The sequence below is a fragment of the Triturus cristatus genome, chromosome 2_2 (genome assembly GCF_964204655.1).
Source record: "Triturus cristatus chromosome 2_2, aTriCri1.1, whole genome shotgun sequence".
Lineage (NCBI taxonomy): Eukaryota > Metazoa > Chordata > Amphibia > Caudata > Salamandridae > Triturus > Triturus cristatus.
This window is the reverse complement of record NC_140582.1, coordinates 1,197,350,387-1,197,638,744: the sequence shown is the minus strand read 5'-3', so window position 1 is coordinate 1,197,638,744 and position 288,358 is coordinate 1,197,350,387. Positions and strand designations below refer to the sequence as shown.

The following is a 288,358-nucleotide window of genomic DNA, read 5'->3' as shown; positions in this document are numbered from 1 at the left end:
GTTATATCCATTGCTAAATTTTTAAGTTGGTCTTGGAGAATCCATGCAAAACTCTCTAAAAAACAGACCGTAGGGGTGAGAACTAATGCCGAGGATGATCTACCCCCTGTTAGTGATTTAGAATGATTAAGTCTAGGGAAGCCATTCTTTTATATAGTATGAAGTTTGCGAAATGACAAAAAGGAATAGTTGATTTTTTATATATATATATCGGCATACATATGATATTTTTATCTGTTGAACAATGTTTTTTATTGATGATTTTAAATGTATTGTTCTTTGTAATATAATATAGTGTTATCAATTTATGAATTGCTAATTTAATTATTGAAATTGTAGATGACAAAAAAAAGGAAAAAAAACATGTTTTGAAATTACTTTTGGTATTTTGGTAATATGGTCACCGTATTGTACGGTAAATGGCTTTTATGATTGATTTTATCGAAATAAAGCTTGAATGGATATTCTCAATGACCAGCCAGATCGGCGATGTGGTCCAAAAACAGGCGATAAGGCACGTTAGCAGCAGGGACTTAAGATCTGCTTTTTTCTGGTCTTAAGTAGGAGGAAAACCTGCAGTATAAAGGGAACCCAGAGCCACATCTGAAGACCAACAGATGTCATGGAGCTACTAATCATGCAGCTTGGAGACCCAAGACCCACCACCACCACCCCTAGGACCACCCCCACCCCCAGGACCACCACCCCCGAGGTACCACCGAGGCAGCGCAGAACAAGACAGTGGACCTTATGCGTGTGTCTCTGTGTCCGCCATATCCTGACCATAGGCCTACACACACGTAGCAGACCACCTTCAACGGCCAATTTTACACCGACGATAAGGTGGCTATGTCACACGCCACCCGGCGCACATCTCGTTATCGCCTGCAGGGTCGTGTCTCCATGGTGTCTCAGTAGTTTGGGTTTCTCTTTTTTTCTTTTTGTTTGCAGCTTTTATGGTGATTTTTCCTGCCTGGCGTGGGAATAGCAAGCCTGGCACTGCTTATCGCTGATGTTTTTATCGCTGTTGGGCCCATCTCAAATTTTTTCATGTTCAGGTTTCCTTTTTTATCGTCATCCCGGTAATTTTAACGCGGACATTTGACGCGTTATTGGGAAACTATTACCTGCTGCCGGCGTGTTGAGAATCCGCTGTTAACACAGCGTTAGTTTCCCGCGATACACAGCGTTATGTAAAATTGCGTTAACGTAGTTTGGCGATGATTATCGCCCGTTCTTGAGAATATCCCCCATAGTGTCCTCGGCACACATTGTGCCAGTTACCTGATCACATCCCAAGATTCAGTTTCAGAAGCTCACTAACTAATTGCTAGCATTTTTTGTCACTATTACCTGTGATTCTCTGAGCTAAGTCACAGACACTATGAGGGGCATATTTATGGGTGTGTTGCGCCACATTTGCACCATGCAAAAAGGCACATGCATGCCACAAGGCTCTAAATTAGATTTATGAAACCACGCAAAGCCACATTGCATGGCTTTGAGTGACATATAAATCTTGAGGACAGCAATGCAGCGCAATATCTGTGTCAACTTACTGCAAGAGAGGTGTTCCGTGGGTGTTGCGGTTCTCACGCAACTCACATGTGTTTTGAAGCATTCCCAGATTTACAAGGACTTGTAAACCTGGAAATACTTCAAAATCTTACGCCTACTCAGGGCAGGCATAACCAGGATAAATATCTTTATTTCTCCTTGTTTTTTCCTCTTTCAAGCGTCCTGCATTCACACATGGAGAGAGGAAAACGCCTCTTTGGATTGTTTTCGTGCAAGAAGGTGCCCCTTCCTGCACAAAAACAATTCTGCCTACAACACAGGCACACTTGCACCATAGTGCAATGGTTCCTGCATTGGCGCTATACTGCAAAAACTGCACATATGGTTGGCATTAGAGACGGAAATGTCAATGCTACATCCACTTCTTTTATATAATTTTTGATCTCATCGTTCCAATTGCTGTTTAACATATGTTATGGTCTGATTACATGAACATTGAGAGTCAATTTTGCATACACTGATCAATGGCTTTGTGTATTCAATCTTGATCAGACATTCACATGATCTATGTGTCATGGGTTTATTTGTTGATGGATCATGTGTTTCTTTTTTTTTGTATATTTTTATTGAGAAGTACCTGTCAATATATAAACAATACATCCAAAAAAAGAGAATTAAACTATACATCAAATTAAGGCCACACAATAAATTACTATGAAATTTTAACTTCTCGGATTTCCAAACACAAAAATCATATTACAGATATCACAAATATACATATCTGAAATACGTATAAAACCGTGAATGGAAGAGAAATAGGAAAGGTGGACAAGGGAGGAGATGGTGTAGATAATACTGTGTACACCATCTCCTTACTTGTCCACCTTTCCTATTTCCTACACACAATGGGGCATACGTACAAGCCCCTATTGCCAGCACAACATCCCTTTTATAGATGTTGTGGTGGCGATAGGGAATGTGCCCTATGTACAAGGCAGCGTTAAGCCACGTAACATGGCTTAACGCTGACTTGTACATAAGGCCCCCTTTCACGCTATGGTTAGCGTGAAAGGGGCGTGCAGTGGGTGTTGTGGTGGGCGTTCCACCACAACACCCATTGTATTTAATGCTGCCGCCTATGTACAAGGGTGGCCTAAATAGGAGGCATCGCCAACTTAAGACTAAGACATCCTGGTCTTAAGTTGGCAAAACGAGGAGAAATGCATTATTTCTCCTCGTTTTTGCTATTTCCATGTGTGCTGCCTTGTGCACCTTTTAAAAAAAGGCCATTTTGTAACTTTCATGTGTGCTGCATGAAGCAGCACACATGAAAGTTACAAAATGGAATTGTTTATGTGTAGGAAGAGACACCTTCCTACACATAAAAAATCCTCCCCTGCACGCAGACACCTTTGCACTCTGGTTCAAGGGTGCCTGCGTTGGCGCTAAGTTGTTAAACTTAGAGCCATCACAGGGGGATACGCAAGGCTGCACCACATTCATGTAAATATGGTGCAGCCTTGTGTTTCAGAAGTGGCAGATCGTGGCGTTAAGCCGAGGAGGCTAATGACACGCTCCGCCACTTCCTAGGACATATCCCCCAATGTGTATTAAACCATATATTGGAGATAGCTGTGAGATAGTAGGGATAATATCATCCACAAACATAACATTTCAAGTGGAGATATTCCTACCTACTCAGCAATTTCCAACAGGTGAACAACCCTGCTAATTAAAATACCAGTGTTAATGGCTAAAGCATCAATAGTCCTAATGATAACAGCAACAACATGAATATAACTAATGATGATAATGAATTAATAAGGAGATGAAATAGGAAGGGACTCCCTAATTGTATTTCCTACTTAGAAGGAAAAATCATAAAAATTACCAGAAATAGAATATGTATTGGCTAGAAAAGGTTTCCAAATTTGGATGAAAATTTCAACATTGTCCTGCAATCTGTAAATGAGTTTTTCATAAGATGCCATTTTATACATTTCAATAATCCATTCATCGTGTGTAGGACATTGTGGTGTTCTCCAATGTCTTAATATACACGTTTTTGCTACAGTGATTGCAATAGCTATCAATCGCCTCGTATGATTTGTTACATCTGGGAGATCAGTAACATCTTGTAATAGAACTTATTTTTCAGTTAAGGGAATGGACAAATGTATAGCTCTGTGTAGAGAGGAAGTTATGGAAGACCAGTATGCCTTCAAAATTGTTCATTGGAATAAAATGTGTAGTACATCGGAGTCCACCTGTGGGCACCTCCAACAGGTCGATTGTTGTAGTAAACCTGCTGTCTTGAGTTTTTGTGTTGACCAGTACCAGTTATGAAGAAGTTCGAAGAGAATACATTTCATTCTGGCCTCTCTGATGGCTTTATCCGTTGTCATAATAACATCCGCCCATTCCTCATCGGAATAAGCTACAGTAATTAACCCTTGCCATTTGGCGTGAAGGTGTGCTAGTAATGGGCATGAGTGTAGTTTATGCACTAAAAGATTATAAAATCCAGAGACTGCATGCACCTTTGAATTTCCCTCTAATTTGTAAGTATTGTAACACTGGGGAATCCTCAAGTGTCGTGTAGTTCCTACAAATCTATTAAAGGTAAAAGGTTGTGCAACTACCTTTGCCAATATTGGAGTACATTGGGGTTCATAACACAAGTATCCATGGATATGGTCCTAGTCTACAAAATAGAGCTTGTTTTAGTTGTAAGTACTTCCCCTCTTAGGAGCGAGCGAGTTGAAATTCTCTCTGAAGTATTTCAAAGGTTTTAAGCTCACCTTCTAAAGTAAATAAGTGACCCAACATTAGAATACCTGCTCTCTCCCATATATCCCATGTAATAGTGTTGCATTAGCCACTCACCTGAATTCCAGGTTGTTCCTTTGGGGAGAGATGAGAGAACCCACACCACCTGCAACCTCTACAATGTAATAAGAAACACTGGTGCCCAGAAAGGTCTGAAGGGAACAGGGGAATTGGAGGAGAGAAACAAGTGAATAACAACTGCACCGGACCAGTGAGTCTCAGGAATGAATACCTGCACCTTCTGTGACGTTGCAGCTCCGGACAGGGTAGGACTATACTCTGGATATTGGCAGGGAATGGATACTGCAACTTCTATTAGAGGGGACAAAAGAGACACAAATTAGCCCTGCCAAACGTAAGATGACATCTGCAATCACAGGACTCTTCTTCATGAATAATCTCAATACTCCACACAGATTCACTTACTATATCAACATGTGTCGATATAGGAATTCCCAGGGAAGGGTTAGGGCATGAAATGTCCTGCAACATACAGTGCAAGCATATACAGTTATGTAAATGAAGTAAGTCAAAATAAGGTATCAAAATAACTTCAGAATTGAAAAGAAAACATTACTGCTGGAAGATACGACTGCTCCCTGCAGTACATACAAGACTTCCTCAGCTGGGTAGATTGGAAAAGGTTAATGATGGTCTTTCTTGAGCTGATATATGAAACAGTTGTTGCTCCTTTATACAGAGAAGACACATAAAATAATGTAAATTAAATGACAAAGTAAAGAACAGTCTTTAACCACTTTAACCACATTTTTTCTAAAGAAGCAGTTCTGCACCACACAACAAACTACATATACCTCTGGTTCTGTCAATATTATAAAATAGGAGTTTTTGACCACTTTGTGAAAACAGCGTCTCTGTGTAATACAATAAAACTAATATGTACCTCTAGGTCAGAGTAGAATGCAAGACGTGCTCTCTCCATCTTGTTTTAAAGTTTTCTTCCGGTTTGATTTGGTTTCCTAGGAGACGGCACGTCGGAGCTTCGGTGCGCAGCTGTGAATCTGGATGAGCGGCAGTGCTGGACGATGACGTGAAGCAGTTGAAGGAGATCCGAAGAGTAAGTCGAGGACAGAAGAATCCGGAGCAGAAGCAGTGGAAAGCATGACAGTGTTGCAACAAAGAGGCAAAGCAAGGGCTATGGGGATTTGGCTTCCTTATATAGGAGGCTGGAACTTGCTGGAAGCTTTGCACTTGAGGGTGTGTCTGTCAGGGGCTTGCTACACATGTTAATGGCAGGTGCAAGGAAGATTAGTTACATGTAATGACAGGTGCAAGAAAGATGAAGCCCCACGTGTAAGCAGGGGAGCTATCAACAATGAATGGAGTGCGTGGTGATACTCAGCAGGGGAGAGCTGTCACAAAAGCTGAGGTTGGACGTGGCAGTGATTTAGCAGGATAACATATGTAGTATTAAGAAGCAGTAAGACAAGTATATTGCACAAACATTATGTTTAGTAAAATAACAAAAATAGAACATAAAGAAAACATGAACAAATCAATAATCAATACTGACTTATCGTACGTGGAGCTATGTGACCATCTTGACATCAGAAAACACATGCATTATACTTTAAGAATGTCTGAGAATTTCTGACTTAGGAACTGAGGGGTGCCATACTGTGGAGTCGATGGTGGTTCATAACAGATAGTCTGTTTGCCTATTCTAATATCAGCTTTATGCCATATGGGAGCCTTTTTATGTAGCCTAGGGTTACTCTTTAGATGTTTTCTGGGCCTCTAGCTAATTTTTTTTTAAACTTGTTTTTATAACAATACTGTACAGACATCATATTAAATGTTAACCCTTCAGTTCGCAGTGCAGCAGAGAGGGTTCAGGCAAAGCTAAGTAGCAGTACATTGTGTCACAGCGGTCTGCATGGATGCCCATATGCTCCACTCAGTAGCTTCATGGCTGGGCGTGTAGTAACTGTGTGGCATACAGAACAGCCTCTACAAAGAAGGAATATGTGACGCACTACCTAATAGAACTTGTAAAAAAAAAGAAACAAGAAAAAAGTAAAAGAGAACCTTGGCAGCGACTGGTGGCAGAGCCCGTCCCAAAACGAAAGCTGTCATTCCACGGGGTCCAGGAGCCCATCATAAGGTATATTGGCAATTCCATCCCGTTACCTCAATCTGACAGCAGTGCCTTCTCTACATTGCGGCCCTCAGCACACCACTGTGTTGCATATTGCGGCAGCCCCGCAAAGTAATGGAGTCTAAAGTCCGGGAGACCTAGACACCCAAATCTGTATCCAATTGAGTATCTCATGCTTTACCCTGGTGCATCCTCCTGCCCACACCAATGAGGCCAGGAGACTAATCAAGGTGTCAACAGTGGATTTTGGGATACAGCAGAAGGAGTTCTGCAGGACGTAAAGAAAACAAGGAAGCATAACCATCTTTGCCAGGGCCACTTGTCCTACAGCCGAGAGGGGGAGTCTATTCCAGGAGCAGATGGATTCCTTCAAACCCACAATGACTGCTCCCATATTCAGGGCATACTGAGCATCCAGCGAGTGAGCCACCTGTATGCCCAGGTGGCAAAAATGGTCACACTCACAACCTAGCTCCATAGTGGGGAGATCCACAGCATCCCCCGTGCCAATGCCGCCAGTGAGAACATAACTGACGTTAATATGTAGGCCCAATACGGTTCCGAAGGATGCCAATATGCCTGGAGTGCAGGTACTGCCTCCTCCAGTTGGCACATGTAGAGAAGTGCATCATTCTCATACACAGAGATTACATGGGTACGATCATCAACAGTGATACCCCTCTGGGCCATATCCGGCTGTAGCCGGATCGCCAAGGGTTCCATTGCGAGGACAAAAAGAAGCGGGGACACCCCTGCCATGTGCCCCTCTCAATGAACAAGCTCTCTTATATCAGACAGCCAATATTGACCCGAGCCCTCGGTTGGCAATAGACGAGGCAGACCCAGGATATAAAGTCGCAACCCAGCCCCATTCTTCTCTGTACCTTCCACAGATACTCCCACCATAGGATGTTAAATGCTTTCTTGATGTCGAGGGTGACGACTGCCATCCAGCTACCTCTATCCCCCACCAAGTGTAGTACACGTGAGAGGCAATGAATATTCATGTGTGTCTCTCTTCCCGGCATGAACCCGCTTTGAACCTTGAGGACCAGGTGCATTACCACTCTGCCCAGACATGTCGCCAATACCTTGGCGAGCAATTTGGCATCGGCCCCCAACATCTACAAAGGTCTGTATGACCAGGGTTGCACAAGTCCTTACCCGACTTCAAGAGCATAACAATCTGCGCCTATCTCATAGACTGTGGCAAATCTCCTATTCGCTTAACTTCTTGCAAGGTCTCCAATAATTGGAGGAGTAGTAGGTGAGCATAGTTCTGGTAAAACTCTACTGGGTGGCCAGTGTCCCGGGGACTTACATCAGGCCATACTCTGCACTGCCCCCCGCAGTTCATCAAGTTGAATCGCTGTGCCCATATTGGCCGCCTGTTCCTCAGTGAGGCGGGGAGGAGCACATTGTCCAGAAACCTCTGAACCTCTGTTGGAGCAGCACAAGGGCCCTCCTGATATCTCTGCGCCAGATGGTCTCACAGCAGGGAGTTAACCCCGGCCTGTGTAATGGCAGTGGTTTCATATGAGCGCCTAAGCGTCAGTATTAGCGGGGAGGCTGTTCCCGCTTCAGCAGCCACGCCAAATGTCTCTGCAACTTGTCGCTTTTTGTATGCAATAGCTGGCAGTATTATCGCGTAGTGAAGCAGTCTAGCCTATCCCACACCTACTCAACTCGGAGCTGAGCCCACAGAAATGTATCCAAAACTTAAGCATTGATAGAATAATAAGGTTGGAAGTTGTAAATCAGGTGATTTATGAGTTTAAAACATTGCCTGTACTGACTGTCTTTCAATGAGAACCCATATTGGGGGATCATCCTGTCCGGGCCAAAGATAAACCAATTGAGATAAATGGAGGGCTGTATAGAAATGCTCAATGCACGGTAAACTAAGTCCCCCATATCGCCTGTGAGCAATCGATTTTGTCAATATCTCGCAATACTGATATTTTAACTGTCAAAGGCAACATACCTAAAGCATAAGTGAAACAAGACATTATAATCATTTTTACTGCCTGTACTCTACCCCAAAAGGAGAGGTTAGTATGGGACCGTTTTTCAGACTCTGACTTCGTTTTGGCAATAAGCGTATCTAAGTTATCTTGAATCATAGCTCTAAACCTGTGTTGACATAAATACCTAGGGGCTTATTTATGAGCCCTTGCGTCACTTTTGCGCCGCTGGTGCGTCTCTTTTTGTGATGCACAAGCAGGGTAAAAAATGAGCCATTTTGCGTCATATTTACAATGTGACGCATCTAGGTAGATGCGTCACTTTGTAAACCCCTGCGCCAGGTATAATGTATGCAGAGAGGGCGTTCTGACGCAAGTAAGCCTCGTAGAAGTGAGGCAGTGAAATCTATGAGATTTCACTGCGTCACTTCTAGGATGTAAATGTGTCAATATCTTACGCCTGCCTCACAGCAGGCGTAAGACTGACGCAGGCACATTTGAAATGGGACTTGCCCATGTGCAATGACCCATTGCTGGAGTTGCGCCACTTTTGTGACACACTCCAGCAATGCGTCATTTTTGCGCCAACGGATACATCAGAAATACTGATGTATCTGTGACTCCTTGCAACATGATGCATCATACTGTAAATATGATGCATTATTGGTGTCGCAAGGAGGGTGCAATGAAAAGTGACGCATCGCTGTTTTCACGCAGCGATGCGTCACTTTTCATAAATGAGGCCCATAGATACTTCAGGCGATCCGCTTTCATTTTAAAATTATAGCCTAAAATAGCTACTTTCATTGTACCCCTGGACAATGGAAGAGCTTCACTCTCATTCCAATTGACATTGTTGCTAGAAATGGTCGACAAGCGAGAAATGGTAGACATGAGTGTCGGGAGTGAAGTAGGTAGATCAGTAACTGTGAGCAATATGTCATCCACATATAGAAGTATTTTGGAGATCCCTGCCAGTGTAGGAATGCCTGCTATTTGAGAACACTGTCTTATTGTTGCAGCCAGCGGTTCAAGTGCAAGAAGGTATAGAAGGGGCGATAAAGGGCAACCCTGGTGGTTTTTCTTTGCATTAAAAAAGATTTTGAAATGAAACTCCCGCAATTTACATGTGCGGATGGTGTCTCATATAACCATTTGATCTTAAGAGATATATTCATTACCTAATTCCAACCTATGTAATGTGCAGAATATATAGCTCCATTCTATATGTTCAAAGGCCTTCTCGACATCTAAGGATAAGTCTACTCTGTCTTCTCCAGCATCTTTGGAAAGCCACAGTATGTGAGCCAATGTGGGTAGATGGTTACAAGAATTTCTGCCTGGAATGAATCCATCTTGGGAATTATGTATGAGTCTAGAAATAACTTGTTTGAGTCTTTTGGCGAGTACGGTGGCTAATATCTTTGAAACTGTAGTCAGAAGGTAAATCGGATGATAGCTACTGCAGTATAATGGATCTTTATCAGTTTTAGGAAGGACCGCTATGAGGCTGCGGAGTGTTATTTTATCAAGAATTACTGATCTTTCAGGTGGTCATCATCAAACGCTGAGCTATATAACTTCTCATAATAACCTGCAAATGTGTTAGCTATTGCCTGAGTCTCAGTTATTAGCTAACCTTCAGAGTTATAGATAGCTGGAATAGCTGTTATAGCTTCTCTCTGTTTGAATGGTGCCGCTAGTAAACAATCAGCTTTTTCTCCTTGTTCGTAATTCCGCGCCTTAATTCTATATAACATATATTCTCATGATTGATGATTTGTGGAAAACTAACTATCATCTCACTCTCTAAACTAGTGGGTTTCTATTCCTCTCTTGTGTGAAGAGCTCTGAAAATACTATGGGGGGGACACTTTTTAGGTAACAAATTTCTATTCATAATTTGTACATTTTTTCCTCACTAGAAATTTTTCTTGCCCGTGTGAATAGCTTCTTTGCGGTTTGGACACCCTCTTATTGAGGAAAGTTGACAGATTATTTCAGGAATATATTGACTATGATCAGAGGTCAGTTTGCTAAGAAATACACCTTTCTGGTGCTTTTAGGAATATGGAAGTGAGCCTTCTGTTGTTCTACAGCACGGTTATAAAGATCTCTGTTCATGATGCTTGGTCTGATCACACTAGATCTACTCATGTTCTTCTTTCTTTTGTTTCCCTTTCATATACTAGAATGCTTGATCCATTCTTGAACTATGATCTTATATCAAGACATCTTATGAGTGGCACTGCTAACTGGAAATTTTGGGTCTTTTCACACATGACCTTATGACTCTATGTCACTCTAGTTTGGTTTGCACATGGTAGTCCCTGCCTGTAATCACAATTTAATAATTTTATTAATATTTTTTGTATATTTATGATTTCTAATTTGCTTTAACTGTTGTTAATATGTTATATATGACATGCAGCCGTGAAGAAGTCACATATGCGATGAAACACATGTTGGCAGTACCTGTGTGATGTTGAATATACTGCTTGGTATTCCAGAAGAAATTGGAAAATTACCAAGAATGGAACAAACATCTTTTCAACGTGATTTAATGGACTAAATGTATTACTTTGCAGCACTATATTTTCAGTGCTGCGATATCTTTTGCATTTATATGTGGGGTGGTGGACATGCTTATCAACCCCTCTTTTTGGCAACATTGGTAGTAGGGTGTCCGGTATCTGCTAGTACCATAGTATTAATTTATACATTGATTTGTTATCCAAATAGCCACGTGTAATGTTGTTCTAATTGGATGTGCAACCATGTATTACTACTAGTACCTTTGTTTATATGTATACTGCAGACATGTGTTTCTTGATGATTCATATAAAACATTCTTCTTCACATTATATTCCTGTCCCTTCTTTTGAATTACATGTATGATAGTAGGATTTAATTTTATTAATTCTTTTTTTGAATTGGTCATATTGTCACTCTTTAAGGGGCAAACAATTTTACATTTTCTTTGGATTTTTATGCAAATGATTGCTTTGCTAGCATACAGGCACATGCATGAAAGCCAAAACCGGTCGCAAACGGGCAGATTCTCAGAATCTGCCCCTTTGCGACCGGTATTTTTGCATTTGGGATGCATCATCCCAAATGCAAAAATGGCAATTTAAGGAATCTCAAAATAGCGATTCCTTAAATTGCAATTGCATTTAAGGAATCTCAAATTGAGTTTCCTTAAATGCAATGCATTAAAGTGTAAAAAACAGCGATTTCGCTATTAGCGGGAGCAAATTACCATGAAGCTGGACTTCATGGTAATTTGCTAAAACTTAGAAAAAAGCAATTTTTTGTTTTTTTCTAAGTTTCATATTGCACACACACATGCCCTTAGAGCATGTGTGTATGCAACATTTGTGCAGAGTTCACATACATGGGTGCAATAGGGTGTCATTTTGACACCCTTGCACCATAGAAATTGCTCCCGCAATCTCCAATTCATTCCTATGGGCCTGGATGCCCATAGGAATGAATGGGAAGACATTCCTTAATTGCGACTCGCAATTTGCGAGTCGCAATTAAGGAATTTGTGGGAATCGCTATTTCTTTAGCGATTCCTACATGCATAGGGTTTTGCTATTCCTTAATTGCGATTCCTTAATAATCGCAATTAAGAAATCGCAAAACCCTATGTTGATGCATGTGCCAGTTAGTTCCTTTATTCTGAAAGAAGAGCAAGCACAGAGCAACCTGTCATCAAGATATGGAACAATTGTAATGCCCCACAATTAGAAGCGTGCTACTACAGGAGCGAGCACCTTGGTGTATACCCTTGGAGACATAGTCAGTCTAAGCGGAAGAGTCTGGACCTGGAAATGCTGGATCCCAGCTCAAATCTGAGACACTTCTGGCTGGAACGGTGAATCGAAATGTGGAAGTATGCATCCTGAAGATCCAAGGTGAGCAGAAAGTTGTTCTGTGACAGCAAGGGTATGATGGTTTGGAGAGAAATCCTTCTAAAAGTCCCTATAGACAGGTACCAGTTCGTGCTTTTAAAGTTTGAAACAGGCCTTGACCGGCCATCCACCTTGGGTACCAAGAAAAGTACAGAATAAAAACTCTCTCAGTACTGATCCAAGGGAAATGGAATCACCGCCTTCTTCTCCACCGATGCTTGTGTTCCCAATTACACTGCTTGAGCCTTTGAACTTTCTCTTGGTAATGGTGTAGGATTGGAATGATGAGGAGTTGTCCCTTGGTTGAAAGGTATTCTGAATCCTTTCTTTTTCACATGAATTACCCAACAGTCTGTGACATACTCTGCCCACTGAAGATAGAAGAGTTTTAACCTTGCTCCATCTGTCGGGTAGCAATTTACTTGCCTGGTCTAGGCCAGTGCAAACACTAGGGTGCCGATCACGATCCGGTAAAAAAAAGGCCCGTCCGACTCGTATCCGGTCTTTTTACCGTATGAATCGTACAAGTGCCGTACAAACTGGCAATCACGATTCGCATGGTAAAAAGTCCGTACGAACCGCATTGGGAATTATTCCCCATACGTCCTCGTGTCGGAAAATGTGTCCGACACGTCCTCGGACGATTTACCGTACAAATGGGAAAAGTGAAGTCTGACCCAGGAATCACGATCCATCCCGTGCGTCCGATCTTACAACCGTATGGTAAAAACACCGTCCGCACCGAACTCCCATAGCAACCATGGAGACATGTGCCCGCATACGCGCCCAACACTCCCCCCAGCACCCAGACGTTTGAGTCGTACCCCCACCCCTGTACGTGTCGTACCACCGTGTATGTACACCCCTGTACGTTCGAGTCGTACCCCCACCCCTGTACGTGTCGTACCACCGTGTATGTACACCCCTGTACGTTCGAGTCCTACCCCCACCCCTGTACGTGTCGTACCACCATGTATGTACACCCCTGTACATGTCGTACCACCGTGAATGTACACCCCTGTACGTTCGAGTCCTACCCCCACCCCTGTACGTGTCGTACCACCGTGTATGTACACCCCTGTACGTGTCGTACCACCGTGTATGTACACCCCTGTACGTTCGAGTCCTACCCCCACCCATGTACGTGTCGTACCACCGTGTATGTACACCCCTGTACGTTCGAGTCCTACCCCCACCCGTGTACGTGTCGTACCACCGTGTATGTACACCCCTGTACGTTCGAGTCGTACCCCCACCCGTGTACGTGTCGTACCACCGTGTATGTACACCCCTGTACGTTCGAGTCGTACCCCCACCCGTGTACGTGTCGTACCACCGTGTATGTACACCCCTGTACGTTCGAGTCATACCCCCACCCGTGTACGTGTTGTACCACCGTGTATGTACACCCCTGTACGTTCGAGTCCTACCCCCACCCGTGTACGTGTCGTACCACCGTGTATGTACACCCCTGTACGTTCGAGTCCTACCCCCACCCCTGTACGTGTCGTACCACCGTGTATGTACACCCCTGTACGTTCGAGTCCTACCCCCACCCCTGTACGTGTGGTACCACCGTGTATGTACACCCCTGTGGGTGTCGTACCACCGTGAATGTACACCCCTGTACGTTCGAGTCCTACCCCCACCCCTGTACGTGTCGTACAACCATGTATGTACACCCCTGTACGTGTCGTACCACCGTGTATGTACACCCCTGTACGTTCGAGTCCTACCCCACCCCTGTACGTGTCGTACCACCATGTATGTACACCCCTGTACGTGTTGTACCACCGTGAATGTACACCCCTGTACGTTTGAGTCCTACCCCCACCCCTGTACGTGTCGTACCACCGTGTATGTACACCCCTGTACGTGTCGTAACACCGTGTATGTACACCCCTGTACATTCGAGTCCTACCCCCACCCGTGTACGTGTCGTACCACCGTGTATCTACACCCCTGTACGTTCGAGTCCTACCCCCACCCCTGTACGTGTCGTACCACCGTGTATGTACACCCCTGTACGTTTGAGTCATACCCCCACCCGTGTACGTGTCGTACCACCGTGTATGTACACCCCTGTACGTTCGAGTCCTACCCTCACCCCTGTACGTGTCGTACCACCGTGTATGTACACCCCTGTTCGTTCGAGTAGTACCCCCACCCCGTACGTGTCGTACCACCGTGTATGCACACCCCTGTACGTTCGAGTCGTACCCCCACCCGTGTGCGTGTCGTACCACCGTGTATGTACACCCCTGTACGTGTCGTACCACCGTGAATGTACACCCCTGTACGTTCGAGTCCTACCCCCACCCCTGTACGTGTCGTACCACCGTGTATGTACACCCCTGTACGTGTCGTACCACCGTGTATGTACACCCCTGTACGTTCGAGTCCTACCCCCACCCCTGTACGTGTCGTACCACCGTGTATGTACACCCCTGTACGTTCGAGTCCTACCCCCACCCCTGTACGTGTTGTACCACCGTGTATGTACACCCCTGTACGTTCGAGTCCTACCGCCACCCCTGTACGTGTCATACCACCGTGTATGTACACCCCTTTACGTGTCGTACCACCGTGAATGTACACCCCTGTACGTTCGAGTCCTACCCCCACCCCTGTACGTGTCGTACCACCGTGTATGTACACCCCTGTACGTGTCGTACCACCGTGTATGTACACCCCTGTACGTTCGAGTCCTACCCCCACCCGTGTACGTGTCGTACCACCGTGTAGGTACACCCCTGTACGTTCGAGTCCTACTCCCACCCGTGTACGTGTCGTACCACCGTGTATGTACACCCATGTACGTTCGAGTCGTACCCCCACCCGTGTACGTGTCGTACCACCGTGTATGTACACCCCTGTACGTTCGAGTCGTACCCCCACCCGTGTACGTGTCGTACCACCGTGTATGTACACCCCTGTATGTTCGAGTCCTACCCTCACCCCTGTACGTGTCGTACCACCGTGTATGTACACCCCTGTACGTTCGAGTAGTACCCCCACCCGTGTACGTGTCGTACCACCGTGTATGTACACCCCTGTACGTTCGAGTCGTACCCCCACCCCTGTACGTGTCGTACCACCGTGTATGTACACCCCTGTACGTTCGAGTCCTACCCCCACCCGTGTACGTGTCGTACCACCGTGTATGTACACCCCTGTACATGTCGTACCACCGTGAATGTACACCCCTGTACGTTCGAGTCCTACCCCCACCCCTGTACGTGTCGTATCACCGTGTATGTACACCCCTGTACGTGTCGTACCACCGTGTATGTACACCCCTGTACGTTCGAGTCCTACCCCCACCCATGTACGTGTCGTACCACCGTGTATGTACACCCCTGTACGTTCGAGTCCTACCCCCACCCGTGTACGTGTCGTACCACCGTGTATGTACACCCCTGTACGTTCGAGTCGTACCCCCACCCGTGTACGTGTCGTACCACCGTGTATGTACACCCCTGTACGTTCGAGTCGTACCCCCACCCGTGTACGTGTCGTACCACCGTGTATGTACACCCCTGTACGTTCGAGTCGTACCCCCACCCGTGTACGTGTTGTACCACCGTGTATGTACACCCCTGTACGTTCGAGTCCTACCCCCACCCGTGTACGTGTCGTACCACCGTGTATGTACACCCCTGTACGTTCGAGTCCTACCCCCTCCCCTGTACGTGTCGTACCACCGTGTATGTACACCCCTGTACGTTCGAGTCCTACCCCCACCCCTGTACGTGTCGTACCACCGTGTATGTACACCCCTGTGGGTGTCGTACCACCGTGAATGTACACCCCTGTACGTTCGAGTCCTACCCCCACCCCTGTACGTGTCGTGCCACCATGTATGTACACCCCTGTACGTGTCGTACCACCGTGTATGTACACCCCTGTACGTTCGAGTCCTACCCCACCCCTGTACGTGTCGTACCACCATGTATGTACACCCCTGTACGTGTTGTACCACCGTGAATGTACACCCCTGTACGTTTGAGTCCTACCCCCACCCCTGTACGTGTCGTACCACCGTGTATGTACACCCCTGTACGTGTCGTAACACCGTGTATGTACACCCCTGTACATTCGAGTCCTACCCCCACCCGTGTACGTGTCGTACCACCGTGTATCTACACCCCTGTACGTTCGAGTCCTACCCCCACCCCTGTACGTGTCGTACCACCGTGTATGTACACCCCTGTACGTTCGAGTCGTACCCCCACCCGTGTACGTGTCGTACCACCGTGTATGTACACCCCTGTACGTTCGAGTCCTACCCCCACCCCTGTACGTGTCGTACCACTGTGTATGTACACCCCTGTTCGTTCGAGTAGTACCCCCACCCGTGTACGTGTCGTACCACCGTGTATGCACACCCCTGTACGTTCGAGTCGTACCCCCACCCGTGTACGTGTCGTACCACCGTGTATGTACACCCCTGTACATGTCGTACCACTGTGAATGTACACCCCTGTACGTTCGAGTCCTACCCCCACCCCTGTACGTGTCGTACCACCGTGTATGTACACCCCTGTACGTGTCGTACCACCGTGTATGTACACCCCTGTACGTTCGAGTCCTACCCCCACCCCTGTACGTGTCGTACCACCGTGTATGTACACCCCTGTACGTTCGAGTCCTACCCCCACCCCTGTACGTGTTGTACCACCGTGTATGTACACCCCTGTACGTTCGAGTCCTACCCCCACCCCTGTACGTGTCGTACCACCGTGTATGTACACCCCTGTACGTGTCGTACCACCGTGAATGTACACCCCTGTACGTTCGAGTCCTACCCCCACCCCTGTACGTGTCGTACCACCGTGTATGTACACCCCTGTACGTGTCGTACCACCGTGTATGTACACCCCTGTACGTTCGAGTCCTACCCCCACCCGTGTACGTGTCGTACCACCGTGTAGGTACACCCCTGTACGTTCGAGTCCTACTCCCACCCGTGTACGTGTCGTACCACCCTGTATGTACACCCATGTACGTTCGAGTCGTACCCCCACCCGTGTACGTGTCGTACCACCGTGTATGTACACCCCTGTACGTTCGAGTCGTACCCCCACCCGTGTACGTGTCGTACCACCGTGTATGTACACCCCTGTACGTTCGAGTCCTACCCTCACCCCTGTACGTGTCGTACCACCGTGTATGTACACCCCTGTACGTTCGAGTAGTACCCCCACCCGTGTACGTGTCGTACCACCGTGTATGTACACCCCTGTATGTTCGAGTCGTACCCCCACCCGTGTACGTGTCGTACCACCGTGTATGTACACCCCTGTATGTTCGAGTCGTACCCCCACCCGTGTACGTGTCGTACCACCGTGTATGTACACCCCTGTACGTGTCGTACCACCGTGAATGTACACCCCTGTACGTTCGAGTCCTACCCCCTCCCCTGTACGTGTCGTACCACCGTGTATGTACACCCCTGTACGTTCGAGTCCTACCCCACCCCTGTACGTGTCGTACCACCATGTATGTACACCCCTGTACGTGTTGTACCACCGTGAATGTACACCCCTGTACGTTTGAGTCCTACCCCCACCCCTGTACGTGTCGTACCACCGTGTATGTACACCCCTGTACGTGTCGTAACACCGTGTATGTACACCCCTGTACATTCGAGTCCTACCCCCACCCGTGTACGTGTCGTACCACCGTGTATCTACACCCCTGTACATTCGAGTCCTACCCCCACCCCTGTACGTGTCGTACCACCGTGTATGTACACCCCTGTACGTTCGAGTCGTACCCCCACCCGTGTACGTGTCGTACCACCGTGTATGTACACCCCTGTACGTTCGAGTCCTACCCTCACCCCTGTACGTGTTGTACCACCGTGTATGTACACCCCTGTTCGTTCGAGTAGTACCCCCACCCGTGTACGTGTCGTACCACCGTGTATGCACACCCCTGTACGTTCGAGTCGTACCCCCACCCGTGTACGTGTCGTACCACCGTGTATGTACACCCCTGTACGTGTCGTACCACCGTGAATGTACACCCCTGTACGTTCGAGTCCTACCCCCACCCCTGTACGTGTCGTACCACCGTGTATGTACACCCCTGTACGTGTCGTACCACCGTGTATGTACACCCCTGTACGTTCGAGTCCTACCCCCACCCCTGTACGTGTCGTACCACCGTGTATGTACACCCCTGTACGTTCGAGTCCTACCCCCACCCCTGTACGTGTTGTACCACCGTGTATGTACACCCCTGTACGTTCGAGTCCTACCCCCACCCCTGTACGTGTCGTACCACCGTGTATGTACACCCCTGTACGTGTCGTACCACCGTGAATGTACACCCCTGTACGTTCGAGTCCTACCCCCACCCCTGTACGTGTCGTACCACCGTGTATGTACACCCCTGTACGTGTCGTACCACCGTGTATGTACACCCCTGTATGTTCGAGTCCTACCCCCACCCGTGTACGTGTCGTACCACCGTGTAGGTACACCCCTGTACGTTCGAGTCCTACTCAAACCCGTGTACGTGTCGTACCACCGTGTATGTACACCCATGTACGTTCGAGTCGTACCCCCACCCGTGTACGTGTCGTACCACCGTGTATGTACACCCCTGTACGTTCGAGTCGTACCCCCACTCGTGTACGTGTCGTACCACCGTGTATGTACACCCCTGTACGTTCGAGTCCTACCCTCACCCCTGTACGTGTCGTACCACCGTGTATGTACACCCCTGTACGTTCGAGTAGTACCCCCACCCGTGTACGTGTCGTACCACCGTGTATGTACACCCCTGTACGTTCGAGTCATACCCCCACCCGTGTACGTGTCGTACCACCGTGTATGTACACCCCTGTATGTTCGAGTCGTACCCCCACCCGTGTACGTGTCGTACCACCGTGTATGTACACCCCTGTACGTGTCGTACCACCGTGAATGTACACCCCTGTACGTTCGAGTCCTACCCCCACCCCTGTACGTGTCGTATCACCGTGTATGTACACCCCTGTACGTGTCGTACCACCGTGTATGTACACCCCTGTACGTTCGAGTCCTACCCCCACCCCTGTACGTGTCGTACCACCGTGTATGTACACCCCTGTACGTGTCGTACCACCGTGAATGTACACCCCTGTACGTTCGAGTCCTACCCCCACCCCTGTACGTGTCGTACCACCGTGTATGTACACCCCTGTACGTGTCTTAACACCGTGTATGTACACCCCTGTACGTTCGAGTCCTATCCCCACCCCTGTACGTGTCGTACCACCGTGTATGTACACCCCTGTACGTTCGAGTCCTACCCCACCCCTGTACGTGTCGTACCACCATGTATGTACACCCCTGTACGTGTTGTACCACCGTGAATGTACACCCCTGTACGTTTGAGTCCTACCCCCACCCCTGTACGTGTCGTACCACCGTGTATGTACACCCCTGTACGTGTCGTAACACCGTGTATGTACACCCCTGTACATTCGAGTCCTACCCCCACCCGTGTACGTGTCGTACCACCGTGTATCTACACCCCTGTACGTTCGAGTCCTACCCCCACCCCTGTACGTGTCGTACCACCGTGTATGTACACCCCTGTACGTTCGAGTCGTACCCCCACCCGTGTACGTGTCGTACCACCGTGTATGTACACCCCTGTACGTTCGAGTCCTACCCTCACCCCTGTACGTGTTGTACCACCGTGTATGTACACCCCTGTTCGTTCGAGTAGTACCCCCACCCGTGTACGTGTCGTACCACCGTGTATGCACACCCCTGTACGTTTGAGTCGTACCCCCACCCGTGTACGTGTCGTACCACCGTGTATGTACACCCCTGTACGTGTCGTACCACCGTGAATGTACACCCCTGTACGTTCGAGTCCTACCCCCACCCCTGTATGTGTCGTACCACCGTGTATGTACACCCCTGTACGTGTCGTACCACCGTGTATGTACACCCCTGTACGTTCGAGTCCTACCCCCACCCCTGTACGTGTCGTACCACCGTGTATGTACACCCCTGTACGTTCGAGTCCTACCCCCACCCCTGTACGTGTTGTACCACCGTGTATGTACACCCCTGTACGTTCGAGTCCTACCCCCACCCCTGTACGTGTCGTACCACCGTGTATGTACACCCCTGTACGTGTCGTACCACCGTGAATGTACACCCCTGTACGTTCGAGTCCTACCCCCACCCCTGTACGTGTCGTACCACCGTGTATGTACACCCCTGTACGTGTCGTACCACCGTGTATGTACACCCCTGTACGTTCGAGTCCTACCCCCACCCGTGTACGTGTCGTACCACCGTGTAGGTACACCCCTGTACGTTCGAGTCCTACTCCCACCCGTGTACGTGTCGTACCACCGTGTATGTACACCCATGACCGTTCGAGTCGTACCCCCACCCGTGTACGTGTCGTACCACCGTGTATGTACACCCCTGTACGTTCGAGTCGTACCCCCACTCGTGTACGTGTCGTACCACCGTGTATGTACACCCCTGTACGTTCGAGTCCTACCCTCACCCCTGTACGTGTCGTACCACCGTGTATTTACACCCCTGTACGTTCGAGTAGTACCCCCACCCGTGTACGTGTCGTACCACCGTGTATGTACACCCCTGTACGTTCGAGTCGTACCCCCACCCGTGTACGTGTCGTATCACCGTGTATGTACACCCCTGTATGTTCGAGTCGTACCCCCACCCGTGTACGTGTCGTACCACCGTGCATGTACACCCCTGTACGTGTCGTACCACCGTGAATGTACACCCCTGTACGTTCGAGTCCTACCCCCACCCCTGTACGTGTCGTATCACCGTGTATGTACACCCCTGTACGTGTCGTACCACCGTGTATGTACACCCCTGTACGTTCGAGTCCTACCCCCACCCCTGTACGTGTCGTACCACCGTGTATGTACACCCCTGTACGTGTCGTACCACCGTGAATGTACACCCCTGTACGTTCGAGTCCTACCCCCACCCCTGTACGTGTCGTACCACCGTGTATGTACACCCCTGTACGTGTCTTAACACCGTGTATGTACACCCCTGTACGTTCGAGTCCTATCCCCACCCGTGTACGTGTCGTACCACCGTGTATGTACACCCCTGTACGTTCGAGTCCTACCCCCACCCCTGTACGTGTCGTACCACCGTGTATGTACACCCCTGTACGTTCGAGTCGTACCCCCACCCGTGTACGTGTTGTACCACCGTGTATGTACACCCCTGTACGTTCGAGTCGTACCCCCACCCTTGTACGTGTCGTACCACCGTGTATGTACACCCCTGTACGTTCGAGTCCTACCCCCACCCCTGTACGTGTCGTACCACCGTGTATGTACGCCCCTGTACGTTCGAGTCGTACCCCCACCCGTGTACGTGTCGTACCACCGTGTATGTACACCCCTGTACGTTCGAGTCGTACCCCCACCCGTGTACGTGTCGTACCACCGTGTATGTACACCCCTGTACGTTCGAGTCCTACCCCCACCCGTGTACGTGTCGTACCACCGTGTATGTACACCCCTGTACGTTCGAGTCGTACCCCCACCCGTGTACGTGTCGTACCACCGTGTATGTACACCCCTGTACATTCGAGTCCTACCCTCACCCCTGTACGTGTCGTACCACCGTGTATGTACACCCCTGTACGTTCGAGTCGTACCCCCACCCGTGTACGTGTCGTACCACCGTGTATGTACACCCCTGTACGTTCGAGTCGTACCCCCACCCGTGTACGTGTCGTACCACTGTGTATGTACACCCCTGTACGTGTCGTACCACCGTGTATGTACACCCCTGTACGTCAGAGTCTTACCCCCACCCGTGTATGCAGGGAGCGTACCCCAACCACAACATCCTAAGGATGGAGCGCACCCCAGGCCCCAACATCACAACCGAATGTACGACTCGTACCAAGCCACACACAAGGACAGCACTGTACAACAAAATGGGCCATGTACACACGCCAAAAAACGCACGTACACAACCAGGACAAACCTAAACAACACAAGAATACACCATTCGAATGGCACAAAGCCACAAAACATGTCCAACAACTACCAAAACAACACATTCACTGACCTGCAACTGCCAAAAACAAACAGAGGCCCAAAACACCACCACTCCTTATAACACACCCACCCAAAGTTCAAACACAGCCACACCCACCAAAGGACCAATAAAAAGGGCCCACACACACAAACCATGAGCCTTTGCAATAGACTCACTGCTGCCAGACCCCACAGACAACCTACTGCACCAGACTTGAACCTTCACTACAACTTACACACACACACCTTCACAAACACCCCCACATCACATTCACACACACACCCAAACAACCACACACCCACAACCATCCACACCACCCCCCCCCATCCACACCCACACCCCTCACCATGCCCACCAACAAGAATCCAAAGTTCACTAGCCGAGAGTTGGAGGTCCTTGTCGATGAAATCCTCAGAGTTGAGCCACACCTCTTTGGAACATTGGTCAGACAGACCAGCATTTCTGAAAAAACAGCCATGTGGCAGACCATCGTCGATGCTGTGAATGCTGTTGCGGACACCAGAAGGACCAGGCATGAATGCCAAGCCAGGTGGTACGATCTGCGGAGGAGGGTCCGAGCAAAAATGACCGAGGACCACAACCAGGCCAACGTCACAGGAGGAGGGCCGCCCCACAGACCCGTACACTACCATCATTGGGAGGAGAGGGTGATGGCCATACTGCCGGTGGTGGCAGTGGAGGGATTAGAAGGACTCCGAGACCCGGGTGAGTACACAAACAACTCACCTCACATGGGGGGGACGCCATCCACAACCAAATACACAAACAGGCACACAACCACCCCAAGCTATTGCATGACTCAACCACACTCCATGAACATGCACATGCCACTGGCGCCACCATGACCCATGCACACAGCTGGACAATGTCAAGTCACAGGCCACAGAAAACACCAACACAAGACACGGTAACCGGGATGGCGGGAGTGTGGGCCCCAAAAATCACATAGTGCAACTCAGAAGCAGACAACAATGCCCTCTACCCATATGGCCTAGGTCACAGCCAGACAAACAGTGTGTCCCCACACAGGAAACACTTGCCAGCAAATGGCGCACGCCTTGCATTAAGACATGGGGGTGAAGGCACTTTTTGCACATCACAGCAGCTAATGAACAGCCAACACTGTGAAAGAGTGGCAGCACACACCACCACAGCAGCAGCGCACACACAGACACTACACCCAATGGGTGCCTGGAGATCACAAACAAACTCACATCAACAAGCCAAGGGCCATTCAAAGATCTGCTAACAGTCTGTGCCCAGGAAGCTGGACTCAGGTGACAGAGGGTGACACACAGAGGGAGGGAGAGGGGGACAGAGAGGGAGGGAGACAGAGGTGGACACAGGGAGACAGACAGAGGGAGGGAGGAGGGTGACAGAGGGAGGGAGAAAGGGAGACAGAGGGAGACGGACTGAGGGAGGAGGTTGACAGAGGGAGGGAGGGAGAGGGGGACAGAGAGGGAGGGAGACACAGGGAGACGGACAGAGGGAGGAGGCTGACACACGGAGGGAGGGAGAGGGTGACAGAGAGGGAGGGAGACACAGGGAGACGGACAGAGGGAGGAGGCTGACACACGGCGGGAGGGAGAGGGGGACAGAGAGGGAGGGAGACACAGGGAGACCGACACAGGGAGGAGGCTGACACACGGAGGGAGGGAGAGGGGGACAGAGAGGGAGGGAGACACAGGGAGACGGACAGAGGGAGAAGGCTGACACACGGAGGGAGGGAGAGGGGGACAGAGAGGGAGGGAGACACAGGGAGACGGACACAGGGAGGAGGCTGACACACGGAGGGAGGGAGAGGGGGACAGAGAGGGAGGGAGACACAGGGAGACGGACACAGGGAGGAGGCTGACACACGGAGGGAGGGAGAGGGGGACAGAGAGGGAGGGAGACACAGGGAGACGGACACAGGGAGGAGGCTGACACACGGAGGGAGGGAGAGGGGGACAGAGAGGGAGCGAGAAAGGGACACACAGGGAGACCAAATCAGCCTTGTGGGGTGTGGGAATGTCTGCTCGTCAGCAGGTGGACTGCGTGCATGTAGACAAGGGTGGCCAGTGCCAGAACCCCCCTCTTCTCCATGGCTAAACACAGAGCCATGTCACTACCTGTGCACGAGCACAACGACAGCTACCTGCATAATCTAAGTGTGTGGAACCACTCCATGTGCCCACGTACAGTGCAACACGGAAGGGGCCAATGCATGGCTCGCCACACCTGCCCACTCCACTGCTGACTGCAGTCACAATTGACGCAGCAAGTAAGACTGTGCCACACATAGGTAAAGTCGCTAAAGCTGTGGCCAAGGGACATAGCCATGTACAAGTGCACTGTGAGTGGAATGCAACACATATCCAAATTCCCAGAGGAAATGTGCCAACTTAGAAACCAATGAAACATGGATGTTGCATGGAACAAAATTAACATTGTCTCTCTCACACACAGGTCAACATCGTGGATCACCCCCCAACACTGGGGGGGAAGACACACAGGATCCGGCTCGGCGGGATGACGGAGCCACCGGCAGCGATGACTCTCACCACTCTGTGGACGAACCCGACCCCGACCAACCTGGCCCCTCTGGTGTCCAACCACCTGCAGCACCTGCGTCAGGTACAACTGGGCCAACCACCACCCCACTCCTGCCACATCCCAGGAGACACCCAGGATCCCTGCCCCAACACCACAATGCAGCCAGGCTGGCCAGGAGGGACACGGTGTCCCGGGCACCCAGGAGGAGGCAGGCGACAACGCCAATGCCACCCCTCAGGGGTCCCGGAGACCCGATGTGCCCACAAGGGCAGGCCAGGTGCAAGTGGGCAGGGGTGGTGGCAGTGGAGGACGGCGGAGGCACGAGCCTGACCAGTTGGCTGCGGAACCGGTATGTTCCCATGTCCGTAACATCCTGGACACATACCGGCAGGACACCATGGGCATGGCCCAGGTTGTGTCCACACTCATTGAGATGAAGGGGACCCTCGATGAGATCAAGACCCAGCAGGCCCAGCAACATGAGGAGCAACATGCCTGTCTACAGCAACACCAACGGAGGATGGAGGACAGAAAGGCTGAGCTCGTGACGGTGTTCACGGGAATTCACAATACACTCCGTCGGATGGCCGACAACATGGGCAACCCTCCCTGTGCCAGCAGGCGTCGAACATCACCACCCACAGGGAGGGATCAGGAGGAGGAGGATACATCCGACGGAGCATCCCAAACATCGTCACGGCCTGCTTCTGAGGGTCCCCGCAGGAGGGCGGGTCGTCCACGGAAAAGACCGTGAGGGTCGGCGCAACAGCACCATCTCCCAGGACACCTGGCCTGGCACCTGGACCACTGGACCAACAGCATCACAGCAGCAAAAGACATTCTCTGCCACATGGCCTGGCTGGTCACTGTCTGACCAATGTTGACAAAGACTGTGGCATGGACTCTGAGGATTTCTACTGGCAAGGACGCCAACTCCCCTAGTGAACTTTGGATTCCACACACCCGGAAAGCCCCTCATGTCAAACCCCCCCCCCCCCACTAAAATAAAAAATTTAACACCATGAACAGAAGATGGCTGCTGGTTGCATTATCACCTCACATGTGTCTTGTAAAGTCTAACCATGCCTGAGTTCTCTTTTGACTGCAACCATCCACACCCTGGGGCCTGAGTCTGGCACAGGACACACATGGGTCACAGAGTATTATGCAAGACAGACATGGAGCACCATACACACCCCTGATGGGCCCAACCAGCTGCGGGGGTGGCCGCACAACCGTGCCGACAGACATGTTGAGTACAGCAACAGTCATGCGCAGAGGGCAGGGATCATGTGGAGTGTCCTAGTGGGCACCCAGGTATGTGTAGACAGGTGGCAGAACCATGTCCTGCAAGCTTGAGTCCGGTGGATGCTGAGAATGGTGGCCTGGCCAACGTTGGATGCATGGGGATGGCACATGTCAAGTCAAGTCAAGTCATAAAATTTGTATAGCGCACTACGTACCCAGAGGGTTTCAAGGCGCTTAGGAAGGGGAGGAGGATTATTTGTCAAATATCCACGTTTTAAGCTGCTTTCTGAACGCTAGGTGGTTCTGGGTGAGGCGAAGGTATGCGGGGAGTGAGTTCCATGTTTTAGCAGCCAGGTATGCAAAGGATCTGCCTCCCATGGTGGTCTTGTTGATGCGAGGTATAGTGGCGAGGGCTTGGCTGGAAGATCGTAGTTGGCGGGAGGGGGTGTAGAAGGACAGTCGAGAGTTGAGGCAATCTGGTCCGATGTCGTAGAGTGATTTGTGTGCGTGGGTAAGCAGTCGGAAGGTGATCCTCTTATTGAGGGGTAGCCAGTGGAGGTCTTTAAGGTGATCAGAGATGTGTTCGTTGCGAGGGATGTCTAATATGAGCCTGGCTGATGCGTTTTGGATTCGTTGGAGTTTCTTCTGGAGCTTTGCGGTAGTACCCGCGTAGAGGGTGTTTCCGTAGTCCAGTCGGCTCGTGACTAGAGCGTGGGTGACTGTTTTCCTTGTTTCGAGGGGGATCCAGCGAAATGTTTTTCTGAGCATGCGAAGAATGTTGAAGCAGGAAGAGGATACGGCGCTGACTTGTCTGTTCATTGAGAGTGAAGAATCCAGGATGACGCCTAGGTTCCGTGTGTGGTCTGTCGGGATGGGTGCTTTTCCGAGGGCTTCAGGCCACCAGGAATCGTCCCATGCAGAGGGGGATGTACCTAAGATGAGGACTTCAGTTTTGTCTGAGTTCAGTTTCAGACGGCTTTGTTTCATCCATTCGGCAACTTCTTTCATTCCTTCGTGTAGGTTAGTTTTGGCGGTGCTAGGGTCATTGGTGAGAGAAAGGATTAGTTGGGTGTCGTCCACGTAGGAGATGATGTTGAGGTTGTGTCGGCGTGCGATGGCCGCGAGGGGGCTCATGTATACGTTGAAGAGGGTGGGACTGAGTGAGGATCCTTGAGGGACGCCGCAGATGACTTCAGAGGCCTCGGACTTGAATGGAGGAAGTCGGACTCTCTGGGTTCTTCCGGTGAGGAACGAGGTGATCCATTCAAGTGCTTTTCCTTGGATTCCGATGTTATTGAGGCGTTGTAGAAGGGTGCTGTGGCAGACTGTATCGAATGCTGCAGAGAGGTCTAGGAGGATGAGGGCGACTGTGTCTCCGTTGTCCAGTAGAGTTCGAATGTCGTCTGTTGCTGCGATGAGGGCGGTCTCAGTGCTGTGTTTGGCTCGGACACACACTCATGGACATCATGCACAATACACAGTCCAATCCCACACACACAGCTTGCATCTTGCTACTCGACACATAGACATATGGCCACTATCACGGAAAACCATGCCAGACATGCCGGATGCACCGTGGCAACACACCAGCATTGACTGAGTAGAGGCACCTTGGAGGCATAGGGACACCTTTATTAGTCATGTATTCGGGATTGCAGAGGCAACTCGGAGCACACATGTACAGTACATGCGGAGTCACATGTGGCTACAACACTGGCACCCCCATTCCGCAGCACAAATGCGTGATAGCCATGGAACTGGCACACAAGTGTCGTTTAACAGCTAAACACCCCCTGCTGCTCACGAAGAGCCTGCCACACACCAATGATCCGCTGATGTGGAAGTCCCACAGCATGTCAAGCCAATGCAAACCGTATGTGTCCGAGGGCAGTGTCACACACATTGATGCCATCATCACATTCCCCAATCCCATCAATGATGGCTGTCAACAAGTCTGACCCTCTATTCAGGTGTACCCAGCTGCATGTAATGTGGCCCATGGTGATGCAACATATCTGCAGAGGAACCAAACATCCACAGGGGCAGTGTGCATACATCGTCAACAACTGCCACACCCAATACACCCCTCATGCATCCCTTACCCTAAGGAGACTTCCAAACGTGTCCATGCCTGTAACGCTGAGTCAGCCCACGATGACGTGTCCATGAGGAATAGCAGTGCCACAACAATGCAACCAGCAGACGGCATGCGCAAGTACCTGGGGAAGAGAGACACACAAGAAGTCAGCCACAAAAAGCACAGCCACTTGCATGTGCATGTACTCGACACATGTAAGGATGACAACATGCTAGGTCACAATTATGACGGCGGAAATACACCCACCACTGGCACCATCACTCGAGTGACACATCCACACACACCTCTGACTCACGTGCCATACATGCAGGTGGAGACACACATCGCAACACATGCCACACGGAGACCAATGTGTGCACACTCAGACACCGGCACTCACCACTAAGCAAAGAAGTCGCGTATGAGACGAGTCCGGATGTCCTCTTGCGGCTCCACATCCTCCACATCACTTGCCCCATTGCCAAGCCCTTCGTCCTCCACGGGTGGATGGTCCTGCTCATCCGGATCCAGGATGAGTGGCACAGCTTTCTCAACTGCCATGTTGTGCAGCATGCAGCAGACCATGAAGATTTTGTAGACCTTCGCCGGGGCATATGGGAGGGCGCCGCCGGTAAGGTGGAGGCATCGGAATCGGCTCTTCAGGAGGCCAAACGTCCTCTCAATCACTCGCCTTGTTCGGCCATGGGCGGTGTTGTAGCGGAGCTGGGCCGGCGTGATGGGGTTGCGGAGAGGTGTGATCAGCCATGGCATGTTGGGATAGCCAGCGTCTCCTACATGGAAAGCACATGGACATAAGTAGGACTGGAGAAGCGGTCGTGCTGGAAGTCTACGCAAGATACAGGACAGACAGACTGCACCCACCAACAACACATGCTCGTTCGTTGCGCAGCTGCGTCATCATTTCAGGCATCCTGCTACGCCTCATGATGTAGGCATCGTGTGCTGATCCTGGAAACGAGCACAGACATGTGAAATCACCATGTTGGACAGACACACCACAAGGGCATTGATGGAGTGGTAGTGCTTGCGATTGCGGTACGCTACCTCCTGTGCGTGTGGTGGTACCAAAGCAACATGTGTCCCATCTATGGACCCAATGACATGGGGCATCCCTCCCAGGGCATAGAATCCACGCTTGACCCCAGTCAACATTGCAGGGGTAGGAAAATGTATGAAGTCATCCAGGTGAATCAACATGGCCTCTAAGAAATCATGCAGCACACGGCAGAACATGCTCTGGGACATGCCACCAACATGAGCTATGGTATTTTGAAAGGTACCCGTGGCTAGAAAATGTAGGGCTGCCATTACCTTCAGCTTGGGTGTCATTGCCGTAGGATACCTGTGCAGCGGTTGCAGGTGTGGTGCCAGTCTCGCCGTCAACTCCAGAATCAACCGTTGGGGGAAGCGGTAGCACCGGATGCTGTCATTCTCCTGCATGGCAGCCAAGTCCGGAATTGCTCGGGCAAGAGGTGGCGCCCTGCAGTAATTTGGAGGTGACAAGGAAGAGTGAGTGCACCACAACAACAATTGATTTGTACTGTGCACATGTTAATCTGTCTATACACATATGCCACATACAGAGTCAGGTATGTGCTACATGCCCTGGACACATATGACTGCCAGGTGACACTCCTACCAAGACCCAGCTACACACGGAGATTGTGAACCTCCACATGCCATGGCATGGGAATAGCTGTGTCCCAGTGCCAGTGAACAGCCAGACGCAAGACAGGAGTGACAGACATCCACACATCAGCAGAAGTAGGATGTCGATTGCAGAGACTGGTAGCGGAATACTCGATACACAGGTCACATGACATTTCACTAGGACAGCCCACACACCTTGCCATGAAGGTGTACATGTCATGACTCACCACACATTCATAGAGAGGATGCAGACATGACCTTGTTCCGCTACTCCGTGTCCCATGCACACATACGCACCTCACATCCCATACCACATTGGCATGGTGTGCGGAACAGTGTGCTATGTCCATCGACACACAGACACATGTTGGTTGCTGCAACGGCTGCAGCTATTGATGGTGCTCCAACATCTACCTAATGGGAACCACCCACACATACATGACATAGTCACATCGTGCTCCGTGGGTAGTGACATGTGAGGTGTGGTAACCCCTGTACCGGGCCTCAGGGGACACTTGCGTGTGTTGGTGTCCGTGCCATGCCAGTGACGCTCATGCCAAGTGTGCAGTACGACATGCACACATGTCAAGGGAGTCAGGGGCATGGCTGGCACACATTGCACCGTCACACATTACATATGTACACATCTCATCATACATCTGGTCCCTTCTCCACTCAGGAGTAGTGTGCCACATCACAGCCTTTCACACCTGTGCCCCACACATGTAGTACTGGCCAGAAAATGCCTTCATGTCCATCCATGGACAAGTCTGTCAGCCCTATTCCTTCCTGTGTGCTGCCTGTCACCACTGTGATGTGTGAAAAACACCGTACTTCTGCTAAGAGGGCCTGTGTACGTTCCCGTATCACTATGGGAGTGCTGCCGTATGTGTACCCATCGTGACGGTGAGCGTACAGGCGTGTGTACGGCTCGTACCACTATGGGTGTCCTCGCATATGCGTACACGTAGTGGTACGGCCCGTACACACGCCTGTACGCTCACTATCACTATGGGTGTCCTCGCGTATGCGTACACGTAGTGAGAGTGAGCGTACAGGCGTGTGTACGGGCCGTACCACTACGTGTACGCATACGCGAGGACACCCATAGTGATAGGGAGCGTACAGGCGTGTGTACGGTTCGTACCACTATGGGTGTTCTTGCGTATGCGTACACGTAGTGGTACGGGCCGTACACACGCCTGTACGCTCACTATCACTATGGGTGTCCTCGCGTATGCGTACACGTAGTGGTACGGGCCGTACACACGCCTGTACGCTCACTATCACTACGTGTACGCATACGCGAGGACACCCATAGTGATAGTGAGCGTACAGGCGTGTGTACGGGCCGTACCACTACGTGTACGCATACGCGAGGACACCCATAGTGATAGGGAGCGTACAGGCGTGTGTACGGGCCGTACAACTACGAGTACGCATACGCGAGGACACCCATAGTGATAGTGAACGTAGGCACGCGTGTACGGGCCGTTGCTATGCATTTGGGGTGCCCTAGGGCCCCGGAACGCACCGTACCTGTGTGTGAAGCTCCAAATTACATAGGGGACACATGAGGGACAAGTATTAAGGCCTACATGCATTCTGGTTGTCATGGAGACCAAGTTCAAATTTTGTTTTTGTTCTGGAAGGTGCACAGCAGTAGTCAGTTGGAATGAATGTACTTTGTTGCAATGTGTTTGTGGGGCTAACATCATGCAGGAGAAAAAAACAGATTAAGAACCCACAGACTGCTAGGTTTGAAGGGATTGGAGGAAACATAGGATGCAAATGTGAGTGACCAATCACTCTGTACTCCTGTGCATGAAATGGGCCAGCAAGGCAGATATAAGGCAGCCAGGTCCCATGAGGGAGCACTTGCCTGCACATCTCTGTATTCCACGACCCAGCTGCTGCTACTGATTCCCTGGAACCATGTCAAGGGCTGTGGAGAGGTCACAGCCATTCACCCTGGAGGAGAACATGGCCTTGCTGGATGTGATCCTCCCACGGTACCCCATGCTGTATGGGCGACCAGGTTATCAGGTGAGTGCAGTGTCCACTGGCACAGAGTGTGTCCCTTTTTTGTGACTGTGACTTCTGCCATTGTGTCCAGGTGTGACACACATGCTATGTACTGTAGGGGGGGTCCCAGGGGGGGGAATGCCTGATGTCTCACAGCAGTGCCCAGAGACAGGAGGGGTGGGTGCAGAGTCCTCCCAGCAGTGCCCAGAGACAGGAGGGGTGGGTGCCTATCACTCCCAGCAGTGCCCAGAGACAGGAGGGGTGGGTGTCTATCACTCCCAGCAGTGCCCAGAGACAGGAGGGGTGGGTGCAGAGTCCTCCCAGCAGTGCCCAGAGACAGGAGGGGTGGGTGCCTATCACTCCCAGCAGTGCCCAGAGACAGGAGGGGTGGGTGCAGAGTCCTCCCAGCAGTGCCCAGAGACAGGAGGGGTGGGTGCAGAGTCCTCCCAGCAGTGCCCAGAGACAGAAGGGGTTGGTGTGATGCACAGTGTGAGCCTGGATCATTGATTGTGTAGTTGCCCTCATTCCACCTGTGTCCTGTCAATGGCACGTACTGCTTTTGGTCTTCCCCAGAGGATCATGTCCCTATGACAAAGGTGCAATGCGTTGGATGCATACTATGCCTTGTTGTAAACAGCAAATGTGTTCTAATCTGTGCCTCTGTGACATGTGCCAGGTGTATTGATGTAGTGTCACTTGTTCATCCTCACAGGTAGACGCCTCTGCCAAGGAGCAGATATGGCTGGCCGCCGTCAGTGCCGTGAGGAGTGCGGATGGTCGGAAGTGGCGCCTGTCCCAGGTGAGGAAACGCTGGCAGGATATCCGGTGCTGGACGCGGAGGATCGCACGGGTCCTGCTGGGGGACTCACCTGAGAGCCATAAGAACCACGGGCGCCGTCGTCTCTCCCACATCCACAAACGTGTGCTGGCGGTGGTCTTTCCAGACTTGGACAGGCACCTACAGGAGATGCAGCAGCCGGAAGGGGGTAGGTACATGTGTGTTTGTTGTGTTTCACCAGCATTTGTAAGTGCACTGTTCCATGGATACACTGCCAGGGTTTATGGTGCTGTGCAGATCCTGTTACCCACTGTATTGCAGTGCTCTCCTGCCTCCCTTCCCCTCCTTCCAATGTGTTCCCTGGTCTGTGTGTAGTCACTCCATCACAAGGTTATGTAGCCTGACACCTTCTCCAAGTGTACTATGCCTGCAGCATCATGAGTGGGGGTGGTGTGTAACAGGTTTTGTGACCTTGCCTGTGCCCTGTCCAGTTCTGGACTTGTGGGTTCCATGTCATTTGGCACTAATGCTGAGTCCAGACATGGGAGTTAATCTCAAGTGCGAGGCCTTCCAGCACGCATGTCCCATGTGGTGGCCTGTGACATGATGTGCATGAGTGTGCGTTAGGCATGGTGCAGGGATGTTAGCGTGTGTTGCAGTCATTCCCATTCAGGAGCATGGAGTTGTGTGGCCACTACTGTCCCCAGGGGCATCTTTTCCTAGGTATCATGTGTGTAATCCGAGAATGTCGACAATCTCTGTGTCTACAGCATAGGTTGTGCTCTGTGCCATTGTCCCCTGGCACCATGTATATTGACGTGAGATGTATTACAAGTGTCCACTGTCCAGCCTGACCTGATTTTCAAAGGACATCCTCACGGTGGCCATTGCCTGTGTGTCTTGTTACAATCATCTGATGATGCCCATTTGTACATGATTATTTGGACAGGCGCACCTTGGGTATTTTGTGTGCAAAATAGAATTTTTGCATCACATGTGTATTTCAGCCAGACTAAGAGATGTAAGTGCTTCCTGTGTCTCCAAAGAATTGTCTCATGTAGGGGGTGGGTGGTGCGGGCATGGCCTACATGTCAAGACCTGAAATCTCCTTGCTAGGACTGGCCAGTGTGTGATGTTTGTCTGGACATACACTCAAGGTGCAGTGTGCCAGTCAGGGTGGGCATGTTATCAGTGTTACCTATGCTGCATGTGCCTCTAGTTCCTCGATGTGGTCCCTGCTCATCCCTATTTCCTGCCACGCTGTGTGGTGCAGATGCAGTGCTGGATTGTCCCCAGGGCCTTGCTCCTCAGTCAAAATTCCATGTCATCTCATTTGCTATTGTGTCATGCTCTCCATAGTTTTTCCGTGGCATGGTGGGTCAAACAACTGTGTTTTGCAGGGCCTACATATGTACCTTGTTTTGTAGTTGTAACTCTTCTTTTGTTTCAGGCTATGCACTGTAACCTAAGTAGATTGGACTCATGTGACATATGTATACAGGTGTATGATTAATTTCTGTCTCTTCACCCTGCCCACAGCATCGTCGGGGGACACGGAGGGAGACATGGACACAGACGGCGCGGAGGGACCGAGCACCAGTGCCAGCGGTGACATCGTGGCTGGCACATCGAGTGGGACAGAGGCGGAGGAGAGTGAAGCCGGGGACCTGTCGACTGGCACAACAGAGTATGAAGCTGACGGGTCCGAGGATGATCTCTCCGATTGGGCGGTGGCTGCACCACCATCTGACAGCAGCCCTACATCTCGCACCGCCCCCTCCATTGGCATCAGCCGCCTCCCACGTGCTCGTGTCCCTTCCCAGCGTGCCCAGTCACCGCATGTCTCCTTCCTGCCAGGCACCGCACCCCCTGCCCCTGTCTCCACTGCTGCCGCCAATGCCGAGTCTGTGGACATCCAGCGGCTGTTGCAGATTGGTCAGGCTGCGATCCTTAATGTCCTCCATGGCCACAGCCAGGTCCTCAACAACATGGAGGCATACTTGGAGGGCATTCATTCATCGCAGTCTGACCAACGCAACTTGCTGAGGTCCATAGACTCGACACTGACTGCAGCAGTGGGTCTCCTGCAGCGCTACGTCCCACCCCCTACCCCTGCCCCTTCCACACTTCCCACTCCCATGCCTGTCCCACATACACCCAGACATCAGCATGCACCCACCACAACAGACACAGGCACCACACCAGCAGGGAAGGTCCGCCGCACACCTCCTGACACGCACACACAGGGTGAAGTAGGCACACCCACTGGGTCAGGGGGTAAACGTGTGACACGCAGCCAGAGTGGGAGTCCACATTCCACCCAATCCACTCCCTCCAAATCCCCTCCCCTCAGCTCTCCTGGCCACATCTCCCCGAAAGACTCCTTCATGGCCGCTCTGTCCCTGAGCCCCACAGTGACACCACCCCGCAAGCGGTCAAGGAAGTCCACGGTCAGGGTGCTTGAGTCCCCCCCCCTGTCCACACCCTCCCCCAGTGGCGCTGCGACCCATCCCTCTGACCCCCCCCTCCTTGGGGCCTGTGGTTCCTTCGGGTGCAGGGGAGTCCCTGGAGGACCTTGCTAAGGTGTGCAGTGCGCTCCTAGAATCCACCTTTGGCCCTGCCCCCCCCTTGTGGTGGGGTCCTCCATCCCTGCACCCACGTCGCCTACCCTTCGCCCTCCTGTCCCTGCGGTGCCTGTTCCTTCCCCCCCACATGATGCCCTCACCCCTGTGGAAGACGATGGAATGTAACTGTGCAGGCAAGCTAGGGGACACGCATCCCCCTGTGTCCCTCATCCAGCTGTGACTCCTGGACTGCCCTATGGGCTTTGTACATATTGAACTTCCTACATACCAGTTTTTGGATCCTGCTGAATAAAGCAATTTATTTTTTGCCCTTGGAACACTACTGCTTTGCTGGTATTGCTGTTGGTGGGGCTGCTACATGGTTGTGGGTGGTGTTAATGTGTTGGGTGTGTGGGAAATGTAGTAGTGTGCTGCTCATAGGGGGGACCCTGGGATCTGTGTGCCATCACACGGTGTTAGCTAGCTTTCTCCATTCATGTTAGCAGTTGCTGCATGGTGCAATTGTCCCAAGGTGTATTCCTTCCTCTGTGTACCCTGACTTCTTCCCTGCAGGGTGTCCCCAGACGTTAGCGCAGAGCTGTGTGTACATTGGCTGGGTGTGTGAGGGACTCCTTCAACTTTGCACATGCATGCTGAGCCATTCTCCACCTGCATCATTCGTGGCATCCTTGGTAGTCATTGTACTTGTGTATGTGGACTATTGACATGACTTCATGTGGACATGTTTTCTTTTTAGCCCTATGCATGCGTATACTCCCAGCCTCGCACACATGTGGTACATGTACTGCAGGGTCTTTGTGCACCTGACTGACATTTGTGGCCATGGTATCTGTGGCTACTCCACCCTTTGCGTTCCATGGGCACTGCTGGGAGTGTTAGGCACCCACCCCTCCTGTATCTGGGCACTGCTGGGAGGACTCTGCACCCACCCCTCCTGTGTCTGGGCACTGCTGGGAGGACTCTGCACCCACCCCTCCTGTGTCTGGGCACTACTGGGAGTGATAGGCACCCACCCCTCCTGTGTCTGGGCACTGCTGGGAGGACTCCGCACCCACCCCTCCTGTGTCTGGGCACTGCTGGGAGTGATAGGCACCCACCCCTCCTGTCTCTGGGCACTGCTGGGAGGACTCTGCACCCACCCCTCCTGTCTCTGGGCACTGCTGGGAGTGATAGGCACCCACCCCTCCTGTCTCTGGGCACTGCTGGGAGGACTCTGCACCCACCCCTCCTGTCTCTGGGCACTGCTGGGAGTGATAGGCACCCACCCCTCCTGTGTCTGGGCACTGCTGGGAGGACTCTGCACCCACCCCTCCTGTGTCTGGGCACTGCTGGGAGGACTCTGCACCCACCCCTCCTGTCTCTGGGCACTGCTGGGAGTGATAGGCACCCACCCCTCCTGTGTCTGGGCACTGCTGGGAGGACTCTGCACCCACCCCTCCTGTGTCTGGGCACTGCTGGGAGGACTCTGCACCCACCCCTCCTGTGTCTGGGCACTGCTGGGAGGACTCTGCACCCACCTCTCCTATTTCACAATATGTACGCTCATAACATACACGGGTGTGGGTTCGCTCCATGCACACGCGGGTGAGGGTACGTGTCGTACTTACACTGTTGGGGTGGGGGGTACGCTCCATACGTACGCGGGTGAGGGTACGTGTCGTACTTACACTGTTGGGGTGGGGGGTACGCTCCATGCATACGCGGGTGGGGGTACGTGTCGTACTTACACTGTTGGCATGGGTGGTACGCTCCATGCATTCGAGGTGGGGGTACGTGTCGTACTTACACTGTTGGGGTGGGGGGTACGCTCCATGCATACGCGGGTGGGGGTACGTGTCGTACTTACACTGTTGGCATGGGTGGTACGCTCCATGCATTCGAGGTGGGGGTACGTGTCGTACTTACACTGTTGGGGTGGGGGGTATGCTCCATGCATTCGAGGTGGGGGTACGTGTCGTACTTACACTGTTGGGGTGGGGGGTATGCTCCATGCATACGTGGATGGGGGTACGTGTCGTACTTACACTGTTGGCATGGGTGGTACGCTCCATGCATTCGAGGTGGGGGTACGTGTCGTACTTACACTGTTGGGGGGGGGTACGCTCCATGCATTCGAGGTGGGGGTACGTGTCGTACTTACACTGTTGGGGTGGGGGGTACGCTCCATACGTACGCGGGTGAGGGTACGTGTCGTACTTACACTGTTGGGGTGGGGGGAACGCTCCATGCATACGCGGGTGGGGGTACGTGTCGTACTTACACTGTTGGCATGGGTGGTACGCTCCATGCATTCGAGGTGGGGGTACGTGTCGTACTTACACTGTTGGGGTGGGGGGTACGCTCCATGCATACGCGGGTGGGGGTACGTGTCGTACTTACACTGTTGGCATGGGTGGTACGCTCCATGCATTCGAGGTGGGGGTACGTGTCGTACTTACACTGTTGGGGTGGGGGGTACGCTCCATGCATTCGAGGTTGGGGTACGTGTCGTGCTTACACTGTTGGGGTGGGGGGTACGCTCCATGCATACGCGGATGGGGGTACGTGTCGTACTTACACTGTTGGGGTGGGGGGTACGCTCCATACGTACGCGGGTGAGGGTACGTGTCGTACTTACACTATTGGGGTGGGGGGTACGCTCCATGCGTACGTGGGTGGGGGTACGTGTCGTACTTACACTGTTGGCATGGGGGGTACGCTCCATGCATACGCGGGTGGGGGTACGGTCCGTACATATCCGTACCCATGATGTGGAATGATTGTGCGGCCCGTCCCCAGGCCTTTGCCACGTGGGTACAAGCCGTCCCGCCATTGTTGGGGTGACGTAGGTGTGGGCGTGGTACGTCTCGTACCCACGCTCTTAAGGCGTGGGTACGGGACGTACCTGTATGGTTGTGTTGCCGGTTCGCGTCGTGAAGGACTTCGGTTGTGGCGGTCGCTGGCTTAGCTGGACACGCCCCCACCCCCTCGTAGTGACCAGGGCCTGAGGGTCAGGTATGTCCAGGGCATGTGTGCTGTGTGACTTTGGTGGGGGTTTTGTGGCCTGCCCTGGTCCTGCCACCCCCCCTCCTTTCCCCCCTCCCTTTGTTGTTCTGACCTTCAGCGGCGTCTGCGTCGTAACCTGTGGAGGAGGTCGACTGCTATGAGGGCCGGGATGACACGTAGGTTCGGGTCCATGTCTGTCCGTCGCGTACAGGTCCTCCTTGTTCGCGTCGTCCTGTCTGTCCGTCGCGTACAGGTCCTCCTTGTTCGCCTCGTCCTGTCTGTCCGTCGCGTACAGGTCCTCCTTGTTCGCGTCGTCCTGTCTGTCCGTCGCGTACAGGTCCTCCTTGTTCGCGTCGTCCTGATTTCCCGGCAGTTTTTGGCAGCCGGAAAATATTCACCGTGCGGGATGACGTCGGTGCGAATCGTAATTCCTGGTTCGTGAATGGCAGGCTGCGTGCGTCCCGACGTCACGTCGGCGCTTTTCCGGATCGCATTTGTACGTTTATTTTGTTCGGTCGGGGTTTTGTACGATTCGTACGGGAAAGGTGTTTCCGTACGAATCGTAATTCCATGTATGTATATTGTTCCGACCGGGTACGCGTCGGACGGAGAATGTGCTCCGTCCGACGGTTCGTACCCGGTTTTTGCCAGATCGTGATCGGCACCTAGGTTGGGATTTGGTAGCAAATGCAGATGCCCGACCATGGGCCAGGTCACAAAAGGGAAATTCCTGTGAATTCTGTTGAGGACATTAGAACATAAACAACTTCTTCACTGAACTCAGGTTAAATTGTTGCAGAATCCGTTTCCTTTCCGCCTTCTTTTTTCACCATATCATCTAGATCAGCGCTGAATAAATTAAGATTTGAAGTAGGTGATAAAATGCGAATGTTTTGCGACCCCATTTCAGGTGCAACCTTTCCTACATTCCGCTGCTATTCGGTATCAGGAAAGGAAGTCCTAAAAACGCCTCTTCCTAATACTCAATCGGTATGAATTTGCAATTCCAAATTGCGTTTCGGTAATGTGTTTTACCGGTCACAAACGGTCCGATACTGTGAATCAGATATTTGCAATGAGTAAAATGCATGATACATGTGACCCTTATGTATGATCAGATTTCCTCATATGCAAAAAGAACAATTGATAGTCAGAATGCAGAACAATGTCATACATTCACCCCAGTACAGAGATCTGGGCCTAAATCCATCGTTGTTTTGCTCCCCATGCCATTCCAGTTTGGACCCAGCCATATGCAAATCAGCCTTGACCCTGTGCCCAATGGGAACAGTCCAGCACGAATTGCCAGGCCAGGTCCTCCCTGGACTGGAAACAAGCATCCTAGGACCGGTTTCAGAGTTTCACCCCTCATCAACCAGGATAGCTTGACTCCAGTGGCATGGAGAGCACAGGACCCACGTCTGGGCATACCCGTCCCACTCGGGGTGACAAATGCAAAAAGAACAATTGATGGACAGAATGCAAAACAATGTCAAATATTCACCCCAGTACAGAGATCTGGCCCAGATTTTCGCAAAGACATAGAATGGGTAAAATCCTTTGATACATCAGGTCGCAAATCCCTCATAACATCATGAAAGGTAGGCCACCTGCATCCTCCCTGGTAAATTGTGAGTAAAACCCCTCCTCCTGAAGGGTTTTAGCTTCAAACCCCAGTGTCCCTCAATTGAAGACCAGGAGATCGGCCTGCTGGGCACCTTGCACATATTTTCCCTTTTGCTGTTCCTCAGGATCTTCATCCTTGCTACTAGGGTGCTTTGCCATAGATTTAGCCAGTGGCGAATCCATTGTCCCTTTAATCAGGGATTGAAGATCGGATCAGAAGATCTGTAAAAACTCCTCCTCATTCCCTGGTTGCAGCTCCACATGCTGCTGCTTTTTCTGACCTTTCTGCCCTCCATTTAAACAAGGAAGTGACGCACTAGTGCAGCGCCCTTCCTGTTTAAATAATCACCTGGCACAGAGCTATCACCAACCAAGAGAGTTCATTACCTATAAACTAGCGCTGCCACTTGGAGTGAGCCTGGCATGCAGTCACACACTCCATTCAGCACAGAATATCACTGTGCAGCTCCTGACTGGCATGACCCTGATGCAAGGACAAATGTGCCCCATCCCAGCTCAGCACATGGACAGGGAGCGTGTTGGATTTGAAATGTAATGCTTTTACAAAGTGCAATTCCCATGCTCTATCCCCATGTCTGAACCCCTGTTTTCCTTAAGTTAGCATGCATAGCACCATCTTTATTGGTGTCATTATGTTTCATAGCCAAGATCGAGTATCCTGATCTGGAAAATTCCAGTTTGGGCAGATCTCTGAAGGTGTAGGAAATGTATAACTGATGTGACCAGGGGGAGGAAGATCAGACTCCTCAACGATACTCTTCGGAGGCTGATCAGATTGGGCTCCGCTGCAGTGTATTTCGAATAAACTAATTGGTTTGTATTCTCTGCTGTCTGACCGACTCTTCATTATCTGGGAAGGCATATAGGTGGTCATGAGCGGCCCGAGTGACCCGTTTTGGGTCACTTCCTTCAAGAGCATCAATGAGCAGAGCACAGTAAACATCTCTGCGCCCCACGACAGCAAAGCAGGTATATAAACAAAGCATAAGCAGCAAACCATAGAAGTATAGCATGGCTTACTTCTTTGTTGAAGGGAGTGGGAGGAGTATTATGATGGGGATGTAGAAATAGAAGAAGACTTCAGAGACCTTGGAATAACTTCTTATCAAAGGAGGAAAACGCCTCATAATGTTAGGTCTGGGACGAGGAGGACACAGAACGAGGGGGTAAAGTATTAATATATAGGAGTGAGAGTAGGAATTTGTGGTGATACAAAGAATTAAGAATAACAGTTAGTAGAAATAAAATAGGTGTAAATGAAATTAGGAGCAGCTACAAGTTAGAGTAAGAGTTGGCTTACATAGGATTAAGTTTATAAGCACAGAGAGAGTAGGTTTAAGAGTAATGAAATAATGAAAGGATGGGAGAGAAGAGAATAGTAGGCCATGTGGAGTATAAAGGAGAGCAAGAGGAGAGCAATGAAAGCTAGCAGGAAATGGAGAGTGACAGAGCAGAAGAGAGAGAGCTAAAGAGAACTTGTGGCAGAAAAATAAATGTCAACTTGGAAGCACATGGTTACATGAAGGCAAACGACAAATAGCAAAGCTGTCCCAGAGCCAGTGCACTAGAAAACGTGAATCGGGAAGGTAAAACGTAACTCATGGCGCATGGCTCTCTATTGTAGAGTCCAAACAAGTAAATGATGAATCATTGATAATATTAACTTGGAGATTTCGACATATAAAACATAACAGCAGTGCAGAGCATCTGAAAACAATGCATACATTCCTGTTTTTCTGATGTAGGGCATGGCTGATGTGTTTGATCATTTATAGGTTATCACGTCATATCTTAAACATAGACTTATGTCTTGAGCATTCACTTGTTTGCAATAACAGATAGATGGACCTTACTGTAAGGAAAGGCCTCTTTTTCTATGGTCCCCCCCAAGTTTTACTACTGATGATGCAGGTTTTTTTCGACTCTGAGAGGGCACTCGGGCCTCCTAACCAGACCTCAGTGCCAGTGCCCCTACCCAAACTGTGTATGCTGAATTGGCTCTACCCAATTGGATAAGCTATACTACCTGTAAGTCCCTAGTATGATACCCAGGGTACCCAGGGCATGTACCTTAGAGAGGGAACTCCATGTATTGCAGCACTGGTTTTGACACCCTGGGTGTCCCACCAGCAAATTGAATTCCCCAGTCTTCCATTGCAGACTGACAGAGCAGCTTTAACTGGTCGCCTTACTTTGCCATTTCAAGTCATGGTGAAGCAAGAGCTCCACTGTACCTATGTCTAAGTCACCCCACGGCAGGCCTGAGACGTCCTATGGCTGGGTGCAACATATGTTGTGGGCAAAACATGGATTTTACAAAAATATAAAACTGAAGTTTTTACTATGGAAGAACTTGGTCACCAAATTAATGTCTACATGATGCAAAGTGACATTTCTGCGGTGCTAACTCCTGAACAGTGCAACCAAAGTTGATGCTCCAAGGTATCAAACAACTTGTTACATTTTAGCCAACTTGATTCTCAAATTGAAATGAATGTAACTTGTTGCATTGTGCAGCTTTTACAAAGCTTCCACTTTGTTGCCTTTGTCTCCTGTGCCTTCCGGAGCACACATGGAGCCAATTCTTTGAGATAGCTTTCTGTTCTCCGGGAGAGACATATCAACGATTCCCAGAAAGGGAAACAAGGAGGTTTTGCAAGACAGGGAGGTAACTCCTGCAGGAAGCGACCCTGCTGTAAGCCCCAACAGGCAAACTTCAAAAGAGAAGTCATCTTTGAAGGGCAAATGGAAAATAGTAGGGGGGAGCGTCTTCTCCATTATTGAGGTAGACAGGCTGGTAGAGGGAGAAGAGAGGGGAAACAGATGCTAAACCAGTTTCCCCAGGTGCATGTAACCTTGAGGTAGCCACACCCCTGGCATGGATTAGAGGGATCTGCACACCGAGAGAGCAGTCTTGCCATGTTGGGAGTGGACAGAATGGTGAATCTTGAGATAGCCAATTGCCGCCCTCCACAGGAAGTTGTCACCAGATGTGAAGGAACCTTGTTGCCCATTGGCTACCAATCACATCCTACCCTGGGGCCATTTCCCGAGCATAAAGACGGCACCCCTGGCACCCCAACCTCAGATCTTGACTGGGCTGAAAGAAGGACTAAAGGAGGACTGCCCTGGCAAAGAGATGCTGCACTGTCATGGACTGCAACTGCAGCCCTTGGTGGCTAGCCAAGTGAGGGACTGCACCTGTTGTGTCCTGCTCAAGGAGAAGAAGTCTCCAGTGCCAAGCCAAAGCCAGAGACCCCCAGTTGACTTGTCTCCTGCTCATAGCATAGGGGCACAATAGCTGAGAGAGCCTGATGGGGCCCACTGATAGCCTAAAGACTTTAAGCTGATACATGCCATTACTGTGCAGCTTCAGAGACAAGGACCTGATGCACAAAGATGCACCCGAGTTCGCTGAACACGGAATTGTAATTGGAATGCTGCTGGGACACCAAGGGGATGACTTCTTGGACCAGGAGGTATTGGCTTATGACCGCGACAACTGGCGAATCATGGACCAGTGGCTACTGGACTTCAGCCAGACCGGAAGGGAACTTGTGGGATGTCGAACCATGCACACAGGGCCCTCACACCACCTTTGTGGACCGAGAAGTGCCAGCAGGAAGACCCCAGTCATCCGTGTCTCATCCATGACATTCTTAAGCATCTTCAGCATCCTTGATCGCATCAGGACCACTTCCATAGCAAACACTGCAAACATTTAAAAAGGATCTGAAATCGATTGGGGATTGCCTCACCTGCCAAGGAAACTGATTCTGGGGACCTTACTGGGCCTCCTGACTAGCTCTCCGCTGGAATAGGTCACTCACATTGGCTTTAAGTGACTGCATTACAACTAGTCCAAACTTTTCTGGAAAAACTTTCTGTGCCAAATACCATAAATTTGCCAATGCTTATTTGAGGTTGAATGAAATGCTTTGATTTACTAGACCTTGTAAATTCTATATCTTCTGAACCCTCTGGTGTATCTCTTTCTTTTTGGTGTCTAAATTTCTATAAAATTCTCAGATTTTTGGAATTCACAGGAATTTCCCTTTTGTGACCTGGCCCATGGTCGGGCATCTGCATTTGCTACCAAATCCCAACCTAGTGTTTGCACTGGCCTAGAACAGTCAAGAAAATTGCTAACCGACAGTTTCAGCAAGGTTAAAACACTTCTATCTTCAGTAGGCAGAGGATGTCACAGACTGTTGGGTAATTCATGTGAAAAAGAAAGGATTCAGAATACCTTTCAACCAAGAGACAAATCCTTATCATTCCAATCCTACACCATTACCAAGAGAAAGTTCAAAGGCTCAAGCAGCGTAATTGGGAACACAAGCATCGGTGGAAAAGAAGGCGGTGATTCCATTTCCCTTGGATCAGTACTGAGAGGGTTTTTATTCTGTACTTTTCTTGGTACCCAAGGTGGATGGCTGGTCAAGGCCTGTTTTAAACCTTAAAAGCACCAACTGGTACCTGTCTACAGGGACTTTTAGAAGGATTTCTCTCCAAACCATCATACCCTTGCCTTCACAGAACAACATTCTGCTCACCTTGGATCTTCAGGATGCATACTTCCACATTTTGATTCACCGTTCCAGCCAGAAGTGTCTGAGATTTGAGCTGGGATCCAGCATTTCCAGGTCCACACTCTTCCGTTTGGACTGACCATGTCTCCAAGGGTATACACCAAGGTACTTGCTCCTGTTGTAGCACATTTCTAATTGTGCGGTATTACAATTGTTCCATATCTTGATGACAGGTTGCTCTGTGCTTGCTCTTCTTTCAGAATAAAGGTACTATGCTAGCAAAGCAATCATTTGCATAAAAATCCAAAGAAAAAGTAAAATTGTTTGCCCCTTTAAGAGTGACAATATGACCAATTCAAAAAAAGAATTAATAAAATTAAATCATACTATCATACATGTAACTCAAAAGAAGGGACAGGAATATAATGTGAAGAAGAATGTTTTATATGAATCTTGAAGAAACACATGTCTGCAGTATACATATAAACAAAGGTACTAGTAGTAATACATGGTTGCACATCCAATTAGAACAACATTACACGTGGGTATTTGGATTACAAATCAATGTATAAATTAATACTATGGTGCTAGCAGATACCGGACACCCTACTACCAATGTTGCCAAAAAGAGGGGTTGATAAGCATGTCCACCACCCCACATATAAATGCAAAAGATATCGCAGCACTGAAAATATAGTGCTACAAAGTAATACATTTAGGTGCCGATCACGATCCGGTAAAAAAATTGACCGTACGACTCGTATCTGGTCTTTTTACCGTACGAATCGTACAAGTGCCGTACAAACTGGCAATCACGATTCGTATGGGAAAAAGTCCGTACGAATCGCATTGGGAATTAATCCCCACACGTCCTCGGGTCGGAAAATGTGTCCGACACGTCCTCGGACGATTTACCGTACAAATGTGAAAAGTGAAGTCCGACTGCGCAAATACGATCCGTCCCGTGCGTCCGATGTTACAACCGGATGGAAAAAACATCGTCCGCACCGAACTCCCATAGCAACCATGGAGACATGTGCCCGCATACGCGCCCAACACTCCCCCCAGCCCCCGCATGTATGCGCTGACCCCCCCAGCCCCCGTATGTTCGAGTCGAACCCCCCACCCAGCCCCCGTACGTTCGTGTCGAACCCCCCGTGTATGTACACCCGTGTACATGTCGAACCCCCGTGTATGTACACCCCTGTACGTGTCGAACCCCCCTGTGTATGTACACCCGTGTACATGTTGAACCCCCCGTGTATGTACACCCGTGTACGTGTCGCACCCCCACCCGTGTATGTACACCCCTGTACGTGTCGAACCCCCCCCGTGCATGTCCACCCCTGTACGTGTCGAACCCCCGTGTATGTACACCCGTGTACGTGTCGCACCCCCGTGTATGTACACCCCTGTACGTGTCGAACCCCCCGTGTATGTACACCCGTGTACGTGTCGCACCCCCACCCGTGTATGTACACCCCTGTACGTGTCGAACCCCCGTGCATGTACACCCCTGTACGTGTCGAACCCCCGTGTATGTACACCTGTGTACGTGTCGCACCCCGTGTATGTACACCCCTGTACGTGTCCAACCCCCCCGTGTATGTACACCCCTGTACGTGTCAAACCCCCCGTGTATGTACACCCCTGTACGTGTCAAACCCCCGTGCATGTACACCCCTGTACGAGTCGCACCCCCCGTACATGTACACCCCTGTACGTGTCGCAGCCCCCGTATATGTACACCCCTGTACGTGTCCAACCCCCCGTGTATGTACACCCGTATACGTGTCGCACCCCCGTGTATGTACACCCCTGTACGTGTCGAACCCCCCGTGCATGTACCCCCATGTACGTGTCGCACCCCGTGTATGTACACCCCTGTATGTGTCGAACCCCCCATGCATGTACACCCCTGTACGTGTCGAACCCCCCGTGTATGTACACCCGTGTACGTGTCGTACCCCCACCCGTGTATGTACACCCGTGTACGTGTCGCACCCCCGTGTATGTACACCCCTGTACTTGTCGAACCCCCCGTGTATGTACACCCGTGTACGTGTCGTACCCCCACCCGTGTATGTACACCCGTGTACGTGTCGCACCCCCGTGTATGTACACCCCTGTACGTGTCGAACCCCCCGTGTATGTACACCCGTGTACGTTCGAGTCGTACCCCCACCTCTGTACGTGTCGTACCCCCGTGTATGTACGAACCGTACCCTCACCCGCGGACGTATGGAGCGTACCCCAGGCCCCAACACCAGCACCTTCACACAACATCACGCATGTACGAGTCGTACCAAGCCAGACACAAGGACAGCACTGTACAACCAAATGGCCGAAGTACACACCATACACACGTTCAAAACGCACGTACACAACCAGGACAAAGCAAAACAACACAAGAATACACCATTCGAATGGCACAAAGCCACTAAACATGTCCAACAAGCTCAAAAACAACACAATCACTGACCTGCAACTGCCAAAATCCAAAACAGAGGCCCAAAACACAACCACTCCTTATAACACACCCACCCAAAGTTCAAACACAGCCACACCCACCAATGGACCAATAAAAAGGGCCCACACACACAAACCATGAGCCTTTGCAACAGACTCACTGCTGCCAGACCCCACAGACAACCTACAGCACCATACTAGAAGCTTGACCACACCTTACACTTGCACACCTTCACACACACACCTTCACAAACACCCCCACATCACATTCACCCACACCCACACACCCACAACCATCCACACACCCCCCCATCCACACCCACACCCCTCACCATGCCCACTAACAAGAATCCAAAGTTCACTAGCCGAGAGTTGGAGGTCCTTGTCGATGAAATCCTCAGAGTTGAGCCACACCTCTTTGGAACATTGGTCAGACAGACCAGCATTTCAGAAAAAACATCCATGTGGCAGACCATCGTCGATGCTGTGAATGCTGTTGCGGACACCAGAAGGACCAGGCATGAATGTCAAGCCAGGTGGTACGATCTGCGGAGGAGGGTCCGAGCCAAAATGACGGACGAACACAACCAGGCCAACGTCACTGGAGGAGGGCCGCCCCGCAGACGCGTAGAATACCATCCCTGGGAGGAGAGGGTGATGGCCATACTGCCGGTGGTGGCAGTGGACGGATTAGAAGGACTCCGAGACCCGGGTGAGTACACAAACAACTCACCTCACATGGGGGGAATGTCATCCACAACCAAACTCACAAACAGGCACGCAACCACCCCAAGCTATCGCATGACTCAACCACACTCCATGAACATGCACATGCCACTGGCGCCACCATGCCCTATGCACCCAGCTGGACAATGTCAAGTCACAGGCCACAGAAAACACCAACACATGACACGGTAAGCCAGATGGTGGGAGTGTGGGCCCCAAAAATCACATAGTGCAAATCAGAAGCAGACAACAATGCCCCCTGCCCATATGGCCTAGGTCACAGCCAGACAAACAGTGTGTCCCCACACAGGAAAGACTCGCCAGCAAATGGCGGACGCCTTGCATCAACACATGGGGGTGACGGCACGTTCTTGCACATGACAGCAGCTAATGAACAGACAACACTGTGAAAGAGTGGCAGCACACACCACCACAGCAGCAGTGCAGACACACACACTACACCCAATGGGTGCCTGGAGATCAGAAACAAACTCACATCAACAATCCAAGGGCCATTCAAAGATCTGCTAACAGTGTGTGCCTAGGAAGCTGGGCTGAGGTGACAGAGGGTGACACACAGAGGGAGGGAGAGGGGGACAGAGAGGGAGGGAGACAGAGGTGGACACAGGGAGACAGACAGAGGGAGGGAGGAGGGTGACAGAGGGAGGGAGAAAGGGACACACAGGGAGACGGACTGAGGGAGGAGGTTGACAGAGGGAGACGGACAGAGGGAGGAGGCTGACACACGGAGGGAGGGAGAGGGGGACAGAGAGGGAGGGAGATACAGGGAGACGGACAGAGGGAGGAGGCTGACACACGGAGGGAGGGAGAGGGGGACAGAGAGGGAGCGAGAAAGGGACACACAGGGAGAGCAAATCAGCCTTGTGGGGTGTGGGAATGTCTGCTTGTCAGCAGGTGGACTGCGTGCATGTAGACAAGGGTGGCCAGTGCCAGAACCCCCCCTCATCTCCATGGCTAAACACAGAGCCATGTCACAACCTGTGCACGAGCACAACGACAGCCACCTGCATTATCTAAGTGTGTGGAACCACTCCATGTGCCCACGTACAGTGCAACACGGAAGGCGCCAATGCATGGCTCGCCACACCTGCCCACTCCACTGCTGACTGCAGTCACAATTGACGCAGCAAGTAAGACTGTGCCACACATAGGTAAAGTCGCTAAATCTGTGGCCAAGGGACATACCCATGTACAAGTGCACTGTGAGTGGAATGCAAGACATATCCAAATTCCCAGAGGAAATGTGCCAACTTAGAAACCAATGAAACATGGATATTGCATGGAACAAAATTAACATTGTCTCTCTCACACACAGGTCAACGTCATGGATCACCCCCCAACACTGGGGGGGAAGACACACAGGATCCGGCTCGGCGGGATGACGGAGCCAAGGGCAGCGACAACTCTCACCACTCTGTGGACGAACCCGACCCCGACCAACCTGGCCCCTCTGGTGTCCAACCACCTGCAGCACCTGCGTCAGGTACAACTGGGCCAACCACCACCCCCACTCCTGCCACATCCCAGGAGACACCCAGGATCCCTGCACCACCACCACAATGCAGCCAGGCTGGCCAGGAGGGACACGGTGTCCCGGGCACCCAGGAGGAGGCAGGCGACAACGCCAATGCCACCCCTCAGGGGTCCCGGAGACCCGATGTGCCCACAAGGGCAGGCCAGGTGCAAGTGGGCAGGGGTGGTGACAGTGGAGGACGGCGGAGGCGCGAGCCTGACCAGTTGGCTGCGGAACCGGTATATTCCCATGTCCGAAACATCCTGGACACATACCGGCAGGACACCACGGGCATGGCCCAGGTTGTGTCCATCCTCGAGGGGATCAAGACCCAGCAGGCCCAGCAACATGCGGAGCAACATGCCTGTCTACTGCAACACCAACGGAGGATGGAGGACAGACAGGCTGAGCTCGTGACGGTGTTCACGGGAATTCACACTACACTCCGTCGGATGGCCGACAACATGGGCAACCCTCCCTGTGCCAGCAGGCGTAGAACATCACCACCCACAGGGAGGGATGAGGAGGAGAAGGAGACATCCGACGGAGCATCCCAAACATCGTCACGGCCTGCTTCTGAGGGTCCCCGCAGGAGGGCGGGTCGTCCACGGAAAAGGCCGTGAGGGTCGGCGCAACAGCACCATCTCCCAGGACACCTGGCCTGGCACCTGGACCACTGGACCAACAGCAGCACAGCAGCAAAAGACATTCTCTGCCACATGGACTTGCCGGTCACTGTCTGACCAATGTTGACAAAGACTGTGGCATGGACTCTGAGGATTTCAAATGGCAAGGACACCAGCTCCCCAAGTGAACTTTGGATTCCACACACCCGGAAAGCCCCTCATGTCAACCCCCCCCCTACCCCAACCAAAATAAAAAGTCACAACATAAAGAGAAGATGCCTACTGATTGCATTATTACCTTACATGTGTCTTGGAAAGTCTAACTATGCCTGAGTTCTCATTTGACTTCAACCATCCACACCCTGGGGCCTGAGTCTGGCACAGGACACACATGGGTCACATTGTAGTAGGCAAGACAGACATGGAGCACCATACACACCCGTGATGGGCCCAACCAGCTGAGGGGGCGGCCGCACAACCGTGCCGACAGACATATTGAGTACAGCTACAGCCATGCGCAGAGGTCAGGGATCATGTGGAGTGTCCTGGGGGCACCCAGGTATGTGTGGACAGGTGGCAGAACCATGTCCTGCAAGCGTGAGTCAGGTGGATGCAGTGAATGGTGGCCTGGCCAACGTGGGATGCATGGGGATGGCACATGTCACAATACCCACACAGTCATTGACTACATGCACAATACACAGTCCAATCCCACACAAACAGCTTGCATCTTGCTACTCGACACATAGACACATAGCCACTATCACGGAAAAACATGCCAGACATGCCGGATGCACCGTGGCAACACACCAGCATTGACGGAGAAGAGGCACCTTGGAGGCATAGGGACACCTTTATTTGTCATGTATTCGGGATTGCAGAGGCAACTCGGAGTACACATGAACGGGTAATGTGGAGTTATATGTGGGTCCAACACTGGAACCCCCCTTCTGCAGCCCAAATGCGTGATAGCCATGGAACTGGCACACAAGTGTCGGCCAACAGCTAAACACCCCCTGCTGCTCACGGAGAGACTGCCATACACCATTGATCCGCTGATGTGGAAGTCCCACAGCATGTCAAGCCAAGGCAAACCGTATGTGTCCGAGGGCAGTGTAACACACATTGATGCCATCATCACATTCCACAATCCCATCACTGATGACTGTCAACAAGTCTGACCATCTATTCAGGTGTACCCAGCTGCATGTAATGTGTACCATGGTGATGCGACATGTCTGCAGAGGAACCAAACATCGACAGGGGCAGTGTGCATACATCGTGAACAACTGCCACACCCAATACACCCCTGATGCATCCCTTACCCTAAGGAGACTTCCAAACTCGTCCGCGCGGGTAACGCTGAGTCAGCACACGATGACGTGTCCATGAGGAATAGCAGTGCCACAACAATGCAACCAGCAGACGGCATGCGCAAGTACCTGGGGAAATGAGACACAAGAAGTCAGCCACAAAAAGCACAGCCACTTGCATGTGCATGTACTCGACACATGTAAGGATGACAACATGCTAGGTCACAATTATGACTGGGGAAATACACTCATCACTGGCACCATCACTCCAGTGAGACATCCACACACACCTCTGACTCACGTGCCATACATGCAGATGGACACACACATCGCAACACATGCCACACGGGTACCAATGCGTGCACACTCAGACACTGGTACTCACCACTAAGCAAAGAAGTCGCGTATGAGCCGAGTCCGGATGTCCTCTTGCGGAACCACATCCTCCACATCACTAGCCCCATTGCCAAGCCCTTCGTCCTCCACGGGTGGATGGTCCTGATCATCTTGATCCAGGATGAGTGGCACAGCTTTCTTAACTGCCATGTTGTGCAGCATGCAGCAGACCATGAAGATTTTGCAGACCTTCGCCGGGGCATATGGGAGGGCGCCGCCGGTCTTGTGGAGGCATCTGAATCGGCTCTTCAGGAGGCCAAACGTCCTCTCTATCACTCGCCTTGTCCGGCCATGGGCGGTGTTGTAGCGGAGCTGGGCCAGCGTGATGGGGTTGCGGAGAGGTGTGATCAGCCATGGCATGTTGGGATAGCCAGCGTCCCCTACATGGAAACCACATGGACATAAGTAGGACAGGAGAAGCGGTCGTGCTGGAAGTCTACGCAAGATACAGGACAGACAGACTGTACCCACCAACAACACATGCTCGTTCGTTGCGCAGCTGCGTCATCATTTCAGGCATCCTGCTACGCCTCATGATGTAGGCATCGTGTGCTGATCCTGGAAAACGAGCACAGACATGTGAAATCACCATGCTGGACAGACACACCACAAGGGCATTGATGGAGTGGTAGTGCTTGCGATTCCTGTATGCTACCTCCTGTGCCTGTGGTGGTACCAAAGCCACATGTGTCCCATCTATGGACCCAATTACATGGGGCATCCCTCCCAGGGCATAGAATCCACGCTTGACCCCAGTCAACATTGCAGGGGTTGGGAAATGGATGAAGTCATCCAGGTGAATCAACATGGCCTCTAAGAAATCATGCAGCACATGGCAGAACATGCTCTGGGACATGCCACCAACATGAGCTATGGTATTTTGAAAGGTACCCGTGGCAAGAACATGTAGGGCTGCCATTACCTTCAGCTTGGGTGTCAGTGCCGTAGGATACCTGTGCAGCGGTTGCAGGTGTGGTGCCAGTCTCGCCGTCAACTCCAGAATCAACCCTTGGGGGAAGCGATAGCACCGGATACAGTCATTCTCCCGCATGTCAGCCAAGTCCGGAATTGGTCGGTGTAGAGGCGGCGCCCTGCAGTAATTTGGAAGTGACAAGGAAGAGTGAGTGCACGACAACAACAATTTATATGTATTGAGCACATGTTCATCTGTCAATACACATATGCGACATACGGAGTCAGGTATGTGCCACATGCCCTGGACACGTATGGCTGCCAGGTGACACTCCTACCAAGACCCAGCTACACACGGAGATTGTGAACCTCCACATGCCATGGCATGGGATTAGCTGTGTCCCAGTGTAAGTGAACAGCCAGACGCAACACAGGAGTGACATGCATCCACACATCAGCAGAAGTAGGATGTCGATTGCAGAGACAGGTAGCGGAACACTTGAGCCACAGGTCACATGACATTACACTAGGACAGCCCACACACCTTGCCATGTAGGTGTACATGTAATGACTCACCACACATTCATAGAGAGGATGCAGACATGTCCTAGTTACGCTAATCCGTGTCCCATGCATACATATGCACCTCACACCCGATACCACATGTGGCCTGGTGTGCGGAACAGTGTGCCATGTCCATCGACACACAGACACATGTTGGTTGCTGCAACAGCTGATGCTTTTGAGGGAGCTCCAACATCAACCTAATGGGAACCCCCCACACATACATGACATAGTCACATCGTGCACCATGGGTAGTGACATGTCAGGTGTGGTAACCCCTGTACCGGGCCTCAGGGGACACTTGCGTGTGTTGTTGTCCATGCCATGCCAGTGACGCTCATCCCAAGTGTGCAGTACGACATGCACACATGTCAAAAGAGTGAAGGGCATGCCTGGCACACATTGCACCGTCACACATTACATGTGTACACATCTCATCATACATCTGGTGCATTCTCGACTCAGGAGTAATGTGCCACATCACAGCCTTACACCTGTAGTACTGCCCAGACAATGCCTTGATGTCCATCCATGGACAAGTATGTCAGCCCTATTCCATCCTGTGTGCTGCCTGTCACCACTGTGATGTGTGAAAAGCACCGTACTGTCGCAAAAATTGCCTGTGTACGTTCCCGTATCACTATGGGAGTGCTGCGTGTACGCTCCGTCTCACTATGGGTGTTCTCGCGTATGTGTACTCATAGTGATAGTGAGCATACAGGCGTGTGTACGCTCCGTACCACCATGAGTACGCATACGCGAGAACACCCATAGTGGTACGGACCGTACACACGCCTGTACGCTCACTATCACTATGGGTACGCATACGCGAGCACACCCATAGTGGTACGGAGCGTACACACGCCTGTACGCTCACTATCACTATGGGTACGCATACGCGAGCACACCCATAGTGGTACGGAGCGTACACACGCCTGTACGCTCACTATCACTATGGGTACGCATACGCGAGCACACCCATAGTGGTACGGAGCGTACACACGCCTGTACGCTCACTATCACTATGAGTACGCATGCGCGAGAACACCCATAGTGAGACGGGCCGTACACGTGTGTGTACGCTCCGTACCACTATGGGTGTTCTCGCGTATGCGTACTCATAGTGATAGAGAGCGTACAGGCGTGTGTACGCTCTGTACCACCATGAGTACGCATACGCGAGAACACCCATAGTGGGACGGACCGTACACACGCCTGTACGCTCACTATCACTATGAGTACGCATACGCGAGAACACCCATAGTGAGACGGGCCGTACACACGCCTGTACGGGCCGTTGCTATGCATTTGGGGTGCCCTAGGGCCCTGGAACGCACCGTACCTGTGTGTGAAGCTCCAAATTACATAGGGGACACATGAGGGACAAGTATAAAGGCCTACATGCATGCTGGTTGTCATGGAGACCAAGTTTAAAGTTTGAATTTTTCCGGAAGGTGCACAGCAGAAGTCAGTTGGAATGAATCTACTTTGTTGCAATGTGGTTCTGGAGTTGACATCATGCTCAAGAAAAAAACACAATAAGAACCCACTGACTGCTAGGTTTGAAGGGATTGGAGGAAACAAAGGATGCAAATGTGAGTGACCAATCACTCTGCACTCCTGTGCATGGAATAGGCCAGAAGGCAGATATAAGGCAGCCAGGTCCCATGAGGGAGCACTTGCCTGCACATCTCTGTATTCCACGACCCAGCTGCTGCTACTGATTCCCTGGAACCATGTCAAGGGCTGTGGAGAGGTCACAGCCATTCACCCTGGAAGAGAACCTGGCATTGCTGGATGTGATCTTCCCACAGTACCCCATGCTGTATGGGCGACCAGGTTATCAGGTGAGTGCAGAGTCCACTAGCACAGACTGTGTCCCTTTTTTGAGACTGTGACTTCTGCCATTGTGTCCAGGGGTGACACACATGCTATGTACTGTAGGGGGGGTCCCAGGGGGGGAATGCCTGATGTCTCACAGCCAGAGCATGCTGTGGTGCATGTCTGTCTTCCTCACTAGCATGGTGTTTTCTGTGACAATCACTGCATGGTGCATGCCACATTCTGCCTGTCTTGTCCTCCTGGGAATGTAGCCTCTACAGTCCTCATGTGATTATGTGGTCAGCCCAGTGTGACAGGTGACTGTACCCACAGATGTGTGTTAGTTCTGTGTACCTGTGCTGAGAGTGTCCACATGATGTGTTCATACCCTGGACATCGGCGTGTGTGTAAGTCCCCTGTCATGTGGGTGGGTGCATATGTGGAGTATAGCAGCCGGGCTGCATGAGGGATGGATATACCCTGGCCATGTGATGTGAGTAGGGAGCAGTGCTGTGTGTCTGACGTGCAGAGCCAGCCCCACACCTGTGAGCCCCCCCCCCCCGTCTAGTGGCACATGTGCAGAGTGAGGTATGTTGCTGTATTTGGCAATGGCAGGTGAATGTCCTGTGCCTTTGTGTGTCTGTGTACTCTGCTGCGGTGGCATCAGTGGCCTGTGGCATGTGACTGCTTAGAGGTGCTGCACATTATCCTGGTGTAGCTTGTGATGCACAGTGTGAGCCAGGATCATTGATTGTGTAGGTGCCCTCATTCCACCTGTGTACTTTCAATGGCACATACTGCTTTTGCCCTTCCCCAGAGGATCATGTCCCTATGACAAAGGTGCAATGCGTTGGATGCATACTTTGCCTTGTTGTAAACAGAAAATGTGTTCTAATATGTGTCTCTGTGACATGTGCCGGGTGTATTGATGTAGTGTCACTTGTTCATCCTCACAGGTAGGCGCCTCTGCCAAGGAGCAGATATGGCTGACCGCCGTCAGCGCCGTGAGGAGTGCGGATGGTCGGAAGCGGCGCCTGTCCCAGGTGAGGAAACGCTGGCAGGATATCCGGTGCTGGACGCGGAGGATCGCATGGGTCCTGCTGGGGGACTCACCTGAGAGCCATAAGAACCGCGGGTGCCGCCGACTGACCCACATCCAAAAGCGTGTGCTGCCGGTGGTCTTTCCAGACTTGGAGAGGCACTTACAGGAGATGCAGCAGCAGGAAGGGGGTAGGTACATGTGTGTTTGTTGTGTTTCACCAGCATTTGTAAGTGCACAGTTGCATGGATACACTGCCAGGGTTTAAAGGTGCTGTGCAGATCCTGTTAGCCACAGTATAGCTGTGCTCTCCTGCCTCCCTTCCCCTCCTTGCAATGTGTTCCCTGGTCTGTGTGTAGTCGCTCCTTCACAAGGTAATGTAGGCTGGCGCTTTCTCCACGTGAACTATGCCTGTAGCATCATGTGTGGGGGTGGTGTGTAACAGGTTTGGGGACCTTGGATGTGCCCTGTCCAGTTCAGTACATGTGGGTTCCATGTCAGTTGGCACTAATGCAGAGTCCAGACATGGGAGTTAGTCTCACAAGTGTCATGCCTTACAGCGCGCATGTCCTATGTTGTGGCCTGTGACATGATGTACATGAGTGTGCGATACGCATAGTGCAGGGATGTTGGGGTGTGTTGCAGTCATTCCCATTCAGGACCATGGAGTTGTGTTGCCACTACTGTCCCCTGGGGCATGTTTTCCTAGGTGTCATGTGTGTCATCACATAACGTGGACACTCTCAGTGTCTACAGCATAGGTTGTGCTCTGTGCCATTGTCCCCTGGCACCATGTATATTGACGTGAAATGTAGTACAAGTGTCCACTGTACAGCCTGACCTGATTTTCCTTGTTCATAGTCACAGTGGCCAGTGCCTGTGTGTCTTGTTACAATCATCTGATGATGCCCATTTGTACATGATTATTTGGACAGGCGCACCTTGGGTATTTGGCGTCCAATCTTGCATTGATGCAGCCCCTGTGTATTTCACCCAGACTAAGAGATGTAAGTGCCACCTGTGTCTCAACAAATTGTCTCATGTAGTGGGTGGTTGGTGCGGGCCAAGCCTACATGTCAAAACCAGAATTCTCCTTGCTAGGTCTGGCCAGTGTGTGATGTTTGTCTGGACATACACTAAAGGTGCAGTGAGCCAGTCATGGTGGGCATGTTTTCAGTATTACCTATGCAGCATGTGCCTCAAGTTCATGGATATGGTCCCTCCTCATCCCTATAGTCGGCAACGCTGTGTGGTGCAGATGCAGTGCTGGATTGTCCCCAGGGCCTGGCTCCTCTGTCAAACTCCATTTCATGTCAGTTGCTATTGTGTCATGCTCTCCATGGGTTTTCATTGGCATGGTGGGTGAACCAACTGTGTGTTGCATGCCCTACATCTGTACCTTGTTTTGTAGATGTTACTGATCTTTCTTTGCAGGCTATGCACTGTAACCTATGTAGATTGGACTCATGTGACATATGTATACAGGTGTGTGATTAATTGCTGTCTCACCTTGCCCACAGCATCATCGGGGGACACGGAGGGAGACATGAGCACAGACGGAGCGGAGGGACCGAGCACCAGTGCCAGCGGTGACATCGTGGCTGGCACATTGAGTGGTACAGAGGCGGAGGAGAGTGAGGCCGAGGACCTGTCCACTGGCACGACAGAATATGAAGCCGACGGGTCCGAGGATGATCTCTCTGAGTGGGCGGAGGCTGCACCAGCAGCTGACAGCGGCACAACATCTGTCCCCGCCCCCTCCATTGCCATCAGCCGCCTCCCACTTGCTTGTGTCCCTTCCCAGCGTGCCCGGTCACCACATGTCTCCTTCCTGCCAGGCACCGCACCCCCTGCCCCTGTCTCCACTGCTGCCGCCAATGCCGAGTCTGTGGACATCCAGCGGCAGTTGCAGATTGGTCAGGCTGCGATCCTTAATGTCCTCCATGGCCACAGCCAGGTCCTCAACAACATGGAGGCATACTTGGAGGGCATTCACTCATCGCAGGCTGACCAACGCAGCTTGCTGAGGTCGATAGACTTGACACTGACTGCAGCAGTGGGTCTCCTGCAGCGCTTCATCCAAACCCCTGCCCCATCCACACTTCCCACTCCCATGCCTGTCCCACGTACACCCAGACGTCAGCATGCACCCACCACAACAGACACAGGCACCACACCAGCAGGGAAGGACAAGCGCACACCTCCTGGCACGCACACACAGGGTGAGGTAGGCACACCCACTGGGTCGGAGGGCAAACGTAAGACACGCAGCCAGAGTGGGAGTCCGCATTCCACCAAATCCACTCCCTCCAAATCCCCTCCCCTCAGCTCTCCTGGCCACATATCACACAAAGACTCCTTCATGGCCGCTCTGTCCCTGAGCCCCACAATGACACCACCCCGCAAGCGGTCAAGGGAGTCCCCGGTCAGGGTGGTTGAGTCCCCCCCTGTCTACACCCTCCACCAGTGGCGCTGCGACCCATCCCTCTGACCCCCCCCCTCCTTGGGGCCTGTGGTTCCTTCGGGTGCAGGGGATTCCCTGGAGGACCTTGCTAAGGTGTGCAGCGAGCTCCTGGCCTCCACCTTTGGCCCTGCCCCACCCCCTGTGGTGGAGTCCTCCATCCCTGCACCCACAACGCCTACCCTTCGCCCTCCTGTCCCTGCGGTGCCTGGTCCTTCCCCCACACATGATGCCCTCACCCTGTTGCAGGGATTCTGCTTATACACAGAACTATGCTTAGAACCCCAGGACCTCGGTGAATTGTGGTGTACCAGAAACTCACCTCAGAACCCAGAACCCAGTATCCGGCTAGCATAAGTGTCCCATTCATTATCCGAGATTAGGCTCGGCGGTCCCAATGAAAAGACAACCCAGAACATGCTACTCAGTGTACTCTCAGGAATGGTGGGAATCGGAAATACCTGTTCGTATATTATTCTCACATCAGTCCACAACAAGAATCACAGAGACACGGTGTAAATAAAAAGGTTTATTTTTATAGATCACGTGTCCTAAGATGCAGTACTTTGGCTAATACAAGCAGACAAATGATTATTATCAAAACCATCAGCATTGTTACAATACCATAGAATAGAAAAGGAGTAATCATATTATAAATGACAGTGGATACTACCACCTTCCTTTTACTAAGAAGCTAATATTATTATTAGGCTAATAAAAGGTCTCTTAGGCTTGACTGGGGGACCCCATACCTCAAAGATCAGCTTAGTGAAATCACATCACAGGAGCATCAGGAGTCTTCTCGCAGGAAGGCTCGTCTTCGGTCTGAATACTAAACATGATGTCTGCAATATTAAAAGCACCAACTTTCAGGTATGCACAGCTGTTTGTATGTTATGGCTAAATAGTGAGTCGATCAACCTAGAGTGAAAAAACATGCATTGTCTAGCGACCCAGACTGTTTGGTTCATCCTGTACAGACCAAGGTCGTTGCGCAGAGCTCAGGATGGTAACAACAGATTGCTCTCGTGTGAAGCACAGCGCGAGTCAGCAGTTTGTTTAAGCAATAACATGTAGACGCAGTGTCTTGTGCAAAAGCAGCAAGATGGCTCTCCAACATCTAACGTGGTTATGCTAACTTAACAATGTATGTACGTATTAAGGGATTCCTTACTACATGCCCCCTTGATCGAAGCACTAACCAGCAGGGAAGAAATGAGAGAACGCAGAGTTCAAGTTCGACAGAGCAGAACAAGGCGTATTCAAATCGAAACCACGGAACGGTGTAGAGAAAGTTTGAAAGAGAGAGAGAGAGAGAGTGAGAGAAAAGAGATAGAGAAAAAAATGGGAAAAACCTCAACGAGGAAAAAAGAAAAAAAAATGAAAAAATTTAATGTCATTATTCAAGACACAGTATAAAAAGGTATGGATGACAGTTCACTTAATCCATGAACGTGTATGCAGCATACGTAGCAACTGCTTCCAGCAGAAAATCGTTGGCACAGCCATGAAAAGTTTCAGCCATCCAGTTAATCAAAGAAAAGGAACATACATGTTCTTCAATCAGCGGAGCCTCTAGCACCATCAGAGGGCAACCGACGTGTTCTTCCAGATAACTCATATCCAAGAAGTCATATGCCGCCTTTGCGATGTCCCAATTGCCCAGGATTCCATGTGCCGCACCACGAGCCATAATCCGAACGCCAGAACAGGCAAACTCGTGAGACACTAAGGGCCTCATCAGTCGATCATAATCCGGGTCCGGAGATACCGTGTTCGACAAGCACAAATCCAAAGGCCACTCAAAGGGACAATCTAGGCAATGAAAAACAGGTTGCACGCAGGTGAAGTAGGAATACCGGAAGGATAATCCATATGCCAGGCTCAAAGTCGCCAACGGCAGGAACCCATAATATTCAAGCATCCTGTCACGGAGAAGAGACAGGCGGGGCAGGTTGTCGTGAGGCACAGAAAGTGCAGCCATTACGTAGAATGAAAAGCAAAAGCAGTACACCTGCCACCAGCGTCAAAATGAGTGGAACACCACCAAAGACGCTCGAAAATATAGAATGAAGAAATGCCGGTATCACACCAAAAATAGTTTGGAATGAGGTCACGAGGCCCGAACCCACCAGTTTAAAAAAATGAGCCAGGCCCGTTGTTGACGAGGCATTGAAGATTGTTTGGATCAAAGTACCAAAATGCAGGGGGAGGTCAGTATTCAGAAGCGCCTGCACCTCAGTACGCGTATTTGCCACGTGAAGGACAAATGTTTCTCGGGAGGAAGTCAATGGCACCTCCTTTTGGGACAATAGAGCTCTTATTCTGCTCATCTTGCTGAACTCTGCTTTCAAGGTCGGAATCGAAGGCCAGATGGAAACATCCAGCCGCCCATGCGGGGGGGGAAATAGAACATTATTGCAGCAAACTACACGCTGCGATACAGTTACTATATACGGGATACCAACTAACATCCCACAACAAGCTTCATTATTCAAAACTAAATAACTACCGTTTGCAAGCAGCGTGAAAGATGGTGTAATCACTGGCACTGGGATACCTTTGAGGACGCAGGCCAAATACGGGGCGTGTACATTGCATGCACCGTGTAACTGAATGTGCCTACATACTACAGAATGATCAGGTGTCGTGGTACATTCCTCACCTTTTAGGTAAACCTCCGTATCGTCTCTTGTACATCTATCCGTAAAGGGGAGGGACCAAACCTCATGTATGAACGCGGTACCCAGCTGTTCATATCTACCCAGAGCATAATGTTTCATACAGGACGTAAACTTAAAACGCGCGAAAGGAAGAGTTATCAAACCGTGTAGTAACCACACGGCCGAATTGAATTCCGCCACCGAGAAAGGTAACGGCTCCAATTTTCCAATGTGTAATAATGAATATGTAGCATCTTTCATGGACATGAACTGCTGTTTCACAGTAAGGTTAAAAGGAAGGAATAATGGTGTTGTATTTAGATAGTCCCAAGGGACTTTCCCTGCCTTTAACGTTTGCAATGTCCATGCAAACTGCATAACAGAACGCAACTGGTTTTGACCATGAAACAATACAGACATATCATCATGCACAATATCAACAATTGAAGATACTATATTGTCTAATGTATAAATTCTGGAAGAAAGAGTGTTAATGCTATTATCTATAACGGCCAGGACCTTTTCCATACTAGCCTGGTCGATAGCTCTTAACCTTGAGGCCGCTTCAATTTGCGACAATTTCCACACTTCATTATAAATAGCATATGCCCACCTTTTTGTTCTGCCACCCACAGGACCTTTAACAAAATCATTCAAATCTATTTTGTCATGTAATCTTGATAAATGAACTTTGACAGATGCCAAGGTGGAATGTTGCAACCAGGACTGACATAACTTCCCTACAGAGTAGGTAGTTACTGTATGAGTTGACTCAAACCGAGGGTCTACGCGTTGTTGCGTATATCCCGGTTTCAGTCCTAGAAAACGACGTTGACAGGTATCAGAACTGCTTTGCCAAATTAACCATCCTTCATCACTAAATTTCGAAATATTGAAGGATGCATTTGAAATCAATAACTGCAAAGCAGGAAGGGACAGATCTGTGTGGTTATCCCAATTTGGGTAAGCGCCCAGATCTGGAACAGAAGGGGATTTTAGTTTTTTAGAAGTGGCCAATCCAAAACAGGTGGTTTGCAAGATTGTAGAATTCAAAAATAACATATGATTTGGTATTAGACAGGCACGATGTAGAGCTTCAGTTCCCTGAACCTGCCACGGTTTGGACCCCCAAACCGATTTAAGATCAATAGTAGCCTTCCACAGATCATAACCTTTGATTGACAACTCATCCATAAAGGACTTAGAATAGAGCAATTTGGTGTGTGTCAGTCTAACCTTAGAGGTTGACTCAGGCATCACTTTAAAATAAAATGATGTTGGGCTGGAAACACTGAAATCAGTAAAATACGTGTATTTTTCAATTAATGTAGGTGAACTACCTAAATAAGGAGCGGGACAGTGTTCCCATTGGGTAAAATTTACAAAATTTCGAAATGTATTTGCCTTATGCAGGAAGTGATTGCCATAATGTTGAAAACAATACTGTTCTGCATAATTAGCTGCATTTTCATATAAATCTTCTGCATCAAAAGCTGCATAATATTTCAAATCAGAAAACAGTGCTTCAATGGCATGAACATCCCAATCATCAGAACGAATGTTCTGCTTAACCACATCACCCATAGAAACACGAAACACATTAGGTACATTGATGACCTCTGTTGGACCATGAATTTGGAAGTTAACAGCGTCCCATGCAATCCCATCTAGAACGGGCCAGGCAGTGATGTTCACAAAAGTCTGGTCCCTCTTCATGATGTGTGACGAGGAGTGGGGGGCCAAAGTTCCATTGATCAGTCTAATTGATGATCTTTCTTTAAGATAGTGTCCATCCACCAGGCGGAAAAACACTATTACAAATCCAATGGACATAAACAAAAAAATACTGATAAGCACCATCCAAATGTATGTCCAAGGGGGAATCAAAAAATGTCTTTTGAACCAACAGGCAAAAATAGCAATGTTCGAAGGGGCAATAAAAGGCAATGAGTTAGTGTCAAAGGAGAAACGGGACTGCTCAATCGCCGTAGATTGTAAAACAGGCGAGCAACCATTTGTGGGATAAGCATACTCAGTCTCTTCGGGCAGACCACCAACCGGTGGTATTAACAAGGGATCAGTAACTGACTGCATCTCCATGGCAACATCAGACAAGGTGTTAGAAGCAGGAAGCAACACTGAATTTCTTGGCATCGTCTGGCATGAAACTGCTGGAGTCAGACTAAGAAGTATCGGCCACTCGCTGAAGTTTGACATTGTCAATAGAGATGTACCTGTTTTCTTTGCGACCAGGAAGTGGAGGTAAAATGACTGTTCTTGTACCCTGCACTCCAAGCACTGGAACCGGTGCACGATAAGAGGGGCCGAACTCCTTCTTGTTCTCCACCTTCTCACGGACCAGGTCTCCAACTCGGGGTAGCCAGCCGACTACCGGAATCTGAAGCTCAGCATCAGACGTGGAGGGCAAGTGTTCCTTCGAAAGAGTGTCTCTGGCTTCTTGTAGGGTCTGCAAAACAGCACAGTGATCATCTACGTCAAAGGGTGCGGTCGACGCCGCCATGTCTAGACCATCAAGGTCCGGGACAAACATTCTGATTCCGAAGAGCATCATGTATGGGGTCCGCCCACCCAGAGACCTTCTAGGGAGATTATTAAGTGCACGTTGGACGTTATACAAATGGGCTAGCCAGTTCCGGCCTGTGCCTAAAACACGTGCTGTCAAAGATTGCTTTAAGTCACGGTTCAATCGTTCCACCACACTATTACCCTCAGGTCGGTAGGGGGACGAAAATTTGACTTGGACCCCCAAACCTCTCATAGCCTCCTTGTAAGCCTTAGAGGCGAACGCAGGGCCCTGATCAGAATGGAAGGTACCACACGCAAAAGTTCCCACAAAGACACGCAAATCCCTGATGACAGTCCGCGAATCAGCACTCCTTTGTGGCCATACCCATAGAAAACGTGTGCACGAATCCACTGCAACCAAGATATACTTGTACGCAGTATCAGAAGAAAAAGGACCGCAGTGATCTAGATAAACACAACCAAATGGTTTATTAGATATGTACAACTGTGTTTTTGGTGGGCGCGCAACAGTGGAAGGTTTAATCTGTTGGCAAATGTCACAATTAAGAACATAAGCGCGCGCTTGTTTATATAAACCAAACCACCAGTAACGTTGTTGTAACAGTGATATCGTAGCCGACACACCGGCGTGGGCTGACGCCAACCCCTCGTGCGCAGCTAATATCAGAGATGGTCTGCAGTCCGCGTTGGGAATAATTCTGTCACCAACGTCGTTAATCCTCACTAACGGGACGTTATCAGGACTTAAATGATAAATATAACGAGAGGGAAAACCCTTCGGGTAATCACCTCCCTTCTCTGTAGCAGCAATAGCTGCCAAGATGTCATCATCAATCTTACTTTTGGATCTTGTAACTGCTGCTACTAAGTACGTTGCCACTGCGGTTTTTGCTGCCTCGTCAGCCAAGCTGTTACCGACAGCATGGACACCAAGTCGTTGGTGACCAAGAGTGTGAATAACATTCACAAGAGGGAGACGTTCTTTAAAGTCTGCCACTCGAACCCAAAGCAGTTTATGCTTAATTGTGCTACCTTTGGTGTCACGATACTCGTTTTGAGACCAGAAGTGTAAGTTGTCATTGTAGGACTGGACACAATAGAAGGAGTCACTCACTATAAGAGTAGTGACTCGGGGATCAGCAAACTCCAGTGCTAGCACCAGAGCCCGGAGCTCCGCCAATTGCGCGGTACAATCACCCAATGACTGCGTATGCACGGCATCAGATTGGAATTCACCATTTACGAATGTACCCACGACAATTGCGCAAGCCGCAGAATAGGCGTGCCTTGATCCAATCGCCGGCTGCGCCGAGCCGTCAGTGTATATGACACAATGGTATTCTTCGAGCGGGCGCAAAGACAGAGGAGCCGGATGAACGAATTCATACTGCAAATACTCCTGAGTCTGCAAAGAGGCGTCAAAGATATAAGTGACATCTGGCGATGTCAAAGTCGTGGCCCATTGTATCCACCTTGGATGCAAAGCTTTAGAATTTGGTACACTTGCTTTTGTCACTGCCTCTAGGGCAGGATATGGTGTCACAACCAGTATGTGCTTTCCTTGTGACAGTGCGCGTTCCTTAAAGATCGCCATCTGTACCGCTGTCAGAACTTTTTCGACAGTCGAAAAACGCAACTCAGCAGAGGTGTACAAGTGTGATTTATACGCAATGGGGACGGTATCGCCCTCATTAAACGTCAAGTACGTGAACCCCACCGCGCCCGGTACGATTCTTATTACCAGGTTAGTGCGGTTATCACGCGTCAACAAGAATTGTGAAGCAAGAAGATCAGCCTGTAAAGACTGTAGAATAGCAGAGTGTTCTAGCTGCCAGCTAGACTTCGAAAACGAAGGTTGTACCAAGGCGTAAAGCGGCTTGATACGCTGGGCATAATCAGGAATGTACGTACGTCCGAAATTCAGAAAGCCCAGCAAAGACTGTAATTTTTTCAGTGTTGTAGGAGCACGCAGGCATGCGCACTTCTCCAGAAAGTGAGGAGCCAATCCCGTACCTTCATTGTTGAGCTCGTAGCCCAAAAACAACACTGTATATTCCGCGATGTGAGACTTCGCAAAATTAAATTTGTAGCCATAGTCTGCAAAACTCTCTATAATATTGTCGACACGAGACAGATGTGGCAGCAGCTCATCATCCGTGAGATAGATATCGTCAACATAGGAGTATGCGTCGGGGTCAATTCTCTCTAAGAGAGAGACCACGCGAGCGGAAAAGACGCCAGGGCTGTTTTTATAGCCCATGGCTAATCTTGTAAACTGTTTTTGTTTGCCGCCCGAAGTAAACGCCGTCCACTGGCTACTCAGTGTGGACAGGTTATGGCTAAAAAAGCCATTTGAGATGTCAAGTGTCGTTTTAAATCTCTTACGCACGAGACTATCGACAAGAGCCGAGCTGTGAGTATTTTGTACCGCGCAGGTCCGGCAATGCGAATTTAGGTGCCGGTAATCCAATACTAAACGGTACGACCCGTCAGGCTTCGTCACAGTGAATAAAGGGTTATTCATAGGGGACACACAAGTTTCAATAACACCCTGATATTCCAATTGTTCAAGGATTGCAGCGACGTGTGGTCTAGCCTCACGACGCATAGGATATTGGGGCTGTGGCTGGGGCATAGACCGCAATGGAATCTCATGGCAGGGGGACAACCTGTCCCATCCAACCTGAGTGCGATACACCGCTGGCGCAAGCGCCAGTGCCCACTCCTCAGCGTACACTTCAGCCTGGTCCTTAGGCACTGTGTGCGCAAAGGACGGGAGGATCACCTCCTCCCCTCTAGGAGCTTCTAAAATGAAAGCTGGGGGCCAATCTTTCTCCGCTAGGAGGATATCATAGGTGGTAGTTAGATTATCCCAAAAAATCCCTTTTATTGTACGTTGTATGTCACCCTCAATTTGTAAGACTATTTCGTAAAGTCTGTCAGGGGGAGCCACTCTGGTATCAGCTGTTTCAACAGTAACCGATACATCAGTTGCTGTCACCGCCAGAAATGGACGCAGAGCTTGACGGACTATGGTAATTTCCGCTGCGCTGTCCAATAGCGTCAGCGCCCATGTCCGGTTCCGAAGCTGTGTCCGCACTATCTGAGGCATACCTTGCCGTCAGAGCCGCCACTTTCTTCTTCTGAAACGGGGGTCTTTGTCGTGCAAATTCGTCCTGCTTGCCTTTCCCCTCAGTCTGCCGGGGTTGGTCACGTTTTTGTGGAGCACCCCGACCTTTGCCACCGCCTCCGCCACCGGACTGTGAAGCCGATGTTTCCTGTGAAGAACGAGGAGAACGTTGTTCAGAAACCTGAAATCTATCAGGAGACTTAATAGTAGCACGATCTCGCAGATCATTAGTGCGCTCACTACCTGACTGAACGGGAGAGGCAGGCCGAGACCCCTGTTGTTTCTGCTGCTGCTGCTTCCCCTGTTGTTTGGACCGCCAATTCTGTTTCGGAAAGTTTGGACGGTCATCCTTACCAGTGGCGTCTGCCTTACCCTGCTGCTTAATTTCGGGAGTTTTGATCACAGGTTTTACCCCTAACGAGCTACGACCCACATCTCTGTACGCTGACGAGCTGATTTTCGCAAACTCCCGCGGCTTATCTCCATCCGCAACCTTCTTCAGTTCATTACGAACCTGAAACTGCATAGCATCACCCTTAAGGTTACTCATTATCATGGTAGCCACCAGGTCAAACTGTCCGAGAAGCCGCATGCCTAATTCTATCGCAGACTCCGCACCGTGGTTATCTTGAACACATTTAATAACGGAGGGCAGTACCGACATAGACGGAGTGCCAAAGCACTGCGCGTACGTCGCTGCAAAGACCTTGCCCCAGCTGACACAGTCATCTATGTCGGGGACCAAGTCCTTAGGCAGACTAATGGTAAGGATCCTGTGTTTCTCCACAGGAGATGTATTCGGGTAAACCGCTTCTATTTGGTCAAATTTTTCAGCAAGCCAAAAAGGGAAATCATCCCTAGTCTGGGGGCGCTTGCCCATAACAGAATTAACCATAACAGGACTAATGACCACCGCGTGGTGATCAGTAGTACGCCCCGCAACAGCAGGTGCCCCCACCTGCACATTGCGTGACACGTACTGCACCAAAGCCCGATACACTGTAATAAGGGCAGTGTGTAGTACACGCAATTCAGCCACCGTCACCGTGAGGTAACGGGGATGAGGCGTAAATCCGGCTAGTACCGGCCAAGTGGCCCCTGCAATTGACAAGGGGCCCATTCTCGGTGGTATAACCACATGGGGGAGGGCGCCATTAAACCAAATAAGATGCTGCCAAGCAGATATTGGTATTTCTTGTGTCCTATACGGCGTATAGTTCGCTGGCACGGCCGTGGCAGTGTAAGTATGGAAAAAATCATCGTCACTCACCGCCGGAAGCGTCACCCAAGAGTAGAACAACTCATAAGGATGAGCCGCATCGGCTCCTACCACAAAAATGACGTCCATGCCAGTGTCCGGCACCCCATACTGCGTCAAATGACGTGTCAGAGCTGCTCGGCTATGTGCCGGTATATCTACCGCCATAAGGACAAGCTACACTTGAAGTATTCAGTAGCACAAGGGTTCAAAAACCTTTATAATTATCAAGCTTGAAGAAACCTATATCAACTGAAATAGGTAGGTTTAAATCCGTCAGACTTGTTATCCGGAAACAAGAATGAGGGTGTTGTGGACAAATGTCAGCACTACTAAGGCGTTTCAACTCATAGACCAAACGTTAGGTGCGCCATGTTGCAGGGATTCTGCTTATACACAGAACTATGCTTAGAACCCCAGGACCTCAGTGAATTGTGGTGTACCAGAAACTCACCTCAGAACCCAGAACCCAGTATCCGGCTAGCATAAGTGTCCCATTCGTTATCCGAGATTAGGCTCGGCGGTCCCAATGAAAAGACAACCCAGAACATGCTACTCAGTGTACTCTCAGGAATGGTGGGAATCGGAAATACCTGTTCGTATATTATTCTCACATCAGTCCACAACAAGAATCACAGAGACACGGTGTAAATAAAAAGGTTTATTTTTATAGACCACGTGTCCTAAGATGCAGTACTTTGGCTAATACAAGCAGACAAATGATTATTATCAAAACCATCAGCATTGTTACAATACCATAGAATAGAAAAGGAGTAATCATATTATAAATGACAGTGGATACTACCACCTTCCTTTTACTAAGAAGCTAATATTATTATTAGGCTAATAAAAGGTCTCTTAGGCTTGACTGGGGGACCCCATACCTCAAAGATCAGCTTAGTGAAATCACATCACAGGAGCATCAGGAGTCTTCTCGCAGGAAGGCTCGTCTTCGGTCTGAATACTAAACATGATGTCTGCAATATTAAAAGCACCAACTTTCAGGTATGCACAGCTGTTTGTATGTTATGGCTAAATAGTGAGTCGATCAACCTAGAGTGAAAAAACATGCATTGTCTAGCGACCCAGACTGTTTGGTTCATCCTGTACAGACCAAGGTCGTTGCGCAGAGCTCAGGATGGTAACAACAGATTGCTCTCGTGTGAAGCACAGCGCGAGTCAGCAGTTTGTTTAAGCAATAACATGTAGACGCAGTGTCGTGTGCAAAAGCAGCAAGATGGCTCTCCAACATCTAACGTGGTTATGCTAACTTAACAATGTATGTACGTATTAAGGGATTCCTTACTACAACCCCTGTGGAAGACGACGGAATCTAACTGTGCAGGCAAGCTAGGGGACATGCATCCCACTGTGTCCCCCATCCAGCTGTGACTTCTGGACTGCCCTATGGGCTTTGTAAATATTGAACTTCCTACAAACAAGATTTTTTGGATCATGCTGAATAAAGCAATTTATTTTTTTCCCTTGGAACACTACTGCTTTGCTGGTATTGCTGTTGGTGGGACTGCTACATGGTTTTGGGTGGTGTTCATGTGTTGGGTGTGTGGGAAATGTAGTAGTGTGCTGCTCATAGGGGGGACCCTGGGATCTTTGTGCCATCACACGGTGTTAGCTAGGTTTCTCTGTTCATGTAAGCAGTTGCTGCATGGTGAAATAGTCCAAAGGTGTATTCCTTCCTCTGTGTACCCTGACATCTTCCCTGCAGGGTGTTGCCAATAGTTAGCGCTGAGCTGTGTGTACATTAGCTGGGTGTGTGACGGACTCCTTCAACTTTGCTCATGCATGCTGAGCGATGTCTCCACCTGCATCATTCGTGGCATCCTTGGTAGTCATTGTACTTGTGTATGTGGACTATTGACATGACTTCATGTGGACATGTTTTCTTTTCGGCGCTATGCATGCGTATACTCCCAGCCTCGCACACATGTGGTACATGTACTGCAGGGTCTTTGTGCACCTGACTGACATTTGTGGCCATGGTATCTGTGGCTACTCCACCCTTTGCGTTCCATGGGCACTGCTGGGAGGACTCTGCACACACCCCTCCTGTCTCTGGGCACTGCTGGGAGGACTCTGCACCCACCCCTCCCGTCTCTGGGCACTGCTGGGAGTGTTAGGCACCCACCCCTCCTGTCTCTGGGCACTGCTGGGAGTGTTAGGCACACACCCCTCCTGTCTCTGGGCACTGCTGGGAGGACTCTGCACCCACCCCTCCTGTCACTGGGCACTGCTGGGAGGACTCTGCACCCACCCCTCCTGTCTCTGGGCACTGCTGGGAGGACTTTGCACCCACCCCTCCTGTCTCTGGGCACTGCTGGGAGGACTCTGCACACACCCCTCCTGTCTCTGGGCACTGCTGGGAGGACTCTGGACCCACCCCTCCTGTCTCTGGGCACTGCTGGGAGGACTCTGCACCCACACCTCCTGTCTCTGGGCACTGCTGGGAGGACTCTGCACACACCCCTCCTGTATCTGGGCACTGCTGGGAGGACTCTGCACCCACCCCTCCTGTCTCTGGGCACTGCTGGGAGTGTTAGGCACACACCCCTCCTGTCTCTGGGCACTGCTGGGAGGACTCTGCACACACCCCTCCTGTCTCTGGGCACTGCTGGGAGGACTCTGCACACACCCCTCCTGTCTCTGGGCACTGCTGGGAGGACTCTGCACCCACCCCTCCTGTCTCTGGGTACTGCTGGGAGTGTTAGGCACACACCCCTCCTGTCTCTGGGCACTGCTGGGAGGACTCTGCACACACCCCTCCTGTCTCTGGGCACTGCTGGGAGGACTCTACACCCACCCCTCCTGTCTCTGGGCACTGCTGGGAGGACTGTGCACCCACCCCTCCTGTCTCTGGGCACTGCTGGGAGTGTTAGGCACACACCCCTCCTGTCTCTGGGCACTGCTGGGAGGACTCTGCACACACCCCTCCTGTCTCTGGGCACTGCTGGGAGGACTCTGCACACACCCCTCCTGTCTCTGGGCACTGCTGGGAGGACTCTGCACCCACCCCTCCTGTCTCTGGGCACTGCTGGGAGTGTTAGGCACACACCCCTCCTGTCTCTGGGCACTGCTGGGAGGACTCTGCACACACCCCTCTTGTCTCTGGGCACTGCTGGGAGGACTCTGCACCCACCCCTCCTGTCTCTGGGCACTGCTGGGAAGACTCTGCACCCACCCCTCCTGTCTCTGGGCACTGCTGGGAGGACTCTGCACCCACCCCTCCTGTCTCTGGGCACTGCTGGGAGTGTTAGGCACACACCCCTCCTGTTTCGGGGCACTGCTGGGAGGACTCTGCACACACCGCTCCTGTCTCTGGGCACTGCTGGGAGGACTCTGCACACACCCCTCCTGTCTCTGGGCACTGCTGGGAGGACTCTGCACCCACCCCTCCTGTCTCTGGGCACTGCTGGGAGTGTTAGGCACACACCCCTCCTGTCTCTGGGCACTGCTGGCAGGACTCTGCTCCCACCCCTCCTATGTCTGGGCACTGCTGGGGGGACTCTGCACACACCCCTCCTATTTCACAATATGTACGCTTAGAACATACACGTGTGTGGGTTCGCCCCATGCATACGAGGTGGGGGTACGTGTCGTACATACACGGTTGGGGTGGGGGGTACGCTCCATACGTATGCGGGTGAGGGTACGGGTCGTACTTACACTGTTGGGGTGGGGGTACGCTCCATACATACGCGGATGAGGGTACAGTTCGTACTTACACTGTTGGGGTGGGGGGTACGCTCCATGCGTACGCGGGTGAGGGTACGGGTCGTACTTACACTGTTGGGGTGGGGGGTACGCTCCATACGTACGTGGGTGAGGGTACGGGTCGTACTTACACTGTTGGGGTGGGGGGTACGCTCCATACGTAGGGGGGGTACGTGTCGTACTTACACTGTTGGGGTGGGGGGTACGCTCCATGCGTACGCGGGTACGGGTCATACTTACACTGTTGGGGTGGGGGGTACACTCCATACGTACGCGGGTGAGGGTACGGGTCGTACTTACACTGTTGGGGTGGGGGGTACGCTCCATACGTAGGGGGGGTACGGGTCGTACTTACACTGTTGGGGTGGGGGTAGGCTCCATGCATACGCGGGTGGGGTTACGGTCCGTACGTACACTGTTGGCATGGGGGGTACGCTCCATGCGTACACGGGTGAGGGTACGGGTCGTACTTACACTGTTGGCATGGGGGGTACGCTCCATGCATACGCGGGTGAGGGTACGGGTCGTACTTACACTGTTGGCATGGGGGGTACGCTCCATGCGTATGCGGGTGAGGGTACGGGTCATACTTACACTGTTGGGGTGGGGGGTACGCTCCATACGTACGCGGGTGGGGGTACGGTCCGTACATATCCGTACCCACGCTGTGGAATGCTTGTGCGGGCCGTATCCAGGCGTTTGCCACGTGGGTACGAGCCGTCCCACCATTGTTGGGGTGACGTAGGTGTGGGCGTGGTACGACTCGTACCCACGCTCTTAAGGCGTGGGTACGGGACGTACCTGTATTGTTGTGTTGCCGGTTCGCGTCGTCAAGAACTTCCGTTGTGGCGGTCGCTGGCTTAGCTGGACACACCCCCACCCCCTCGTAGTGACCAGGGCCTGAGGGTCAGGTATGTCCAGGGCATGTGTGCTGTGTGACTTTGGTGGGGGTTTTGTGGCCTGCCCCTGCTCCTGCCCCCCCCCCTTTACCCCCTCCCTTTGTTGTTCTGACCTTCTGTGGCATCTGCGTCGTAACCTGTGGAGGAGGTCGACTGCTATGAGGGCCGGGATGACACGTAGGTTCGGGTCCATGTCTGTCCGCCGCGTACAGGTCCTCCTTGTTCGCGTCGTCCTGATTTCCCGGCAGTTTTTGGCAGCCGGAAAATATTCACCGTGCGGGATGACGTCGGTGCGAATCGTGATTCCTGGTTCGTGAATGGCAGACTGAGTGCGTCCCGACGTCACGTCGGTGCTTTCCCGGATCGCATTTGTACGTATCTTTTAGTCGGTCGGGGTTTTGTACGATTCGTACGGAAATGGTGTTTCCGTGCGAATCGTAATTCCATGCTTGTATATTTTGACGACCGGGTACGCGTCGGACGGAGAATATGCTCCGTCCGACGGTTCGTACCCGGTTTTTGCCGGATTGTAATTGGCACCTTAGTCCATTAAATCATGTTGAAAAGATGTTTGTTCCATTCTTGGTAATTTTCCATTTTCTTCTGGAATACAAAGCAGTATATCCAACATCACACAGGTACTGCCAACATGTGTTTCATCACATATGTGACTTCTTCACGGCTGGCTGCAAGTCACATATAACATAATAACAACAGTTAAAGAAAATTAGAAATCATAAATATACAACAATTATTAATACAATTATTAAATTGTGATTACAGGCAGGCACTACCTTGTGCAAACCAAACTAGAGTGACATAGAGTCATAAGGTCATGTGTGAAAAGACACAACATTTCCAGTTAGCAGTGCCACTCATAAGATGTCTTGATATAAGATCATAGTTCAAGAATGGATCAAGCATTCTAGCATATGAAAGGGAAACAAAGGAAAGAAGAACATGAGTAGATCTAGTGTGATCAGACCAAGCATCATGAACAGAGATCTTTATAACCGTGCTATCGAACAACAGAAGGCTCACTTCCATATTCCTAAAAGCACCAGAAAGGTGTATTTCTTAGCAAACTGAACTCTGATCATAGTCAATATATTCCCAAAATAATTTGTCAAATTTCCTCAATAAGAGGGTGTCCAAACTGCAAAGAAGCTATTCACATGGGCAAGAAAAATTACTGGTGAGGAAAAAATGTACAAATTATGAATAGAAATTTGTTACCTAAAAAGTGTCCCCCCCATAGTATTATCAGAGCTCTTCACACAAGAGAGGAATAGAAACCCACTAGTTTAGAGGTTGAGACGATAGTTAGTTTTCCACAAATCATCAATCATGAGAATATATGTTATATAGAATTAAGGCGCGGAATTACGAACAAGGAGAAAAAGCTGTTTTTTTACTAGCAGCACCATTCAAACAGAGAGAAGCTATAACAGCTATTCCAGCTATCTATAACTCTGAAGGTTAGCTAATAACTGAGACTCAGGCAATAGCTAACACATTTGCAGGTTATTATGAGAAGTTATATAGCTCAGCGTTTGATGATGACCACCTGAAAGATCAGCAATTCTTGATAAAATAACACTCCCCAGCCCCATAGCGGTCCTTCCTAAAACTGATAAAGATCCATTACACTGCAGTAGCTATCATTCGATTTACCTTCTAACTACAGTTTCAAAGATATTAGCCACCGTACTCGCCAAAAGCCTCAAACAAGTTATTTCTAAACTCATACATAATTCCCAAGAGGGATTCATTCCAGGCAGAAATTCTTGTAACCATCTACGCACTTTGGTTCACATATCCTAGCTTTCCAAAGATGCTGGAGAAGACAGAGTAGACTTATCCTTAGATGTCGAGAAGGCCTTTGACCATATAGAATGGAGCTATATATTCTGCACATTACATAGGTTGGAATTAGGTAATGAATATATCTCTAAGATCAAATGGTTATATGAGACACCGTCCGCACATGTAAATTGCGGTAGTTTCATTTCAAAATCTTTTTTAATGCAAAGAGAAACCACCAGGGTTGACCTTTATCGCCCCTTCTATTCCTTCTTGCACTTGAACCGCTGGCTGCAACAAAAAGACACTTTTCACAAATTGTAGGCATTCCTACACTGGCAGGGATCTCCAAAATACTTCTATATGTGGATGACATATTGCTCACATTTACTGATCTACCTACTTCACTCCCGACACTCATGTCTACCATTTCTCGCTTGTCGACCATTTCTGGCTACAATGGAATGAGAGTGAAGCTCTTCCGTTGTCCAGGGGTACAATGAAAGTAGCTATTTTAGGCAATAATTTTAAAATGAAAGCGGATCGCCTGAAGTATCTATGGGCCTCATTTATGAAAAGTGACGCATCGCTGCATGAAAACAGCGATGCGTCACTTTTCATTGCACCCTCCTTGCGACACCAATAATGCATCATATTTACAGTATGATGCATCATGTCGCAAGAAGTCACAGATACATCAGTATTTCTGATGTATCCGTAGGTGCAAAAATGACGCATTGCTGGAGTGTGTCACAAAAGTGACGCAACTCCAGCAATGGGTCATTGCACATGGGCAAGTCCATTTCAAATATTCCTGCCTCAGTCTTACGCCTGCTGTGAGGCAGGCGTAAGATATTGACACATTTGCATCCTAGAAGTGACGCAGAAAAATCTCATAGATTTCACTGCGTCACTTCTACGAGGCTTACTTGCATCAGAACGCCCACCCTGCATACATTATAGCTGGCACAGGGGTTTACAAAATGACGCATCTACCTAGATGCGTCACATTGTAAATATGATGCAACATGGCTCATTTTTTACCATGCTGGTGCATCACAAAAAGTGACGCACCAGTGGCGCAAAAGAGATGCAAGGGCTCATAAATAAGCCCCTAGGTATTTATATCAACACAGGTTTAGAGCTATTATTCAAGATAACTTAGATACGCTTATTGCCAAAACGAAGTCAGAGTCTGAAAAACGGTCCCATACTAACCTCTATTTTTGGGGTAGAGTACAGGCAGTAAAAATGATTATAATGTCTTGTTTCACTTATGCTTTAGGTATGTTGTCTTTGACAGTTAAAATATCAATATTGCGAGATATTGACAAAATCGATTGCTCACAGGTGATATGGGGGACTTAGTTTACCGTGCATTGAGCATTTCTATACAGCCCTCCATTTATCTCAATTGGTTTATCTTTGGCCCGGACAGGATGATCCCCCAATATGGGTTCTCATTGAAAGACAGTCTGTACAGGCAACTTCAGGTTTCCAATGTTTTAAACTCATAAATCACCTGATTTACAACTTCCAACCTTATTATTCCATCTATGCTTAAGTTTTGGATACATTTCTGTGGCCAGCGCCGAGTTGAGTAAGTGTGGGACAGGCAAGACTGCTTCACTAGGCAAGAATACTGCCAGCTATTGCATACAAAAAGCGACAAGTCGCGGAGATTTTTGGCGTGGCTGCTGAAGCGGGAACAGCCTCCCCGCTCATACTGAGGCTTAGGTGCTCATATGTAACCCCTGCCATTACACAGGCCGGGGTTAACTCCCTGCTGTGAGATCATCTGGCGTGGAGATTTCAGGAGAGCCCTTGTGCTGCTCCAACAGAGGTTCAGAGGTTTCTGGACAATGTGCTCCTCCCCGCCTCACTGAGGAACAGGCGGCCAATATGGGCGTAGCGATTCAACTTGATGAACTACGGGACGCAGTGCAGAGTATGGCCTGATGTAAGTCCCCCGGACACTGGCCACCCGGTAGAGTTTTACAAGAACTATGCTCACCTACTACTCCTTCAATTATTGGAGACCTTGCAAGAAGTCAAGCGAATAGGAGATTTGCCACAGTCTATGAGATAGGCGCAGATTGTTATGCTCTTGAAGTCGGGTAAGGACTTGTGCAACCCTGGTCATACAGACCTTTTTCGATGTTGGGGGTCGATGCCAATTGCTCGCCAAGGTATTGGCAACATGTCTGGGCAGAGTGGTAATGCACCTGGTCCTCGAGGTTCAAAGCGGGTTCATGCCGGGAAGAGAGACACACATGAATATTCATTGCCTCTCACATGTACTACACTTGGTGGCGGATAGAGGTAGCTGGATGGCAGTCGTCACCCTGGACATCAAGAAAGCGTTTAACATCCTATGGTGGGAGTATCTGTGGAGGGTACAGAGAAGAATGGGGCTGGGTTGCGACTTTTTATCCTGGGTCTGCCTCGTCTATTGCCAACCGAGGGCTCGGGTCAATATTGGCTTTCTGATATAAGAGGGACTGTTCATTGAGAGGGGCACATGGCAGGGGTGTCCATTGTCCCCGCTTCTTTTTGCCCTCGCAATGGAACCCTTGGCGATCCGGCTACAGCCGGATATGGCCCAGAGGGGTATCACCGTTGATGGTCGCACCCATGTAATCTCTGTGTATGCGAATGATGCACTTCTCTACATTTGCCAACTGGAGGAGGCAGTACCTGCACTCCAGGCATAGTGGCATCCTTCGGAACAGTATTGGGCCTACAAATTAACGTCAGCTATGTTCTCACGGGGATGCTGTGGATTTCCCCACTATGGAGCTAGGATGTGAGTGTGACCATTTTTGCCACCTGGGCATACAGGTGGCTCACTCGCTGGATGCTCAGTATGCCCTGAATATGGGAGCAGTCATTGCGGGTTTGAAGGAATCCATCTGGTTCTGGAATAGACTCCCCCTCTCGGATGTAGGACAAGTGGCCCTGGCAAAGATGGTTATGCTTCCTTGTTGTCTTTAAATCCTCCAGAACTCCTTCTGCTGTATCCCAAAATCCACTGTTGACACCTTGAATGGCCTCATTGGTGTGGGTAGGAGGACACACCAGGGTGAAGCTTGAGATACTCAATTGGATACAGATTTGGGTGTCTAGGTCTCCCAGACTTTAGAATCCATTACTTTGCGAGGCTGTCGCAATATGCAACACAGTGGTGTGCTGAGGGCCGCAATGTAGAGAAGGCACTGCTGTCAGATTGAGGTAACGGGTCGGAATTGCCAATATACCTTATGATGGGCTCCTGGACCCCCGTGGAATGCCAGCTTTCTTTTTGGGACGGGCTCCGTCACCAGTCGCTGCCAAGGTCCTCTTTTAGTTTTTCTTGTTTCTTTTTTTTTACAAGTTCTATTAGGTAATGCGTCACATATTCCTTCTTTGTAGGGACTGTTCTGTATGCCACACAGTTACCACACGCTCAGCCATGAAGCTACTGAGTGGAGCATATGGGCATCCATGCAGACCGCTGCGACACAATGTACTGCTACTTAGCTTTGCCTGAACCCTCTCTGCTGTACTGCGAACTGAAAGGTTTAACATGTAATATGATGTCTGTACAGCATTGTTATAAAAACAAGTTAAAAAAACAAATTGGCTAGAGGCCCAGAAAACATCTTAAGAGTAACCCTAGACTACATAAAAAGGCTCCCATATGGCATAAAGCTGATATTAGAATAGGCAAACAGACTATTTGTTTTGAGCCACCATCGTCTCCACTGTATGGCACCCCTCAGTTCCTAAGTCAGAAATTCTCACACATTCTTAAAGTATGATGCATGTGTTTTCTGATGTCAGGATGGTCACATTATTATTATTATTATTATTGAATTTGTTAGGCGCACAGCTACCCTATTAGGGTTTCCCGGCGCAGGTAAGTCTGAGTATTAAGTAACTAGGCCAATTGCTGAGTGAAGAGCAAGGTCTTAATGTCTCGGCGAAATTTTAAATAAGAAGGTTCCTGCTTCACATGATTAGGAAGGGAATTCCAAAGTTTTGGGCCAAGGTATGAGAAGGAGCGTCCGCCCATTCTTGTCAATTTGAACCTGGGAAGCGTCAGGTTACCCTGGGCGGAGGAGCGCAGGGCGCGATGCGGTGTGTAAGGGCAGATGAGTTCCCGTAAATACACTGGAGCTGCAACTTGCTTTATTTTGAAAATATGGCAAAGAGCTTTAAATTTAATGCGATTGCCAATGCATAGCCAATGGAGATCCTGCAAAAAAGGAGTAACCGAGGCTCTCCTTGCAATATGGCAGAGAAGGCGTGCTGCAGAATTTTGGACCATTTGCAGCCTCCTCAAAGGTTCCTTATTGCAGCCTAAGTAGAGTATGTTTCCGTAGTCCAATCGAGACATGATAAGGGATTGGACTATGGTTCTTTGTGTGGAAAAGGGAAGCATCCAAATTATTTTCCGCAGCCATTTTAGTATGGAAAAGCAGGTACCCACAGTGCTCACTGCTTGTTGCCGCATGGAAAGTTGGCTGTCAATAATGAAACCTAAATTACGGGCTTGGGTTACCGGCTGAGGAAATAGACCCATTTCTTGAGGCCAATGAGAATAGTTCCAAAGGTGTTTATCTTTCCCCAAGATGATGACCTCCGTTTTGTCCCCGTTTAATTTAAGGCAGTTGGTATTCATCCATTTCGAAACTTGAAGCAGACCATTCTTTAGAGAAGATATCGTATCGTCTTTTGAAGAGGATAAGGAAAAGATGATTTGAGTGTCATCTGCATAGGAGTATAGGGTGAGCCTTGCGTCCTCAACGATGGAAGCAAGGGGACGCACATAGATATTAAAAAGTAGTGGACTCAAAGTAGAACCCTGTGGGACCCCATATGCAGAAGCTCGAGAGGTGGAAGAAAAACCAGAAGAGAATACCTGAAAAGAACGGTCGCTAAGAAAAGAGGACAGCCAAAGCAGGGCTGAGCCTTCCACACCTGCTAACTGAAAAGATTTCAGCAGGATAGGGTGAGACACGGTGTCAAATGCTGCGCTCAGATCTAATAAAATGAGCGCCATGGTCTCACCCTGATCTAAGCAATGTCGTAGTTTTTCAGTTACTCCCAAAAGGGTAGTTTCAGTAGAGTGGTGTGTTCTGAAGCCCGATTGAGAAGGGTGCAGATATCCAGATTTTTCAATGTGAGTGGATAAGTGAAAGTTGACATGTTTTTCCAGAATTTTAGAAAATACTGGTAGAAGTGAAATAGGCTGGTAATTCGCTAGGACCGAGGAATCGGCATTGGGTTTTTTCAGGAGAGGAATCACCATCGCATGTTTCCAATCCATTGGAACATGTGACTCACGTATTGAGGTATTTAGGAGGTCTCTACAGAGTCCCAAAATGGTAGGGGAAAGTAGTTTTAAAATATTAGCTGGTAGGGGGTCCAGAGGGGAGCCTGAATTTACCTTGGATAGGCAGTAATTAAATGATTCCTCATTAAGGAGAGGCCACTGTGAAATGTTCACTGTGTCAAAATGGGAATCCATTTGCACTGTGTCAGAGGGGGAATCCATGTACATCGTATCTGTGTCAGACGGATTTGAATCCTGAGACAAAGTAGAAACAAATTTACTATATATTGTCTTCACCTTCTCTGTAAAAAAACTGGCAATGTTGTTGCATTTGGTGGCATCCAGGGCCGGGGGTACAGGAAGAGTATTTGCCCCTGACAGTTTTTTAACCATTGAGAACAGAACTTGAGGTTTGTTCAATGAGTTAGTAATGGTTTTGGAAATATGCATTGCTCTTGCTGCCTTACGGGCAGCATGATATTTATGAAGCGCCGTCTTATAGTCAATTTTACAGTTAGGAGCATAACATTTTCGCCACTTTCTTTCTAAGACTTTGCATTGTGATTTTAGAATCTTCAAGTCTTCATTAAACCATGGAACTGGGGTTCGATGGGAAGAGCAAATTTTTGACGAGGGAGGCAGGCAAAGGTTTATAGAGGAGAATAACCAGTCCGATATTGCCTTATTTAAAGGGGTGAGTGGAAGTGTCATATCTGGAAGATTCCGTTCAAGAAGATCATTTAACGTGTCTAGTTTCAGCTTGTGCCAGGGTCTCTTACTCCCCGAGTCAGATATTGGCCGAGACACTGGAGAGTCAAGAACCTTAAGTTGGAAGTGGACCGCATAATGATCAGACCAACTTAGGGGCAGAGCAGGGCAGTTACATACAAAGGAAAGATTTGAAAAAATAGGGTCTAGTAAATTCCCTGCTTGATGTGTGTGTCCCTTATTGTGGAGAGACAAGCCAAGGGCTTCCAGATCGGCTAGAAGAGTAGAGTTGTCCGAACTCGTTAGGTCTTCCAAATGAAGGTTAAGGTCGCCCAAAATCAGAAAATTAGTAGCATGTAGAATGAGAGGGGCAATTAAATCTGGCAGGGAGGATGACCAAAGTTTAGCATAGCCAGGGGGGCGATAAATGAGTAGGCCAGAAATAGTAAGATGCGAATAAACAGCAAGTTTAAATAAAGCGGACTCGCAACCTGGGAGGGATTGGGACTCAAATTTACAAGAATAAACAGATTTAAAAATAATCCCGATCCCGCCGCCTCTTCCCGTACTCCTATCGCTCCTGACAATGACATAATCAGAGGAGAGAGCCTCAACAATATCCGGCCCAAAGCCATCATGAAGCCAAGTCTCAGTAAGAAAAAGGGCGTCAGGTTTCTTTGCATGTAAAAAATCATAAATATGAGCCCTGTTTTTAGGGAGAGAGCGACAGTTTAAGCTCCAGAAGTGAAAAACCTTGTCGGCTCCTAAACGAGACTTATTCTTTGGAATTGACAGAACAGAAGGCTTCTGGCGTTTTTTAAGGCCGCGGCCTAGAGCAAAATGGCACTTAGCACATACAAATCTTTGTGGTAGACATGTGGCTACGGTACAGTTAGGAGAGGCCAGGGCTCGTAATGACTTCAGGTTCGCCGCAGAATATTTAATAATATTAGGCCTTGAGATGGAATGTAAAGAGCTCTTACCTGACACTGGGCACGGCAGGGCGCGGACGGGCGCAGACGGGCTTGCCTCTGGCACGCCAACGGCGCGCCCACTGCGCACGCGCGCTGCGCGCTTGCATCTTGCAGTCCAAATAGAAGCCGGTGCAAGCTGATAGGCTCGCGAGTCACGTGACCCTAAAGGAGTCAGTGACTAGCGCTTCAAAACGGCGCCATCTTAAGCTGTGCAAAGTAGCAAACAATCACAAGGTTTGAAAGAGAGGAACAAAAGAGTTCCAGTGATTTTCGTTTTTTTTAAGGTGCGGGTCAGAGCAGAGTTAAAAACAAAGTTAAAACAGTACAATACTATTATAAAATGGTAGCCAGGAACCAAAAATACAAAGTCACGATCTACAACTAAATGTCTAAAAACAGAGTGGCTTATGCCCTAAAGTGCGGCAGTCTTATTTAATATTAAACTATCTTGCAAAGCAATAGTAACGTCCTTCGGCAAGTGGCATAAAGTTACACAAAGTGCGCGCTTGCATCTGGCAGTCCAAATAGAAGCCGGTGCAAGCTGATAGGCTCGCGAGTCACGTGACCCTAAAGGAGTCAGTGACTAGCGCTTCAAAACGGCGCCATCTTAAGCTGTGCAAATTAGCAAACAATCACAAGGTTTGAAAGAGAGGAACAAAAGAGTTCCAGTGATTTTCGTTTTTTTTAAGGTGCGGGTCAGAGCAGAGTTAAAAACAAAGTTAAAGAGTACAATACTATTATAAAATGGTAGCCAGGAACCAAAAATACAAGGTCACGATCTACAACTAAATGTCTAAAAACAGAGTGGCTTATGCCCTAAAGTGCGGCAGTCTTATTTAATATTAAACTATCTTGCAAAGCAATAGTAACGTCCTTCGGCAAGTGGCATAAAGTTACACATAGCTCCACGTACGATAAATCAGTATTGATTATTGATTTGTTCATGTTTTCTTTATGTTCTATTTTTGTTATTTTACTAAACATAATGTTTGTGCAGTATACTTGTCTTACTGCTTCTTTATACTACACATGTTATCCTGATAAATCACTGCCACGCCCAACCTCAGCCTTTGTGACAGCTCTCCCCTGCTGAGTATCACCACGCCCTCCATTCATTGTTGATAGCTCCCCTGCTTACACGTGGGGCTTCATCTTTCTTGCACCTGTCATTACATGTAACTAATCTTCCTTGCACCTGCCATTAACATGTGTAGCAAGCCCCTGACAGACACACTCTCACGTGCAAGTTCCAGCCTCCTATATACGGAAGCCAAATCCACATAGCCCTTGCTTTGCCTCTTTGTTACAACACTGTCATGATTTCCACAGCTCCTGCTCGGGATTCTTCTGTCCTCGACTCACTCTTCGGATCTCCTTCAACTGCTTCACGTCATCGTCCAGCACTGCCGCTCATCCAGATTCACAGCTGCGCACCGAAGCTCCGACGCGCCGTCTCCTAGGAAACCAAAACAAACAGGAAGAAAACTATAAAACAAGATAGAGAGAGCACGTCTTGCATTCTACTCTGAGCTAGAGGTACATATTAGTTTTATTGTATTACACAGAGACGCTGTTATCACAAAGTGGTCAAAAACTCCTATTTTATATTATTGACAGAACCAGAGGTACATGTATTTTTTTGTGTGGTGTAGAACTGCTTCTTTAGAAAAAACGTGGTTAGAGACTTTACTTTGTCATTTAATTTACATTATTTTATGTGTCTTCTCTGTATAATGGAGCAATAACTGTTTTATATATCAGCTCAAGAGAGACCATCATTAACCCTTTCCAATCTACCCAGCTGAGGAAGTCTTGTATGTACTGCAGGGAGCAGTCGCATCTTCCAGCAGTAATGTTTTCTTTTCAATTCTGAAGTTATTTTGATACCCTATTTTGACTTACTTCATTTACATAACTGTATATGCTTGCACTGTATGTTGCAGGACATTTCATGTCCTAACCCTTCCCTGGGAATTCCTATATCGACACATGTTGATATAGTAAGTGAATCTGTGTAGAGTATTGAGATTATTTATGAAGAAGAGTCGGGTGATTGCAGATGTCAGCTTATGTTTGTCACGGCTAATTAGTGTCTCTTTTATCCCCTCTAATAGAAGTTGCAGTATCCATTCCCTGCCAATATCCAGAGTATAGTCCTACCCTGTCCTGAGCTGCAAAGTCACAGAAGGTGTAGGTCTTCATTCCTGAGACTCACTGGTCTGGTGCAGTTGTTATTCACTTGTTTCTCTCCTCCAATTCCCCTGTCCCCGTCAGACCTTTCTGGGTACCAGTGTTTCTTATTACATTGTACAGGTTGCAGGTGGTGTGGGCTCTCTCACCTCTCCCCAAAGGAACAACCTGGAATTCAGGTGAGTAGCTGACGCAACACTATTTAATGGGATATATGGGAGAGAGCAGGTATTCTAATGTTGGGTCACTTATAAACTTTAGAAGGTGAGCTTAAAACCTTTGAAATACTTCAGATAGAATTTCAACTCCCTCGCTCCCAAGAGGGGAAGTACTTACAACTAAAACAAGCTCTATTTTGTAGACTAGGACCATATCGTGGATACTTGTGTTATTAGCCCCAATGTACTCCAATATTGGCATAGGTAGTTGCACAACCTTTTACCTTTTATAGATTTGTAGGAACTAAATGACACTTGAGGATTCCCCAGTGTTACAATACTTACAAATTTGGGAGAAATTCAAAGGAGCAGTCTCTGGATTTTATAATCTTATAGTGCATAAACTACACTCATGCCCATTACTAGCACACCTTCACGCCAAATGGCAAGGGTTAATTACTGTAGCTTATTCCAATGAGGAATGGGTGGATGTTATTATGACAACGGATAAAGCCATCAGAGAGGCCAGAATGAAATGTATTCTCTTCGAACTTCTTCATAACTGGTACTGGTCAACACAAAAACTCAAGATAGCAGGTTTACTACAACAATCGACCTGTTGGAGGTGCCCACAGGTGGACTCCGATGTACTACACATTTTATTCCAATGAACAATTTTGAAGGCATACTGGTCTTCCATAACTTCCTCTCTACACATTTGTCCATTCCCTTAACAGAAAAATGAGTTCTATTACAAGATGTTACTGATCTCCCAGATGTAACAAATCATACGAGACAATTGATAGATATTGCAATCACTGTAGCAAAAATGTGTATATTAAGACATCGGAGAACACCACAATGTTCTACACATGATGATTGGATTATTGAAATGTATAAAATGGCATCTTATGAAAAACTCATTTACAGATTGCAGGACAATGTTGGAATTTTCATCCAAATTTGGAAACCTTTTCTAGCCAATACATATTCTATTTCTGGTAATTTTTATGATTTTTCCTTCTAAGTATGAAATACAATTAGGGAGTTCCTTCCTATTTCATCTCCTTATTAATTCATGATCATCATTAGTTATATTCATGTTGTTGCTGTTATCATTAGGACTGTTGATGCTTTAGCCATTAACACTGGTATTTTAATTAGCAGTGTTGTTCACCTGTTGGAAGTTGCTGAGTAGGTAGGAATATCTCTACTTGAAATGTTATATTTGTGGATGATATTATCTCTACTATCTCACGGCTATCTCCAATATATGGTTTAATACACATTGGTTTTTTTTTCTAGGAAGTGGCGGAGCGTGTCATTAGCCTTCTCGCCTTAACAACACGATCCGCCACTTCTGAAACACAAGGCTGCACCATATTTAAAAGAATGTGGTGCAGCCTTGCGTTTCCCCCGTGATGGTTCTAAGTTTAACAACTTAGCACCAACGCAGGCACTCTTGAACCAGAGTGCAAGGGTGTCTGCGTGCAGGGGAGGATTGTTTATGTGTAGGAAGGTGTCCCTTCCTACACATAAACAATTCCATTTTGTAACTCTCATGTGTGCTGCTTCATGCAGCACACATGAAAGTTACAAAATTGCATTTTTTTTAAAGGTGCACAAGGCAACACACATGGAAAAAGCAAAAACGAGGAGAAATAATGCATTTCTCCACGTTTCGCCAACTTAAGACCAGGATGTCTTGGTCTTAATTTTGGAGCTGACTCCTATGTAGGCCACCCTTAAACATAGGCGGCAGCATTAAATACAATGGGTGTTGCGGTGGAACGCCCACCACAACACCCACTGCACGCACCTTTCACGCTAACCATAGCGTGAAAGGGGGCCTTATGTACAATTCAGCGTTAAGCCATGTTACGTGGCTTAACGCTGCCTTGTACATAGGGCGCATTCCCTATCGCCACTACAACGTCTATAAAAGGGATGTTGTGCTGGCAATAGGGGCTTGTACGTATGCCCCATTGTGTGTAGGAAATAGGAAAGGTGGACAAGTAAGGAGATGGTGTACACAGTATTATCTACACCATCTCCTCCCTTGTCCACCTTTCCTATTTCTCTTCCTTTCACGGTTTTATACGTATTTCAGAAATGTATATTTGTGATATCTGTATTTTGATTTTTGTGTTTGGAAATCTGAGAAGTTAAAATTTCATAGTAATTTATTGTGTGGCCTTAATTTGATGTATAGTTTAATTCTCTTTTTTTGGATGTATTGTTTATATATTGACAGGTACTTCTCAATAAAAATATACAAAAAAAAGAAACACATGATCCATCAACAAATAAACCCATGACACATAGATCATGTGAATGTCTGATCAAGATTGAATACACAAAGCCATTGATCAGTGTATGCAAAATTGACTCTCAATGTTCATGTAATCAGACCATAACATATGTTAAACAGCAATTGGAACGATGAGATCAAAAATTATATAAAAGAAGTGGATGTAGCATTGACATTTCCGTCTCTAATGCCAACCATATGTGCAGTTTTGGCAGTATAGCGCCGATGCAGGAACCATTGCACTATGGTGCAAGTGTGCCTGTGTTGTAGGCAGAATTGTTTTTGTGCAGGAAGGGGCACCTTCTTGCACGAAAACAATCCAAAGAGGCGTTTTCCTCTCTCCATGTGTGAATGCAGGACGCTTGAAAGAGGAAAAAACAAGGAGAAATAAAGATATTTATCCTGGTTATGCCTGCCCTGAGTAGGCGTAAGATTTTGAAGTATTTCCAGTTTTACAAGTCCTTGTAAATCTGGGAATGCTTCAAAACACATGTGAGTTGCGTGAGAACCGCAACACCCACGGAACACCTCTCTTGCAGTAAGTTGACACAGATATTGCGCTGCATTGCTGTGCTCAAGATTTATATGTCACTCAAAGCCATGCAATGTGGCTTTGCGTGGTTTCATAAATCTAATTTAGAGCCTTGTGTCATGCATGTGCCTTTTTGCATGGTGCAAATGTGGCGCAACACACCCATAAATATGCCCCTCATAGTGTCTGTGACTTAGCTCAGAGAATCACAGGTAATAGTGACAAAAAATGCTAGCAATTAGTTAGTGAGCTTCTGAAACTGAATCTTGGGATGTGATCAGGTAACTGGCACAATGTGTGCCGAGGACACTATGGGGGATATTCTCAAGAACGGGCGATAATCATCGCCAAACTACGTTAATGCAATTTTACATAACGCTGTGTATCGCGGGAAACTAACGCTCTGTTAACAGCGTATTCTCAACACGCCGGCAGCAGGTAATAGTGTCCAAATGTCCGCGTTAAAATTACCGGGATGACGATAAAAAAGGAAACCTGAACATGAAAAAATTTGAGATGGGCCCAACAGCGATAAAAACATCAGCGATAAGCAGTGCCAGGCTTGCTATTCCCACGTCAGGCAGGAAAAATCACCATAAAAGCTGCAAACAAAAAGAAAAAAAGAGAAACCCAAACTACTGAGACACCATGGAGACACGCCCCTGCAGGCGATAACGAAATGTGCGCCGGGTGGCGTGTGACATAGCCACCTCATCATCGGTGTAAAATTGGCCGTTGAAGGTGGTCGGCTACGTGTGTGTAGGCCTATGGTCAGGATATGGCGGACACAGAGACACACGCATAAGGTCCACTGTCTTGTTCTGCGCTGCCTCGGTGGTACCTCGGGGGTGGTGGTCCTGGGGGTGGGGGTGGTCCTAGGGGTGGTGGTGGTGGGTCTTGGGTCTCCAAGCTGCATGATTAGTAGCTCCATGACATCTGTTGTTCTTCAGATGTGGCTCTGGGTTCCCTTTATACTGCAGGTTTTCCTCCTACTTAAGACCAGAAAAAAGCAGGTCTTAAGTCCCTGCTGCTAACGTGCCTTATCGCCTGTTTTTGGACCACATCGCCGATCTGGCTGGTCATTGAGAACATCCATTCAAGCTTTATTTCGATAAAATCAATCATAAAAGCCATTTACCGTACAATACGGTGACCATATTACCAAAATACCAAAAGTAATTTCAAAACATGTTTTTTTTCCTTTTTTTTGTCATCAACAATTTCAATAATTAAATTAGCAATTCATAAATTGATAACACTATATTATATTACAAAGAACAATACATTTAAAATCATCAATAAAAAACATTGTTCAACAGATACAAATATCATATGTATGCTGATATATATATATAAAAAATCAACTATTCCTTTTTGTCATTTCGCAAACTTCATACTATATAAAAGAATGGCTTCCCTGGACTTAATCATTCTAAATCACTAACAGGGGGTATATCATCCTCGGCATTAGTTCTCACCCCTACGGTCTGTTTTTTAGAGAGTTTTTGCATGGATTCTCCAAGACCAACTTAAAAATTTAGCAATGGATATAACAATTAATTCATTGGTGTTGGTCAGAAGATACGCAGAGCTGTAGCACTCGACCTTGTTCCCATTTTGGAACATATTTGTTTTAGCCATACTTTGCGAGGAATTTTATATATTGGGCAGACAAATAAAATATGTAGTACCGTTTCGTCATACTCATTACAATGCATGCATTTACTACTATGCGCAGTTGACCATTTTCTAGTAAAAAAGTTAACCGGGAGACTGCCTACAGTAAATTGAAAATATAGTGTCCTATCACTGGGTATAGTTATAAAATCCCAGTAATTTTCATTTTCGGGAGCAGTCTTATGTTCCAAAAATAGACCAGTCAATGAGTTAGTCTTTGTGTAGTGTATACATGTTCTGCCTTTACCATTGACCAATATACCTTCTTTAACTCATTTTTGGATGGAAACTGGAAAGTTGGAGTGGGCACAACATTTAACCCTGGCATCAATTTTCGAGCAAAATTAGCACTAGAATTACAGTAGGTTTGAACCTCTCCACTACATTCTCTCTCAGATATTGCTTCGTTAACCAGCCTGTTCGCATTACGGCAGGTTGATTTATGTTGATCATTTCCTACCATTACTTCTATATATGGAGCTGTCAGTTGATATGTAAGAGAGGTTGAGTTCTTTGGACTTCAATCTTGAGATTATCGCGAAGAGGTGTTATCGTGAGTTTTTGGACAGTAACGCCTACTCTGCATATGATTAGCGTTAGTTGTCGCTGTAAGCCTTGGCGATGTTTTTAGTGGCAGCTATCGCCGGTAAACTGGAGATGTCTCCTGTTAGCACAGGCTTGTGAATAGGGCGATAAATCTATCGCCACTTTTGTGGTGGAAAGTGCTGCTAAATCGGCGATGTGTCCTTGAGTGTATGCCCCTATATTGTTCCGCTAAGAAGATCGCATCTCAAGATTCATTTGTCATGGCTTTTGGCTAAGATCGCTTTTTTGGTCGTTATTCCTTCGGCCAAGAAATTGGTTGAGTTGGGGCCTTTAATGCCATCCTTTGCCCATTTGTGATTTTTTTCCAGATTGAGTTGTTATAAAACTGTATTCCAAATTTGTCCCTAAGGTTAATTCTCTTTACCATTTGTCATTGGAAATTGTTGTACATGTGTTTTCGTATTCAGTTTCCGAGGTGCCTTCATCAGTAGACGTGAAAAGGTCTTTAACAACTTATCTTGGCCTAACTAAGCAGTTTAGACTATCTCCTTCACTTTTCATTGCCTATGAATCTGTCAAGGTAGAAGGCAACCTCACAGTCCATCAGTAGATGGTTCAAACAAGCAATCGCTCAGGCATACAATTCCTTGACAGTGTTGGTTCCTCCCTCTATTTAAGGTAGATCAACCAGAGCAGTTTCTGACTCTTGGGAAGAGATGGGTGGTGCTTATTTCCAAGACATGTATCGAGCAGCCACGTGGAGTTCACACTTTGTGCTTGAGAAACATTACAGGCTTGACCTACCTGAAGATAATTTTGGTTCAGCTGATTTGAAATAAGCAATGCTCTAAATTGTTGATAAGTTTATAAAAAATATTATGCAGCGAGGATTGCATTTCTTTGAGTTTTAAATATCCTCATAATGTTAGGTCTGGGACAAGGTGGACACAGAATGATGGAGTAATGATCAGTGCTTATTTTGAGCCGGTGCTTTTGGGTGGTCAGCACCAGCACTTAATTGGTTTCCGGTGCTCAGCACTGGCATCTAATTGGCAACACCATACTTAAAACAGTCCACCACATGGTGGCGCTGCGCATCTAATTTAGGAATGAGCAGAACAACAGTAGTTTAGGACTACAATATACATTAAAATTGCTAATACCTGCCTCCCCAGCCATTCCTTTAGCTTTGCGGACCTGGAATAATCTGAACTGTCGCATTTACATTAGAGAGAGATGTTTATTAGTTGTTTTGGCAGCGATGACAAGGGCGATGTGTGGTGCAAGCTGTAGTGGCCTCCTGGTCAGAGCCCTGGCACTTAATATTTTACAAATTAAGCACTGGTAATGATTCAATTACTTACAGGTGTTCTTCATTACCCCGATTCATAGTCCTCCTTGTCCCAAGCCACTACCCTACTACCCTAGTCTTGCACTAAAATATGTACTTTCAAGAAGTGAAAGGGAATAATTATTACGTTGGGGTATAGGAATAGAAGAAGTTTTTTTATTTATTTATTCTGTGTTTTCTATAACGCGAACAAGACCCAAAATTTGGGTGTCAGATCGCTTTACATTACAGCCATATTCAAAATTAGTGGATATACAATTCTTTAACGTCAAGTACAATGCATACGTGATCCAACATTGGTAAATGCTTACCCTTACATTAATCACACAAAATGAAGACTACTTGGAATCACTAGATTACAGTAAAACATGCCATATAATACTTGAAATTCAAAAAAGGAAAAAAAACACCAGTACTGGAGATCCTAGATATCCACATTGGTTATAGTATTTCTAGTCTAATCAAATATACATGTGGATTGATCGAGGTACCTGTCCATAGACAACATTCCTGTTGACAGTCGAAGGGAACTAAATGTATCCAACCTAGCTGAATATAGACACTAGAGCCGATCAATGAAAGTAAATTGGATCATTCAATTACTCTTTTCTTTGTTCTGCGATTAGCAGGACTTTAATCCTGCTTACAGTAGCCTACATGAAAAAGTCTTAGTGTTCCCTGTTGTTGTTATGGGAGAAATGTACCCATCAGAAAGGACTTAGTCTCCTTTTTGAATCGTGGAGCGTAGGTGATTCTTCTACTATTCGGTGGGAGCAAATTCCAAATTCTTGGTGCAGCGCCCGTGAACGCTTTATCATATGTTCTCTTCTTATGGAAAATGCTAGTTTCAGTAAAAAAATCTTCGGATCCCCTAGAGGATCTACTGCCTCCAGACAGCGTAATTTTCTGGGCCAGGTAACATTGAGTTTTATTGTGTATTGCCTTGTGTGTAATATTAGCTGTATTCTTGCCTCGTATGGTAGCCAATTGAGTGCTTTCAAATGTGGAGTGATGTGGTCACATTTGTTTGAGCCTGTTAAAAGTCTAGATGCTGCATTGAGACGAGCTTTTACAGGAGCTGTCAAATCTTAGGAAGCCCTAATAAAGTAGCCCATCCATACTCAATTGTTGATATGATCAGCACCTGGACTGCCGTTTTAAGATCACCTGAATCAATGAACGGCTCCAATTTTCTGAGGTAACTGAGATTTTGCCATCGTGTTGATATGGGTTTGCATTTTTAATTCTTTATCCAACGTGATTCCAAGAGACTTAGTTGAATCCACTAGAATCGGGGTGGAGGAACTGTTAGGAAGGGAGATCAGAAGGAATTCTTTAGAAATCTTTGGTCATCTGGTTTGGGATAGCTTTATGTCAGAGGCAGAACTGCCTCATAATGTTTGATCCTGGATGAGGAGGACTATGAACTGTGGTAATGATGACTACAGCTAAGCAAGTTAACCATTTTCCTACTTAATTATGCCTGCTCCTCTTCTTGCAAACTCTTACTAATACCTACTAATGCTTATTCCAAACTTACCTCTACACCTACTCCCATTCTTACTGCTGCTAATACCAAAACTTCCAAATATTCCTAAATCAACTCCTACTAACTCTGTCCTACTCCTGCCTATGCCTCATTACTCTTGTCACCTCCTACTAATTTATAGTTTTACACATTCCTACACTTGCTCTTATTCCTACTTTTGCCTTACCGTACTCCTGTATTCATCTCTATGGCTACTTTCTTCAACTGCTTACTCCCACTCTTAGTCCCACTAACATCCAGGGCTAACTCTTATAAACTTTTAAAGGGGGGTTTCTGTCAAGAAATATTAATAGACGGGCGTGGCTTGGTGCCCGACGTGAATTGTGGCGCCTGTGTGAGGCTCCACGGCACGGCTTGTGACAACCACATTCTGCGGCTTTCTTCTTGTTCAAGGTGAGCGGTTTTGGATGTCGGAAGATGTGCTGAAATGCACGGACCGCTCTCCGAGTCCTTCTGCTGCCTGTGGCTCAGAGAATTCATCTTACCGCGCTCGGCGTTTTATTAACACTGAACGCGGCTGCCATCTTGTAAGCAGCATCCCTTCTGAGGAGAATTCCTGGTGAGGGAGATGAGGCGCTCATTTCTATGGCGATTTAATTTCCTTCTACAAACTTGATTACTTTGAATTCTGAACTTTCATCATCTGTGGAGCCCTCCATTGGAATAGTTTCTTCATGAGACATTCTGCTTAATGCCTTTCACTATTTTCTTTTGTTTTGCTCACGTCAAGATTCATTTTGGAGGTTAGTCTGTCATGAAACCCTGATAACCTCACAGATTGCCTAATTCCTTTAGGATTGGAAATGATGTCCTTTGCTATGCATGCCTGATGAACACTGCTCTTTACATCCTCTTCTTATACCTGAGCCTGGAAGTAGCCCTATTGTGGGTGACTAATTAAAGAAGACTCCAAGCCGTCTTAGATATTTCACCCCCAAGGAGAAAGGTATATTAAAGGAATATCCTTTAGATACTGGCAAATATCAGAGGTGGTGTACATGCCTCAACCTTTTGTGTGTAAGAACGGGCGTGAAGGCCTGTTTTCATGACCATCCTCACCGTCTAAGCCCTTCTCTATTGATTGCGTTGCTCGTACTGAATTCTATCCGCGGCTCACTCAATAAAACCTCTTCACAGAGTGTGTTTGTGGTTTCACCAAAACATAGCAATGCTGAACTTTACCACATCTTCTCTTTGACTCTCCTTTGGGAAGACTTAAAAAGCTGGGTTCCTCTGCACCACGCATTATGCATACGTTTATCAAAAACTCTAGAATCTTCTCTGAATTTTCTAATATGGAGGAATCATTGGCACCTGCCTCCAAAGCTTTATCTCCTTTGAACGCAAGCACTTCTACGGCTGGCAAAGTTACTACAAAAAGACTGAAAAAAGACCTACCTTCTCCACCGAAAGCCTCTTCTCCTGTATCTTTGAATTTATTATTGGAAGAGATACGGGTGCTTCGTCCATTTATGGAGGATACCTCCACAAAGCTGTCATTCCTAACGGAGAACTGGTCTCAAATGAATGAGCGTCTCACCACAGTGAAACAAAGTATCTCTTCATTTAATCACACTCATGAGAAGGTTAATTTGCTTCATTCGAAGATATCATCGTTACAGCAACAGGTTGAAGATATGGAGAATCGAAATAGAAGAAACAATCTTCGCATTTATGGTTTGCCGGAGGGCTCAGAGGGTCCAGAGCCCTTATCTTTCTTCAAATCTTTTTTTCCTAAAATATTGCACCTACCTGAAGGAACTTTGCTCAATATTCAACGAGCTCATAGACTTGGTCACCAACACGCAGACACTTCCTCGTCCCGGAAACCAATAGGAGTCATCATGTATTTCCTTGAGTACACAGATCTTCTCAAGGTACTTTCAGCAGCCAAATCTATTCAACTAATTTCATGGTCCAGTTCACATTATTTTTTTCTCAAGATTATGCTAGGTCCACAGCAAATAGACGCAAATAATTTTTGAACATGAGACCGGCTTTACGCACTTTGGGTGCTAGATTTGGCCTTTTTCACCCCTGCCTCTTCAAGGTTGCATAAAACAACAAAACAACAACTTATGAAGTTCCCGTTAAATTGCAAAGTTTCATCACTTTTTCCAAAACTGACTCTATAGACCTTTCCGGAGCTTCATCTTCATCTTCTCAGGCTGTTTGAATGGTTCTTTTGTTTATTATAATGATCCCTCATTTCGATTTTACTCCCAAAATGTCTAATATATTGAAATATCTTCTTGGTTTTATTGGTTCCAGAAATTAGCATCTATTACTTCTATTTAGATTATTTGTCTGTTCTTAGCCGTTTGTTCCGTTGGCTCGTTTTGTGGTATTGTGTCTATATTATGCTTGTTCTATTTTCCTAAAATGACAAATATTGTTGTCCTTTTTTTCCCCTTCTTCCTCACAGGTTCCTGGATGTATGTACTAATTTTGTACCCTCACCTTATTTGATTTGCTGTGGTTTGTTCTCGTCCTCGTTTTGTTAAGTCTGGACTCGCCATTTGTTCCTCGTGGCTTCACCTACCCCACTCCTTTGTGATGTCTTTTGAATTCGGTATGTTGTTTCTTTTTCATTGTCATTCTTTTTCCCCTCCTTTTTCTCTTTTTCACGTTTCCTATTTTTGTATTACATCTTCTTCTTTTACTTCCTTCTTTATTCTCCTCCTACTTCTGGTTCATTACTATGTTCTCGCATGAATATTTACTTTCCTTTGTTATCTCTCTCTATTGTCTATCCTATTTTCATGTTCTTTTTTCTTCTTCTTTTTTCTCTTTTTCTCCTTTTTTCTTCTTGTCACATATCATTCTTCTATCTAAGTCTTTCCCTTCCTATTTTTCTTGGTTTCTTTTTTCTAGCTCACTTCTATATCTATTGTTCTCAATTTTTCCATATCATTATATTTTATGCTCTTCTAGTTGGAATGTTATAAAGCTCACCTTTTGTTCTTCAAAGGTCTTTGGGGGCCTTCCTTTCCTTGTTATTTTATTGGTACTTTTATGTCCTTGAAAATCATATTATGGAATGTCAGAGGTCTGAACTCTCCTATCAAACGACAATGTGTATTAACGCATTTATCCAAATTAGGAGCAGATATTGTTTGCTTGCAGGAATCCCATTTAAATGCTATAGAATCTTTAAAGTTGAAGAGGGGCTGGGTCGGGAATGTCTTTTTCTCTCCAGGTGATGGGAAACGCAATGGGGTGGTCACTCTTTGTCACAAATCATTAAAGATTAATTTGCTTTCTCAACAGTCCGATGACAAAGGTAGATGGTTATATACTAAACTACAAGTGGGAAATATTCTGATATCTTTGTTTAATGTTTATGTCCCCACCAATGGTGAGCCTCTATTTTGGTCTTCTTTATCTCAGCAAATTTCCTCGTACATTGTGTAACTTTATCCTTGCTGGTGATTGCAACCAAGTGATGGATCCCTTCACAGATGGAAGTTCACTGGTTTCCTTTTAAACCCCATAAAGCATATAAACTTCATTCAAACCATTCAGCAATAAATACTCATTTATGCCTGGAGAATTTGTAAACCTACCACTAGAGAATTCACGTTTTTCTTCCCAGCCCACCATACTCAATCCAGATTGGATTATTTTTTTGTTTCACACAATATATCCCAAACGTTAAGAAGCGCTGAAATTGGCTCTATTCTGATCTCAGACCATGCCCCTATTTCCATTCAATTGGATTTAGTTTTAAAATCTAATTTACCTAAAAGATGGAGATTTAATAACTCACTTCTTCTTGATCAAAATTTTCACTCCTCTTTGTTTCCTTCTTTAATGAATATTTGTCTCTTAACCAAACCGATAATCTACATTTTTCTATTGTTTGGGATGCATTTAAAGCAGCTGCTAGAGACTTTATCATTGGTTTTGTTTCCAGAAAACGTAAAAATGCTTGTTAGGTTACCAGTGAGCTTTTTGATGAGATAAAGAGGCTAGAACATTCCTATTACTCCTCAAAATCCAAGAATTGTCTCTCACAACATATTAAGGCAAAATTTGAATTTAAGAAGGAATCAACTGACAATGCTTCGTTATATTTGTTGAAGTCAAGCGCTTAAATTCTATGGTGGTCAGAATAAAGCTGGCAAATTCTTGGAGAATTACTTAAAAATTAAACATAACAAGTTTGATATTGAAGCTATTTTTGATAAACACAACACACTGTGAACCAAAGATCCAGTAATATTAAATGAATTTCTTCTTTTGTATAAATCTTTATACTCTCCCAAGACTACACCTTCATATTCCGACATTACTCAATTTCTCTCAGGTATTTATGAATCCTTTAACACTCAAATAGATTTTACCCCCTTAGAAGCTAATTTATCACAACAAGAACTTCTCTGTGCTTTACAATCACTTAAGAAAGACAAAGCCCCAGGACCTGATGGGTTTACAGTTGAATTTTTTACTCACTTCGCTCCTATCCTTCTTCCTAAATTACTCAATCTCTTAAATCTTTTTACACAGTCTGGGAAATGTTCAGGTTCCTTTTTAGAATCACTAATATGTCTAACACCCAAAGATGGGAAGGATTTGCAATATTGTAAGAACTACAGACCCATTTCTCTTGTAAATATTGATTATACATTGTTTTCCAAAGCCCTGGTTATTGAATCATTCCTTTCCCAATTATTAGGCGCGGAACAGTCGGGTTTTGTTAAGGGCCGTCTCCTTTCTGATAATACCCGACTGTTCTTCGATATTTTATCAAAAGCCCCACACTTACCCGATTCATTAGCTGCAATAGCATTGGATGCTGAGGAGGCATTTGATCGAGTTAATTGGTCGCATCTCTTTCACACATTGAAATGGTTTGGTTTTGGCTCCAAAGTAATTTCTTTGATCTCTATCCTATATTCTAATCCACGTGCAGCCGTTTTTGTGAATGGTACTTCATCTCCCTATTTTGAGCTAAAAAGAGGGGTACGTCAAGGTTGCCCACTATCTCCGTTCCTTTTTAATCTAGCCTTGGAACCTTTTTTGTCCAGGATTCCTCAAAATGTTGACATAAAGGGATTTGAAACTAAGGATACACAATTTAAGTTATCAGCTTATGCTGATGACATTTTATTATTTCTCTCTGACCCTCAATCTTCTGTCCCTGTCTTCTTACAAGAAGTGGAGCTCTTTGCTTCTGTTTCTGGTTATAAGCTTAATCGTGATAAATGTGAAATATTACCTCTAACTAAATATACATTTAAAGACGATTTTAGCTCTTCTAACTTTGCTTGGAATTCACATCACATAAAATATTTGGGTCTTTATTTTACTCCTTTAATTTCGACAATGCTATCTCTCTGTATGAAGAAATGTTTACACAAAATATCCCCTCTAACCACTAAATGGCACCCGCTATATCTCTCCTGGTGGGGTCATTTAGACACCATCAAAATGATGTTGACTCCAATAGTTTTATTTACTACTTCTAATATCCCTGTCCCCATTCCTTTACATTTGTTTACAAAAATTAACTCTATAGTGTCATCTTTTCTGTGGAATAAGAAACCACCTCACATGTCCCTGTTGCGTTTAATGCAAACTAGAGCAGATGGTGGAGTTAATTAACCAGATTTTCCCACTTATCATAGATCTTTCCTACTTCGCCAAGCTTCGGGATGGCCTTCTGACTCCTCACTGGATTGTCCTTTGTGGGTAATTCTCGAACATTCCTTTCTTTCCCCTTTAAAGAATTTCTCTCCTTTACCCATAGACCACCATCTTTATCTACTCCTATTCTCACATATTCTTTAAACCTCTGGGTTTTTCTTCATCCCCATCTCCTACCGACCTAGGGGCGTATCAGCAACGAGGCGATATAAAATTATCGCCGCTTTTACGTCCATTTTCGGGCGAAAAGCGGCGATAATTTTATCGCCTAATTAGCAAGGTCACGCTATCGTGTAAAACCTTGCATTAGCGCCTGGATTCTTAACGACCAGCTTTGCATCTCTAATGAGATGCAAAGGGGGCGTTCCTGACCTGACATGACTGGAGAAATGTCGCTAAGCGACATTTCTCCTATCATCGTGCCCCCCGCTTTGAAGCATAGCGGCAAGAAAATTAGCGATAACCCCTGTTATCGCTACTTTCCTGACACCTGCTTCAGGACTGACTTAGCCATGATATCCTATGGAAGGTGGATATCATGGCTAAGTACGTGAGGCCCTATCATCAAGCTAACGCCAAACTTCGTGAGATTATCGCTGGAAACCAGCGATAATCTCACGTTTGGCAGTTAGTGCTAGGATTTTTATCGCTTTTGAGATAAGCGTTGCTAATAGCACGCTATCTCAGCGATAAAAATCCACGTTAGCCGGCGATAATTATCCTAGCACTAAGTGCGCTTAGAGATAATTATCACCGGTTGTTGCTGATATGCCCCCTAGATTCCTTTCTTAATTCTCCTTTTTGGCATAACACTTCTATTTTAATTGGCGGGAAACCCTTTTACTGGAAATCTTGCAGAAATAAGGATTTAATTTGGACGCATCAGCTGTTTACTCATAATACGATTTTATCTTTTTCTGAAGCTAGTCAATTTTTTCATTTACCCCCTTCCTTCCATTCCAAATATAACTTAATTTCACAGGCACTTTTTAACTGCATATACTCAAATTCAAATACACCCGATATTTCCTGCGGTTAACAATTTATTAGCCTTTCATCTTTCGTCTCCTAAAGCATCCATTATTTATACTCACATACGATCCTCGCAGCTTGTTAGAACATAGACCAAAGTTGACCTGTCTTGGGAGGCGGAACTTGAAGTTGACTGGCCTTCTTCTCTATGGAATAAAATATGGTCCAAAATTAGGAAAACTTCTAGAGCAGCAAATGTTACGCAAACGTTATTTTTTATTTATAACAGGCTTTTGCTACATCCAGTCGTATTACATAAAAGGCATGTTACGGTACCAAGACTCTTGTTGGTCCTGTTACTCTTCACTGGCTGATCTAAAACATCTGCTTTTTACTTGCCCTCCCCTACACAAATTTTGGACATCTGTTTGGGGTCAAATTAATTCTATCTTCAGTTCCTATTTCCCATTCTCTATCACACATCTATTTTTAGGTAGCTTATCTCCTATCTGGGAGGATCATATCTCCAATACCAAGATTGTAGACGTATTGTTGGCAGTTGTCTTTCACCAAATCACCAAAAATTGGAAAGACTTTACAAATGTTTCTTTCCAATCTTGGTGGTACGCAGTGTGTTATCATCACAGATTGGATACAGCATGCGTTCATCCTATTCATCTAGCCATGAAGCGTTCTCTTATATGGTCACCTGTTACATCGTTCATTGATTGTAGTGCTAAGCGCTCCTTTTCTTTAACTCCTGCTCAACAAGAGGTTGCTCTGCCTCCATGATATTCCACCTCTTAGATGCTATTATATTATAATATGTTGTTATATTTTGGTTTATGCTACGTTTCTACATGTTTGTTCCATGCAATGTATTGTTTTATAGATATATCGATGTTTTTAATGCCTTTTCATTCCAACCTTGATATGTTTACATGATTCTTTTAACCTTTATGTTTCCCCTTTCTGTTCCTTTACCCCCCTCATATTGTACTGTACTGTATCAATTGTTTTCTTAATGAACTTACTTTTTGAACTAAAAAAATATATATTAATAGACTTGTGTGCCTTGGCCTAGACCTAGACGAATTGGGCCTTCTTTTTCCAACAGCTGTTAACCCGCTATGTTCCCTTCCACACTTTGCCTTTTGCGTAGGCCTTCGAACTTGTGTGCCCAGGATTAGAAAACTCTGGACAAGGCGGGCGCACCTTCTACAACAATGCAGCCTCCCTTCCTCTGGGTCTCAAAGCAATGCCTTGTTACCTGAAGTTCAGGAAAGCTCTGCAAACGTGGCTGTTCAAGGTATAATCTTCAGCTTCTTGCGGTGGTGTTTGTTTTTCAGTGCCAGTTTGCTTTGGGCATTTGCACGCTTTATGAAACTAACATATAAATAAAAATACATACAAACCCCAAACTGCAGCAAACAAAAGAGGTCACTGACTATTAGTGTAGTGCAGAGGGGTGCACTGCTTCAAAAACTTCTAAAAACTATTTCTTGTTCAGTTTCCCAAAGAAAGCCAATAACAGCCACAGATTTGCAGGCAATTTCGAAGACCACTCCTGCAGTATTTCAAAGAGTACCAGGGTTGACAAGTGAGCCTGTCCCTGCAGTAGGTGAGATGGCTTTTGACGGACTTGACAGTCACCATGAGGAAAAAACAAATAGATTGAATAAAATGAATTAGTTGGCCCAACAAAGATCTCGACAAGGCGGGCATGCTTACTCCAACAAAGAAGCCCCTTTTTGGAATTGCCTTCCTCTGGACCCACGGCTTGCTACCTGAAGTTCAGGAAAGCACTGAAAACCTGGCTACTCAAGGTATAATAACCTTTCCATTTTTTCCTTCGGGCATTTGCATGCTTATAACACTGCGAAAAAACGACCAAAACCAAACTACAGTCAGCAAATGAAGTTATAGCGCATTAATGGAATCTAGAGGGTTTCACTACCCTCAAAAATTCATGAAAACTCAGGATAGAGTATGCAATTTCTCGCTCAATTTCCCAAGGAAAGTAATATTTTAAAGCATACCAGGTCTGATATATAAGCCTGTTCCTCTAACGAGGCACTTTCTTTCACCATGACAAAAACACCAAATAAATAAAATAAAGCTAATTAGTTGCCCCTTATTTTTGAAGTCTTCTGTAATTGGATCAGTATGCCTACTTTCTCCATCTGCCCCTGTGTTTCTATATTTGTGTTTCTTCTCCTGAATGTATATTGTGGACACTCTTGTCTTTCTTTCAAGACATCATGCTTTCAAAATTCTCTATTTCACGTGTTCCCTCTTTTGGTCTTATAATTTCCTCTTTCACTTTTACCGTCTCAATTTCGGCATTTTCCTGTTGCTCTCCTTTTACACACCATCTCTTTGTAGCAGTTATCAGAGAAGGAGAGAAGGATAAAATATTATCCATAAGTCCACAGCCTTGTAAATGGCAAGTTAACGGCGATTTAAAATAAACTGAGAAATTGGGATGTGGGTTGACTGGGGTATGAGCCCTGGTCAAGCAACAGCCACAGTCCCTTGCAGGGTGAACAACAAAAAGTCACTAAATTAACCTGTGCTTAACCCTGGGTAGGTTGGCATGAAAAGCAGTCAGGGTTAACTTAGGCACGAGGTGTAAAGAAAATATGCAGCACACAAGCAGTCAGGGTTAACTTAGGCACAAAGTGTAAATAAAATATGCAGCACACATACAGTAAGAAAGGGAGAACACAACACAAGAAAAATCACAAACAAATTTAGAAAAATAGGGTGAATTTTAATAAATTAGTTGGTACAACAATGACAAAAATCCAATCAGTAAAACCGGAGTTATGAATTTTTAAAACTTTTTAGTGAAATCTAGCACCTAAAAGATCAAAGAGCCGACCGCAGAGATCTGGCCACGCGAGACCTGATCAAAGTCGTAAGTTAAGGCTGACTGCAATGGAATGCAGTCCAGATACACGAAGTGGATTGGGCCTGGTCTTAGAAAACCTTCAGAAGAAAAATGTTCAAGAAGGGATTAGTTTGGTGGGTAAAACCTGCAGGAATGTCTGAGGAGGCAGCTTCATTGTCAGATGGCTGTGGAGCATAGCCACAGTCAAGATTTTTACCTTCGGATTTAGGGGCATGTTTACAAACGCCTATCACCACCACACTGTAACCTTTAAAGATGTTGACGTGGTGATATGGGCTTCCCCATATTTAAAAGGCAGTGTTAAGGACCTTAACGTGGCTTAACGCCGCCTTGTAAATAAGGCAACCTTTCATGCCATACTTAGCAGGAAAGTGGAGGGCAATGGGTGTTTCTCTGGGTGTTCCACTGCAACACCCATTGATTTTGATGCTGCTCCTTATTTACAAGGGTGGTGTAAATATGGGGCAGTGCCAAAATTAAGACCGGTGAAAACGTGGTCTTATCCTGCAAAACAAAGAGAAATGTTTAATTTCTCCTTGTTTTTTGCTGTTTTCATGTGAGCTGCATTGTACAGCACACATGGAAACAGTAAAACGCCTTTGATTGTTTATGTGCAGGAAGGTGTTCCTTTCTGCATATAAACAATCATTTAAAAAAATTACGTTTTGCAACTCTTATGTGTGCTGTAGTAAGCAGCACACATAGAAATTTTAAATCACTATTTCAGGTTGTTTATGTGCAGGAAGGCACACCTTGCTGCCCTTGAAATCAATCCCCTCAACATGGGCACCCTTACACTTTGGTTTTCTTGTATGAGACAAAGGGGGATATTCTCAAGAACGGGCGATAGTTATCGCCAACCTAGGTTAACACAATTTTACATAACGCCGTCTATCGCGGCAAACTAACGCCGTGCTAACGGCTTATTCTCAACAGGCCGGCAACAGGTGATAGTTTACTGATAACGTGTCAAATGTTTGCGTTAAAATTACTGGGACGACGATAAAAAAAGAACGTGAAACAAGTTGCGATGGGCCCAACAGCGATAAACACATCAGCGATAAGCAGCGCCAGGCTTGCTATTCCCACGTCAGGTGGGAAATTCACCATAAAAGCTGCAAAAAAAAACAAAACCCAAACTACTGCACCATGGAGGAAGCTGGAGCAACTACAGAGGTCAACCAGAACCCTACAAAGCCCCCGGAGGGCCAACTAGGGACCTCGGGGAAGGAGAAGGACAAGGAGAAGAAGAAGAGGAACCCGCGATTCAGTCCCCAGGAAAACAAGATCCTGATTATGGTGGTGATAGAACACCACCAACAACTGTTCATCACCTCCACTGTGTCATTGGCAACTAAAAATGCAATATGGCAGTCAATCTTGGCCAAGGTGAATGCAGTCGGAGTGAAGAGAAGGGAAGTGGACAACTGCAAGAAGATGTGATGTGGTAGTCCGGGGGGGTGTTACTGGAGGTGGGGGTGGTCCTGGGGGTGGTGGCAGTGGGTGTTGTGGCCCTCTTGGGTCTCCAAGCTGCATGATTAGTAGCTCCATGGCAGGTCTTCAGATGTGGCCCTGGGCTGGGCTCCCTTTAAACTTCAGGTTTTCGACCTACTTAAGACCAGAAAAAGGCAGGTCTGAAGTCCCTGCTGCTAACGTTCCTTATCGCCTGTTTTTGGACCGCTTCGCCGATCTGGCTGGTCATTGAGAATATCGCGAAGTAGTATTATTGTGAGTTTTTGGACGGGCACGCCTACTCTGCACATGATTAGCGTTAGTTGTCGCTGTCAGCCTTGGCGATGTTTTTAGCGGCAGCTATTGCAGGTAAACTGACGATGTCAGCTGGTAAAGCAGGCTTGTGAATAGGGCGATAAATCTATCGCCACTTTCGTGGCTGAAAAGTGCCGCTAAATCGGCGATGAGTCCTTGAGGATATGCCCCAAAGTATGTTGTTAATATGTTTCTTCGTAACTGATTACAATGATTAGTTTTTAACATCTAATATGTTCTGATGTTTTTGTGTCTTAGGATCATTCATTGGATCCCACGTCTACCTGTTTGAAAACACAATTCTAGGTTTTAATTGAAAAGGGAATTTTTTGTTGTTATCACAGTCAAAATCTAGCCCCACCTTCCAGGACATCGAGTTTACTAGCAAACAAAGCTTAGGACCCTGGGGCTCCTCGTATCTTTCACAGTCAACACAATTGGATCTAGAAACACTGAAACTCCAAACAGACGCGTATCTCAAAACATTCAAAACGCTATTCTCAAAATGAAGAGCATTTTACACTTCACCGAAAACTCTCGCTCGAAAATCAAGCTCAACCTAAAGACAGTACTCAATCTACAAAGCAAGCCAAAATGTCAACCCATGTCGCTGTCAAATTGGCAATATTGCCCTTGCAAACAATTTCATTAGCTATCGGATGATGAAACTCTGGCTCTACTACTATTCTACGAGTCAACACTCGATTCTTCCAGTCTCCCCTGCAAGGGAGATGAAAACGAAATTTGAACAGTCACAATCAATGCAAATAGAAAGTCCACACTCAGAAACAGAAAGGTAAACACCAATAACTTGAAGAGAGTATCTTTAACCATCTCAAATCACAACACAAATCCTGGGACCTCCGTAATACCGCTCTCAGGTCTACTACTCAACTGCCAATCAGCAGTAAAGCATGCCTCCGACATCGCAGAACTCATCTTGAGCCAAGAAGTAGATGTGGCGATCTTAACTGAATTGTGGCTCAATGACGGAACTTCGCCATGCATTGATTTATTGGTTCCTCCAAACTATAGCATCGTGAGACTACACAGACTAATTAAAAAAGGGGGAGGTATCGCTTGCATTTACCGCTCCAACCTCTCTGTTACTCAACTTCACTCTGATCCTCTTGACTCCTGCGAATATCTTGAACTTTCCATAACAAACATAACTAACCAATTGTGCAAATTACACACCTTTTACCATCCCCCTGGTAAGAACGACCCTTCCATTAGACACCTAATGGAAATCATTACTGCAAACTCTTACCCCACTCCAATGATATATTCCTGGGAGACTTTATTCTTTACTGAGATACCCTTTACGATAATTGGGTTAATGTATTTAAAGATTTCCTAGCAGACCAAACACCCTCTCAACTCACTCAAAAGGCTCTACACTAGACTGGATTACCTCAATGGAAAAGGCTGTTAAGTTATTCTCGATTGCTGACTGCGACTGATCAGACCACCACGTTATTACCTTCCTAATACCAGGTGCAATTAGGAAAAGACTGGCACAATCAGTGAAAACAAAGCTATGGATTAGGGATACAAAAGACTTAGACTATGAGAAACTGGCAGCACGTTGCGAGAAGGATCGTCCCCCGCCCTCTAAGTTAACAAACGTCAGCGAACTTCCGAAGAAATGTAACTAAAAAATGTCAGATATAACATTTCATTAGCTCCGTTAAAATTGAAAGGAATCCAGGGTAAAGACAAGAATCCTTGGTTTAAAAGTTCCCTAAGCAAGGAAAGAAGAAATCTGAGACTAACAGAACAGAAATGGAGACAACACCCCTCATCCCCTCAGCTAAAACTACAAAGAAAAACTAGAAACGCATGCCACAAAAGCATTCTCAAATCAAGAAATGAATTCTTTATATTGGAGCTGGAGAACACAAAAAATAGACCTTGTAAGCTCTTTGAAATAGTAAAACAACAATAGAACAAATTGGCCAAATACTCTAAAGAAGCAACGAAATCCCTAATAAACTGTGAAGAATTCTCATCCTTCTCAGCCAAAGGCAATTCACTTGGAAATGAGCTGAAAACTGCAGCTATCAACCTGCCTCACCTGATAGCTGCACAAATCGATGAATCAACACACTCTTATCAGGCAGTACCCAAAAATGAAGCTCACTGGTCAACCTTCAATTTATATGATGACAACATCATCTCCAAAATCCTATCATCCATAAAACCAAATTACCACTTCAATGACACTCTCCCTTCAAAATGTATGTTATCAACCAGCCAATTTATCATAGACATCGGGACCGGGATAATCAAAGCTTTTTTGTCACACGGTTCCATACCTGAATAGGGTCAAGTCATCCCCATCTTAAAAAAAAACGACAATAAAACCCTCTGACCTGGATAAATTCAGACCAGTATCCAATATTCCACTACTAGCGAAAGTGCTAGAAAAATGTGTGCAACACAACTTAGCCAACAGATCGCTAAATGTAATCCGCTAGAAAAATGCCAATCGGGCTTCAGGCCAGATCAAAGTATGGAAACTACAATGCCTCATATTATGGATGACGCCTTACAAGCACTAGACCAAGACAAAATTGTCTCTTAATTGCTCTGGACCTATCGTCGGCGTTCGACACATTTAACCATGAGAAACTACTAGATTGACTCGAACACAGGATGGGATTAGCGGGAACCATTCTCTAATGGTTTAAATCTTTCTTGCGTAACTGAACACAAAGATTTTTTGATAATCAAAACTATCATCGCCATCCCCTATTATGATTGGAGTACCGCAAGGCTCAACTCTCTCCCCAACTCTATTTAACCTCTATATGTAACCACTAACTGAAAGACTTCGTCTCACCAACATCTCTTTCCAGATGTATGCAGATGACCACAGATTTACATAAAAATGTTGTCACTGGCAGAGATTGAGACAATGAATGAAGCACTAAAGTTGAACAAGTAACCAGCTTAAATTTAATGTGTAAAAAACAGAATTCTTACCAATATTCCCCAAAAAAGGTTCCACCGACATGATAGAATAGACCAAGTCGATCACCATGCTGAACTGCACCCTGATCATAGTGGACTCAACCAAATCACTAGGAATCACGCTGGGCAAGAACCTGAACATGCGATCTCACATCAACTCGCTGGCCAAAAGCGCCCAGTTTCACCTGAGCTATCTCAGAAAACTGAAACCATTCATAGAAACGTCAGACCTCAAAATGGTAGTTCAGGCGTTAGTCATCTCGAGGATCGAATAGGGATGTACAACTCTATCAGGACTGTCCAAGATCCAATCTGCTCCTCTAAAAGCCTGTCTCAACGCAGCTGCAAGACTCATAACAGGTTGAAAATAATTCAACCACATCTCTCCGCACTTGAAGGCTCTGAATTGGCAACCTTACTAAGCCAAAATCCAACTCAAACTGGCCAGTATCACACAGAAAGCGTTACATGCTAAAACACCTTTGTATCTAGCTCAAAAAATTGTGCTATCCGGAGGAGGCATTTACTCCTGGAGCGCTAGAGTTATGGGGCCAGATGTACGACCAGTTATTGCATCCGCAAACGTGTTTGCGAGCCGTTTGCGCACGCAAAAACATACTTTGCCATGTACAAACACTGTTTTGCGACTCGCAAAAAATTGCGACTTGCAAAATAGTGTTTTGCGACTTGCTATTAGGAAGGGGAGTTCCCTTCCTAATAGCGACTCACTAGCCATGTATGAATGTTTTGCAACCGCAATTGCGGTTGCAAAACACTCGCAACTTACCGCCCTCTTCACGAGGGTGGTAATGGAGTCGCAAATGGGGAGGGGTCCCCAGGAGGTCCCTTCCCCTTTGTGACAGTCTCTAAAAATATTTTTTAAGGGCAGGCAGTTGTCCTAGGGACCACTGCCTGCCCTTAAAAAAAGAAGCAAAAATGTTTTTTTGTTTTTTTAAATGCATCCTGTTTTCCTTTAAGGAAAACGGACTGCGTTTAAAAAAAACTGCCTTATTGACAAGCAGTCCCAGACATGGAGGTCTGCTGAGCCCAGCAGGCACCATCCCTGGGAGGGTCAGCCATTCCCAATGGGATTGCAAATTGCGAGTGGCTCATCAATATTCATGAGCCTCACATTTTGTGACCCCATTGAGAATCGCAATCAGTGTCTCTGACACTGTTGTACATTCCAAATTGCGACTCGCAATTTGCGACTCGCAATTGAGCGCAAATTGCAAGTCGCAAATTGAAATGGTCGTACATCTGGCCCATGGTGCTGAAACCTCCATTCGTCCTGAAGAAGAACACTTACAACAGAGCTTTCTCAAGTGCCGCTAATGGGCAAATTCATCCCATAACTCCCTTCAGAGCAAACACCAAACAGTTGATTATCAACCGCTCCTTACCGGTACATAACCTACTAGCCCCACAGGACTTCTGAAATGAAGTTCATTGGGATCTGTAAAACCCTCTTTCAGAGAGTCTTATAACAGGACTTACCGATGCTGATGCCCAGTTTAACTTTAAAATATGACATCTTTTATGGTGTTTATTCGATTGCAAAAACTGTATTATGATGTAAGCCTTCGGGAGCAGAGTTTATTGTATGTGCATATGCTCTTTTCCTGCTATTGAATGCAATGCTTCACTCAAGTGTTAGATATGAATGCTTGCTTCTATCTCTACTGAAATCACTATATCTCTGTGAAGGGCTCTGATAACCTAACGGGTCACATTCGCGCTCTCTAAGACAATAAATAAATAAATAAATGTTATCCTACGTGAATGATAGGCTTTACAGCAGTGAAAACAAATTTAGGAGTTTTTCACTACTAGAATATGTAAAACTTAAAAGTACATTTCCCACCTTTTAATTGCACAGCACCCTGCCCTATGGGCCACCTAGGACCTACATTAGGGGTGACTTATATGTAATAAAAGGAGAATTGAAAGCTTGGCAAGGGGGTTTAAATAACAAGTCAAATTGGCAGTGTGGCACTGCATTTGGATTGCAATGGCATGCCTGGAACAAGTTCTAGAGTGCTCCTTAGATGTGTGACACAATAAGTGCTACAGGCTCACTGGTAGCATTTAATTTACAGGCCCTGGGTATATGGTACCACTCTACAAGGGACTTATAGGTAAAATAAATTTGCTAATTAGGTATATGCTAATCGAATCTTGTTTTACAATTGGAGGCAAACAGGCAAATGTTTTGGAGGAAGACCACCCTAAGGCTGACAGGTCTAACAAGTATCCCCCCCAGCCGAAAGAGGGGAGAGATACTCAACCTCCTGGTGGTTTTCAACCTCCTGGGAGTTCTCATCACTAAGCTGGAAGAACCTGGAGACACCATCAGCATTAGCGTCGTCTGACCTAGGTTTATGTTCCACAGTAAAGTCCATTTCCTGTAGGGAGATGGATCACCTCAACAATTTTGGATTGTTACCCCTCATTTGCATTAGCCACCTTGGGGGCTTGTGGTTGGTCCGAACCTTTAAGTGAGTCCAAAACAAGTATAGTCTTAGCTTCCTCAATGCCCAGACCACAGCAAAGGCTTCTCTCTCAATAGCACTCCACTCCTGTTCCCTGGGAAGTAATCTCCTAGAGATGAAAGCTACAGGTTGGCCCAAAGGCTTCCCAGCGCTAAGAGACCAATGTCAGAGAGGCATTGAAGTGGATTAGTAATACTGACGGAACAGCCACATTTTGATCGATTTCTGGAAGGCTGCTTCTGTTTCCAGGAGTCTAGATTCCCGTGGCAGTGGGTTCCATAGCTTGGGAGTAAGATGAGTAAAGGATCTGCCTCCCCATCTGGCTCTCCTGATTCTGGTAGTTCTTATCAACTGTTGGGAGCCGGACCTGAGGCTTCTGTTTGGGACATAGGGGATCAGCAGGTTACTGATTTTCCTCGGGCCCTTGTTGTTTAACGCTCTGTGCGTCATACAGAGTGCCTTGAACTTAATTCTAGCCTCCGGTTGAAGCCTTTGAGGCACTGGTGTTACTGAGGCAGTCAGTCCAATGTCAGGCATAAGGCAGATTTGTGGACATGAGTTGGTCTGTACCTGTGTGGTACTGTGGAGTATGGTGAGTACAGAAGCAGCAGGGCCATTGAAAAGTGCTAATACTGTGGAGTCCAGGTCCTAGAAAAAGGACCCAGACTGTCTGATCCACACTGCTCAGCGAACTCAAGAGTCCACTTTAATCATCTGTCCTGCTAGTTGAATGACTAATGACCATGAGTGGAGGGAAAGTGAGAAATCCAATGGGAGACTGCGTACCCACATAATCAAGATTTGGATCACCAGCACCATAAAAGCAAGGCCAAATGAAGGAAAGTAATCATTGGAAACCAACTTGCCAACAAAATAGAAGAAAGGTTGACTCAGTAAACCTAAAAGACTAGCTCCTGAATTTGAATTTAGCCCCTGCCCTTGGAGAGTGAACAGTTTTTGGTCTATCAATGCTAGTTAAGCACGTTGGCAGATTTATTAAGAATTCACGCAATGCCATTCAGCAAAGCAAATTGCTGTGCAGAATTGCGTGAATGCGTGAGAGCTGAAATGCACCATATGAACTAAGACTTGACACTGTTCATGCCTTCCCTTCGCTGGCACACTTGAGATTGCCTAGCTCCAATGCAGACACCCTTGCACCATGGTGGAAGGGTGCCTACATTATGGAAAGGATTGTTTTTGTGCAGGAAGGGACACCTTTCTGAAAAAAACAATCCTTAGAGACATATTACCCTTTCTATGTGTGCTGCAGAATGCATCTCACATAGAAAGAGTAAGTAACAGAGAGAAATAAACATAATTCTGCACATTACATCCGACTGTGGGTGCCGCTTTCCGTGGCTGTTCTGAGCCTTTCGTTTCTCAACCGTATCGGAGGGGCGCCCCTTCCAGTTTTTCTAACTTTGCTGCAAAACACCCCAAACACTTTTATCTAGGGGAAGAATTTCTATTTGCATTATTAACCCGTCACATGAATGTCCTAAAATGGCCGAGAAAACGCGGGATTTCTATTGCGCATACGTCTACTGCATCTACGTAGTATGACTCTGTCGCTTTTGGTGGCAAACTTTTGCAGCTGCGCAATGGCACTAAATATGGCCGCTTCGAACTCACATGCTGATGCACCTGCTACTGCTAAACTAAACGTCGTAAGTTCTATTAAACACTAATGCAAAAGATTTAAATGAGTAAATGGGGATAGAGTAGAAATAAGTGGTATACAGTGAAATCATTTGCTGCCGTGTTCTAACGTGTCTTTTTCTGACTTTATTATTAGTTCTTATTTGGGCATCGGAGGGTGACTGGAATCCCTACCTTCCTTGAACTGTGAGCATAGAGACTGACCAGAAACAATGATGGCTCCCGTGTCACTCAGTCAAGGCCACCTTGAATGAAGAAGTCTGGAAAGTTCAACTGATGACCCTTGTTAGAGCAACAATATTGAATAAAATGTTTTAACTTACTGAGTAATATGAAATGCGAGTGGGAATAAAGCTATGGGAGAAGAAAATTAAGGGGCGGGCACTTAAAACAATGGCTGATAGAGAAAACCTTATTTTTAGGTGGTGTGATGAACTCACCTCCTCATCCTGACCAATCAGAATAAGGGAAAACATAAAATGATACATTGGGGGTGGTACAGGAATCAAGAAACAGTATAATTGAGGTGAGATAGCTAGAAACCTCGTCCGACTTGTCAGATCCGTCATTCCGTCTCGTCACTGACCCAACACGTATACTGCTCCTGTTACTGTCCGAGACGCTGTCTCAGACCCTGCTGCTGCCAGAAACTCTGTCCCAGAGTTTGAGATACTGATCGATAATCTATTCATCTAGTGGCATTGCGGAAAAGGGACACCCGAGGAGAGTAGTACCAGAGAGGTGGCGTTGTACATTAGAAGAAGTTACCCTTCCAGATCCGAATCTGCCCCCTCTTGTACCTGTCTTGGAGATTCTATCTGGCCCCCTATTACGGATTAGGGTTCATCTTTGACCATGGGTAAATATAATCAGCGAAAACTGTCTGTTATGCCTGCTTCCTTTTTCCCTCCTCCCTTTTCAGGTACCGTCATCATTGATCATTTTAGCTCTACTATGAATTATTTTGTGTACTTTGCCTCTTGAAAATGAAGGTGGTTACTGTAATTGAATTTTGACTCACAAATTAATTTAGATAAAGGTTTTCAAAACTTCTTGAATCTGTGGTTATTCAGAGTAAAGAGGTAAATGTCATTCTACCTTAAACTAACTCAGCAATCAGATCCATTGAGGAAAGGAAATATTTATCGAGTTGGTAAGACTTGGTAAAGGTGAATAACAAAGTTACAGGTATTACACAAAATTAATGCGTGCTGGGTTTTACTAGCTTATTGTATGAATGTGGTTTGGGCCCAGGTGAGTATTAGGTGTATGTGTGACCAGAGCTGGTAACCCGCGCTCCATCAGTTTTTCTTGGTAGCAGAGGCATGGCTTGATTCTAGTTAGTTAGGTAGTGAATATTGTAGTTGAAATTATTGATATGCATTAACACTTGTTGTTGTTGTCATCGTTATTAAGGTTATCTGAAGTTCCTGGGAATATTGAATAGCGGATGGTGAATGGAAGCCATACTGCAGTGAGGTTACTTGTCAGGATTCAGGAAAAGTGCGGAAAGTTAGGTAAAACTAGAAGCACTGTTTTAGGGATTATTTTCTGTATGTAAGTGAGAGCAATTGGAGGCTAAAGAGTTCACTGGTGAAACTTTGGTCTTATTTCACCTAGAAAGGGTAATACTTAAAGAGTAGCAGGTTCTCTAATGCTTGAGTGAACAGTAAGCGGAAAGGTTTTACTTGTAATGTGTGAAGGGTAAGCGGAAAAGCTTTACTCGCAGTAAAAGAAACTGACTATTCTTTGGAAATTAGAGAATCTGACACAGTAGCAAATGTTTTATGTTGTTGATTTATGCAAAATATGTACAAAATACTGAGAAATTTAGGTTAACCATTACCTTGTAAAGGAGGGGTCAGTTGCGGGTGCTGCACTGACGTCACAAAGAGCCGCGTTGAGATTGGTAGGACAGCGGGTATGTGACTTGCGCAAGTTTTGTAAAGGAGGGGTCAGTAGAAAGGAGTGATACTGATGTCATTTAAAGCCGCGCTAGTATTGGCTAACCCATAAAGTAAATTGAATTCAGATTGGATACGGAAATAAGAGATGCACTAGTATTGGAGAAAAGGGATTTGAGTAACTATAAACATAGAAGTCCCAAGAATAATAATAGACAACGGATTGTGTATGTATGACCCCACATTAACAGGGAGTCACCCAGATAGAAATTATTTAGGGTTTGTCTATCAGCAATACTTGAGAGGAAGAACACGAAAAATGTACGGTGAGAAAAGAAAAATGTCGTTTATGCAGAAAATAAAAAATTATTTAAAGAAAATATAAGCACATTAAAACTACAGAAGGAATTCTCATTCCTCCTCCGAAAACTCCTGCATCTTACATGATGGTAGAGAGAGGTTATCATACCTGTGTATGGTTAGAGAATTGGATCGAATACACGAATGATGATGGAATTTTGGCTTTCCCAGAATACGGAACATTTAATGGGAGAATTTTACATAATTTACGCACAAGAATGAATGAGTTAGAACCCAGACCTAGATTGACTCAGTATGAGGCATTAGAAGAGTGGGAAACTGAGGCATTTGAATGAGATAGACCAAGGTGCAACAGGAATTTGAGTAGTTTTTACCCAAAATTTCCTCGTGAAACCCGAGACAAGCAAAAGAAACAATGGAGGAAAGCCGTGTTAACTAAGGGATTATATCCTGTATTGATGGCTGATGAACAGACAGGAAGTAAATGTACAGAAAAGAAAAAACACTTAATGACGACAGGTGGGGGGGACTCCGAAGAGGACTATTTAGAAGAGATATTAATGAAAAGTCCTCCGCCATATCAGGAAGGGCCAAGTAGAATTACCCCGAGTGCTCCATTCTTAGAGACACCTTTGGTGCCACAAATATTACATGAGAAACCAATGGAAAGGGAACTCCAAGAAAAGGAAAGAGAGGCAATAAATAAAAATAGAGAAGAATTAATACAAACGATAACACAGTTAAACACACATCCTGAAGCTCTAACTATACCTGTGACTATAGGTCCTGTTGTTCCGTTGTACGGAGATAAATCAAACTGTCCTAAAACTCCTGTCATGACCACACCGATCATTGAACCTAGAAAAGGAAAAATAATAGTCGATGGCCAAGCTAGTGATTGTGAGTCTGTAATATAATTAATGGACTTGCCGATAAGAGGGCAAATAAATGACACACCCAGAAGAGTCACACCAGGTTGTTCAAAAGAAGTGAGACATCCACCGGAACAAAGAGTGCCACACTAATAACACCAGAAGAGTTAGACACGAGACATAGAAAAACCCGATCTACCACCTAAAAATACTAGATGTTTTGAAACTAAGAGTAGAATTGGAAGAGATGATACCGGGAAATGTTTGGTTGGAAAGGTTGAATACCTTTAATGAGGAAGAATTGCTGTTCATTTGCAGAAGTATAACTCGAAATACAAAAATATTTCATGAAAAATTAATGAATCTGGCCTCGGAAATGGGACTCGATGTGGGAAGATCCAAGGTTCTGCAAAAACCCTATAGAGCAGAATTTTTTGATAAGGATTTAGAAAATATGAACGTGTCTGGCAGAAAGTTGCAAGTTAAGGAATTAATGACGATATTGCAAAAATGGGGAGACTTAGACAGGTGGAAAGCAAGGTGGACAAAGAAAAAGGAATAAGCACAGACCAGTTGAGTAACATCAGAGTATTTAATGACAGAAACGGATATAGCAGAAGGTTTGTACTCAATGAGAGAAGTTCCAGTGGGAGGTTATGTACATGTCCCATGGATGAGACAGGATATTTTGTCATTTACAACTGATTTCCCAAAGCTGAGGGAGAAGCCTGTGGAATGGTATAGACAAGTCAAAAGGTTTGTGAAGGTTTCGAAAGTTCTGTTGAAAGATTTGAATGGTCTGTTTGACATAGTGGTACCGGCTGATTTGTGGGCTGAGTGTAAAATTACGGTTGATTGGCTAAATAATGAGTACCCGAGAGACAAGAAAACTGGAGCCTCGTCTGAAGAAGTTATGAGAAAATATAACCAAGTCAAAATTCCCCCAAAGGAGACAGATTGGATAAAAATAGATAGAACAACTCAGGAAAAGGATGAGTCTGTTCATGCGTACTACAAGCACCTCTTACAGGTGTTCAAACAGTATAGTGGGGTGGAAAGTTTTGGGAATAAAGATATGACTCATTTTGTGTATTGATTTGTCAATGGATTAAAGAAGGACATTTCTGAAATGATTAAGCAGCATAATTTGTGTTGGCAAGCAAAACCCATAGATGAGATTCTAAAATATGCAAAGTATTGTGGAGATAAAACTGACTATAGGCGGAAACGTTTAGAAGAAAAGGTGATGTGGGCACAAGTTAAGCTAGCAGAGCAACAAGAACTCCAGTTAACTAACATGGCAGGAACACCAGGAAAAGGGCAAGGAAATGGTGAAAATAATGGGGGAAAACCAAAAGGGCGATTGAGCGGAGAAGAGGCAAAGAAAAAATTCCCTTGTCACGGGTGCGGAAAATTTGGGCATTGGAAAAACGAGTGTAAGAATATGCAAAATAATAATAGCCCAAATCAAACTTTAAATCCGCAGATGCAGAATGAGGTGATAATGAGTCAACCACAACAGGTTGTAAACCTGCAGAATCAATTGCCACCTCCCCCTATGCCAAATTTTGTGAGTCAAGCCAAGTACAGTACGGACACCGGATTTCAAGAAAGAAGTGGAAAGAAAAATTACCTAACATCACAGTTTTTTTTGCAGGACCCATATTTGGAGGACCAAGATCAATGACGGTGCCTAAGAGGGGGGATGAGGATTGCGTACTTGGTGCATCCTTACCGGTAGATCAGTCAGGTCCGAATATCGACGGAGAGGTAGAGGGAAATAACATTACCTTTTTATTGGACACTGGCGCTACCCGTCTACTGTGAGAACAGCAGACATTCCAAACCTACCCCTCTCGGGAGAAGCGATCCTAGTAGGGGCCGTTTCTAATAAACAAATTAGGACCCTTATTACAAAGCCAATGGAAGTATGCATTGGAAACTTCAAAGAGATGCACAAGTTTCTCGGGTGCGACTCTAGTCCAGTGAATTTATTAGGGAGGGATTTGTTGTGCAATATGAATTGCACCATATTCTGCACACTGGACGGTGTTGCTATTCAAACCCCAAATGAAGACGGAATATACAAAATCATGCTAGCTAAGCAAGGAGCAGAAGTTAATTAGTTATATTCAATAATAACCCCAGATGACTTACCAGAAGAGGTAAAACTGACAGTAAATCCAGATGTGTGGGATTTTACTGGAAAAGAAGTAGGATTGATGACAGATGTAGACCCTGTAAAGGTGACAGTAAAAGAAGGTGCGGTTTTTCCGAACACCCGGCAATACAAAATGAGTCCTGAAGTTAAAGCTGGTAGTGCAGCAGAAATTAACAGAATGGTCGAACAAGGCATATTAAAAGAGATCTTGAGTAGTCCCTGTAACTCACCTATAATTGGCATTAGGAAACCCAACGGCAAATATAGGGTAGTTCAAGATTTACGAAAGATTAAGAAAATTGTTGTGCCCTGTTGTCCAGTGGTGCCCAACCCTGCAGTGATCCTGTACCAAATACCATGGAATGCGAGGTGGTTTTTACCTTGATTGATTTATGCCATGCTTTTTTCTCCATCCCATTGCATCCAGATAGCCAGTTTTAATTTTCTTTCAAATTTGAGGATCATGTTTATGTTTGGAATCGTGTCCCTCAAGGGTACACAGGGAGTCCTTCAATTTTTAATCAAATTTTGTAAAAATGTCTTGAGACTTTGGTAATGCCTAAAGAATCTGTCCTCGTACAGTATATTGATGATCTTTTGGTCGCGTCAAAAACAAAAAGTGACTGTGTGACAGATTCCATGGCCTTGCTAAACCATTTAGCCAAAGGTGGACATAAAGTTTCCCCTGAGAAGCTACAGTTTTGCAGAAAAGAAGTGAAATATCTAGGTCACCAGATAGAACGAGGAGAAAGGAGAGTGACCTCAGAGAGAATAAAAATAATAAAACAAATTAAGTTACCGCAAACCCAGAAGGAAATAAGAATGTTCCTAGGGGTAGTTGGGTATTGCAGGCAGTGGATTATGGGATTTTCCTTGCTGGCAAAACCCTTGATACAGATGACAAAGAAACGAGCAAAAGTACAGATAGAATGGGATGATGAGAGCATGAAATCCTTTCTGAAATTACAAAATTGTTTATGTAAGGCCCCTGCTTTAGGTATGCCCGATTACTCAAAAGATTTCACCTTATTTTGCTGTGGGAGAGATAATTGTGCCCTCTCAGTTCTAACTCAGATTCATGGTCTGATGCTATGCCCAGTGGCATACTTTTCTGCTACCTTAGATCCTGTAGCATCCGCTTTGCCAGGATGCCTAAAAGCTGTGGCAGCAACATGTGTAAGTCTTGAGCAAAGTGAGACAATTGTGATGGGACACCCTGTAAAGGTATATGTTCCCCATGCAGTTGTTATTCTTTTGACACAAACTCAAACACAATACCTTACCCCAAGCAGATTAACAAAATATGAAAGATCATTTTAGGAGTAGAAAATTTGACCATTGTTCGATGTACTATACTTAACTCAGGTACTCTGTTACCAGATCCATAAAATGAAGAAGTAAAAGATGACCCCGAACATGACTGTCTTCATGTAACAGAACTTAGTACAAAACCACGTCCAGACATACAAGATGAGCTGTAAAAAGATGCTGAGCATGAATTCTTTGTAGATGGTTCATGCATGCACCATGAAGAGGGAGGATTAAGTGCTGCTTATGCTGTGTGTACATTGGCCAAAATAGTCAAAGCATCCTATTTACGAGGAGTCAGGTCGGCACAAATAGCTGAATTGATTGCTTTCATTAAAACCTGCAAAAAGGGAAGATATTGGAGAGTACCCATTTACACTGACAGTCAGTATGGTTATGGGGTTGTGCATGACTTTGGCCAGCTCTGGATGCAGCAAGACTTTCTGACTTCTTCAGGGACTCCCATTAAAAATGGACAATTTGTCAAAGAATTGCTTGAGGCAATACAGTTTCCAAAAGAAGTGGCTGTGGTTAAGTGTGCCGCACACCAGTCAGGAAATGACTGTGTGACTGCAGGCATTCGGTACGCTGACCAGGTCGCTCAGCATTGTGCAAGATCCCGAATGGCAGTAAACAGAAAAATTGAACATTGTGGAAACAGCTGTCAACGTATGCTATTGTCGGGGTTAGAAACATGGAGAGAAGTGAAAGGACTACAAGATGAGGCAGAAACAAAAGAAAAAGAGGAGTGGGTGAAAACTGGTTGTACATAAAGGGCCGAAGATGGTGTGTCGGTTTACTTAGACGACAGACCTGTGTTGCCAGACAGCATGTTTGCACCTATCGCTAGAATGTATTATGGAGACACTCACATAGGCAGAGATGCAATGATCAGACTTTTCAGGCAGGATTGGTTTAACCCAAGGTTTAGAAATGTTGCCGAAAGGCTTTGCCAAAGCTGTTTGACATGTCAGCAAATGAATCCCGGCAAGAGAACTGTAATCTATATGGGAAAAATTGGAAAGGCTGAAGGAACTTTCATAAGACTTCAAATCAATTTAATTCAGTTACCTGCCTGTCGAGGATTAAAATATATACTTGTCATTGTTTGTTTATTTTCAAAGTGGGTGGAGGCATATCCCACCAAAAGAAATTACAGTTTGACAGTAGCCAGACTCCTACTAAGAGAACTCATTCCTCGGTTCGGGTTTTCCAGGAACTATTGAATCAGACAGAGGGTCTCATTTTAATAATGAAATAATTCGATTAATTTGTGAAGCATTTAAAATTGAACAGAAGTGGACTGCACATACCGTCCAGAGGCATCTGGAGTGGTAGAACAATGGAATGGCACAATTAAGTCTAGGTTGGGGAAAGTGTGTGCATCCACTCCACTGGACTGGCCTGATGCCTTACCTATTGTTCTGATGGGACTCAGAAGTATTCCAGACAAAAATATGGGTTGAGTCCCCATGAAATCATCATGGGAAGAGCAATGAGGCAGGCATGTATACCAGGACACAAGTTGTTGAATATAACTGATGATTTGGTACTGGAGTATTGCAAATAATTGGCTGACCAAGTGCGTTCTATCTCTCATCAGGTTGGAGAAGACGCAGTCGCCAGGCAGCAGATTCAAGCGCATGATCTGAATCCCGGTGACTGGGTTGTAGTGAAGAATCACACACGAGAGACTTGCCTAGCACCAAGGTGGGAAAAACTACATCAGGTTATATTAGTCACAACAACAGTCATAAAATGTGCAGGCTTGCCTAATTGGATTCATGCAAGCCACACTAAAAGAGTACCAGCACCTGACGAGGGGGAACCTCAACTGACTCAGGCAGTTGAGGGGGCTGAAGGTTGCACAGCTGAAGGATCTCAAGTAGTAGGTCTTGAAGTAGCTGACGAAGAACAACCGAGCACCAGTCAGGATGATTGAAAACCTGTAGTAGATATACCAGAGATAATTGTAAGAACAAGAGGCCAAACTAGACAAGCCAGTCAAGAAAAGAGCGGAGAACAGATAGGCAGAGAAGAAGCTGCTAAAGAAACAGAAAATAAAATAGATTGTAAACCTGAGCAGGACAAGGTAGGGAAGGTACCAATTACCCAAACAAAAGAAATCAAATTTATAGAACCAGAGACTGGGGAAGAACAGGAAGGAACTAAAGAGAGTGAATAGGTAAAAGACAATAAAGATTCAAAGGAAATTGAGCAAGAGCCAATAAGGGAAGTTACAGAAATTCAGGCAGATACAGAGAAAGCGACAATAAAAATTGAACCTGAACTAGGTCGGACTAGTGAAAGGGAAAACATTCAGGAAGAAAGTAGTGAATTAATAAGCCTTGCACAAGATCAGAAAGAAAGAGACAGAATTAATCAAGTTGTGCCACAAATCAACGAAAACAAAAGAGCATCTGAAGAAGGTGCAAGTGCAGTGCAAGCTAAACGAATTAGAAAAGGTGATAATAGGCCAGGTGTTATCAAAAGATTGAAATATCACCTCAAGACAATACCCGAAGAACCCAGAGCAAAATTTCTAAATAACAAATTCAAAGGTCCTGAATGGACATATGTAATTCTCGAAGATTTTGAGAATTTAGAGATAATTGAGGAGGAAATTGAAAAATTTAAATGCAGAGCAAATTAACGAATAAGTGAGACCACCTTGAAACTAATTCCCCTCTTGTAACTCTGTTCAGAAGTTGAAACACTCAAATAGAGAAGAGAAATCTTCCTTTTCCCTTAGAGAATGGCTGACAATAGAGCGGTTGGAAAACCAAATTGTTTAAAGAAATGTTGCAGAATGTGTATATGTAGCATATTTCTAATACTCCTAATATGGTTATTATTAACAGTGGCCATACCTTATTTAATGGTCAAAAGTGTACAGAATAACAGTAACACACATGAAAAGGTAGCTACTATCAAAGGAGATAGAGTAGAATTAGAAGCACCAGATGAGTCAGATTTACATCACACTGTGAATAAAAATGACACTAATTGAAATGTTTTCACAAACCTATTAGTACAATATGTAGAAACTATGGAAGTTAGTAATTGTTATGTCTGCATGAAATTACCTGCATCTGTAACTGAGGGAGTGACCTATCATCATTTACCCTTAACCTATGGTATATCCTGTAGTGTTTTAGCAAGTTTATTTTATAAAACTGGAAAACTGCATTATTATTATTCTAACATAGATGTGATTTTCTCTGAGGTTCCTTTGCGAAAGAGCACGAACCCTGTCCTTAGTACGAGAGATTCTAAATTTATGGGTGAATATTTCTTAACCATGAAACAATAGAAATAGCTGAAGCACATAATAACAATTTAACCTGTAAATTGCATGAAGAAGAGAAAATATTTTTGAATTTATTGGAACAAAGGAGACAGGATTTCCAACAAAGAGCTTTTACAGCTAAGCCTCAGATACCTAAATGGGCTGAGGAAGAACAGCATTATACAAATGACAAAACTCATGCTGCCATGTCTTTAGATTTTGAAAAGAAAGGGAAAATCTGTCGCCATAGGTTAAAAACAGACTATAACAATGTGTTTATTGGTTCCAGTGAATGTGAGCACAATTTCTTAATAATTGGGGGATGGGGACTAAAAGGAGGAACTGATGCAGTATTTCCTGGAGTTTATTATGTATGTGGCAATAAAGCCTACTTTAGGCTACCAGACCATTGGTATTGGAGTTGCTATTTTGGAATAGTATTCCCTAAGGTTTAGCATGTAAAAAGGCTCATTGGAAACACGTGTAAAAAGAGCTAGTTTTTCAGCAATTGTAGATTACATTTTTGGTGCATTGATACCTTCAGCGGGAGTTCTTCTGAATTCACGAAAGATTTGCCAGTTGTCTAAGGTAGTCGATCGGTTATCTACTGACACTGCTGGAGGATTTCTGCTCATCAACACTGAATTAGTTGCGGTCAGATCTATGGTAATGCAAAATCGACTTGCCCTTGACATATTATTGGCAAAAGAGGGTGGAGTCTGTAAATTATTGAAAACGCAACATTGTTGCACGTATATTCCAGATAAAAGTGTTCAAATTGGAAAATATATTAAAAATATTACAAAATTGGAGGAAGAATTGAAACCACTGGAAGTTGAAAGTGTATGGTACAAATTTGCAAATAGCTTTTCTAACATAGGTAGTTGGTTTTCCAATTTAAGAATAGGTATTCTAGGTCATATAATACTGCCCATAATGGGAATAACGCTATTAGTCTTAGCAATAATGTGTTGGCACAAGTGATGTAAAAGAAGAAAGAAATATGAAGTGAATGAAAGGGGTAAGAAGAGAAAACTTGAAGAAATACAGTTAGAAGAGTTGAAAGGAGACTTTTATAAAAGAATGAGAGGATTGCAGTGCAAAAAGGAAAAAAAGAGAAATGAAAGGGTTGAAGAAGAAATTGAGATGTGCTAAAAGTTGGCATCTGTTTCAGTAAAAATTTTAAGAGGGGATTGATGTAGCAAGGATTTGTGAAAGAGACTTGCTTGGATTCAATCCTCTCAAATAACATGTAATAATGTAATCAATTTGTTTCATAAATACTAAAATCGCAAAACACCACGAACACTTTTATCTAGGGAAGCTTTTCTATGTGCATTGCTAACCCGTAACATGAATGTCCTAGAATGGCCAACAAAATGCGGGATTTCTATTGCGCATGCGTCTACTCCATCTGTGTAGAATGACTCTGTTGCTTTTGGTGGGAATATTTTGCAGCTGCGCAATGGCACTAAAAATGGTCGCTTCGAACTCACATGCTAATGCACCTGCTACTGCTAAACTAAACCTCGTAAGTTCTATTAAACACTAATGCAAAAGATTTAAATAAGTAAATGGGGATAGAGTAGAAATAAGTGGTATACAGTGAAATCATTTGTTTCCGTGTTCTAATGTGTCTTTTTATGACTTTATTATTAGTTCTTATTTGGGCCTCGGAGGGTGACTGGAATCCCTACCTCCCTTGAACTGTGTGCGTGCGCATAAAGACTGGCCAGAAACAATTATGGCTCCTGTGTCACTCAGTCAAGCCCACCTTGAATGAAGAAGCCTGGGAAGTTCAACTGATGACCCCTGCGAGAGCAACAAGATTGAATAAAATGGTTTAACTTACTGAATAATATGAAATGAGAGTGGGAATAAAGCTATGGGAGAAGAAAATTAAGGGACGGGCACATAAAACAATGGCTCATAGAGAACACCTTATTTTTAGGTGGTGTGATGAACTCACCTCCTCATCCTGACCAATCAGAATAAGGGAAAACAGAAAATAATACATTGGGGGGGATGGTACACGAATCGAGAAACAGTATAATTGAGGTAAGATAGCCAGAGACCTCATCCGACTTGTCAGATCTGTCATTCCGACTCTTCACTGACCCAACACGTATACTGCTCCAGTTACTGTCCGAGATGCTGTCTCAGACCCGGCTGCTGCCAGAAACTCTATCCAAGAGTTCCAGATAGTGATCGATGATCTATTAATCTAGAGGGATTGCGGAAAAGGGACACCCGAGGAGAGTAGTGCCAGAGAGGGGTGTAACGCAGGCGTTGTACATTGAAGGAGTTATCCGTCCAGATCCGAATCTGCCCGATCTTCTACCTGTCTTGGAGATTCTATCTGTCCCCCTATTACGGAGTTGGGTTAATCTTTGCCCATATGTAAATATAATCAGCAAAATCTGTCTTTGATGCCTACTTCCTTATTCCCTCCTCCCTTTTCAGGTACCGTCATCATTGATCATTTTAGCTCTGCTATGAATTATTTTGTGTACTTTGCCTCTTGAAAATGAAGGTAGTTACTGTAATTGAATTTTGACTCACAAATAAATTTAGATAAAGGTTTTCAAAACTTCTTGAGACTGTGGTTAACCAGAGCGAAGAGGTAAATGCCATTCTACCTTAAACTAACTCAGAAATCAGATCCATTGAGAACAGGAAATATTTATAGAGTTGGTAAGACTTGATAAAGGTGAATAACAAAGTTACAGGTATTACACAAAAATGATGCTAGCGGGGTTTTACTAGCTTATTGTATGAATGTGGTTTGGGCCCAGGTGAGTATTAGGTGTATGTGTGACCAGAGCTGGTAACCGACGCTCCATCAGTTGCCCCCGCTGCACCGAGCCTTTGCTCATGGACGGTGTGGCCGTGACTTTGGAGCCAACTGCCTTTCTCCCTCCTGACTCTCTGGCCCTTTTCCCCCTCGGGTAGCCCGCTGCTAAATTTGCTCTTGGTGTTTCTGGGAATGTTTTTCTCTTTGACTTTTGGACTTGGACCCTTGTGTCCGCCGCCATTTTGTGACTTGCTTCTTTTACTCCCTTATACCTGATCCGCCATCTTAGAGATCTCTGACCTCTTCCTCTGTCCCAACTGTGCGACCTTTCTATTGTCTCCCCTCTGCCTCTGACCTACTCCTTGCTGTCGAACTCGTTACTATCTCTGTTTCCCTCTCTCGCTTTGTTTCACTTTCACTTTCCTGTCCTTATCTGCATTCCTTTCCCTCTCTCCTTTTGTTACCCTCTCACTTTCCTGTCCTTCTCTGCCTTTTTTTCCCTTTCTTTCTGTGCTCCCTCTTCCTTCCCCTGCCCCTTAGATTGTTCTTGTCTCCTATTCTCTGCCGCTTTTACTGCTATCGCACTGCTTTTCGTTGCCTCACCTGGCATCTTCGTTTGCCATCCTCGAGTATTCTCATGTCCTTACCCCCTGTTTTTATTGTGTAACTTTGTGTAATTTATTGTACCTCTGTTGATACTCTTGTAAAGCGCTCAGATACCTCTGGGTCTGGCCAGCGCAATATAAAACTAACAAAATAAATAAATAAATAAACTGTGGAAGGCATGGCATTTGACGCATTGCGAGTTTTACTAGCTTTTGAAAATCTGTGAATATGCCAAAATGTATGGGTGAATGCATGGGAATATCCATGCTCCACCCATGGAATGCTTCACAATGAAAGGTAACACAAGGCAGCACTATGCATTTTGGTACTTTACCAAACCACGGAAAGACAAGCAAAGTGGCTTTGCATGGCTTAATATCTACCAAAAATGAGTTTACATCACAAACACTATCCAACTGTGATGCAAAATCATAGGAAATCTGCCCCTGGAACTTTGGGAATACTTGTAGACAGGTTGGAAGTGTGTTTAATGACCATTTTTTATTTGAACCCCCTCGCGCCTGCCCAAAAGCAGACACATAAGCGTTTTTGAAGACACATCCGGGGAGCTTGTGATACTGGTAATGGATGTACACTGTGTGAAGCCTCCACACCCAAGCTGCAAGCCCACTTTATACAGGAGTGTCCAGCTCACTTTGTGGTCACTGAAATATCAGCTCTTTACCATTTGACTGTGTGAAGATGCGGTGTGACACATGATATAACCATGTGTGTTGGCATGTCTAAGTGCATTATTTTAATTTTATTTCACTTGAGTGTTTGTCATCACTGGGAGGAAGTTGTCCACCTGAACAGAGCATGGCTCTGCACCTGATCCCATCTGTTTGCAGCTGGCCGTGCAGGCTCTGAGAGTGGTGTCCCAGAAAAGGTTTCAGGCTTGACATCTGCTTCAAGTCTTGAGAAAGTAATAAAGACAAACTTCTACTGTTGCTTTTGGAAAGTGCCAACTTTAATAGTGCTCTTTGTCTTTCATGGGAGAGCCAAACCAAGGTAAGAAGAATTTTGATAGTGAAGAAACAAGCATCTTTTCAAAATGCAAATGACAATAACAATAAGAGTGGGCTGAGACTAAGGGCCTGATTTAGTTGTTGGTGGTCCTGGGACCGCCATCAGTTTTTGGCAGTCTGACCACCCACATACTTGGTGCTCTGACCACCTGCATAGCTGGGGTCCAACTTCCCGCATACCTGGTAGACCGACGGGCTGATTAAGATGCAGGCTCTGAGACCACCATCTGACCAACTCAAGATAGCCTCCACGGCCAGATCTGAGCTCCCATGGCGGTAGCGGTGCGGAGAGCGGCAGTCAATGGTGGTGGTGCCAACATGGGCACCGCCATCAGGATGACAGGAGGGCACCTATGTATGCCCCCATGCCATCTACACAGTTGCGTGCTCTGTTGCTCCTGCAGACCGTGCTACAGGGAATTAGTGCACCAGACCACCCAGATGCATTTTAGCATGGCTGAAATTGGCTGCGGCTCTTAACCCCTTCGCCGCGGCACGAATTCCGCCGCGGCGCTGGGGGGGTTTGGGGTCAGCGCGGCACCGCCATGCTCATGACGGAACCACTCCGTCATGAGCCACGGGCGCGCTGTGCTCATGACGGAGTGGTTCCGTCACGACTCTGCCCACTCGCATTATTCGCCCGCACAGGCGGGGAATCAGCGACGCGTGGGCGGAGCGGCCTCAGCATGACGGAACCACTCCGTCATGAGCACACGGCGCCCGTGGCTCATGACGGAGAGGTTCCGTCATGAGCACGCAAGGGGTTAAGTAGAGTCGCAGCAGTCTGCCGTCATAACTACGCCGCAGGCACACCGCCTGCCTTTCGGTGATATCATAATATGGCAGCCGAGATGCTGCCTGGTTGTCAGCATTTTCCCTAATGGCGCCGCCGCAGGCTGGCGGTGTGCACGCCAACAACTAAATCAGGCCCTAAGTGCAACATCTTGCGGCTACAACTGGTAGTAATGATTTAGAGTTGCCTCTCTCTCGAAACCTATATGCGTATGAGTGTCAGTTAGGTGTGCATGTTAAAATTAGGGGTGGTTGTAACTTGCATAATCCTCTCTAGCATAACTATGTGTAATTACCTCCCATTCACTCATACTCATAACAATGAGTATTTTCTGTGAGAAGCATAATCCAGCATTTAGAGCTATTTTCGTAGTGCAAGATGCACTCTTGCATGTGAAATGGGCTAAAGAGTACATTTTGCAGTAACAAAATAGTACTAAATGCTACAGTACACAAACAGCAGAAGTCAGCAGCCGCTCCCTCTCAGTGAGTTCATTGCTCCTGTGCTCCTGTGGAAGAATTTGTGCCCCAAATGACTCTTAGTTACTCAAGCTGGTGCAATCATATAATTTCAGAAATGTCGTACTCTGATTACTCGTGTGTAATAGAAATTTTGCCCAGGTCTAGTTAAAATGTACAGTGAGATCTGTGAAAGTAATTATTATTATTATTAGTTAACATTTCTTAAGCTCATAGCTACCCTAAGGCATCCCAGCGCTAGCAGCCGAGCGAGTAGAGGAGTGAGTTTACAGGTTGATGTTCTGGAACAGCCAGGTTTTCAGGTGCTTTCGAAAGGTAAGATGGTGGGTCTCTGAACGTAGCTGCAGGGGAAGGGTCTTCCAGAGCCTGGCTATGCAATAAGAAAAGGAGCTGCCTCCACTTTGTGTCTTTTGGATTTGAGGGATTACGGCCAGGCTCAGGCTCGCGGAGAAGTTTCCTTGGTTGACATTGTGAGCTGTTGTTATTTCAAGTAGCGCCTCGAGTTACTTGATGACACAATGGAGCATATTTTCAAGCCCCTAGTGTCTCTGGAAAGTCACTTTTTTGACGCTCCGTTGGTGCTCTTTGCTAGCTCATATTTACAAGGCCTCGCTAAGCCACTTAGCGTGGATTAACACAACATAGCCCTCTGCAAAGCAGTTTTCTTCGGCAAAGGGGCGTGCAATAGGTGTTGTTCTGGGTTTTGCCAGTAATACCCATGGCTTTATGACACTGCTCCAGATGTACAAGGGTCTGTAAATCTGAGGCAGGGCCAAAGACAAACTCCTTTCAAAAGGAGGCATTAGAGTGGCGCAACCAGGAGCAATACTTCATTTGTCCTCATTGTTTGCTCTTTCTACCTGTGCTGCATTCTGCAGCACACGTAGAAGGAGCAAAACACCAGTAACGATTGTTTTTGTGCCGGTAGGTGTCCCTTCCTGCACAAGTACAATCATCCCTGCAATGCACCCTTTCACCATGCTAAAGGGTGCCTGCATTGTTGCTAGGCAGCTTTCTTATCACCGGCGCAGGGGTGAGCACAGGGATGTCCCATATTCTTGTTAATACAGCGCATCCCTGTGTTTTCAAAATGAGTAAAATTGCTTGCGGCACTACTCTGAGCTATTTTCAGGTAAATATACCCAATGTCTTTAGGGCTGATATCCGGGCCCTGCACACCTGCACTGGATGTGATGAGTTCATTAGGAGAGTGTAGTCTGACAGTGGTAGAATGTGCGCCTTTGTTCTACTTAAAAAGGGAGAGCTTGGTGTATTTGTGTATAAAGATTCCTGTGAGTTGACTGCGTGCCCTGATCTGGAGCTATGTGCAGTGAGTACATTCAAAGGCTTTGTCCTTAAGAATTGTGAAGAGGTTGTGTGGGTTTGACAGTCCAGGTAATAAATGTATGAACTTCACATGTACTAGTTCATTGTGGGTTGATGTTCTGTGGATGTAATGCAACCACATTCAGTGATCCTGTTGGTGGGATTGGACAAAATGTGTAAGGTAAAGAGGAGGAGGGAGAAAAAAGGGATCAGTGCAGCCATGTCATCACCTAGTAAATAAAGTGTGTGCATTTGTGTTAGGTTTGGATTGGATGTGTATTTGTCATTTGTGCGTCACTAGTTTGTGTTTGTGTGTGCATGTGTTGTGTGTGTGTGTATGCGTGGGTGTGTATGTGTGTGTGTGTGTGTGCATGTGTTGTGTGTGTGTGTGTGTGTGTGTGTATGTGTGTGTGTGTGCATGCATGTGTTTCTATTCTACTTCCATCCCTCATTAGTCCTCAGATCTCTCACATACAACACAGAAGTGCATACAACCTACATTAGACTGTTAATGATCATCGTATGTTTTCCGGGAACTCACTAATGGCCATATTAAGAAAGCGCCTTTTATTTGAGGACACAGCTGTAGCTACCTTTTGATACCAGCCTTCCCCGTTTCACCCCCAAGGTAGGCTGTAGCACCAGATGGAGACAGCACAGTTTCAGTGTGCAGTAAACCACACGTCTTTCCGCAGTGGGCTGCAGTTCAGGACACAGGTCTACAGACCACACAGACAACATGAGAGGTAGATTTTTGTGAGTGCTTGCTTTATTTCATGCAGATGATTGAAACAGGTGAAGCAGAAGCGTATACACCTTGTCCAGCTGTTCAGGTGAATAGAGAGATGAGGACAGACATTGTGAAAACAGCTCAGTTAAATTCTGGAATCAATGGAGAAGAAATTCTGATGATTGCCGTGTGCACCGTGTGAAGTAGAGTGAATGGCAGACACGAAGGAGCTGGCCAATCAGGGCATGTCCTCGAAACTCTTATCTCAATTAACTTTCCTCACACTTTGTAAGGCTTCAGGGAGCTGGCTTGGTCGTTAAAGCCGATGCTGCGATAGTCGGGCTGCTCGTCTCCAGCCAGGGTCACGATGCAGGTGCCCTCGTAGTCTTTGTCCGGGTAGATACGCCAGGCTCCCTTCTTAACTTTGTGAGAAGAGATTATGTCATTCATTTCATAAGGATTCAGGTTTGGTGTACCCGAATTTAGGGTGGTTTTGTTGCCCCCATAATTGCAGTGCTCATAGATGGTGATTTCTGGATCACTCAGCCCCCCCTTCACAATGCGCACTGAGGAGATCTCTTTGTTAAATTCTCCCAGAGAATCGTGATCCCCCTCCCGGAAGAGCTCAAACTCCCCCTTGAAGGCCTTCTCTTTAAAGACGACGCAGGGGTTTCCACTCACTCTCATTGACTTGGCCCGCTTCAGGAATCCAACTGATGACAAATCTGATAGATCTTGTTTGACAGCCACAGAAGATGCGCCCTGGCAGCCCTCTTCAGCGAAGAAGTGAATAGTGCTCATGATGGACCTTTCTGTAAGCGCTTAAAGTCAGCAGACTCTGGTGCTAGGCGCTGTGAGTGTCTTTCAGGTGAATCACAAGCGGGTGTCTCTTAGACGGTGTGACCTGGAAGACGTGGTCGCCCTCAGGAGAAGCAGCAGCTCGACTCGCAGGCTATTCTGTAATGGTTAAAAATGTGCATCTGGTTAATATGAAATGACAGTGTACGTTTGATTGACACAAGCTTGTCTCCTCATGAAGGATTACTAAGGGCCTGTGCACAAATCTGCATTTAGCTGTCGAGTATTTACTCTGTGTCATACGTTAACACAAGTGGACATTCACTGTGCAAACCTGTAGTAGAAATCACATGTAACAATCAGGAGTTTTTGTGTTCTTCTTTAATTCTGAACGATTGCCCAGCCAACACATGTTTCGTCTGGGGAAGTACCCCGAGACTTCTTCAGGGCTGAAAGGATATGTAATAGAACAATGTCTAAGTCAATATGACCCGACAGTAAACACATGATAATACTGTACAAGGCGACCAGTGTTGGCGAGTGAGCACCCTAAGTGACATCATAGTTTATGTTTACACGAGAATATGCAACTACATGTCAGGTGCGGGTACCCGGTGAATGGTCATACAGTCATCGTGAGCATGAGTGAAAATAACACATGGTTACTGTGCATTGGATAGATCTGTGACACAAAATCGGTGCTATGATAAGTTAGAGAGAAAAATAAGAAATAGATTGCAGAAGGACTGTGGAGAGGGAGAGGGAGAAGGGAAGAGGATTAGTGAGAAAAGGGAACTCAGGATAGCGAGGTGGGGAAAGAGCTGAACATATCAGTGTAGAGGACAGGGCCCTCGTGAGCACAGAGTGAGAGTAAGGACAGGTCCACAAGTGAACTGGGATCACGACCCGTGGCGACCAGTCGCAATTTAAGCTGATCAGTGAAGCCGTGAGGTGAAATCACCGATCCAAGTAGCAAAATCCTACCTTTATGGCAATGGGAAGGAGATCAAGATCTAAGTGTAATGACAGATTAGGAGCCAGAGGGTAAGGACTTTGTCGACATCTTTGGTGCGTGGAGTGGAGAAAGCGAGATGAGGAAAGTATCTCACCTCTCTGCCGGTTGTACCTCATTCCCGGTTGACTATTGACAGTAAGTATTCATTAGCCAATCAATCGGAGGGGTTCGAAATGGGGACCACGGTGGAGTACAAGTTAGGGCTTCACTGTAATAGAGAATATGCGTGTTGGTTGTACTACTGGACATCAATAGGTGGAGGAAAGGGATGGGAGAAGAGGCATCTCACGTCTTAACCAGTTATACTTCCGTCCCGGTTCCAGGTAAGAGGTAAGTATCTGGACCAGGTGCATCCAGCGCTAGAGCCCGGAGTAAGGGCTTCACTGAAAGAGAGGAGATGTGTGTCAATCCCAAGAAAACACAGAAGAGGTGGTGGTCACTGATGTTGACTCTGGATATAGTTGAGATGCCTAGGCTATGGAAAATGAATTTTTGGTTGACAAAAGGTTTGGCTCCATAAAAGGATCATATTAATCTACGCAGCCTAAATCTGAAGCACTGCCATAGCTGAAATATTGATGAGGAAAATGTATTTCGAAGATTGATTTTAAATCTGCTTTGCTCATTTGCTGAAAAGGAATGCACATTACGAATATCAAGGCAATAATACTACCAAAGCAGGTGAAGGGTTTTTGCCTGGTCAAAGCCCCCAGCAGGTCATCTAAAACCCCTAACCACGTGTTTGGTGAAACACATTTTTTTAAATAGGATTTTTTCAGTAGGCTATTTTATTTCTGTTTTTCTGTTTTAGCACTAAATTTGAAATGAGGGCCATGGACTACTTGAAAAACAGTAATATATGTTATAACAACAACATAGGCCCTCATTACATGTTTGTCGGAATAGGGTGGAGTATTTTCCACAAGTGTTTTTTAATATTTACAATAATAGACTTTGGGAAATGCAGTTGATAAAAAGGGTTAAAGAATGTTCAAGAAGAGACTGAGGCAACTACAATCACACTTATCACTATCATCTAATGAATTATCCAAGTACAAAGGGGCATATTATCAAGCCAGGCGATAAAATTATCGCCGCTTTAGCGGCAGAAAACTGCTGCTAAAACGGCGATAATGGGCTTGATAATATGCTCTATGGAATTCCAATTGAAGCCCATGTTAAATGTGAAGGGCGTCTAACATGGGCTTCAATTGGAATTCCATAGAGCATATTATCAAGCCCATTATTGCCGTTTTAGCGGCAGTTTTCTGGCGCTAAAGCGGCGATAAATTTATCGTCTGGCTTGATAATATGCCCCAAAGAGAGTGGTGCACGGATCTGGAAGACCAGTCACTTAATCTTCCACACAGGACTAAAACTCCATAGATTAATTGCAAGAAAATGTTTCAGCATCCATCAGTCATCATAAGATATATAAGAACAATTTAACTGATATAGTGCACAGACTCCATCAAGTCTTTTTATTACAATCTTTTCAATCTTCTTTTATTTCTCTTTGAATTCGGGTTCCTGCCACATTACGCCATATGTGAGCTCTGATACACACAGGTCTTGAGGCCAAGACTAGGTTAAATTTAATAAGATGGAGATATTGCAATTGATTGGATCTTGACATTTCACACGCCAAGACGATGTGCTGCAATACAATTGGCACCCTGCACAAGTGAAACAATAGATCTGTTACTCTGGTAGAGCTATCACATTTCTCCACATTTATTGCCCATTACTTTGAGACACTAAGGGGCATATCAGCAACAACCGGCGATAATTATCGCTAAGCGCACTTAGCGCTAGGATCATTATTGCCGGCTATCGCTGGTTGATATCGCCGAGATAGCATGCTATCAGCGACACTTATCTCGATTGCGATAAACAAACCAGCAATAGTTGCAAAAAGGTGCGATTATCGCTGGAAATCCAGCGATAAACGCACAGGCACAGCGGTTACCTTGTTGATACGGCTGGGTGGTCTCAGCCCTATAACCCACCACCCATTGGCTAACATTGTTTAGTCAAAGGAATAGCAGGTGTAAAGAAACCTGCGATGAGCGCGGTTAGCGCTCCTTTCATCATCGCTGCACAGGTTAGCATGCAGGTTGATAATAGGAGTAATGTCGCTTAGCGACATTTTCCTAGAACTATCTCTGTGTTATGCCCACTTTGCATCTCATTAGCGATGCAAAGCTGGACGTTGTTGTAACGGGTGCTAAGTCAGCAAAACACGCGATAGCGTGTCTTTGCTGATAAGGCTATGAAATTATCGCCGCTTTTCCCCCGAAAACGGACGCAAAAGCGGCGATAATTTCATAGCGCCGCCTTGATGATATGCCCCTTAGATTCTTGAAATTTCTAGTCTACATGAGTGCAATTACCTTAACAAGCACTGAGGAAGTCTCTGCTTAGGGAGAAGCGCCGAGACACCCTCGGGTATTTGTGCGCTTTAAAAATTGCATAAACATAAACATAAACATACATTGAAATTCAGAGAAGAAAAGTTTTTAAAAAGAATAAGAACATTGTGAATAAAGAAACCCTTTTTAGGAAAAACTTTGATGGAGTCTGTTCACTATTCATATTGTTCTTATTGCTCTGATGACTTGTGGGTGCTGAATCCGTTTCTTGTATTTAGGGTTAAAGAATTCTAAGTTTGTATTGTCTTTAAAGAAGGGATGGTGTTCCATCCACGTGCATTTTGATGAATCTGTGCTCATCACAGGGACATCCACATGCTCGCACAGTTTCACTGTTCCTCACCAGCCCCACTTAATTCCTTGTATCCTCCTGCCTTTTGTCCTGGGTGACATTATATCTTCTAACCCAATTCTTGTCGAGCCTTTCTTTTTTCAGTCAGACTGTGTTAATCAAAGCCACTAAAGCAGTCTCCATGCCTTGCTCACCAGAGACACCAACTTGTACTCAGAATATGGCACATTAGAACACAATGAGTTGTTGGGCGCTCCTGTCATCTAACTCTTCTCATATTGCTCTGTTAACCTTTGCACCAGGCAGGATGAAGGTCTGTAGTGTTTTTTTTAATCGGTTAATGTCTTTGGAACATCTCATTATTAACTCGCATAGCAAATTTGCAAACATCTACAGCAACTATGCAGAGAACTCATTGCTAATCTACCCACCACCACCCAAGATGGCTACCTTACCAAATGGATAACCCTCACCAGAAATTGTGCGGACAAACCCCACATTTGCCCCAATGGACCCATGCCCCCACCACATCTACAAACTGGGGAAATCACCAATCAGCACCATCCTGACCCACATCATCAACATCTCCATCAAAAACCCCACTTTCCCGGATGAATGGAAACTTGCAGGAATCAACGTCCTCCTCAAGGAGCACACAGTCATCCCGAATCAACTGAGCAAATTCCGACCCAACTCCCTGCTTCCCTATCCAGCCAAAGTGATTGAGAAGGCCATCAACAAGAAACTCGCAACCCACCTCAAACTCCCCAGTCACCTATGCTCTGCCTCACTCTCATTTCCAAAGCAAACACAAGGAGATGATGGACGGAACACTAAAACTTTTCAGACACTCACCCCCAGTCACAGATCTGGGTTGAATCCATCATCATTCTTTAGCTCACTTTGCCACCTCAGTTCAGACCCAGCCATATGCAAATCAGTCTTGACCCTGTGCCTCATGGGAACAGTCCAGCCCGAACTGCCAAGCCAGGTCTTCCCTGAACCGGAAACAAGCCTCCTGGGACCGGTTTGTGAGTAACACCCTTCATTATACAGGCTAGCTTGAATCCAGTGGCATAGTGAGCAAGGGACCCACGTCTGGGCATACTCTGCCAACTGACTCTCATTTCCAACTGTCCCTGCATCCTCAAAAGCAAAACTGGAGCTTGCTGTTTCTCCCACATCACACCCAAGACAACAAACAGCCTCAACACATCAGTCTCCTCCTCACTGCTTGAGTTCCACAAGAGGCTAAACACATAAGCACCTCGGGGACCACAAACCTGCACACCTGCCCAACCGCCTGGATACGGGTGATTAATGAGCTATAGAAATCAATATAACATAACATGCTCTCTATTGTTTTTTTCTCTTTGTTGCACAACTTGAACCTAATGTATAACTGACAAAGCAGCTTCACCTGTGATAGAATGTAAATGACCTTTCCTACCAGGTCTACAGACTTTGTATAAGAAAGACTGTCACAGTCCTGGAGTATGCACTAAGATGTGGGTTTTTGCATTTGGCTGAGATCAAGAAAGACAAAAGGCTGAGGGTCTCCTTCACCTTCACAAATAGACTGCAGTCTCACCCCCACCACCTACCAAAGGGCAGTGCTTCAGGAAGTTTCAGTAGCGTCCCCTTACTAACAAACTCTTCTTTAATTACTAAATGGAGCCCAGTCACCATCTTCTTCACTTTAGTGTCTGTCTTTTCACTCTCAAACCATTCACTCTGTACACTTCAACTTGTGCCACACCACAACCAGGGGCATCCAAAATGGATCTCTCAGTGCCTTTATGATTAATACTGTGAGCCAAACTTGAGGATGAACATCACTACACATCCACTCCACAATTTAAAGTATCTCCTTCTTTCTGTGTGCATTAGTTACCCAAAGATTTATCTCACATTGCTATGATCTTGAGGTTACTCCTTCCTTCAGCACAGTCTAAGCTTGTGGTATTTCCCGGTATAGGTGTCCTCCCATTACCTTTTGCTTCCAATACATTAGCTGATCATCTGACCTTGCTGGTAGCCTTACAGTGGACAGACTGTTTACGTGATCCTAATACTTACCAAAAGTACCCAATAATTCAACTATGTTCATATGCAAATTATGCATCTTCTTTTTATAGTCTTGCCTTCTAAATCCTGCAGAAAAACTGACTGTGTCGAACGTCTCAATGGTTCTTGTTGTTTTTTTCTTGTCAAACAGGCGTAATCTCAATGATTGTATTTCAAAACATTGACCACGGCTAATATCAAAGCTCACAATCTCTCCTTCTTTGAAACTCACACCCCTGCCACCTGACAATCCCTAAACACCTCAAGCTCATCTACTAACCCCAGTAACCACCCGCCCGCCCCGCCCCAATAATGAGCGCACAGAGACTCATTTTATTAATTTAATCTACCACAAAGAAACTGGAAAGAATGCATTGAATGGTTTGCTTGAGCACCCTAGATGAATCCCAGTAACTAACAAGAACCACTAACACTTGTCTAACCACTAGCCTTTGGTTCCGGGGCAGCATGCTGCTCGGTGTAAAGCGCATCAGCGTCTCATCAGGGGCAGTAAGCGCTATATACATGCAATTACTACATAATACAATACCCTGGCAGTCTTTGGTCACCGGCACATGAAGCAGCAGCTTGGCCTTCTAGATGAGGGTTCTGGCTGTCTCTGGGCACTCTCAGGTGAAGCAGGAGGCGGTCTCTCAGGCTGAGAGAGCACACTGGCAGTCTCGGTCACCCTGGGAGAGCCAGAAGATGTCTCTCTGTGGACACCTGGGTGTTTTATACTCTCTCAGCCCTCACTCAAAGGCAGGTATGTGGGGCCACATTCCCACCCACATATCATGTGTCATTACTGGGAAACGGAGCTATCTTCCTTATATGGATTGCACAAAGATTGATTGAAAAGAAGTGTTCACAGCCAAAGGGTTTTTCATGCTTCTAACACGGATACGTTGTTGAAAAGACTCCTTCAGGTGTTTTCAGAAAATGCAGTAGATTCGTATTTGAATTTCAGTATTGTCACTGTGAATATACTGAGTCATTTTGTCACAACTCGTTTCACAAATAATCGTTGCTTAAGTACTGCAGCCAGACACTTTGCAATATTAATACATAGTTCATTAGTGGGATGAACTAATGGTAAAGTTAACAGGTCAGCATTCTTTCAAAGCTGTGCATTATTGAATATTTGTGCAGCTCTTCGTCAACGCTCCCGGGCAGGATGTGACAGAAGGAGAGCAGATAAGATTCTTTCTGCAAACCACATAAGCAGCAGAGTTCATGTCTAACTGAACACAAAACAAAAACACTTGCACACTCTTGTGTAAATGTGCACAGTGTAGTGTGAACCTCACGTTTTTTTGCTTACTAGAAAACGCTTAGATATTTTGCTTTTTTTATTTTTTTTGCGGTTTCTTTTTTTTTTTATTTCAACATGTTTTATTACATTTATTTTAAACAGGAACACATTAGTAGTTCTGTTACAGGGTTTGCATCGCTAAACCAAATTGCTTTTTGCCTATATAATTCTGTGCATTCCCTACCTGTCTTAATAATGCAGAAAGAAAGGAAAATAGAAAGGAGCTTGAGAGCCAAGGGGTGAAAGAAGAGATAGAGAAATATCTAAGTCTTATGTACCTAGGTGAAGGATACATAACGCTTAGATATTTCAATGGAGCCGGGAAGAAAAATCTAAGACTGAACTCTCTGCTCACACTGAGTACCAACTGTTTAGGAATACCAGGCTTCAGATTAATCAGTTCTACTTTCAAATAAATCAAGGTTTAAAAGCACAATTGGTGGTGGTGAAATTATCCCAAACTCAGCTGAGGTTATATTGACCAGCTAAGTTATTCATGAAACAAAGAGACCAGCTCCCCTTGATTTCCTTCCACAAGTTGGCTTTAAGTAACAATAGTTCCTCCAGGGGGGCGAACTGTTGAATAATTGGATATTTGAGGGAGTCAGCATTAGTCTGCAACTGGGAACAATTTGGCCCATAGGACGTCATGTTACTGCTCTGGGATTTTGTTTCTAATCTTAAACAGTCACTTCATCCTTTTTATTTTTTATCTGTTTTTAGAATTTATTACATTCCCTTCTATGAAGTAATAACAATAACAAAGAAGAGAGTTCACGATGATCTTCGGTGATGAAGACACTATTTAATTCCGCTGTCAACATGCATGTTCTATTTGGCAGATGTCATGTCCATGTCTTACCAGTTATTCTTCTTCATGTCCATTTTTCATGGGGAGCATGTGCTGACCTTACAGAGGGAGGAATAGTCATGAAAATATATTATTATTATTTAAGCTTGTATAGCGCAACAGCTACCCTCACAGGATTTACCGGCGCGTGAAGCCAGCTAGAGTGCAGCCAGAGTGTGCATCTAAAACAACCAGGCCTTCAGGCGTTTCTGAAAAGCGGACAGTGAAGCACACCTTCTCAAAGCAAGCGGCAATTCATTCCTGAGCTTGGGGCCCAAATAGGCAAAAGTTTACTTATATGCCGTATAACTTGGCTATTTCAAGCATTATGTCATTAAAAAGGATCAATACAGTAACACATTGACATATTTACATGAAGAAACGTAAACACTTGATGAATTGTTAAAGACAAACTAGAATGTGAATCAAAAGATTGATCCACCACATTTAAGAAACAACACACATAAAAAATGAATTCATGCATTCTAGACATGACACTCACTAGACATTACATGCATATCTTGGACATTGCATACATTGGATATTTTAATTGTCCTATTACTGGGCCAATTGTTCCGTATGTTAGACCTACTCTACTTATCTAAATACTGGGACCTATCTACTGCATCTCCTCGATATTGGTTTAGTGGACAGTTCTCAGAGGTCAGAGTGAGGGTAAATTGGTTCTAGTCTAGGCCATCTTAATTGCATTTAGACTATCCGTCTTTTAACACAGTTTTTTCAGGTGGTCACTCTTGGCCTCTGGAAAGTTTGTGCCGACGCATTTCGACCTTCGTGGTGGGACCAGGAGCTATTCGGTGGAAGGTCTTCCTCAGGGCTGGGGAAACTTTGGTAGGACACTGAAATGATATAATGCAAAGAGAAAGGATGTTATGTTGTGTAAGTTAATAGCTCTGTACTGTGTTGAATCTTGTTGTGTTCCTAAAAAAATATATATACATACCAAAACTATTGATGGAGCAAGGTTTCGTATAAAAAGAAACTTGCTCATATGCAATCCTCTTGAATAACCTGCAACATTGTAACCAACCTGTCTGTAAATACAAATTTTGCATCACATTTTACATACGTATCGAGGGGAAGCTTTTCTATGTGCTTTGCTAATAAGTAACCAGAGTGTCCTAAAATGGCCGCAAAAAAAACCGCGGGTATTCTTCTGCGCATGCGTCGAACATCTACGTAGTGTGACGTCTTCTGTCGCTTGGGGGAAAACTTTGCAGCTGCGCAATAGCTTTTAATATGGCTGCTCGAAACCTTCGCACTAAAGCACATGCTGCGCTGAAACTAACTTATGCAAGTTTTACTAAGCTATTAATGCAAAAGATGTATTAAGTAAATGGGGTTAGAGTAGAAGTAGGTGGTATACAGTGAATTCATTTAATTTTGTATTCTAACGTGTTCTTCTCTGACTTTATTAATAGCTCGTATTTGGGCCTCAGAGGGTGACCACGTCTTTGTTTCCTTGTGGCAACTACGCATGCGCCCCATCTGCTTATCCTGAGACCAATGAAGTCATTGGGTGACTGCCAAACCCTAAGCCCAGCAAGGACATGGGAAGAACAACTTCTGACCCTACAAGAGGAAGATGAAACATTGTATTACAGACTTATCGATCTACATGAAATGCTTTTGGGAATAAAACTTGTGGGTATTAAAATTAAGGGGCGGGGAGCAAGACAATAGAACTAAAGAAAATTATTGCACTTAGTATGGTGTGATGTCCTCACCCCACTGCTTGACCCAATCAAATTGCGGGTGAACATGGAATTGAAACATTTGGGGGTGGATCATACATTTGAATTGGTATAACAGAGGTAAGTTCTAGATAGTTAGACACACTTGACCCACGAGATGCTGATGCTATGCTGAGATGTTGCCCGATTTTGCTGCAATCTGACTGAAGAATCCAACACTAGGGAAATTCGCGGAACAACCGAGGAGGTACATCTAGGAAGGGGTTCGGACAAGCCCGAGCCGGAGAGAGTAGCACCAGAGAGGTGTGTAATGCTGGTGTTACACTAGAAGAGGTCACCTTCCCGGTCCCGAGTCGGTCCTGAATCCTTGACACTCTGATGTCGGGGTCCTCACACCATTCTAGGTAAATATAATTGAGGGGTTAATGCTCCGCATTTGCTCTCTATTCCTTCTCTCCTCAGGTACTGTCATTGCAAGAATTGAATTAATGCAAATTGATTATAAACTAACTGTACTATTTCTCCTGATGGAGAATTCTGGTATATCTATGTGTATTCTGATTTGACTCAAAAAATTATTAATTCAGATAAACTTTTAAAACTCCTTCTGAGTCTGTGGTTCTTTGAATAAAAGATAAATGTAATATTGTATTTCCTCCCTATTCTGATCTACTACTAGATCTTTTGAATGTGCATTTACTCAGGAGACAGGAATGGTAAGAATACTGGTGTAAAGGTTTCCTAGGATAATCAAAATTGATGACCAGTGGATATTTGCTAGCTCATTGAATGTATGAATGTATATGGGCGCAAATGAATGTTGTGTGTATGAATGTGTAGAGCTGGTAAACTCTGCTGCATAGGTTTTACTTGGTAGCAGAGGCATGGTTAGTATAATTAGTTAGGTGAGGTGTGTATTTGAATTTTGAATTATTGATTTATGTTTCAACCAAAACCCGTTATGTATTGTTTTATTTCGTCTGGAAATTCCCGGGAATATTGAATAGCGGGTGGTGAATGGAAGCCACACTACAGTGAGGTTATTGGTCTGGATCGAGAAAGTGCTGAAAGTTACGCAGGACTAGAAGCACTAAGTTAGGGAATAATTTCTTGTATGTTAAGTGAGAATAATAGGTAGCGAGGAGTTCGCTGGTGAAAGTTTGGTATTATATCACCTAGAGAGGATAATACTGAAGGAGTAGCAGGTTCTCTGATGCTTGTGTGAAGAGTAAGCGGAAAGGTTTTTTCATAGTGTGTAAAGAGTAAGTGGAAGGGTTTTACTCGCAGTGAAAGAAATTCTACTATTCTTTGAATTAGTGGGTCAAACACAATAACGAATGTTTATACGTTAATTAATGAAATTGTTTGTAACGTTTATGAGAAAATAAGTTTTCGCATTACCTTGTGAAGGAGGGGTCAGTTGCGGGTGCTGCACTAACGTCACTGAGAGCCGCGCTGGGATTGCTTGAAGCAGCGGGCGTGTAGTTGATGTGAGTTTGTAAAGGAGGGGTCAGTAGTAAGGAGTGATACTGACATCACAGAAAAGCCACGCAAGCACTGGCTGAGCGAGAGAACAGAGTAGAAGTTGATTGGTCTTCAGAATAGAAAACGCGCTGGTATTGGAGAAATATTAGGATTAAAGCAAGCGTTTGATTGGTCATCAAAATAGAGATCCCGAGAATAATAATAGACAGTGGAATTTGCATGTATGATTTAACATTAATAGGGACTCGTCCAGACAGAAGATTTATAGGGTTTGCTTACGAGCAGTACCTTAACAAGCACAAGCACGCAATGTACGGGGAAAAAAGAAAAATTTCATTTATGCAAAAAGTTAAAAATTATTTCAAAATGACAAACCAATTAAGAGTAGAGAAGGGATTCTCATTCCTCCTCCAAATACGCCTGCATCATACATGATGGTGGAGAGAGGCTATCCTACCTGTGTATGGTTAGAAAATTGGGTAGAATACACAAAAGATGATGGAATATTAGCATTTCCTGAGTACGGAATTTTTAATGGAAGAATATTGTACAATTTAAGAACACGAATGAATGAATTAGAACCCAGACCTAGATTGACTCAGTATGAGGCTCTAGAAGAATGGGAGATGGAAGCCTTTGAACGTGATAGACCACAAAGTAACAGGACCTTAAGCAAATATTATCTGAAATTTCCCCGAGAGACTAGAGATAGTCAAATGAAACAACGGAGACAGGCCATGGTGGCAGAAGGTTTATATCCTGTGTCAACATCAGAAGAGCAGACAGGAGGTAAATCTACAGAGAAAACCAAGCATTTGACCATGATAGATAGTGGAGAAGCAGAAGAAGGGTATTTAGAGGACGTATCGATGAAAAGTCCTCCACCTTATAATGAAGGATTTGATAGAATGACCCCTAGCGCCCCAATGGTAAGAACACCTTTGGTTCCACAAATAGTACATGACATCGCCAACAGAGTACTTCAAGAAAAAGAAAAGGAAGCAATTAAATAAGAATAGAGATGAACTGATCCAGAAAATAACTCTAATGAATATACATCCTGATGCATTGACCATACCAGTAACCATAGGTCCAGTAGTCCCATTGTATGGTGAAAAGCCAACTGTTCTAAAATTCCTGTAATACCTACCTCAAGCATAGAACCTAGAAAAGAAAAAATGAATGTGAATCAGTAATATCATTAATGGATTTGCCCATAAGAGAGCCAATAATGGAAACCCGAAAATAAATTTACCCAGTTGTTCAAAGGAAATTAGACTAGAAACCTCAACAGCAACTAGAAGTGCCACAATAGTAACACCAGAAGATATAGAGAGATGGTCTCAAGAAATAGAGAAGCCAAAGTCACAACCAAAAATATTAGACATTTTCAAATTGCGAGTAGAACTGGAAGAAATGGTTGCTGCAAATGTGGGTCTAGACAGATTAAACACATACAGTGAGGAAGAATTACTGTTTATTTGTGGAAGCATTACACGAAACACAAAGGTATTCCATGAAAAACTGACGAATCTGGCATCGGAAATGGGAATTGACATAGGGAAGTCAAAGGTGTTGCACAAACCATATAGAGCAGAGTTTTCTGATAAGGATTTGGAAAACATGAATGTGTCAGGAAGAAAATTACAGATTAGGGAATTGTTATTTCTGCTACAAAAGTGGGGAGATCTTGAAAGATGGAAAGTTAGATGGGCAAAGAAAAAGGAAGAAGCACAGGTAAATCGAACGACATCTGAGTATGCCATGAGAGAAACAGAAAAGGCTGAGAGGTTGTATCCGATGAGAGAAGTACCCGGAGGGGGGTACGTAGATGTGCCATGGACTCAAGAGGATATTTTGTCATTTACAAATGATTTCCCAAAATTGAGAGAGAAACCAGTGGAATGGTACAGACAAGTTGAGAGGTTTGTGAAAGTTTCAAAGGTTTTGTTAAAAGATCTGGATGGTCTGTTTGATATAGTATTACCTGCAGATTTCTGGACCGAGTGTAAAATCACTATAGATTGGCCTAGTGAGGAGTATCCAAGAGATTCAAAGACAGGAGCCCCGTCAGAAGATGTAATGAAAAAATATCATCAAGTAATCACCTTTCTAAAGAGTAAAATTCCCCCGAAAGGAAATCGATTGGGTAAAAATAGACAGAACAACCCAAGAAAAGAATTAGTCTGTACATGCCTACTACGAACGTCTTTTACAGGTGTTCAGACAGTATAGTGGGTTTGAAAGTTTAGAAAATAAGGACATGACTCATTTTGTGTATCGATTTGTAACTGAGCTGAGATTGGATATATCTCAAATGATTAAGCAGCACATGCTCTGTTGGCAATCAAAGCCCATTGATGAAATTTTAAAATATGCTAAATATTGTGGGGATGAAATCGATAACAAACGAAAAGCTTTAGAAGAAAAAGTAATGTGGGCTCAAGTAAAATTGACTGAACACCAAGAGCTTCAATTTAATAAACAGTCAGAAATCAAGGAAGAGCACAAGGACAAGGTGACAATAATGGGGGAAAACCCTGGGGAAGTTTGAATCGGGAAGAGGCAAAGAAAAGGTTTCTCTGTCACAGGTGCGGGAAATTGGGGCGTTGGAAAAACAAGTGTAAATTCATACAAGTTAATAATGGCCCGAATCAAAATTTAAATCCACAGACACAAAATGAGGTGTTAATGAGTCATCAGCAACAGGGTATAGATCTTTAGAGTCAAATGCCACCTGCCCCTAAGTCAAATTTTGTGAGTCAAGCCAAGTACAGTATGGACTCCGGTTTTCCAGAAGGAAGTGGTAAGAAACATTTTGTAACATTACAGTTTCTTTTCTTTTGCAGGACCCACTGATTGATTATGATCAGGAATGACGGTGACTGAGGGGGGAGGAAGGGAAGTGCGTACTTGGCGCATCCCTACTGGTAGATCAGTCAGGTCCATACGTAGAAGGTAAAGTAGAAGAAAATTATATCACTTTCTTGTTGGATAGTGGTGCTACTGTGAGAACAGCAGACATTCCTAACCTGCCCCTCTTGGGTGAAGACATCCAAGTTGTAGGTGTTTCAAATAAACGGATTAGAACTTTGATCTCAGAACCTATGGAGGTGTGAATTGGAAATTTTAAAGAAATGCATACATTTGTGGTCTGTGACTCAAGTCCTGTAAATTTGCTTGGAAGAGACTTGTTGTGCAAAATGAATTGCACTATATTTTGCACACAGGATGGTTTTTGCAATACAAACACCAGATGAAGATGGAGTTTACAAATTCATGTTAGCTAAACAGGGAACAGAAGTAAATGAATTGTATTCGATGATGACACAAACTGAATAAGCTGCCGAAGTCAAACTGACAGTAAATGCAGAAATATGGGATTTTACTGGAAAAGAAATAGGATTAATGGCAAAGTAGATCCCGTAAAGGTGACAGTGAAAGAAGGTGCTGTTTATCTGAATACCCGACAATACAAAATGAGTCCAGAAGTAAAGGCAGGTGTTGCAGCAGAGATTGAGCGATTAGTCGAACAAGGCATCCTGAAAGAAATAATGAGTAGCCCTTGTAACACACCTATAATTGGCATTAAGAAACCTAATGGGAAGTATAGAGTGGTTCAAGATCTTCGGAAAATTAATAAGATTGTTGTACCATGTTGCCCAGTAGTGCCAAACCCTGCTGTGATTCTTTATCAGATACCGTGGAAAGCAGGTTGGTTCATAGTAATTAATTTATGCCGTGCATTCTTTTCTATTCCATTGCATCCAGATAGCAAGTTTTTATTTTCGTTCAAATTTGAAGAGCATGTTTACGTGTGGAATCGTGTGCCTCAAGGGTACACTGAAAGTCCTTCAATTTTTAATCAGATTCTCAAAAGAAGCCTTGAATTTCTTGTATTACCCATAGAGTCAGTCCTGGTGCAATATATTGATGACCTATTGGTGGTGTCAAATGCACAAGATGACTGTGTTACTGATTCAATTGCATTGCTAAATCATTTGGCAAAGGGTGGACATAAAGGTGCCAATTCCGATCCTGGAAAAATTTTCCCCGTACGAATCATATCCGTATTTTTTTCCGTACGAATCGTCCAAGTAGCGTACAAACTGCCAAGTACGATTCGTATGGGAAAAAGTCCATACGAATCGCATTGGGAAAATTTCCCCACACGTCCTCGGGTCGGAAAATGTGTCCGACACATCCCCGGACGATTTACCGTACGAATCGGAAAAATGAAGTCCGACCGCGTAAGTACAATCCGTCCCTGCCTTCCGATTTTACAACCGTATGGAAAAAACACTGTACGGACCGAACTCCTATAGCAACCATGGAGACATGTGCCCGCATACGCGCCCGGAACCCCCCCAGCCCCCGTATGTACGCGCCAAACGCCCCCCCGGCTGCAGATGTACGCCCCGAACCCCCACCCGTGTATGTACGGAGCGTACCCCCACCCGTGTATGCATGGAGCGTACCAACACCCCACCAGTGTATGTACGGAGCATACCCCCACCCATGTATGAATGGAGCGTACCCTCACCCGTGTATGTACACGCCAAACCCCCACCCGTGTATGTACGGAGCGTACCCCCACCCGTGTATGTACGGAGCGTACCCCCACCCGTGTATGAATGGAGCGTACCCCCACCCTTGTATGTACGTGCCTAACCCCCACCCGTGCATGTACGGAGCATACCCCCACCCGTGTATGTACAGAGCGTACCCCCACCCGTGTATGAATGGAGCGTACCCCCACCCGTGTATGTACGCGCCGAACCCCCACCCGTGTATGTACGGAGCGTACCCCCACCTGTGTATGAATGGAGCATACCCCCACCCGTGTATGTATGGAGCGTACCCCCACCCATGCATGCATGGAGCGTACCCCCACCCGTGTATGTACACGCCGAACCCCCACCCGTGTATGTACAGAGCGTACCCCCACCCGTGTATGAATGGAGCGTACCCCCACCCGTGTATGTACGCGCCGAACCCCCACTCGTGTATGTACGGAGCATACCCCCACCCGTGTAATGCATGGGGTGTACCAACACTCCACCAGTGTATGTACGGAGCGTACCAACACCCCACCCGTGTATGTACGGAGCGTACCCCCACCCCACCAGTGTATGTATGGAGCGTACCCCCACCCGTGTATGTATGGAGCGTACCCCCACCCGTGTATGAATGGAGCGTACCCCCACCCGTGTATGTACGCGCCGAACCCCCACCCGTGTATGTACGGAGCGTACCCCCACCCGTGTATGCATGGAGCGTACCAACACCCCACCAGTGTATGTACGGAGCGTACCAACACCCCACCCGTGTATGTACGGAGCGTACCCCCACCCCACCAGTGTATGTACGGAGCGTACCCCCACCCGTGTATGTACGAAGCGTACCCCCACCCGTGTATGTATGGAGCGTACCCCCACACATGTATGTACGGAGCGTACCCCCACCCGTGTATGCATGGAGCGTGCCAACACCCCACCAGTGTATGTGAGCGTACCCCCACCCGTGTATGTACGGAGCGTACACCCAGCCCCCCCTGTATGTACGCTGCGAAACACCACCACCGATGGACGGTGCGGACCAACACCGTGCCCGTGTCTGTACGCACCCTACCCCAGGCCCCTACACCAGCACCCTCACCCAACATCGCGCATGGACGAGTCGTACTAAGCTATAGCAAAGGAGAGCACTGTACAACTACATGGCCCATGTACGCACCGTACAGACGCCAAAAACACACGTACTGGACCAGGACAAACCAAAACAACACAAAGAGAGTCAATTCGATTCACACAACACCACTAAACATGTCCAACAAGCCCAAATACACCCCATACACTGACCTGCAACTGCCAAACAGCTAAACAGAGGCCCAAAACACAACCACCCCTTATAACACACCCACCCAAAGTTCAAACACAGCCACACCCACAAATGGACCAATAAAAAGGCCCAACACACACAAACCATGATCCTTTGCAACAGATCCACTACTGCCAGACCACAGAGACAACGCACTGCACCATACTACATCCATCAATACACCTTACACTTGCACTCCTTCACACAACCACCATCACAAACACCCCCTCATCACATTCACACACACAACTTCACAACCACACTCACACACCCACAACCATCCACACCAACACCCCCACAACCATCCACACCCACACCCCACACCATGCCCACTAACAAGAATCCAAAGTTCACAAAGGAGGAGCTGGAGGTCCTTGTCCACAAAACCGTCAGAGTCGAGCCACAGCTCTTTGGGACATTGGTCAGACGGACCAGCATATCCGAAAAATCAGCCATGTCGCAGAGGATTGTCAATGCTGTGAATGCTGTTGAGGCCACCAGAAGGACCAGGCATGAGTGCCAAGCCAGGTGGAACGGTCTGCGGAGGACGGTCCGCCGCAAAATGACGGACGATCACAACCAGGGGAACATCACTGGAGGAGGGCCGCCCCGCAGACTGGTACACTACCATCCCTGGGAGGAGAAGGTGATGGCCACGCTGCCGCCGGTGGGAGTAGATGGTGTACAAGGAGTCCCAGACCCTGGTGAGTACACAAACAACTCACCTCACATGGGGGGAAAGCCATACACAACCAAAATCACAATCATGCACGCAACCCCCCAAAGCCAGCACCGGACACAACCACACTCCAAAACCACACACATGCCACTAGCGCCTCCATGCCCCATGCACCAAGCAAGGCCATGCCAAGTCACAGGCCACACAAAACACCAACACAAGACAGGATGTCCCTGATGCCGGGAGGGTGGGCCCCAAAACTAACATAGAGCAACTCTGAAGCACACAACAATGCCCTCAGCCCATATGGCCTAGGGCACAGCCATACAAACAGTGTGTCCCCACACAGTACTGTGTTGCCTGCAAATGGTGGCCGCGTTGCAGGATGACATGGGTATGAAGGCACAATTTGCACATAACAGCAGCTAATGAAGACTCATCACTCTGAAAGAGTGTCAGCACACACCGCCACAGCAGCAGCGCAGACTCAGACACTCCGCCCAATGGGTGCCCGGAGATTAGAATCAAACCCACATGAACAAGCCAATGGCCTTTGAAAGACCTGCAAACTGTGTGTGCCCAGGAAGCTGGGCTGAGGTGACAGAGGGTGACACACAGAGGGAGGGAGGAGGCTGATAGAGGGAGGGAGAAAGGGAGACAGAGGGAGACGGACAGAGGGAGGAGGGTGACAGAGGGAGGGAGAAAGGGAGACAGAGGGAGACGGACAGAGGGAGGAGGGTGACAGAGGGAGGGAGAAAGGGAGACAGAGGGAGACGGACAGAGGGAGGAGGTTGACAGAGGGAGACGCACAGAGGGAGGAGGGTGACAGAGGGAGGGAGAAAGGGAGACAGAGGGAGACCAAATCACCCTTGGGTGATGTGGCCATGTCCGCTCGTCAGCAGGTGGACTGTGTGCATGTAGACAAGGTTTGGCAGTGCCTTAACCCCCCCTTTTTCCTTTGATAAACACTGGGCCATGTGTCAATCTGTGCACGAGTACATCCGTGCTGCAGGCACAAACCTAACCTTACACCCAGTATACCCACCCACTGTGTTTGTTAGAAACCTGTCACAAATGCTTAAGTTACCTACCTGCATTCTCAAATAGCATGAAAAAAACACCATTTGGCTACGTACAGTGCAACACGTAAGGCGGCTCTGCATGGCTTGCTACGCCCGCTCACTACACTGCTGACAGCGTTCCAAAAAGATGCATCAACTAAGATTGTGTCACACATAGGTAAAGTGTCGAAAGCTGTGGCCAAGGGACATACCCATGCACAAGTGCAATGCGAGAGGAATGCAAGCCATATCCAAACAACCAGAGGAACTGTGCCAACTCAAAAATGAATGAAACATGGATGTCGCATGTAACACAATTAACATTGTCTCTCTCACACACAGGTCAACGTCGTTGATCTCCCCCCAACACTGGGGAGGAAGACTCACAGGACCAGACTCTGCGTGAAGAGGACCCCACCGGCAGCGACGACTCTCACCACTCCGTGGATGACCCAGACCAACCTGGCACCTCTGGTGTCCAACCACCTGCAGCACCTGCGTCAGGTACAACTGTGCCAACCACCACCCCCATTCCTGCCACATCCCAGGAGACACCCAGGAGCCTTGCCCGCACACAACAACACAGCCAGTCTGTCCAGGAGGGACAAGGTTCTCCTGGCACCCAGGAGGAGGCAGGCGACACCGCAAATGCCATCCCTCAGGGGTCCCGGAGACCCGATGTGCCCACAACGGCAGGCCAGGTGCAAGTGGGCAGGGGTGGTGGGAGTGGAGGACGGCGGAGGCGCAAACCTGACCAGTTGGCTCAGGAACCGGTAATGTCACACGTCAGCAACATCCTCGACACATACCGGCGTGACACCAGGGGCATCAGCCAGGTTGTGTCCACCCTCGAGGAGATGAAGACCCTGCAGGCCGAGCAACATGCCAGTCAAGAGCGACACCAAGGACGGATGGAGGCAAGACTGGCTGAGCTCGTGGCGGTGCAAACGAAAATGACCCGTGTACTCCGTAGGATTGCCGAAAACATGGGCAACCCTCCCTGTGCCACCAGGCGAAGAACATCACCACCCACAGGGAGGGATCAGGAGGAGGAGGATTCATCCGACGGAGCATCACAAGCATCGTCACGGCCTGCTTCTGAGGGTCCCCGCAGGAAGGTGGGTCGTCCACGCAAAAGACCGTGAGAGTCAGCGGAACATCACCATCTCTCAGGTCACCTGGCCTGGCACCTGGCCCTCTGGCCCAACAGCAGCACATCATCACATGACATTCTCTGCCACATGGACTTGCTGGTCACTGTCTGACCAATGTTGACAAAGACTGTGGCAAAGACTCTGATGACTTCCAATGGCAAGGATACCAACTCCCCCAGTGAACTTTGGATTCTACACTCCCGCCAAGCACCTCTTGTCATCCCCCCAAACCCGTACCCCACCACAAATAAAAATCATCCCAATCACGAGATGATGCCGTCATTTTGCATTATTCCACTACATGTGTGTGTTGTAAAGTCAAACCATGCCTGATTTCAGAAGTAACTCCAACCATCCATACCCTGGGGTCTGAGTCTGGCACAGGACACACATGGGTCACAATGTATCATCCAATACAGACATGGAGCACCATACTCACCCGTGATGTGCCCAACCAGCTGAGGGGGTGCCCGCACAACTGTGCCCACAGACCTATTTAGAAGAGCAACAGTCATGCGCAGAGGTCAGGGATCATGTGGAGTGTCCTGGGGTGCTACTCCCAGGTATGTGTAGACAGGTGGCAGAACCATGGCCTGCATGCTTGAGTCAGGTGGATGTGGAGAATGGTGGGCTGGCCAAGGTTGGATGCATGGAGATGGCACAATGGGGTCCTGGATCAAAGTGCCACAAGGTTGTGTTGTGGTTGTGGGCTGCATCCTGAGTGTGTGCGTGGATTGAGAAGGTCATCCTGCAGCTGGCAGTGATCCATTCCCCCCCATCCCTGTTGGACGTTGATGTGGCCTGGTAGCCGGATGTAGAAGCAGAGCTGTGCAGATGCACCCTGCATGTGGACAAGTATCATGGGAGTTGTAATGCACATGTCCGTAGAGTGCAGGGTAGGATTAGACACGGATTTCGTAGTTGACCTGGGGGATGGTCTCTCTTGCCTTGAGGTGGATGGAACTGGGGATCTTGTGCATAATGCAGAGTGTGCTGCAGCATGAGGCACAGATGCTGCTGATCAGCATAGCACATGTCAGCAAGCAATCCATGATGAACACCAGCTCGTTTGCGTGGACACTGGGTGCCCTTGCTGCAGGGCCTGCAGCAGCATGCGCCATGTCAAGAATACAATGCCACAAGTGGCACACAAAGACAAGGATCTCAGGAAGGAACTATGCAAAAGGTGTATGTCAAGGAAGGAATGTCTGGTTCAACATGCCACACACACACACAATGGATGCACATGCAGCACATTGTCCGTCGTGGAGACTGACATGCCACAATACCTATACAGCCATGGACATCATGCACAATACAGATTCTAATCCCTGACAAACAGCTTGCATCTTGCTACTCCACACATAGACTCATATGCACCATCTCTGATAACTATGCCAAACATGCCGCATGCACAGTGGCAACAGACCACCATTGACAGAGATGAGGCACTTTGGAGGCAGAGGGACACCTTTATCAGTCATGTGTGTCGGAATGCTAATGCAACTCTGTCAACACATACACAGGTCATGTGGATGAACATGTGGGACCGACATTGGCACCCCCCTTTGCACCACAGATGCTGGAAATCCATAGAACTGGCACACAAGTGACGGGTTACAGCTAAACACCCCCTGCTGCTCACGGAGAGGCTGCTATACACCATTGAGCCTCCAATGGGGAATTCACACACCATGTCAACCCGGTGCAACCCGTATGTTTCCGAGGGCAGTGTTACACACATTGATGGCTTCATCATAATCCACAATCCCAATACAGATGACTGTCACCAAGTCTGACCATCAAGTCTGGTGAATTCAGCTCCATGTCATGTGCCCCATGGTGATTCTACATGGATGCTAAGTATCCAAACATGAACAGGAGCAGTGCACACACATTCAAAACAAATCCCTTACCCTAAGGAGATTTTCAAACTTGTCCGTGCATGTAACGCTGATTCAGCACATGTAGCTGTGTTCATGAGGAATAGCAGGAGCACAACAATGCCACCAGCAGACAGCATGCGCAAGTACCTGTGGATGAGAGACACACCAGAAGTCAGCCAAAAGAAGCACATCCGCATGCATGTGCATGTTCTCGACACGTATAAGGTTGTCAACATGCTAGGTGACAATGATGACTCTGGAAAAACATTCTTCTATTGCACCATCACTCGAGTGACACATCCAAACACACCTCTGACTCACCTGGCAGACATGCAGATGGACACACACATTGCAACACATGCCACACACGGCCCAATGCGTGCACACTCAGACACTGGAACTCACCACTAAGCAAAGAAGTTGCGTATGAGCCGACTCCGGATGTCCTCTACTGCCTCCTCCTCCACATCACTTGCCTCGTGACCAAGTCCTTCATCCTCCACGGGTGGATGGTCCTGCTCATCCGGATCAAGGATGAGTGGCACAGCTTTCTCCACTGCCATGTTGTGCAGCATGCAGCACACGAGGAAGATCTTGCATACCTTCACCGGTGCATATGGGAGTGCGCCACCGGTCTTGTGGAGGCAACGGAATCGGCTCTTCAGGAGGCCAAACGTCCTCTCTATCACTCGCCTGGTCCGCCCATGGGCGTTGTTGTAGCGGTGCTCGGCAGCCGTGCTGGGGTTGCGGAGAGGCGTGATCAGCCATGGCATGTTGGGATAGCCAGCGTCCCCTACATGGAAACATCATGGACAAAAGTGGGTCAGGAGAAGCAGTAAGACAGGAAGATGACGCTAAATACAGGACTGACAGAGTATACCCACCAACAATACATGCTTGTTCGTTGCGCAGCTGCAGCATCATTTCAGGCACCCTGCTACGCCTCATTATGTAGGCTTCGTGTGCTGATCCTGGAAAACGAGCACAGACATGTGAAATCACCATGTTGGCAAGACACACCACAAGGGCATTAATGGAGTGTTAATGCTTGTGGTTCCTATACGCTACCTCCTGTGCCTGTGGTGGTACCAAAGCCACATGCGTTCCATCTATGGACCCAATGACATGGGGCATCCCTCCCAGGGCATAGAACTCATGCTTGACACCTATCAACTGCTCAGGAGTTGGGAATTTAATGAACTCATCCAGGTGATCCAACATGGCCTCTAAAAAATCATGCAGAACACGGCTGAACATGGTTTGGGACATGACACCAACGTGAGCAATGGTATATTGAAAGGTACCCGTGGCAAAGAAATGTAGGGCTGCCATCACCTTCATCATGGGTGTCAGTGCAGTAGGATACCTGTGTAGCGCTTGGAGGTGTGGTGCCAGCCGTGTCGTCAAGTCCTCAATCAACTGTTGGGGGAAGCGGTAGCGGCGTATACAGTCATGTTCCCTCAGGTCAGCCAAGTCCGGAATTGGTCGAGGGAGAGGCGGAGCCCTGCATTGAATTTGAAGGGACAACGAAGAGTGAGTACAGTACACCACCAATGTCAATGTACTGAGCACATGTTCGACAGGCAATACACATATGCTACATACAGAGTCAGGTCTGTGCAATATGCCCTGGACACGTATGCCAGGCAGGTGACACTCCTACCAAGAGCCAGATACATACATCGATTCTCAACCTCAATATGCCATGCCATGAAACTAGCTGTGGGCCAGTGTAAGTGTACAGGCAGACGCATCACAGGATCACAGGAGTCACAGACATCCACATATGTGCAGAAGAAGGATGTTTATTGTACAGACAGGTTGCGGAACACTAGATGCACAGGTCACATGTCATAGAAAAAGGACAGACCACACACCTTGCCATGAAGGAGTACATGTCAAGACTGATCACACATACATTTAGAGTATGCAGATATGTCCTTGTTTTGAGACTCCGTGTCGATGCATACATACACACCTTATGTCGGTTTACACATGTGGGCTGGTGTGCGTAACAGTGTGCCATGCCCATCTACACACATACACATGCTGGTTGCAGCAACTGCAGATGCATTTGACCAAACACCTACAGCAAACCTATGGGAATACATGACACACACATGACATAGTTACAGCGTGCAACGCGGGCTTACACATCTCAGGGTTAATATTCTGTGTACCTGGCATCAGGGGACAGTTGCGGGTGTCGGTGACTGTGCCATGCCAGTGATGCATGGCTCAACAAGTCTGTACTACATGCACACATGTCAAAGGAGTGAAGGGGATGTGTGGCACATAGTGCACCATCACACATGACATGTGTACACAGCTCATCATACTTTTATTTGCTTCACACCTCAGGAGTAATGTGCAACATCACAGCCTGACACACCTGTGCCCGACACATGTAGTACTGCACAGACAATGCCTTGATGTCCAGCCTTGGCCAAGTATGACAGCTCTATTCCTGTCTGTGTGCCGCCTGTCACCACTGTCATGTGTGAAACCCACAATACATACGCTCTGAGGGCGTCTGTAGGGTCCCTATCACTATGGGAGTGCTGGCGTATGCGTACGCCATAGTGATACGGACTGTACAGGCGTGTGTAGGGTCCCTATCACTATGGGAGGGCTGGCGTATGCGTACGCCATAGTAATACGGACCGTACAGGCGTGTGTAGGGTCGTATTACTATGGGAGTGCTGGCGTATGTGTACGCCATAGTGATAAGGACCGTACAGGCGTGTGTAGGGTCCCTATCACTATGGGAGTGCTGGCGTATCCGTACGCCATAGTAATATGGACCGTACACACGCGTGTACGGGTCGTATTACTATGGGAGTACTGGCGTATGCGTACGCCATAGTGATACGGACCATACAGGCATGTGTACGGTCCCTATCACTATGGGAGTGCTCGCGTATGCGTACGCCATAGTAATACGGACCATACACACGCGTGTACGGGTCGTATTACTATGGCGTACGCATACGCCAGCACTCCCATAGTGATAGGGACCCAACACACGCCTGTACGGTCCGTATCACTATGGCGTACGCATACGCCAGCACTCCCATAGTGATACGGACCGTACACACGCCTGCACGCCCGTTTCACTGCATTTGGGGTGCCCTAGGGCCGTGGAACGCACCGTACCTGTGTGTAAATATTGAAATGACATAGGGGACACATGAGGGAAAAGTATAAGGGCCTAAATGCATGCTGGTTGTCATGGAGACCGAGTTTAAAGTTTGAATTTTTGCATCAGGTGGCCAGCAGAAGTCGGTTGGAAACAATATACTTTGTTGCAAAGTGGTTGTTGACTTGACATCATGCTCAATTTTTAAACCATGCAAAGCCACTCACTGGGGTAGGTTTAAAGGGATTGGAGGAAACGTAGGATGCTAATGTGACTGACCAATCACTCTGTACTCCTGTACATGAAACAGGCCAGCAAGGCAGATATAAGGCAGCCAGGTCCCATGAGAGAGCACTTGCCTGCACATCCTTTCATTCCACAACACTGCTGCTGCTCGTGATTCCTCTGGCACCATGTCCAGGTCTGTGGAGAGGGCCCAGCCATTCACACAGGAGGAGAACATTGCCCTGCTAGATGTGATCCTCCCACAGTACACCATGCTGTATGGTCGACCAGGGGAGCAGGTGAGTGCTGACTCCACTAGCTTAGACTATGCTCCTTTTTTGTGAATGTGACTTCTGGCATTGTGTCCCTGTGTGGCAGACATGCAATGTTGTTTAGAGTGGGTCCCAGGGTGGGGAAGGCCTCATGTCTCCCATGCAGAGCTTGCTGTAGTTCCTGTGTGCACTCCTCACTTGCATAGTGCTTACTGTGACAATCAATGCATGGTGCATGCCACATTCTGCCTGGCTACTCCTCCTGGGAATGTTGTTGCTACCGTCCTGATGTGATTCTGTGATCCCCCCAGTGTGACAGGTGACAGTACCCATAGATGTGTGTTTGTTTAGTGTACCTGTGCTGTGAGTGTCCAAATGATGTGTTCGTCCCCTGGACATTGGTGTGTGTGTGTAAGTCTCCTGTCATGTGGGTGAGTGCATATGGGGAGTGTTGCACACCAGCTGCATGAGGGATGGACATACCCTGCCCATGTGATGTGAGCAGGGAGCAGTGCTGTGTGACTGCCGTGCTGAGTCAGCCCCACACCTGTGACACCCCCCAGTCTAGTGGCACATGGGCAGAGTGAGGTTTCGATTGTCCTGTGCCTGTGTGTGTCTGTGTACTCTGCTGAGGTTGCGTCAGTGGGCTGGGGCATGTGACTGCTTTGAGGTGCTGTACACAATCCTGGTGTAGCTTGTGATGCACAGTGTGATCCAGGATCATTGATTGTGTGGCACCCCTCATGCCACCTGTGTACTTTCAATGCCACGTAGTGCATTTTGCCTTCCCCAGAGGATAATGTCCCTATGACAAAGGTGCAATGAGTTGCCTGCATACCATGGCCTGTTCAAACAAGACAAATTGTTGATATGTGTGTCTCTGTGTCATTGCTCAGGTGTATTAAAGTATTCTCCCTTTTGCATCCTCACAGGTAGGCGTCCATGCCAAGGGGGAGATATGGAAGCAAGCCGTCAGTGCCGTGAGGAAGACGGAGGGTCGGAAGCGGCGCCTAGCCCAGGTGAGGAAATGCTGGCAGGATATCCGGTGCTGGACGAGGAGGATTGCACGGGTCCTGCTGGGGGACTCACCTGAGAGCTACAAGAACCGTGGGCGCCGGCGTCTGACCCACATCCATAAGCGTGTGCTGGCGGTGGTCTTCCCCGACTTGGATAGGTGCTTACAGGAGAAGCAGCAGCAGGAAGGGGGTAGGTACATGTGTGTTTGTTGTGTGTCACCAGCTTTTGGAAGTGCGCAGTTGGATGGATACACTGCCAGGGTTTAAATGTGCAGTGCATAACCAGTTCCCCAAAGTGAACCGGTGCTGTTCTTCCTCCCTTCCCCTCCTTGCCATGTGTTCCCTGGTCTGTGTGTAGTCTAGGCCTGGGCGAAAATTTCGTTCCGTTCGCGGAAATTGCGATAATTTGGCATTTCCGCGTTCCGCGGAGAGCGCGGAAATGTCAAAATTCCCGCATTCCGCAGCTTTGCGATAATTTGTTTCTTGCTCGCGCTGTAAAATAATACATTATCTCGCGCGCGCGATCGCCTTACCTGAATCCCCGCGTTCGCCGACAAGTTTTCCCGATCCGGTCGCGTTCTCCATGAGATGTTGTATTGTTTTAGCCATTTGCGCTGTCTCGCGACAGTTCGCGTACGCAGTGATGTCATGCGTCGCGCGATCATGTCTTTCTTCTCGCGATCATGCACCGCGAGACAACTGAAAACAAGATGGCCGCGCCCGCGAGCAACCGCAGGGGTAAGTTGGCGACCCGCAACGATGCAGAAAATATCGCGAACGGGCAGGGAAAAAACTTCCGCATCTTCGCGATATTTACGCGTGTTTGCGGAGATTTGTGACATTTTCGCGATAATTTGCGAAAGTGAACTTCGCAAATTCCGCCCACCCCTAGTGTAGTCACCCTTGGACAAGGTTATCTAGGCTGGCAGTTAATCCAAGTGACCAATGCTTGCAGCATCATGTGTGGGGGTGGTGTGTAACACGTTTTGGGACCTTGCCTGTGCCCTGGCCAGTTCAGTCGTTGTGGTGTCATGATGTGCATGAGTGGGGGTAATGCATAGTGCAGGGACGGTTGCTTCAGTTGCAGTCATATCCATCCAGGACCATGGAGGAGTATGGCCACTACCGTGCCCTGGGGCACCTTTTCCTAGGTATCATGTGTGTCATCCAACAATGTGGACATTCTCTGTGTCTTCGGCATAGGTTGGGCTCTGTGCCATTGTGCCCTGGCCTCATCTGTATTGACGTAAACTGTGCTACATGTGTCCACTGTACAGTGTGACCCCATTTTGCTTGTGCATACTCACAGTGGGCAGTTCCTGTGTGTCTTGGTACGACAATCTGATGATGGTTGATTGTCAATGATATACGTGGACAGGCGCAACAGGGGTGGTTTGTGTACAATCAGGATTTAGTGCAGGCCATGTGTTTTCATCCCAGAGTAAGAGGTGTAAGTACTTCCTCTGTCTCAATCACATTGTCTCAGGTAGGGAGTGGTTTGTGCGGGCAAAGCCTACATGTCAAAACTCAGAAGTCTCCTTGCTAGGTCTGGCCTGTGTGTGATGTTTGTCTGGACATACACTCAAGGTGCAGTGAGCCAGTCATGTTGGGCATGTTTTAATGTGTTAGCTTTGCAGCATGTGCAAAAAGTTAATAGACATGGATCCTGCTCATCCCTTTTTTGGCAACGCTGTGTGGTACAGATGCTGTGCACAATTGTCCCCAGAGCCTGGCTCCTCTGTCCAATTTGATATCAAGTAATTTGCTGTTGGGTCATGCTCTCCATTGTTTCTCAGTGGCATGGTGGGTCAACCAGCTGTGTGTTGCAAGGCCTACATATGTACCTTGTATTGTAGATGTTACTCGTGTTGCTTTTCAGGCTATGCACTGTGACCTATGTAGATTTGACTCATGTGACATATGTATACAGGTGTCTGATTATTTCCTGTCTCTTCACCTTGCCCACAGCATCGTCGGGGGACTCAGAGGGAGACACTGGCACGGACCGTGAGGAGGGAGCAAGCACCAGTGGCAGCAGTGCTGTCTTGTCTGGCGCATCGAGTGGCACGGAGGCCGAGGGGAGTGAGGCGGAGGACCTGTCCAGTCTCACCACCGACTATGACGCTGACGGGTCCGAGGCTGAGCTCCCAGAGGGGGCGGAGGCTGCTCCCACAGCTGAAAGCAGCACTCGATCTCTACCCGCCCCCTCCATTCCCATCACCGGCCTCCCACTTGCTCTGGTCCCTTCCCGCCGTGCTAGGTCACCACGTGTCTCCTTCTTGCCAGGCACCGCACCCCCTGCCCCTGTCTCCACTGCTGCCGCGAATGCCGAGTCTGTGGACATCCTGCGCCAGTTGCAGGTTGGTCAGACTGCGATGCTTAATGTCCTCTATGGCCACACCGAGTGCTCACCCAGATGGAGGAATACATGGAGGGCATCTCAGCTGCGCAGTCTGACCAACGCCAGTTGCTGAGGTCCATAGACTCGACACTGACTGCAGCAGTGGGTCTCCTGCAGCGCTACGTCCCCCCCACTACCCCTGCCCCATCCACACTTCCCACTCCCATGCCTGTCCCAAGCACACCCAGACGTACCCATGCACGCACCCCACCAGACACAGGCACCACACCACCAGGGAAGGCCAAGCGCACCCCTCCTGTCACGCACACACAGGGTGAAGTAGGCACACCCACTGGGTCGGGGGGCAAACGTAAGACACGCAGCCACAGTGGGAGTCCACATTCATCACAACCCACTCCCTCCAAATCCACTCCCCTCAGCTCTCCTGGCCAAGATTCCACCAAAGAATCCTTCTTGGCCGCTCTGTCCCTGAGCCCCAGTGTGACACCACCCCGCAAGCGGTCGAAGGAGTCCCCGGTCAGGGTAGTTGAGTCCCCCCCCTGTCCACACCCTCCCCAGTAGCGCTGCGACCCATCCCTCCGCCCCCCCCCTCCTTGGGGCCTGTGGTTCCTTCGGTAGGGGAGACGCTGGAGGACCTTGCAACCATGTGCAGCGCCATTCTCACCTCCACCTTTGGCGCTGCCCCACCCCCTGTGGTGGAGTCCTCCGTCCCTGCACCCACAACACCTACCCTTGCCCCTCCTGTCCCTGCGGTGCCTGGTCCTTCCCCCCCATATGATGCCCCCCCCCTGTGGAAGACAAGGAACTATAAACTGTGAAGGCAAGCCAGGGGACATGTGTCCCAATGTGTCCCCCACCAGGGATGGAAATATGGACTGCCCTATGGGGCTTGTTAATAGTGTACACATGACAACCTCTTTTATTTTCATGCCGAATAAAGCATTTTTTTTTCATTTGAACACTACTGCTTTTCTGGTATTGCTGTTGGTGGTGCTGCTCCATGATTTGGGGTGGTGATAATGTGTTAGGTGTCTGGGAAATGTAGTAGTGTGCTGCTCATGGGGTGGACCCTGGTATCCGTGTGCCATCACAAGGTATTTGCAAAATAACTTTGTTCATGTAAGCTCTTACTGCATGGTGACATTGTCCCAAGGTGTGTTCCTTCCTCTGTGGACCCTGACATCTTCCCTGCAGGGTGTTTCCTAAATGTTGTGCTGAGCTGTGTGTACATATCCTTGGTGTGTGACGGATCCATTCAACTTTGCCCATGCATGCTGGGCAATGTCTCCACCTGCATCATTAGTGGCATCCTTGGTGGTCACTGTACTTGTGTATGGAGTATATTGACGTGACTTCATGTGGACATGTTCCCTTTTACACACTATGCATGTGTGTACTCCCAGCCTCGCACACATGTGTTACGTGTTCTGCAGGGTCTTTGAGCACCTGACTGACAATTGTGGGCATTGTATCTGTGGGTACTGCACCCTTTTCTTTCCATGGGCACTGCTGGGGGGACTCTGCACCCACCCCTCCTATGTCTGGGCACTGCTGGGAGTGATAGGCACCCACCCCTCCCATGCTTGGGCACTGCTGGGAGTGATAGGCACCCACCCCTCCCATGTCTGGGCACTGCTGGGAGGACTCTGCACCCACCCCTCCTGTGTCTGGGCACTGCTGGGAGGACTCTGCACCCACCCCTCCTGTGTCTGGGCACTGCTGGGAGGACTCTGCACCCACCCCTCCTATGTCTGGGCACTGCTGGGAGGACTCTGCACCCACCCCTCCTATGTCTGGGCACTGCTGGGGGTGATGGGCACCCACCCCTCATATGTCTGGGCACTGCTGGGAGGACTCTGCACCCACCCCTCCTGTGTCTGGGCACTGCTGGGAGGACTCTGCACCCACCCCTCCTGTGTCTGGGCACTGCTGGGAGGACTCTGCACCCACCCCTCCTATGTCTGGGCACTGCTGGGAGGACTCTGCACCCACCCCTCCTGTGTCTGGGCACTGCTGGGAGGACTCTGCACCCACCCCTCCTATGTCTGGGCACTGCTGGGGGTGATGGGCACCCACCCCTCATATGTCTGGGCACTGCTGGGAGGACTCTGCACCCACCCCTCCTGGGTCTGGGCACTGCTGGGAGGACTCTGCACCCACCCCTCCTATGTCTGGGCACTGCTGGGGGTGATGGGCACCCACCCCTCCTATGTCTGGGCACTGCTGGGGGTGATGGGCACCCACCCCTCCTATGTCTGGGCACTGCTGGGAGTGATAGGCACCCACCCCTCCCATGTCTGGGCACTGCTGGGAGGACTCTGAACCCACCCCTCCTGTGCCTGGGCACTGCTGGGAGGACTCTGCACCCACCCCTCCCATGTCTGGGCACTGCTGAGAGGACTCTGCACCCACCCCTCCTGTGTCTGGGCACTGCTGGGAGGACTCTGCACCCACCCCTCCCATGTCTGGGCACTGCTGGGAGGACTCTGCACCCACCCCTCCTGTGTCTGGGCACTGCTGGGAGGACTCTGCACCCACCCCTCCTGTGTCTGGGCACTGCTGGGAGGACTCTGCACCCACCCCTCCTATGTCTGGGCACTGCTGGGGGTGATGGGCACCCACCCCTCATATGTCTGGCCATGTACGCTCGGGACATACACGGGTGTTGGTACGCTCCATGCATACATGGGTGGGGGTACGCTCCGTCCATACACGGGTGGGGGTATGCTCCATACATACACGGGTGGGGGTACGCTCCATGCATACACGGGTGGGGGTACGCTCCGTCCATACACAGGTGGGGGTATGCTCCATACATACACGGGTGGGGGTACGCTCTATGCATACACGGGTGGGGGTACGCTCCGTCCATACACGGGTGGGGGTACGCTCCATACATACACGGGTGGGGGTATGCTCCGTACATACACGGGTGGGGGTACGCTCTGTACATACACGGGTGGGGGTATGCTCCATTCATACACGGGTGGGGGTACGCTCCGTACATACACGGGTGGGGGTACGCTCCATTCATACACGGGTGGGGGTACGCTCCATACATACACTGGTGGGGGTACGCTCCGTACATACACTGGTGGGGGTACGCTCCGTACATACACTGGTGGGGTGTTGGTACGCTCCGTATATACACTGGTGGGGTGTTGGTACGCTCCGTGCATACACGGGTGGGGTGTTGGTACGCTCCGTACATACACTGGTGGGGTGTTGGTACGCTCCATGCATACACGGGTGGGGGTACGCTCTGTACATACCCGTACCCATGCTCTGCAGGCCTGGGTACGGCCCGTACCCATGCCTTTGGAACGTGGGTATGGTGCGTACCCCCATTGTTGGGTTGCCGTTGGGGTCCGCATCGTACCCAGGCCTTCAGGGCGCGGGTACGGGTCGTACCACGCGTACCCCTACGTCACCCCAACAATGCTGGTACGGCCCGTACCCATGCCTTCGGAACGTGGGTACGGGCCGTACCACGCCCACCCCTACGTCACCCCAACAATGGCGGTACGGCCCGTACCCACGTTCTAAAGGCCTGGGTACGGGCCGTACCAGCATTGTCGGGGTGACGTAGGGGTACGCGTGGTATGACCTGTACCCACGCTCTGTAGGCCTGGGTACGGTACGGACCCCCAATGGGGTGCCGTAGGGGTCCGCACCGTACCCAGGCCTTCAGAGCCAGACTATTCAAAAGAATTTGCATTATTCTGCTATGAGCGGGGAAATTGTGCACTTTCAGTTCTGACTCAGAGACATGGATTGATGAGAAAACCAGTGGCATATTTTTCTGCTACACTAGATCCTGTGGCCTGTGCATTACCAGGTTGCCTGAAAGCTGTTGCTGCAACTTGTGTAAGCATAGAACAGAGTGAGTCAATTGTGATGGGACACCCTCTCAAGGTGTATGTTCCTCATGCAGTGGTACTTTTACTGACCAGAACCCGAACGCAGTACCTTACTCCCAGTAGGCTGACAAAATATGAAAGAATAATACTTGGGGCTGAAAACGTGACTATAGTGAGGTGTACTGTTCTGAATCCAGCCACTCTACTACCTGATCCTAATGAAGAAGAAGTGAAAGATGAGGCTGAAAATGAATGTCTTGACGTGACTGTACTCAGCAACAAACTACGTCCTGACATACAAGAAGAACCCTTGAAAAACGCTGAGCATGAGCTGTTTGTAGATGGCTCATGCATGCGACACGAGGAGGGAGGATTAAGTGCTGCTTACGCTGTATATACATTACCTGGAATAGTCGAAGTCAGATCTACACATGCTGCTGAGTTGATTGCTTTAATTAAAGCATGCAAAATTGGGAAAAATTGGAGAGTAACCATATTCACTGACAGTCAATATGGTTATGGGCTTGTGCATGATTGTGGCCAACTGTGGATGCAGAGGGATTTCCTGACTTCCTCAGGAACCCCTATCAAAAATGGAAAATTTGTGAGAGAATTACTTGAGGCAATTCAATTACCATCATCATCATCAGTCTTTATTCGATTTAAAAATGAATCATAAAAGACACAAACATAAGACAAGAGCACAATTTTTTGTGCCCACAAAAGTACAAAACATCAATAAATACATTAAAAAGCATGTTAAAAAGGCATTAAATAAGTCAGTATACTGACGAAAAGATGTGGAAGATTAAAAAGACTCACAAACTACTGTGAAATCTAAATCACTAGATTAAAAAACAGGTCTTGAGACGCAAAAGGGACCCAAGCTCCAATTTAATTAGGGGACTTCTAAGGTGCCCTTGATCGCTTTTCTCCGTAGAGACCACGCCCATCCCAGATATTTAGCTAGGGCCACAGAAATGATTGTTAGGGAGCTAGTGCGCAGGATTCGTAATGCCACAGCGCTGCTCCTAGTACCAAGGGTCTTACACATGGGAGAGAGCCAAACGCGCCTTGGGATAGTAAATGCCGGACAGGCAAACAAAAAGTGGGCAGTTGTTTCTGTTTGTGCCCCACACGCAGGGCATGGTTCCTCTAGTTTCCTAGCCCACCTTCCAGTCAAAGACCTAAGAGGCAGGGAACCAGCTCTGAACTGGAAGTAAAGTTTCCTGTCACCGACATTAGTAACCAAATCCCAGTATAATTCTAGTGCAGGAGTAATTTTGGCCTCTAAAAAGCTACCGGACATCCCAGAAGCTCTACTCCATACCTGGAATTCAACTCTTTCCCAATATGCCATTTTGAGGGATCTCTTTGATGGAAACAGAGCGGTCGCCGGGTCACACCATAACCCCTCCATACCCATGTCTTTCAGCGTCTCGTGTAGGTTCTTCAGCCTTCCGATTTTATGGAAAACATCTGTTTTTATAATGTCCACAAGACCGTTAGCATAATGGGAGAGCTCAGGAGTAGTCCAGAGTCTCCGCCAGTATAGAACCGGTCGGAGCTTTGCAATATCCAGAATAGACCTCCTACCTAATTCATATCTAAGTGGAATCAGAGGAGTGCTCTGGGGAAGACCAGTTATACTTCGAAAGAATTTATGTTCAACGCTGGATAAAGTTGCTAACTGGTCAAAACCCCATAGCTCTGCCCCATAAAGCACAGAGCTTAAGGCCTTTGCTTCATAAACTTGCAGTACAGGGTTTATTGGTTTTGTAAAAGATTTGTTAAATTCCCTGCTTAAGGCACCGGTTAGTTGTTTAAATCGCAGGGTGGCCATTTCAATGTGTTTACGCCATTTGTTATCATTTGTTAGATGCATACCAAGGTACGTGAAGTTAGTAACCATCTCTAGTGGTTGGCCATTCATGAATACCTTTTTCCCTCGAAAGCTAGAATGGGGGTTGAAGGCCATGAAATTAGTTTTGGCCACATTAACCTCCAGACCGTGGTCGAGACAGAAATCATCGAACACGCGCAGGGCTTTTTGCAGACCACTCAATGTTTTAGATACAATGAGCGTATCGTCTGCAAACATTAGTATTGGGATGGTAACTCCAGCCAACCTTGGGGCGTCAGTATTTACACAAAGCATGAGATCAACTATCCCATTGATATATAATGAGAAGAGCGTGGGTGCCATGGTACAACCTTGGCGCACACCACGCTCGACCGGGAACTCAGAGGTAACCTCACCTGGCCCACCCCACTGAATCCTAGCATAGTTGGACTCGTGCAATCGCATAGCCAGTGTCAAAGTTTCTTTAGGAAGACCAAGTTTTTCCAGTACTGCCCACAGCCGGAGACGAGGCACAAGGTCAAAGGCGGCTCTCAGGTCCACAAAAGCAGCATAGAGGCTGCCCTTGCCCAGCGTCACCACCCTCCAGTGGAGCTGGACGAAACGAAAAACCTGGTCCACTGTGCTAGTTAGTTTGCGGAAACCCGCTTGGAAGGGGGACAGGATGTTATTATCGTCAATCCACTCCAGTATCTGATTCAGGACCATCCTCCCGATCACCTTCTGGATGGAATCTATACGGCTAATTGGCCTATAGTTGCCTGGGAGTGTCTTATCTCCCTTCTTAAATACAGGGATTATGACTGCCCCCCCCCCCCCATGACTTAGGAACGGGTGCACCTACAGCCACAGCATTTGCCAGTAGAGTGATGTACTTACTCCAACTGTCTTTGTTGTGAAGGAAGACGTCAGGAAGGACCCCATCTGGTCCAGGAGCACGACCGCTAGCAACAGAGCCCAGGGCCTTCAGAGCATCTTGAGTACAGAAGGGACCTTGGGAGAAGAGAGCATGAGTTGGAACCCAGGCGAAATTAAATGAGGGATTACAAGCATATTGAGGTTTGAAGTATTTTAACCACTCCTCCTGGGAAACATAGTTAGAAGGGCTATCAGGTCGCCCTCCTCTATCCCACTTAATGATATTCCAAAATGACCGGGAATCTCTGGTGTGACATGCTCCTTTTAAGTCAAGCCAATGTTGTTCATCCCAATTCCTTTTGGCCATTCTTACAGCTTTTTTGTACAATAGTCTGGCTGAGCGAACACGATCATTGTGTCCACTAGAGAGGGCTGTAGCCAAGTTGGCCCTGGATTGCCTACAGACGTCATCGTACCATCTAAGTCGCTTTAGTGGGACCTTATTAGATTTCCTCACAGGCTTCATAAAATGCGAACTTATTCCGTCAAACAACGTGTCGTGAAGTTCGGTGGCTACTACGCTACCTGGCTCGTAGGCCAGCGTGCCCTAAAGCTCCAGTATGGTACCGGCTAATTTCTTGTCTATAACAGCAATAGCCTGGTTATTAATCTTAAGCTCGCGCCACTTAAGTCTGCGCATGTCATTTGTAGGAACGACTTCAGGCGGCCTCGGTTCCATGTCCTCGGCTGCTAGGGAGCTACTCTTCCACCATTGGTGGGTTACACAGATAGGGTTATGATCACTCTCGGCTCTAACCTCAACCACCATGTCTAATACAGATCGCCATAGCTTCAGACTGCAAAGAACATAATCAATCCTACTAGAGTGTCGACCATTGTCAAATGTGTTGGCCCCTAGTTTGTCGCCTGGCGTCCTGCCATTCAGTGCCCTCAGACCATACTCATAACAAAAAGCATTGACCTGAACAATAGTCTCAGACCACCTTTTTATAGGATTGAGGTCAAGCTCAGGTATTCCCCAGAGCTGGTCTTCCTCAGGATCAACGCCCCACCCGAGCTCGGGATCCAGGAGTGGTTCAAAAGTGACGTTCAGATCCCCAGCGACAAGCACTCCCCTATCACCTGAGTGCTGGTCTAAAAGGGAAGCCAGATGAGCCAAAACCCGTGATCCCGGCCTCTTCGTCCCTCTCATATACAAGTTGTAAATGTCCAGATCACCCAGGGGGCCCAGTGGTAACCTGACTAGTTGGATATCATCGGACTTGGTTGGCACTTCGTGTGCTCCTGGGAATACATCTTGTCGAACCCAGGTTACCAAGCCTCCCATCGAACGCCCCTTGGGTCCCTGGATTGCTGAGACACAAAAGTTCAAAAAGCCCTGCATAAACTGGGGCTCACAGGACCAGGTCTCCTGGTAGAGGCAAACGTCAAAGCCACCAGTGAATGCTAACCATTCTGGAGAATCCATTTTTGACTTCAATCCAGCAACATTCCAGGAGACCATTGATCTCTTCGCCGTTCCGTGCCCTGGTGCTTGGTTTGGGCTAGCATAGCTCTGTTCAGGACCCCTTTGATTTTCACCATCCTGTTTAAGGGTTAGTGCTCCTATTACTTGAGACACCCCATAAGATGTAAAGTTTGCTACCTTTCCTCCACCCTTAGATGGGATGTTTGATATGGGAGACATGATAGGAAGCGGCCCCTCGAGCGCCGGTCAGGCTAAAGCTACAGGGTAACACAAATCATTGGTATAGTCGGGGGAGTGAGTGGCAGGCACTAGGTTGGTTCCCCATCTTGCCCAGTCTTGACTAGATCTTGCAACTGTATTAGGGTCAAAGTTATAAAAATGCCTCAAATCGTGTACCCCAATTTCCGACCAGTCACATACAGATGAGTGATCACAAATGAAGCGCACTATGCGTCTATCTTCAAAATTAATGATGATGGAGTCCCCTGGGACATCTTTGGGTCTAGGACCCACCCAACTAACCCTTCTGGCAAAAAGGATCTTCCCGTCCATATAATTCGGGATCGGTCTATTCTTATTTAGCCAGAATGTTACTTTGTTTTTGAGTTGTTGGTAGGATTCCAATATGCCATCTTTTAGTTCAGGGACACCAGTCAGTACAGCAACATAAGGTGTGGAGTCCGGAGGAAGATGAATATGAGCCCTGGGGAATTTGTTGGTTTTATCCCTAGACTCCATTATTTATCCCATTGATTACACCCTTACTTGGAGTATTAGTGCTGGAAATACCCTTTAGGTTGGCCCTTTCTTGGCCAACACCTTGATTGGTGACATTATCTTTGGTCAGGACCTTAGGGGGGGCAACCTTAGAATTGGCCTTAGATGACGCATCAAGGTCAAGAGGGGGAAGTGACAGGACAGGAAGAGTAGAATTTACCCCGGTGGAATTGTCACTATCTTTAGTAACTAGTTTGATAACGTTTTTCAATGAACAGAAGTTATCTAAAATAGTTTTTTCAAGACGTTCGACCCTTTCATTGACCACTTTTACCCTTTCTAAGAGTGGCAGTAATAGAGAACGCACCATTTGCTCGATCTGGGGGATCAGGTCACTGGTTTGGGGCTGGTCAGGGGGTCTGTTGATAGTCTCGCCCAAAAATAAGTAGTCATCAGCCTGTGCCTCACCCGTCGCAGTTGATGAATTTTTCGTAACGTTGGGATGCTTCGCCTGTGTCCCTCCCTGAGTCACCCCATCTCTTTTCCTCTTGAGATTAGACTGTTTTACAGCTTTTCTGCTGGCCCTTGTCTGGGGATAAGCTGAAACAGGTTTAGGAGTATTAGGAGTACTAACTGTTGTGGGGGCAGCTTCACCCAGGGCATCGATGGTGTCGCCACGAGCCAGTAATGTAATAGTGCTATCCCCAATGTTCCCCCGCTGAGCTAAGTCACCTGTATCCTGCCCTGCTAGGCTCTTAGGGGATTTCGCTAATGCAAGAGTTCCCATAGATGAGCGTCTAGCATGGATTAGTTCTGAAGATAAACAACGCTCAGTGATGGCTAATTCATGTTCTAGTACTGAAACCGCTCTAGTGATAAATTGGTCAAGAGTACCAGACACAGACCCACCCCCACCAGTACGCTTCCCTTTGCCCGCCATCATGTGCTGGAAACACACCAGTGGCAATGTGGACTCAAGACAGTGTCAACAATTCAGGGAAGCACAGGTGCGTGTATAGCTGGGTAGTAGACTTCTATATTAATACAAATGAATGGCCCTAGAGGCTCAACAGCACATACAATGAACACTTAACTACTGCCCAATAAACTAGGAAGCACACTTCTACCTTGTGCGCATGAGCTCAGCAGCAACGTTAGAGGGGTGGCCCAGCCCAGTGAGGTCCAGTCAGGGACGGGCAAGGACGGGCCAGCCCTTGGCCCGGGCGCCGCCCGCGCAGCGGAGCGCCTTTGGGGCTTATGAATGAGCTAGGCGCAGCCGGATGACGTCGTCGGCATGCGCCCAGCACCAAGGCTTCTGGGGGTTGTAGTCCTGCTGCCTCCTCCCTCGCGGCGTCGAAGGAGCTGTTACACGGCTGGACTCGCCCCCGCGATGGCCGTTCCCCTCACGGCAGGCAGCAAAAGCAAAGTGTCAAAGTGAGATCCTCTGGTTGCGCGTCCCAATTCAATTACCAAAAGAGGTGGCTGTGGTTAAGTGTGCTGCTCACCAATCAGGAGATGACTATGTGACAGCCGGTAACAGATATGCTGACCAGGTTGCCCACCACTGTGCAAGGCATAAAATTGCCCTAAACGAGAAAATCGAAGCTTGTGGAATCAGCTGCCAACTTATGCTACTTGCAGGAGTGGGAACCTGGGAGAAGGTCAAATATCTGCAGGATACAGTAGACATAAGAGAAAAGGAAGTGGGTAAAAATAGGATGTCAGAGAAGGGCAGAAGATGGTGTGTGGGTGTGTTATGATGGCAGGCCAGTCATGCCAGACAGTATGCTTGCACCGATGGCTAGAATGTACCAAGGAGACACATGTGGGCAGAGATGCAATGATTCGTCTTTTCAGACAAGATTGGTTTAACGCAAAGTTCAGGCATGTAGCAGAAAGCCTTTGCCAAAGATGTTTAATATGACAACAAATGAACCCTGGCAGGAAAACTGTGGTCTGCATGGGAAAGATTGGAAAGGCAGAGAATCCTTTTGTAAGACTTCAGTTAGATTTCATTCAACTGCCTGCTTGCCGAGGGTTGACATATGTACTTGTCACAGTTTGTTTATTTTCAAAGTGGGTGGAAGCATACCCGACCCAAAGAAATGACAGCTTGACAGTGGCCAAACTTTTATTAAGAGATCTTATCCCTAGATTTGGTTTTCCAGTAACGATTGAATCAGATAGAGGGGCTCATTTTAATCATGAAATAATTCGATTAATTTGTGAAGCATTCAAAGTCGAACAAAAATTGCACTGTGCATACCGTCCAGAGGCTTCTGGGGTGGTAGAACAATTGAATGGCATGATCAAGTCAAGACTCCGAAAGGTGTGTGCATCCACCCCACTGGAATGGCCTGATGCTTTATCTCTGGTTCTGATGGGACTCAGAAGTATTCCAGACAAAAATACTGGATTTAGTCCCCATGAAATATTCATGGGAAGAGCCATGAGACAAGCATGTGTACCAGGACACAAGCTGTTGAATATAACTGATGACTTGGTTTTTTGAGTATTGCAAAGAGTTGGCTGCCAGAGTGCTTTCTATCTCTCATCAGGTTGGGAAAGACGCTTTCAACAGACAGCTGAGCCAATCGCATGGTCTGAATCCTGGTGACTGGGTAGTTGTGAAGAATCACAATCAAGAATCGTGCCTAGCACCAAGGTGGGACAAACCGCATCAAGTTATATTGACTACTTCAACAGCTGTGAAGTGTGCAGGATTGCCTAATTGGATCCATGCAAGTCATACCAAAAGGGTACCAGCTCCTGAAGAAGAAGAGTTTCAGTTGAAACAAGAAATTGATGTTGCTGGAGGTTGTGCAGCTGAACTTCCTATAGGAGATCCTGAAGTTGCTGCCCAAGAACAACCGAGCACTTATCAGGACGGCTGGATCCCAGTGGTGGACATACCTGAAGTACTTATAAGAACTAGGAGTCAAATACAGTTAGACAGACAGGAAAAGAGTGAGGACCAGACAGGTGTAGAAGAACTGGCTCAGGAAAGTAGGGAAACAACTTTTAGGTAGCCTGAGCAGGAACAGTTCAGGAAAGAACAATATACTCAGACAGAAGAAAACCAAAGCCCCATTTCTGAGTCGGAGGAGGGACAGCTAGGTTTTAGAGAAGACGTTCAGGCAGGAGAAGGTAAAGAGGTCAAAAGACCTGAACAGGACCAGAAAGGCATAGAAACGCACGTTCAGGATACAGAAGAAAAACCAGACATCACTAATCCTGAACAGGGTCAGATTGAGGTAGATGAACCCATCCAGGCAGAACAGGCCAGAACAATAAGCCCTGGATGAGGTCAGATAGGGAGAAAATCTGAAGACGAAGCTGATCAAATTGTGCCGAAATGTAAAGAAAATAAAAGGAGTCTTGAAGAACCTGGCAGTGCAGTGAAGTTTAAGAAAAGTCGAAAAGGTGATAACTGGCCAAGAATTATCAAGAGATTGAGATATCATCTTAAGACAATCAGTGAAGAACCTGATCAAGTAAACAAAGTAACCAGTCAATCTGGACCTTCTACAGTAGCGCCAAAAAGAAGGAGTCAAAGATTGAAGACATTGAATAATAAGTTCAAGGGTCCTGAGTGGACATATGTTATTCTTGAAGATTTTGAAAATCTCGACTTAAATGAAGAAAGTGATGAAGAGCTGAATGTTGAACGAATTGATGAAGAAGTGAGGCCGACTTGAAAGAGAGAAGACGCTTAGGTGTTATCTCATACCAAGTTCTGAATTATAGAAGAGACAGATCTTCTTGCCCAAAAATGTCAGATAATAAAGTTGCTGGAAAAACAAAACAAAGCTGTATAAAGAAGTGTTGTAGGATCTGTATATGTAGCTTATTATTAATTTTCGTAATATGGGTAATATTAGCAATAACTATTCCCTATTTGATGGTTACAAACAAACAGAATAGTACTAATACACTTACAGAGGTAGCAAACATAAAAGGAGATAGAGTGGACTTAGAAACACCAGATGAGCTAGATTTACACCACACTGTAGATAAAAACGAGACTGATTTAAATGTATTTGCTAATCTCTTAGTACATTATGTAGAAACTATGGAATTTAGTGATTGTTATGTTTGCATGAAATTGCCAAACAAAGTAGCTGAAGGGGTAATTTATCATCATTTACCCTTGACATATGGTATTTCATGTAGTGTGTTAGCTAGTTTATTTTATAGAACTGGAAAGCTGCTGTATTATTATTCAAATGTAGATGTAGTATTTTTCGAGGTCCCTATGCGAAAGAGCATGAACCCTGTCCTTAGTACTAGAGATTCACAATTCATGGGTGAATATTTCCTAACAATGAAGACAATTGATATAGCTGATGCACATAAACGCAACTTAACCTGTAAATTGCATGAAGAAGAAAATATATTTTTGAATTTAGTAGAACAAAGGAGACAGGATTTCCAAAGAAGGGCCTCGGAACCAAAACCTCAGATACCTAAATGGGCTGAAAGGGAAGACCTTTTAGTAACTGGCAAGACTCATGCTGCTATGTCTCTGGATTTTGAAAAGAACGGGAAAATCTGTAACCCTGGGCGTAGTTCGCGTAGCCGCGCTTCGCGAAGCTTCGCGAAGCTTCGCGAAGATGTCATTGCACTACGCGACCTTCGCGTAGCTTCGCGAGCTTGCGTAGTTGCTTGTGGCAACCTGTTTGCGATGGCTTTTTCTTGTTCGCGAGCGCGGTAAGCATGTTCGGGGAGCTGTTTGCATGCTCGAGGGATATATCTCGCGATCTTACCCATGCGGTCGCCAATGGGCGCGGCCATCTTGTTTTTCTATTGTCCCGCCCGCTCGCGAGGCCTTATTTCCTGTTCCGGGTCGCGAATAGCGTGTTCGCGATGTGCATTGACGTGTTCGGGAGCGCATTTTACTTGTTCGCGATGAATAGTACATGTTCGCGAGAAATATCGCGCAAACTTACCCACGCGGTCGCGAATGGGCGCGGCCATCTTGTTTTTCACTCTATGCTATGGTTCTGGGACTACTTTTGTATCCTCCCTTTATCTTTGCCATCCTTTGTCTTTAAAACATTTTTTCTGACTTTTTTTAATTATTATCTATCTCTCTCTTTGCCTAAGTTTATATTTTCCATTTTATTTCTACTTTTACTGTGTTTTTGTTACTTTTATAAAGTTCTTTCTATCTTCTTCCCCCTAACTTTTTTTTCCCCTTCTAACTTTTCTTTTCTGCCTCCCACCCACCCCAGAGCCATGGCCAAGGGCACAGCAAGTCCCAGTGGCAAGGGCAAGGGACCTGCAGGAGCACAGAAGGCCCGCCTGCCATGCGGCAGAATGCATCCTGCAGGGGTGCAGGCCCGGCAACTATTTGGGGAGGAGGAGGTGGCCGCCCTTGTTTTTTTTATCCAGCGCCACCTCCCCTTGACCTTGGCAGCAGGCGGCAGGCCCGGCTCCGGCTACGCTACCCAGGAGCGGCACCGTCGGTGGGCGAAGGTGCGCCGGGCCGTGTTCCGGTGCTCTGGGGTCCGGCGCACCCACAATCAACTAGCCCACCGGTGGTCTGACATCCTGGACCGGGAGCAGGACCTGTTGGACCTGCTAGGTGTCGAGGTCGTCGGGCTTGGTGAGTAACTTATTGTGTATATTAAATTTGATGAACAACAAGATTACTGCTGCGTGCCAAGCGTTGCTGGTAAATTAAGTTCCAAAAAGCAAAATGTTCTTTGATTTAAGGACCCAGGTGCTCGGTGGTACTCTTACTTGTTTGCAACTTAGTTTGCGCTAGCTTGTGCTGATGCTGATTATATAAGAGTTTATTTTACAGAACTGAAGTTAGGTAATGCGATTTGTTAGAGAGACTCTAGTCCTTCCATTGTCCTACTGTGAAATAGTGGTGGATGGATATTGGATACTAGGTTTAGTTTGTTAGTATTAGTTAATAATTGTTTTATGCGGTCTGCGTGACGCCTCCTATGTCACTGAGTGCTGCTTACCCCAGTCCTCTGTCGAACCTTTTGTACTTTGTTTAGTGAGTGGTAGGCTTAGCATGGTCAGTCAGTAGCAGAACTAGATCAGAATCATGCAACCAACCCACAATTTGTTGTATCTTCTATGTATGTATGCAATAATGTATGCATGTGTCCTCCATCTCATCTATGCATTTGATGGCTGAAAAAAAATGGAAATGCAGACTTAGTGAACAATTGGCCCGTCTGGAATAGATGGTGTAGGTCAGGTGGTAATTACTAGGCTTCATAGTATTTGTAATCAGAATGATTATGGAACACTGGAGTGTTCATAAATAAGTAGACGATCCGTGAATGCAGGAAGAAGCCAGTAGTTGATCCATCTGATTAGATAGTTCAATTTTATTGCAATAGTTGTTTCCTAAAATCTTGTTTGACTTATTTTTCCAAATGATTTATTATTATTTCTTTCACAGCACTCCTTAATGTTTATCTCTTTCTTTATTATATTTTACATGATCATCAGCACCACCCAGGGGCAAGAAGACGGGGTCGGAGTCGGCGGGGGACCCACAGGAGGAACGCTCCTCTTCCGAGGCTCCTGCTGCTGGCCCCAGTAAGTTCTCTAGTGGTTATATTGACATTTATATTTCACTAACTTTTACTGCATCTTTTTTTTCAGAACTATAAATTATGGTTCCACTTTCTAATTCTATTTTTACAAAAGCTTACTTCTTTGACCTTGACTATCTGTTTCCAAATTCTGTTTATCCCTGCCTCTAACTAAGTTGCTTCTAACTGCCTCTGCTATGACTCTCTGTACTACTACTACTATTACTATTATATTACTCTGTCTGTAGCGAAGCTTGCACAGCTGCCCACTCTTTATAGAAGGTTTTCTTTGGAATAATAAAACTCTGATTGACCAATAGCTCTAGCCACTGTGTCCTGTCCTTTGGGTTGTCCTCTTCAAGTCTTCTCAATGTTGAGGTTTTGACAATTACCACAAACAAAATGGCCAACCAGATATTTGACTAGTATTTTTGATCGGATAGTACATGATACTACTATTGTCTAGTGATTCTGCAGAGCCACATACAGAACTATGCACAACAAAATAGGATGTTGCTGATGGGAGGTTGGACCTTACTGATCACACCTCAGTCCGAAGAACCCAGGATCCCCTGACCGACTAGCTATAGTGTCTCACATTAGGGTAGCACTCCCGAACCCCCCCACGAAGAAGATACCAAGGGGCATATTTACAATAACTGGCGCATCCCTGCATATCAGCAGGGATGCGCCAGTTATTGTGCGCCACAGCTCCGCCACCATGGATGCGCCGCATTTACAATGCGGCGCACCATGGGGCAAAAACGGCACAGATGCGCGACGCATCTGTGCCGTAAAAGTGGCGCATTGCTGAAGTTGCGTCGCAAGCGCGACGCAGCTCCAGCAATGCTCTGGGGGGCCCTATCTTGCTAATGCTGCGTCAATCCCTACGCCTGCTTCAGGCAGGCGCAGGGTTTTGACGCAGCATGGGTCTAAAAGTGACTGAGTGAAATCTTGTAGATTTCACTCAGCCACTTTTAGGAGGCGTTCCTGCGCCGGAACACCCTCCCCTGTGCAGGAACGCCTACATGTGGCGCAGGGCTTTACAACGTGATGCATCTCCCAGATGCGTCACGTTGTAAGTACCCCGCACCATGGTGCAGGATTTGCGCCGCCGCTGCGTCACAAAAGTGACGCAACGGCGGCGTAAATGAGCCGCAAGGGGCTTGTAAATCTGCCCCAAAATGTTGATGATGACTGAGACAGACAATCCAGAACATAATAATACCATTTTGCACACTCACTTGTGTAAGTCCACCCCACCACACCAAATACCACAGAGTCTATGTGTAAGTTCAAAAGGTTTATTTGAAACAATTATCAAACTCTGTACATCGTTAATATTACATTTATTTTACTACAGCCATAGTCAATAAGCCAGCAAAAAGCCTAACATTAAAACAGTAAACATTTACAAGTGCATGACAACAAGAACAAGAGCCAAGATCTTTAGAATTCTGGAAGACCCCTCACCGTAGAACGTAGAAATACTGGTTACATAATCTTGCATCATAATATGTTCTGTAAATCTCTGGTTTGTAGAAGGGAATCATCTGCCTATTATATGAGAAAAATGCTGCAAGTTAGCCGTTAGATAGGATACTGGTGAATGGAAGCATTTTGCAGTCATGGCAAAAATTGTAACATGTATGTGATGGCTAAGCAATATGAACTAAACAAACTCAATCAGTGTGTTTTTTTCCGACCCCGTCACTTGTACGCAACAGTCAAGTGGCCTCAAAGGCATCTACTCTACTGCACATCTCACTAAGCTTGCAGGTATAATTAAATATGCGCCAATAGAGTAGTAGTCGACATGATGAATCTAAAAGGGTTACACATGGCTCAGGCTAACTTTCAAAAGAGTAGAGTAGGACTAGATGACCCTAGGAAGTGGAACCATATCACCACTAGTGTCTGTCTACTGACTGTACATACTGTCTAGTGCTGATGTATGTTGTATTAACTTTTTTTTCAATGTTCCAAGTGAACAACACTTAAAATAGGGGGAGGTTTCCAGGCATCTAAAAATTTGTGATGTTTTTTTATAGGCACACTACCATCCACCAGTGCCGTAGCGGCCAGCGATGCGGCCATTCCGGAGGGAGCAGGCGAAGTGGCGGCACCTGCAGACGAGACAGGGGGGGATGCAGCTGCAGTGGCCGGCGACGGTAAGTTATATTCATTAATTCTTGACATTACCACTAGATGGAAGTGTGTTCACTATTTCACTGTACTGTGCGACTTATTATTATACAACGGTTGAAGAAGACACCAATTACTTAGCATTAGCAGCGTGATTAGAGTAACCAATGGCCTCTTCGATTTGACTCCAAAATCAGCTGTGTGAAGGTTTTATGGAGAAGACAAACTCAGATCAGATGACCTTGATGGATGTGTTGAACAAAGAGGGAAAGAACTAAGGGTGGAAGGACGGGCGAGATAAATAATATGACTGACTGGCAGAGAAGGATATGTTGTTGGAAGCATGCATAGGTGGCTGATAGTAATCAGATCAGATGCAAGGGTTGTTGAAGGATGGGTGGAAGGTGAAAGAATGCCTGCCTGGGTGGGCGACAAAGTATGGGTGGATAGTGCTAGATAGCAAAAATCAGCGTTGTTTCGGTTCAAATTCAAACTCAAAGCCAAGGCAAGCAAGGAAGGAGCGGAAGCATGGGTGGTTGTTGGTGAAACCAACTAAGTATGAGAGATATAAAAAAGAAGGATAAACGTTTACTTGAATGGATGTATTCCTGGATGTACTATAGATAGTATAGGATTGGAAAGTGTCACTGGAGATTCTTACTTTGAAGAAAATGTAAAAGAAACTGCGCGACAGTAGCAAAGCCTAGGGGAATATAGGTAGTATTATCAGAATACAGTACACTTGCAGTAGTTTGCAAGCACGTCATATATATTTATATATATATACATTATTAAGCGGAAGCCCCTTCCTCCCACTCTGGGGACCACTCCCTACCTATTATTATTGATGTATTTTCGAATTGTGGCAGCCAGCCTGCAAAGGGTGGCCTATCTGTTGTTTATGGTTATTGGTTACACAATCAGTGAAAGCAAAGTACCCTCTGCAGTAGCGGTTGGTGGTGGGAGTGTTTGCGGGCGGTGACATGGGGAGGGGACGGGTGGGTGGCACTGGCGAGTAAACTGTGTATTACGGCCAAATACTGGTAATCAACATAAAAATAAATAACATTATTTTCGATGTGCGCGCTGCACCGCCGAATGCGATGCAGTGCGTGCATCAATTTTATTTTTTTTATGTATTGTTTAATTACCTGTGATTGTCCTTAATCCATAGTTTACTATCCCCACCCCGCACCTTCCCACGTCACCGACTCACAGCCCGGCAGCACTCCCACCGACCGCTACTGGCCTGATGTCGAGTCGTATTAGCATCTATAATATGAATTTAAGCAATGATCATTGGATCAGATAAATAATCAGCCTTTTTGTAGTACCCATGGCAGGGTGTAAGTGAAATTGTGCATGCCATTTGCCCCCATGTAACAGAGTATGGCCAGTGCCAACGGCCGTAAGGCGTCATACAAAAATATGAGCTTCCCCGCCTGCAGACAGTAGTAGTAAATAAAACTAACGTGAGTCTGCATCACGTGGCTCATATCTGTTTCTCTTGGGTGCAAGCTTAGCTGACTGAGCTGGCATGCCGGCTACAACAAGGTTATGTAATTGGGCTAAACTACAGATAACAACAACACAACTGGTGTACCGGAGTACATAGTACGATTATATTTATAATGTCGGAAACTCCCACAAATGTTAGAGTCCAAGGAAGTAGGAGTAGAGATACTTACCACCAAATCACAAATGTTATGAACTGTGCTTGCTAGTGATACTATGACACTATGAGTTGAATGATTTCAGTGTTAAGAGTATTGGCTACAACATGTTATTTTTCTTTCTTGATTCTAGATACTCCTTCCACACCAACAAAACCATCTCGGAGGGAGTTGGCCGGTAGGGCCCGGCGCCGGAAACTGGAGGCCATCTGTGAACATTATCGCCGGCTGGTGGCTCAGGCGGAGGAGGAGGAGGAGGCGGCTGCAGCTGCAGCCTCCTCCAATGCCCCGGGCCCCAGTCAGGCCCTGCCTCCACTTTCACAGTGCCGTGGTCCGGCAGCCGGCTGCCGGCGCCCATCAATTTCAAGCACTGCTGCCCCCCACCCTGCATGTAACTGCAGGGCATTTCGCCGCCAGCTGCTCCGCCGGGTGGCCCGCTTGGAGGAGAACCTGGAGGAGTGGGTAAAGATCCTGGTGGATAAACACCTCAAGGCCCGCCGACGATAGAGGACCTCGTCATTTGCCCCTTGTTTAATTCCTTTTGTTGGTGGGTGGGTTTGTGGGCGTTGGGGATTTTTCCAGACATTTGGGACTCGCAACTTTCGTTTTGGTCATTGGTTGGGGTTAGGGAGGGGGGTGGGTTAGGTCAGAGTGGGATAGTTTATTTTTGTTAAGGGTATTAAATATATACTATTATTTACTTATACGATGTTAATGTTTTGTGGTGGGTTACAGTTTTCCGAATTCAATCTAAGTTACATGGTTGTTTACTTTGTTTCCGTGCTGCTGCATGCCCACAGCCAGTGTTTGATTTAAAAGATCTGCCGATTTTGTAACACACAAACCGATAGATGCAGTACCCCTCACTGAGTTATTTTATTTGTCATAATAGTACTGTCAGTCTCTCCTCCTAGTCCAAACCTCCCACAAAACTTATCTTACCTGCAATTGATGATGAAGTTCGGCACACTGATGGCTGCATGGTTGGTTTCCCAAATTAACGGACAAGATGCTATTATTGTGGTGGTAGTAGTAGACACTGGCAATAGCATTTGAAAAAAGAAAGAAAAAGTCACTTGACTGAGAGACTGTGGGAGGAGTAGTAGAACAGAACACAAAGTAAACTACAGCATGGGTGGGCTAGCAGAAGAAGATCCTTGCACAGCCTCAGTTGAAATTCATTTAGTGTTGCTTTCACCACATCTGCCCCAGCAAGCGTGTAATCAATAGGTGTACATAATGTAGTCATCACAGCACACCTCAATATAAATCACACAGCCTGGAGGAAGAGGGTTAGGGATTGATGAATGGATGGGAAGTGGGGTTTTGGGAAAGGTTTGAGAAAGAAAAACAGACAGTATGCATGGACACAACAAAAGTAAAACACAATCTTGTAAGACGACCATGATCCATTATCAAAGAAATCAAAGTATAAAGTGAGAAAAAGCAAATGCATGCATGCTGAGGAAGAGAACTTGATGGTAATGATAATGAGTTGTACTTACACCCAATGAGACAGTACAGTCAGGGAAGATATTGAAATTTGCCTTGCCTGTCTGCCGCCCTCAGAGCTCAGACCGAACCCAATTACATGCTGTACCGGGCTTACTTTTATTTTTCAAGCAAGCAAAGGAAATTAAAAAATAGTTGCAGGGATCAATTATCAAACAAACCACAAGACACAGTCGTAATGATTGAAGAGAAAAAAGCAATCAAATAAATTTAAAGATGAATGATGAATGATACTAAAGTTACTGTATTATCCTGGTCCAAATGTGGAGTTGCATCATTATCGTCATTCCTCTTGGTCCTCCCTTCCATGGACACTCCGCACATCAATCTTGGGTACCACTGCCTGCCTGATGCGGATTGGTAAGGTAAGTGTGAGTCGTTTCTCCCACTATAGCACAGGTTAAAGGCCGGCCTGTAAGTGTAGATGGAAAAACAAACGGGGTATTGAAAAATTACTGCATTTAAAACAATAAACTCTATTACAGTGGAGTGCAAGACGAGAAGACAACACTCTGGAGAGAACACTTTCAGACTGAGGCAGCTTGGATAGGATACATAAGTGTCTACTCTACAGCATTAAGGTACAACAACAACGGGACAGTACTCAGGAGCCAGCTCAGCCACAGAACAGGAGAACCGCGGCACAGGCCAGGCACCCTACCCCTTACTTACATTTTGAGCGAGCCAGAGAAATGCCATATGCACTGCAGCAACCGAGCATTTTCCAAATGAAGTGACTAAATCAATGCGCCACTGTCCCTCATACCACTACACTGTACTCCAGTCCACACCACTACACGGACATCTAGCCTAGGTCTGTGCTGTGGTTCTTGTTCAAACTGTTTACCTTTTAAGTCAGCCCATGAAACGCAGTTATTCCATCAATTTTCTCCGATCCAACTGACTGTGTGCAAAGATAGTATGCTAAGCAGCATCATGATGATGACCGTGTGGTACGTCTTCTCCAACACCAACTCAGTCTGTAGTGACTGATTAAGTTTAGAATATATTCCATATTACTAAATTGCAACGGATATTGGCCGGCACCTGCAATGGTAGGAGTACAATGTGGCTATTATTAAACAACAAGGAAACATTAACTGTCACCACACCAGAGTCACTTTTACTTTGTCTATAATATAAACTAGTATAGTTCTACTTCATGCACAATTATTCGTAGTCAGCCAGCATCCAATGCAATGCATGCCACCATCATTCACAATAATCACTCATTACCTGTCTTGGTGTTCTCTTTGGCTGTCTGATCTGATGCCTGCCTAGCCTTCTGCCAGTCAGTGATGAGTTTCTTTCGGCTTGGAAACAAAATGGAATATAGCTGGAGTCACGTTTCACTTCTTATGGAGGGACTGTTAGAGGCAACATGTATTGTACTATTCTCCATCTCCATCCAATGTCTGGCTTGCTTGAAATGTACTTAGGGAGAGTAAGGAAGATGGAGCAGGACCCTGAGGAGTGGAGTGGACAGTTATGCACAGACGTGCAATTCCAATAGGGAAATAAAAAGAGGAGACTGTTGATGGATTTGTTGTGATTAGATTTTAAACCAGAAAAACAGATACACACAGTCACACACAAATAAAGGAAGGGAGAATATTTTGAAAGCCTAGTTGTCAGGGAAGAGGAGCTCGTCCTCAAACTCTGGTGGTTCAGACAGAAGTACGTCTAACAACCCACTACTTATGTCATCGAAGTAGCTCTCCTCTTCCTGCTGTGATTCATGTATTTTGTACTCCGGTGGTATAAAGTGTTGATTCATTTTGATCATGGTTAACCTCTCAACGCTTTTGGGCGAGAGACTGGTCCTTTTGACTGTAACAATGGCACCAGCAGCACTGAAAACATGCTCTGAAGAGACACTTGCAACAGGGCAAGCCACATACTTTATCGCCAGCCTGCTGAGCACTGGCCATTAGCTTCTTTTCCCATACCAATACACCAATGGGCTTTGCTCCATGAAGACCTCTGTTGTGTCATCTAGATAGGCCTGAACAATCCGCTCAATGTTCAGGGGTGCTCCGATTTCCTGGGCCTCTTTTGACCTTTGCATCAGTCATGGACGTACAATACCCTTTCTGTAGAAACCAATCACCTGCCGTTTTTTTTAATGTGCCTGATGATCCTGTTGGTGCTATTGATGTTATTGCTGGCAGTGTTGTTGACTGCTGGGAGCCAAACGCACTGCTCTTGGCCTCTGAAGTAGAACTTGGCTCTGGGAGCCCTGCAGTACTTTTTATGCCCTGGGGGGGCAGGCTCTAATTAAGATCCTTTCGTTTTCAAGGGCCTCTAATTAAGATCCTTTCGTTTTCAAACTCAGTGGCTTCCTCAGCTATCAAAGTTTTGTACTGGGCAACATTCACTTCTGAAAAAGGAATTACTTCATTACTGCGCAGCAATAATTTGTAACGTGGATCCAAAATTGAGGCAGTAATGTAATGTGGATGTGACACAATGTTATTTTGAATCCTTGTATTGTGAGATAAGCGAGCGGACAAGGTGTCTGCCAAATGATATGCATCTACTTTGTCATCCAGACCTGCATACATTTCTGACACCTCCTTCAGCTCTTGCTCTAGCATGTACAACAATGGGATAGCTTGGCCCATAGTACAGTCCTCCCTGCTCACTTCACGCGTGAAGTCCTCAAAAGGAAGTAGCATCTCTGTCAGGCATTTGACGAGGTCCCATTGGGCCATCTCAACTCTCATGCCTTTCACAGTAGGATCCCCTGACCTTTTCATGACATAGGCATTAAGTGGTATGTACTGCTCAAACAGACGCTCAAGCATGTAATACGTTGAGTTCCAACGTGTTGGCACCTCCTGGATGAGTGCTTTGACTGGCATTTTATGCTCACGCTGAATGACCCTCAGCTGCTTCCGGGCTTTAAAAGAATGGTTGAAATGTGTGCATATTCTTCTGCAGGTGGTCAGTAAGCTGCTGACTTTGCTTTCATTTTTCAGAAAGTCCTGAACAACAATGTTAATGCAGTGTGCCAAACATGGCACCCTGAAATAGCCACCATCTTTCATGGCCCTAACTACATTACTGCCATTGTCCATGGCAACAAAACCAATGGTAAGCCCTCTTGGTCGCAGCCACTCAAACACCTTGCTGTTAAACTCATCCAAAATGTTTGCAGCAGTATGAGATTTCTCCATAGCAAACATGGCTACAGTTGCATGTTTGCGTGTGTCTTTAAAAATCTCAGCGGTGTCAACAACACCGTCAGATATCTTATCTTTAACACCCGAAAAAGAGACCCAGTGTGCAGTGATGCACATGTAATCAGTGGCTTGGCAACTGGTCCACATGTCTCTTGTCAGGTGTATACTCTGAACAGCACTCTTTTTTAAGGCTTTTCCAAGCAATTCCAGCACGTCGTGATGTAGTGCTGGAACAGCAACTCTTGCAAAATAGTAGCGGCTGGGAACTTTCCATTTTGGGCAGATGGTGGTCACAAACTCAAGAAAACCCACCCCTTCAACAAAAGAAAAAGGGAGAAGGTCCAGTGCTATCATTTTTGCCAGCTTTGCATTGTACAAACGTGCTATTGGGTGGTTGCGTTCGTACTGCCCCTCCAGCCTACTAAACATTCTAAGAATGGTAGGCTGCATGGTATTCCTTCCTGTGGTCAACGTCGCACTTTTTGGGCCAGCAGTACTCCTTGGTGTCTCAGGCTGACTCTTACTCTTGTGCCAATGAGATGTGGCTGAGGATGTGGGCGTTACCACTGCAGTGCTGGGGACAGGGCTACTTTGTGTACCACTACCACAGAGAATGTCTCCTTCTTCTTCCTGTTCCACCGGGAGCGGACTTTCTACTCGTTTATGCCCAACAGCAATGGTTCCAGTTTTGAAGCGACTATGGTGCTCCTCCCACTGGATTGCGTGGTGTTTTTTCAGATGGGTCATTTGGCCTCCGGTACCATAGTTTGTACCAAGCTTACCACGACTAACAGAGGTATGACAAACGGAGCATATAGCAATGTTCTCCTCCTTTCCGCTAACCGTAAAGAAGTCCCACACTGGGGAGCTTAACTTTTGTCTCCTGCTGGAGGTGCCACTCCCACTTCCAATGCCGGATGAACTGGAGGGTGTGTGTTGAATTTGACTCTGTGCAGGAGCACTACCTACTTCTGCTGAGGTGATGCTTGTGCTGGATGTAGGACGCTGCCGGCCCTTTGCTAATGTAAATATGGAAGCTGGAGGTCGTGTTGGTGTTACCTGTGTTGGAGGTATGCGTGCTACATCCCTCGCAGCCATTTTGGAAAGTGTAAAAATGTTGGTCTCCATCTCCTCAGGCCCGGGAGTGATGTTTGTGATGACTGGCTCATCATCATCATCATCATCCTGCTCTTCTACATCAACATCCATAAGTGTAAGGCTTTCTGGAACCTTCCTTTTCCCATGCCTGCTCTTGTGATGTGTTTCCCTATCAGACTCAGTTTGTGGCTTCCAAGTGGCATCTAGATCATCAGAAGGGGGGCTTGGTGAAGAACTTGATGTACTACTAACCCTCCTTTTCCTTGCTGGGGATTTGGAAGCCAATGGAACTTCTAAAGGAGTGGCTTCCTCTTCTTCCTCTGCATGAGGCTCAATTTCCTGAACTGCCCCTACTTCGGGAGGAACAACAGCTACTATTGCGGGCGGTGGCTGCGGCTGTTGACCACTTATCTGCTGTGTTGATGATGTTCCCTCCTGCGTTGATTGTGTACTACTTTGAGATAGCGATAAGTTTAGTTCAGGCTCAGCATCACTGCTTTCCACCATAAGGCTGGCTACCTCTTCCACACTCATCTGCTTGGGCCTGGGTTGGTGGGTTGGGCCCACTGATGTGGAGGTGCTGCCCCCAGCTTGGCCCCTCGACACCGCTGCTGCAGGCGTCATTTTTGGTGTACCAAAAAAGGTTTTGGGAGGCACACCAGACTTAAGTAACACTTCCTTCTTCTTCTGTTCCTTCTTCTCCATGGCAACTTTCTTAGTACCAGAGGACCTGCTACCTGCTTTCTTTGGGGGCATCTTCAACAGATGTCAAAACAGCACTCTGTAGCACAAGTTGCAGAGATGCCTGGTCAGGTCACTCACACGTCACGTTGTGTACAGCAGCAGGACGTCGGTCTGGCACCACAACAGTGGATGATGATGACACACCTCCTCTGTCTTTTGTGCACCTAAAAGCAAAAAAGCCAGAAGAACATCAGTCAAAAGATCCATAATATAATATATAACTTATTAGTGTCTGGTGGGTGGTCATCACAATTATTAAACTAGGCCACAAGCTTGGAGGCCTATGCAAAAAGCAGAATGCCTGCCTTCCTAAAATGGCCGCCACACACATGCACAGGCCACCCACCACAAATAACCAAAAAGTGATTACAAAGGACAGGAACAGGAAGTTTTAGTGTCTGTGGAACTTACTTCCTCTCATAAAAATATTTTGAAAAAAATAAAAGCTTCTCCGTGCTCCAAACCTACATCTCAATGACAACCTGAGGAGTTTTTTTAGCAGAAATGCACAAACAAGCGTTTTCGAGAAGGATCTATGTTGCTCCCGAGATATTGTTTGCCAGATTGCAAAAGCTGCGTGTTCGGGATCGCGAACTGTACAAAAAGGCTTTATCGCGTGCGCGAACACGCATATTGCGAGCGCGAAAATGACGAAAACTCTAAGTCCGCGTTGTCGCGCTGTGCAGAGTTACCAAAAGTACGCGAGCTGAATCCCTAGGCTTACATACTGGCTAAAAAGCCCTATTTATTTAACACACACCCAAAAAATGCTATTCCACCCCAAAAAAACCTTTTGCAATCAAATCCAAAGCCATCCATGGTGTAAAAGAAAATCAACAGACAACACAAACTGTAAATTTAAATAACGCACCAAAGATTTGAGGCTGACTCCCTCTGGGCCTACTGGCAGACTAGGCCACAAGCTTGGAACAGAATGGCAAAAGCAAGCACACTGCTTGGATGGCTCCACAAAATGGCCGCCACACACCCACAACAACAAGAAATGGAAGACAGTCAATGTACGCCTATGGCAAAAGCACAATGCCTGCCTTCCTAAAATGGCCGCCACACACATGCACAGGCCACCCACCACAAATAACCAAAAAGTGATTACAAAGGACAGGAACAGGAAGTTTTAGTGTCTGTGGAACTTACTTCCTCTCATAAAAACATTTTGAAAAAAATAAAAGCTTCTCCGTGCTCCAAACCTACATCTCAATGACAACCTGAGGAGTTTTTTTAGCAGAAATGCACAAACAAGCGTTTTCGAGAAGGATCTATGTTGCTCGCGAGATATTGTTTGCCAGATTGCAAAAGCTGCGTGTTCGGGATCGCGAACTGTACAAAAAGGATTTATCGCGTGCGCGAACACGCATATTGCGAGCACGAAAATGACGAAAACTGTAAGTCCGCGTTGTCGCGCTGTGCAGAGTTACCAAAAGTACGCGAGCTGAATCCCTAGGCTTACATACTGGCTAAAAAGCCCTATTTATTTAACACACACCCAAAAAATGCTATTCCACCCCAAAAAACACATTTTGCAATCAAATCCAAAGCCATCCATGGTGTAAAAGAAAATCAACAGACATCACAAATTGTAAATTTAAATAACGCACCAAAGATTTGAGGCTGACTACCTCTGGGCCTAATGGCAGACTAGGCCACAAGCTTGGAACAGAATGGCAAAAGCAAGCACACTGCTTGGATGGCTCCACAAAATGGCCGCCACACACCCACAACAACAAGAAATGGAAGACAGTCAATGTACGCCTATGGCAAAAGCACAATGCCTGCCTTCCTAAAATGGCCGCCACACACATGCACAGGCCACCCACCACAAATAACCAAAAAGTGATTACAAAGGACAGGAACAGGAAGTTTTAGTGTCTGTGGAACTTACTTCCTCTCATAAAAATATTTTGAAAAAAATAAAAGCTTCTCCGTGCTCCAAACCTACATCTCAATGACAACCTGAGGAGTTTTTTTAGCAGAAATGCACAAACAAGCATTTTCGGGAAGGATCTATGTTGCTCGCGAGATATTGTTTACCAGATTGCAAAAGCTGCGTGTTCGGGATCGCGAACTGTACAAAAAGGCTTTATCGCGTGCGCGAACACGCATATTGCGAGCGCGAAAATGACGAAAACTGTAAGTCCGCGTTGTCGCGCTGTGCAGAGTTACCAAAAGTACTCGAGCTGAATCCCTAGGCTTACATACTGGCTAAAAAGCCCTATTTATTTAACACACACCCAAAAAATGCTATTCCACCCCATAAAACACCTTTTGCAATCAAATCCAAAGCCATCCATGGTACAAAAGAAAATCAACAGACAACACAAACTGTAAATTTAAATAACGCACCAAAGATTTGAGGCTGACTACCTCTGGGCCTACTGGCAGACTAGGCCACAAGCTTGGAACACTCAATATAAGCCTATGGCAAAAGCACAATGCCTGCCTTAACAAAATGGCCGCAACACACATGGCCAGGAGGACACAACAACAAGCATAATCCAAGGGGAACAAAGAAAAGAAATACAGGCCTTTATGGAAAAAGAAGCACCCACTACTAAACTACCACCACAAAATTGCCACAAGCCACATGGGCACTCACAGTCACAACAGGCCATGGAAAACAATGAACTGAAGCAGGCCTATAATATATGACCGGACAAAGGAGGCCTGCTAAACAACACAGCTTTAATACACAAATGAAAATGAACAGGGCTACGAAAGGATTGGAAAGAAGTTACACATCAAGCACACACATCCCACAAAGGTATTTCACACTCACACCAACAGAGAAATACACCACAGCCACATTTAGCATTTCAAATAATCCTATGCCATCCATGCCCTACATGATGTTGAAAATTCTACAGACACCACGAAACATAAACCCATGGGTACCCTACTGGCTGAAATTGCAGAGAAAAACAACTAGGCCCCTATTGAAAGCACAGGCCACCCGCCACAACAATAATTTTAAAATACAATGAAAACCCAGAAAAATGTAGGTAATACAAATACAAGCCCCAATGAAACAAACACACCAATTCTCCAACTTACTTGTAGTAAATTAAATTTCAAATCAAAAAGTCCTCAAATAAATCCAATCCAATGGTATGAGCAGACAGACACAAAAAGTGATCCTTCCAGCTCCAAATCCAAATGAAAGTGAACAGCACATGCACAAAGCACTGGGATGAGCCTGCTGGACAGGAACAGGAAGTTGTAGACTCAGGGGCACTTCCTTCCTCTTGAAAAAAAGTTTAAAAAATTAAAGGACTCCTCCTTACACAAAAGACTACAGCAAAATCACAATCTGAGGAGTTTTATGAGCTAAATGATCATTTTAGAGAAGGTTTTATGAAGATCGCGAGATATTCTTCGCCAGATTGTAGTTTTTGCATGTTCGGGATCGCGATCTTACCAAGACAGCCGCCGGAGGTCAGCTCGCGCTCCCGAATGACGTGTTCGCGTTCGCACACTCTCGTGGGATTGGGCAGCCATAGTACAAATCTCGTGGCGCTCGCGAACGGACAGAAAAGCAAGTTGGCGATCGCAGAATCACGGTAAGACGTTACAGCGCGCGCGAGAATGAATATTGAGCGCGCGAGGAAGCAAAACTACTACGCTACGCGCTAGATTGCGTAGCAATCTGCAACTTCGCGCTCTATGCGAATTGCGAAGTTGCCTAAACTTCGCAAGCTCCGCGAACGGAGCGTAGTTCAACGCCCAGGCTTAAAAATCTGTCTCCATAGACTTAAAACAGAATATAACAATGTATTTATTAGTTCCAGTGAATGTGAACATAACTTCTTAGTAATTGGGGGTTGGGGAGTAAAAGGAGGGACTGATCCAGTTTTGCCTGGGATTTATTATATCTGTGGAAACAAAGCCTATTTTAGGTTGCCTGATCACTGGTATGGGAGTTGCTATTTTGGAATAGTATTCCCTAAAGTCTATCATGTTAAAAGAATCACTGGAAGCAATAATGACAGTAAGGGACTAACCAGATATAAAAGAGCTAGTTTTTCCAAAATAGTAGGTGATATATTTGGTGCATTGATACCTTCAGTGGGGGTTCTGCTGAATTCTCAAAAAATCTGTCAACAGTAGTTGATCGGTTATCTACTGACACTGCTGGAGGATTTTTATTGATCAATACAGAACTAGTTGCTGTTAGATCTATGGGGCCTCATTTATGAAAAGTGACGCATCACTGCGTGAAAACAGTGATGCGCCACTTTTCACTGCGCCCTCCCTGCGACTCCAGTGATGCGTCATATTTACAGTATGACGCATCATGTCGCAAGGAGTCACAGATACGTCAGTATTTCTGACGTATCTGTAGGCGCAAAAGTGACGCATCGCTGGAGTGTGTCACAAAAGTGACGCAACTCCAGCAATGTGTCCTTTCACATGGGGCAAGCCCCATGTGAAAGGGCCTGCGTCAGTCTTACGCCTGCTGTGAGGCAGGCGCAAGAAATTGACGCATTTGCACGCTAGAAGTGGCGCAGTGAAATCTCGTAGATTTCACTGCGTCACTTCTACGACCCTTTGTTGCGTCAAAACGCCCCCCTTGCATACATTATACCTGGCGCAGGTATAATGTGGCGCAGGGGTTTACAAAGTGACGCATCTACCTAGATGCGTCACTTTGTAAATATGGCGCAACATGGCGCATGTTTTCTGCCACTGGTGCGTCACAAAAAGTGACGCACCGGCGGCGCAAAAGTGACGCAGGGGCTCATAAATGAGCCCCATGGTTTTGCAAAATCGACTTGCCCTTGATATCTTATTAGCAAAAGAGGGCAGAGTCTGTAAAATGTTGAAAGCGCAACATTGTTGCACGTATATACCTGATAAAAGTGTAGAGATTGGAAGGTATATTAAAAATATTACACATTTGGAAAAGGATCTGAAACCACTGGAGGTTGACAGTGTATGGAAGAAAATAACCGATAGTTTTTCCACTATCAGTAGTTGGTTTTCTAACATAGGAAAGAGTATCTTAGGTCAAATATTATTGCCAATCATGGGCATAACTTTATTAGTTTTGATGATAGTGTGTTGCTGCAAATGCAGTGGGAAAAGAAAGAGGTACGAAGTGAATGAGAAGGGTAGGAAAAGAAAATTAGAAGAAATATGACTAGAAGAATTGAAGGGAAATATCTACAAAAGAATGAAAGGATCACAATTTAAGAAGGATACAGAAAAGAATAAAAGATTTGGAGACATTGAAATGGCAGAATGCTAAAGTTGGCATCTGATTTAATAGAAGGTAATGATAGCATAAAATGCCATCAGAGAGGGGATTGATGGAGCAAGGTTTCCTATAAAAAGAAACTTGCTCGTATGCAATCCTCTCGAATAACCTGTAACATTGTAACCAACCTGTCTGTGAATACTAATTTTACATAACGTATCTAGGGGAAGCTTTTCTATGTGCTTTACTAATAAGTAACCTGAGTGTCCTAAAATGGCGGGAATTCTTCTGCACATGCGTCTACTACATCTACGTAGTATGACGTCTTCTGTCGCTTGGGGGGAAAACTTTGCAGCTGCGCAATAGCTTTTAATGTGGCTGCTCCAAACCTTTGCACTAAAGCACAATGCTGCGCTGAAACTAACTTTTGCAAGTTTTACTAAGCTATTAATGCAAAAGATGTATTAAGTAAATGGGGTTAGAGTAGAAGTAGGTAGTATACAGTGAATTCAGTTAATTTTGGATTCTAACGTGTTCTTCTCTGACTTTATTAATAGCTCGTATTTGGACCTCAGAGGGTGACCATGTCTTTGTTTCCCTGTGGCAACTACGCATGCGCCCCATCTGCTTGTCCTGAGACCAATGAAGTCATTGGGTGACTGCCAAACCCTAAGCCCAGCAAGGACATGGGAAGAACAACTTCTGACCCTACAAGAGGAAGAAGATGAAACATTGTATTACAGATTTATCGATCTACATATGAAATGCTTGTGGGAATAAAGCTTGTGGGTATTAAAATTAAGGGGCGGGGAGCTAGACAATAGAACTAAAGAAAATTATTGCACTTAGTATGGTGTGATGTCCTCACCCCACTGCTTGGCCCAATCAAATTGTGGGTGAATATGGAATTGAAACATTTGGGGGTGGATTATACATTTGAATTGTTAGACACACTTGACCCACAAGATGCTGATGCTATGCTGAGATGCTGCCCGATTTTGCTGCAATCTGACTGAAGAATCCAACACTACTAAAATTCGTGAAACAAACGAGGAGACACATCTAGGAAGGGGTCCGGACGAGCCTGAGTCAGAGAGAGTAGCACCAGAGAGGGGTGTAACGCTGGCGTTACACTGGTAGAGGTCACCTTCCCGGTCCTGAGTCAGTCCTGAATCCTTGACACTCTGATGTCGGGGTCCTCACACCATTCTAGGTAAATATAATTGTGGGGTTAATGCTCCGTATTTTCTCACTATTCCTTCTCTCCTCAGGTACTGTCATTGCAAGAATTTAATTAATGTAAATTGATTATAAACTAACTGTGCTATTTTTCCTGATGGAGAATTCTGGTATATCTATGTGTATTCTGATTTGACTCACAAAATTATTAATTCAGATAAACTTTTAAAACTCCTTCTGAGTCTGTGGTTCTTTGAATAAAAGTTAAATGTATTATTGTATTTCCTCCCTATTCTAATCTACTACTAGATCTTTTGAATGTGCATTTACTCAGGAGACAGGAATGGTAAGAATACTGGTGTAAAGGTTTCCTTGGGTTATCAAAATTGATGACCAGTGGATATTTACTAGCTTATTGAGTGTATGAATGTATATGGGTCCAAATGAATGTTGTGTGTATGAATGTGGTAAACTCCGCTGCATCACTATACCTCAATCTTTCTTGGGCATATGGTGGAGAAGGAGATCTGCCCTTAAAGGGGTTGCGGTGTCTTCGCGCTTCTTTATACTTGGCTCCTTTTTTTCAGCTGTTTTAGGGATTACATGGGTGGAGTAAGTATTAGAACCTACTTAACACAGGGCACTGGATAGAACTTCGCGTTATATTTCATGCATTATTGGTCCTCTTGTGCATTGTTATTGCTCAATATACCTTTCACCAACGACATCTACGAGAACATTTGCCGTACAGCCAATTTTTAAGGATCAGGTGCAATTGTACAAAAAAGGAAGACTACTTCAACCATGCTAACATCTTTTTAGAGAAACTGGTTGAAAGGAATAATCCAAGAAAACTTGTGAAGAGAGCAAAGAAGTGAGCGTGATGAATACAAGCCCCAGCTAGGCCCGCAAGAGACAAGGGTTCGCTCTTCTGTAACGAAATCTATAAGGAAGTTGGCACGGAAACTGCAAAGTACAAAAACAACGTTTATTAACCCTTAAGGGTGGTCCTACAGTCCACACAACACTCTTCAGTATTGCAAGGAGTAGCACAAAGAACTTGCATACACAGTCCCCTTTTATACACAGCGAAGGGGCTCATGAGTGGGTGGATACCACTAAGTTGAAGAACATTACCATTTAGGGTCATTCTCGATACCAAATCAATACATGGGCGGAGCTAACACACTCCTTGGGCCCGCGAAAACACATGGTCAAGCAAAGCTAATTATAACAGATGTGGTCAAGTCTGGGCATGCGCCAGATGGACGAGAGAGAGCTATTTATAACTGTTGCTAGGCAGATTACAAGAGCAACTAACACAGAGGTCGGACTCTCCTCGTGGTGAGCACGTGGCAGCATGTCAATACAAAATGGAGTCCGGACTTCGGCCAACATAATGGGGAAAACACGATAAAAGGGAAACACCAATGTTTTCAGTAAATGCTTAATCACATTCTGCCTTAATTTACAACAGACGACCCTTTCAGCATTTACTGAAGACATCTGGCTTCCAAGAATAATCATCGTATATATCAATTATCATCATTCCTTTAACCTCTTTAGCTAGACCCTTCTGGCGGGCAACTTCGGCAATAGCTTTCTTGTCTGGAATGCAGAATGAAAGGCATACAGAACAGCACAATGGTCCACATTGAATACACATACAAAGAAAGAACAGAATTGCTATAATAATGCAGAGACCAGTTAGAACCTTCCAACCCCAGGCAGTAACCAACGCCCAAAACCATCCAGAAAAGGACCAAGTGCCGTTTTCCGTGTGGATTTCAGCTGCTATTTTATGCAGCTTATTAATGGCGTTATAAACGGATGGCGTATGATCAGGAATGAACACACAGCAGCTACTTCCAATAATTTTACAGGCTCCTCCTCGATCAGCTAGCATTACATCTAACACCATACGATTCTGCAATGCAACAATCCTGGTAATCTGTAATTCTTCCGTAAGATTCCCAAGAGCAGCAGCAGTCTGATTAGTCACAGCTTCTACCACTCTTGTTAATCTTCGGATCTTCCTACTATTCAAAGCAGCTCCGACAAAGAAAAACAGTCCTAAGTTGAAATCAATATACTGTTGCAAGCTAGTATCAGTCTGATCCACATCATCAGTCGATAAAGTACGTTTATATCTATTTACAGTCACATTATTCAACAACTTCAAATCCTTATGATAGGACGCGGGTGCTAGAAATACAGGAGGTAATAGGAATGATACATAGCATACCCCAGACCACCCAGCCGGCAAACGGTAATAACCTTTATTTCCACATACGAAATAGGTATTATGGGATGCTAGGAAGGTGCTGTTGTTCAGCCCATCGATGTTTAATACGGTTATACAATCGCTGACACCGACAGGGATAAAACCCACACTCTGGACACACAGGTCCGCTTGGGCTTGAGCCACTTGGATCACAAATTTTTCCTTCCCCACAGTGTCTCTGGTATTCGTGAAGATATAGGGAATGGATTCATTGTCCGGTCGGTATTCTTCCCATTCCCAAATTGTCCCATTCGCTTGTGGATATCCATTCTTGTCCTGATGGCATTCTTTATTAAGTCTGAAAAGCAATCGTCCCACTGTCGGTTTTCGAGTAGCAAACAACAGAGTGTACCATGCTCTACAAGAGCCATTGTGAGAGAAAGGAAGGGGTATGAATGGCGTACCTCCTTTCTTCTGATGGGCTGGCATCATCCCACATATCCAACAGTTCGTAGCATTTGTAGCAACGTGGGTGTGATGCAGCATCTGAATGAAAGTGTTATTCAAATAGGATTGTCGATGCTTCAACTCTTGGTATGGCAATGTATAAAAGTAGTGCTCCGCAGGCACTGGAGTCGTCAACACAAGTGTCTCTCGGGCAGGAGTTGCCTCCTCCACAAACCATGTGGTTATACCAACGATAGCTACTGTTAGCATGAACCCCAACGCACAAAGAATTTTCTTCTTCTCCATGTCAAAGGAAACAATACCCTAATACCTTCCTGAAACTAAAAGTCTGTCAGAACTCTTCCCCTTGGGCAGCGGTTGATTTCTTCACCAGCGGGCCAAGACGGGTGTCGCTACACTAATGCAGGGCTGATCCCCCCCCCTTGCCTCATCGGCTCTCCGTTTCACTAACCCAAGGGCCGTTCTGACAGTATGTCCCGGTACTGGAAACCTCACTTCCTTGGTCGCAGATGATATCGCCTTCCTCCAGAAGTCGTATGGTCCGGAAAGAGCTCCTCAGTGTCGTTTGGCTGTGCAGCACGGCCTGTCTCTGCTGCTAGGATGTCTCGTTGATCGGTCAGCACGGCAGACTCCACCAATCCGGGCGGTACCTTTCGACAGTGCAAGGAATGGATCCAATTCTTCCTGTTCGAGACTCGCACTGCCGTCCTCGTTGCAAGAAGGACTTGCTCAGGTCCGACCCATCTCGGCTCCAAACTGTTCGATCTGTCGAAGACCTTTATCATCACATGATCTCCGGGCCGGAGACCATGTCCTTCGCCAGTAGACCGATCAGGGAGCGCCTCTCGGACCTGTTGATGAATGGAAACCAAGTTATCCGTTAACTGTGCCAGATAATCACTCATCATCACACAAGGTACATCATACACAGCCTTAGGCCTTGGTGGACCCCAAACATTCATTGGGCGTCCAAATACAATCTCATAAGGTGTAAGGCCGGTTCGAGAGTGTGGCACCGACCTAATTGACAATAACGCCAGTGGCAAGGCGTCTGGCCAAGTCAAAGATGTTGAAGCTTGAATTTTGGCGATCTTAAGCTTCAGTGTACCATTATATTTCTCGACTAGTCCTGCAGACTGAGGGTGGAACACGGCGTGGAACTTCTGGGTGATGCCTAGGCCCTTCAAAACATACTTTATAACATCTGCTACAAAGTGGGGGCCATTATCACTCCACAGAAGTCTACAGACGCCGTATCGGGGGAAAAACTCTTTCAGCAATAGCTTCGCTGTAGTCATTGCAGTATTGTCTTTCGCAGGGTACGCCTCAACCCACTTACTGAAGGCGCAAACCACTACTAGAACATACTTCAAATTGTTACAGCGCTCAAGCTGGATGTAATCCATCTGCAGAACCTCAAAGGGTGCAGTGGGTGTCGCAAATCCTCCTGCTGGAGTTCGCGTACCTTTCCCTGGGTTATACTTCAGACAGATCATACAGGTCTGCACCACCCTCTTTGCTGTGCTAGCAATCTCTGGATGCTCCCAGACTTGGGTAAGCAATTTCACAATTGCGGAAGCTCCAACATGTGCTAGCCCATGTGCCATCTGGACCATAGGTTGTACAAAAGCCGTGGGTAACTTCCATCTATCCATCTGCTTATTTCTCCAGCAACCCTCGTCATCCAGTTCTCCTTCGCTAACCCATTGTTCCCGCTCTTTGTCAGAAGCGGTCTTTTGTATTTCTCGCACTTGCTCCTTTGCATCATGCCATCTCTCCACCTGTGACTTCACTACATACATGGCAGTAGTGCCGGGCTGCATCGCGGTCTCCCGTGCTACTCGATCCGCTAACGCATTCCCTTCTCCAACCTTATCAACCACTTTCCTATGGGCGCTACACTTAACAATGGCAATTTTCTTTGGGTATGTCAATGCAGTTAAAAGATTGTGGACTAACTCCCCATGCATTATCTGTACCCCATGTGACGTTAGAAACCCTCTCTCCTTCCAGAGTAGGTCGAAATCGTGCGCTACTCCGAAGGCATAGCGGCTGTCTGTGTAAACATTCACACACAATCCTGTACTAAGCTCACACGCTCGTGTTAAGGCTATCAGTTCCGCTGCTTGAGCTGATTTCTGTGGTATGCGTGCTGTCTCCACTATTGTTTGTAGTGTGGTAATTGCATATGCTGCTGAAGTCGTACCATCTGGTAGCTTCAGGCATGATCCATCTACCCACAACTCTCCATCTACATCTGAAAAGGGCGTATCCTGGAGATCAATATGACCCTTTGTTTGTTCCTCAGTCACGAGAATACAATCATGCGCTTTCTGTGCCTCAGGCTGGGTCTCGGGGTATGGCAACAATGTGGCCGGGTTTAATGTCACGCACCTTTTTAACGTAATGTGAGGAGCTAAAAGCGTCAACTCATATCCCGTTAAACGGGCACTGGTCAAATGCTGCGTCTTTGTTTGATTAAGCAGGGCATCAACAGCGTGGGGAACTAACACCAACAGTTTATGGGACAATACAATTCCTTCACTCTGCCGTATTGACACAGCTGTCGCCGCAACCGAGCGAAAACACCCTGGTAATGCTCGGGCGACAGGATCAAGCACAGCCGAAAAGTATGCACAAGGGCGCTGCTTATCGCCGTGCATCTGCACTAAGACTGATAATGCACATCCATCTTTCTCATGCACATACAACGAAAAGGGTTTTGCATAATCAGGGGTCCCTAACACTGGTGCTGAACAAAGGGCCTGTCGCAATTGCTGAAAAGCAGCGTCACATTCATCTGACCAGGGGATCGGGATGGGCGTGTCTTTTGTCAAGAGCGCTAGTAATGGCTTAGCTATGTGTGAAAACCCCAATATCCACTGTCTACAAAAAGAAACAAGACCCAAAAATGCACGCACATCCTTCTGCGTGGATGGTCTCGGTGTGTCCAAAATTACTTGTATACGATCTGGTGTGAGTGCACGCCCCTCCTTAGACAAAAGGTGACCTAAATAAGTCACCTTTGGTCTACAGAATTGCAATTTCTTCCTAGAGACCTTGTGATTGTGGGATGCTAAAAAGGAAAGTAAGGCTATCGTACTTTTCTCGCACAACTCCAGGGTGTCAGCCGCCAACAGGATGTCATCGACATATTGAATGAGGGCGACCCCCTCGAGTAAAACAAAGGAATCCAACTGTCGCTTCAAAGCCTGACTATAAATACTAGGGCTTTCTGTATAGCCTTGGGGAATTCTACAAAAACAATAAGATCTATTGTTTAATGTGAACCCAAAAAGAAATCGGCTATCAGGGTGAATGGGAATAGAGAAGAAGGCATTTTTCAAATCAATCACCGAGAACACGGTCGCCGTAGGCGGGACCAAGGTAAGCAACGTCGTGATATCGGAAACCACCGGGTACTGAGGTATCACGATCTTGTTTACCTCCCTCAAATCAATTATAAACCGATAAACCTTTGCATCCGTGTCCTTTTTCAGAATAGGGAGAATCGGACTGTTACAGATATTATAGGGAACTCCTTCCACTACCCCACTACCCCCACTGCGATCAGGTCTTGCACAATCTGTATGAGAGCCTCCTCGCCCTCCTGAGAAATACGATACTGTGGGAGGCGTGGTAGCACCGCCCCCTCCTGGACACTAATGTGGACCGGAGGAATCACCATTTGTCCGACATCTGTGTCCGAAGTCGCCCATAAAGCTTGGGGGAGGGTAGCCAACAACGCATCCTCTGAGATCGTACACATCCGCCCAGATCGGGGGTAGTTGTCATTTAGAATCACCCTCACACCCTCAGGGGAACAACGAATTGTAGCCCTAAAGTACTTTAACATATCAAGGCCCATAATGTTATCCGGTGTGTACGGAGCAAGCAAAAACGGACAAGGCGCAGAAAAACAATCCACTTTAAACGCAAGGGGCTGTGAAAGAGGGCTTCGGGAGAGTGTACCGTCAAACCCTACCGATGTAACTATTGAGCCGGATGGGGGAGCCCCCGGAACCAAGTACCTAGACAATGCACTACGTGTCGCTCCTGTATCCACTAGGAACTGATCAGTAGAACCTAAAACCTCAGCCGATACATAAGGACCCGTCTGATCGACCGGCACCTCAACTGATTCGGACCCCCATCCTACGCATTCCTATGCATGCTGGGAATCATGATATCCCGAGTGATCGATGTCCGATACATGATACTGATGCTGGCGGTCAAAAACATTTGAGCTATCTCGGTGCTGTCCAGCGGTATCGAAACGGGCATTATCGTTGGAATTCCCTCTAAAGTTCGAGAAGCCCCCTCTACCTCTCGGCCCACCCGGAGTGTGCCCCTGACGCGAAGCACGCAACGCTGGGCACTCCCTGGCCCAATGGCCCAACTGCTTACAATACGCACACTGGTTCCTATTCAAATCAGATCGGCCCGAAGGGGGACCATAAGATCCGCCCCTTCCTCTATTATTATTACCCCGGCGGGGCAGGCCATATACTTGTGCTAACATCACTTTGGTTTTAAGATCTTTCGATTTCTTCTCCTCCTGGCCCTTCGCCTCGTGCTCCTGACGCTCATAATACTGAGCAATGGTCAGAAGGGCCGTCGGTGTCGCGGAGGACCAAGAACTCTCACTCGCTTTTAACCGGGCCGCAACTGCCGGCAGCAGATTGGCCACATATTTGTCCGCGAAAAGGTGGCGGCCCGTGTCGTCAGTAAGCGACTGGCCACTAAAATCATGAAACGTCTCCTCAAAGCGCGTAAAAAAGTCCGCAACTGACTCGTCAACTTTCTGTTTACATGCAGCTAACATATTCCAGTCAATCTTTTTAGGGGGGATAATCGTCTTCAACTTAGCCACAATAGCCGCAGGGAGATCTAAAATATTCTGGGGTGGTTTCTGTGCGGGCTTCCGTTCCCTATCCTCATCCTCAAGGTCGGACCGCCGGGCCTTGAAGGCAACCGCATCATCTACCTTCCGGACAGAGCGCCACGTATCCGGCGGTAGGATAAGGCCAAAGAACAGGTCTATATCCGCCAAGGTCATAATGCAAGAATTCAAGGCCCCCTCGACTTCTTCATAGAAGGCCGCTGGATTCTTGCGGGGGTCAGGCAACGCATTTTTTAATGCCATAACATCGGCCCTATGCCATGGAGTATAAACCCAATTATATACAAAATATCCCCTTGCATCGGCGGAGTTAACATCCGAGCTAGTCCCTGCTCCCTTAGGAGGAACATACAAAGGCGCCGCCTCTCGCATTGGTTTAGCATGCACTATGTCATCCTTATCTGACTGGGAGGCGGATGGGTGGCCCCCTGCTGCAGACGAATCCGACTGCTTCTCCTCCTCCGTTTGTTGACGTGCTTTCTCTCTAAGGGCCAGCACTTCGTCCCGCAAAGCGAACAGCCGCCGAGCCGCTTCAGAAGCCTTAGGGGGAGAAAAAACACCATTACGTAATGCTCCGGCATCCGAAGACACGTCGGCAGGCTCAAGGACACCAGAATATTTTTGGAAAGCAGCAATTACTTCTTCTGAAAAATGAGACAGAAAATACACCCTCTCTCTATCTTGCCACGACCCCCAAGCATGGAACAACTCATCCATAGACATCTTGCCCTTAAATGCACGAAAGGAAAGTTTCCGAAGCTCAGCCATATACTCGGCCGATAACATGGACCGTGTGTCGACCTTACCCGGAGCCGGGCCAGAATCTTGCGGCCGTGGAGCAGATGCGCCAACATAAGGGGGCGGAGAGCGATCTAGTAAATAAAAATCGTCATCAGGATTATTAAGGACAGGATAAAGCGGCTGACGAACAACATATTGACCCGAAACTTGTAGCCTACGCTCTTTCTCTTGTCTGTCCGTTTGCTCTGTGTCCTCCCGACGCTTCGCTTCCTGCGCTCGCATATGATCATTCTTGCGTTGCTCCTTATCAGCCAGTGCTTTCTCACGTTTCTCTCGCTCACGCACTTCCTTCACCCATAATCGCACACACTCAAACATATCCTGACGAGCACGTCGCTTACACATACACTGTTCCACATACTCAATCTTACGTATATCAAACGATCCATACAAAGGCCATCGCAACTCAGGATCCTTCCTAGTATATTTCCTCCATAACGTGCTGTACATTATGGAAGAAAGACCATGCTTCACGTACATATCCCTATTAGGAGTCCCCTCTGGGGGAGCTGGAGCAGATTCCTCGAGGTTCAACCGGTTATCCAAACAGCAGCACCACTTACGGAGTGCGCTAAAAGCAGGCATGCTAGGAATAATGCAAAATATGCAGTATTATCAAGAAAAATGGCACTTAATCGTTGCGCCGTTCCAAGTTTACACAGCTCCGGAGAAATTTCTCCGCATTACCTGCCTATATGTGTTGCAACGCATATATTTTCACAAAGACAAATTCAAAATATGACTAGTCACCATCAATCAAACTCAAAATAGCCAGACCAGGCTTCAAAACTCGGAGCAAGTACCGTACAACGGTTCTTACCAATCAAGAGTCCAGGTTCCAACTGCCAAGCTCCACAATCGCCCAAACGGCTCTCACGGCAGGACCGACAGAAGAGATCTCAGTCGATGACCGGCGCTACCCAGATGGTCAGCTCGGAAGGGAAGGAAGAAAAACCTCGGGATGCCAGGGCTAAGACGCCGCTGGCAGTGATCACGTCCCCGGCCAAACTCCTCACCTTCGTCGCGACCAGTCCTTCGAGCATCCGAGTCGCCGATGAGCCCCACGTGACGGGCGCCAATTGATGAATACAAGCCCCAGCTAGGCCCGCAAGAGACAAGGGTTCGCTCTTCTGTAACGAAATCTATAAGGAAGTTGGCACGGAAACTGCAAAGTACAAAAACAACGTTTATTAACCCTTAAGGGTGGTCCTACAGTCCACACAACACTCTTCAGTATTGCAAGGAGTAGCACAAAGAACTTGCATACACAGTCCCCTTTTATACACAGCGAAGGGGCTCATGAGTGGGTGGATACCACTAAGTTGAAGAACATTACCATTTAGGGTCATTCTCGATACCAAATCAATACATGGGCGGAGCTAACACACTCCTTGGGCCCGCGAAAACACATGGTCAAGCAAAGCTAATTATAACAGATGTGGTCAAGTCTGGGCATGCGCCAGATGGACGAGAGAGAGCTATTTATAACTGTTGCTAGGCAGATTACAAGAGCAACTAACACAGAGGTCGGACTCTCCTCGTGGTGAGCACGTGGCAGCATGTCAATACAAAATGGAGTCCGGACTTCGGCCAACATAATGGGGAAAACACGATAAAAGGGAAACACCAATGTTTTCAGTAAATGCTTAATCACATTCTGCCTTAATTTACAACAAGCGTGGTATACCCTGAGAGAAACACTCATGACATCTAAAGAAAAGGACAAAGAAAAGCCTCTGGTTTGTGTTACCACCTACTCGGGGATTACCAAGGAAGATAAAAAAATCATCAAAAAAAGCTGGCATACTGTGAAAGGCCTCAAAGAATTTAAACAAATATCAGTATTTGCCCTCCAAAGGAATAACAACATCAAACACAAGTTGTTCCGAGCAAATACTCAAGTGAAAAGACCCCACATTTCAATACAAACAATGACACCGCAACCTCTTTAAGGACAGATCTCTTCCTCCTCCATATGCCCAAGAAAGATTGAGGTATAGTTTCGGTATGTATATATATTTGTTTAGGAACACAACAAGAATTAATACAGTACAGAGCTATTAACTTACACTACATAGTATCCTTTCGCTTTGCATTATATAATTTCAGTGTCCTACCAAAGTTTCCCCAGCCCTGAGTAAGACCTTCCACCGCATAGCTCCTGGTCCCACCACAAAGGTCGAAACGCATTGGCACATACTTTCCAGAGGCCAAGAGTGAACACCTGAAAAAACTGTGTTAAAAGACGAATAGTCTTAGTGCAATTAAGACGGTCTTGGCTACAACAAATACACCCTCACTCTGACCTCTGTAGGACCGTACACTAAACCAATATTGAGGAGATGTAGTAGATAGGTCCCAGTTTCCTCTACTATTTTTGGTTGGTCTAGAGGGAGTGGTATGTCTTTGGGGAAAAAAGATTGAGTAGGTGTCTCTACAAAGTCTATCATGAAGCCCTTGACAGTGTTCAGAACCCGCGGGTCTTGAGTGATTAACTTCCAATTCTGATAGAAGAATATGAGCCTGCCTCCCACCTTTTGGGGGAAAGAAGGAGCAGAAAGAAGAGGTAAAGTACTGATGATGCTGTCAGTTGATCCACAAGATCTGAAACCTGTTACGGGGGGCCTCTCCCACTCTGGAGGTAGAAATGAGTTTTGGAGTACTGGTAGCCTCTTCCGCAACCACAAAATCTTAAGAAGGGCCTTTGGTTGAAGCGGCCGGAAGAAAGACCCCTTCTTCCGGCCCGTCCAAAAAGGTTAGGGTTGAAGACTCTCTTCATGTTCTGTTGTGCCTTATCCAGGGATGTACACGTGGACACATACTTCCCCAATGACTTAATAAGATCTTCGCTGAAGAGTAACCCTTTGGGGTTCTTAGAGGGTTTCCTGTCGGCCATATCACTCAGCTTTGGGTTGATTTTAGTTAGTACGACCCTCCTTCTTTCCACATTGAGGCAGGCATTGGTGTTGCCCGGGAGTATCAACGCTTTCTGGCTCCAACCCATGACTAAATCCGTGTCTAGGAGTGTGCCACTAATGTGGCTTTCTTCAGCAGAGTCAATGATCCTGGCAAGGGGACCCAAGACATTAAGGAGGCGGTCTTGGCATCCTTAAAGAGGAATTTGATTAACTCCGGGTCTAAGTTAGGGGTTTGACATGTTTTTCCCCTATTGAGGGTCTACAGCATTCAGCTTTGAGGATACTACGTTTGTTGCTTTCCAAAAGATTCCTTATCCATTTCTTCATAAATTTGGCCACATGTTCCTGTGGCCACCACTCCGAGGTACTCGGATGTTTAAGGTTCAGAGGGGAGAACATTTCCTCTCCCAAAGGGTTGAGAATGCTGTCTTTAGAGGTGGATTGGAAATCCGTCTCGTTTGCTTGGGTGTAAAATTCTTGGTCGTCATCCTCGTCCAAGTCAAGGACGTATTCATCAAGACATGAAGCCTCATCATCTAGAAAAATATTATCTCCCATTTCATTTTGAGCAGCAAGATGTTTTGTGCCCGCTAAGGACACCCAGATTTTTTGTGCCGCTAAAGACAACATGATAGTTTGTGTCGCTAATGACACCCAGGGAGTTTGAGGCACGAAGACCTCCTTTAGTTGTTGAGGTGCTAAGATCTCCTGAGTTAAATTCCCAATGTGCTTTTGGGGGTTGGATGATCAATATTCTTCCTTTTCTTTTGTCTTTTCCCCCTTATTTCAGTGAGGTCGTCAGAGGAGTGGGAGTCTTGGTTTCCTACAATGTTGTACTCCTCGGTAGGGAGAGACCTCTTAGAAGTCATAACTTGGCTCAAGGTCCCAAGAATACAGGACCTCATTTCATTATGGATGATTTTTTTAAAGGCTTCATTATCCATGCTAGGGATAGGGGTAATAGCATTGTCTGAATCAATATCAGACATCATGTAAATAGTGAGGGTTTAAAAGATGTTAAAAAGAATTAATGGATTAAAAAACCCTTTTAAAAAAAAAAACATTTAGGCACACGGAGAAGAAAATGTTTTGGGTTAAACCCCCTTTTTTATTTTTATGGAAAAATGGATAAGGAAATAATAACGCACATGGATAAAAGGAAGTATTTAGAGTATTGGATCTTTTTAAATGAAAGAGAAGTACTAAACTTGTGCTTCTCTGGAGAACGGCTGAGGCTGATCACAATGGTAAAACGAGCAACTGACGTTTGCGTGCTCGGGCTAACAGCTGCTGCCGATCTCCATGGAGATCAGCTTGCTCGAGCTTCAATGTGTAGCTCAATCGGGAGGAATGTGAGGAGGAAAGGTCCTTGGCAACGTGCTGACGAGGAGCCTTCCTCTAAGGCGGTTCTCTACTCTTCATGACAGAACTGCAGCTCAAACGCGGTTTGCGTCTGTTTTTCAAAGAAAGGGCCACTGCAGCTGAAGCGGAGAGGAGAGCAGCGAGGATCAGGTAAGGAGTCCCGAGCGCTCGCAATGATTCGCGCGTTAGGGAGAATAAAATAGAATGGGGCACCTGAAACAAAGGATTTAAGCAGAAATCACATTGCACAAAAGAAAGAAGTTAACAAGGCGATAATACGATATTGAGATAGACGACGCCAAATAAGGAGAAATAGGGAGGAAAGAGCTCCAAAAGTAAGAAGGAAAAGGGAAGGTGAGATCTCCGTGAATTTCTAGATCGGTGTGGAGGTAGGGAAGGGAGGAGTGGGGGAAGCCCACTAACATTGGAGTAAAGTATATGATATGAGAATCATAAAAATAAGTAAGGTTCATTAACTGAACACCCACGGAGATGATGTTAGGGGATCTCCGGTGTGGTCTGAGAGGTATTTTCTTTGTTATAAATTGTCCTGGATCCCAGCCTCTTTAATCTTAAACAGAATCACTCACCCATACGAGACCAGCATTTAGGCAAAAGAACACCCCTCCCATACGGGTCCGTTTCACTCTCGGAACCGAACATGCGAGATCACTTGATCATAGGGATTGAGCCGGTTGATGGAGTCTCATCGTACTGTGAAGATATTGTGGGCTAGCTCCTGATCTCTGTCGCTCTCCGTCTTCCCTGTACTGCCTGCATTCTTTCTGTGCCATTTTGCTTGCCTTCTGTTTCCCCCTCGCTGCCCCTGATTTGTGCCCTGATTTGTGCCGTTTTGCCATCTGTTTCCCCCTCGCTGCCCCTGATTTGTGCCCCTGATTTGTACCCTGATTTGTGCCATTTTGCCTTCTGTTTCCCCCTCGCTGCCCCTGATTTGTGCCCTCATTTGTGCCGTTTTGCCTTCTGTTTCCCCCTCGCTGACCCTGATTGTGCTGTTTTGCCTTCTGTTTCCCCCTCGCTGCCCCTGATTGTGCCATTTTGCCTTCTGTTTCCACCTTGCTGCCCCTGATTTGTGCCCTGATTTGTGCCGTTTTGCCTTCTGTTTCCCCCTCGCTGGCCCTGATTGTGCCGTTTTGCCTTCTGTTTCCCCCTCGCTGCCCCTGATTGTGCCCGTTTTTGCCTTCTGTTCCCCCTCGCTGTCCCTGATTGTGCCTGGTTGCCATCTGTTCCCCCTCGCTGCCCCTGATTGTGCCGTTTTGCCTTCTGTTTCCCCCTCGCTGCCCCTGATTTGTGTCCTGATTTGTGCCGTTTTGCCTTCTGTTTCCCCCTCACTGCCCCTGATTGTGCCGTTTTGCATTCTGTTTCCCCCTCGCTGCCCCGGATTGTGCCCGTTTTTGCCTTCTGTTTCCCCCTCGCTGCCCCTGATTGTGCTCGTTTTTGCTTGCCTCGTTGCCCCTTCATTCTGTTCCCTCTTACCTTCTGTTCCCCCTCGCTGCCCCTAATTGTGCCCGGTTGCCTTCAGGTGCCCTTGCCGCTCCCGTTCCCGCCGCTGCGTCCCCGCCCCCTCAATACCCATTCGCTGCCCCTGCATCCACCCTCCCAGCTGCTCCTACCTCCCACATCCCCATGTATGGCAGCCTCTGCACGGTGAGGAGAGCGACCCTTGACCTTGCTGGTAGGTCGCACCCCCACCACACAGCTCCGCCTGTGTGTCCCGACGCTTCCGCTGCTATAGAAGTTGAGGCCCTCCTCCACCTTCAGGCTACCACCTGCGCTCATCCCTGGTGGCCAGTGGTAGGCCTTTGGTTTGTATCTCTGTCTTTGTCGATCTTCCCTGTACTGCCTGCATTCTTTCTGTGCCTGTTTTGCTTGCCTTCTGTTTCCCCCTCGCTGCCCCTGATTTGTGCCATTTTGCCTTCTGTTTCCCCCTCGCTGCCCCTGATTTGTGCCCTGATTTGTGCCGTTTTGCCTTCTGTTTCCCCCTTGCTGCCCCTGATTGTGCCGTTTTGCCTTCTGTTTCCCCCTCACTGCCCCTGATTGTGCCGTTTTGCCTTCTGTTTCCCCCTCGCTGCCCCTGATTGTGCCTGTTTTTGCCTTCTGTTTCTCCCTCGCTGCCCCTAATTGTGCCCATTTTTGCTTGCCTTCTTTTCCCCTCGTTGCCCCTTCATTCTGTGCCCTCTTACCTTCTTTTCCCCCTCGCTCCCCCTGATTGTGCCCGGTTGGCTTCAGGTGCCCTCGCCACTCCCGTTCCCGCTGCTGCGTCCCCTGCGTCCCCGCCCCCTCAATATCCATTTGCTGCCCCTGCCTCCCGCCTCCCGCCTCCCAGCTGCTCCTCCCTCCCACATCCCCATATATGGCAGCCTCGCAAAAACGGCCGCCCCGCTGGCGAGCCGAAGGCGCGCCTATGGCAAGACCGTCTGTGCCTGGACCGTGCCCAGCGCTAGAAACCCTAGTCCACGCACCCACCATGACGACCACCACCACTACGATGCCAGCACACTCCACACTCTCAACCACAGACGGACCCACACCTGCTTCAAGGCCGCCCCGAAATGCACACACGGTCCCTTCACCTGCTGGAACTGCAGCTACACCAGCCTCAGAGCCGCCGAACAACCCACCAAGAAAGACCTCAACCACCTCCGATGCATCCTACTGAACACCCGCTCCGCACGCAAACACTCCGTCGAGCTCTGGGACCTGCTTGACACATCATCTCCGGATGTCGCCTTCCTGACACAGACCTGGTTGGACAACGCCTACCCACTCCGCCGGCCACACGCTTGATCCCATCTTCTCCACAAGCCCCCACGTCGCCTTCAGCCACACCACCAAACTCCTCTGGACCGACCACCGCTACATCCACTTCTCCTTCCAGAAACCTACCACACACCACCGCACCCAACAGATCCCTCGCCGCTGCTGGAGAAAAATCACCGAAGACCAACTACATGCAAACCTCGCTCTCAGCCCACCCACCGATCCCTCCAACAGGGACGACGCTGCCCACAGCCTCAGATGCTGGATCGACGACTGCGCCAACACCCTCGCCCCACTGAAGAAACCCCCCCCACAGAGAGACCACCAAGATTGCTAGATGGTTAACCCCAGAAGTCCTAGCCTCCAAGCGAGCCTGCCGAAAACTAGAGAAGAAATGGCACAGCGAACAAACTCCGGACAGCCACGCAGCCCACAAGGACGCCACCCGCAACCACCATCACCTCATCAGGACTGCCGAGAGGACCTCCTTCAAAGACCGCCTCGACAACAACGCACACAATAGCAAGGAGCTCTTCAACATCGTAAAGGAACTCTCCAACCCCAGCTCCAACACCAACGGCATCCCGCCGTAGCAAGCCCTGTGTGACTCCCTCGCCACTTTCTTCCACCGCAAGATAGCAGACATCCACGACAGCTTCAACACCCAGACAGCCCCAACAGACAGCAACACAACAGACTCTCCGCACACCATCGACCATGACTCCCTGCTATCCTGGACCAGAATAAGCATCGATGACACCATCAAGACCATGAGCACAATCCACTCCGGCTCCCCGTCAGACCCATTCCCGCACCACATCTTCAACAAAGCCAGCAGCTCCATCGCACTCCACCTGCGCAACATCATCAATCTCTCCCACGGGACAGCGACCTTCCCAGAGAGCTGGAAACACGCCGAGATCAGCGCCCTGCTCAAAAAACCCAAGGCAGACCCTAGAGACCTCAAGAACTTCCGGCCCATCTCGCTGCTCCCGTTCCTGGCCAAGGTCATCGAGAAGATCGTCAACAGACAGCTAACCCGATACCTCGAAGAAAACAGAATCCTGGACCCTTCCCAGTCCGGGTTCCGCAGCAACCACAGCACCGAGACCGCCCTCATCAACGCCACCAACGGCATCAGGACACTGCTGGACAACGGTGAGACCGCAGCCCTCATCCTCCTGGACCTCTCCACCGCCTTCGACACCGTCTTCCATCGCACACTACACGCACGCCTCCATGCCGTAGGGATCCGAGACAAAGCCCTGGAATGGACTACCTCCTTCCTCTCTGGCAGAACCCAGAGCGTCTGCCTCCCCCATTCCGATCCGAAGCCTCCGAGATCATCTATGGCGTACCTCAGGGTTCCTCCCTTAGCCTGACACTGTTCAACATTTACATGGCCCTGCTCACACACGTCGCCCGACAGCACGACCTCAACATAATCTCCTACGCCGACGACACTCAACTGATCCTCTCCCTCACCAAGGACCCCATCACTGCCAAAGCCAACCTCCATGAAGGAATGAAGGCCGTCGCCGACTGGATGAAGACCAGCTGACTGAAGCTGAACACAGACAAAACAGAGGTCCTTATCCTTGGCTCCGACCCTTCAACCTGGGATGACTCCTGGTGGCCGACGGCACTGGGGCCAGCCCCGACACCCACCGGCCACGCACGCAACCTGGGAATCATCCTCGACTCAATGCTCTTGATGGCCAGGCAAGTCAACGCCATCTCCTCCTCCTGCTTCAACACCCTCCGCAAGATCTACAGGTGGATCCCGACAGATACAAGAAGAGCAGTCACCCAGGCCCTCGTCAGCAGCAGACTCGACTACGGAAACGCCCTCTACGCGGGAGCTCCGACCAAGCTCATCAAACGACTGCAACGCATCCAAAATGCCTCAGAGAACCATGCCACAGCCACATCACCCCCCACCTGAGAAACCTGCACTGGCTGCCTGTCAACAAGAGGATATCCTTCAAGCTCCTCATCCACGCACACAAGGCACTCCACAAGACCGGCCCAGCCTACCTCAACAAACGACTTTCCTTCTACAACCCCAACCGCCAGCTCCGCTCCACTGACCTCGCACTCGCCACCGTCCCACGCATCCGAAGAACAACCACCGGCGGGAGGTCCTTCTCCCACCTCGCCGCCAAGACCTGGAACACCCTCCCACTGAGCCTATGACAGACCCAAGACCTGCTGACCTTCAGGAGGCTACTCAAGACCTGGCTGTTCTATCAGTAGCGCCACACCCCCCACCCCCCCAGCGCCTTGCGACCCTCACTGGCATGTAGTGTGCTCTGCAAATGTTTGATTGATTGATTGATTGATCTGGCTCTGCACAAAGCAGAGAGCCTTGAATGTAATCCTCTTCTCAACCCTCAACCAGTGCAGCTCTCTCAACGGAGAGAAGGCAGCTGTAGTTTTGGGGAGCGTGTAAAGCAGCCTGGCTGCAGAGCTTTGGACCACTTGCATCCTTCTGATAGAAGCATTGTCAATTCCTTAATAAAGGAGATTGCCATGGTCTAATCTAGACAGGATGAGAGCCTGAACATTTGTCCTTTGGGCTGAAAATGGAAGAAGCCAGAGGATTTTTTGCAGCCATTTCAACACGGCAAAAAAGGATGCAGACAATTTCACAACTTGTGACTTCGTGGACAACTTGTTGTCCAATTGGAAGTCAAGATTCTTATACTTTTGGGAAGGGAGTATACCCAGGTTTCCAGGTCAATGCTGAGGGCCCCATAACGTCTGATTTTTTTCCCAGCACCAAAACCTCAGTTTTTTGCCATCAAAGTTTAATGAATTGTTTTTCATCCATATGGCTACGTGGTTAAGGCAGGAGTTTAGGGCCTCAGAATTAAAATCCTGAGCAGACTACAAAGAATAAAATATTTGCGTGTCGTCTGCATAGGAAAGTAAAGTTAGGCCAAAACTTTCAACCAAATCCAACCAAGGGTGGACATAGATATTAAATAAAGCCGGCCTTAAGGCTGAGCCCAGGGGAACCCCTGAGGCGAGTAGCATTCCCAGAGGAAACCTGGAAGGTTCGATCACTCAAAAAGATGTCATCCATGAGAGGTACGTACCTTGTAAGTCCAGCCATGAGTGTGACACGGTATCGAAAGCAACACTTAGATCTAGCAGAAACATAACATAAAACTGTAAAGAATAGCATGAAATACCATTATGTCATTTGAAATTACCTTGGATAACATACCATGAACCACAATAACAGAACTCTCGTCTGTGTTGATAATTATGGTGATCTATGTGCTTGCATCTGATTCATGGGCCAGAGAAACCTTTACTGGGCTTCCTGTGCTGATCCTGCTGTCTGTCCTCTTTGCTTGGAAGGTTTTTGCTGCTCCTGGAAAGGCTGACCCTCAGCTAGTGCTCTTGGCCATGATGCAGCATTGGCTGCCCCTAACACAAGCTGACGCAACAGAACATGTTTTTGCTGTGTTGATCCTTTAAAACCTATGGGACATTTAGGGATAGACTGTGCCAAGCATAGGTTTAACTGCAAGGTGGCACTGAACCTATACACCTTAGAGTCAGAATTTTATTTTGCTGCACACATGGACAATTTTCTGTTTTTGGCTTGTCTTCCATCCTGCTGAGCTTTTTACAAGAAGTGCCATCAGAATTTATGCATGGAATAAAGCAAAACATATTTATGTTTGGTGCATGCAAAAAATATGAAAAATGTACATTGCCTGCTTTTCTTCATTGTCTGGGATTTCAGAGAGAGGCAGCCTTGATCACATCATAGCCTAGCAAGCCATAGCATGGCAAAACATAACACGAGGTCACATAACCTAACATATAGTGGCATGAATTAGCATGTATGTATGTATGTGTTATTCATATATAAGGCAGCGGAGCGCTATGTCAAAGACAAAGACAAAGAAACAGTAAATGAATAATTTTAGCTGGGCTTCATCGTAATATTGTGTTATGTATCAAGGTGTAGGTTCAGCTCTTTCCAAAAGTGAAGCATGGTTGGGACAGTCCTGTTGGAAACAGAAAGTGTTTTCCAAATACTTGTGCATAAAAAGAGAAGGAGTGCCTATTTTTTTTCATTCTTGTGTTTCTTCATCTCCATTCTAATGGTGTCCTGGTGGTCAGTATGTCAAAAGTCACCCAAGGTGGAGAGCATGTCAATCGAATAGGTGCAGGAGCCAGTCACGATGGCTTTGTAGGTAATGTTACTGGTTTTAAAGATGGTGTGGGATGGCAAGAGGAGCCACTAAAACTCCATCACGGTGGGGGTGATATGGCCATATTTCTTTAGGCTCTTGGCAAGGTGTGTTGCGGCTTGTAGGATGTCCTTAACTGAGGCTAGTGTTGAGACTAGGATGCTGTGGAGCAGGGAATTTCTGCCATTCAGAAGTGAGAAAATGAGTGTTTGAACAGATGTTCTAAAGTCACTTTCAAGAAGGAATGGCTTCACATTCTGCAGTAGGGAGAGTAGGTATAAAGGCTGCCTGTTTTGCAATTTCTTCCTGGAGGTGTGTTTTGTGTACTGGGTGAATCCAAGTACCTTGGCTTTGGTTAAATGATTAGGTTCAAAGCTGTTAGGATTCCACCAATCTGCACAGCCATATACGTAAAGGAATCAAATGAATTAAATTCATCTCGTTTACTCCGATATTTTTCCAAATGTTCACACTTGCGTTTAATCCTTTTTAGTTTAAATTTTTTTCAATCCATTTTACTCATTTCAGTTTTGATACGAAGTTGTTCACACAAACACAGGAGCGTCGTGAAGTTCCACAAATGTCATGATTTATTAAAAGTAACCCAATGCATTTCGGGATCACAGTCCCTTTGTCAGGGGCATCTAAAATACAAAAGGAATACATTTTACGAGATTCTAACAGTATTGCTGTATTAATGTTGAACTTCTAATTCACCTGGCAAATCATTTTCTATCATTTTACTCTGCAATATTTACACCAATGTACCATCAGAAATCAATAAATACAGCATTACAAAATCTGTTTAAAGAAGCTTAGTCCAAAGTATTAAGCAACAACCCTTCAACCAAAGCAACCGAAACTTTAACAGGAATTTATGTCTATACCAGTGGGATAAATAGACTTTCCCTTCACCTTAATTAATCATTATGCTTACCGTGACATATGCTGTAATGCGTTCTTCATTTAAATTTTTTTTTTTAAAACCCTCCCTCTAGTGGCTAGTCACGTGTATCTATACTAAGCCTATAAGGAAAACTAGACTGCTGAACACTTCATACAGCGAATTCAGTCACCTTCCGCCCAAGTTCATTAAGACAAACTACATGTCCCAGAGTGCCTTGCCCTCCATCCCTCAACCAGCGTTTGTTTACTTGCTCCATACCCAAATTATCCGAATAATCAACTGTTGTAATCTGTATTTTAAAGGCTGCTTAAACAACATGGACAAAAACCACACATTGAGTTCTCCATTGTCAATATAAGAGGGGCTGGGGGGGGGCAGCCGACCGCAGGGAGGTCCCCCCCCCCGGCGGTTTGGGAGGGGTTTGGTGGGGGAGGGGCGGCGGACCTTCCACCGTCCATTTTGTGTTTTGGGCTATTTTTGGGTACAGCCCAAATGTAGCCCAAGTTATAAATTCCTTGGTCTCCCGCTCCCAGCCACCATTTTAGGTTTTTGGTGACCTGGTGGCTGGAAGCTTGGTAGTGTAATTTTTGTGTAGTTTTTGTGGTTAGCTTCCGCTAAATATAAATTACAGTTAGGAGTGCTGATGGCGTCGCAGGATTATAGGGTGCTTGAGGCTCTTCGGCTCTTGTCTGAGGCGGGCCGTATGGATCTGGTTGTTGGGGAGGTCGCGGGGCCGTCGCGCCCTATGCGGCAGGCCTCGGCGGGCATGGTGGCAGCGGTGGCCGCCTGCACTTCACCGAAGCGTCCTCATCAAATGCCGGTGAGTGAGCGGGGCCGCCCACGCGTTAAGAAGGCAGCCCCCGCTCGTATTTCGAAGTCGTTGCAGATGAGTGTGTCGGGAGAGGTGGGCGAGGTGAGGGGGGAGGGTCGGGAGGTTTGGCGTGATGAGGAGTTTGTTGCCGGTGTGCCGGTTTCGGTGGCGCGTTCCTTTTCCTCCGCTGCGGCGAGAGGCAAGCGCGGGGGAGGGTGGGGTATCAAACGGCGTTCTGCCTCGATGCCGGAGGCTCTGTTGCGGGGAAAGAGGGAGGCGGGAAGCACCAGTGGTGCAGGTACTGGGGAGGAGGTTTCAGAGGGCATTTCACAGGTGCGCGGGGAGTCTTTACATAGCTTAAATTTAGCGAGTGAGGTAGGGAAGGGTAGTGGGACCGCTGGTAGCTTTGGGGGCTATGAGGTGGGCACTGTTGTAACAGGGGGATGTGTTTTAAGTCTTCAGGGCTTGGGGCAGGCACATGGTGCAGTAGGCATGGGTGAGATGGCACAGGAGCAAGAGGATGCAGGGCTGGATAGCCCTTTGTTGTTTTCTCCCATATTATCGGTGAGGGGTGAGTCAGGTTCTGTGGGGTCGAGCTCCTTGGAGGAGGGAGAGTGGGCGCAGGTGGGGGGGTCGGGTTCACAACAGGAAATGTTTTCCCACGGAGAGCAGGGGGTTTTTGGGGCATCAGTGTCTTTGCGGCGGGGGTGGGGTTTGCGTTCACTGGTTTCAGGTACAGAAGACCAGAGAAGAGCAGGTGGGAGTAGAGATGAAGGTTTGGTCATGGGTGAGGTGGAGCCGGCTGGGGGGGCCATGGCCTGGGAGGGTCTGGACATATTTCTGTCATGGGCGGAAGGCGTGCGTGGCCTGGGTGGGGATGGTGAATCAGGGTTGTCACAAGTTCAGGGGCGGGATAAGGTGGTGGTTGAAAGGGTGTGGGCGGGTTTTGGAGGTGGGGGTCAGGAGCGTGCAGGGTTAGGAGGCTCGCTGGTTTGCGGTGGGAATCAGAGTGTGGGTTCTGCGTCCGCTGTGGTACAGGCGATGTTAGAATGGAGTGGGGACGAGGAAGGGATGGTTTCGCCGACTCCGGGTGGGGTGGTTTATGCAGGTTTTTCCAGAGGTAGGCGGTCTAGGGAGGGCTTTTCGAGTGGTCAAGGGGCAAGTGTATCGGATAGGTTGCAGGGACCCAGCACACCAGTCCAACATTTTTCTTTGCAGGGAGGGAATTGTAGCAGTGCAGCGGACTCGGTAGGGCAAGGTGCGGCCCAGTCACGCCGAGGAGAAGGGAGGGTGAGGCCTTGCGCGGCACATTCCGTGCCAGCGGGGGATCCCGTCTCGGCCAGCGCACGAAGGTCCGGCGCAACCTCGTTGGCCCCAACGTCAAGACGGTCACGGTGGACAGATTTTTCAACTGAAATGGATTGTTATGTTAAGCAACGGAGAGGGGAGGACCGGCGGGTACAGTCGGCTCCCCCGCAAGGTGGTCATGCTGCGGCCGTTAAGGCCAGTTGTGGTCATGCTGGGTCTGGTAAGGCCCGTATGGTGGAATTTGCTGCGGAGATGTTACAGGTGGAGGAGCCAATTGTGCTCGATTATGAGGAGGAGAGCCCAGAGGAAGGGGAAGTTCGGGAATATGAGGAGGGGGGGCACTCTCATGTTTCTCGTAGTATTTTGCAGGTTTCGGGAGCAGCACCCCAAAACCAAGCGGTGGTGGTAAAAGCCAAAGGAGAGCGCGGCCCATTGGTGGGGGCTCATCCTACAAGGGATTCATATGAGAGGTCGGCGAGGCGGTCGGAGTCCGTCCAAGCACCCTCTTTAGAGCCAGGTGAGATCGTTAAACCACAGGCCAAACCTATAATGGTGTCTGTGGGGTCGGGAGGGGAAGGGGGAGGGGGTGTGTCGGAAGGGAGATTGTTTAAGGGGAGGTATGTTAAAGACACAGGGGTAGACACAAGGGATGAGGGAGTAGTGCTGGATACCAAGGTCGAGAGTGGGACCAATACAGAGGCGGTGGGTGGAAAGGAGCCATTAGCAAGTAAAGAATTGAAAATCAAAAAACTCCCTTATATGGGGGTGACAAAGCCTTTAGGTGCCCACTTAATGCTGGCAACAAAGGAGCGCATATGGAAAGGTGAATACGTGGAAATTTTGAAAATCCTCCACAGGGAGGTGAGGTCTAAAGAGGGCTCTAAAGAGGAGGAATATGAACTAGCCAAGCGCCCTTAGGTACTGTTGACAATTGAGAATTGGACAGCGGCATTTTTAATTTATGCCAGTGTTTACTGTGAGAAGTTCCCGGAGCGCTGCGTGGCGATATTTAAGTATATGGATGTTATACGGAAGGCACAAATTACGGGTAATGGTTTTGCATGGGCACAGTATGACGAAGAGTTCCGGGCGCGTATGGCATGGGACTCAGAAGCAAAATGGGGAGAGTTGGATAATGATCTATTGCAGCATACAATGGGGGCGGCTCCTGGGGGTAAGACTATTTTCACAGCTAGTGGTTTGCCGTTAGTTTATCTGCCCTTTCTGGGGAAGCCCACCCGGGTTGGGGTGGGAGGCGCAGCTGCGACACAAACGGGAATTGGGGCCTGCTGGGATTTTAACAAGGGTTTATGCACGCGGGAATATTGTAAGTACAGCCATGAGTGTTCTAAGTGTGGAAAAAGACATCCCCTTGTCAATTGCTGGGGCGTTAGACCGGCAGGCAGACAGCATGGGCAGCAGTCGGGCGCAGGGTCATCTGGCTCCTCACAGCAATCTCAGGGTGGAAGGGGGTTTCGGGGAGCACAGGGTTCTGGGCCAAAGGGCTCCTACACCAATTAATTTGGCACAGCTAGGAGAGGCATTGCAGGGATATGAGAATTTGGGGGCAAAAAGGACACTTTTGGAAGGGTTTCAGTGGGGATTCCATTTGGGCTACCAGGGGCCAAGGCTCAGAAGGTGGGCTGATAATTTGAAATCTGCTGCAGAGCATAGTACAGTGGTGCGGGAAAAACTGTTTAAGGAGGTGCGTGAAGGGAGGGTGGCAGGCCCGTTTGAAGATTGGCCAGTTCAGAATTTGATCATATCTCCCATTGGGGTGGTCCCTAAGAAAGAAGAAGGGCAGTTCCGTCCGATTCAGCACCTGTCATGGCCAGAGGGGTCGTCGGTGAATGATTTTATTGACGAGGAGGCAGCATCAGTGTCATATTCATCAGTTGACGTGGCTATGTCCCTGGTGGTGACCGCGGGCGCAACTGCAGAAATGGCAAAGTGTGACATCAAGTCAGCCTTTAGGTTGCTGCCTGTCCCTCTGGATGATTGGCCTCTTTTGGGGATCCAGTTTGAGGGCAAACGGTATGTGGATAAGGCGTTACCGATGGATTGCTCTGTGTCATGTGCTCTATTTGAACTTTTCAGCACTTTCCTACAGTGGTATTTCACTAAACGCACAAGTCACAATTTGGTCACACACTATTTGGATGATTTCTTTTTTGTTGGTTCCCCAGGCTCCGCGGAGTGCCAGAGTGCTCTGGACACTTTCCATGAGCTTATGGAGGATCTAGGTGTGCCATTGGCACCGGAAAAGACAATGGGGCCTGCTACAGTTTTATCCTTTTTGGGTATTGAGATCGATTCTGTGGCTATGCAAGCTCGGCTGCCAGATGACAAAAAATTAAAAATGCTGGATTTGCTTGTCAAAACAGAAGGTGACGGTGAAGGAGATTCAGGTGTTGCTGGGTCATCTTAATTTTGCATGTAGAGTCGTCAGGGCGGGAAGGACTTTTTGCAGGCGACTGGGCCGTGCATTGGCAGGACAGCATTTACCTCACCATCATGTGCGTTTATCAGCAGGGGTGAACGAGGATTTGCGGATGTGGTCAGTTTTCTGGCACTCTTTTAATGGAGTGCCACTGGCTAGGGAGGAGGATGTACAGTGGGATGTCCAAATGTTTTCAGATGCGGCAGGCAGTGATGGTTTTGGCATTTACTGGCAGGGTAGGTGGTGCGCAGAGAAGTGGCCGCAGGAGTGGAGGAATGGGGGGAGGAGCATTACTTTTTTGGAGCTTTTCCCACTACTGGTGGCTTTGACTATTTGGGGCAAAGAGTTACAGCATAAGAAGGTGCTTTTCCGCGTGGATAACATGGCAGTGGTTGAAATTGACAACATGCAGTCAGCAAGGGATGAGCAGATTTTGAAATTGCTGAGAGTGTTTGTGGTGGGCTGTTTGCGTTACGACATTTCATTCAGGGCCTTGCATGTGCCGGGGGTGGACAATGACATAGCGGATGCTTTGTCTCGTTCGCAGTGGGGGAGATTCCATGGGCTGACCAAGGAGGCGGACAGGACACCGACCCCGATGCCGGAGCACCTCTGGTATGTAGGCAACGTAGGGTATTTCAATTGGTGGTAGGTTCTCTGTCGGTGTCTACGCGGGCGGCATATGCACTGACGTGGAGGGAATTTTTGGCATCTGGGGCTTGCAGGAGGGATGAGTCTTGGCGCCGTTCTGAGGTTGTAGTACAGTTTATCTTGGACCTCATGGAGAAAGGTTTGTCCAGGGTTACTATTGCCGGGAAATTGGCAGGTATTTCTTTTATGGGTAAGCTGTTTTGGGGTTATTCCCCTTCTGCTGGGGAAGTGGGCAGGAGGATGCTTGAGGGCTGGGCGAGGGAGCGGGGAGGTGTTCATTTGTCTCGCTCTCCACTTTCCTGGCAAAATTTAGCACGTTAGTTGGAAGTTTTACCTGCGGTTTGCAGGGATGATTTTGAGGCTTTGTTGTTTGCCACACTTATGGCGTTCATGTTTTTTGGGGCTTTTCGGGTTTCTGAGCTCTTGGGTACTAAAGCTAAGCAGGGTATTTGCTGGCAAGATGTGTTTTTCTCAGACACAGGGTTGAATATTTGGCTGACCAGTTCAAAAACTGATCAGCGGGGCATGGGTAAGAGCGTATGGTTGGAGGCTGAAGCTCCCAGTTCTACTTGTCCATTGCGCTTGGCAAGGCAATGGAAAACTTTGTCGGGAGGGGTTGGTGGCGATTTGGTCTTTAAACATATCAACGTCGCCCGGGTAACAGATTAACAGCTGCGGATGGTTCTGCGCAAGGGTTTGCAGAGACTTGGGTTGGACGGGGCGCTGTTTGGTACCCATTCTTTCCGGATAGGGGCAGCAACTGAAGCGCATAATAGGGGTTGGTCTACGGGGGCAATTATGCGTCTAGGGCGTTGGTCGTCAAATTGTTTCCAAAGATAATTTGAGGGTTAAAGCGGGGGAGGCGCATGCGTCTTCTCCTCTTTTATGAGTCTCATTAATTTTTTCTCTTTCCAGGTTCTGTGGCTGGGCCCCATTCGAAGGAATTGACGATTTGGATTGTAGGGCATTCGTTCATTAAATGGGTACAAGTTCAAGCGTGCAAGAGCTATTTTGGGAAAATGTTGGGTTTTAATGAACATCTTTTTAGAATCATGTGGAAAGGTAAAGGGGGGATGTTATGGAAGGACCTCATCCCGTGTTTAAATAATGCAAGGGTGAGGGGCCAGTGCCCTGATGTTTTGTTGATACATTTGGGCAAGAATGATCTTTGTGGAGTAAAGGGTGTAGTCTTACTAAGGGCAATGAAAAGGGATTTGGCTTTGTTGAAGGAGCGATGGGCGGGATGCCATGTTTTGTGGACGGAATTGGTTCCGCGGAGGTTTTGGAAAGGGGCTTTGAACCCGAGAGCTATTGATAGGGCCCGGAGGAAAGTGAATGCTGAGATTTCTAGGTTTTGTCGCAGCTTGGGTTTTGGGAGAGTGATCCACAAGGACATTCGTTTTGAGGCGGTGGAGTTTTTTCGGGATGATGGGGTGCATTTATCTAGGTTTCGGATGGATCTTTATTTGTTGGAACTGAGAGAAGTTTTGTCAAGATGTCTGAATGTGCAAGGGCACAGTTGGGGAGTTTAAAGTTCCTGGGCCCGATTCACAGAACTAACTTAAGACAAAATCCTAAACTTACTTCCATTTTGGTATTCACAGAAGGCACTTACTCATTTTGGTATTCACAGAAGGCACTTACTCATTTCGGTATTCACAGACCTAAAGTTAGGACTCCTAAATGCCTAAATTCTGTGAATACCGAAAGTCTTAAAATTAGGATTTTTCTCAGTTTAGTAGTAGTATAGTTAGGACTCCTAACTTTAGGACTCCTAAATGCCTTCTGTGAATACCGAAAGCCTTAAAATTAGGATTTTTCTCAATTTAGTAGTAGTAAAGTTAGGACTCCTAAGTTTAGGACTCCTAAATGCCTTCTGTGAATACCGAAAGCCTTAAAATTAGGATTTTTCTCAGTTTAGCAGTAGTATAGTTAGGACTCCTAACTTTAGGACTCCTAAATGCCTTTTGTGAATACCGAAAGTCTTACAATAAGGATTTTTCTCAATTTAGTAGTAGTAAAGTTAGGACTCCTAACTTTAGGACTCCTAAATGCCTTCTGTGAATACCGAAAGCCTTAAAATTAGGATTTTTCTCAGTTTAGTAGTTGTAAAGTTAGGAGTCCTAACTTTAGGACTCCTAAACTGAGAAAAATCCTAACTTTAAGACTTTCGGTATTCACAGAAGGCATTTAGGAGTCCTAAAGTTAGGACTCCTAACTTCTGTGAATACCGAAGTGAGTAAGTGTCTTCTGTGAATACCAAAATGAGTAAGTGCCTTCTGTGAATACGAAAATGGTAGTAAGTTTGGGATTTTATCTTAAGTTAGTTCTGTGAATCGGGCCCCCTTTCTTTGGGGGGGGCAGAAAGAGGGGTGGGTTTTTTCTCCCCCCCCTTCTCTTTCTGGGAGGCGGGGGTTATTTGAATTTTGACAGTTTTGACAGAGTTTGGTGGATTAATTTGTTAAGTTGGGTTATTGACAGGGAAAGGTTAGGTTGGTTATTTTTAGTTCGGTTACACAGGTTGGGTGATTGACAGCTGTAAAGGGGCAGGCAGGGGAGTTTGTTTAGCGAAAGGGTTGTATTTAGAGGGTTACATTGGGGTTATACAGTAATGTAATGTTTGGTATTGTTTTAAATGATTGTAAGGTACGGGAGGGGGCGGGATCGAATACATTTAGGGGAGGGGCGGGGTCGTGGGGTTAGGTATATGGTTTATTTAGTGAGGTTTAGTTTTGGAAGGCTTTCGCCAAGGTTTTAATTTGTGATGTGCACCTGTTCCAATAAAAGCGGCTTTTTTACACACAATTTCCTAGTGCGTGGTCTGCTTCCCCCCCACCACCCTCCCTCCCAAGGGGGGCTTGGGGGGGGCAGCCGACCGCAGGGAGGTCCCCCCCCGGGCGGTTTGGGAGGGGTTTGGTGGGGGAGGGGCGGCGGACCTTTCGCCGTCCATTTTGTGTTTTGGGCTATTTTTGGGTATAGCCCAAATGTAGCCCAAGTGATAAATTCCTTGGTCTCCCGCTCCCAGCCACCATTTTAGGTTTTTGGTGACCTGGTGGCTGGGAGCTTGGTAGTGTAATTTTTGTCCCTCCCTCCCTCCCCTGTTTTACAAGGTTTTTCTATTTTTAGTCCCCTCTCGTCTTTTTTACCTTTTTTTTCGCACATACAGGTTTTTTCATTTGGTGCTTTTTCTGGGACAGGTGTGCAGGGGTTTTTTCTTGTTATGTAATTGTCGCTTGGAGCAGGTGCTGTGCGGGGGTTATTTGGATTTTGACAGTTTTGACAGAGTTTGGTGGATTAATTTGTTAAGTTGGGTTATTGACAGGGAAAGGTTAGGTTGGTTATTTTTAGTTCGGTTACACAGGTTGGGCGATTGACAGCTGTAAAGGGGCAGGCAGGGGAGTTTGTTTAGTGAAAGGGTTGTATTTAGAGGTTTACATTGGGGTTATACAGTAATGTAATTTTTGGTATTGTTTTAAATGATTGTAATGTATGGGAGGGGGTGGGTTCGAATAAATTTAGGGGGCGGGGACGTGGGGTTAGGTATATGGTTTATTTAGTGAGGTTTAGTTTTGGAAGGCTTTCGCCAAGGTTTTAATTTGTGATGTGCACCTGTTCCAATAAAAGCGGCCTTTTTCACACAATTTCCTAGTGCGTGGTCTGCTTCCCCCCTCCCCCACCCTCCGTCCCAATATTTCGTTGAAGAGCTGATGCAGTTTTTCCATCGGAAGGGTTCAGCGTGCTTCGGTACGTAACAAAATGGAACATACAAATTCTGTTCACTAAGGAAATGGGTATCCCGAAAGTTTGGTTGTTTTTTTTGTTGTTGTTTTTTTTTAATGAAGAACGCATTACAGCACATGTCACAGTAAGCATAATGATTAATTAAAGTGAAGGGAAAGTCGATTTATCCCCCTGATTTAGACATAAATTCCTGTTAAAGTTTAGGTTGCTTTGGTTGAAGGGCTGTTGCTTAATACTTTGGACTAAGCTTCTTTAAACAGATTTTGTAATGCTGTATTTATTGCTTTCTGATGGTACATTGGTGTAAAGATTGCAGAGTAAAATGATAGAAAATGATTTGCCAGGTGAATTAGAAGTTCAACATTAATACAGCAATGCTGTTAGAATCTCGTAAAATGTATTCCTTTTGTATTTTAGATGCCCCTGACGAAGGGACTGTGATCCCGAAATGCATTGGGTTACTTTTAATAAATCGTGACATTTGGAACTTCACGACGCTCCTGTGTTTGTGTGAACAACTTCGTATCAAAACTGAAATGAGTAAAATGGATTAAAAAAAATTTAAACTAAAATGGATTAAACGCAAGTGTGAAAATTTGGAAAAATATAGGAGTAAACGAGATGAATTTAATTCATTTGATTCATTTACGTATATGGCTGTGCAGATTGGTGGAATCCTAACAGGTTCCCCTCGTGTTTTGTTACTATTGCTGCTCATTGGGGCGGAGTGCGAATAAGCTTGCACGCTTATCAAGTTGTGAATCGGTTTAAACATGGACGAACAGGATTAAGCTGGTGTGGGTCTCACCACCTCTCACATAGGTTCAAAGCTGCCCAGGTTCATGTTGTTGAGTCAAGTTTGGAATAGGTGTTTGTAGTGATGTGTTAAGCAGAGTGTTAACGCAACAACGGAATGTGACTATGCCACAGCACTGCATTCCATGAGTGTCTGTTACTCCTATGCCCCTTTGAGGCAGACGTGTTTTACTTGGCTGAAAAAACCACATTGTTTCACAACGTGATTTGTGTTGAGAAGATGACTACAGAAATGGCGACGAGCAGGAGAGACTTCGTATGAAACTGTAATTTACTGCGGGCCAGAAAGTGATTGTTTCTATTGTGAGGAGCAACACGCTGGGATTATGGCACTATATTACATACTCATGACTTTGAAAGAGGTGAGAAGTGTCGGGGTTACACATTGATCCTGGATTTTTGTTTTATTCCAATTACACTATTGACGCAGACTGGTTGTGCCTACTGACCAGGCGGGGACCTCGTCTACCAACAGTATAATGCTGCCAAGGACATGAGCTTCGTCAAACCGGCACGGGCATCTCTCTTTGTTTATATGCGGGCGGCTGTTGCTCGGTCACAACGCGGGCTCTCTAAGCTGCTCTTTCAAGGTGACACACACCAGCGAGTACTTTTCTGCTTGTTATCATTTTTGTTGCGTTTCATTCCCAAGGGGCTTCTTGTACCATTTTAAAGATAACGGAACAGTATAGAACTTGGTGGACTCCACAAATGATAGAGCTGAAGAAGCCCATGAGGAAGCATAGCATTGGTTGCAAAGGTAGGAGGAGAACCAGTGAAGGGCATTGACAGTTAATCCAATTTGAGAAGTGAGGATGTCTGTTGGGTGATTGATGGTACCAAAGGTTGCTAAGAAGCCTATAATATGTAGTGTAGCTGCCTCTGTGCTGCAGCGATGATCGGAAGCTGGATTGGCAGTCATGCAGGAGATGGTTGACATTGATGTAATCTTGAACTGTGCACAGACTGCTTTTTCAATGGTATTGTGACAGAAGGTTAGGTGAGTGATGTTATCAGGGTCTAGTGTAAGTCTTTTCAGGAGGCCTTCTGAAAAGATGACTTGAGTAAAGAATGATGTGTAGGCCAACAGAGCTTTCCATACAGGGCTTTGATCAAGTGTGAGGGTAAGACATGATTAACATCATAGGAGGTGTCTTGGAGGAAGTTGAGAATTTTAGCAAGGTCAGCAAGAGACAGGTACCTGAAGGATGCAGTATGGAGAGATGAGCATAAGGGGAGAAGTAAGCTTGGTCCTATTGATGTGCTGCCGGATTCTTTGTAGAAGGGGTTGATAGCATTACACTTGTTTGTGGAGTGGGGATTTGAAGTGTCAATGTGATGCAGCATTTGATTTTCCACCTGATCTGTATGGCAGTGGTCCATGTTGTAAACACCTAGGACCTTATGTGCATTTGTAAAATGTCTTTCTAGTTAAACCCAGGGAGGAGTTTGCGTGTGTGATGCTAGTAGGTAGACTGCGGAGGCCAACTGGTGAGCGAGCCACTATGATTTTATGTGTGGTCATTTCAATTCTCCTCTCTTTGTAGAGGCATACAGTTTCACTCCTATGAGTCTTGATTTTTGCAGATTCCAGAGGTTAGGCTGCATGGTGTTTTCCAAAGTATGCAATAGGGGTTTTGGCTCATATAAAGGGAACATCCTGAACATAAATTTAAAAGTTTGTGCAATGTTCATTTTAAAAACTTGTGCTTACCCCAGAGAGATAGCTGTGAAGATGACCACTGTGTAAGGTCTATTTCACTTTACCCAGAAGTGATGTCACTTGTCATTCACTACATTCAAAAGGTCTCTTTTGATATAAAAGCCCAGTTATTTGAAAATGGATTGCTTTCATTGAAAAAGCATACTTTCAATCACTTGTGTATTCATGCTGTGGTTCATGGGCAAGGCTTCAAATTTGGGTCAATTCACTGTATACCCAAAGAAGACAGCAAAGGAGTCTATGAGGTTCATAAGTGCTGGGATTGAGGATTCTGGTTGGGAGATGTTCACCAGGATATCTTTTGTGTAATACATTGTTGTGTGCTCCCCTATGACAGTATATATGATACAGTTCTTTGTTTCCCCAACAATGGCTAATGTTAACGGTTCTGGTGCCAGTAGAAACAACAGCGGAGAGGGGTTGCAGCCTTGCCTGGTACCCTTTAGGATGTTTATTTCTGCAGAAAGTTAGTCACCACATTTTACCATTGCTGTATGATTAGTATACAGCCATTGAGAATTCCTGATAAAATTTTGTCCCAGTCCCATTTTCTCCATTTTAAAGAATAGATTAGAACTTTCAAGGCGATCACATGCTTTTTCATCATCTAGGAAAATTATCAATTCATTGTCTATATCATTTCTAGTTCACCAAAGGAGATGCAAAAGTGTTTTAAAATGATTAGTGGGAGACTTGTTTGGCAGAAAGCCTAATTGCTCCAGATGCATGTGTGGTATGAGGGTCCTCGGTGTGTTTGCAAGTATCTTTGTGTGGAATTTCATATCACATTTGAATAGAGATATTGGCCTATAGTTGGCCCATTATAGAGGGTCTCTTCCATCTTTAGATATGAAGGAGATCCTCACCCTGATAAATTCATCTCAAATGGATCCTGTTTCTTTAATTTAATGTCATTATACATGTTACACAAATTTGGGTTACTAGGTCTTTATTAAGTTATAGAATTCTTAAGGGAGCACATCTTCTCCAGGGGCTTTACTAGTAGGCATACTATAGATGACCAGTTTAATGTCGTCTTATGTTGTGTCTTTACCTAATGATCCTCTATGATCATCATTAAGTTTAGGCAAAGAGATTGGTCACATGAAATCAATTATAGCAGTTTCTGGGTTATTAGGAGTGACCTATGGAGCGCTTTATAAAATGAGGCAATTTTCCCTGTATCTGCAGGGTTAGTAGTCATTCATTAATTCATAACTTTATTCGGTTTTACAATGTAAAAACTATAAAAGTTGTAATATATACACATCTCACAAGAAAAGTACATTAAAAATGTAATATTCATAGCCATAAAAACAGGAAATATATATAGTTTACAGGAGGCAGAGACACATGGGCCGTGAGTTTGTAGCAAAAGAAAAAGTAACAACTCCCACTGAGATTGCGGAGGTTCAAAACGAGCCCATGTTCCCACCAAAGGTTACGGGTAATAATAACAAATACAATAAATAAATAACATATATATTTCTGTACTTATAAAGGAGAACACGCATGAATCATACCTTAAAACTGTGAGTACCTCCTCCCCCTAAAATAGCCAATATTCCAGGCAAGCCCTGGTTCTCACAAAAGATTTTAACTAGCCTACAATAAAAGATATACAGTCTGGTTTCAACAGCTGCAGATATAAAAGTGCTGGGCGAACCTGGTTAAAGTTAAGCCACTTTAAAAGAAGGAGTAAAAAATGTCTCCGTGGTACTTCATAGAATTTGCAGAGGACCATGAAGTGTAGCAGATCCTGTGGAGACACATTGTCGCAGCCACAGGGTGCTAACACCTGTCCTCTGCTGCACCCTTTCGGAACGGCAATTAACAAATGGAAAAAATCAAGGCGAAACCTAGACAGTAAGAACCCCTCATGGGTGGTCAATGTTCTCCAAAGATATGGCTCAGTCAATGGATGAGTTTTTAGGGTCAGATATTTGCGGACGCTCGGTTTGCATAATTCCTGTTTGTCTCTTTCTAACTTCCTGGTACAAATAAAAGCTTTCTTAACCGATTCCACATCCTTTTTTGTTATAATAGAGGGTTTTAAAAAGAGTTCCGGACAACCCAACTCTGTAAAGCGAACTCTAACATACTTCAACCATGGTATTCTAGACATATGTTCAAGGTTCATACTGTCCCGTATGATCTGCTGGGTAAGCTCTAGCTCCTTGTTTGGCCAGCACTTAAGCCAAAACACTATAGGGCGCAGAGCAAGAGTATCGCATAAAAATGGGGCCCCCAATTCTTCATGAGCTACCAGGTTCTATAAACCGATTGGCATTCCCAGTAGGCGCTTTAAAAAGTTATTCTCTGCCACCTGCAACACGTCTGCTGTGGTATACCCCCAGACTTCACTACCGTAACATGCAGTTGATACACCTTTAGCCTGATAAATTTTCAACATGGCTGCAATTGGGCGCTTGCCCATCTTAGCAGCAAAGTTGAAAATAGCGGCAGTTATTAGTATGAGCTCCCCCTTTTTCTTCTGGATAAGGGGCCCCCACTTCAGGCGATCATCCAGCAGGACTCCCAGGTATGAAAACACTGACGTTGTGGGGACCTTCACAGAACCTACAGGAAAAAAAGGATACTTTTTCGTAGGACGAGCCCCTACCTGCAAGACGTAGGATTTTGCATTATTGATGGCTAAGTCACGGGACCCCATAAAATTCAGGAATGCATCTAATAGGGATTGTAGTCTCCTAGCGGTTCTCGCTATGAGGACGACGACGTCCGCATATAGGAGGATGGGGAGACCCTGGCGCCCCACATGCGGAAAGTCAGCCCCCGTAGCTACCAGAGCTCCTTCAAGATCATTAATATAAAGGGTAAACAGGAAGGGGGCCAAAATACAGCCCTGCCTTACCCCTCTTTCAATATTGAAGTCCCTGGAATCCCGAAGATCCTGTGCATATCTGATGTTGGCCTTAGTATCCCTGTGCAGATCCATTAGAAAGTCCACGATGGAGGCCTCAACCCCCATGGCACTCATGGACTGCCACTGTTTGACCCGGTTGACACAGTCAAACGCGGAAGAAAGTTCCATGAAGGCCATGTAGATCGTACCTGGGCGGGCCATCGTATACTTGCCAAGGATCAGGTAGAGGTTTAGACATTGGGCCACCGTCGACCTCCCTGCACGAAACCCATATTGGGTGTCAGCAATGATGTTATGCTGTTCTGCCCGTGAAGATAGTCTTTGCAATAGTACTCCTCCCACCACCTTTACTACTGAGGCGATGAGAGAAATAGGTCGGTAGCAGTGCGTACTGTTTTGATCCCCCTTTTTAAACTCTGGCACAATAGTAGAAATGGCCCAGGATTCGGGGCTACCATCCCTGGCCGCTGCATTCAATACGGCCGCCAGGATCGGGGCCCAAAAGGATGGATCCAATTTATAGAGGTCCGGCGGAATTCCGTCCGGTCCCGAAGCCTTGTTGCAAGTTAGGCCAGCAATTCCCGCCTCTACCTCTGTTAGCTCAAAAACCAGTCAGTGTTTGTTACCCGGGGTGGCTGGTCATAATGACCCATAAAGCCCTTAAACATGGATTGAAAATGGGCCACCCATTTGTCTTCCTTGATGTGGGAGCCTAGATCATTGCCTGTATCTTCAGCGAACAATGGTCTGTTGACAATGCCCCAAAACCGTATGCCATTCCTTAAAGTACTAGACTTTAGCAACTTCCTCCATGCCTCCTCCATGAGAGCTCATTTACGGGTAGCTAGGGCCTGTTCATATTCTGGGCGACATACATGTATGTATAGCGGGTTTCTTGGAACAACTTTCAAGGCCTCCTTTAGCTTACGTGCTGCCTGGGAGCACGAAGAATCAAACCATCTTGGGTTTGAGTGGGATACCTTACGAGCTGGAGCCCTCAAAAGTTCCCCTGCTTTGCGGAAAATGACGCTAAAAGCACTAAGGACATCCCTCGGTAGACTCTCCAGTTGGACACAAAAAGCAAGTTCAACTTCGCATGAGTCTCTCACCTCCCTGTGGAAAGCATCCGGGTCAATCTGGGACCATTTAAGGCGGCGCCCACCGTCTATAGGTCTTGATATTCCCAATGCCCTTCCCCTAGGTTTGCTGGATAGAAATGCACCACAAAAGTATACACAGAGGGGATTGTGATCACTGTAAGCACCATCCTTGATGGTAAACCTTTGAAAAAGGGACTGAGAGGAAGAGGAAATTTGAATATGGTCTATAAAAGACCCGGTACCTCTCCCGTTAAAGGTGGGAATTGGGGCTTTACAGTTAGGGGCAAAAGAGGGACATTAGTGTTAGTAGATCAAATTCATTGACTAGATGATTTAGTTCATCGCCCTGTGTTGAATGCTCAAAATGAAACCCCCTCATTCTCTGGCATTACAAATCGGACATCTTCGTGATCTTTGGCTCGCCACAAGGGTGGGTATTAAAATCTCCTAGCACCATCAGTGGGTGTGAGCTAAGATCACAGAACTTCCTTAAATAGTGACTCAGCTGGATGATGTTACCTTCCCCCTTTTTGCTATTCGGTGAATTATAGAAATTGATCAGGCTCATTGTATTGATCCCCTTCTTAAGTGTGACGGCCTGAAGGCCCTGAATAAAAAAAGGATGGGTTCGTACCTGACAGTCCACTGTCAGGGAGATATAAATAACCAAACCTCCTTTGGCTCTACCACTAGTTGACGGGGAGGCAAGAACAAAATAAGCTTTAAAACCCTCCAGAAACAGATTGCAGTCCACCAACCAGGTTTCTTGGAGGCAGAATACTAAGAATTGCCTAGCAAACTGTGCCATATCGGATCCTTGAACTTGTCTGCCAGGTCTGCTATGTTCCATGATAGAACATTACTATCCGAAACGTGGGGTGTCACCTCTCTTTGTGTTGATGGAAGGTGAACCATCTGCAATGTCTCTATCTCAGTTGCCGGGATTGAGTGAACCCTCTGTGCGTTGGCTCTGCTACGATCTCAGTAGGGATATCCAGTCAATCACATTCCTCCATCCCCGATAGCATAGAGAATCTATTAGGTAATGCTAGGGTAGGAGGCACGACAGGAGCAAAATGAGGCCCCCATGATGACTTATACTATGAGATGGTTGTGGAAACCCTTGGTTCCTGCCTACAGAGTTTTTATAGGACCATCTGGCTCGAGAAAAATCCTTATCATTATTCCCTGTTATATGCCCTTGAGAATCAGCTCTATAAAAGAAACCCAGTGGACCCATAATGTGATGGACCGACATGAATATCCTCTGACAGAATTCTTTCAGCTATAAAGGCCCTGTTGAAGATGACAATAACGCAGTCACCCCCTACCGGCTTTCTAGAACTGCCTATCCAATCCACTCGGCGTACCATAATAATGCTACATTCCACACCAGGACCCACGGGGGTATTGGTTGATAACCAGTGGAGTACCTTATTCTTTAACTTGTTATAGTCCTCATTTATACCTGGGGGAAGAGGCGGAATGTTCCCTAAAACCACTACATAAGGTGCGGATTCTGGGGGAAGATGAATAATAGGAGGGCGCTGGCAAACCTCCCCTGGCAGCGCCGCGGGGCCATCCAGCTGACCTGCAGAAGATTGGAGGTCCTGCCTGTGCAGGGAAACTGCCAGTGGCCTGCTGAGAGTCTGACCACTCCTTAAACCGTCTACCTCCTCTTGAGCTAATTTCACCGCATGAAGCTGTACAGGCTGCTGGTCTCCATGAGATTTGGCAGGGTTTTTAGGTAAGCCAGAGTCAGATTTGGCGACTGATTCTGATTCTGGGATCTCACTTGTACCCCCGAAGTTTACGAAGGCATCGGTTTGGGCCCCCTATGCAAGACTTTTTTCGATTGCTGTCAACCTCTCCAGAATAGGACTCAGTTTAGTATCCAACAGAGTATACTATACTGGTAAGTATCCCTCTCGACCTATATTGCTTTAACTTTGCTGTTTACTTTTTGTGGGTTCACATAAAGAAAAAATCACCAAAAGTGTATACTGTTTATCTATTAAATTTATTTTTATAAATTATTTTACATTTTTTTGTTTATATACATTCTTCTCTGATATACATTGAATTATTTTCTTTTTTACTAAAAAGGCTAAGCTATACAGAATTAATCATTATTCCTTTGTATATGTTTAGCTGTATAGTCACAGGGTATACAAATATAAACAGATAATAACTCTATGAGATTGTCACTATAATTCAAAAATTGTACCCACAACAATCACTCCTCTCATCATACTGCATACATGTCACTTTCATACAACTCATTCATACAGCACCCCGGAAAAGCACCAACGTTTGTACAATAATAGCTGGGCATAAGCGAAATGCTTAGCCTTCTAAGATGATGCAGGACACTGGGGTGTATCACTCAATCTGGTCGACGCACGTTTCGGTGGCTCAATCTTCTTTCATCGCCACCTTCCTCAGGACCTCTTGTTATGAGTTTGTTATCATGGGCGAGGATGGGGAAACTGTTTTTCTGTAATCCAATTGAATAACATTATAACCATTGTTTAATCCTATACATTTTTTATGCGTCCCACAGGAGAATACATCATTTATCTCCAATAAAAGATTAAAAAAAGAGAGTTTTCTATACTGTCAGGGTCATGCTCCTGCCACTAAATCTGATGCTCTCCAAAATACCAGAATAGCAGAATAAATGTTAAGGGAGTGGGGAGAGTAGGAAAGCGAAAAGTGAACAGAGTAAAAATGTGAGACAAAGAGAAATGACATTCAATCCTGGCAATCTTACTGTTGTCACAGTTCTCGTATTTTTCTAAGGACCTTTGTCCTATTATACTGATCTATGATCTTTCAAGGTGCCACTTCGAATAATTCCATTTAGTTTCTATTTAATCTATATCTTGGAAGTACAAGGAAGTAGAATGATCTACCTGTTCTGTTTTTTTGTGTTAACGTAGCACGCAGCTTCTTCTGAGATAGTATTTTGTTTTACTTCTCTTTTTAATTCATAATATGGTCATTGCTGTAAGAAGATTTTAGTTTGTTGTCACAAATCATATCTCCTATGAAAATGCACTTGTTATGCTACAAATCCACATTTTGTGTACCTTAGTCAATCCGGGTTTCAGTCATGAGGATCACATTCAAAAGTCGTCACAGGGATATTATTCCTGATTTTTCTCACGAAGCATAGCGGGTAGTCAGCCCTCAAATAATCTTTGTATGGCTTTCTAATCAGATCCAAATAAAGAGTGGTTAGTGTATCCAGTCTTATTTGTGAACACATCTAAAGTGACCAGTTCATGTGCGATTACCTATAGAATCTAGTCGTTAGCTTTTCTTCTTGTTATATTCTTATTTCTTGTTTCTTTTTTTCTCCATATGTTAACGCTGTTACATGTGGGATTTGTCCCGTTCCCTTCTTGTTCAATGCTCTAATCAGCAATAAAGAAGAAAAGGCTCACGTCATGTTGAGACTTTCATTTAAATGATTTAAACAAGGTAATCCCACTATCATTCATTTGTCACTACTGTCTCTGATTATCGTATTCATACTAGTTACTGGCCACATATGGTTACCGTTCTGCTCATTATATTTAGTACTTCTGACTAATTTACTTTCGTTATCTCCCCTTCTTTTTTTTATAAATTAATTAAATAAGTTACTGGTATCACTACATCCATGTCTCATTTGTTTTAGACTTAGTAAAGCGGTGAATCAAGTAAAATAAAATAAAGTTGAGTTGGCTTGAATGACCTATACATGCTATTGTAAATATGTATGCTCAGCGCGGCTTCTTACCTATTGCTGGTAGCGTATATCCTCTCGTCGGCGTTCCAAATGTGATCCTACTCCGGCAGAAATGCCCTTATTGCTGTTGCCTATTTATACGTTAGGCCAGCGATTCAAATTACCTAATTACGAAAACCTGTGAAGCTGACTGACGTACTAGCCAGCGTAATGGTTCAAATGATCTAACTATGTGTGCCTTTGTTTCTGCTGGTTCCATCTTGGAATGGTGATAGTACAGAGGCTTCTGTGCGACTCATAGCTTTTTTGGGGAGGTTTTATTGGATATTTATATTCGTATTATCAGAGTTTCTCAGGAGTGCCATTATAAAGTTTACTGTTCTGTGTATATCTCAAATTTTTAGCGCTGTCTAAATGTAGTGATTTGCTATATTTTAGTACGTAGAATTCAGCCGCCATTTTAGGACAGTTCAAATTTGGCTGCCTAGCATGATATTTGCTTAATTTATAACGTTCGTACTGGATAGTTACTAATCAAAACAAAAGGTTTTAACTTTGGCAGAAACTAACTCAAGACCACTGGAATAAACGGGCTTAGGAATACTCTGCATACTTATATATAGACTATATTGGAGAGTAAAAATAAGTATGGCACAAAACTACAGATATGTTTTGATATATACGGAACACTGATGCCGGAATTTGAAAATACGGTTGCGCTACAAATCACAATTGCTTGTCTACAGTAATCACTGCGAAGTTCAACAGTTGTGTTGATTTAACCCAGCAGATCTCAATTGCCAGTGATAGGGGATTGCTGCTCCCATGCTTAGATGTTCTAATTGTACTACATCACGCTCATGCATATATGTGTTCACAATTACTCTGTTCCACCATATAAGCATATATGTGTGCTGCTAAAGCAGGGATGGAAAAAACAGTATTACGCAGCCAGTCTCGGTGGCCAATCATCCGGGGTCACTACTAACTTTCATTAATATCCTAGATGTGCTTTGTCACACATTTATGTTTATTATACGCATATATTCACAACTACTTGGTCCCGTCAGATATACACATATATATGTTTGCTTGGAAAAGTAACATGTATACTGAAGAGAATTTATTTATAATCCAAGATGTTAGGAAAGTAATACGGTGTTATAGTTGTGTAGAGTCTCTAATTAGTTAGAATCTTGTTGTCACAGTCTCTTTGATTCGCTATGTGTATAATTAAACATAGAGGGGTAACTTGATTTAAAGAATGATCTAGTGTGTTGAAATACAAAATAATGATAGGATGCCATGAACATGATAATTATCTTGGATCTATTGACAGTTGAAAGGGAAAGATTACATGAACTGCCCTTATCATGTGTGCCATACTATTTCTTCATTAAGACCCGTTTTAACTGTATCCAGGGTGTAAATCCAATAGGTCTCACGCGTTTTTCTTACTTCTTGTACATCTTTCCCTGGAATGTGTTTTACTTTTTCTAGGACTAGCCATCTTAATTCTTTCTCATTATGTTGAAGATCAATGCAGTGTTGTACCATAGGGCTTGCTAGTTTTTTTGTTCTGATGGCAGATCTATGTTCACTGTAGCGAGTCCTAAATACTCGGCCTGTCTCGCCTACATAGTCGAGTTCACAGGGGCATAGTATAAGGTAAACAAGGTTTTGGCTTTTACAGTTGGTAAAATCACGTAATTTGCCTACCTTGCCTTGATACTGCCAAAATTCAGTGACAATGGCGCTATCACATGCAACACATGTGCCGCATCTGTGGTTACCTAGAATCGGAGGTCCTATCAGAGTTGTCTGTGAGTTTGACTGTTGCCGTCTAGGTCTAGTGTGTACAAGGCTATCTCTCAAATTTCGATTCCTACGAAACGCCAAAATGGGTTTCTGGATGGTCTCTTGTCCTTCCCCAGTATTTAAGATGTGCCAGTTTTTATTCAAGACCTTTTTTATTTTAAAATTTAAGGTCGAATGGTTCACAACACACACCAATTTATCGTTCTTTGGACGGGGATTACCTGCTAATAGGGCATCTTGATTGTAATAACGTGCCCTTTTGTATGCAGTCCTGATTAAACGTTTGGGATAACCTCGTATAAGTAATCTCTGTTTGAGGTCTTCTCCATGTTTGTCAAAATCTTGGATATTTGAACAATTACGCCTGATTCGTAAAAACTCACCAAACGGAATTGAGTCCTTTTGACAAATGGGATGGTAACTGGTATGGGACAATATGGTGTTCTTAGAGGTCGGTTTCCTGAAAAAACTGACAGAAATCCTACCATCCTCTGCCTGTATGATGATATCTAGGAACTCCACTGATGTAGTACTTGTATTGCTGGTGAATTTCAAATTCTTATCGCTGGCATTCAGCCAGTCGATAAAAGTGTCTAGAGTTTCTTTATCTCCACGCCAGATGAAAAAAATATCATCGATAAATCTGTACCATTTATGGACATTCTCATAGAAGGGAGCTATTTCATTGAAAATGTGTTTTAGTTCATATTCCCCCATGTATATATTGGCCACACTGGGGGCACAAGATGCCCCCATACTGGTACCTTTAGTTTGGTGGTACAGGTCCCCCCTAAAATCAAAGTAGTTGTTTTTAAGCACTATTTCTAAGCACTCAACTATAAAGTCGTTAGGTCTCTCTCCTGGCAGTCTTTCTAGGAGAGTTTTGACTGCTTCGACCGCTTGTTGTTGCGGTATATTAGTATATAGTGCTTCGATGTCTAGGGTGACCAAGATCTCGTTGTTAGGATCATAGGGTACATTTTCCAATTTGTTAATGATATCTCCTGTGTCCTTGATGTAAGATTTGTATTGGGTGGTGAGCGGACATAAGAACTTATCCACATACTTTGATAGTGGTTCACTTAAGGAATTGATGGAGGACACTATGGGACGTAGTGGTGGGTCTTGAATATTCTTGTGTGTTTTAGGCACACCATACAGTGCTGGAATTACTGCATTCGTCTTGTTCAAAAATAGATATTCTTTCTCACAGATAACTTCTTCCTCATAAGCCTTGCTAGTTGTGTGGTTGATAGTTTCCTTCAGTTTTGTGATGGCTCCTGATTTAATGGGCCTATAGTGTTCAACTACGTTCAGCATTTGATGGACCTTTTCCTCGTATTTCTTAGTGTCCATAAGGACTATGCCCCCTCCCTTATCACAGGGTTTTATGGTAAGCTCCGGTGTGTTCTGCAGTTCATGGAGGGCAGTATTTTCTCCAGCTGACAGATTAGGTTTACTGTAATAGTTGTGTTTCAACAGTTTGTTCATATCATTAAGAACAGATTTTTCAAAGATAGATACTTCTGCGCCCACCATTTCCAGGGTGGGTGTGAAGGTTGATTTCAATTTACACCCTGATAGGTTGCCATCCGGCTCTCCTTCTTCTCTGCCTAAGAAGAACTTCTTAAGACGGATCTTCCTGAAAAAGGCAAAGATATCTTGCATAAGTTTGAACTTGTTGCAGTAAGTGTTAGGTACAAAGGATAGACCTCTGCTCAGGATGGCTACTTCATCCGACTTGAGCGGATGCGTAGAGATGTTGAAAATAGGTATAGTGTCTGTTCTAGATCCGACTGTTAGTTTTTCCAGTATTGCTGGTTTCTGGTCCTCATGTACATCTGAGGAGGTTGAGGGTCCATTGTCTGGTATCCTCTCCTGTCTGATTTCGTGTAACGGAATCTGTTCCGACCCCGGCCTCTCCCTAAAAAAGGAGGTGGTGCTTGATAATATGATTGATACTCACCTCCTCTTCCTCTGTAGGGTCGTTGGCCTTGGGGGATGTCCTCATAGTTATTAGGGGCATCACCTTCAGATTCCGATGAATTGGTGTCCGAAAAGGTGACCACTTTTCGCTTGTTATTCTGTGCGTATGCATGGGAATCATTTTCATTTTGCCACTCTTGATAGTAGTTTGTTCTAAGGTACGGATAGGCCTTTTCTTGCGTGAACCATTTGATGTCTTTTTTAAGTTTTTCTGTTTTCTTCTTTAAGATGTATTCCTCAAAGTCGTGTAGTTCGGCATGTATACTATCTAGTTTTAATTTTGCCTCATCTACAGCTGAGTTGGTTTTAAGTTTGTCTTCTAACTCTTGAATTTGTGTATTTAATGCTGCAACTAGCTCTTTGGCTGTCTCGATTATCAAGATCATCCAATCTCTTGAGCATCTGTTGCTTATATGGGACCATCTCTCTAGAAATTTGCGTAGCTCCACAAATAGTGTTGGAATGTCGCGGACTCGTAAGCCAGATGGAATAACTCCCGCCCTAAGATACTCTAGCATAAATGTTGCATGAGATTCCATTCTCTTGCATTTTTTCCTTAGGTTGAGTAATGTTTGCCACTCACTGTTAGCAGTGTTTGTTAGTATAGCATTGCTATTGGAGTTACTAGTGCTTCCAACTAGTGCTATAAAATCTGCGTCAGTGAAGCCAAAGGTCTGTAGGGATTCCATTATATGCGCGTAAGTTGTTTATTGAAAATTTTACATGCGTAAGCCTTCCTCCACTGATATAAAATCAGTGATACATTAATTTGTATCAAATAGGATAATATGCTGTGTCTATTTGGGTAACGAATGAAAATACTATATATAAGTGAGGAAAAAGGAAAGAGGGGAAAAATTGATGAAAAAAGTTCTAGTGAGTTTTTAAGACAATAAATATGTTCCTAAAGAGGAGGGTGCAGTGCTCCTAGAGGATGGCTTAGTAGTAACTATTACCCAACACCTAGGTGTGAATGCAAGGATATGCAGAGTGGAGATGGAGAGCATACAATTACTGGGCACGGTGGCTTACCTTGACAGATGAGTAAGGCTCTCTCATAAAGAAACCTGTGATTAAAAAACCACTATTAGTCAATTTGAAAAAGGTAACCCCCTAGAAAACTTACTTCGAGGTCAGGGAACAGGGGGAACAAGGCACAACAAACTATACTGGTAAGTATCCCTCTCGACCTATATAGCTTTAACTTTGCTGTTTACTTTTTGTGGGTTCACATAAAGAAAAAATCACCAAAAGTGTATACTGTTTATCTATTAAATTTATTTTTATAAATTATTTTACATTTTTTTGTTTATATACATTCTTCTCTGATATACATTGAATTATTTTCTTTTTTACTAAAAAGGCTAAGCTATACAGAATTAATCATTATTCCTTTGTATATGACGGGACCAAGTAGTTGTGAATATATGCGTATAATAAACATAAATGTGTGACAAAGCACATCTAGGATATTAATGAAAGTTAGTAGTGACCCCGGATGATTGGCCACCGAGACTGGCTGCGTAATACTGTTTTTTCCATCCCTGCTTTAGCAGCACACATATATGCTTATATGGTGGAACAGAGTAATTGTGAACACATATATGCATGAGCGTGATGTAGTACAATTAGAACATCTAAGCATGGGAGCAGCAATCCCCTATCACTGGCAATTGAGATCTGCTGGGTTAAATCAACACAACTGTTGAACTTCGCAGTGATTACTGTAGACAAGCAATTGTGATTTGTAGCGCAACCGTATTTTCAAATTCCGGCATCAGTGTTCCGTATATATCAATACATATCTGTAGTTTTGTGCCATACTTATTTTTACTCTCCAATATAGTCTATATATAAGTATGCAGAGTATTCCTAAGCCCGTTTATTCCAGTGGTCTTGAGTTAGTTTCTGCCAAAGTTAAAACCTTTTGTTTTGATTTGTAACTATCCAGTACGAACGTTATAAATTAAGCAAATATCATGCTAGGCAGCCAAATTTGAACTGTCCTAAAATGGCGGCTGAATTCTACGTACTAAAATATAGCAAATCACTACATTTAGACAGCGCTAAAAATTTGAGATATACACAGAACAGTAAACTTTATAATTATTACAGGAAACAGTGGTCCCTGAAACCAAACGATAGAGCAGAAAATGAATATAGTCAAAATTGAAACTATATTTTAGCCAGTGTCCAGCCGGGCATGGCAACTTTAATAAGTAGAAATTCTTGACAGTGAACAGGGAAATGTAAGTAGAATTCGGTGGGACACAAGCCTGTATCCTCTGACTTACATACCGAGTAAACAGAAAATGACAAAACACATTCAGGCAATTACAGTGATGTTTCTGTGACAGATAATGAATAGCGAAACATCTGATATTCAGACTGCCACCTTCACACTATATTACATACAGCAATATTTATGGTGTAGGGTGGGCAACAGAGTCGACGGCGTTTCGATCCTTATGGGAAAGATACAGGATCATCATCAGGACTAAATTAGTTAAATTGCCCTTATTTGGAATGCCTGAGTAAACATTAGACATAAGGCAAACGTACAACCAACATAAATGTGGAAAAAACATAATAAAGGGGAGGGAAGGGAAAAAAAATGGAAAATAATAATCAATCAGTTGGTGATTACAATAAAAACAATACATTTCGCATCAACCAGGTACTGCGTCAGATCAGGTGCTCATTCAGGTGTGCATTCTTATGTAAAAGTGACATCGCAAGTGGTTGTTTTATGGCGACTAATGTCTAAACAGAAATATGAAAGATAGGCGATTTCAAAGGTTACGTTAGAAATTTGTTAAATTAAAAAAGACATTTAGGACAGCCGTGGTTCGATAGTCACTAGATGCGCGGTACGATGTGGACCCGTGAGGCGTACGAGGACGTTAAGTGAAGAGGGGTGGTGGGGAACGAAGGTGAAGAGGGGATAAGTGAATAGGGAATTACCTCATGTTGCCATGGAGGCAACGAAAAAGATGGCGAATCACGGAAAGGTACCGTTGAGATAAGGGTACGAGTTTACGGTAGGACAATGCCTGTGAAATAATAGAAAAACATAAGAAGGGCGAAGTGTGGAAGTGAATGCGTAGGGCGTGCAGCGAATGAAGGGCTTACCTACGGACATTTGTTCCGGGAGGAAGGACACGGATAGGTCTAATGAAGGAAAGTGAAAGCAATAAATATGGGTCCAAGTATGAGCAGCGGGACATCTGGATCGTGAGTGCTTGGTGGGAGGGCTTACCTCAGTCAACTTGCAGAAATGGGTTCCGTGGCCATGCAGTGTGAACGGACGATGCCGGATCAACTGTGGGGGCAGAAAGGTGAAACTGCCTAAAGTAGGTGTTTCAGGTCATGTGAGAAGTCACATGGTGTGGCAGGTCATGTGGGTGGTCACATGGTGTCATGTGACCAAGGAACAACGCCGTGCGAGTGAAGGCAATTGTTGGTAGAACCAAGGCGCCATGTTGGAAGGGTAATAAAATAGTGAAAAAAGTGGCCGGCGATAGCGGGACGAGTGGAAAGAAAAGGAATTTCAGTGAGAAAATGAATAATAAACGCAAAACGCAATATACAAGGAATTTACAGTCTGTACATACATATAGATGAAACATGAGAATTATGTGGAACAATGATCATCAGACAACCAGTGATGGGTAACGATTGACATTAGTCATGGAGCCTGGTGTAGAACCCACGGGGGTGTGAACAAGAGTGGGTATTAAATCATTGTTCAGAAAATGAATCCAAAAAAGTTCATAGTAATGAGGTCCAGTCCTCAAGGCGATTCAGCCCACTGTGTATGCTTCCTGTTTTGAGAATCCATTTCAATTCCTCTTTGTTTAACAGTTGGGCGAGATCGGCGCCCCTGGGTGGGATCTTCACTACAGAGATTACTGTCCAGCGTATTTCATTCTCAGAGTGGCCCTTGGCCTCAAAATGTTCGACCAATGGAGCGTTCGGAGTTTTGCATCTTAATCTGCTTCTATGTTGGCAGATTCGTACCCGAATTTTTTGTGTGGTCTGACCTATGTAGATCATATCGCAGGGACAAAAGATAGCATAAATCACATTACAGGTGTTACAATTACTGAATTGTGTGAGTGGTTTACGTATATTACCATATACAAATTCCTTGCAGTCATTGGTGAAACCACATACTGAACAATTGCCACATTTATTATGACCAGTCAAAGAGGGTAACGACCAATGGTCATGAAGGGTACCAGTGTTTGTGGTGCTGGGAAGAGCTGCTCTGACCAAGTGGTCCTTAATGTTTTTGTTTTTCTTAAAGGCAAAGAGAGGTTTCTCTAGGTTCAGTATTCCAGCATTGACTACGCTCCAATGTTTTAGAATGCTTTTCCGTAGTTTGTGTGAGGAGAGGGAAAAAGTTGTCACGCATACTATGCGATTCTCTGATTTCTTGTTTGTATATGGTAATACTATACATACGCTCCATTGGTCGAACATTTTGAGGCCAAGGGCCACTCTGAGAATGAAATACGCTGGACAGTAATCTCTGTAGTGAAGATCCCACCCAGGGGCGCCGATCTCGCCCAACTGTTAAACAAAGAGGAATTGAAATGGATTCTCAAAACAGGAAGCATACACAGTGGGCTGAATCGCCTTGAGGACTGGACCTCATTACTATGAACTTTTTTGGATTCATTTTCTGAACAATGATTTAATACCCACTCTTGTTCACACCCCCGTGGGTTCTACACCAGGCTCCATGACTAATGTCAATCGTTACCCATCACTGGTTGTCTGATGATCATTGTTCCACATAATTCTCATGTTTCATCTATATGTATGTACAGACTGTAAATTCCTTGTATATTGCGTTTTGCGTTTATTATTCATTTTCTCACTGAAATTCCTTTTCTTTCCACTCGTCCCGCTATCGCCGGCCACTTTTTTCACTATTTTATTACCCTTCCAACATGGCGCCTTGGTTCTACCAACAATTGCCTTCACTCGCACGGCGTTGTTCCTTGGTCACATGACACCATGTGACCACCCACATGACCTGCCACACCATGTGACTTCTCACATGACCTGAAACACCTACTTTAGGCAGTTTCACCTTTCTGCCCCCACAGTTGATCCGGCATCGTCCGTTCACACTGCATGGCCACGGAACCCATTTCTGCAAGTTGACTGAGGTAAGCCCTCCCACCAAGCACTCACGATCCAGATGTCCCGCTGCTCATACTTGGACCCATATTTATTGCTTTCACTTTCCTTCATTAGACCTATCCGTGTCCTTCCTCCCGGAACAAATGTCCGTAGGTAAGCCCTTCATTCGCTGCACGCCCTACGCATTCACTTCCACACTTCGCCCTTCTTATGTTTTTCTATTATTTCACAGGCATTGTCCTACCGTAAACTCGTACCCTTATCTCAACGGTACCTTTCCGTGATTCGCCATCTTTTTCGTTGCCTCCATGGCAACATGAGGTAATTCCCTATTCACTTATCCCCTCTTCACCTTCGTTCCCCACCACCCCTCTTCACTTAACGTCCTCGTACGCCTCACGGGTCCACATCGTACCGCGCATCTAGTGACTATCGAACCACGGCTGTCCTAAATGTCTTTTTTAATTTAACAAATTTCTAACGTAACCTTTGAAATCGCCTATCTTTCATATTTCTGTTTAGACATTAGTCGCCATAAAACAACCACTTGCGATGTCACTTTTACATAAGAATGCACACCTGAATGAGCACCTGATCTGACGCAGTACCTGGTTGATGCGAAATGTATTGTTTTTATTGTAATCACCAACTGATTGATTATTATTTTCCATTTTTTTTCCCTTCCCTCCCCTTTATTATGTTTTTTCCACATTTATGTTGGTTGTACGTTTGCCTTATGTCTAATGTTTACTCAGGCATTCCAAATAAGGGCAATTTAACTAATTTAGTCCTGATGATGATCCTGTATCTTTCCCATAAGGATCGAAACGCCGTCGACTCTGTTGCCCACCCTACACCATAAATATTGCTGTATGTAATATAGTGTGAAGGTGGCAGTCTGAATATCAGATGTTTCGCTATTCATTATCTGTCACAGAAACATCACTGTAATTGCCTGAATGTGTTTTGTCATTTTCTGTTTACTCGGTATGTAAGTCAGAGGATACAGGCTTGTGTCCCACCGAATTCTACTTACATTTCCCTGTTCACTGTCAAGAATTTCTACTTATTAAAGTTGCCATGCCCGGCTGGACACTGGCTAAAATATAGTTTCAATTTTGACTATATTCATTTTCTGCTCTATCGTTTGGTTTCAGGGACCACTGTTTCCTGTAATACGTATCTACCCAAGGTCCCTGTCTATTTCCTTTGGGTGCCCTTGTTCCTCCTTTGATATAGTAAACTTTATAATGGCACTCCTGAGAAACTGTGATAATACGAATATAAATATCCAATAAAACCTCCCCAAAAAAGCTATGAGTTGCACAGAAGCCTCTGTACTATCACCATTCCAAGATGGAACCAGCAGAAACAAAGGCACCCATAGTTAGATCATGTGAACCATTACGCTGGCTAGTACGTCAGTCAGCTTCACAGGTTTTCGTAATTAGGTAATTTGAATCGCTGGCCTAACGTATAAATAGGCAACAGCAATAAGGGCATTTCTGCCGGAGTAGGATCACATTAGGAACGCCGACGAGAGGATACACGCTACCAGCAATAGGTAAGAAGCCGCGCTGAGCATACATATTTACAATAGCATGTATAGGTCATTCAAGCCAACTCAACTTTATTTTATTTTACTTGATTCACCGCTTTACTAAGTCTAAAACAAATGAGACATGGATGTAGTGATACCAGTAACTTATTTAATTAATTTATAAAAAAAAGAAGGGGAGATAACGAAAGTAAATTAGTCAGAAGTACTAAATATAATGAGCAGAACGGTAACCATATGTGGCCAGTAACTAGTATGAATACGATAATCAGAGACAGTAGTGACAAATGAATGATAGTGGGATTACCTTGTTTTAATCATTTAAATGAAAGTCTCCACATAACGTGAGCCTTTTCTTCTTTATTGCTGATTAGAGCATTGAACAAGAAGGGAACGGGACAAATCCCACATGTAACAGCGTTAACATATGGAGAAAAAAAGAAACAAGAAATAAGAATATAACAAGAAGAAAAGCTAACGACTAGATTCTATAGGTAATCGCACATGAACTGGTCACTTTAGATGTGTTCACAAATAAGACTGGATACACTAACCACTCTTTATTTGGATCTGATTAGGAAGCCATACAAAGATCATTTGAGGGCTGACAACCCGCTATGCTTCGTGAGAAAAATCAGGAATAATATCCCCGTGACGACTTTTGAATGTGATCCTCATGACTGAAACCCGGATTGACTAAGGTACACAAAATGTGGATTTGTAGCATAACAAGTGCATTTTCATAGGAGATATGATTTGTGACAACAAACTAAAATCTTCTTACAGCAATGACCATATTATGAATTAAAAAGAGAAGTAAAACGAAATACTATCTCAGAAGAAGCTGCGTGCTACGTTAACACAAAAAAACAGAACAGGTAGATCATTCTACTTCCTTGTACTTCCAAGATATAGATTAAATAGAAACTAAATGGAATTATTCGAAGTGGCACCTTGAAAGATCATAGATCAGTATAATAGGACAAAGGTCCTTAGAAAAATACGAGAACTGTGACAACAGTAAGATTGCCAGGATTGAATGTCATTTCTCTTTGTCTCACATTTTTACTCTGTTCACTTTTCGCTTTCCTACTCTCCCCACTCCCTTAACAATTATTCTGCTATTCTGGTATTTTGGAGAGCATCAGATTTAGTGGCAGGAGCATGACCCTGACAGTATAGAAAACTCTCTTTTTTTAATCTTTTATTGGAGATAAATGATGTATTCTCCTGTGGGACGCATAAAAAATGTATAGGGTTAAACAATGGTTATAATGTTATTCAATTGGATTACAGAAAAACAATTTCCCTATCCTCGCCCGTGATAACAAACTCATAACAAGAGGTCCTGAGGAAGGTGGCGATGAAAGAAGATTGAGCCACCGAAACGTGCGTCGACCAGATTGAGTGATACACCCCAGTGTCCTGCATCATCTTAGAAGGCTAAGCATTTCGCTTATGCCCAGCTATTATTGTACAAACGTTGGTGCTTTTCCGGGGTGCTGTATGAATGAGTTGTATGAAAGTGACATGTATGCAGTATGATGAGAGGAGTGATTGTTGTGGGGACAATTTTTGAATTATAGTGACAATCTCATAGAGTTATTATCTGTTTATATTTGTATACCCTGTGACTATACAGCTAAACATATACAAAGGAATAATGATTAATTCTGTATAGCTTAGCCTTTTTAGTAAAAAAGAAAATAATTCAATGTATATCAGAGAAGAATGTATATAAACAAAAAAATGTAAAATAATTTATAAAAATAAATTTAATAGATAAACAGTATACACTTTTGGTGATTTTTTCTTTATGTGAACCCACAAAAAGTAAACAGCAAAGTTAAAGCAATATAGGTCGAGAGGGATACTTACCAGTATAGTTTGTTGTGCCTTGTTCCCCCTGTTCCCTGACCTCGAAGTAAGTTTTCTAGGGGGTTACCTTTTTCAAATTGACTAATAGTGGTTTTTTAATCACAGGTTTCTTTATGAGAGAGCCTTACTCATCTGTCAAGGTAAGCCACCGTGCCCAGTAATTGTATGCTCTCCATCTCCACTCTGCATATCCTTGCATTCACACCTAGGTGTTGGGTAATAGTTACTACTAAGCCATCCTCTAGGAGCACTGCACCCTCCTCTTTAGGAACATATTTATTGTCTTAAAAACTCACTAGAACTTTTTTCATCAATTTTTCCCCTCTTTCCTTTTTCCTCACTTATATATAGTATTTTCATTCGTTACCCAAATAGACACAGCATATTATCCTATTTGATACAAATTATTGTATCACTGATTTTATATCAGTGGAGGAAGGCTTACGCATGTAAAATTTTCAATAAACAACTTACGCGCATATAATGGAATCCCTACAGACCTTTGGCTTCACTGACGCAGATTTTATAGCACTAGTTGGAAGCACTAGTAACTCCAATAGCAATGCTATACTAACAAACACTGCTAACAGTGAGTGGCAAACATTACTCAACCTAAGGAAAAAATGCAAGAGAATGGAATCTCATGCAACATTTATGCTAGAGTATCTTAGGGCGGGAGTTATTCCATCTGGCTTACGAGTCCGCAACATTCCAACACTATTTGTGGAGCTACGCAAATTTCTAGAGAGATGGTCCCATATAAGCAACAGATGCTCAAGAGATTGGATGATCTTGATAATCGAGACAGCCAAAGAGCTAGTTGCAGCATTAAATACACAAATTCAAGAGTTAGAAGACAAACTTAAAACCAACTCAGCTGTAGATGAGGCAAAATTAAAACTAGATAGTATACATGCCGAACTACACGACTTTGAGGAATACATCTTAAAGAAGAAAACAGAAAAACTTAAAAAAGACATCAAATGGTTCACGCAAGAAAAGGCCTATCCGTACCTTAGAACAAACTACTATCAAGAGTGGCAAAATGAAAATGATTCCCATGCATACGCACAGAATAACAAGCGAAAAGTGGTCACCTTTTCGGACACCAATTCATCGGAATCTGAAGGTGATGCCCCTAATAACTATGAGGACATCCCCCAAGGCCAACGACCCTACAGAGGAAGAGGAGGTGAGTATCAATCATATTATCAAGCACCACCTCCTTTTTTAGGGAGAGGCCGGGGTCGGAACAGATTCCGTTACACGAAATCAGACAGGAGAGGATACCAGACAATGGACCCTCAACCTCCTCAGATGTACATGAGGACCAGAAACCAGCAATACTGGAAAAACTAACAGTCGGATCTAGAACAGACACTATACCTATTTTCAACATCTCTACGCATCCGCTCAAGTCGGATGAAGTAGCCATCCTGAGCAGAGGTCTATCCTTTGTACCTAACACTTACTGCAACAAGTTCAAACTTATGCAAGATATCTTTGCCTTTTTCAGGAAGATCCGTCTTAAGAAGTTCTTCTTAGGCAGAGAAGAAGGAGAGCCGGATGGCAACCTATCAGGGTGTAAATTGAAATCAACCTTCACACCCACCCTGGAAATGGTGGGCGCAGAAGTATCTATCTTTGAAAAATCTGTTCTTAATGATATGAACAAACTGTTGAAACACAACTATTACAGTAAACCTAATCTGTCAGCTGGAGAAAATACTGCCCTCCATGAACTGCAGAACACACCGGAGCTTACCATAAAACCCTGTGATAAGGGAGGGGGCATAGTCCTTATGGACACTAAGAAATACGAGGAAAAGGTCCATCAAATGCTGAACGTAGTTGAACACTATAGGCCCATTAAATCAGGAGCCATCACAAAACTGAAGGAAACTATCAACCACACAACTAGCAAGGCTTATGAGGAAGAAGTTATCTGTGAGAAAGAATATCTATTTTTGAACAAGACGAATGCAGTAATTCCAGCACTGTATGGTGTGCCTAAAACACACAAGAATATTCAAGACCCACCACTACGTCCCATAGTGTCCTCCATCAATTCCTTAAGTGAACCACTATCAAAGTATGTGGATAAGTTCTTATGTCCGCTCACCACCCAATACAAATCTTACATCAAGGACACGGGAGATATCATTAACAAATTGGAAAATGTACCCTATGATCCTAACAACGAGATATTGGTCACCCTAGACATCGAAGCACTATATACTAATATACCGCAACAACAAGCGGTCGAAGCAGTCAAAACTCTCCTAGAAAGACTGCCAGGAGAGAGACCTAACGACTTTATAGTTGAGTGCTTAGAAATAGTGGTTAAAAACAACTACTTTGATTTTAGGGGGGACCTGTACCACCAAACTAAAGGTACCAGTATGGGGGCATCTTGTGCCCCCAGTGTGGCCAATATATACATGGGGGAATATGAACTAAAACACATTTTCAATGAAATAGCTCCCTTCTATGAGAATGTCCATAAATGGTACAGATTTATCGATGATATTTTTTTCATCTGGCGTGGAGATAAAGAAACTCTAGACACTTTTATCGACTGGCTGAATGCCAGCGATAAGAATTTGAAATTCACCAGCAATACAAGTACTACATCAGTGGAGTTCCTAGATACCATCATACAGGCAGAGGATGGTAGGATTTCTGTCAGTTTTTTCAGGAAACCGACCTCTAAGAACACCATATTGTCCCATACCAGTTACCATCCCATTTGTCAAAAGGACTCAATTCCGTTTGGTGAGTTTCGACGAATCAGGCGAAATTGTTCAAATATCCAAGATTTTGACAAACATGGAGAAGACCTCAAACAGAGATTACTTATACGAGGTTATCCCAAACGTTTAATCAGGACTGCATACAAAAGGGCACGTTATTACAATCGAGATGCCCTATTAGCAGGTAATCCCCGTCCAAAGAACGATAAATTGGTGTGTGTTGTGAACCATTCGACCTTAAATTTTAAAATAAAAAAGGTCTTGAATAAAAACTGGCACATCTTAAATACTGGAGAAGGACAAGAGACCATCCAGAAACCCATTTTGCCGTTTCGTAGGAATCGAAATTTGAGAGATAGCCTTGTACACACTAGACCTAGACGGCAACAGTCAAACTCACAGACAACTCTGATAGGACCTCCGATTCTAGGTAACCACAGATGCGGCACATGTGTTGCATGTGATAGCGCCATTGTCACTGAATTTTGGCAGTATCAAGGCAAGGTAGGCAAATTACGTGATTTTACCAACTGTAAAAGCCAAAACCTTGTTTACCTTATACTATGCCCCTGTGAACTCGGCTATGTAGGCGAGACAGGCCGAGTATTTAGGACTCGCTACAGTGAACATAGATCTGCCATCAGAACAAAAAAACTAGCAAGCCCTATGGTACAACACTGCATTGATCTTCAACATAATGAGAAAGAATTAAGATGGCTAGTCCTAGAAAAAGTAAAACACATTCCAGGGAAAGATGTACAAGAAGTAAGAAAAACGCGTGAGACCTATTGGATTTACACCCTGGATACAGTTAAAACGGGTCTTAATGAAGAAATAGTATGGCACACATGATAAGGGCAGTTCATGTAATCTTTCCCTTTCAACTGTCAATAGATCCAAGATAATTATCATGTTCATGGCATCCTATCATTATTTTGTATTTCAACACACTAGATCATTCTTTAAATCAAGTTACCCCTCAATGTTTAATTATACACATAGCGAATCAAAGAGACTGTGACAACAAGATTCTAACTAATTAGAGACTCTACACAACTATAACACCGTATTACTTTCCTAACATCTTGGATTATCAATAAATTCTCTTCAGTATACATGTTACTTTTCCAAGCAAACATATATATGTGTATATCTGACGGGACCAAGTAGTTGTGAATATATGCGTATAATAAACATAAATGTGTGACAAAGCACATCTAGGATATTAATGAAAGTTAGTAGTGACCCCGGATGATTGGCCACCGAGACTGGCTGCGTAATACTGTTTTTTCCATCCCTGCTTTAGCAGCACACATATATGCTTATATGGTGGAACAGAGTAATTGTGAACACATATATGCATGAGCGTGATGTAGTACAATTAGAACATCTAAGCATGGGAGCAGCAATACCCTATCACTGGCAATTGAGATCTGCTGGGTTAAATCAACACAACTGTTGAACTTCGCAGTGATTACTGTAGACAAGCAATTGTGATTTGTAGCGCAACCGTATTTTCAAATTCCGGCATCAGTGTTCCGTATATATCAAAACATATCTGTAGTTTTGTGCCATACTTATTTTTACTCTCCAATATAGTCTATATATAAGTATGCAGAGTATTCCTAAGCCCGTTTATTCCAGTGGTCTTGAGTTAGTTTCTGCCAAAGTTAAAACCTTTTGTTTTGATTTGTAACTATCCAGTACGAACGTTATAAATTAAGCAAATATCATGCTAGGCAGCCAAATTTGAACTTTCCTAAAATGGCGGCTGAATTCTACGTACTAAAATATAGCAAATCACTACATTTAGACAGCGCTAAAAATTTGAGATATACACAGAACAGTAAACTTTATAATGGCACTCCTGAGAAACTGTGATAATACGAATATAAATATCCAATAAAACCTCCCCAAAAAAGCTATGAGTCGCACAGAAGCCTCTGTACTATCACCATTCCAAGATGGAACCAGCAGAAACAAAGGCACCCATAGTTAGATCATGTGAACCATTACGCTGGCTAGTACGTCAGTCAGCTTCACAGGTTTTCGTAATTAGGTAATTTGAATCGCTGGCCTAACGTATAAATAGGCAACAGCAATAAGGGCATTTCTGCCGGAGTAGGATCACATTAGGAACGCCGACGAGAGGATACACGCTACCAGCAATAGGTAAGAAGCTGCGCTGAGCATACATATTTACAATAGCATGTATAGGTCATTCAAGCCAACTCAACTTTATTTTATTTTACTTGATTCACCGCTTTACTAAGTCTAAAACAAATGAGACATGGATGTAGTGATACCAGTAACTTATTTAATTAATTTATAAAAAAAAGAAGGGGAGATAACGAAAGTAAATTAGTCAGAAGTACTAAATATAATGAGCAGAACGGTAACCATATGTGGCCAGTAACTAGTATGAATACGATAATCAGAGACAGTAGTGACAAATAAATGATAGTGGGATTACCTTGTTTAAATCATTTAAATGAAAGTCTCCACATAACGTGAGCCTTTTCTTCTTTATTGCTGATTAGAGCATTGAACAAGAAGGGAACGGGACAAATCCCACATGTAACAGCGTTAACATATGGAGAAAAAAAGAAACAAGAAATAAGAATATAACAAGAAGAAAAGCTAACGACTAGATTCTATAGGTAATCGCACATGAACTGGTCACTTTAGATGTGTTCACAAATAAGACTGGATACACTAACCACTCTTTATTTGGATCTGATTAGGAAGCCATACAAAGATTATTTGAGGGCTGACTACCCGCTATGCTTCGTGAGAAAAATCAAGAATAATATCCCCGTGACGACTTTTGAATGTGATCCTCATTACTGAAACCCGGATTGACTAAGGTACACAAAATGTGGATTTGTAGCATAACAAGTGCATTTTCATAGGAGATATGATTTGTGACAACAAACTAAAATCTTCTTACAGCAATGACCATATTATGAATTAAAAAGAGAAGTAAAACGAAATACTATCTCAGAAGAAGCTGCGTGCTACGTTAACACAAAAAAACAGAACAGGTAGATCATTCTACTTCCTTGTACTTCCAAGATATAGATTAAATAGAAACTAAATGGAATTATTCGAAGTGGCACCTTGAAAGATCATAGATCAGTATAATAGGACAAAGGTCCTTAGAAAAATTCGAGAACTGTGACAACAGTAAGATTGCCAGGATTGAATGTCATTTCTCTTTGTCTCACATTTTTACTCTGTTCACTTTTCGCTTTCCTACTCTCCCCACTCCCTTAACAATTATTCTGCTATTCTGGAATTTTGGAGAGCATCAGATTTAGTGGCAGGAGCATGACCCTGACAGTATAGAAAACTCTCTTTTTTTAATCTTTTATTGGAGATAAATGATGTATTCTCCTGTGGGACGCATAAAAAATGTATAGGGTTAAACAATGGTTATAATGTTATTCAATTGGATTACAGAAAAACAGTTTCCCCATCCTCGCCCGTGATAACAAACTCATAACAAGAGGTCCTGAGGAAGGTGGTGATGAAAGAAGATTGAGCCACCGAAACGTGCGTCGACCAGATTGAGTGATACACCCCAGTGTCCTGCATCATCTTAGAAGGCTAAGCATTTCGCTTATGCCCAGCTATTATTGTACAAACGTTGGTGCTTTTCCGGGGTGCTGTATGAATTAGTTGTATGAAAGTGACATGTATGCAGTATGATGAGAGGAGTGATTGTTGTGGGGACAATTTTTGAATTATAGTGACAATCTCATAGAGTTATTATCTGTTTATATTTGTATACCCTGTGACTATACAGCTAAACATATACAAAGGAATAATGATTAATTCTGTATAGCTTAGCCTTTTTAGTAAAAAAGAAAATAATTCAATGTATATCAGAGAAGAATGTATATAAACAAAAAAATGTAAAATAATTTATAAAAATAAATTTAATAGATAAACAGTATACACTTTTGGTGATTTTTTCTTTATGTGAACCCACAAAAAGTAAACAGCAAAGTTAAAGCAATATAGGTCGAGAGGGATACTTACCAGTATAGTTTGTTGTGCCTTGTTCCCCCTGTTCCCTGACCTCGAAGTAAGTTTTCTAGGGGGTTACCTTTTTCAAATTGACTAATAGTGGTTTTTTAATCACAGGTTTCTTTATGAGAGAGCCTTACTCATCTGTCAAGGTAAGCCACCGTGCCCAGTAATTGTATGCTCTCCATCTCCACTCTGCATATCCTTGCATTCACACCTAGGTGTTGGGTAATAGTTACTACTAAGCCATCCTCTAGGAGCACTGCACCCTCCTCTTTAGGAACATATTTATTGTCTTAAAAACTCACTAGAACTTTTTTCATCAATTTTTACCCTCTTTCCTTTTTCCTCACTTATATATAGTATTTTCATTCGTTACCCAAATAGACACAGCATATTATCCTATTTGATACAAATTATTGTATCACTGATTTTATATCAGTGGAGGAAGGCTTACGCATGTAAAATTTTCAATAAACAACTTACGCGCATATAATGGAATCCCTACAGACCTTTGGCTTCACTGACGCAGATTTTATAGCACTAGTTGGAAGCACTAGTAACTCCAATAGCAATGCTATACTAACAAACACTGCTAACAGTGAGTGGCAAACATTACTCAACCTAAGGAAAAAATGCAAGAGAATGGAATCTCATGCAACATTTATGCTAGAGTATCTTAGGGCGGGAGTTATTCCATCTGGCTTACGAGTCCGCAACATTCCAACACTATTTGTGGAGCTACGCAAATTTCTAGAGAGATGGTCCCATATAAGCAACAGATGCTCAAGAGATTGGATGATCTTGATAATCGAGACAGCCAAAGAGCTAGTTGCAGCATTAAATACACAAATTCAAGAGTTAGAAGACAAACTTAAAACCAACTCAGCTGTAGATGAGGCAAAATTAAAACTAGATAGTATACATGCCGAACTACACGACTTTGAGGAATACATCTTAAAGAAGAAAACAGAAAAACTTAAAAAAGACATCAAATGGTTCACGCAAGAAAAGGCCTATCCGTACCTTAGAACAAACTACTATCAAGAGTGGCAAAATGAAAATGATTCCCATGCATACGCACAGAATAACAAGCGAAAAGTGGTCACCTTTTCGGACACCAATTCATCGGAATCTGAAGGTGATGCCCCTAATAACTATGAGGACATCCCCCAAGGCCAACGACCCTACAGAGGAAGAGGAGGTGAGTATCAATCATATTATCAAGCACCACCTCCTTTTTTAGGGAGAGGCCGGGGTCGGAACAGATTCCGTTACACGAAATCAGACAGGAGAGGATACCAGACAATGGACCCTCAACCTCCTCAGATGTACATGAGGACCAGAAACCAGCAATACTGGAAAAACTAACAGTCGGATCTAGAACAGACACTATACCTATTTTCAACATCTCTACGCATCCGCTCAAGTCGGATGAAGTAGCCATCCTGAGCAGAGGTCTATCCTTTGTACCTAACACTTACTGCAACAAGTTCAAACTTATGCAAGATATCTTTGCCTTTTTCAGGAAGATCCGTCTTAAGAAGTTCTTCTTAGGCAGAGAAGAAGGAGAGCCGGATGGCAACCTATCAGGGTGTAAATTGAAATCAACCTTCACACCCACCCTGGAAATGGTGGGCGCAGAAGTATCTATCTTTGAAAAATCTGTTCTTAATGATATGAACAAACTGTTGAAACACAACTATTACAGTAAACCTAATCTGTCAGCTGGAGAAAATACTGCCCTCCATGAACTGCAGAACACACCGGAGCTTACCATAAAACCCTGTGATAAGGGAGGGGGCATAGTCCTTATGGACACTAAGAAATACGAGGAAAAGGTCCATCAAATGCTGAACGTAGTTGAACACTATAGGCCCATTAAATCAGGAGCCATCACAAAACTGAAGGAAACTATCAACCACACAACTAGCAAGGCTTATGAGGAAGAAATTATCTGTGAGAAAGAATATCTATTTTTGAACAAGACGAATGCAGTAATTCCAGCACTGTATGGTGTGCCTAAAACACACAAGAATATTCAAGACCCACCACTACGTCCCATAGTGTCCTCCATCAATTCCTTAAGTGAACCACTATCAAAGTATGTGGATAAGTTCTTATGTCCGCTCACCACCCAATACAAATCTTACATCAAGGACACGGGAGATATCATTAACAAATTGGAAAATGTACCCTATGATCCTAACAACGAGATCTTGGTCACCCTAGACATCGAAGCACTATATACTAATATACCGCAACAACAAGCGGTCGAAGCAGTCAAAACTCTCCTAGAAAGACTGCCAGGAAAGAGACCTAACGACTTTATAGTTGAGTGCTTAGAAATAGTGCTTAAAAACAACTACTTTGATTTTAGGGGGGACCTGTACCACCAAACTAAAGGTACCAGTATGGGGGCATCTTGTGCCCCCAGTGTGGCCAATATATACATGGGGGAATATGAACTAAAACACATTTTCAATGAAATAGCTCCCTTCTATGAGAATGTCCTTAAATGGTACAGATTTATTGATGATATTTTTTTCATCTGGCGTGGAGATAAAGAAACTCTAGACACTTTTATCGACTGGCTGAATGCCAGCGATAAGAATTTGAAATTCACCAGCAATACAAGTACTACATCAGTGGAGTTCCTAGATATCATCATACAGGCAGAGGATGGTAGGATTTCTGTCAGTTTTTTCAGGAAACCGACCTCTAAGAACACCATATTGTCCCATTTCAGTTACCATCCCATTTGTCAAAAGGACTCAATTCCGTTTGGTGAGTTTTTACGAATCAGGCGTAATTGTTCAAATATCCAAGATTTTGACAAACATGGAGAAGACCTCAAACAGAGATTACTTATACGAGGTTATCCCAAACGTTTAATCAGGACTGCATACAAAAGGGCACGTTATTACAATCGAGATGCCCTATTAGCAGGTAATCCCCGTCCAAAGAACGATAAATTGGTGTGTGTTGTGAACCATTCGACCTTAAATTTTAAAATAAAAAAGGTCTTGAATAAAAACTGGCACATCTTAAATACTGGGGAAGGACAAGAGACCATCCAGAAACCCATTTTGGCGTTTCGTAGCAATCGAAATTTGAGAGATAGCCTTGTACACACTAGACCTAGACGGCAACAGTCAAACTCACAGACAACTCTGATAGGACCTCCGATTCTAGGTAACCACAGATGCGGCACATGTGTTGCATGCGATAGCGCCATTGTCACTGAATTTTGGCAGTATCAAGGCAAGGTAGGCAAATTACGTGATTTTACCAACTGTAAAAGCCAAAACCTTGTTTACCTTATACTATGCTCCTGTGAACTCGGCTATGTAGGCGAGACAGGCCGAGTATTTAGGACTCGCTACAGTGAACATAGATCTGCCATCAGAACAAAAAAACTAGCAAGCCCTATGGTACAACACTGCATTGATCTTCAACATAATGAGAAAGAATTAAGATGGCTAGTCCTAGAAAAAGTAAAACACATTCCAGGGAAAGATGTACAAGAAGTAAGAAAAACGCGTGAGACCTATTGGATTTACACCCTGGATACAGTTAAAACGGGTCTTAATGAAGAAATAGTATGGCACACATGATAAGGGCAGTTCATGTAATCTTTCCCTTTCAACTGTCAATAGATCCAAGATAATTATCATGTTCATGGCATCCTATCATTATTTTGTATTTCAACACACTAGATCATTCTTTAAATCAAGTTACCCCTCTATGTTTAATTATACACATAGCGAATCAAAGAGACTGTGACAACAAGATTCTAACTAATTAGAGACTCTACACAACTATAACACCGTATTACTTTCCTAACATCTTGGATTATAAATAAATTCTCTTCAGTATACATGTTACTTTTCCAAGCAAACATATATATGTGTATATCTGATGGGACCAAGTAGTTGTGAATATATGCGTATAATAAACATAAATGTGTGACAAAGCACATCTAGGATATTAATGAAAGTTAGTAGTGACCCCGGATGATTGGCCACCGAGACTGGCTGTGTAATACTGTTTTTTCCATCCCTGCTTTAGCAGCACACATATATGCTTATATGGTGGAACAGAGTAATTGTGAACACATATATGCATGAGCGTGATGTAGTACAATTAGAACATCTAAGCATGGGAGCAGCAATCCCCTATCACTGGCAATTGAGATCTGCTGGGTTAAATCAACACAACTGTTGAACTTCGCAGTGATTACTGTAGACAAGCAATTGTGATTTGTAGCGCAACCGTATTTTCAAATTCCGGCATCAGTGTTCCGTATATATCAAAACATATCTGTAGTTTTGTGCCATACTTATTTTTACTCTCCAATATAGTCTATATATAAGTATGCAGAGTATTCCTAAGCCCGTTTATTCCAGTGGTCTTGAGTTAGTTTCTGCCAAAGTTAAAACCTTTTGTTTTGATTTGTAACTATCCAGTACGAACGTTATAAATTAAGCAAATATCATGCTAGGCAGCCAAATTTGAACTGTCCTAAAATGGCGGCTGAATTCTACGTACTAAAATATAGCAAATCACTACATTTAGACAGCGCTAAAAATTTTAGATATACACAGAACAGTAAACTTTATAATGGCACTCCTGAGAAACTGTGATAATACGAATATAAATATCCAATAAAACCTCCCCAAAAAAGCTATGAGTCGCACAGAAGCCTCTGTACTATCACCATTCCAAGATGGAACCAGCAGAAACAAAGGCACCCATAGTTAGATCATGTGAACCATTACGCTGGCTAGTACGTCAGTCAGCTTCACAGGTTTTCGTAATTAGGTAATTTGAATCGCTGGCCTAACGTATAAATAGGCAACAGCAATAAGGGCATTTCTGCCGGAGTAGGATCACATTAGGAACGCCGACGAGAGGATACACGCTACCAGCAATAGGTAAGAAGCCGCGCTGAGCATACATATTTACAATAGCATGTATAGGTCATTCAAGCCAACTCAACTTTATTTTATTTTACTTGATTCACCGCTTTACTAAGTCTAAAACAAATGAGACATGGATGTAGTGATACCAGTAACTTATTTAATTAATTTATAAAAAAAAGAAGGGGAGATAACGAAAGTAAATTAGTCAGAAGTACTAAATATAATGAGCAGAACGGTAACCATATGTGGCCAGTAACTAGTATGAATACGATAATCAGAGACAGTAGTGACAAATAAATGATAGTGGGATTACCTTGTTTAAATCATTTAAATGAAAGTCTCCACATAACGTGAGTCTTTTCTTCTTTATTGCTGATTAGAGCATTGAACAAGAAGGGAACGGGACAAATCCCACATGTAACAGCGTTCACATATGGAGAAAAAAAGAAACAAGAAATAAGAATATAACAAGAAGAAAAGCTAACGACTAGATTCTATAGGTAATCGCACATGAACTGGTCACTTTAGATGTGTTCACAAATAAGACTGGATACACTAACCACTCTTTATTTGGATCTGATTAGGAAGCCATACAAAGATTATTTGAGGGCTGACTACCCGCTATGCTTCGTGAGAAAAATTAGGAATAATATCCCCGTGACGACTTTTGAATGTGATCCTCATGACTGAAACCCGGATTGACTAAGGTACACAAAATGTGGATTTGTAGCATAACAAGGGCATTTTCATAGGAGATATGATTTGTGACAACAAACTAAAATCTTCTTACAGCAATGACCATATTATGAATTAAAAAGAGAAGTAAAACGAAATACTATCTCAGAAGAAGCTGCGTGCTACGTTAACACAAAAAAACAGAACAGGTAGATCATTCTACTTCCTTGTACTTCCAAGATATAGATTAAATAGAAACTAAATGGAATTATTCGAAGTGGCACCTTGAAAGATCATAGATCAGTATAATAGGACAAAGGTCCTTAGAAAAATACGAGAACTGTGACAACAGTAAGATTGCCAGGATTGAATGTCATTTCTCTTTGTCTCACATTTTTACTCTGTTCACTTTTCGCTTTCCTACTCTCCCCACTCCCTTAACAATTATTCTGCTATTCTGGTATTTTGGAGAGCATCAGATTTAGTGGCAGGAGCATGACCCTGACAGTATAGAAAACTCTCTTTTTTTAATCTTTTATTGGAGATAAATGATGTATTCTCCTGTGGGACGCATAAAAAATGTATAGGGTTAAACAATGGTTATAATGTTATTCAATTGGATTACAGAAAAACAGTTTCCCCATCCTCGCCCGTGATAACAAACTCATAACAAGAGGTCCTGAGGAAGGTGGTGATGAAAGAAGATTGAGCCACCGAAACGTGCGTCGACCAGATTGAGTGATACACCCCAGTGTCCTGCATCATCTTAGAAGGCTAAGCATTTCGCTTATGCCCAGCTATTATTGTACAAACGTTGGTGCTTTTCCGGGGTGCTGTATGAATTAGTTGTATGAAAGTGACATGTATGCAGTATGATGAGAGGAGTGATTGTTGTGGGGACAATTTTTGAATTATAGTGACAATCTCATAGAGTTATTATCTGTTTATATTTGTATACCCTGTGACTATACAGCTAAACATATACAAAGGAATAATGATTAATTCTGTATAGCTTAGCCTTTTTAGTAAAAAAGAAAATAATTCAATGTATATCAGAGAAGAATGTATATAAACAAAAAAATGTAAAATAATTTATAAAAATAAATTTAATAGATAAACAGTATACACTTTTGGTGATTTTTTCTTTATGTGAACCCACAAAAAGTAAACAGCAAAGTTAAAGCAATATAGGTCGAGAGGGATACTTACCAGTATAGTTTGTTGTGCCTTGTTCCCCCTGTTCCCTGACCTCGAAGTAAGTTTTCTAGGGGGTTACCTTTTTCAAATTGACTAATAGTGGTTTTTTAATCACAGGTTTCTTTATGAGAGAGCCTTACTCATCTGTCAAGGTAAGCCACCGTGCCCAGTAATTGTATGCTCTCCATCTCCACTCTGCATATCCTTGCATTCACACCTAGGTGTTGGGTAATAGTTACTACTAAGCCATCCTCTAGGAGCACTGCACCCTCCTCTTTAGGAACATATTTATTGTCTTAAAAACTCACTAGAACTTTTTTCATCAATTTTTCCCCTCTTTCCTTTTTCCTCACTTATATATAGTATTTTCATTCGTTACCCAAATAGACACAGCATATTATCCTATTTGATACAAATTAATGTATCACTGATTTTATATCAGTGGAGGAAGGCTTACGCATGTAAAATTTTCAATAAACAACTTACGCGCATATAATGGAATCCCTACAGACCTTTGGCTTCACTGACGCAGATTTTATAGCACTAGTTGGAAGCACTAGTAACTCCAATAGCAATGCTATACTAACAAACACTGCTAACAGTGAGTGGCAAACATTACTCAACCTAAGGAAAAAATGCAAGAGAATGGAATCTCATGCAACATTTATGCTAGAGTATCTTAGGGCGGGAGTTATTCCATCTGGCTTACGAGTCCGCAACATTCCAACACTATTTGTGGAGCTACGCAAATTTCTAGAGAGATGGTCCCATATAAGCAACAGATGCTCAAGAGATTGGATGATCTTGATAATCGAGACAGCCAAAGAGCTAGTTGCAGCATTAAATACACAAATTCAAGAGTTAGAAGACAAACTTAAAACCAACTCAGCTGTAGATGAGGCAAAATTAAAACTAGATAGTATACATGCCGAACTACACGACTTTGAGGAATACATCTTAAAGAAGAAAACAGAAAAACTTAAAAAAGACATCAAATGGTTCACGCAAGAAAAGGCCTATCCGTACCTTAGAACAAACTACTATCAAGAGTGGCAAAATGAAAATGATTCCCATGCATACGCACAGAATAACAAGCGAAAAGTGGTCACCTTTTCGGACACCAATTCATCGGAATCTGAAGGTGATGCCCCTAATAACTATGAGGACATCCCCCAAGGCCAACGACCCTACAGAGGAAGAGGAGGTGAGTATCAATCATATTATCAAGCACCACCTCCTTTTTTAGGGAGAGGCCGGGGTCGGAACAGATTCCGTTACACGAAATCAGACAGGAGAGGATACCAGACAATGGACCCTCAACCTCCTCAGATGTACATGAGGACCAGAAACCAGCAATACTGGAAAAACTAACAGTCGGATCTAGAACAGACACTATACCTATTTTCAACATCTCTACGCATCCGCTCAAGTCGGATGAAGTAGCCATCCTGAGCAGAGGTCTATCCTTTGTACCTAACACTTACTGCAACAAGTTCAAACTTATGCAAGATATCTTTGCCTTTTTCAGGAAGATCCGTCTTAAGAAGTTCTTCTTAGGCAGAGAAGAAGGAGAGCCGGATGGCAACCTATCAGGGAGTAAATTGAAATCAACCTTCACACCCACCCTGGAAATGGTGGGCGCAGAAGTATCTATCTTTGAAAAATCTGTTCTTAATGATATGAACAAACTGTTGAAACACAACTATTACAGTAAACCTAATCTGTCAGCTGGAGAAAATACTGCCCTCCATGAACTGCAGAACACACCGGAGCTTACCATAAAACCCTGTGATAAGGGAGGGGGCATAGTCCTTATGGACACTAAGAAATACGAGGAAAAGGTCCATCAAATGCTGAACGTAGTTGAACACTATAGGCCCATTAAATCAGGAGCCATCACAAAACTGAAGGAAACTATCAACCACACAACTAGCAAGGCTTATGAGGAAGAAATTATCTGTGAGAAAGAATATCTATTTTTGAACAAGACGAATGCAGTAATTCCAGCACTGTATGGTGTGCCTAAAACACACAAGAATATTCAAGACCCACCACTACGTCCCATAGTGTCCTCCATCAATTCCTTAAGTGAACCACTATCAAAGTATGTGGATAAGTTCTTATGTCCGCTCACCACCCAATACAAATCTTACATCAAGGACACAGGAGATATCATTAACAAATTGGAAAATGTACCCTATGATCCTAACAACGAGATCTTGGTCACCCTAGACATCGAAGCACTATATACTAATATACCGCAACAACAAGCGGTCGAAGCAGTCAAAACTCTCCTAGAAAGACTGCCAGGAAAGAGACCTAACGACTTTATAGTTGAGTGCTTAGAAATAGTGCTTAAAAACAACTACTTTGATTTTAGGGGGGACCTGTACCACCAAACTAAAGGTACCAGTATGGGGGCATCTTGTGCCCCCAGTGTGGCCAATATATACATGGGGGAATATGAACTAAAACACATTTTCAATGAAATAGCTCCCTTCTATGAGAATGTCCTTAAATGGTACAGATTTATCGATGATATTTTTTTCATCTGGCGTGGAGATAAAGAAACTCTAGACACTTTTATCGACTGGCTGAATGCCAGCGATAAGAATTTGAAATTCACCAGCAATACAAGTACTACATCAGTGGAGTTCCTAGATATCATCATACAGGCAGAGGATGGTAGGATTTCTGTCAGTTTTTTCAGGAAACCGACCTCTAAGAACACCATATTGTCCCATACCAGTTACCATCCCATTTGTCAAAAGGACTCAATTCCGTTTGGTGAGTTTTTACGAATCAGGCGTAATTGTTCAAATATCCAAGATTTTGACAAACATGGAGAAGACCTCAAACAGAGATTACTTATACGAGGTTATCCCAAACGTTTAATCAGGACTGCATACAAAAGGGCACGTTATTACAATCGAGATGCCCTATTAGCAGGTAATCCCCGTCCAAAGAACGATAAATTGGTGTGTGTTGTGAACCATTCGACCTTAAATTTTAAAATAAAAAAGGTCTTGAATAAAAACTGGCACATCTTAAATACTGGGGAAGGACAAGAGACCATCCAGAAACCCATTTTGGCGTTTCGTAGCAATCGAAATTTGAGAGATAGCCTTGTACACACTAGACCTAGACGGCAACAGTCAAACTCACAGACAACTCTGATAGGACCTCCGATTCTAGGTAACCACAGATGCGGCACATGTGTTGCATGCGATAGCGCCATTGTCACTGAATTTTGGCAGTATCAAGGCAAGGTAGGCAAATTACGTGATTTTACCAACTGTAAAAGCCAAAACCTTGTTTACCTTATACTATGCTCCTGTGAACTCGGCTATGTAGGCGAGACAGGCCGAGTATTTAGGACTCGCTACAGTGAACATAGATCTGCCATCAGAACAAAAAAACTAGCAAGCCCTATGGTACAACACTGCATTGATCTTCAACATAATGAGAAAGAATTAAGATGGCTAGTCCTAGAAAAAGTAAAACACATTCCAGGGAAAGATGTACAAGAAGTAAGAAAAACGCGTGAGACCTATTGGATTTACACCCTGGATACAGTTAAAACGGGTCTTAATGAAGAAATAGTATGGCACACATGATAAGGGCAGTTCATGTAATCTTTCCCTTTCAACTGTCAATAGATCCAAGATAATTATCATGTTCATGGCATCCTATCATTATTTTGTATTTCAACACACTAGATCATTCTTTAAATCAAGTTACCCCTCTATGTTTAATTATACACATAGCGAATCAAAGAGACTGTGACAACAAGATTCTAACTAATTAGAGACTCTACACAACTATAACACCGTATTACTTTCCTAACATCTTGGATTATAAATAAATTCTCTTCAGTATACATGTTACTTTTCCAAGCAAACATATATATGTGTATATCTGATGGGACCAAGTAGTTGTGAATATATGCGTATAATAAACATAAATGTGTGACAAAGCACATCTAGGATATTAATGAAAGTTAGTAGTGACCCCGGATGATTGGCCACCGAGACTGGCTGTGTAATACTGTTTTTTCCATCCCTGCTTTAGCAGCACACATATATGCTTATATGGTGGAACAGAGTAATTGTGAACACATATATGCATGAGCGTGATGTAGTACAATTAGAACATCTAAGCATGGGAGCAGCAATCCCCTATCACTGGCAATTGAGATCTGCTGGGTTAAATCAACACAACTGTTGAACTTCGCAGTGATTACTGTAGACAAGCAATTGTGATTTGTAGCGCAACCGTATTTTCAAATTCCGGCATCAGTGTTCCGTATATATCAAAACATATCTGTAGTTTTGTGCCATACTTATTTTTACTCTCCAATATAGTCTATATATAAGTATGCAGAGTATTCCTAAGCCCGTTTATTCCAGTGGTCTTGAGTTAGTTTCTGCCAAAGTTAAAACCTTTTGTTTTGATTTGTAACTATCCAGTACGAACGTTATAAATTAAGCAAATATCATGCTAGGCAGCCAAATTTGAACTGTCCTAAAATGGCGGCTGAATTCTACGTACTAAAATATAGCAAATCACTACATTTAGACAGCGCTAAAAATTTTAGATATACACAGAACAGTAAACTTTATAATGGCACTCCTGAGAAACTGTGATAATACGAATATAAATATCCAATAAAACCTCCCCAAAAAAGCTATGAGTCGCACAGAAGCCTCTGTACTATCACCATTCCAAGATGGAACCAGCAGAAACAAAGGCACCCATAGTTAGATCATGTGAACCATTACGCTGGCTAGTACGTCAGTCAGCTTCACAGGTTTTCGTAATTAGGTAATTTGAATCGCTGGCCTAACGTATAAATAGGCAACAGCAATAAGGGCATTTCTGCCGGAGTAGGATCACATTAGGAACGCCGACGAGAGGATACACGCTACCAGCAATAGGTAAGAAGCCGCGCTGAGCATACATATTTACAATAGCATGTATAGGTCATTCAAGCCAACTCAACTTTATTTTATTTTACTTGATTCACCGCTTTACTAAGTCTAAAACAAATGAGACATGGATGTAGTGATACCAGTAACTTATTTAATTAATTTATAAAAAAAAGAAGGGGAGATAACGAAAGTAAATTAGTCAGAAGTACTAAATATAATGAGCAGAACGGTAACCATATGTGGCCAGTAACTAGTATGAATACGATAATCAGAGACAGTAGTGACAAATGAATGATAGTGGGATTACCTTGTTTAAATCATTTAAATGAAAGTCTCCACATAACGTGAGTCTTTTCTTCTTTATTGCTGATTAGAGCATTGAACAAGAAGGGAACGGGACAAATCCCACATGTAACAGCGTTAACATATGGAGAAAAAAAGAAACAAGAAATAAGAATATAACAAGAAGAAAAGCTAACGACTAGATTCTATAGGTAATCGCACATGAACTGGTCACTTTAGATGTGTTCACAAATAAGACTGGATACACTAACCACTCTTTATTTGGATCTGATTAGGAAGCCATACAAAGATTATTTGAGGGCTGACTACCCGCTATGCTTCGTGAGAAAAATTAGGAATAATATCCCCGTGACGACTTTTGAATGTGATCCTCATGACTGAAACCCGGATTGACTAAGGTACACAAAATGTGGATTTGTAGCATAACAAGTGCATTTTCATAGGAGATATGATTTGTGACAACAAACTAAAATCTTCTTACAGCAATGACCATATTATGAATTAAAAAGAGAAGTAAAACGAAATACTATCTCAGAAGAAGCTGCGTGCTACGTTAACACAAAAAAACAGAACAGGTAGATCATTCTACTTCCTTGTACTTCCAAGATATAGATTAAATAGAAACTAAATGGAATTATTCGAAGTGGCACCTTGAAAGATCATAGATCAGTATAATAGGACAAAGGTCCTTAGAAAAATACGAGAACTGTGACAACAGTAAGATTGCCAGGATTGAATGTCATTTCTCTTTGTCTCACAATTTTACTCTGTTCACTTTTCGCTTTCCTACTCTCCCCACTCCCTTAACAATTATTCTGCTATTCTGGTATTTTGGAGAGCATCAGATTTAGTGGCAGGAGCAGGACCCTGACAGTATAGAAAACTCTCTTTTTTTAATCTTTTATTGGAGATAAATGATGTATTCTCCTGTGGGACGCATAAAAAATGTATAGGGTTAAACAATGGTTATAATGTTATTCAATTGGATTACAGAAAAACAGTTTCCCCATCCTCGCCCGTGATAACAAACTCATAACAAGAGGTCCTGAGGAAGGTGGCGATGAAAGAAGATTGAGCCACCGAAACGTGCGTCGACCAGATTGAGTGATACACCCCAGTGTCCTGCATCATCTTAGAAGGCTAAGCATTTCGCTTATGCCCAGCTATTATTGTACAAACGTTGGTGCTTTTCCGGGGTGCTGTATGAATGAGTTGTATGAAAGTGACATGTATGCAGTATGATGAGAGGAGTGATTGTTGTGGGGACAATTTTTGAATTATAGTGACAATCTCATAGAGTTATTATCTGTTTATATTTGTATACCCTGTGACTATACAGCTAAACATATACAAAGGAATAATGATTAATTCTGTATAGCTTAGCCTTTTTAGTAAAAAAGAAAATAATTCAATGTATATCAGAGAAGAATGTATATAAACAAAAAAATTTAAAATAATTTATAAAAATAAATTTAATAGATAAACAGTATACACTTTTGGTGATTTTTTCTTTATGTGAACCCACAAAAAGTAAACAGCAAAGTTAAAGCAATATAGGTCGAGAGGGATACTTACCAGTATAGTTTGTTGTGCCTTGTTCCCCCTGTTCCCTGACCTCGAAGTAAGTTTTCTAGGGGGTTACCTTTTTCAAATTGAAGTATCCAACAGAGTAGTCATCATATCTTTAAAGGCCTTGGCAACCATCATGTCTAGGTTTATGATTTCCGACTTCGGTGCCGAAGACTTGGTGGAAGGCTTAGTGGGCGGGGTAAGTTTTGGTCTTTTTGCTTGACCCCCTGTGGTTTGGAGTTTCCGTTTTGTACTCCCCCCGATGTTGGACCCCCCTGGGAAGTGGGTTGACTAGTCTGGAAGAGCGAATGGGTGGTCATAAGGTTCTGTCTGTTAATACTATCCTTCCCTTGCAAGGGAGCGATACTTTCTCTTCTTTCAATTATTATAACTGGGGAGAGGGATATATGCAGGATCAGGGAAGGGGCCGGAGAGGGAGCTTCATATACAAGTGGTAACCCTTCGGTAATAGGGGAAACTACAGGCGGACCCTGGCAGCTGTCGGAGGAGGCAGGCGAAGATTCAACCAGAGGCACACTAGATTTAAGTAAAGGAGGGTGCAAACAGTTAGAGCGTGATCTGGAAAGACGCCTGTTCACTAATTCTATCTCTTTGTCGATAACGGCAGCTGCTCTCTGCAGAAAGGAGTACATTGTGATAACAGTGGAAGAGGAACTAACCACTGATTTAGCTCCAACAGACCCCGTCTGAGCCTTTTGCCTCCCCATAGCTTTAAATGGCTTTAGTGGTACCAATACATACAAAAATAAATATAAATGAATAAAATAAATAGAATAAATTTAAGCGGTGTATATACAAGTACAGTAAGAACAAGGGGATACCTCTTGCTTGTGGTATATGTCCAGTACTAGTCCAGAGAAGCTTCCTCCCTATCAAGAGCTTCAAATACCAATCCTTATATTATGTGTCCATTCAGTGTCTGTATGATAGGTGAAGGTGCAAGCCTACCTCCTTCCACAGGTTCAAGATCTTGGTGGCTGGCTATCCGGGTATCAGCCAGCAGGTTGGCCCGCAGCTCGAGAAACGACGGCCAAGAGAGATGGCACAGCCCAGCCTCTGCCGGTCTCGGACGGGCGCAGATGGGCCCGCCCTTGACCCTGGCATCGCCTGGTCATGGCTCGGGCATGCCCGCGCGCGTCCCGCGCTGCGGGAGGGCCACTGGGATTTTATTGCGCCCTCCGGCGCGATTATGTAATTGCAGGAGTGCAAGGGCCTCTGGAGGATGTGGTCTCGTTGGGCCGTTCCCCTCACGGCCGGTAAAAAAGAAGTCAAGCAGTTCCCCTCACGGCGGTAGCGGAGGCTGTGCAGCAATGGACCCAGTCAGGTAAGTTTAGAACAGCGTCCCGCGCTGCGGGAGGGCTGCTGTGATTTTATCGCGCCATCCGGCGATGTGACGTAATTGCAGGAGTGCAAGGGCCTCTGGAGGATGTGGTCTCATTGGGCTGTTCCCCTCACAGCCGGGAAGAAAGAAGTCAAGCCATTTCCTTCACGGCGGTAGCGGAGGCTGTGCAGCTATGGACCCAGTCAGGAGGGTTTAGAAAAGCGCCCCGTGCTGCAGGAGGGACGCTGTGTTTTTATCGCGCCCTCCGGCGCGGTTACATAATTGCAGGAGTGCAAGGGCCTCTGGAGGATGTGGTCTCGTTGGGCCATTCCCCTCACGGCTGGGAAAAAAGAAGTCAAGCCGTTCCCCTCACGGCGGTAGCGGAGGCTGTACGCCAATGGACCCAGTCAGGTAGTTTTAGAAAAGCGGTTAGTAGTCAATTTCCCCCTGCCCTTAATGATTGCTTGTATTATTCTTTTAGACTCTTGTTATTGTAGCTGGGCCTGCCATTAGGCCTTCAGCTTTCTAGCCTCTTTTGTAATGTGTTGTGGTTTGCCTTAACTGGAAGAGTATGGTTTCGGCCTGTCTACTATATGAACTATTGAGTTTGTTTTGACTGAAACAATTCTTTTAGGGCCTCTGGCTTGAGGTGTTCATTATATCCCGTAATTAAGTGCTGTGCCTCCTTTCTAGCCATTGCATCTCTGTAACCGGAATCAAGCATCCTAGGACCGGTTTCGGGGTTTCACCCCTCTTCAGCCAGGATAGCTTGACTCCAGTGGCGTAGTGAGCACGGGACCCACGTCTGGGCATACCCTTCCCACATGGGCCAACAGCAAAACACACAAGATGATGGACAGAATGTTGCACATTAGCAAAACCTTCACCCCCAGTCACAGATCTGGGTTTAATCCATCGTTATTTTGCTCACCACGCCACTCCAGTTCAGACATGGCCATATGCAAATCAGTCTTGACCCTGTGCCTCATGGGAACTATTCGCACACAAATGAGAAGAGATAACAGCATATCAGTGGGTACTGGAGAACGTCCAACGGTGCCACATAGAGTTCTATGGAACCCCAGCTTTCTAGCCATTGCATCTCTGTCATTTTCATTTAGTGAGTGCGGTATCTTTCATCATCTGTCCCTGAGCATAAGACTTGATTGGTGCCCACAAGGTCTGAGTAGAAGCCACTGACCCCTCATTTAGAGTGAAAGAGGAAGAAGCAGAATTTCTCTATTACCCCTATTTATTTGCCATATTGTCAGTGGTGGAGTCAAAACCCCCATCATCTAATACATATCAAAGTGTGATCCAAAATACTATTCAGTGAAATATATGTTGTCACTAATCATCTGGTGAGGGTCATTGAGTGAAGCATCTATAGTCCTAAACAGTCTGAGTCAATTTTCTGTGGCCCTTAGATGAACTCCCATCATAGGGCTGTAGACAAAGGCAACTTTGAGATAAAGAACAGGGGGGCTTATTTATGAGGCCCTTGCAACACTTTTGCGCTGCATTTGCTTCACTTGTTGTGACACAGCGGCGGTGTAAACAAAGCATCACATTGCAGCATATTTACAAGGTGAAGCATCTAGGCAAATGCATCGCCTTGTAAAGCCCTGCGCCACAATATACCTGTGTCAGGTATAATGTATGGAGGGTGGACGTTCCCACGCAACAAAGACTCATAAGAGTGGTGCAGTGAAATCTATGAGATATCACTGCGATGCTTCCAGAATGCCATTCCATCAAAACCTTGTGCCTGCTTCTTGGAAGGCGTAAAAGTGATGCAGTACATTAAAGATAGGCCTCCCCCACGCGTTGCTGAAGTTGTGTCACACTTCTGACACAACTCTAGTAATCGTCAGTTTTGAGCCGACAGATACGTCAGAAATACTGACGTATTTGTAACCCCATGCGACATGATGCACCGCACATTAAATATGGCGCATCCATAGTGTCGCAAGGAGGGTGCAGTGAAAACTCTTGTATTGCTATTTTCATGCAGCAATGCAACAGTTTTCATGGCTGCAAAGAGCCTGGCCAAGAATGTCAAAATTAGACTCTACCAGAACCTAGGACTAAAGATCGGGGCTACCCACACTGACCAGCACACTTGGAGAAGGTGGAGGGCTTGGTTAGGGCCACCTGATTCATTACTTCGCTCCCTTGGGTGTAATTGTGCTCAAAAAGGGCTTTTAATGAGCAGGTGATGGCGGAGTGTTGAGTACTCCCTTAGGTCGCAGGTAATTTTGCCACTCTGAAATATATGAACCTACAGATTGAGTGAAAAACAAAGAAATGTCGTGACAACCTTTGACCTGGCATGTGACCAGCCCTGAAGCTGAATCCCTGAAAGATTTACAAATATTTAACATTTCAGTAAGTTCTTTGGAAATATCTTACCTAAATATTAAATATGTCAAGTCACTGCCAGTTGCCATTAAAAATGACTCACAAACTACCTTTCATACAATTCACAGAGATTTATGAAGAAATGCCTCTGGCCAGCCCTGTACTTGAGAATGAATATAAAGTGTTTAATAAATATGTAACAGCCGACAAAGTTCTCTGGAAGCCTCTCTGTTAAATCATTAAACATGTCTGTTAGTCATACACAGCTATAGCAGTTTTTATAGTAATTTCTCAGTTAAACCATACCTGTCTGTGATATTCCTACCAAGCAGTGTCCATAAAATGAGGTGCAAACTGCATGTTATGAAAGGTCCAGATGCTTCTGCAGAAATGCCCAGGACCTGCTGTGTCTCTTTACCTTTTGGGGATCAGATGTCCTGCTGCTCTAATTGCTGTAGTTGGAAGGAGGACCCCAGGTTTGGTGCTGCTGGGCTGCAAGGCCGTCCCTTACAGAAGAAAGTTGTTCACCAAGAGTGCTAATGACCATTGTCGACAGAGCACAGCACTCTCCTGCTTTCTAGAAGGCGCAAGGAAGGGGCAGCAGCAGATCTTTGGGCAGTGAAACTGGTCATATAAGGATGAGCACCCTAAGGGGGTACAGGAGTTTTGTGGTGCAATTGTCAAGGACAGCTGACAGGCCTGCAGAGTTGGTGTCAAGTCAGTTGCTGATCTTCTGTTCTTGCGACTCTTGATGACTGTATTCTTCTTTTAGGTTATGTTATGTTATGTTAGGGGCATTTGTATTGCGCACAGCTGCCCCAGCTAAGGGGCGTCCTGGCGCATGACAAGATAAGCTTAGCCCCACCTAACAGCACAGAGGAAATAACACAACAAACGGACCAGAAGTAAGATGGTTAAAAAAGCACAGTCTTTACAGCTTTTCGGAATAAAAAGAGATCGTCCAAAAGGCGAATCTCCAACGGGAGAGAATTCCACAAGATAGCTGCTTTCACCCGAAAAGATCGACCTCCCACACGACTCAACTTGAATCTCGGGACCACTGCCAACGCTTGGCCCAACGATCTCAGAGGGCGCGACGGTACATAAAACGACAGGAGGTTAGAAAGGATTCGAGGGGCTAAACCCTTCAAGATCTTGAATGCCAGACAGAGCACTTTAAAGTGAATTCTGGCTTTCACCGGGAGCCAGTGAAGAGATCGGAGAGTGCTGGACACAGAGCAGGATCTAGGCAGGCCCACTATGGCCCTAGCTGCTGCATTTTGGACCCCTTGGAGGCGATAAATTTCCGCCAAGTTAGCCCCTACCAAGAGTGAACTGGCGTAATCTAATCGAGAAATTATGGTTGCCTGAACAACCAACTGCCTCGTTGAGGAGTCAAAAAACTTCAAGATAGATCTTAAGCCTCGAAGAACTCCAAAACAACAGGCCGCAGTTTTCTTGGAGTGCCCCACGAAGCTGAGAGCGGGTTCCAGCCATACTCCCAAGTTTCTCAGCTCCGTGACCGGAGTTGGGACTGGCCCAAGCTCCGGTGGCCACCATCTATCTCCCCACAGGTCACGTCCCTTCCCGACAACCATAACCTCAGTTTTCTTTGCGTTGAGCTGGAGGCAGTTGGCATTCATCCAGCTCGCCACCGCTCTCAGTCCACTCTGGAACCTAGGGGCATCACACTCAGCGTCCCCGCTGATAGTGACCGCTAGCTGAGTGTCGTCAGCATACGAGACCATCGTCATGCCCCACCGTCTGACAACATCAGCCAGCGGCCTCACGTAAAGATTGAACAACGTGGGACTAAGCGAGGATCCCTGAGGCACCCCCAGGCCCAGGGGATAGAAATTGGACTGATGAGGAGGTATGGCAACGCAGAAGGAACGGTCCTCAAGGAAGGAGCGGAACCACTGTAAGGCAACACCACCAATGCCCAACTCCTCCAGGCGACGCAAAAGGATAGGATGTGAGACAGTATCAAAGGCGGCGCTTAGGTCTAATAATATTAGCGCCGCCGTCTGTCCCAAATCCACCAGCCCACGAAGATGGTCAACCATAACCAGAAGAGCTGTCTCCGTACTATGCCCAGCACGAAATCCCTGCTGGGTGTCATCCAAGATGTTAGCACGGGTAATATAATCAGAGAGAGCCTGGTTGACATGGGCCTCCATAACTTTTGCCGGCCAGGGAAGTAAGGAAATAGGCCGGTAATTCTCCGGCCTCGAAGGATCCAATGAAGGCTTCTTCAAAATAGGAGAAACCACCGCCTGCTTCCATTTGACTGGAACCATGCCCGTCATCAGTGAAGTGTTAATGAAGGATCGCAAAAGAGGGCGTCCTACAAAGCAATGATCTCTAAAGACGACAGGTTTTAATGGGTCCAGAGGTGAGCCCGACTTAATTTTTAGGGTCACCCTGTCAAATTCCTCAGAGGAAAGCAAAGGAAGCGACTCCATTATAGGACGACCCAGTATCGTCACCAGAGGCCCCAAAGGTGGACTCAAATCAGGAAACGACCGGTAAATGGCTTGCACCTTCTCCAAAAAGAAGGATGCCAAAACCTCGCAATGTGAAGTGGAGGCCAATACCGGGGAAGAAGTTCTTTTGGCCAAAATATCCTTAAGCGCCTTGAAAATTGATTTCGAAGGGTTAGTGCTGTTACGGAATTCTTCTGAGTAGAACGCAGCACGAGTTCTACAAATGGCTCGATGGTACGCCTTGACGGAGGGCAGATACAGCGATTTCTTGGCCGCATCATAGTGTCTCCGCCACTCTCTCTCAGCCCGCCTACAAGTGCCCTTTAACACCCGCAGGGCGTTATCATACCAAGGGCTCGATTCTCTCAAGCGAGACCTACTTGCCCTAATAGGGATCAAGAGATCGAGCGCCCCCGAAATCCACTTACAGAACCGGTCATAGCCCAGTTCCAAACCCTCAAAGGGTCCCAGTGGATGTGACGCCAAGACCTCATGGAGGTCCTCTAGTCTCAGTTTATTCCAATGTCTTTTGAGAATAGGTCTCGAAGGGGGGATAACAGGAGTAGCAGGCAACGGAACACGAATATCCACCAAAAAATGATCCGACCACCCCACAGGTGTTATGGAAGAGATGGTAGCTTCCAAGAGGTTAGTAAAAAAGGGGTCGAGTGTATGCCCTCCCACATGAGTGGGTTGATCTACCTTTTGGGTCAGTTGGAGGGCCTCGAGGTCGGCTAAGAAATTATTGACAGCCGACAGGTCAGAAGGTTCTGCATTTCTGGTGCCAGGAGCTCCGCTAAATAAGAGATTTAGCAGTGTTAGGGGAGCGTAGGGTAGTAGCCAATAGGCTACTTAACCCTGGGGTCACTAATACCCCTTTATGATCACTTCCTTTGGGAAGTGGGCATGACCCTGTCCCAGAGTTCCTAGGTTTGCCATATCAAAATTTTATCCACTGCAGGTAGCCCACCTTAGGTGTGGCACTAGCCTGAGGATGAACACACCTTTTCCCTACCGTCCAGGTGCCAAAAGGGCTCCGGTCAGAGGGCTCTGCTTTTTCTCCTGTGAGGGAGGTGAGATTCGCTTACCAAAAGCGGTGGGCTCTTTTAAGCTCCACACCTTGTAAGGCTAATTTGCAGGTCCTCCTGTGGGACTGAGTGTAAACACCCTCTGCCAGAGTATTCTTTGTTCCTGACCTCCTGAGAGCAAAGGTCCTCACCCCGGGGAAGGAGGGGGGGGGGGGCGGTCAGAAACTCCAATGTGGGAGCAGGTTCACTATAAGGTGTCCCCTGGGTGCATGTATTAATAAATCAGTCAGTAGAATCAGCGTAGGTTTATTAATATGACATTTATTATGCCTGGTTTCAGTGAAGACATCGTTTAGATGGGGAACACGTTTTTAATAGTGACCCGCATATGTTTTAAATGGCTTCCCTGATCACTTTTATTGGAAGTAATGGAACTGACCAGCACAGGGGCATACCTGCTCATGCAGATATGTGCTCACATGTAATGTAAGAGTAGTTATACAAACAGTGGGGTAACCCAGTATCCCTCAGAACCTGGGCAGTATAATGTAAAGAAAACAGTGGTTCTGTTGGGTGAAAGAATTTCTTTGTGCATGAAGCATAAGTCATACGCTGTCTGAACAATATGCAATGTTTAGTTATAAGCAACACACCAAACGGTTTGTATGTTAATCTGATTTTTTATATAGATTACGTCATTCATATATGCATCTATATTATCCACAAATATTTTGGAGAGGCCGTCAACAAACAATGTATTTTCATGGGATGTTAATCTGGGGTAAGGCCGTCTCTATTCCGGGCGCTTCTATCTCATTTAGAAGTGCGGGCGGAAGGCAAAAATCCTTGCTCCTCATATGAAGTTAATCTGGGGTAGGGCCGTCTCTATTCCGGGCGCTCCTATCTCATTCAGAAGTGCGGGCGGCAGGCAAAAGTCCTTGCTCGTCTGGTAGGACGCAAGGAGCAAGGATTTTTGCCTGCCGCCCGCACTTCTAAATGAGATAGAAGTGCCGCACTGACCTTACAGTAGTGCAGCACCAGGGTTGAAACGTCGACTTTATCGCCTGGACCAGTATATAGAACCTGCGTTAAAACGAATTTAGTTATTCCGCAGCTTTACTATAAATATTTGACCTTCTGGCCATTTTGAAATCTTCAATATTTTAAATCATTGTGTATATATCACGCACATTGTCACTGAGCACCACTTGTCACTTTCTCACTATTTTTTATCACATTGTTTGTTGACGGCCTCTCCAAAATATTTGTGGATACTATAGATGCATATATGAATGACGTAATCTATATAAAAAATCAGATTAACATACAAACCGTTTGGTGTGTTGCTTATAACTAAACATTGCATATTGTTCAGACAGCGTATGACTTATGCTTCATGCACAAAGAAATTCTTTCACCCAACAGAACCACTGTTTTCTTTACACATGTAATGTAAGGCACCCTGCCTTAGGGATGTAAGGCCTGTTGTAGAGGTGACATAAATATTACATGCAGTGTTATGGGACATGGTACACAAAAGTGTGATATGATATGTTTTCACTTTCTAGTGCACCTTGTCACACAGCATCCAGTGGCAGTCTGTGAGAGTTTTGTGCTGGATCCCTTACAGTGCAAAAAGAATAAATGAGGGATGGAATGCTGAACAATGTCAAACACTCAACCCCTAGTACAGAGTCTGTGCCTTAATCCATTGTTATTTTGCCTTTCACACAATTCCAGTTTGCCAGACCAGGGCCTCCCTGGATCGGAAACAAGCACCTTGGACCTGTTTTAGGGTATCACCCCAATCAGCCAGGATAGCTTGACTCCAGTGGCATGGTGAGCATGGGACCCACATCTCTTCATACCTGTCCCACTTAAGATGTCAAACTCAAAAAGAACAAAAGATGGACGGAATGCTGAACAATGTCAAATACTCACCTCCACTACAGAGATCTGGGCTTAAGTCCATTGTTTTCTTGCTCACCACACAATTCCTGTTTGGAACCAGCCATATGCAAATCAGTCATGACCCTGCTCCCCATGGGAACAGTCCAGCCCGAACTTCCGGACCTGATCCTCCCTGCACCGGAAGTAAGCAGAACTAGGACCGGTTTTGGGGTATCACCTCTCATCAGCCAGAATAGCCTGACTCCGGTGGCACTGTGAGCAGGGGACCCACATCTGTGCATGCCTGTACACTTAGGGTGACAAATAAAAAATAAAAAATGATGGAAGGAATGCTGAAAAAAGTACAAATATTCACCCCCAGTAGAAAGATATGGGCCTAAATCCACTGTTGCTCATTTGCTTGCCAGTCCATTCCAGTTTGGAACCAGCCGTATGTAAATCAGTTTTGACACTGCTCTTCATGGAAACAGTTGAGGCTGATCTGCCAGGCCATGTCCTCCCTGCACTGGAAACAAGCATCCTAGGACCGGTTTCAAGGTATCAAACCTCATCAGACAGGTTAGCTTGACTTCAGTGGCATGGTGAGCACAGGACTCACATCTGGGATTACCCGTCCCACTTATGGTGACAACTGCAAAAAGGAACAAATGTTGAACGGATTGCTGAACAATCTCAAAACACTCACCCCCAGTACAGAGATCTAGGCCTAAATCCATCATTTGTTTGCTCACCATTCCATGACAGTTTGGACCTAGCCATATGCAAATCAGTCTTGACCCTGCTCCCTATGGGGTACCTTAGCGTTGCACAAGATATGCTGCACATTTTAGGGACCCTCTTTAGTACCTATGCCCTAGATACCAGAGGTAGTACTTACTAGGGACTTACAGAGGTTATAAATCCAAAGATGGAAGGTGCACTCATTGTGTTTGGACACATTAAATCAAATAGTCCAAATAGTATAGTATTTCTTTCCTTTTATTCTTGTTATTCTTTTTATTCTGATGATTCAAACACGAGCAACGCACAGCCAACGCGTTTCGTTCCGTACAGGAACTTCATCAGGGCTGTAATAATCACAAACACAAAAGACAACATTTAAAAGAACATCTATATGTGATAATCATAAAAGCAAACATGTAATACATAACTACTCAATCTTTAGAAGAAATGGCACATAAAAAACACATACATATAAAAACTCCTAGACATGTGGATATGTACATATACATAATTATAACAAAAAAGAAAAGAAGTCATTACAAAGACACATACTTTAACATATAATTCAAACGACTGGACAGTACTCCATATTAACAAACGAATTGTGTACGGATGATACAGGGATCATATATAGCTAAAATAAGGTATAAAGAAGAGAGAAAAGCAAAAAGAAGGGAAGAGAAGCAAAAGAAAATGTACAATTTAAAGTGAACGAGAAAGGTAAGAAAATATATAGGTGAGAATAGAATCTAAGAAATCAAAAAATACAATGTGCAAAGATATCTATATAGAACGAGATAAATATATATAAATAATATAACCAAATCATTAATATCGTTTGTTATTGTCACCCTCATCCACAGACCATGAGTAGTGCAATGTCTCAAGTATTTAAAACAATGATTAGTTATTATTATTCAAAGATTTATTCGAGGAATATACTCATAAAAGTACAAACATACATTTAAAATACATCACATTAAAATTTTTCCTATTTATACATACTTTTAAAACAGTTGTGCGTACATAAACAATAAAAATCTTTGGTGTACATTTACACAGAAATCACGTAATACCCCAGTTATATTACATTAATAGAAATTGCCCTCCGTCTAATGGACCATGCCCACCCCAGATACTTTGCTGTTCCTAGAACAATAGGCATATCAGTGACGGTGCAAATATTTCGTAGCGCCTCAACACCCCTGGATGTCCCTAGATTTCTACAAACAGGAGCTAACCAAACTCTTCTCGGGGTGGCATAAGCTTTACACAAGAATAGAAAGTGACCTATATTTTCCTCAGTTGCACCACACACAGGGCAGCACGAGGTGGTTGAACTCCTCCACCTACCCATCAGTGATCTCAGAGGAAGGGCACCTAATCTTAACTGGAAGAAAAGCTTCCTATCCCCTGGATTAGTAATACTGTCCCAGTATAGTTCCAATGCAGGACACAGTTTGATTTCTAAGAAACGCCCCGCCATTGTATCTGATCTCGTTCTACTCCAGAGTCTGCCATCTATCCAATCCCAATATAAGCTTTTAATTATATTTTTGTTTGGAAAGGGTTCCCCAGATGGATTATCCCATAAATTGGAGAGGCCGAGGTCACCTAAAGCAGTCCTAAGAGTTTTTAACCAAACTATTTCATGAAAGGTGTCATCTTTAATTATGGCAAGGAACCCCTCTGCATAATGCCGTATCTCTGGGGTAGTCCAGAGGCGTCTCCAATAGAGAATCGGGCACAATCACGCTCGGTCACTAACTGATCTTCTCCCTAAATCAAGACCAAGCGGGATTAGTGGTGGGTCTCTGAGGGAGACCTGTGATTCCCCTGAGAAACCTATTCTCCGATATTTGCAAGAGGAGAAGCCTCTCGAAACCCCACAGCTCAGCCCCATATAGGGCAGACCCAATAGCCTTGGCATCATACACTGCCAGGACTGGTTTTATAGGCTTTGATTTAGACTTTTTGTGTTCCACCCGAAGTGCCCCCGAAATCTGTTGATGCCTCAAGACCGCCTTTTCTATATGTTGGGACCATTTTAGATTGTTTGCTATCTGCACCCCAAGATAGGTAAATACAGTAACCACCTCAAGCTCACAATTGTTCAAAAGTATTTTAAGGCCGGGGTCTACGTTTCGGTGAGAAGGCCATCAGCTTGGTCTTACCCACTGTTTTGAATGTAGCTTCTCACCAATAAGCCACACCCAATCCCTGCACTCCCACCTGGGAGGCAAATAACAAAATGCAAAGACTATCACTTTTAGAATAAGGCTTGGGGTTTATTACATAATACTCTCTAAACAAAGGCTATCTCAGATACCAAATGCATAAGATTCAAATATATGTAGCAAACTTATAATCTAAAGGCATGAATCAATAACTGAGCAAACTATAATACTGATGAATAAACAAGCAATAACTGATATAAGATAAGGTACACTGGACGTCCTGCAAGAGATCAGAAAGATATACATATATGTAGAGCAGAGGAGTACTCTGGATGTGCACCTCTCACACCACAAAGAAAACACCTCCAATGATCAAAGAACCACACAACTCAATACATCACCTGGTGCATACACTGCCCACTTCTGACTGGGGGAATTACAGCCGGGGATCAGAGCTCAGCAAGCCAGGGTTCAATCCGAGATAGACACGTCTGCCCTCGCTCGGAATCCAAACTCCCAGTTTCTCAGCCTGCAACCCTCAGCTATAAACACACTAGAAGATTCGTGAAAGACCTCCTCCCACCGCCAGAGGAATTTTACCAGAACTGGCCAAGTTCCAAGCAAGCATCTCCATGGCAGTAAGGAACTCTCAAGTCTCTTCCTCCATTCGCACTTCTTCCAGCCTCTGTCTTGACGAAGCTCTCACAAGGCCTTCCACAGTACACTAAACAAAAACAATCGCTCAGGAAAACACCAAGACCTTGAATGTGAATAACCCAAACAACTTGCAAGCACGGCTGTGCACGCAGCAGCAAGGCAGAGTGAGACATGGGGCCCTGTCAAAGGCAATAGTCTGCACCTATAATTCTCATCCACACAATTTACGAGCACCACTGTGCACACAGAAAAGTTTGAAGCAAGGTAAAGTCAGAAGGCAGAATGACATTAGACTACGTCAAAGCCAATAGGTCAATGTCATAATTCACCTAACCCAAATAACATTATACACTTAATCCCTCAGTATACAACATTGAGCACATGTGTGCACCACCACCCACAAGACTGCACCTCAACATCCCATACCTTCTATTCTTGGAAAGACTATTCCACTAAAAGACAGAAGAAAAGCAGGCATATGCACACCCATCCTACATTAAGGCTAAGGTAACATAACACACTTAAGTCAGTACAGAATGGTGGTGGTTGAGGGTCATCATAGGGTGTCAGACCACAAAAGTGGCTGATTCACTACATTGCACCCCATGACCCTTGATCATCACCATTCACATATGTCAAAAACAAAATCTAATGAAGCACTGCATCTCTTAACTGCAAAACTGAAATCATTGCAAAGCATATAGCAACTGTATATCATAACGAAAAAACAAAACTATCATTGAAGCACTGCATATCTCAACTGAAAGCAAAATCATTTAAGACCACATTTCTGAATTGAAAGGCACAACTACTAAAAAGCACATGTTGAAACAGCAACTCATGTGTTGAAGTGGCTACACAAAAATACATAATTCAAAACAAATCATGACTAAAAAACAACTATGATCGAAATGCTCCATTCCAAATCTGAAAAATTCATCAAAAGTATATGCTAATCACTTTAGAGCAAATAAAGTCTGCATTCTCTAAATACATGCAGAAGCAATAACTCAGGTGCATCTAGAAATAGCTCATAGATATCTGGATACACCTTTAAATGAAGACACAAAATAAATGAATCAAGCTTTTGAATGCTCCTAATGCCTCTAATGGTTAAACTGAAAACTCCACTGCCAAACTCATATATTGTAGCAACAGCTACAGGTTATTACTGTTCACTAACTTAGAAAATATCTACTCTGATCGCTGCAAAGCGTCTCTATTGGTCTCCATCCCTAAAAACAAAAACAGTCCTTCTGTGTGAAAAAACACACAGCCATCTTCCATCGCATCTGAACTTCACGTTGATAAAACAGTTCTGGCAAAGCACATCCTGTAGTTCCCTCTTCTTCACTTTTATATAAGGAGTCACCCTGTGTGAAAGATGCACAGCCTCCATGCATGTAAAGTTAGCCTCACGTGAAGGAAACAGTTCCACACTTCGCTGATCCCTTTTTGCTTGGGAAGAAGCAGTCCATCATGCTCTCTGGTATATATCAGCAGCTGTATCTCCTTGACAGGGGAGGACCCCATCCAGTCTGGATAGCCACAGGCATCAGCTGCCACCGTCTGGTCTGGAGATCACTCCAGGCTTGGGGGGGGGGGGAGGGGAGGGAAGGGACGGGGGAGGGGAGAGGGAGGGCCCCACTCACACGGGAGAAGGGAGTCCCACTCACACGCGGAGAACTGGGCGAATCTGAAAAAGAAACAAGCATCACTCTTCTTGCAAAAAACATTTTTCAAAAGTACACTTCTTCCGTCTTGCAGTTCTAAAAATACAATATTTTAATTTCTGTCTACACAGGTCTCCTCCAGCTCTGGGGAATTGTCTAAGAATACTACCAACGCTTTAGCCTGTGAATTCTTGGTAAAATCTCTCTTTTTCTTTACACAGCAAGAAGGGCTGGGGCAGTCTCCTTCTCTCACTTCTCTCACTGCACCCCTCACAGGTGCTGCCCCCCTTCACAAATCTCTGCGGACACCAAATGGCCCCTCGCCAAACATAACAAGCAGGGACGTCTCTACTGTCTCTAGCTTGCACCTTATCTCCTTCAAGGTCGAAGTGATCTGCACTCTTGCCAACTTTGGTCTGCTCTGCGACTCTCCTCATGGGAAAAAAAAACTAAACTGCTCTTGACATATCAAAAAGAAAAAAGCATTGGCAATATCAAAAGTCACATATCAAGTCCCATGCTACTTCTGTAACAATATCTGGGACAGCATCAGTCAAAGAAGGTATATTTGCACACATGCTACACAATTAGGGTCACCACCTCAATCTGTCAAGCCCTGAATGATCTCACTGATCCCTTCACGCCCATCTGGCATTCTGTACTGTTTCAAATTAATTTCCTTTATAACATAGGGCACCTTCACTGGGAAATCTTGTGTTTCAAACTCCACTTCAGGACTTTCTATTAAATCCTGTGCAAACTGTTTTTCTGTCTGTACATGCCACTTAACAACCATTGCAATCTCCCATAGGCAAACCACATTTTCTGTAACGCTGTTCTGTCCACAATCTTTTGGTGCCAGAAAGCACAGAATCATCTGCATTTGTCCAGCATCTGAATTTAAAAGTAACCTTTCATTTCCCTGCACTTTCCTGTAATCATTGTACACAATCTGCTGTTCACATCCAAAATCATATTGTTGCATTTCTCTTTCGAAGCAAAATGCATCATTCACTGTCATGTCTAATTCATGTCCGCAACCGGTGATCGTTAAGCCTAAAACATTAGTCTGTTTACTTTCTTGCACATTCCTTTGTGGCTGAAAAAGCTCCTCAGAAGAATTAATTAAAACCGTCTGTGTATCTCGTAGTCTGACTGCATTCTCTGTTACATTTATCATATCTGAATCATTTTGGCTGGTCAAAGTAAACGGCTTCAGAGCCTGGTACACGTTTAATTCTGTCTTCAAAGATATATTGTCAAACTGGGCATCAACTAGCTCTGTTTTCAACTCACTACGTTCTTTTTGCAAATGCCCACATGTTTGATGCATATTAACCAACACATTTAAAATAACACCGCTGTCTCTGTCTAAAATGTCATTAATCTCCTGCTGATTAACACCCTTCATTGCAACTCTGGAGTCTGTAATCTCAAGGGAGTCCCACGCATCAGGAGTATGCTCTGACATCTTACATTCACTTTGCAACTGAAAACATTTTATATGCATTCCTTAACAAACACTTGAAAGGGATCCAGCCCTTTCTGCCTCACGTAGCAAGCTATTTATAAGCACTTTTTACAAAACACACTTAAACACACACACACACCAATTCTAACTCAGCACAATTAGCTCACTTCACGAGCCAGCACATCATATGGGCTACCCCCATGCAAATAAATCAATTGATATCTAAGAGTCTGCTTTCAATTTCTAAAAAAAAACGAAAAAGAAAACGTATTTCTTCCCCTTTTAAATCAATGTTCAGATCCTGCAACCGACTACGCCAAAATGTTTTGAATGTAGCTTCTCACCAATAAGCCACACCCAATCCCTGCACTCCCACCTGGGAGGCAAATAACAAAATGCAAAGACTCTATCACTTTTAGAATAAGGCTTGGGGTTTATTACATAATACTCTCTAAACAAAGGCTATCTCAGATACCAAATGCATAAGATTCAAATATATGTAGCAAACTTATAATCTAAAGGCATGAATCAATAACTGAGCAAACTATAATACTGATCAATAAACAAGCAATAACTGATATAAGATAAGGTACACTGGACGTCCTGCAAGAGATCAGAAAGATATACATATATATAGAGCAGAGGAGTACTCTGGATGTGCACCTCCCACACCCCAAAGAAAACACCTCCAATGATCAAAGAACCACACAACTCAATACATCACCTGGTGCATACACTGCCCACTTCTGACTGGGGGAAGTACAGCCGGGGATCAGAGCTCAGCAAGCCAGGGTTCAATCCGAGATAGACACGTCTGCCCTCGCTCGGAATCCAAACTCCCAGTTTCTCAGCCTGCAACCCTCAGCTATAAACACACTAGAAGATTCGTGAAAGACCTCCTCCCACCGCCAGAGGAATTTTACCAGAACTGGCCAAGTTCCAAGCAAGCATCTCCATGGCAGTAAGGAGCTCTCAAGTCTCTTCCTCCATTCGAACTTCTTCCAGCCTCTGTCTTGACGAAGCTCTCACAAGGCCTTCCACAGTACACTAAACAAAAACAATCGCTCAGGAAAACACCAAGACCTTGAATGTGAATAACCCAAACAACTTGCAAGCACGGCTGTGCACGCAGCAGCAAGGCAGAGTCAGACATGAGGCCCTGTCAAAGGCAATAGTCTGCACCTATAATTCTCATCCACACAACGTACGAGCACCACTGTGCACACAGAAAAGTTTGAAGCAAGGTAAAGTCAGAAGGCAGAATGACATTAGACTACGTAAAAGCCAATAGGTCAAAGTCATAATTCACCTAACCCAAATAACATTATACACTTAATCCCTCAGTATACAACATTGAGCACATGTGTGCACCACCACCCACAAGACTGCACCTCAACATCCCATACCTTCTATTCTTGGAAAGACTATTCCACTAAATGACAGAAGAAAAGCAGGCATATGCACACCCATCCTACATTAAGGCTAAGGTAACACAACACACTTAAGTCAGTACAGAATGGTGGTGGTTGAGGGTCATCATAGGGTGTCAGACCACAAAAGTGGCTGATTCACTACACCCACATTAACTTCCAGGCCATGTTCCCCACAGAAAAGATCGAAGATGTTTAAAGCTCGCTGCAAGCCAGCCGGTGTTTTGGATAAAATCAACGTATCGTCGGCGAACATCAGGATCGGAACCCTGAGGCCCGCCAACGAAGGTGCATCGACACTGGCATCCAGCATCCGAGCCACAATTCCGTTAATAAATAGGGAAAAAAGCAGGGGGGCCATAGCACACCCCTGTCGTACTCCGCGTTCAATCGGAAAGTCGGCAGATGATTCACCATTCATACCCCACTGAACTTTGGCGAAGTTACACTCATGCAGCCTCATTATCAAGGTGAGTAACTCAGCCGGAAGGCCTATTTCGCTCAGAACTGCCCAGAGCTTTCTCCTTGGGACCAGGTCGAAGGCAGCCCGCAAGTCGACAAAGGCAACATACAGGCTGCCCTCGCCGAGCACCACCATCCCCCACTGCAGCAGAGCAAAGCGAAACACCTGATCGACTGTGCTTGTAGCCCGCCGAAAACCTGCCTGATAAGGGGACAGGGCGTTGTTCTCGTCTACCCAATCCATTAATAGGTTTACCACCATTCTCCCTACCACTTTTTGGATAGTGGCAATCAAACTTATCGGCCTATAATTGGCCGGGAGGGACCGATCCCCTTTTTTGTATATGGGTATAATATTTGCTCCCTTCCATAGCTCTGGGACTGCCGTTCCCTTCGCAATAGCGTTTCCCAAAAGGAATACATACCTAACCCACCTCACCTTTTCGTTTATGAAAACATCAGAGGGTATCCCATCTAGACCCGGGGCCCTTCCCCCTTGGGCAGTGCATATTGCAACTTCAGTTTCTTTAGGGGAAAATAAATTCCCAGTGGGGAATACAGCTGAAATTACTTCCACATCCTTAAACTCGGTAGTCTCAGCATATTGGGGTTTGAAATAATCCACCCAGGCACCCTCAGCGACATTATTGTCGGGTTTATTTGGAGTTCCACCTCTACCCCACTTGACAATATTCCAGAATAACCTGGAATCCTTAGCCCCCGAGGCCTCCTTTAGTTCTGCCCAATACTTTTCATCCCATGTTTTTTTTGCTAGCGATACGCTAACCTTGTAGTGCTTCCTAGCCTCGCTAATCGCTGCCCTGTCCCTATTCCTGATTGCTCTTCCCAAGCTTAACCTGGCTTCCCTGCACTGATGATTAAACCACCTAGCTGGTTTAGGTGGTTGTTTCCTATTTATCTTGCGGGACCTCAAGAAATGCGGCTTTAAAAGGGAAAAGAGCTTGTTGTGTATGTCCGTTATTTCCCTAGAACCTGGGATTACGGGGTTTGCAGCCTCCATAGCAGCGATTGCAGCATCCACCTCGGAATTTATAAAGTCCATAGATTCTGCAATCGCCAATACACTCGGCCAGTTAAGTCTGCGCATGTCATTGGCCATGGTAGACATTGGGCCGTCACTTAATTGAGGGTTCCCTGATATGGCCATCCACCAGTTATGGGTCACACAGAGGGGATTGTGGTCACTTTCCAGTCTACCCTCGATTTTCATGTCGCATACCAACTGCCACAAATTGAGGCTGCAAAGGACATAGTCTATCCGACTTTGGTTATGACCATTGTCGAATGTACAGGCACCTTCCCTATCGCCCTTCGTCCTCCCATTTAGGGCTCTCAACCCATGTTCCAGGCAAATGGCATTCAGTTGTAATATATCTTTCGTCCACCGCTTAACAGGAGCCAGATTTAAAGTCGGAACACCCCATTGCGTATCCTCCTCTTGCCCTAGGGGATCATCCGAACTATCCAATGGTTCGAAAGTCCTATTTAGGTCACCAGCTACTACAACTTTGTTACCCAGGGACTGCGATTCCAAACAAGTGGACAAAGCCTCTAGAATGGGTGAACTCCCAGTGGTACTGCCCCTGGCGTAGATGTTGTATATATCTATCCCTCCCCACTTTTCTGAGGCTATTCTTAGCATTTGGATGTCCTTACAACCCAGATCCACCACTTTGTAATGCAATGTAATGTAATGTAAGTGCCAATTTATATCGCGCGGCAATCGCTCCAAGGAGCATCTAGGCGCCCAGAAAGGACCACCAGATGTTAGGTAGTCCCTATGCTTACTTGACCGAGAACCCGAATTACACTAGGCTTCTGGCAGTTATATCTTGGAGATTAAAGATCCAGGTTTTTAGATGTTTACGGAAGTCTATTTCTTTATCCAGTAATCTCAACTGGGGGGGAAGAGTATTCCATGCTTTTGCTCCCAGTACCGCCAGGGATTTGCCCCCTCGAGTTTTGAGTCTGAACCTCGGGACGGTAAGCAGGTTGGCCGTTGAAGAACGCAGTGCTCTGGTTGGGCAGTATCTGCTGAATTTTTTCCTCAGATAGGACGGGCCTAGGTTGTGAACAGCTCTAAAAGTAATTAACAATACTTTAAACAAAACCCTTTTTATAATGGGCAGCCAATGTAATGCCTTGAGGGCTTTGGTTGCAGATGATCTTTTCGGCCATTTTAGAACCAGCCTCGCTGCTGCATGTTGCACCATCCGAAGTTTGTGTGTGACAACTTTATTTGTACCAGCATAGAGGCTGTTGCAGTAATCGATGCGCGATGTTACAAGTGCAACCGTGACTGTTTTCCTTGCTTCAAGGGGCAAAAGATCAAAGAACTTTCTCAGTCCCTTTATTACCCCAAAGCACATGCCTGCCACTCTAGCTGCTTGTTGTCTAAAAGACAGGTCAGAGTCAAAATGCACCCCCAGATTACGGGCCGAGTTGGTTGTATGAGGTGGTATTTCAGCTTTTTCTGGCCACCATAATCGTGGGGTGAACTCATTTTTTGGGCCTATAGGCATGATCTCTGTTTTACCTGTGTTGCATTTCAGGTGATTTAGACGCATCCATTCAAAGGTGGCCGTTAGGCAACCTTTGAGCTTATCCTCCCAGGCTTGGTTATCCTTATCCATTACCAGGATAAGTTGTGTGTCATCGGCATAGGCTATAGCGTCTATGCCAAATGACGATATCAGTTTTATCAGGGGTGCAGTATAAACATTAAACAGGGTCGGGCTCAGGCTCGAACCCTGCGGAACTCCCGTCAACAACGCTTTTTCACTGGAGCAGAATTCCCCCAGGGTCACCACTTGCCTCCTGTCACTTAAAAAGTTTCTTATCCACTCAAGCACTGTCCCTTTGATTGTTATTTGAAGACATTGCCTTACCCAGATTGTAAGGCCTCCCATCGGTCGGCCCCTAGCGCCTCTAATGGCCGGGATTGAAAAATTTAAGTAGCCAGGAAGAAATATAGGGTCGCAAGCCCATGTCTCCTGGAATAAACAAACTTCAAAGCCATTGACGAAATCCATCCAGTTTTGGAACATCAGCTTGCTACTCAGCCCCGCAATGTTCCATGAAAAAAACTTACCTAAACTGGGGCCGTCCATGGGTACTGCTCCTACACAGGACATCCCAAAGTCGTTTGTTAAGATTCCGTCGTACCCCTGCCTCTCTCGGTTGGTATCCTCAGTGTTGTGATCAACCTCTTGGGTGCCAACAGTGCTAAGTGTAATTAGTTCCTCATTTCCAGAGTCCCCAGAAATTGGAATACACTCCCCACATGTTTCCTCCAAAATCACAGTCTCCCAACCAGTTCTCATTTCATTTAATTCCACGTTTCTAGTCAAAACAGTTAACACAGGCTTCCCACATATATCCCAACGGGTCATACCTTCCCTACTGTTCGTGGAATAATCGGAATTTGGTCAATGAACCCACCCCAGATCTTTCATCACTTCAAAACGATTGTACGTTGGTCCATTGTAAAAGTTACCCCGTTGTAAGGGTATAGTGAAAGGAACAAATCCTGGGGAGGGGAGATTGTTATAGCAACCTAATTCACTGGTCATACCAAATTGAACACCTGTTGGTCTTGGATAAAAAAATGTGAGATCAACAACACAAATTCTACCACTGCTTGTGTCCCAATTTTGCTTCGTAATCAGACGTGCCACCCTAGGATCTTGGAAGTTAACAACTATACACTCCCCCCCCAAGTGCTTAGGAGTACAACCTATCCAGTCTGTCCTTCTTACTCCAATAATCAGCCCGTCCACTTCCCCGGGCAGTGGTCTATTTGCCTTTAACCAGTGCATTACCTTGTTTTTTAGCATCTGGAAGGATTCTCTTTGCCCGGCCAACAAAGGTAGTACATTAGTGAGGACAACCACGAAAGGATAAGAATCTGGGGTAAGATTCATAGGAGGTATCCTACGAGGTGCCTTCATCTGGAAGGTGTTAGGCAGGCTAATGACAGGAGCAGCAGGACGGGATGTTGGAATACTTGGTAGTGGTTGGGAACTATTCAATACAGTCTTATTAGTTTTGGAACTGTCTTTGTTACCCCTAACAGGAACGCCAGGACGGGGTATTGAAATGCTTGGTGAGGGTTGGGAACCATTAGATACAGGATTGCCACTTTTGGAGCTATCTTTATTACCCATAACCACAGTATCAGGCAACTTGTTTTTTTTTGTGGTATTACTACTTGGACGGTCCGACAAATCTAAATTAGTCATGGGGATTTGTCCTTTCGACTGAGGCCTACTTGCAATGCTGACTACGAGGGGAGGAGGCTCAGCGATGGACACACCATTTGCCTGGCCATTTGGTTTCAGAAGATTGATGCTATCCCCCGTCCTAGGGTGGGACTTGATTAGGGATTTGGTGGAAAAAAAGTTATCTAGAGTAGCCTGCTTAAACTGATCTAACCGATCAGCTAATTTTTTAACTCGTTCCTCAAAAGGAGTCAGGAGAGACCTCATCAGCCTCTCCAACTCGAAAAACAGGGGTGGAGCAGAAGATAAGGTCTCAGCCAATACCATCGCTGAGGGGTCATTCATGTTAGATACGGGACTAGCCGGAACAACTCCGTCCATGACAATCTTAACCCCACCAGAGCCAGCCCCAATAGGCTCGCAAGAAGGGCGCAGGCATATTCCAACCTTCCTTATTTTTTTTTCCGGATGTTTGGGAAGATATCACTTCTTCGGGGCAGCACTTCTTTTGTTACTTGGTTTAGTTTTAACCATGTGAGTTGACACACTCGGTTGGGCAGTGGTCACCTGCTCTGTAGGTAAGCAAGTTGGTGTAGTGGACGAGGTAGAAGGCAAAATGGGCACGTCGTGACCCACAGACGAGCCTGCCAACAGCTCTAGTGAAGGGGGAAAAGCATAAGGCGTTTCCAGTACAGCTGGCAGGGTTAGGGATGACAGGGGAGGAACCAATGCCGGGAAACCCTGAGGTGGCCATTTCTCCAAAGGAATTTTAAGGAGTTCAATAGATAACCTACGCTCGGCGCGCCTCTCCGCCAAAGCGATCTCTTTGTCAATATCTTGGGTTACCCGACTAAAGTATTTGTCTAGAGGACCCAAGATGGCTGACCCCACCTCGGCCTGAGTAGAGATCTGGGCAGTGGTATTTGAAGGAGAAGACATACTTTGCAGCCAACGAGCTTTAAAAAAAAACAATACTATATAAGCAAACACCAGAGATCTCTAGATACAGGGAACGTACTGTAACAAGTAGTCAGGAGGCGCAATGTCAAGGAGCGGGCCCAGCCCAGCCTCCTTCGGCCCCTGACGGCCACAGACGGTCCCGCCCTTGTCCCGGGCTTCTCCCGGGATGCTCCCGTGCAGCGGAAGTAAGCACCACTCTTATAGGTCAGACGTGACACGCAGGGGGCGGGGCTGACAGGGAGAGCGGGCCAGGTGTTCTCAATCGGCCAGGCAGGGACACCTGGGAAACGGAGTCCCTGCAGAAACGCTCGCAGCCCTGCCCAAAAGCCCCAGCACAACACAGACTGCACAGCCTCTCCACAGATTCCCCAGCGGCAATTCCGGTGTAGCGGGACCCGCGAAGCGGGTCCGGCGAACAGTGGGCTTAGAGACAGTACAACAGCCCAAGGCCAAGAGTCCAGGAGCAAGGGTCCGTCAGACGCACTTTCTAATCAACATTGGATCCCGCAGGTAAGAGGCAGGCAGGCTCTTTAAGACACTCTGTGTGCAGGGGGCGGGGCTGACAGGGAGAGCGGGCCAGGTGTTCTCAATCGGCCAGGCAGGGACTCCTGGGAAATGGAGTCCCTGCAGAAACGCTCGCAGCCCTGCCCAAAAGCCCCAGCACAACACAGACTGCACAGCCTCTCCACAGATTCCCCAGCGGCAATTCCGGTGAAGCGGGACCCGCGAAGTGGGTCCGGCGAACAGTGGGCTTAGAGACAGTACAACAGCCCAAGGCCAAGAGTCCAGGAGCAAGGGTCCGTCAGACGCACTTTCTAATCAACATTGGATCCCGCAGGTAAGAGGCAGGCAGGCTCTTTAAGACACTCTGTGCGCAGGGGGCGGGGCTGACAGGGAGAGCGGGCCAGGTGTTCTCAATCGGCCAGGCAGGGACTCCTGGGAAACGGAGTCCCTGCAGAAACGCTCGCAGCCCTGCCCAAAAGCCCCAGCACAACACAGACTGCACAGCCTCTCCACAGATTCCCCAGCGGCAATTCCGGTGAAGCAGGACCCGCGAAGCGGGTCCGGCGAACAGTGGGCTTAGAGACAGTACAACAGCCCAAGGCCAAGATTCCAGGAGCAAGGGTCCGTCAGACGCACTTTCTAATCAACATTGGATCCCGCAGGTAAGAGGCAGGCAGGCTCTTTAAGACACTCTGTGCGCAGGGGGCGGGGCGGAAAGGGAGAGCGGGCCAGGTGTTCTCAATCGGCCAGGCAGGGACTCCTGGGACACGGAGTCCCTGCAGAAACGCTCGCAGCCCTGCCCAAAAGCCCCAGCACAACACAGACTGCACAGCCTCTCCACAGATTCCCCAGCGGCAATTCCGGTGAAGCGGGACCCGCGAAGCGGGTCCGGCGAACAGTGGGCTTAGAGACAGTACAACAGCCCAAGGCCAAGAGTCCAGGAGCAAGGGTCCGTCAGACGCACTTTCTAATCAACATTGGATCCCGCAGGTAAGAGGCAGGCAGGCTCTTTAAGACACTCTGTGTGCAGGGGGCGGTGCTGACAGGGAGAGCGGGCCAGGTGTTCTCAATCGGCCAGGCAGGGACTCCTGGGAAACGGAGTCCCTGCAGAAACGCTCGCAGCCCTGCCCAAAAGCCCCAGCACAACACAGACTGCACAGCTTCTCCACAGATTCCCCAGCGGCAATTCTGGTGAAGCGGGACCCGCGAAGCGGGTCCGGCGAACAGTGGGCTTAGAGACAGTACAACAGCCCAAGGCCAAGAGTCCAGGAGCAAGGGTCCGTCAGACGCACTTTCTAATCAACATTGGATCCTGTCTTGAGACAGGATTATATTTAACATCCTCTGTCAATATTGCCAAATCTCTAAATACTTTCGGGGGTCATGATCCCATTTGTGGTGTTTCTCTGGGGGTCCATGTATTACGTGTAAAAGACCTCTAACTGTAATTATGAATTTCTACCATTGATATTACCTATCGTGTTTACACAGGCTTACACTGCACGTCCTTTAGGAATATCGCTATCTTCAATGCATCTCATCATTTGGATCATATGAGGGTCTATTTTGTGTACTAATTGACATATGAGATGACAACACGCAAGGTGAGCGTATTGGTTCATTCGTGCGTCTGAATATATATTTTTATCTATGCATTTATGTACCATGGTGACTGTATTGGTTTATGTCTCACCATATTGATAGGCTCCTGTTGGTATGATGAGACTAATATATTGGGCTGGACATTATTGGTCATCACAACCAGCCTTTGGGTTATCATTGGTCATCTTTATTATATTTAAACACTTGAGGTGGATTTTTTATTGGTCTTTTATTGTTTGTGACTTAACATCTCTCTTTTTACCATTCAGGGATATTTTTCGCCCAGAAACTCTTTATACTCTATTGATAATGTGTTTTATTCTCATATAGGAATGTAATATTTTTCCTATGGCTTATTGATTCTGTTTGAGACGAAACGAGTCGTAAAGGAGCATATATACCGTCTTTGGAGTACTTTACTTATAATCTACTCTCCTTGAAGAGGTGAGATGCTAGTGGGTTTTCCGCAGATTGGTTTTTATACTAATCATTGTTTTAAATACTTGAGACATTGCACTACTCATCGTCTGTGGATGAGGGTGACAACAACGAACAATATTAATGATTTGGTTATATTATTTATATATATCTATCTCTTTCTATATAGATATCTTTGCCCATTGTATTTTTTGATTTCTTAGATTCTATTCTCACCTATATATTTTCTTACCTTTCTTGTTCACTTTAAATTGTACATTTTATTTTGCTTCTCTTCCCTTCTTCCTGCTTATCTCTCTTCTTTATACCTTATGTTAGCTATATATGATCCCTGTATCATCCGTACACAATTCGTTTGTTAATATGAAGTACTGTCCAGTCGTTTGAATTATATGTTAAAGTATGTGTCTTTGTAATGACTTTTTTTCTTTTTTGTTATAATTATGTATATGTACATATCCACATGTCTAGGAGTTTTTATATGTATGTGTTTTTTATGTGCCATTTCTTCTAAAGATTGAGTAGTTATGTATTACATGTTTGTTTTTATGATTATCACATATATATGTTCTTTTAAATGTTGTCTTTTGTGTTTGTGATTATTACAGCCCTGATGAAGTTCCTGTACGGAACGAAACGCGTTGGCTGTGCGTTGTTCGTGTTTGAATAATCAGAATAAAAAGAATAACAAGAATAAAAGGAAAGAAATACTATACTATTTGGACTATTTGATTTAATGTGTTCAAACACAATGAGTGCACCTTCCATCTTTGGATTTATGCTTTGATTCGTTTCACATCTTTGAATGACGGATGTAGGAAGTGTTTT

At 45.8% G+C, this 288,358-nt stretch overlaps 2 protein-coding genes and 1 long non-coding RNA gene across 5 annotated transcripts; 1 reads left to right on the top strand and 2 right to left on the bottom strand.

Moving 5' to 3' along the window:
* Positions 1-127,782: 127,782 nt before the first annotated feature.
* On the bottom strand, positions 127,783-278,870 carry LOC146863380 (epidermal differentiation-specific protein-like). 3 transcript variants are annotated; one of them, XM_085642806.1, is made up of 3 exons: positions 278,618-278,870; positions 274,494-276,445; positions 127,783-128,718 (listed from the first exon to the last, which is right to left on the bottom strand). In XM_085642806.1, exon 3 carries the CDS (start codon positions 128,560-128,562, stop codon positions 128,041-128,043), a length of 522 nt encoding a protein of 173 aa, XP_085498932.1. In that variant the 5' UTR covers positions 128,563-128,718; positions 274,494-276,445; positions 278,618-278,870; the 3' UTR covers positions 127,783-128,040. The 3 variants fall into 3 exon arrangements, with proteins under 3 accessions (XP_085498932.1, XP_085498933.1, XP_085498931.1); XM_085642807.1 differs by lacking the exon at positions 278,618-278,870 and having other exon boundaries at positions 274,494-278,596; XM_085642805.1 differs by lacking the exons at positions 274,494-276,445; positions 278,618-278,870 and adding an exon at positions 134,916-135,053.
* LOC146863381 (uncharacterized) lies at positions 202,185-261,913 on the top strand. The gene is made up of 10 exons (XM_085642804.1): positions 202,185-202,323; positions 241,785-241,819; positions 246,973-247,092; positions 247,177-247,299; positions 247,385-247,476; positions 247,895-248,616; positions 253,770-253,889; positions 253,974-254,096; positions 254,182-254,273; positions 254,692-261,913. Exon 10 carries the CDS (start codon positions 256,764-256,766, stop codon positions 258,876-258,878), a length of 2,115 nt encoding a protein of 704 aa, XP_085498930.1. The 5' UTR covers positions 202,185-202,323; positions 241,785-241,819; positions 246,973-247,092; positions 247,177-247,299; positions 247,385-247,476; positions 247,895-248,616; positions 253,770-253,889; positions 253,974-254,096; positions 254,182-254,273; positions 254,692-256,763; the 3' UTR covers positions 258,879-261,913.
* On the bottom strand, positions 235,244-236,412 carry LOC146863382 (uncharacterized). The gene is made up of 4 exons (XR_014978604.1): positions 236,349-236,412; positions 236,222-236,260; positions 236,054-236,142; positions 235,244-235,619 (listed from the first exon to the last, which is right to left on the bottom strand). It is a non-coding gene; the product is annotated as an uncharacterized LOC146863382 (long non-coding RNA).
* Positions 278,871-288,358: the final 9,488 nt, after the last annotated feature.

Excerpts from the sequence above, each read along its gene's own strand:
- LOC146863381 (XM_085642804.1), top strand. The coding sequence starts at position 256,764 with ATGCAAGATATCTTTGCCTTTTTCAGGAAGATCCGTCTTAAGAAGTTC.
- LOC146863380 (XM_085642806.1), bottom strand. The coding sequence starts at position 128,562 with ATGAGCACTATTCACTTCTTCGCTGAAGAGGGCTGCCAGGGCGCATCT.